This window comes from Lygodium microphyllum, chromosome 16, assembly GCF_053477565.2.
Source record: "Lygodium microphyllum isolate KBCC chromosome 16, Lygodium_microphyllum_v1.1.10, whole genome shotgun sequence".
Taxonomy (NCBI): Eukaryota; Viridiplantae; Streptophyta; class Polypodiopsida; order Schizaeales; family Lygodiaceae; genus Lygodium; species Lygodium microphyllum.
In genome coordinates, this window is record NC_141150.1 from 21,368,669 (window position 1) to 21,653,225 (window position 284,557).

Consider the following 284,557-nt stretch of genomic DNA (forward strand, 5'->3'; position numbering starts at 1 on the left):
GGTGGTCTTACTAACAAGCTCATCATCGCATGCAACTTTCCATCCTTAAAACCATGCATGCATGAAGGTTCAAACTCACAATTGTAGCCCAAAATCTTATGTGGAAACATCTTTTCAGTTAACACTGACTCTCATTGAGGGGGTCATTTACAAAAGATAAGCATATTACATGGGCTCGAAAGAAGGGATTTTTAAGATATCATTTTTTCACATTTTTTACTTATAGAAGGGTGCCATATAAAGGGTCATTTACAAATTGAATAGAAAATGGATATTTTTTATTTCAAATAAATTCACAAATAAGGGTATTTTTAAATAGGCATTGAATGCATGGGATCATAGTGAACCCTCCGAGCATTGACTATACCACTCACGACATGAATTTTGCTTTTAAAGGTGAGTTAACACATTCATAGTTCATCAAATTTTTTAATTACACAAAAGAAAAGAAAAAATGAAGATACTAACCTAGAATCCATGTGCACATTTTGTGAAATTTTCTCTAGTGTTCAACATCTTTTTAGCTACAAACTTCTAGTAACACATTATCATGTGCACAATCAATGATAGGTTCAAGGAGTTGTTGTAGCCTACGACCAACAAAAAGAGAAAGAGAAAGGGGGTCTATAACCAAATTGTTTGAGCGAATAAGAATCTTTTGGAATAAGAATTTCTCTACCTTAGTCCTAAGGGGTAATCAACCATCCCCTCTTGATTCCTCACCATTAAGGCCTTTCGAAGGTAGGCTAAAAACACACCTAACTTACACATCTCACTCATCACCTTATTCCTTAAGAAAATTGGCCCTTAGAATAAAAGCAATGACCTAACATTTGATCCAATTGTTTAGCCACATAAAGCTATGGTACCAATTCTCATATAATTACATGTAAGCTTAATGTGAGTTAAAGAGTTGAGCCAAATATATTTTTTTATATTTCAAATTTTATAAATCCTTAAAACAATGCATCATTGATGCACTCTATTGGCCGCTCATTGTCGCAGGAACCCTTCATTTATAGCTAGGTCTCCTTGATAAAAATATCAAAATACCTCAACAAATTTTTTAATTTGAATATTATGAACTCTATGTAACAGAATTGAAGAAAAAATATGACTAGATCTATTTGATAAAAATATCAACATATCCCAAAAGTTTTTTAAAATTGAGTACCATATGATGGATATGATTAGATTACTTAAAACTAGTGTGATATGTGTAGTTAGGTTTAGTAGCTGGTATAGATTTAGGATGTAAGACTTGTGCATAGTGTAGATATAAAACATGGTTGATGTGCGCAATATGACGTATTCAATGACATAGATGTTACTATCATATGCATCATGATCAGATGGGAAGATGAATGGGAAGATTATGTTCTCTGGGTGGTGATATCAAGTAGAATGAGTGTGTTGCAAGCACAAGCCATCTATTCTAAACATTGTTGTTCTTTGTAGAAGTCGATGGCTATTTGACAAGACAATGCATGTGAACTCATATTGATTAGCTCTTTCAAATACATGTTATCATTTGGCCTTGTCTATATTGTTCAACAAACTATAGCCTGCTGCATTTTTTAATTGTGGCATTGTGTCACCCAATGAGTTTTCACATTGCACTTCTATAATCCTTTCCACTTATTGCTTGTGTTAAGCACACAAAGGCCTATGTTTGGATGGAAATTTGAGGCCTTGAGAGGTATCCCTTATGACTCACATATTTCTATCATTGCCCCAAAGGAGAACCATGAGTATTACTTTAATTGTAAAGGGTTCCACTCAATTTGGTTGCAATTAACAATTGCAGCAAATTGTTTTGTATGGAACTATGATGTAGGATGAATTGGGTCAATCCACGACTCCTTAAACTTCACTAGAATTGAGTTAGGTCAAAAATGTGCTAAGGGCAAGTTGGGTAACTATTGTTTGGTAGGAGATTGTGCTTACCCAGTTCAATCATACATGTTAGTGCCACTCAAACACTACAAGATATAGGCCTTATACTGATGTTAAAAGTGACGAAAATGTTCATAAAGAAATTTGCTCTCGTCGTCGCAAAAAGCATTGTTATTGGCGACGCCATAAAACAGTCGGTATCAGCGTCACTATTTGCGCTGATACCGCGCAAATATCGACGCTGATGCTTTGCGACGATAATAGCAATGCGTGCAGTAAATTTATGACGCTAATAGCAACGGCAACTGGGAAAAAAAATTTGTGGCAGGGCAGCACATATAGCACTATGTGCTTTATTTGGGCCATACAAAATAGTTTCAGTAATGTGTATAATGCTCGCATAAATAAAGGCAAAGTGTACTTAAATCATAACACTGATACATGAAATAAATACATGATCGTATAACGAAAGCGACTGGTACAATCATGGCAAGATACTACTACTACATAGAAAACGTCTACATAGATCATGTGACAAAAAAAGAAGGGTATGTGAGCTCCAGGGATCCAAAGGCGAGCTATAGATCCTCGCCATCCGAAATCTCGTCCCGCCGCAAAGGAGCATCGAACGGACTCTACAAAAAAAGAAACAACTACACATCAGTCCACCATACAATAATGCATTCTAATTAAGCATAGTAACTACATACAAGAAAGATGAGTGACTTACAGGGCCACCATGTCCATACAATCGGTTGCAGTGAGACTGTGCCTCTCTGCATATCGAGTCTCAAGGCCAGTGGTATCGTGATTTGTAATGGAGTGCTGCAAAGAAAAAAAAATACAACTATTAGAAACACAATTGTCATTACAAAGGATATTGCAAAAAATAAGCAAGCAAAACAAAAGAAAAACTTACAAAGTCCTCCAGATATGTCTTGTGGCCGCCACTCCCAAGATGATGGACCACTCCGGCCTCTAGTCGTGCCCTCGCTGCCTCACACTGCTATCTCCAACGTCCTGGAGAATCTGTAGCCTCCTCCCTGAATCGACGTCAGTCATCCGCATCTAGCCACTCGGGCTTTGAAGCCCCACTCTTGAGTGCCTTGCGTGTGTCCAATCATCTGTATGACATGTATGCATGCATGCACTCCATCATCCAGCCCATAGAAAACCTATCTACTGTGGCTGGTACCGAAAACTCCTCATACAAGGATGCTACTATGTAGTCCTTGCTCCCCTTCGATATGTTCTTCCAATGATCCAAGACGTGTCGAAAAACTTGTTGGCACAACTCTCTCATGTGAGCCATCACCCTCCTCCCCTCATCATTCATGATGATGGCTCATGACCTATCATCTACAAGGTAGGTGACCATGCTCCTAGGCATATCCAAGAGACCCCTGTACATCTAGTGTACCTACCGGGGTAGTATCTCTCGGAGTAGCACCCATAGGGGTGCCATGTGCGAACCGCTAAGCAAAAACCGAAGTAACTGGAGTAGCCGTCCCCACAAGTGTGACAAATCACAGAGGTAACGCAACTCCAGCAGAACAACAAAATGGAGACACTGCGTCGGTACCTCCACAGCAACCACCCGAGCCATGCTCTCTCAAACCGCCACGAGAGCAAGGAGTAGCACATGTATCCCAAGTCAACCGCGGGCTCATTATATCCAGATCTCAGCAGCATCCCCTTGAACCACTCCCTCCGTCTGGCCCAAGTCTGGAGCGTCAATCTCATCTGCTAGAAATTGAAGCATCAGAGAGTACCGAAGTAGATCTAATACAGTGACATGATGGTGTCCGAGACAGCTCCTGGTCCGCCATATCTCTAAATCTCGCCATCTGATCTAGAGACATACGTGTGAAGATTTCCTATAGCTCCTTGTCGCTCATCCCTCGACTCATCCTGATTATCTAAATATCCACAAAGGTCACTTGAACAAACAAAAAATGATGTTAGCATAAGCAATATAAATCATACAAAGCATGGTAATATAAATCTTTAAAAAATGATCTTACTTAAAATGCATATCTTATGTATCTTTATAAGCAATTCATTAACGAATTGAGTAGGTGGATGCTCAAGTATGAAGTACCCTATGGTCCCATGTCAATCTCCTGATACAACTCCGCATACACTGAAAGGCCGACAGACATGTCATTACAAAAGGATGAGTCCACCTCGTTCTCAAAGAATTATCGGACTCTTGTATTTCCATCATTGATGCTGGCTCCTCTACATGCTCCAAGCTTTCAGTGGCCTCCACCCCTTGCATTATCGACCCCTCTATTTACATATTGTCCTCATCTATGCTCGGAATATCGCTTTGATCATATACTCTCGCACTTCGGGGAGCTGAAGGTATAACGGACCACCATCGAGGTTGTCGGGGATTTGGATAGAAAATTACATGTCCACAATCACGTACAAGAGAGATTTAACTATTGTGACATGTACCATGTCATAATACAATTAAAAAACACATGAGTTCATGCATCTGTTCACAATGGGCCGGCAACACAAACATGTCGCGCAAATCCGTCCATTTTTTTCGGAATCTATTTCGAGAAATCCAGATGGACCTCGTCGAATTGTTGCTCCAGCTCCTTCAAGTATCACTTTGAACCATTGCACATCAAATAGGATCATGGAGAAGCTACGGTAATCCACTGTGACAATACTTTGCAAGTTTTCAAAATACTCCATCTCATCTATAACTGTGTTTGGATCTGTTGCTCATCGTCGGCTCTCTTGCTCAAACCTTGCCATGATACCACAATCTGTTGTGGAGCGCATTTTGTCAATACGCTCCACGCGAAAATGTTGTTCGTACGACCATGATGCAATATATATTTGTAATGTACATTGAAACACTCAATTATTTGTCTCATATAAAATATAGACACGACAAACCCTAAATACATCATCACCTTTGGACTACATCCCCTCGAGAATTCCCACTCCTCGATTGAGACCTCCGCCCCTTCGCGAGACACTACAGTCAAAGCTCCATGCAACCATCGCGTTGACATAAACTGCGGCATCTCCTCCATGCCCTTAGGATATTGAATCGGTCAATGGCGCGTACTACGTCGAAATTCAGATCGCGCTTCCTCTTTATCTTTCCTAGCTTGCTGGTACCTAGCGAGCCACGTCTCCATAGAGGCATGGTGCAACATACAAAAGTGATTCACTTTCTCCTCCATTGCAGCATCCATTCTTCTTTCTATCCCATTTCCAACGACCACATTGTCAAGATTGTGGGAGAGAAGGAAGGAGTCTCACTTGTAGCTTTCTCACTTACACAATGGGAGAATACACACAAAGGTGGAGGCTGAAAACAGTTTTCCTCTTCTTAGTTGTGTAAGCTAAAAAGAACTCTAGTACAGAGAAATAGAAGAACCCTATCTGGGTCTCAAAACCAAACTCAACTAACTAAGGTGGCATACTAACTGAGCCACGAACTAGAGTAGATAAGGATAGCTGTCATCTAGCTATTATTCATGGGCAGTGTACCAACCTCATCTGCAGCTAACAAGTCAGTGACATAAATGCACAACGGTCACCCTAGCATATCACGAGTGGAGCTCGATATCTCAACACTCCCCCTCGAGCTCAATCCCAATTCCTGCACACCAAGCAGGTTTGTTATGTAGCGCCTCATGAGAGGCAAGCTCAAAGTGAGCCATAGTTACAGAGATATGAGAGAGTCAGAAAACCATTTGACAGGTTTACATACACTGGTTATTTAGCCCGCCATTATGTGTATATGGCTAGTGTGACAAGTTATAAAGAACCTACAAAGTTTGATGATGCAGTTACAGATAATAAGTGGTGTGCTACCATGGATGAGGAGTATGTAGCCCTGGCTCAAATTGAGACGTGGGAATTGGTTGAGTTGCCTAAAGGAAAAGTCCCCATTGGCCGCAAATGGCTGTACAAGGTTAAGTGCAAGTCAGATGGTTCATTAGAACGCTATAAGGTCAGGCTGATTGCAAAAGGGTATGCACAGCAATCCTAAAATTCTTGACAATACAGGTGGCTGTCCTGTAATTCAAGAGTGCAGTCCTAACATTCAGGAAAAAATCTATTGTAAAAATTCAGAATTGAAATAACCTCTTTGACTAACTAAGATTGAGCTCTAAAGATCATGCAAAGCTGCTCAAAACATCATCATAATGTTCTTATATAGAAACATGTCAAAGTTCGTAATAATGAGGTATATTGTCCTGAATATGCAGGAAACTGTCCTGAATGTACAGGCAATAGACCTGTAGGTAAAGCTGATCCAAAAATGAGCTTTAATCACTACTCAAATGCATTCCAGTATCAAATCCAAGTATGCAACATCAACCATAAGCATGAATACTTGGTTGAGAATGCATGAGACCAAGTCTAGAAGCAAGACATAATGCATACGCAATCAAAATGTCATTCAGCCCTGTTATTCCAGCAGCCAAATCTCTGTCAAAACCAAGTAAAATGATGACTCTAATCACCCCAAAATTATCTCTAATCATGGACATAACATCTCCAAGTCATGTAGCACCAAATGGGCATCCGATAGTTATCACATAAGTGAATCATAAGTATTATTCACTCAAGAAATAGTTGCTACCTTGTTTATTACAGGTTTGAATACTATGTATTTCAGACATGAAGCTAAATGTATATCAGCCCTAAGTGTAATACTGCACTTCAATGCTCAATGCTAAGCATTAAATGCAAAGTCTGGAGCACAACCATGATGCCAAATGAAGAGGAGGAGCTATTGTAGGTCCTGAGCATGCTGAAAACCAGATCTGCATACCCACGCTGATGGCACCTTCAACCTTGAAGGGATTGGAATGTTTGTCCAAGTGTTGGAGATGATGGGGAGGTCCCCAAGTGGCCAATGATGGCTACCAACAACCTCAAATGAAGAGGGAAGCTTCAAGCTTCAAGAAGAAGCTTCAAACCTTGCTGCCCTGCCTGCAAACTCTTCATAGTGAACTCTTCTTCAGCTTGAAGATCCTGCACCTAAAGAAATGCCAAGCTCCTGATTGCCTGATACCACTTTGTTGAGTTAGCTGCAATGGAGCTTCTGTGTAGAGATGCAGGTTGAGAGAGAGAAGAGATAGAGACACACGATTTGTGGTACCGAAGAGTGTACCCAATAATGATTTTAGATAGGTATATGTACTATGTACAACCTGGCCCTTACGGGCGGACACGGGCATTGCCCTTTATCCCAACATATCTATCATCAATTTTTCACAGATTTCATTTGCACTCACTATATATATATATATATATATATATATCTATCTATCAAGCATATATACCTAGAATCAAGGCAATTCATGCTCAGTTTTATATGCCTATAAACCCTTACCCTTGGACAATTGAGAGGGTGTGATGGCTGTTGTTTAAGACCTCATTCTTGTCCTTCACATTATGTCCTTCTAATTGTGTCTGGATTGATGTTATTTTATGTATTTTTTTTGAAAACTCTAATTAAGGTGTGAAAACAACCACTCAGATAATCCATCTTTACATTAGCCTTGATTGATGGCCCTATATTCTAGGTATCATCTAAACCTCACCAATATGTGAAATTCTCATTTCATACAACTTCTTATGATTTTGCCACTAATGCTGCAGAGCTCGCTACTGCTTACATAAGGATTAGAATAGTGCTAGCCATTTTAGGTTTGCTTATGCTTAAGTAGAGCCCAAGGTGCCCATTTTATCAATTCTTTGATTACAATATTAGGCATATGGTAATACTTGGGACTTGGAGTTCAAAACCCATGAAGTCTAATACATTGACTTAATGAGCATGCTTACTAAGTAGTGACAATGATCATTGTTTAGCTAGCCTTGGATGCTAATTCAACCATCTAGAAGGTCCAAAAAAGCATGATTGCTATGCGTGTAATCTATGATGTGCTAGGAGTGGATAGATTTGTGCGTTGCATCCGTGGAACATTCTAGATAGTGTCTAGTGATTTGTGCATTGAATTGCGTGGTCTATCTCAATGATTCAATGGTGAAAGCACCTAAGTATCTAGCTATGGAACTAACTTTGATAGCCAAGGTATGTATCGATAGTTGATTGACTTTTTGGTTATTATTTTTAATAGCCATAGATATTGCAATAGTGTTTTTATAGGTATTGATGCATTCATCTAATCAACTAGCATATTGTATTTTTTAACACTCTTGGGTGCTAGAAAAACCTTTAGATGATCATAAGTAACTTGTGCAACAAACATTAGAATGATGTGGCTAGCTCTGTGATCATGATTCTCACATGCAAGCTTAAATAGATTCTCGTAAAGATCTGCCTATGTTGACTCAAGAGGCATATCATACACGATCAGAGTTGATATTAATTGGAACCTTGCGATGGATGGGTAGTGCTACAAAACACCAACGAGTCATCTATCAATTGGTGCTCTATGTATGCTTTAGTATAGCAATCAGGAAATGCATTGGTATAGCTGTATGGATCTCTTCATAAGAGTAGCATGAGCTTGCAATGGTTGTTTCTAATGTGCACCAACTAATACACACGAACCATTACTATTTATAAATTAGTCATGATGACATTGGAAGGAATTAAAAACTTGAAAACACAACTATTATAGTGTTCCTTGAACACTAGTGGTAGCCATGAGCATTTTCAAAACTACTTCATATTGTTATAGTCATCTTAACATGACTCTTCAAGCTAAAACTTGAATGGTAGAGGAACTCTTTGACATTGAAGTTGTTACATTCGAACTTTCGACATGGTTTTGTAAAATTATAGGCTATTTATATTAGTAAGCTAATATTGTTTTCAACTATACTAACTATTTTAACTCTTATGATTTGCAAAGCATTTGCATTTACTTTGTTATTTATATAATGTTTGACACCTTTATGATGGTTAATTTTGTCAACAAGGTACCAAAATGGATTGTATAAGCTTGTGAGCTTCATAGAACAAGCTTAAGTTAATGGTGTGGTATATTAATTTAGCATGGTTGTGTTACAGGATGAAGGTTGATCTAGCCGCTTTGTAGGTTAAGTCCTCTAAACCCAATTGAATACTCCATGCTTACACATGTTGTGGGAGTTTAACATGTAGTACTTTGCTTTAAGTCCTCTAAAACCAATTGAATACTCAATGCTTACACATGTTTCAGGAGTCTACAAGGTAGTACTAGAAGTTATCTTTGTTGTCTAAGTTTATGAAGATTTATCTTGAGATCTATTGGACCTTCTTATACATACTTAGATCTATGTTTTGCACGTTCATCCTTGTTGATGCTATATCTATACTAAGATATGCTTATAAGTTGATATTTTTCATCTTGCATCTCTAAGTTGATGACGCTTGACCTTGGATTCTATCATATCTACTTTTTACATACATACTTAGATCTAGCTTTTTTGCACATTCATCCTAGTTGGTACTATATGTTTATTAAGCTATGTTTATAAGTTGATCCTTCTTATCTTGCATCCCTTGGTTATCTAGCTACATCTACGCGATGCATTTACTTATATGTAGCTATACTTAAAGTTGGCCTACTTGCTATACATACTTGTATACATATCTAGGTATACTGGCCTAACTTGTTTTGCACATTCATCATAGTTGATGCGATATGTTCATCAAGCTATGCTTATAAGTTGATCCTCCTTGTCTTACATCCCTTGGTTAAGGAGTATCTAGCTTCATCTACATGATACACTTACTTACCTATATGTAGCTATGCTTAAAGTTGGCCTACTTGCATTATATACTCATACACATACCTAGGCATACTTGCATAAGTTCTAGTAAATTTAGTCAATTGTGGTTTTTCAAGAAACGGTGCATACTCTTCAAAGTAGATGGATATACAAACAGAAAGTTTGTTTTATTTGTAATTTTTTTGCTAGTTCCTTTTGTATTGATGTGCCCTTGAAGCTTACCTTATTCTTTTACATGAGAATTTAAGATTGCTTAGTAAGAGAGGTTCATACTTCCATAATTAGCTATATCGGCTTGGTAGTAATATACACAATCCTTAGGGTTTGGTATTTCTAGCATCTTTGTAAGTGCAATTGGGATGACATTCGCGTCCTATGACAACACATGCAATACACATTAGGCGGTAAAGTATTTACCTTCATCTTTTGTATGGATACAGATAATAGATGGGGACCTTCACCCACTCAAATCTATCAATATATTACAACAATTTTGTATAGGTATATTTATTCCAATTGCAATTTATCCTTTAGAATATTTGTGAGATTACAATTTTACATATTTTTATTTTTTATATTTATACTTTTTCTTTATTTTCATTTTATATATAATTTGACATGTTTGATGTAGTTTCATATCTTTAAAAATTTATGTGTTTTTGTTTTAAATTCCATAGTAAGTTTAATTGTATAATTTAAAAATTGTTAAAATGTGTGGTGATATTTCTCATAATAATGTAGACGCTTTAATTAGATAATTATATTCTTTTTGTTGGATTAATTATTTAATGTAATGTGATTTATTGAATTACTTATTTAAGGTTATTTATTAAATTTTCAATAATCCATATGATTCAAGTTTTATTGAAGGGAAATGTTACCTATACACACACACTTCCACTATCCCTACTAACCCTCGGTCATATTAGTGTCATCTAGATAATTGAAAAATTAATAAATTATATCAACATGTGTAACTCTTAATGTAGCTTTTAGCCTAACCAAGTAGTTTTTACAAAAGCTATGGTCCCTTGAAATTGTGCTATTGGGAGTTTTAATATTATATCTACATAAGTAACCCTAAAATTCCAACTTTGCATTAATCAAATTGTTCTTGTGGGTGCTATGGGTCTTCTAGGTCTTGAAGGGTTTTTATTGTTATTATCATTATTATTAGTACTTTAATCTAACAATGCTCTCATCGTGTCTCGTAATTCTAAGATTTCCAATCCAATATACAATGCACATTTTTTGCTCGTATTTTACAAACATATGGAAATAATTGGCTTATGAGGTGGCTTTACTAATCCAAGAAAGTATGGTGAAAAATTACATCTTGCTCTATTTCCTAAAAAATATACCATCCATACAATCATTCAAACACATGGACTCATATTCACACAACTCATTGAAATATATCCTATATATATTAACACAATTTTTTGTGGCTCTACCCAAAACAAGACACACACATGCACACACACTTATCACTATGACTATGTCTATATTTTTATTCTTCTTATCCTTATTGATATATACACACATTGATTTCTAGGACATGAAAACACACACACACGCGCGCGCGCATGCGGATATGGTGCTCCCTCCCTCTCCCCCCCCCCCCCTCTCTCTCTCTCTCTCTCTCTCTCTCTCTCTCTCTCTCTCTCTCTCTCTCTCTCTCTCTCTCTCTCTCTCTCTCTCTCTCTCTCTCTCTCTCTCTCTCTCTCTCTCCAATACACATGTACACATGTTCTTTTTGATCTAGCAACATACAATTTTTATTTTCTAGCAACATTATACCCACATGAACACACACACGCGCGCGCACACACACACACACACACACACAAAATTGTGATATCTTTAATACACATATATATTACTAGGCATATAAATCATTAGCTCTCTCTCTACATTGATGTGCGTGCGTGCGTGCGTGTGTGCATGTGTGTGTGTGTGTGTGTGTGTGTGTGTAGGATTTAGATAGACATTCAATATATGAAAAGGAAAAATCCATAGACAAACTATTTTGTTTTGCTAGGTCCACACTTAGGTATGCACATTATGCCTCCTTAATCTTTGTTCTTCCCAACCCTTGTTCTAGCTTACTATTTAGATCATACACATAGGAAACCTTCCATTTTTACATTGTGTGTAGTAAAAATGCATAGGTTAAACAAGCTCCTATATATTCTTAAGCTATATACCTAGTGGATTGAGTTATTATAATAAAAAAATGCATAGATTAGACAAGCTCCAACATATTCTTAAACTATGTATTCTAGTGGATTGACAAGGTCACACACACACACACACACACACACACACATGCCAGGAGGTATATTCCACGGTGGATTCCATGAGGTTTTGCGGTGGATTTCGTAAAATTTTATTTATTGCCGGGGCTCATACACAAGGTGGATTCCTTGTGTGAAAAGTCGATGGGGACGCTTGTCCTTTTCGGGCATCTCGTTAATTTAATGTGCAAGTGGGTGATTCCACAAAATACATATTTAAATTAAAGGATGTTTATGAGTTTAGAGTGCGCACTCGTAATAAATTAAGGTTAGGATTGAGTCCTAACCAATTTATTTTGTAGCTGAAGACTGTTAGGTATTCACTTTTGTCGGTTTAATTTTATTATTTTCTAACAATTGTGAATGCTTCAGTTTATGTGTAGAGCAAGTAGTGGTGGCATTGGGAAGCACTGGGGGCGATAGCATGTGTTTAAGTTATTTAGAAGAAATTATCATTTTTGATGGGCGCGCATCTTAGGCATAGCGCCAATATTTATTTTGATGCACTTATTTATTAAAGCGCTTGACATATATTTATTATTTTGTATGCACATGGGTGCACGATTTAAATATTTGTTATTGGACATTGTATTTGGGCACAGCTCGACTCTTTGGGCGCCCAACCGCTTTATTCTTTAGTTGGACAAAAGCAAACACAAAAGCTAAAGCGTGATAATTGTAAATTTGGGCTATTTTTGAGCTTGGAGATGAATAATATATTAAATATATGCTTTGCAGAGTGCTCATACAAGGCATGGGGAGAGATTGTACCCAATTAGTCCCTTTGCTTCATGTCATGCAAGTATTATCTCTTGTTTTTTGTGCAAAAGTAGAGTTCTTTTGTTCTTGGGGACCTTCTAGTGCTCGCTACGTATGCATACAACATCCGATTTGTGCAGCAGTGGTATCAGAGCGAAGCTGAGATCGAGGGCTTCCAATCACTTACCATCTAACATGCAGGCGAAGCTCCTGGAACAATCAAGCTCTACAATTAGTCTCGTGGCAATTCATCAATACCAACGTGTTCCTAGTAGTGAAGAACCCCCTGCTACGCTATTGGATCCCAAAGGACCAGTCTCTAACAGCGAAGGACCACCCGGGAAGTTTCAATTGATAAGTCTCTTCTTTCTCAGAGATTTGCAGTTTGATTAGTGATAAAGCTTAACTTAAGCTTTTTTTTAAAAAGCTTATCCTTGACAATCCACGACGTTGTGACGGCAGGACGTAGTATAGTTTGACGATGCCATCCAATCTATATAGATGTCCTAATCAGTTCGATGTCGACTGAAAACGTTGGTTTTTTAAAAAACCAGGAGCTTTTAATCTTAAAGATTATAAAGCTACTAAGGTTACAAACTATAAAGTTTCAACCTCTCCCATAGTGGTTGTTCATACACAGCTAGTCCTGAACGGGTTTTTGACTTTCATATAAGCCCCCATACACACCTGCGGTCTGACAGAGTTCAATTTCAGTCGAAGTATCCTACATACGCAATCTACACAGACGAAGTATCCTCTTGAAAGAAAACCGTAACATAAACTTGAGCATCCACAAAGAAGAAATATTGCAAAAAGCCATTATTAAAAAAAAAGCCTAGTAAGCCCAACTTTGAGCTACACTCATCCCGCTAACAAGATTTCGAGTGTGTGAGGTCGTTTGAAATTTTGCAGGATGTTCGATCAAACCATGGAAGATTTTATGACTGAATGTGATTTACCAGAACCAACGATGGAGCAAAAATTGGACCTAATTATGATGCAGCTTCAAGAGGAACGAAGAGCACGTTAAACTTTGCAAGCTCAATTGGCCAGTCTGCAACGATCTACTGCCGATTAAGATGGACCGCAATTTGAAGATATTATACGACGTACGATCGATGCGACACTTGAAGCGCAATCTATTCGAAAAGAAACAAAGATAAGTAAAAGAAATTTCAATTTTTGTACTTTCAATGGGTCACGCGATGGAAAGACTGTACTTGCTTTTATCAGTCAATTTGATTATTATTTCCATGAAGAACAGTATGCTGAGAAATATAAAATTAAGTGTGTCACTAATCATTTAGTGGATAGAGCATCCCTATGGTGGACTGTTGTCCGCAAAAGCATTGATTGTCCTACTACTTGGGAGACTTTGCAAAAGAAATTTTTGCAAAATTTTCTTTCATCCCAATTCCACGAAAAAGCAATCAAACAGTGGGATCTTCTGCAACAGAGGGATCGTGAGCCTATTTCACAATATACCGAGCGTTTTTAAAATGCTTTATTGCAACTTCGAATGCTCGAAGATGTACTTGAGGCAACTCATAAACGCAAGTTTATGTCTGGCTTACTTGGACATTTTTATGTGGAGGTGAACATGTTCAAGCCAATGACTCTCAATGCAATTTCCTTGGCCCATGATGCTGAAGACAAAATTTGAGGACGAGAGAAGTGACTACAACAATTCTCAAATAATGGTAACTTTGGTTCAAAACAATTCAATTAAAATTTTCAAAGATTCAATCAAAATTGTTTCCTTCCATCTTCGTTCTGTAAATCTTGAACACAACCCCCTGCCTTACCATCAAACACAAATCCAAATCCTAAGCCATCTTTCCAGCCAAATTCCAACATTCCTAAACTTCCTGCTATTACCAATAATGTATCTAAGGCTAAACCCATAGTTTGTTACAAATGTCATCAACCTGGACATCTAGCGATGAATTGTCAATCCAAAAAGCCAATTGTTCACATCAACTATTTGGGAGCGACAGAAGATGAAGACCATGAAGAAATGCCAGATTTCACGGAAGACGATGACAATATCGATACTACTTCAGATACTTTACCAGGTATGTCAAACCCCCATTCTTTATTAACGATGAAATGTCTTGTGCATGGTGGAGAAAATATTGTTTTACATGATGATGGGAGCACACACGACTTTATTTTTGCAAAATTGGTCAAAGAATTGAATTTACATATTGTTTTCACTCATTATCGAATCAAGGGTGCATTCTTAGGCACTAGATATAATGGAACACAAGAAGTGCATGACTTAGAAATTAAAATTGGCGATTATGTTTAATGTAGAAATTTCTTAGTTGTGCCTTTGCAATCTAGTGACATTATCTTAGGAATGCCTTGGCGTCATCAGTATAATCCTGATATAGATTATTCCACGCATTCAATGAAGATTCATTCTAATGGGAAACAAATCACATTGCATGGTATGCACACTTTCGATAACTTTCCATTGCTTAGTTATACACAGGCTAAACATGCATTAAGAAAATGTAGCAAATCCTACTTAATATGGATGAATGAAATTGAATAGATATTCGATCCCTAGGGTGGACGATCTTATGGACAAACTACAAGGGTCTGCAATATTTAGCAAGATAGATCTTAAATCTGGATACCATCAAGTATGATTGGACACATCTGATATTTTCAAAACTGCATTTAGAACACAATTTGGACACTATGAATTCCTTGTTATGCCTTTTGGTTTAACTAATGTACCAACCACATTCAGTTGTATGATGAATCGCATATTTTTGAAGCATCAACATTGTGTCATTGTTTTCTTTGATGACATATTGGTTTTCAGTAAGAATGAAAATGAGCATGATGAACATTTATCTTTAGTTTTTAAATTATTGAAAGAGAATCAATTATATGCTAATCCTGAAAAGAGTGAATTTTTCAAAACACAAATTGAATACTTAGAACATGTTGTTTCATCTGAAGGTATTAAAGTTGTCCCTAAAAAGATAAGCAATTTTGAATTGGCCAAAACCTAAAAATGTTCACGAATTACGTTCTTTCTTAGGTTTTGCTAGCTTTTACAGAAAATTTGTGAGAAATTTTTCATTACTTGCATTAACTTTGACAAAATTATTAAAGAAAGGCATTGTGTATCATTGGTCCGACAATCAACAAAAGTCCTTTGATTTACTAAAACATGCATTTAACTCATGCTCCTATATTGCAATTACCTAATTTCAATAGACTATTTTTCATAGTAGTCGCGTCATAGTGGATCTGGAATAGGAGCAGTCCTTATGCAAGATTCCCATCCTATAGCCTGCTCTACATGCAAACTTAAACCCTCTGAACTTAAGTATTCTACCTATGATAAGGAATTGCTAGCTGTAATACAAGCTTTACGTCAATGGAAACACTATTTAATGGGATCTGAATTCATGATCAAAACTGACCAACAAAGTAAACATCTCCTTAGTCAACCACAAATATCTGACCGACACATTAAATGGCCTGCTTTTATTCGAATTTTTCATCCACTTATCCAATATCAACCTGGAAAAGAAAATGTCGTTGCCAATGCTTTAAGTAGAAGACCAATTATCTATAATATCTCTATGATATCTTTTGATTCTCTTCTCCCCATGAAAGATACCTATGACCAAGACCTTAATTTTCAAGCTGATTGGAATAAATTAGTTACAAATAACTGGATTCCAATCGATTCATTGTCTTATGCTGATGGATTTATGTTCTATGAATAAACATTATGTGTAACTGTTTCATTTCGATCATTTGTCTTGCATGAAATTAATTGTCCCCCATATCAAGGCCATAGAGGAATTATTTCTACTTTGTGTACACTGATTGAAGATTTTTATTTGCCACAGATGGAATCTGATGTTTCTAACTTTGTATTTGAATGTTTAGTTTGCAAAAGAGTTAAATGACACCATGGTAAATAATATGATTTATTAATGCCTTTACCAATTCCAGAATGTCCATGGGAACAGTTTTCAATGGATTTTATCACTGGTTTGCCCAACAGTAAAGCTAATCATGATATGATTTGGACTATTGTAGATAGGTTTAGCAAACAAGCATATTTCATTCAATGCAAGAAAACGTTAACTGCATCTCAAGCTGCTCAAATGTTTTTGAAAATTGTTTTCACTAATCATGGTTTGCCAAAAGTTATTATTTCTGACCGTTATTCTAGATTTTGTAATAATTTTTGGACTACTTTGTTTGCTAATTTAGAAACAAAGATTAATTTTTCATCTACATTTCATCCTAAAACAAATGGGCAAACAGAAGCTACAAATAGTACAATTTTAGATCTTTTGCGTGCATACACAATTTCAAAACCACAAACGTGGGATACACATTTACATTTACTTCAATTTGCATACAATAATACACCACATGCAGCTACACACAAAGCACCATTTGAAATTATTTATGGATATAGATTGCCTACACATGTTACATCATTGTCAAACAAAGTTTAAGCTACTGATGATATTGCTAACATGCATGCTACTATTTTTGATGAAGTTAAAGATATGATTACGAAAGCCCAGCAATCATATACAAAACAAGCTAACAAGACAAGAAAAGCTATGAGTTTCAAAGTTGATGATTATGTTTGGTTACGCATTGAAAAGGGAAGATTACAAAGTGTTGATAAACACCTGTTATAAAAGTTAGCTCCTAGATTTTATTGACCTTTCAAGATCATTCAAAAAATCAATGACAATGCATTTAAACTAGAATTACCACAACACTGAAAAATCCACAACACTTTTCATATCAGTTTGTTACGACCTTTTAGAGGCTAATTACCTGTACACCCTGTCTATGAAAACCCTCCTTTGTTAGAAGAAGAAACTGAAATCCTTGAACTTGAAACTATTCTAGATACTGACTTTATGACCACTAGAACTGGCTGTAGATATTTTAGATATTTGGTTAAGTTTAAAAATCATCCTGTTGAAGAGGCCCAATGGATGCACGCTCGAGACCTAAGTGTTTACCCCTCACTGTCAGCTCCACATTGAGCTAATAGCAATTGAGGGCAATTGCTATCCCACCCCGGGGGTATGATGCCAGTAGGCATATTCCACGGTGGATTCCCTGAGGTTTTGCGGTGGATTCCATAAAATTATATTTATTGGCAGGGCTCATACACAAGGTGGATTTCTTGTGCGAAAAGTCGATGGGGACGCCTATCCTTTTCGAGCGTCTTGTTAATTTAATGTGCAAGTGGATGATTCCATAGCGGGTGATTCCGCAAAATACATATTTAAATCAGTGGATGTTTATGAGTTTAGAGTGCGCACTCGTAATAAATTAAGGTTAGGATTGAGTTCTAACCAATTTATTTTGTATCTAAAGACTGTTTGGTATTCACTTTTGTCGATTTAATTTTATTATTTTCTAACAATTGTGAAAGCTTTAGTTGATGTGTAGAGCAGGTAGCGGTGGCGTTGGGAAGCACTGGGCGATAGCGTGTATTCAAGTTATTTAAAAGAAATTATCATTTTTGATGGGCGCGCATCTTAGGCATAGCACCAATATTTATTTTGACGTGCTTATTTATTAAAGAACTTGAATTATTTTGTATGCACATGAATGCACGATTTAAATATTTGTTATTGGACATTGTATTTGGGCACAACTCGACTCTTTGGACGCCCAACCGCTTTATTCTTTAGTTGGACAAAAGCAAACACAAAAGTTAAAGCGTGCTAATTGTAAATTTGGGCTATTTTTGAGCTTGGAGATGAATAATATATTAAATACATGCTTCGTGGAGTGCTCACACAAGGCATGGGGGGAGATTGTACCCAATTAGTCTTTTTACTTCATGTCGTGCAAGTCTTCTCTCTTGTTTTTTGTGCAAAAGTAGAGTTCTTTTGTTCTTGGGGACCTTCCGACGCTCGCTATGTATGCATACAACATCCGATTTGTGCACCACACACACACACGCACGCACACATGCACGCATGCACGCGTACTCGTATGCACACACACACACACAAATATGGGATATTACATGGGTGATCCACTTGATTAGTCTTTCTAGAAAACATACATGCACAAAACCACACACACACACACACACATTTTGATGAGCATATATACCTAAAATCAAGGCAATTCATGCTTGGTTTGACCTAGCCCATGTAGTTTTACACGTGTTAAGACATTCTTATATGCCTATGAACCCTTACCCTTGGACATTTGAAAGGGAGTCATGCCTATTGTTTAAAACCTCCTTCTTGTCCTTCATAGTATGGTCCTTCTAATTGTGTCATGATTGATGTTATTTTACATGTCTTTTTTAGAAAACTTTAATTTAAGTGTGATCACAACCACTCCAATAACCCATCGTTACTTTAGCCTTATTGATGGCCCTATATTCTAGGCACCGTCTAGGAACTCATCGATATGTGAAATCCTCATTTCATACAACTTCTTATGATTTGCTACTGAAGTTGTAGAGATTGCTATTGCTTACATAGGGATTAAAATAGTGCTTGCCATTTAATAAGCTCTCGAATGACCATATGGGGCATATGGTAATTCTCGAGACTTGGAGTTCAAAACCCATGAAGTCTAGTACGTTGACTTAACGAGCATCCTTACCAAAGCAGTGTTAGTTATCATTGTTTAGCTAGCCTTAGATGCTAATTCAACCATCTAGAAGGTCCATAAAGACATGATTGTTGTGTTTGTAATCAGTGATATGCTAGGAGTGGATACATTTGTGTGACACACACACACACACACACACACACACACACACTCTCTCTCTCTCTCTCTCTCTCTCTCTCTCTCTCTCTCTCTCTCTCATGCAAGGGATCTTGATCATCTATTTTGTCAAATCTCAATCCTCTCTCTCTTATCTTTGCACAATGTGCTCCTCACGACCCCCACTAGTCTTTCTTCTCCTACTTGTCATGTGGAAGTTTCCAAAACCTTTGGTTGATTTTGGTTAATCTATAATATAGATATCAAATCGACATAGTAATTAGGTGCTTTATAAATCATTTATACCATTGGAGAAGTGAACTCTTGTACCTATGAAACTCGACTTACAAACCCATGGGATTTCAAGTGGCACTCAAACCAATTAGGCTACACATTGGCATAAATCTACTTAGAGACGGGACACAGAAAATGCAAGCGTGGCCTTGGTACTAGATGTGGCAGAGCTTGGGAGTCCACTAGAGAGCGTGTTTTCAGTGACTCCAACCAATCCATGTAGTCCCTCTACATGGACTTTCAAAGTTAAGAGGACACGACGATCATTCAATTGAAGAGCTGGCCAAGCAACACTTTCTCTCTTCTCTCACATTGCAGTAGACCATTCTTTCGCCTCATTGTGGTTTGTTTCCCTCTTGATTTGAACACATCACACAAGCGAGGTCTTGGGACTTGGCTGCACTTACCAAGTCTGCTCAAGTCACTTGATGGGGCGTGGCTCTTAGCAATTGCTTAAGAAGCTTGGCACAAATCTCCTTGTAGTAATTGCTTTGGAAATTGGTGTTCCAAAGAATGCTGCACTCTTTCATAACAACTTGACGGATTTTCGTTGCTTGCAAGGAGGAAGGAGCTGACGCAATGAAGTAGCGCACGGAGAGAGAGAGAGAGAGAGAGAGAGAGAGAGAGAGAGAGATTTTCATGGCATCAGTGAGCTCACAGCAGGGACTCCCTCCCCTTCACCCTTCCCCATCGTCCCACCAGATCCAGTACGAGTACGCCTCGAGCCTCCCTCTCGTCTACGATGACAACAGCTCCTCGCAGGCCACTGCCAAAGAGCTCTCGCCTGAAGAGTATGCGCAGGCCGCTCTCGACCGCCTCTTTGCGTTGCCGCTGTTCTCTTCCTCGGTACCACTCACCCTGCTTCCTTGATTTGCCATCAGCAAGGCATTTACCAATGCATGCGCTTAACAGGATCATTTTATTCACTGGGATCAATTTGTTGCTCAGAATGAAAGGCTGAGTGAAGCAGATCAGAAGGCAGTTGATTTACATGTTACAGCAGGGGATCTCACCTTTGGAGACGAAGTTGCCAGGTGCACATAATTGAATATGCCAACCGAAAAAGTTTGATGTGCAGACGTAGCATTCTTCGTTTCATACTGTTAATGGATGTGCATGCCACAATATCTGTTGATTCCTTGTTGCACAGAGCCCGTAAGCTGTGGCTTCCCAACAATTAATCCTTTTTGCTATTCAATACATCACCTTGCTCCGTATCCATAGAATATGCCTGCTTCCCTTTCCAGAACCGACCTTCAGCAGCGTTGAACCATGAACAGAAGAAGCCTGAAGCCCCGAACTCCAAAGTCAGCATTAATGCCAACTAAGGAGCCTTCAAGCGATGTAGGTGTCGTTGAGGCTCGTTGAAACCGGTCTTTAGGTAGCCCAAAGGGTAGTGATTATAAACTTAATCAACGAAGTACTTAATATTAATCATGACATGAGCAATAAAACTATTGACTAGATTTGCCTTGAAAACATCATTTTTGGCAAAATCTCATCTAAATAGCAATCAGCTTTGGACCAAAGACTAGGTGATTTTGTCAACAGCGTACACTAGCTTGATCCCTCCTTTCTTTCTTCTTACTTGAATTGTTAATGCCTCTAGGGTGATCCGTGCATAAGGCACTCGGATAGTGGGAGGTGACTTGGGGTATTTGGGGCAAGTATCAATGAGTCAAAAACGCTCACATGAAAATCAAGAACATTGTTGGTGGCAATTCCAATGCCTTTAAGTGAGAGAAAGTATTGCACAATCCTGTACGCAACCCTAAACAATTGTTAGTAGTTTATTCAGTAGTGAGGCTAGGCATGTCTATTTGTGGGTTGGGTCAAGGTCCAAGAGAGGTAGATGAGAATAGCAATTGCTTTTGGAATTGGTGTGGAAATATGGAGGAGAGGAGCACCTTTTGTAAATGAGAGAAGGGTCAAATAGTCAAAGGGGGACCAAGAGTCAAACATGGTTGCTAGTTGGATGGAATCTAAGGGGGACTAGGGGAGGAGCGCGTAGCTAGAAAGGGGGTGAGTTGAGGTATCCAAGGCTTTCCATCCTCCCAAAAGTGCCACGCAGGACACACGTACAGGCGAAACATTGGGAGATGCGGTGGCCAAAGATGGGTTGTTTTATCGTACGAAACCGTACAGATACGTATGGATATGTACAGTACGATCAATACTGTAGGATGTATGAAGGCAACTATGACAATTGTGTTGCAGGACTTTGCTTATCATAGAGATCACAAATATTTTTTCATAATGCATAGGCACCACCCTCAATTTCAATGACATTGAAGTATACCTGCTTTGACAACGACAAAATAATGGTAGACTTACATAGCCCATCAAGCTCTTCCCAATTCTTTGCGTCATAAAATTCTGGCTCTATGCTCTCTAATTTCAATGGCTTAACTTGCTCCTTTTGCACCAATACTTGCAAAATCCGAGTCTTTCAATATTGGAAGTTATTGCCATCCAACTTCTCTATGTTGAAGATAGCACTATCATTGGAAGTATTCGAAGCACTTGTAATTATGTTTGCCAAACAAGGAGAATACGGGCTGTTGTAATAATAACAAATTAGTTCCAAAACCATAGTTGTCAGGTACGAAAGGTATGATACGGTACGGTACGATAAAATACGGTACTAATTGGTACCTTATGATTTTATAAGGTACGGTACGATATTAGTACGAAAAAAAATTAAGATGATTTTTTAAATAACAAAAACCATAAGTCATTAAATGATAGATCATAAAATACATGTTTAAAGTGGAAATAGCTATTTCATTACAGAATAAGATAAATACATGAGGGTGACCATTGCGATCGCATGGGCTACGCAAAACATGCGATACAACTACAGTCTAGTAGATCTGATACAAAAAAAAAGAGAGATCTATGTGACATGTCATATGAATGATGAATCTATGATGAGGCATCACTATCATCATCATCATCATCATCATCATCATCATCATTAGAACCATGTGAGTGCTCATGAAGAGAGTCTGAAGATGACTCCTTGGCATCCGATGATGAGACAAACTCATACTTATCCTCACTGATGAGGTTACCATCATCATCAAATGATGGCTCCCTAGGTGGCAGCTGTGTAGGCAAGGGGGGGATGTCATCATGAGGCATAGGATGTGAGCTACTAGAGCCCCGCCTTACATATGCCTGCAAGCCACTTGAACCACCCCTCCTCGATGATGGAGGGCGTCAAATGACCATGCCTCTGCTACCACCTACTCAAACTCCTCGCCCACGAGCGCGCTGACTGCGAGTGTCACGAGTATCTGCTGCTATAAGCTCTCTATAGAGCTATGCAAAAATCATCTCCTTCTCCTCATCCACCTCCTTATGTACACTCGGAAGAGTGTCGCCCGTCAACTTGAATGTATCAACATTCATCTACACAATTATCAATGCAGTGATGCATGTAAGATTGATCATGATTCATTGTAAATACTAAATGCTAAAGTCTAAATTGTAAAGGATAAAGTTTAAACTTCAAAGTTCAAAGTTTAAAAGTTAAAACAACAAATTTTAAATGTTATGGTTAAGTGTTTAAACTTTACCTGCTTCGGACTATCCATGCTCATCATAGCCCTCATCATGCGTAAGTTAGTGCGGCAATAGACTAGCCACTCTAACTGTCGTGTGCTAAGCCGATTGCGAATCTTTGTGTGAATGAGAGAATAAGCACTCCAGTTTCTCTCATATGCACCCGAAGAGCAATCCTGGGCAAGGACCCTCATGGCTAAGGACCGAAGGGTCTCCAGTGCGCATCCAAAGTTTTGCCACCAAAATAAAGGCTTCACAAGTGACTCTCTCCTCCAACAAGTGGGAGAAGCAAAAGCCACATGCTCTCTCTGATCTGCATAGCATCCGAGCTTCTCTAGCACTACATTGTGGTCATTAACAGGGACCACACGAGTCAAATAAGCAAGTTGGTTTGAACGGAACTCTCTAACATCCATGACCGCCGGTGACTTGTAGGCTGGATGTACCAATGTGGCAAAACCATGGATGGGCTTATGCATCCACACCCGTCTCCTCTTTGCTATCTCTAAAACATGTGCACACTGTGTCTTTGTGATCACTGTACAAGTACGTGCCTCTGCCAATGCTGCTCTAAAGAAGTGAACGAGAAGGCCCATGGTGGACCCCTCGCAATCACTTATACGTAACACCCTATAAAAGGGAGTCATGACAATGACAACGACACGGACTTTTTGCTAAAACTGCTCATTAAGGCAGAAGTGTTGCATGGCTTTGGCCTCCTTTGTCGGTGGACCCCTCGCAATCACTTATATGTAACACCCTATAAAAGGGAGTCATGACAATGACAACGACACGGACTTTTTGCTAAAACTGCTCATTAAGGCACAAGCGCTGCATGGCTTTGGTCTCCTCTGTCTCATGCTTATCCCATTCATTCCATAGAGTGGACACCACTATCTAGCGCAAGGCGGACGGCACCTCATAAAGGCGCTCTAGCAATAACCACATGTAAGCAAAGTGAGTTGAAGAAGGGTTCTTCAACTCAAGTGTGCTATGCTTATGATACAATGCAAGCATCTTTACCTTTACCGTGAAGAATGTGACAATTGATGTAGCTTTGCGGACCACCCTCTTCACCCACTTGAGCTTCCCAATGTCCTCCATGAGCAAGTCCAAACAATGACTTGCACATGGAGTCCACACAATGGTAGGGAACTCGGCCTCAAGCAAACGGCCGATGCGCCGACAATTCGATGCATTGTCGGTAACAACTTGCACTACATTTGAGGGGCCCATCTACAACCACAATTTACAAATGACAAGTTATGTATAAATCAAATTTCAATTATGAATCATGATATTATGATTTATCATTATGAAAGAAAGTGAAACAAATTTAAAACGCAAATTGCAATGTATACCTCAATGATAGCTTGTTGAATGTGGCGGTAATGAATGCGCCCGTCTTTTTTCTCCCCCTTTTGCCAGTATCTACGGTCCGCAAAAAGTAAGTGTTGAGTGGACATGAGACGAGTATGTTGATGATGCCCCGTTTCTTACGATCACTCCATCCATCGGTGAGAATGGAGCAACCATATTTTATCCATGTGGCCCGAATAGGATCAAGGGCTCTATCAATCCTCTCCTTCTCTTCATCAATCTTTCTCGTCCTCATGTCATTGTATATGACACCGGTCCATCCTTCACATGGACCCACATTGGCAATGGCTTTTACCATCTTCTTCCATTGCTCTTGCTCTAGGGCATTGAATGCAAGATTGCACTCAATCACCGTGCGTGCAATTTCAATATCTGCAAGTCGTTATCTTTCTTTAAGAAAGGCAACCAATCCATGCACATGACCAGGTGCTTGAGAGAGAGACGATTGTCTCTTCGGCACGGCACGAGCCTCCACTCTGTCTTTTACCGGAGCCAGATGCGGATGTGGAGCCCCCACCACCAATGGTAGAGGCCTCTCCCGCATCGGTTGAAGATACGCCCACATTGGATGCTTCCTTGTTAGTAGGCATAGGAGTTGGTGTGGATAAGCCACTTCCTCTTCCTCTTGTGGATCCCTCTCTCATCTTGGCGAGAATCTCCTCCACAATGTTTGGAGGTATCTCCTTCCATGGAGTAACTTCCCCTCCGTCTTGGAAACATGTTGGAGAAGCTGAGTTGCACCACTTGTGTAGCACTTTCCGCAATACTTGCATGTCCAATGGTGGGAGTTGGACTTCTTTGTGTCCCTCTCCACATGGATCGCATGCAAATTGAAGGCCTCGTGCTTCTCACGAGTCATGGTGCTGATGACGAATAAAGAGGCCGGAGAGAGAGAGAGAGAGAGAGAGAGAGAGAGAGAGAGAGAGAGAGATGCTTGAGTCTTGACTCTGGACTCTTGAAAGTTGAAACTTAAGTCTTGAAAGTCGAAAGGGAGGGAGACTCGAGAGGCCCGAGGGTTGGGGTAAAGTTGTGGGGTAAAGTTGAAAGAGCAAGAGTGAGAGAGAGGGAATGGGATATGAGAATGGCAAATGCTTTGATAGGGTACGGGATATAGGGGATGGGATATGAGATTTGACTCTTTGAGAATGGCAAATGCTTCAATAGGGTGCGGAAAAGAGGAAGATGAGAATGGTAACTTGTAAGTGCTTGCTGAATTGGTGTGGAAGCATGGAGGAGAGGAGCACCTTTTGTAGATGAGAGAAGGGTCAATGTAGAAAGTTCAAACAGTCAAAGTCTAAAGAGAGAAGGAATCCAAAGTCTAGACTCTAAAGAGAGGACTGCAAGCTAGAGCCTGGAAGGAATCCAAAGAGGAGCATTAAGTTTTGCATGGATGATGGCTGGAATTTGGAAAAGGGGGGTGGGGTGAGGTATCCAAGGTTTTCCACCCCCCTAAAAAGTGGAAAGTGCACACTGTAGCTTGCAGGAAAAGCGCAGGAAACGGAGACGCGGGGGCGCAAGAATTTACGCGGAAAGAGCATGCATAGGCCAGGTGGCCGAAATAGGCCAGTTTTATCTTACGAAATCGTACCGTACGGACCGTTTCGTACCACGTACGGAGGCAACTATGCCCAAAACCAAGTGAAAAAGTGTGCAACATGAGGAAGATTGAGGCAATACACTACTGTCCACAAGCAGGAAGTACCAGAGTGTTGAATACAAGTGCTTGCTCAAAATTAATTTCTAGCATGGCTGTCCCTAAATCTGCAGTAAATCAACATGTAACTGTAGGCAAATATGCAAAAGAGTAAGCTCCCACTACCAAGAAAATCCGAATAGCAACCAAGATGTACAATGTAACTAGTAGTGTAGAGTTAGAGCATAAACCACCGAGCACCAAAGACTGTCAAAACATCCAAGGTACTAGTATATAAATGCATACCAACATGCATGCCAATCATGTATCCACCATTGATAACCCATTGACAATAAGTGGTACAAGGTATTCAAATCAAAGGTAAATTAGCTCACAGTCATAAACCTTTGCAGTGATAGTATATACATAAACCAAGAAAGCATAAGAGAGTCTCCCACTGACTCAAATGAACCAAACTCTGCAAAGAAAATACCAAGTACTTCCACTAGAAGCAAATTCGGAGTATGTAAGTAGCAAAGGAAGCGCAATGCATAAAGCTCATAGCATCCGGGTACCCAAAATACATAATATATACATCTAAGAGTATAGATTTGTCAAAATAATAGCTATGCTCTGATATCATGTCAAAATATGACTGCTATGAAAGCAAGCTAGGGAGACAGTAGGGTTTGTGCGAAGGAAACAGAGATTGTGCATGAACACTGAGAGAGTCACGAGGACACGAAATTTTATTGCTTTGCTTGGCATTTGATTAAAAATTAATCAAATGTGCTAATATGAGTTGCATATGTGAGGTGCAATTCAATTATTTCACAATGTGGGACCTAAGACCTCAAGATATTAGCTAGTGTCAAAGGCAAATGTTGTAATAAGTTATGCATAACAAGTATTGGGTGGTACCCAGTGTTAGTTTTTGGTCTAGACTAATTTATTGGTCACTAATGTCGGTAGTGACATTAGAGATTGGACATTACTTAATTAGTTAATGCTAGTCTAAGGGCTAATAACTCCTCAAGGATACTTGGAAGACAAATTGGCCTAGCCATTTTAATTATTGGTTGGTGAAATTAATATTTTGAGTGCTAGAATAATAATTAAATAAATTCTCAAATTAATATTTTAAAAAGTAATTAAATAAGTTGAATATTGCTGGCAAATGGGATTAGAAGGCTGCCACTTGGTAAAACTTGCCCATGCAAGTAGAAAAAACGTTTTTACGGGCTGGTGCAAGTTTATTCTAGCCATTGTGAGAGAGGAGGAGGCTGTTAGAGAGGAAGGAGAGGTTGCTAATGTGATTTCCAGTCAGCAGGGATCGGTCTACAATATGTGACAGCAGTCTCGAGCTCTCCAAGAACAGGTGACGGCAGCCCAAGGTCCTTTTGGTGTAGATGACAACATACATGAGGAGGCAACTATCTTTTTGGTTGTCCTAAGCTATAGGTGATAGCTTCCATGGTTGTTTGAGCAGGACAACAAAAGCTTTTGAGCATTTCTTGCGATGAAACTTTGAAATTTCTCTCTCTACAACATTCTCTCTCATCCCCCATCCATCTTTCAAGTTATCCCAACGTTTTCTAGTAGTTTGAGTCATCAGAGAAAGAGATTTGTGTCAATCTTTACTGTAAACTCTAATTTATAGCAAAAATTAGGGTTTTGACAACCACCTCAGGATGCATGCTTAGAATTGAGGGCCTAGGACTTGAATTTGAGCAGTTGAAATTGAGGAATTTCAAGGAGATTCAAGAGGCCAAGTAGCCAATATGAGATTTGGGGCTGAATTTGTCTTTCAAGGAGTAGGGTGAATGCCAATCCCTAAGCAAACCAAAGGGCAAATTGGTTTGGAGGCTTGTTGGTCAGTTTTGATAGTAAGAGACATTTGGATTAGTAGAGGAGATGAGAGGATCTCAGTTGTACTCATTCCATTTGCAATGTAAGATAAAGAAATACCACAAGGGGTGCCAATTCTGGGGCCAACAAAGTGTCCAATATCCAAGATTAAAGTAGTAAAGTGTGCATTTTCAATTTATGTGAATTTTATATTTGCTGTAATTAAGTGTCTAATTAGGCTATTTACCACCCTATTCGAGAAGGAAGGCTAGTTTCATGGTTCCATTGCTAGGATACCATGAAAACCCTTGGAATGGTGGGCCCGAGGCACCTGACTGAAGGTTAGAAGCTTTGCTCTATTGCTGAAATTGTATTTAGCTAAGCATTATAGTAAGAATGTCTTCAGATAGCAAGACGGGATCAAGCAAGGATGATGCATCTCAATTTGAAAATTTGGTAATTACTTGATTACAGCTAGTGTACAGCTTATCCTTCTAGTAGTTTCTCTTGCTCAGCCTTTGATTTGGTTGTGATTTTGGGATTGCTTTGTTGTCATTTATAGCAGCCTATTTGACTTGGATTGTACTTTCATCTCTTGCATTATGGCTAGTGGGTTGAATGACAGTGCTATCTTTAACATTGAGAAGTTAGGTGGCACAAGTTACAGCTATTGGAAGCCATAAATCTAACAGGTTCTAGTGTAAAAATCGTAGATTAAGCCATTGAGACATGAAGGTGTAAAGCTTGAATGCTTTGATGCAAAGCATGGGGTTGAACCGGATGAGTTACGTAAATCTACAACCATTTTGTCACTCTTTAAGTAGGTCTACTATAATGTTGTCTTTGATGGGCAGACTGCATAGGAGTTGTGGGATAAGATTTGTAATGTCTATGACAAGCAGAGCCTTGCCTCTTAAATGTATTGATTGAAGCAACTCATGGACCTTCATATGAAGGAGGGGACCTCCATGTCCGCCCACTTAAATGAGTTTCATTCTATTTTCAGCCACTTGTCTTTGCAAGGAATTGAATTTAAGGACAATCTTCCTTCCTTCTTCTTGCTGGTTACATTGCTTAGGTCATGGAACACATTCCGTATTGCTATGTGTGCAAATATGTCTATTGATGGGCTGAAATTGCAGGATGTAGAGGGCGTGCTCTTGAATGAAGAGGTTAATAGAAGAATGTCGATACTTTCCGCACATCTTATGCTTTGATAGTCAGAGACAATAATGGTAGGAGTGGTAATGACTACCGTGGAAGAGACTCTCAGAAGTCTTGTTCTCAGTCACGTGGACAACTTGCAATAAATCCCATGGCTATAAGTCCGCATTGACTTGTCACTATTGCGGGAAGTAGGGTTATATTCGGCCACTGTGTTATAAAATGCGTGATGGCAAGCGCAAAGAAAAGGGAAAGGATAAAGTGTAGGAAAGGAATAATGATCGCAGCATTGTTCCTAGCAAGTCGAGTGTCAAGATTGAATAGATTAATGTCATGTAGATTGATTGTAATGTTGACTATATACTTGCAGCTTTTTCTCTTGATACTTTACAGTTGATTGATACCTCATCTACCTATACTCAGTGTTGATTGGTTGATTTAGGGGCTTCATTTCATGTCATCTCTCATCGAGAGTGGTTCCACTCTTATTGCAACATGATAGGATCTGTCAGATTGGGCCTTGGATATTGTTGGTATTAGAGGTGTCCAACTACAGTTTCCTTTAGGCAATATATTTACTTTGCATGATGTACTTCATCTTGTGGCTTTGACCAAAAGTCTCTTCAGTTGGACAGTTGGATGTTGTAGGTTAAGTTGTATCTTTTAGTAATTTCTTGTGATGAAAAAAAAATCATATATGTTATCAACTTAAGACTTACAATGTGTCTGCTAGCAAACACGTTCGTTAGGAGACAAGTGCATAAGCTTACTCGTGGGTATCTTGTCCTGGCACAAGGTGCCAAGTCTAGTACTCTTTATCCCTTACTTGTATTTGGGTCTATCGACCATGTTTTGGTAGTGGCTGCCATACCACATGCATCGTTATGGCATGGTCGCCTTGGATACATACCATCAAAGGGAATGAAAATTCTTACCCATTTGTAATATCTTTCGCTCCTTGACTATAAGTGTCCCACAATCTCAAGCTCAACTGCAAAGTCAAAGCTCTATGTACGTCCAAATAGGCCATAATCTTCCACTGGAAGGAAAGTTAGATGTAGATGGAGCAAACACTGCTCAAATACATCAAGTACATATAATCACACATTCAACATCCAAGTACGTTACATCTGGGGCATAAATTCCAAAGTAGCTCAAGCTTGTAAAGCATAAAGCACTAAAGGTTGCAAAGTCGAGTAGCTGGCAACCAAATAAAGTATCCAAGATCTCCAAAATGCTCAAATACATTGATTCATGTGATCATTGTCTTTATGGTAGGGAGACACACAGTTCTCATAAAAAGTCTGGCATTATGCTTTTGTGTGAGCCTCTGGCTCTTGTTCATTCTAATGTATGTGGCCCCATGCCCTATAAATTACTAGGTGGCGCGAAGTACTTTGTGACTTTCATTGATGATTATTCGCAAAAGGTCTCGGCATATCCCATAAAGAAGAAATTAGATGTATTGGCTACCTTTCAATGTTGGTGAAACCTACCTTCCTCCTGAGATAGGGTGGTAAAGCCTGATCAAGCACTTAATTATAGCAATTAATAACTGAGCATAAACTAAAATGCACACATTACCTTAATAAATCTTGGACAATAGACACCTGGTTGGCCCCAGAACTGGTGTCCCTTTCAATATTTCTTTATCTTTAATTGCTAATGGACAATGTACAAGTTGAGATTCCACAATCTCCTTTGCTAATTCAAAAGCCCCTTGTTGTATATACAATCAACAAGCAAGTTGGCCCAATTGCCCCTTGATATTCACCCAAGAATTCTACAAATGGATCCTCTAATTGGTAAATGATGCCTCAAAATTTACATTGGATGGCCTGGCATCTGAAATCCCTATCAATTCCATAAATTTCAGGTGTTGATTTCAATGTACGATGCCTATTCTTGTTGGGACGAGTTCCATGGTGGCTGTCAAACCCTATTTTTTGTAGAAATTTAGGGTTTATAGTAGAATTTTTCCTACTATCTACCAAATTTGGCTTAGATCTACTAAGAATGGTTGAGAAATGTTGATATATTTTGAGAAATTATTGGAAAAGGTGAGAGAAAGCCAAGATGAGAGAGAAATCAGATTTTTGTTGCAAGAAAACCCTAAAATCAACTTGTTGCATGCTCCAGCATGCATTTAATGCAGTCACGTACTGCTAGGTACCTTCAAAATGCTGTCACCCGATCAGTAATGCTATTGCCAACCCTTGGAAGGTGTCTCCCTACAAAGACCCCCAAATGGTTGTTTTCTGCAGCAAATTATTGTTCTCTAATTAGAAAATGGACCCTAGCTCCCTCTCTCTTTCTCCCAAGGTATAAACTCATTGAATGGTGGAGACCCAACCCCCAAAAACATTTTCTCAGTTTGCACGGGTATTTTGGCCAAAGTGACGGCCTTCTAAACTCATTTTTCAGCATTATCCAGCCATTTAATTAATTTTCAGAATTAAATCATCCTGAAAATTAATTTTAGCTCTTTTGACCTTGCCCAAAATTAAATGTGCCTATCCATAATTAAATTGGCTAGGCCATTTGCAACTTGGAGTGGTCCCCAACCTTTGCTAACCCTTAGACTAGTATTAGTTAATTAATTAATGCTAGTCCCTAGTGTCACCACTGACACTTACAGGCCAAACAACTGTACCAGGGTCAAAATTGATACCAAGAGACCCCCAAAGCTCAATTGACATAACTTATTATATTTTTTGCATTTGACACCTATTGCATCCTTGGGGTCCTTGGCTTGTTACCATGAAATAACTGCCATGTGTATCACATGTGCTGAATAAGATTGCCCATTTGATTAATAACTTAATAAAATGTTATCGGCAAGATTAAATCATCTTAAAATTTCACGTCCCTGTGACAGTTGGCTTGCTCTTGTTAAGAACCAATCAGGGTATAGACTGAAATGTCCATGGTTAGATGATGGGGGTGAATATATCTCTAAAGCCTTTGATCAGTTTTGCAATGAGCGGGTATTAAGTGTCAATTGATCTCCCCTTACACTCCACCCTAGAATGGTGTTGCAGAGCGCATGAATAGGACGATTTAAGAGAGAGTTTGTAGAATGCTTAGCCAAGCAGGCTTATTGTAGTATTTTTTGGGCTGAGGCAGTTACTACTATTGTACACTTGATAAACAGATTCCCATGCATTGCTTTTGGTTGCGAGGTTGTAGAGGAGGTATGGTCTAGAAAACCTCCATTATATGCTCATTTGCGTGTCTTTGGATGCAAGGCTTTTTGCCATGTTCCCAAGGATAAACGCAATAAGCTGGATCCTAAGTTTATGAAATGCATCTATCTTGGTTATGGGAATGCAGGTGAGATGGGCTATCGCCCATGGAATCTGTAGGCTCAAAAGGTCATGTGTAGCCATGATGTTGTTTTCCACGAGGAGAAAATGCATAAACAACTTGAGCAGGTCATTGAGGTACGTAGGATGATATTTCAGGAGGAGCCTCTTATTACCCTATAGCTAGCTACATAGCCTACAGTTGATGTTCCAGTGGCCCATGATCATGATGTTGGACAAGATGTACATGTCTCACAACCTATTTTGTGATGGTCTACTAGAGATAGACGTGTGTCCTCTATGAATTATGTTATGGTGATAAATGCTCGTGAGTCTCTTACCTATGATGAGGCCATGTGTAGAGGTGACAGTCCCTCTTGGGAGAGGACCATGCAGTCAGTGTATGCCTTATTGCAAAAAAATCATATGTGGGATTTGGTTGCTTTGCCTAGTGAAAAATGTGCTTTTCAATGCAAGTGGATGTAGAAGTTAAAGAGTACCCCTGGATGCCCCAAGCCAGCTTATAAGGCCAGATTAGTTGCTAAGGGTTTTAAGCAAGAGCATGGTGTTGATTTCGATGATGTCTTCTCTTGTGTTGTCAAGATGACTACGCTACGCTTGGTTTTAGCTTTGGTTGCACAACTTGATTTGGACCTCTATCAAATGGATGTCAAGACAACTTTTTTACATGGGGTCTTGCATGATGAGATTTATTTGTAGCAGCCTAAGGGCTTTTGAGGAAAAAGGGAGGGAACACCTAGTGTGCAAGTTGAGAGAGAGCCTTTATGGACTTAAGTAGGCACCTAGGGAATGGTACCACAAGTTCAATGCTTTCATGCATTTTCAAGGATTCTATAGTGATATGGATTCGTGTTTATACATGAAGAAGATTCTTGATGGTAGTCTTATGATTTTGGTACTCTATATTGATGATATGTTGATTGCTAGGAGAGCTTATGATGAGCTAGATGCCTTGAAAAATTTGCTCAAGAAGAGCTTTGAGATGAAGGGCATGGGACAGGCCTCGGATATTCTTGGGATACGCATCACACACGATTGCTCTAAGGGCCTCCTTTACTTGTTGCAGGAGTACATCTAGAACGTTCTTGAGTGGGTTTCATATGTAGGATGTTAAGCCTATTGGTTGTTCTTTACCTTCTCCTGTAAAGGTTAGTTAGGTTGCTTGTCTACAGTTTGATGAGAAGGCCGAGATGGCTAGGATTTCTTATGCATCCATAGTGGGCAGTTTGATATATGCCACGATAGCTACTCGTCTTGACATAGCATTTGCAGTCGGAGTTGTGGCATGCTATATGGCTACAGTTGGAAGGGGGCATTGGGATACCGTGAAGGGTATTATGAGGTATCTTAAGGGCATTGCAAATATTTGCATATGTTATGGTGGCCAGGATATAGGAGTTATGGAGTAAAGTGACTCTGATTATGTAGGATATGCAGGTAGTAGGAAGTCCACCTCTGGCTATGTCTTTACCTTTGTTGGAGGTGTTGTTTCTTGGATGTCTAGGGTGCACAAATGCATGGCTCTATCTACTACAGAGGCAGAGTATGTTGCAGCCACTGAGGCTTATAAGAAGGCTCTTTGGTTAGGCCGTTTGGTTGTCGACCTTGGTATTATTGATGTGGTTCCTACATTGCATTCGGATTCTATGAGTGCCATTTGGTTGGCCAAGAATCCGGTGTTCCATACGAAGACAAAGCACATTGAGGTGGGCTATTACTTTATTAGGAAGGTGGTAGAGAACAAAATCTATTTAGTTTGTTAAGATCTCGATTGACAAGAATACTGTAGATCTGCTCACTAAAAGTTTCTTAGCAGAACATTTTGCCTTCCTTAGGAAGATGATGGGCGTAGGATGAGATAATGCCTATTCCTCATTTGGTTGTACTTTATGTACATTTGTACTTTGTTACAGTTGCCTGTATTCATTACACTGACAATATTCACACACCTATACACTGTAGGTAGCAGGTGCTCATCAGTGCCACTTCATTTTTTATTGTTTTAGTGACTATTGAATAAGGAAAGGTTAGTTACACATTGTGACTGTGGGAGTTTCCATATACGGTATCTATGAGGCAGAGATCCTTAGATTGTTACATGATGCAGACCCCGACGTTCCATTACAGCAGCTGACTCAGCAGTTTAGTGAGGCCCTACACATCGCTGCAGGTTTAGCCTCCCCACACTCACGACCCATATAGAGAGCCTCCATCGGGGTGACACCTCGGAACAGCTGGTATGATGATAAGTGCCGTGAGACCAGAGCACGGCTATAGAGAGAGATAGCACTGGGGTTCACTACCCACAGACAAGCACAGATACTCTTTAGATGCCTCACACGGTGGAAGAAGAGAACATTCTTGGCCCAGTTGGAGCGAGACCTATATAAGTTATTCTTGAGCCAAGACTCTAGAGAGGCTTGGAGGCTTTTCAGAGAGCATTGCCTGACCACACCTATTACGTCCACTGCTGTATGGGAGGAGTATGCAGCTAGTCTTTATACTGTGGAGGGTCAACCACCTCTTCTTGACCTACTTGAGCCTTGTCCAGAGACCACCACTTTCTTTACAGAAAGTAGGATTCGAGAGGCCATTGACAGACTTAGCAGAGGAAAGGCATAAGATCATGATGGATTAGTAGCTGAGCACTTGATCCATGCTAGAGATTTTGTGGCAGGATTCCTAGCTTACATGTTTAACGGAGCCATGTGTGAAGGCCTATCAGAAAGCTTGAGCACGAACACTATTGTGCCTATCCTCAAGTCAGGGGACCCTACTCTACTCGGTAACTATCAGACTATCATGGTTGGCATACATTGGCTAAGCTATATGCTTCCATCCTTGAGCATGAGTTAAGCAAGTGGGTAGAGATGTGGGGTCTTAGAGCACAGGGACATGCTGGCTTTAGGAGAGGCTTCTCCACATTGGATCACATCCTTACACTCAAAGCAATCATTGAGGAGGGAAGGGCTCATGGTCGACGGACCTATTGCTGCTTTGTGGACTTCTGCATGCCATGGGAGTACCGAAAGAGCTCAGTTGGGGTATTTTGGCACTGTATGAGAGAGTTGTGGGTAGAATCTGGACACGTGAGGGCCTTTCAACACCTATTTACTCCACCATTGGGGTGAAGCAGGGATGCCCTCTCTCTCCGACATTATTCGGTTTGTACATTGATGGGATTGCTGATTATATTTCATAGGAAGGAGATAGAGGAGCTCCACTAGTTGGCACTTGGATACCTCTCCTATTGTATGCAGATGACATTGTATTGATAGTTGAATCTCTAGAAGGTCTACAAAGACACTTGGATGCATTACACTCCTATACTTTGGACAGTGGGCTTTCAGTGAACCTTGGTAAAACCAAGGTGATGGTATTTAATACTACACCACAGTGGGTCAGGAGATTAGCACCTAAATTCACATATGGATCTGAGGAGCTGGAGTATGTGGATTCTTATACATACTTGGGAGTCTTATTCACAGGGCCCACTTTTTCTATGCGAGAGGCAGCAGACACTAGACTGACTCGCGGATACACAATACTAGGTGGCTTGGAGAGGATGTGCTCACAGGTGCAATTCCAAGAACCCCGCATCAAGCTATGGCTCTTCGATACACTGGTCACATCCACACTACTTTATGGAGTACAGATATGGGGGCCCAGTCTTGACCAGCGTAGCAGATCAGGGCGCACTTATGACGGATGGAGGTTAATGGAGAAACCTCTTATGTCCATGATATCCAGGATGATTAGATGTAAGGCCTCAGTGCCACATGAGATCATCAGAGCCGCGCTAGAAGCTACACCGATTGTGGTAGAGGCCCTCACCCGATTGGTCGCATACATACATAGCCTATGGGTCTTATCCAGACACATATGCACGGTTGGCCCTTAAGTCCTCCAGGCAGCTTGCCAGAGAGGGTGATACTTCATGTTGGTATGCACAGATGTCGGCTTGGTTTGAGCTGCATGGCTTTAGCATGGACAAGTTACCCCCCTTCCAGTACTCCCTTGATGCACCATCTCTTGATCTGAGTAGGTTAGAGGTTCGCAAGATCATTAGGATGGATCTTACCCAGTTGGATATCAGGCGGACATGGTTGATGCTAGGGCAGGAGCTAGGGACAAAGATGGCTTTCTACCGCGAGCATTTCCTTCATACTACAGATGATGGATTTATTGTTCGCCCGAGATACATGGACACCCACCTTTCCCATGGGATCAGATGTACTATTGGCCAGTTGCGCACCTCCTTACATCAGCTAGAGATTGAGACTGGTAGATATAGATCCATCCCACCAGAGGAGCGCATATGCCAGATATGCCAATTAGAGCCAGAGACAAAGGAGCATTATATCTATTGCTGCTGCGCAGTGTATTATGAGGTCCGTGGTTGTTTCCACTGTCTCTTTAGAGACGGATTTGGACCACTATCCAAAGTTATGGATTTTACCGATCAACGATGCCTTGGCCTCTTTTTTCTTGAGATACGATGACTTCGTGACATGCGCCTCAGGAGTATAGCTGCTCGAGGCCACCGAGGCCCTTCACAAAGGCAGCTCACAGACTTCTTTGCAAAGGAGACTCAGAAGACTTGAATACAGTTATAGCCACAGTCCACACGAGAGCCTCTCTCACCGCCATAGTCCACACATAGACAAGGAGTACTGATTGATCGAGCCGTTTAGCTTAGCCAATCTAGACATCCTAGGCCTTGACATAGACACTGATGACACCTTCATAGGCGGATACAGGGGATTATTGCTCAGGCTAGAGCTAGGCCCTCCATACCCACATGAGATTGTACCATTTGGAGCTCATTGTTACTAGATAGAGCTCTATGTTTTATATATAGCCATAGTTAGTTTCCTTTCTTATTTTGCTTTGTGTTACATATTTTGCCTAGACAGTTGTACCATCATACACATGATTGTAACTCAGGGTCTCATAGGTCATTTTGGCCTTTTGTAGACGTTAATATATCATTTCATTTTATTTCATTTCATTTCTTGCTCCATCCACCATAGCTCTTGCTTTCGCTTGTGTGCTTCCACTCGGGCTCTACCTTTCAGAAAACACAAATACATAGGTATATGATGGGCCGATAAAGAGGGTGTAACCTATAGTAAACGGCCTGAATTTGTTGCAAACAAAGCCTAATGATGATGCCAAGTGAGGAGGGCTGAATAACCACTATGCAAATGCAACCCACTAAGCTCAAATTGAAGACTCAAGACTTATGATAAGCATATCCAAGCACAATGATCAATGCCAAGCATCAACAAAACCATGTAGGATACCTGAATAGCATGTAGGCATTCAATGCATAGACATTCATTGTGAATGCTTGCTGTTCAAACTTTGCTATAGCGAAGAACCCTTCAAATGTTGAGCTATTTGAGCTCTAATCGATCCAAGAAGATTGCCCAACTATCAAACCAACATCTGTGTGTTACAAACATACCCAACAAGGATCACATAGTCCATAAGCATTCAAATACATGCTATTTAGATAGTATACTGCAGACCTGCCCTATATTCACAGTCAATGAATGAGCTCAATGGCTCCAAATAGCACTCATGACCAAGCTTGCAAATGCTTGAACAATGACCAAGTGTTTTGCCTAAGTGTCAGGGACAAAGCATGAGCCGTAGGTGACTTTTGGGAGCTAGGACAGGGGCTGTAGGCAGCAGGTGCAAACACATGGACTACTGCTGGCTGGGCTGAAGCAACTGCCCACAATGGGGCACCATTGAAAGGCCTAAAGCAACCCTAGAACAAGTTGGAGCAAAGGGGAAGGTCAATGCATACCTTGGGATAGAAATGGAACTTGGGGCAGCCATGAAAGCTTCAAGCAAGCTTTTCGTCCTAGGCTGAATGCAATGCTGAAAAAGCTCCTCGAATGCCCGCTTTGATACTAGTTGAAAGATGGAGTAGGAGTGGAAGCAAGAGCAGAAGCAAGAGCTATGGAAGTTCAAGCAAGAGAGAGCAAGATAGTATGTGGGAGCTCCAGCAATCACAATGTGTGACTTGGCTTCCTTATTCTATTGTCATGTAAAGAATAAAAAATAAAGTGATAGTGACGGGTGGCCACCACATGTAGCGTATATGTGTGAAGGTAGTAAGTACAAGTAAATGTAGACGGCTAGGGACAGCGGCCTTTAACCCCTAACAATCAATATACATAAGATGTCTCATTGGATTGCTTGCATGTGTGTGTTGAGATATGTTCAGTGCACTTATTCTTATGGTCTGACATAAGGTCATGGTTTGGTTTTATGGGTTTACACTGATTTAGATTGGGCCGGAGATCCCAACATCGAGTATACTCATGGTGTCTGTATCTTCTCTTTGGGCATGGTTCCCATTTCTTGGTCAAGTCATAAGCAAGAGATGGTGGCTGCTTCCATAGCCAAGGCAGAGTATTGAGCTCCCTTTGGCAGTACCAGAGGCTTTCTATCTAAGGGGTTGTTGGCAACGTTACATTTTTCATGTGCTTCATTGACTTTCCTATTATTAGCCTATGGTTGCAATATGTTGGTGTTCACTATGAGTTCACTAGAGAGAAGGTTGAGCTTGGCACTGTTTGCCTAGAGTTTGTGCCTTCATCAGCCGATTTTGTAGATATTTTGACTAAGATGTTCAATACCTTCTACCTAGGGTCCGCGTGGGTGCACCCTCTTCTACTACTTTAGATTGATGGGGAGAGGGTGATTTCCTTTGGCTTTCCCTTCCACATTGAGAGGGGGCGGCCTTCTTCTCTTAAGGGTGATAGGATTTTGATTCATTATTGCTTCACATATAGTTATTTTTTGTATATTGTATCATTATTTGCATCCTCTTGATGACTACAACAGTTCAAATGGCACCGTTGTATAACGTTTTGCACTAACATAATGATTTGCATTGCCCTTTGCATAACCCCATGCATTGGCATTTTGTTCTAGTAAACATGCATGTGTGTGCACTTATCTCTTTTTGGTCAAAGAGTGGTCGATTCTGGATCCTCCATATTCGCGGCAACTCACATGGCAATCTCCTAGGGTAGTCTCCCTTTGCTTCCATCTATATTTTTTGCCTTTGTAGGTCTTGGTACGCTACTCGGCAGTCAAAGAGTGCTCTTTGTTCGATGCCTTGTATATCTAGGGTAATCACTTGGGCTCCCTTGGTAAGCTAATCATGGTCTTTGTAGTCTTGATAGGCCAGTGGGCAGTTGACGTGGACCCTTTGTCTGATGTTTGGGTTGCTTTGGGGTGGGACTCCTTGGGTTTAAAGAAAATAAAAATATCTGGGCTTGGGCTAGTACAGGTCCTTTCTGGTTTTGATTTGGGCATGAGAGGGGGTGTTTAGCTAAAAATGTATTGTATGCTAATTAGTCATATTAAATAGCCCCAAAACCAGCTTAATTAATTAAATTACCAAACTATTATTAAGAAGAAATGTGTTCCTAGAGAGTGTTTGTGTCCCGTAAGCCAAACCTGAATTTGGGAGGACCTAGCCATATATGAATAGACAGGTTGCCCACTACTTGGCCTTAATGTCATTTGTGTAGCTTGTAGGTGCCTTCTCTCTGCTGTCCACACCTGGTTCATGGAGGATATCTCAGTTCAAGCTGCTGCCCACTGTTATCAATCATTAGTTTCCTGTTGTTCAACCCCCTGCTGCTGTTGGTGACTGCCATCCATCATCAGTTTCCTGCTGTCTAACCTCCTACTGCTGTTGGCAACTGTTTGCAGCCTACTGCCATCACCAGGACTGATGCATTTAGCCTACTGCCATCACCAGGACTGATGCATTTACTTTTGACCTACCATTTCCAGCCTGTGTTTGGACCTGCACAGCTGTTGCCAGCCTGCCATGTGGCTTGCCAGATCATTGGTCAAATCTGCGTTTTGCTATTGTAGCCTAGTCTGCCTGTTTGTCATTAATCCAGCCACATCTGAGTTGTGCTTGCTGCTACAATATTCGGAGGCTCCTTGCTGTGTTTCGGGATCCGTCAAAGTATGACACACTCTTCTGCTCTTACTCTCTGCCTTGGTCCTGTATACATGGGAGTTTAGGGGTTAGTACTTCACCTTTGCATAGTGTGTTTGCTGCATTGAGAATTGTATTTATCCATTATTTAGACTTATTTATCTTTTGTATTCACTGTCTCTATATTACCCTAATCCTAACTTGTTTTTAATTGGTCTTTGCGATTGCTATATGATTGTGCTTGTATTCTGTAGTCGAGCATTTCCTTACAATTAATAGTAGATCGTATAGCTCGGTTGATGACATCAGGGGCTGAATGGCCAGGTAGACAACAAAACGCAATAGGACAGCACCTTGAATCTGATGGAAAACAGGTTGTCTAATGTCTAATTGATGTTGTCAGCTGAGGAAGGAAACATGTTGCTTGAGTAGGGCAGCTTGCTTCAATAGCAAAATGCAGCAGTAGCAGCCCATCTATGCACCAGGCACCTCTTGGAAGGCTGGTGACTGATGGTCAGCAGTTTGTTGAAGAAGTCCTCCACTGATGGTGATGTCATCCAGATGGACAAGAGGCTGAGAAATGATAAGGGACAAATGGATGCCACTACTGGCTTTATTTATAGAGGATTGTGGTGCGTTTGTCCTAAAAAAAATAAGCAATTTAGTTTTGGTAGTCAGCATCAATAGCTTTTTGGGGTGGTTTTAAGGAGACATAATTAGGGATGAATGCACAATAATGTAGGATTAGTGCAAACCCTAATATTAGTGACTCAATAATGCATTTGCATGCAATATGCCTTGGGTCTTACTACTTTGATAAGATGCATCTGAATGGAATTTTTAGAAGGTAGATGCTTCCTTGATCAAATTTCTCAATATAACAAGCTTTCTTTAAGTTTCCATTTAAAGCGTGTGTGTAGACTGTTTCATGGGTAGGACTAGGGTACAAAGATTAGGACTAGAGCTCAAGCTTGAGAAAAACCAACAAAAAATAAGTTTCTGCAACATCTTCTTCATAATTGATTAATATATCAAAGCTTATTCTAAAGTCCTTACAATTTGGTGCTAACACTAGCATTTATAATATTTTATTTGCACGTTTGGTGCTAACATTCAAATCCTTGAATAAAATTGCTTTATGGATCTAGTCACACAGAATGCCATAGAGACCATCAGATCAATATCTCTTATATTAGTATGTGCACTATAAGGTTTTTGGTTTACAGATTGATAGCTATTTTCTTAACTCCAACTCTTTTTTCTTGTTTTATAATTTAGTGATGACATATCGCTGGATGGATTGCAAGAAGAGCTGGAGCGATTTCAGAGCCAACAAGTGGGTGCTACTTTTTGGGTGCTTCATTCTAATGAATCAGTAAATGATTAGCTTTTGTCTTGACCTAGGTTGAGATTTTTGTACCCTTGCCATATCAAAGATGTAAATCGCTCAAATGGAGCTCAAATAGGAGCTCTAGGTTATGAATCACATTTATTTGGTTGGCCTAACCCAAGGCCTTAGTGGTGATAGAGATTGATGTTTTTTCTTAGCATAAAAATTATGGAGCTCAAATAGGAGGACTGGGTTATGAAACACATTTATTTGGTTGGCCTAACTGAAGGCCTTAGTGGATAGAGATTGATGTTTTTCCTTAGCATAGAAAATATAGTACAAGTGGCTAGGGAGGGAGAAGTTGAGGTAAAGGAACAGTAAATATATAGATGCTAGGTTGATTATGAGGTTGAGGGAGATATCACACTTGTTTAGATAATCAAGTGATAAGCCACCATGATGAGAGATGCCTCGATCTTTTCCTGACTGAGCTATAGAAGCATTGTGAGAGGCTAATAAAGTGTAGAGCCAGAGTCTCAGCCACATATCACGAGGTTGTCCATGCCTATCAATTAGCTCCCTTATCATTCATGGGACTAACAATATAAATACTCGGACATTAGAGCAGCGGAGTGGCTAAGACTATCCACCATGTTAATATTAGATAGAGACAGAGATTTCTCAAATTGTGACACAAGATCTTTCCAGAGGAGAGTACATACCTACACCAAGGTACAATTGACATTAAATTCCTGGTCGCTCTCTACCCCATGAATAAAATACTATCTGGTGTCATACTTATTGGGCAGAGTTAGTAGTAGATTACTCACCATGATTGAACACTTAAAGCATGCTACATGGGGATTGACTAATGTCATGCATTTCTTGACTAGCACTAGTTTCTTTAGAGTTTTTCCATGATACAAAGGACATGGACTTTGGGTTTGTCTTGGTATGCCAATTGTCCATGTAGTATGGATTGACTTTCTACTATTTTTACTTGTTTATTTCTTGGTTGTCTTGCATGGTCCTGTGAGAGTGTGCAACAGAAGAGGAAAGACTACAAAGAAAGAAAGAATGAAGCGATAAATCTGTACTGAATCTGAATGGATGCTGAATACAAAGAATGGTTGATCAGCCCCTGCATGCAGCCCAAGACGTCAATGAGGGCACTGGATTAGGTTGATAATGGAAGGCAGCACTGGAATATGGACGAATGTCCTAGATATCGGAGTGTGCTGAAGATCTAAAAAAGGAATAACGACCAGCCGATTGGGGGCAGGCCATAAATAGCCAAAAATGCCAAAAACTGGCTGACCTGTTCCAGGAGCATCACAAAATGCTAGCTGAATGCAGTAAAAATGGGAAAATGTTGTCACCTACTAGTCAGCTGGTTGTCTCATCAAACTAGTGTGAATGCAGCCTCCTGCCCCATTGAAAAAGAAATGTAGAGCGCTAGAAAATAAATCAGCCAATGTGAAGACACCTAAAATTGAGTGAAAAAGAAATGCATGCTTTAGAAAGAGCTGCCTCCTCCATCAAAACACATGATAGATTGAGTGTTAGATCTCCTAATGTCCTTGTTTGACTCAGCCTAAGGTTCACAGGTAGGAGATGACTGTGCAAGACACATACGACTGCTAACACCCCCTCTCAGATCTTGGGTGTGGCTGAAGGCCAAAGAAGATAGAATGGATCCAAGGGTGGTAGAATAAGTGCAAAAATTGATAAAGTCTATCGATGAAGAAGCTCCTCACGATCTTGGGAATCCTTCTCTAAAACACGAGGGGTTGAGGAATCCACAACCACATCAGTGACATTGTAAGAGGAACAGGGGGTATGAGGGAATTTGCCAAAGGAGATGGTGGGGGATGGGATGGAACATGTGGGATAGGTGGTGCACAATTAGGATTAGGGGCGACTATGGAAGTTTGCCTTGGATCTTGCACAATGAAAGGGGAATGAAGCCTGTAAATTCCCCTTCTGCCAACCTATTGCTAAAATGGCTCTTGAAGAAGAATCTTGAATAAAAACAGCCCATTTGACGACTCTTAAAGAAGAATCCTCAGTAAAGATGGCTTGCTTGGTGAAGACAACCTGGGTACTGAGTCTAATAAGGCAATGAATTGAGAGGAGTGGGAAGCCCAAGTCCAAACCATGTAGGACTTTTGAAATAGAGCTTGATGTATGGTTAGGCAATGGTAGAAAAGTGCCAACACCACTAATAGACACCAAACAAATGTCACCAAATCTTGATTCTACCATGGACGAAGACCTTGAGCAAATCTCCTCAAGGAGTCATACGACTCGAAGCACCACTATTAATGAGCCAAGGCCTTTATGAAGACTAGATAACTGATGAAATCTTTGGGTACGGTATGGATCAATTTAGTGGTTTTTGTGTCAAAAGGTAGTTTATATCTCCATGTGGCATACTGAATATGACATCTAGGTCTATTGGGTTGGTTTTCAAACTATTCATTTCAATTTTAACCACCTCTATTTTGCTACCTAGGAAGACTAGACCATTGGCTCCGTCTTCGATGAGTCTTGTGTTACTCATACACAAATGACCAAGCAATAGGTTGTAGTTGATTCCCTTTATTACAGCAATGTTGACAAACAACTTAATTCCTGCAATCTTGACTAGCCAATCTTTAAGCATGCATACCAAGTGAACTGAAAAGTGCCACTAATAGGCACTACACAAATGTTGCCAACTCTGATTGTACCCTTTGATGGATGAAGACCCTGAAGCAAATCTCTTTGAGAAGTCATATGACTGAAAGTGCTGCTGTCAATGAGCCAAGATCTCTTGAAGACAAGACAACCGATGAAATCTTTGGGTAGGGTATGTATCAATTTAGTGGTTTTTGTGTCAAAAGGTAGTTTATATCTCCGTGTAGCATACTAAATGCCTTGGCCCATGAACAAAGTGACTTGATCATCAGTTGACTTGGGTAAGCCAGTGGTGGCGACTTTAGCGAGAAATCATTGATACTCAGCCATCTTGACATTCAAATCATCCCTCCTAGTGATTCAAAACTCTTGGATCCCATGGTGTAGATTGATTTGCGATTGCAAGCCGCATAGTGATCAACTAGATGTGTCCAACACTTGGAGACAAGGTAAAAGTATTGTAGTTAAGATTAAAACTTGGGCATAAGACCTTGTATCAACTACACTATAGCTATGACATTTTTGCTCTTCCAAGAGCGACCTACCTCATATGAGAAGTAGCGGAGGCCAAGCTGGGGTTTCTACCTGTTGAACAAGTTTCGACAAGCCTTGGGAATCTGAGACATGCTGTATCAAATTTGACCAAGTGTAAAGTTAGAGCCATTGAAATGAGTCTTATTTGTAAAACACATGATTGACTTTTGCAAATGGATGGGTGTCTTGAGGAGGATAGGTGGGTGGCATAGGATAGAAAGGAGGGTAAGTAGGTGCTACATGATGCATGAAATTACCTGACATGGTGACTCTAGAGGTTTGCTTCAAAGGAGGTGACTAACTTGTGGATGGTCCACATGCAAAAAAGGTATAGGATGACCCATTGTATATTGGGAGAATAGGTGGGGCTTGAGATAATGGGGTGGGGTACCCATGCATACAGGTCTCTATGAATGATTGGATTGGGGAATAAACTCCCACTACTGATGCATCTCGATCACGTAGGTGTGTAAAAGTAGAGGACCTAAAACGATAGGATGAGTCTATATTTGAAGATCCCCCAGTGGGGTATGTCATTACATATGTCGAATGGTGAATGGTGGTGTGGAAAAAGGTGCACTTGGTGATTGATATTCTGTGAATGGCAAAGACAGGCTTTTATAGTAAAGTTTACTGCTCTGAAAGGTGACCAACTACATACATCACATGATATTGTGGAAGTGACAAGATAACATGAGTGCAAACACTAGCTAGTAGGAAACAACTATTTCTTTAAAGTGAAAGTCAGGCCAGCTATCCAAAAAGACACCTTACTATGCTAAGATTTATGTCGATATGGGTGGAATAGAGAAGGGTGGGTGGGATTGGAAATTGTGAGAATGAAAATTCATTTTTAGGAAACTGAAAATAAGATGATGGTTGTTGAAATGATGATGCACCAACTTTATTTTGACTTTGAAAAACAAAACTTGAAGGAAGACTTGAAGAAATAAATTTTGTATTTTTTAAATATGCACCTCTTCTTGTGTTGACATTTAGAAATTGGTCCTCTTCTAGACTTATTACATAGTCGATAAACTAAAGTCTATATTCCTTATAACTTGTTCCAAAATCTTGCATGGATGTGGAAGCAAAAGAAGAAGGTATAGGTACCCATGGATCGAGCTCCACGAAGGCTTTTACTGTAGGCTGAGGGGGAGGGAAGAAGAAGGGAATGTAAGTACGGGGAAACATGAGAATGACAATACTTTAAACTTAACCAATTTGATCAATTATCATCATGAAAAATTTAGAGAGAGAGAGAGAGAGAGAGAGAGAGAGAGAGAGAGAGAGAGTCGACACCATGTTGAGAGGGGAGCTGACCCCTCCCCTTTTTAGGAATTTATTGAGACAAAACTAGGGGCACTAGGTGCTTGAACCATATACAAAAGGATTGATTTGTTGCAATTCTGAAAACTATGGTCTTGAAACCCTAATTTCTGCAAACTTTGGGCAGCAAGTTGATTCTCTTTTTTAGTGCTTGAATTAGATAAAGCTAAGTAGAAAGTGTTTCTTGAAGGAGGGATAGATAGGAGAGTACAAAGCATGCGGCTGAAATTTCAGCATGAGAGCTTGTTTTAAATGAAGAGAGAGACCTCTAAAATATAGGTGTGGGGCTTGAGTGCTCAAAAGTGGAAAGTAGAGGTTACAAATGACAAGTGCTTGTTGAAAATGACTAGTGCAGGGACACTTGTCTCTTCAAAATGACACGTCCTCTTCTAGATGCTACATGTGAGTTTTCTAGAGAAAGAATCTTTCAAACCTTCTACTCTAAAAATCTCTCAAATGATTAAGAATTTGAGAGAGCTGTTGAAGAAAAAATAGATCCTTGCGAAATTTCAGAGCTTTTGATACGAGCATAATTTCCATTTGAGCAACTTACAAAAATAGTAACCTCCTAAATTTTAGGAGTTGCTAAATTTAGCTTTTGAAGAGCTTCTTTATGTAGGTTTACCAGTTCATGGTTTGTTTTTTCGATCATGAGCATTTGGTTTCACTTTTTGAAACCACTCGTTATATAGGCTTCTAGTCAATGTGATTATCTGAGTGTAAAAGTCTTAGTCATTTGAGCTTTCTGGTCAATCTGACCGCGCGACTAAAACTTTTAATTTCTCTTGGGCATCTCGTCAATGACGACCCAAGTATAATTATAGGGTGTTCTGGCCATTGGCCATCCTTTAATAGAAAGATGAACATTTAATCATATCTTGAAATACTTAAATAATACAAATCGCCTTTCAAAGTACATGAGGATCAAATTGATTTGGAATCATTGAGCCAATATGTCTTGGTAATAATTGATATACAAAAGGTTTATTATAGGGAAAGCCCTAAGCTAAAAAATAGGAGAACAAGAAGGGTGATTCCAAGGATGAGAAGAAGAAGAAGCCCATGTGCCCACACCATGGGAAGGGCGATCATCTTGAGGAGAAGTGCTGGCAGAAGTATCCCCATTTGAAGCCCAAGGAGGGGTCCAAGGATTTGAAGGCCATATCCGCTACCACACACTTGTTTGAGGTGGAGGATGTGATCCTTGCTTCTTCTTCGAAGGAGAAGCCTTGGGTCATGGATAGTGGGGCCTTTTTCCACATGACTTACCGCGAGGATTAGCTTCAGGACTCGCAATCTAAAGGGGAATTTGTCACCATTGGTGACAACTCTTCAGTCCAATGAAATAAGTGAAAATGCTTGGATATCCCTAGTGTCCCAAGCCCTCTGAGCAGCTATTCTTTGGGGTGGTGCCTGTGTGACAACTTCTTGCCTTTGTCAACATCACGCTGCTTGTCGAGAGGTTGCTACTACACCCTCTTGCCTTTGTCCACGGTCTCGTGCTTGTGGAGGGGTTGCAGAAGCCAAATCACTAGGATGTTCTTCTTCCCCACTAACATAATCCCAAAGACCCTTTGCAACAAGCACATTTTTCATCATAAAGGACCACAAAGAATAGCTATTGCCATTCAATCTATCCTCTTTCGAAACATTAGTGAAAACATCATTCTGTCCATGAGCTGCCATGATAAATGCCACTTAATCAAATGCCAAAAGAGCAATTACGAAAGGTGGCTGACCTTGAAATCTTCAAATTCTGAGAAATTACAGAAAATGCCAAGCTGTAATTGACCCAAATTTAGTCAAAAGAACCACCAAATCGTGTCACACTTAACCAATACTGCCTCAATATGCTGAAATTTTCCAGATTTCAGCAAATGACACGCTGTTCAAGACAATAAGAGTGCTCAGCAATACTAAAAACACAAAAGCCTCAAAATTTGACTGTCCAATGTGCGTCGTTTTAGTCAATTTCAGGCCACAAACACATCACATGTGCCGATTTCTGCCAAAAATACAAAAACCCCAAATTTTCTAACCTAAATATCTGCAAATTTCTTCAATTTGTGCACTGAAGTAGTTGTTGAAGCAAAAATTGACCTGTTTCTGCAAAAGCCCTTTGCTTTTGCTCTGAAATTCTGATTAAAATAATAAAATATACTTGTAGCAGCTGCGCAGATCTGAAAATATGCTGATGTGGCAACTCGAGAGCAAGCAGAACTAGTTCTGAGCTGCATGGCTGCTGACATGGCAGGCTGGAACAGATCTGGAGCAGTTCTGGACTGCGCCTGCTAAATTAGGGTTTTTGGACCGCAGGTGTGAAATTAGGGTTTTCTGGACTGCGCCTGTAAATTTAGGGTTTTATGGGCTGTTCTGAACAGCCATGACAGGTTTCAGAGGCTGAGTAGAACAAAGAAGGCGCATTAGAAATACAGGTTGCCACAAGCAGGAGCAGTACGTGGGCTGAGCTGAGAGTGAAGAGAGCAGAGAGACAGCTGGCTGAATAGCTTTGATACCAAATGTAAGAGTGAAGTACAACAATGGAGCAGAAGTGGACATGACTGATAGATACATGAAGAGTGTAGTCACAGTATGACAGTTTGCATAATAGAATTTGAAGTGCAAAGTACAAAGTACAACCTTTAGACTTTAGAGCTATGAAAGTGTCTTAAAGTGCATTCACGCACAGATGTATATATTGTGCGGTAAGTGCAAAATGTGTAACATAAATACATAGATGAAAATAAAAGTGACTGGGGGAAAAAAGCTCTCTTATGGAGAGTAAGAAGTGCTCCAGTGTCCTATGTGCAGATCATTGACACTCTTGTGTGAGCGTAGGCATGAGTAAAGCCCAACATTCACTATATAGTGTGTTTGCTGTATGAGCACTGTATATTCATTATTCATATACTTTATTATTCACTGTGTTCACTGTCTTTGAGTTACCCTAACCCTAATCCTGATTGTGTTCCATGTTTATCAATCTGTGCTTTGTCGTACATTTGGTTTTGTGCTTTTCCCGTTTAGAGCATTTCTTTACACGGTATTAGAGCTAGGTACTCTCTGAGAAACCTTGGCCTTTGATCGGAAAGCACGTCCGCAGAAGCAAGAGCAATAGAAGGGTCGGATGACTTCAAATACATTTACGCCGCTTCAGTCTTCACAGCCAAACATAGATAAAAATGATTAGGAGTGGGTTTCTCAACTTGCTACTGCTTGATCTAATATGGGCGGAGAACCATCGGACTACCATGGAGTCCATAGATCATATCAAATTTTTGTTGCTGAGCATGATCTCATCCTTATGCATAGGGCTTAGTAGGAGATTGAAGGTAAGCTTGAGTTTTCTCCTTTAGATTTCGTGCACAGAACTAAAGATCTTGCAGGATTTTCAGAATCTCCACTATGGACCGGCCATCCGCAAGTGGAACCTTGCTCGGATTACACATCACTTCCACAATACTTTTTTTCTCTAATGCTAGGTACAAACCCTATTATTTCAGATTCTATGCCAACTGATTCTGTATTTTCTGTTGGATCAGGAGATGCTTGTCAAGAAAGAACTCTTCAAAACAAACTTTGATTTGTGAGTAATGAGGAAGACAGATACTTCTTTATGAAGTCAAAACTAGCATTGGAGCGTTGGGCACACTTGATTGACCGCTATGCGATTGGGATAGGGCCTGTCGCATAAATTTGGATCATGAGCTCCAAAACTTAAAAATCACAGACAAGGATGACTTGAAAGTAAAGTTGGTTGAGTATCGGCATCTTCTCATTGAGTTCTCAACCACTAGGGCTCCTAAGTTCTCTAACGATCAGCTTACCCTATTCCTTAATAATCTGCCAAGAAAATATTTCCATTTTGTGCAGTAGGTGATTTCATAGCCTCAGATGCCCATATTTTATGAATTTGAGTGTTACCTGTTGCGTTATGCACGGTTGTTTGATCGATTTCATAACATCTCCTTGATAGAGGGGGCTTTAGTTGCATCTTCTCAAAGGGGGCAACAGGACAAGGGAAATTAAAACTCAAATCAAAATCAAAATCACTAGAGAGCTTATAGCAACAGACACTCGTGACACTCACAGCCAGTGTGCTCGTGGACGAGGAGTTCGAGTTCGAGTTATAGCATTTGCTAGCAGGGCATGGTCGATCGACGCCCTCTGAGATCGATGAGGGGTGGTTTGAGTGGTTTGCAGACATATGTGAGATGGGGCTCTAGTAGCTCTCATCCTGTGCTTGATCATGACATTCCCCCCTTGCCTACAGTTACATAGCCATGGCCTAGGGAGCCATCATTTGATGATGATGGTAACCTCATCAGTGAGGATGAGTATGAGAGTGTCTCATCATCCGATGTTGAGGGGTTATCTTTAGACTCTCTTGATGAGTGCTTTCATGATGATGTTGATGATTATGTATCATTGACGATTGTATCCAAATTGGCAGATTTCACTCCTGACTCTTAAGTCCTGACTCCTATGAGAGTTGTATGATGTATCATGTATGATCATTAATCTCATTTTGTAGTGGCAATATTGTAGTCTATTTTCACTTTAAAGTTTAAACATGTGTCTTATCATTTATAGGTTTTAAAAAAAAAGTTAATTTTCTTTTCGTACTAATATCGTGCCGTACCTTATAAAATCATAAGGTACCATTTAGTACCATACCATATCGTACCTTTCGTAGTTGACAACCATGGTTTTTATAGGTTGGATGGTTGGGTTTGTGATGTTGATCAACAGAGGTCAATGACAATATATTGCTTTACTTTGGGTGCAGGTGTTATCTCATGGTGTAGCAAGTAGTCGCCCACTGTTGCCCTTTCTTCCACAAAGGCGGAGTATACAGTGGCGTCTTCTACCACATAGGTTAGTGTGGCTTCAGAGGTTGCTAGGAGAGCTTGGTTGCCCTTAGACAGGTACTATGCCACTGCATTGCAACAATGAGAGTTGCATTGCTTTGGCACAGAACCTTGTGTTTCATGCTAAGCCGAACCAAAATAAGATTCAATACCATTTCATTCAAGAGAAGATCTTGGATGAGACCATTGATGTGGTTTACTATAAGACAGAGGATAATCTACTAGATTTGTTTACGAAGGTTGTTTCTTAGGTTGTTCTCTAGTAGCACTCTAGATCCTTGAGCCTTATGTTGCATCCAAGATCTTAGAGGGGGTGTTAGAGATTAGTCATTCCGTGGACTAGCATTTTTCATGATACAGTTGGTGCAATCAGTTCTCTTGGAGGGGCTTATGCATTTCTTGTCAGTCATTTGGGCATTCTTTTCAGCAGTTGCGAGTGTTTGGGCAGGTCTAATGCCACATGGGCAGTGTATTTATTGCAGCATTTAGGTGGTCCGTTTTGTGCGTTTTGGGCCAGCTTTGGTAGGTTGGCCAAATATGGCAATAGTCTGCCAGATTTTACTGACCGACCTGCCGTATTTTATGCATTCTTTTGTGCTATTTATAGCACCACTTCAGCATGCCCTTCTCACTTCTATTTTCAGGTTCTAGTGAGAATCTTTCATCCTTTGTGTTTACTGAAAATATACTCTCAAAGATTGTCCAAGCTACATGTGAAGTTTCTGCTTTTTTGATATTCTCCAACATAGTATTATCAATGACTATAGATAGACAATACATTACCTTTTTATCTTTTGCATTTCATTCTTTCCACGCCTTTAATTCTTCTACAATTGCAGGATTATTTCAGCATTCATTGACTGTGGATTTTTGTGCTCTTTTGTCTCTTTTCTTTCTTCCTTTCTCTTGTGTTCACCCCTTCCTCGTTTGCGACTCCTCCCTCTCCTTTGCCTTCACCCCTTTCATCCTTGACAACTCCATCTACTACTTCGTCATCGAGTATTTCTATCTCTTTACCATCTCCTCAGGTTTCTTTGGGCAGATTGTGCCATCAGAGAGAAAGCCTTCTTTGTTGGATGAGGAGAATCTAGCTTTCCTTAGTGAGGGGGAGTCCTTACCATAGATAGGTACTTTATATGTACCGGACTCTCCTTTGTCTCTTGGGCATGAGGCTGAGCCAATCACCATTCCTTGGTGGTATCAGAGGCTCACGCAAGATTTAGGGATTATTCAATTTCTTGAGACGCCTTTTGGCCCACGTAGGCCAAGTAGGCTTCAGGGCAGGTGGGATAGTTTACTATATGTGAACTATGCCATTATGTCACATATTCTTAAGGACCATGAGCCTACTACAGTTAACAAGGTTATTGCATAGGAGGTTTGGCACAGTGCTATGTAGGTTGAGCTCGATTCTATCGAGTAGAACAAAACTTGGGTGTTGGTTCCTCGTCTGAAGAAGCAGAAGGTGATTGGTGTGAAGTGGGTCTATAAGACTAAGTATCTTGCAGATGAGATTGGACAAGCATAATGCATGGCTTGTTTTGCCAAGGGATTCTCACAGTGGGTAGGTTTGGATTACTTTGAGACTTTCACACCGACAGCTTGGACGTCCACTATTTGAGCTATCTTGGCTTTATCCGCTCATCACAATTGGTTTTATCCTATGGTTGTAAAGTTGGCTTTTCTAAATGGTGTCTGGGAGGAGGATATTTATGTCTCTTAGCCTCCTAGTTTTCTTGTGTAGGGGAAGGAGGACCATGTTTACAAGTTGTCAAAGGTCCTCTATGGCTTGAAGCAAGCTCTTATAGCTTGGTATGAGTAGATTGATCGATTCTTCTTGGATGGTGGCTTCAATCACTCAGATCATGACCCCAACCTTTATTACAAGGCTGTGGAGGACAGGTGCGTCTTGGTCATCTTGTATGTTGATGATCTCAGTATCACAGGGAGCAACACACAGGAGATTGATCGTACATGGACGATATTGGGCAAGGAGTTCGACATGACCGATCTTGGGATCCTACATTTCTTCCTTGGATTGGAGATCTATCAGGGAGATCTATCAGATGGTATAGAGCATTTTGATTTCCCAACACATGTACATCTTCGAGCTTCTTTTGGAGTTTGTTATGGCCATGTGTGGGCCTATTTCTTGTCCCATGGACCTCAAGTCCAAGTTATTGGTAGCAGGTGATCCCTTTCTCGATGCTACCTGCTACAAGTGCCTTGTTGGCTCTTTGATCTGGTTGATCCACACTCGGCCAAACATTCTCTTTTGTGGTGTCTTTGTTGTCTTCTTTCACGATGGTTAGGACTACACAAGCTCATTGGAGAGCCGCCTTGTATGACTTGCTCTACTTATAGGGGACACGATCCTACGGGATCATGTATGGAGAGGGGGCCACTCTTTCTGGATGGAGTGACTGTGATTGGGCAAGTGACATGGATACGCGATGGTCCACTACAGGTTATGCCTTCTCCCTTGGATCGAGAGCTATCTCTTGGAGCAACAAGAAGCAACATTGTAGCCATTTCTTCTATAGAAGCTGAGTATTGTGCATTTTGTTCTATGGCTATGAAGGCAATGTGGCTCCATTGTTTGTTGGTAGGGATTGGATTTCCCCTGATAGAACCTACGGAGTTGCATGTGGACAACCAAAGTGCCTTCACTTTAGCAAAGAACCCGATGTTTCATGCTCGCACAAAGCATATCGAGGTTTAGTACCACTGTGTTCAACGGTGGATCATGAATTCCAAGTTAGTAGTGGCCTATTGTCCTACTGAGGACAACGTAGTGGATCTCTTCATGAAGCCTTTGCCCAAGGCTTCTATGCTTCATTACATAAGATTGTTGGGTCTTTAGACACTCCCAAGATATGAGAGGGAGTGTTAGCTTGCCACTTTTAATGCTGTTAGTCTGTCATCTCCCAATTGTGAGCTCCTATTAGAGTGTGTGACGGAGACATGGGAGCTTTGGTATTTTAGTATGCATATCTCCTATTTAGGCCCTTTTTCTATGTTTGTGAGTTGGCTTACACCTCCTGCCAGTGCCTACCTATTTCCTAGATGAGGGGACCATACATACCATCATGCCTATCTAGAAGTCTGGGGATTCTTTAGATCTTGGTAGTTATAGGACCATCATGATGGGCCACACATTGGCTAAGATATATAGAGCAATGATGGAGGCTGAGCTCAGTGCATTTGCAGGGAGAGGGAGCTTGAGAGCAGTAGGACATGCTAGGTTCAAATAGAGAATGTAAGGGATTCTCCACACTATATCACATTTTCACCTTGAGGGGCACGATTCAATAGGCTAAAGCGAGGAAGAAGAGACTGTACTGCTTTGTGGATTTCTGCGAAGCCTTTGATACAACTCGATGAGATACACTATCATAGAGGCTATAGAGATTGGGGATTCCTTTAGGCATGATTTGGGGTATTTATGCATTGCATGATAGGGTGGTAGGTAGGGCAAAATGCCGAGGACTTTCAGACATTGTGTCTCACACCATTAGAGTGAAGTAGGGATGCCCCTGTGAAGATATGCTACGGTTTGTATTGAGGAAACACAACATGTATGACCAAGGCTAAAACACAAAGACTTAGACAAAGACACATAAAACTCAAACCCTAAACGCAAAACACAAAATGCAAACGCAAAACGCAAAACGCAAAACGCAAAACTCAAAACTCAAACAACAGAGACAAACACAAAGAGAAGAAACTTTGAAGTAAACGAATGCTATAAATGAATGTAAGAGTGTATAGAATGTGGAAGAGCAAAGCAATGTAGTGTGAAATCAACACCAAATGGAGCAATTGCATGACCAAGTCTCACTTCTTGAGCCCCATAAGCATTTAGGGGTGCAAATGCATTACCAAACATGCTATTTTGTGCCCTGACATCAAGCCAATGCTACCATACATAGGGCTTTGCACATTTCCAGCCATACTTGAATTCATTGGTCCTTGCACACCATGCATTGGTTGCTACATACCATAGGGATTTGCGCCAAACATTTCTGTATGCAGTCCCTATCCAACCATAGCATGAAAAATCGTGCTACCACTAAAGTATCTTAGCTGTCCCATCATAGTATGCATGTCCGGTTGTGCGAAATCCATTGAATTAGCACTTGCATGATGGCCTCACATTTGCATTCCTTGCCTCGTAGGTACCAACTGTTTTGCTTCATTAGCATCTTTGAGAGCTTCATGTGAAGACTTTGGCATTATCTTCTATGCACCTTGCTGTCCCAAAGGTGGAGAAGATAACTTCTTCTTCCTGCCCTTGCTATCCTTGTTCGGAGAATCGAGTAAACTAAGGATCCTTTGCCAATTTAGTAGAGAGATTTGTTGCTGTCCTCATTCGATTCTTGAATTGGTCATCAAATTCCTCTTCACTTTACTGGTCATCAATCTCATTATGCCTTGAAGGCCCTACATCTTGCCCAACAACAACATTTGCAGCTTGCTGTCCATGGAATCTTGTGTTTCATGCTTGTATGAAACACATTGAGATACATTATTACTATGTGAGAGAGAGAGATCACATGTAGGGGAGATTAGCATGATCTACATCCCCACACGAGAATGTTGCATACATTTGCACTATCACATGAAAATTTTGAGGAATTTCGAAAATCCTTGAACTTACTATCCTTTGATGATTGATTCACTCGTCGTACATCATCACATTGGCATTGTAGGGGGGTGTTAGAATTGGTCAATTATGAGGAGTGCCCAAGGTAATTCGTGTGGTGTGGACACTTATTAAAGTTTCAAAATATAGTGTGTTTAGGGCTTTAAAAGTGGTGACACTAGAGTCTAGAGTTAAATTAACTGAGAACTCTAGTTGAGTTAGGGATAGGTCTAACTTACTCAAGAGCTATTGTACTTTCATTCTATCATTCTAGCACTTGCATCTTTTGAGTATGGAACTACTACTACTCTTGCTCATTGTCGTGTTCACACACTCTCTCTCTTCCTCCATTTCCAATAGTTAGAGATGTGATTGCAAAGGTATTAATTCTCAGTAGCCTTGGCGATCTTCTATATCGAGTTAGAGTTAGCTTTCTATGAGTTGCATCATTCCTTTGGTTAGAGGGGGACCATGTTCATTACTCCTCCCTTTCTTGTATACAATCATGTTGACCCTGCAGCTCATGCATGCTCTTGTTTGCCAATATGTTTTCGAGGGGGGGGGGGGGGTGTAGAGAGCAATGTGAGAGTAAAGGCATGGCTCTATGACCAAAGTCCTAATACAATACGGCTTGTGGGCCTTTTCAAAAATTGGTACATTGACATTTTCACATCATATGGCTTTGTTCCAAAAAGAAAAAGTTGGCAAATTAGTGCCATGTCAAATCCAATCTGTCTCGCATAGATGTCTTGATGATGATTGACAAACAAATTGATTGTAAGTTCAGGCTGCCTTGTAACATCTCTTGTGGCCAGCTTAAAATGACATAACAACAAAAAGTGAACTAAGAAAATTACTTGCTATAGGCACATCCTTTTTGAGCTTGTCTCAAGGAAACCAAATCAAATTGCCAACTCAATTTACAAAAACCCTTAGAATTCAGTTGCCCCAACCGATACACAAATAAGTCTACTTCATCCATCGGCCTCCCTTCACAGTCCTTTAGACCACAATGCCAATATATGGCATGAGAAAGACAACACAAACTTTAAAGTTTGCTGACAACAAATTGAGGAGATGTACATTCCGTCAACCTTTATAAGGTGAAAAGTTAGAAATCAGTATATTAGCTTTAGAAATCTGTAATACAATGCCAACACATGGTGGTGTTTAGCTGATGCACTGAATATTAACTATTGTATGATGAAAAGCTATTCTAAATTGCTTCAAGATTTATCCATCAGCTTTGGTTGGTGGAGCATTGTCAATCCTTTGGCTCCTGGCATTAAAGTGGCATTAGTGCTTCTCACATAAGCTTCATATGCACTATTGTTTTTCCATTAAAAAAAAAAGGTCACATAAGTCAGGGCATTCTGTTATCTATCACGTTGTTTTGTATTTTTATTGGACCGATATTCAGCTGTTTGAAAGTTTGTCACAAAAGCAGTATTTGATATGGAATTTCTCTATGTGATTTGTTTTGTTAGGCATCTGTGCAGATGAATGCTCATAAGTTTTAGAGCATTGGTGTATGAACCATGTTAGCTGTAAACTGGCTTTGAACAACTGGAAACATATCAGAATGATATGTGAAATGAAATTGTGCTAAAAAATTGCTGTAATCAATGGAGATTAGTTGGCTGATGGTCCAGGGATTGATCAAGTTCCAACAATGATTGTAGAAGTTATTAAGTAGCAAAAAACATTTGAGTGTTTGGTGAATCATCTTTGTAACCTTGAACATTTTACTATTAGGTGGTTGCGAGTATCTTGGGAAAGGGCAGTGAGCTTCGGGAGTACGCTCGCGATGTGGAGGAGAAACTACGACTGGTGGAACTAGAATCTATTCAGGTTCTCCATTTGCAGACTATTATTGATGAGCCCTTCAAGTCAGTAGAAACTAGTAGGGTCCACTCTTTATTGCACAAGTGAACCCTGTCCACCTTGGCTTTGAATTGAACAAACTTTATAGCTTCTGATGTTGTGACACATATTTGACACCCCTTAAATTTGTGTAGAGTCTAGTTGCATCCCCCAGTTTGCCTGTAATTCAGTTCACATTTTCAACTTTTGTCTTGCGGTTTGGAAACGACCAAAATTTAAGGAAAAAGCAGGTATCACTTCCTGTTTGATAAACTATTCTGTTATTACATGCACTTTATCCAGTTTTCACTAGTTTGATAATGCAGTAGTATAAAGACAGACTGCTGGAATTGTGATCCCAACCCTACATTTTCTACAACATCTGTGAAGAAGGAGGTGGTGGAAAGGAGAAGCAGACCAAGAGATCCAAGACCTTTTTGCGAGTTCTGGAAACAAAATTTACCAACTAGTTTTATTCAAATGTTTTCAAGGGTGGAGTCTGCACTAAGTGAGAAGCACTAGAGCATTAGGTGAAAAAAGGAAAAAGACAAATTACGAACAGCAGCGCAACACGAAAGACTGAGGGGGAAATTTTTGATATGTAAAGTAAAGGTGCAATTGCTGGCTGCTGTGCCAGCTATGCACTCTATGAAAGAGGTATGATGGCAACATAGGATGACACAGGGCACCCCGGGCTGGAGACATGGGATAAACACCATTCCTTTCATGGTTTCATCTTCCTAGGAGATTTGCTCTTCTGCTAGCATGGAAGCTTCCCCTCCTGAGGGGGATCATGCAACATCTCTCTAGATGTTACCATGAGGGTGACTTCTACCTTGCTCTTTGAGTTGGGGTGCTTCATCTTCGTCCTCATCTCCATCTATCATCATGGTTCTTGGATCATGTGAAGACCAACATCAGGCTCCTCTTTTTCCTTTGCCCTTGATGTCCAAGGTTGAAAGGGGGTTCTTGTCTTGGTATTCTACATGATTCGGTACTTGTCTTCTCGACATTGGCCGGCCTTCCTTGCTGTACCTCCCCTTTGCATTGCATGATGATCATCATCTTTGTGCTAAGGTGCTTGGGTAAGTGAACAATTTTCCCATGAGGGATACTGTCCAAGTGGCACCTGATGCATAGGCATTCTCATCATGTAGCACACTCAAGTTTCCAAGTGTGAGGAAATCCATTCATGAAGCGATTTTTTTGAGTGAACTCAAAAAATCAAGCAAAACTTGAAAAATTGTCAGCACGTATTTTGTCACTCTGTCATTTCCTAGTTGTGAGCTTCATAAGAGTCTGAGGGAGGCATAAGAGCTTTGACTATTTCAGTCCATTCTTTTTGTGTGCATTCCTTTTTAGTGTATTTAAGGTGTGTCCACGTTGATAGTGGGCACGTTAAAAACCATTGCATTTCTTTTTCAGTGGCGGGGAGCAGCATTTCTAATGGGTTGCTAGATGATTGCCAGCATTTTGCGCATCATGAATAGCTTGTTGGCCACCATTAAATGTGGCCAACTGCAGCTGGTCAGCCAGTTTTGACTAATGCCAGCTATTTATAGGTCACCCCACACTTTGGCTGGTCATTATTCTTTCTGCAGGTGGACAGCACACTTTGTCTTCAGGTTCTCCTCCATGTGAATGTTGCCCTTGTCATCAGCCAAATCCGGTGCCCTCACTGATGCCTTGGATTAACCGGATGTCTTGTTTGGGTTTACAGACAGTCCAGGATGGTGTCATTCCTGGGCAGGCCCGTCTTTATTCCTTTCGGCTTATTCGTCAGCACTTTCAAGTGCCTAGAGGATATCATGTTATTTGGACGGTCATACAGGACAGAATTATGAGCTACTATCCTTTGCCTGCATTACAGCTTTTGTCTCCCCGGCATGATTGGATGTTTGTGATTCTTGATGATTTCGAGAAAATGTCAGTCAACCAGGTATATCATCAGATGGTAGAGGCCAAGAGATGGGTCACGGATAAGGCAAATAAAGTATGGCATATTCAGGAAAGCAAAAAGAAGTAGCAGGATAAATTCATCTAACTTTGGAAATCTAAGGTTCTGTATCAGGGAAAAGTGTCTATGTGGAGGCTACTTATTGGGGCTCTTCCTACTGGGAATGCGCTGTGTGCTCGTAAGATCTCTGCTGGGCGATGTATATTCTGTACTTCATGTGATGAGATAGTGCTTCATCTTTTTGTCTCCTGCCCTATTGCAAGACAGATTTGGAGTTTTATTTTCCGTGTCTAGTCCTCGTTGACTCGACACCGGATATCAGCTCATTCGTGGATCTTGGGGAGGATGATCTCCATGACCTCTTTGTGTTCAGATTATTCTTGCCTTTTCCATTTCCTTAGATGGACAGCCTTGTGGCATATTTGGCGTACTCGGAATGCCTTCATTTTTGATTTAGTATCTGGTATTCATGGTCATGGGCCCAAATTTGGGGGTTAGGGTTGTGTCAAATCACCTCTATGTTGTCTATTGATTTGGTTCTTCTTGATATTGGTGCTCCTTGGCTGGATACTATTCGCTCCACACTAGCTGTACTTTCAGTGTGACATTTCTGTGTTAGAGTCAGTGCAGACTTTCCTTCATGTTTGTTATTTTCAATGCTGACCTTATGGTTTGATGTAAATATTTACTACTTAATTCAATTATCTTCACGAAAAAAAATCTCTCTCTCTCTCTCTCTCTCTCTCTCGGGCATGGGGACATTGTGCAGGTCATGAGGAGAGATGAGGAGGCTCGCTTCATGTGGATTCGGATACATACATATTGTCCACGTGACATATTGTAGCATGCTACTTCACCCAAACAGCTTCCCCATATGCACCATAAGGGGGGTTGCCATCATATTTACCACTATATGAGTATATCATGCACTATTCTAGCATAGGAGATGTTTCGTTGGCTAGAGATTTCAATGCTTGCTCAACACAAAGACAAGTCTCCTTCGAGAGCGAGGATCATATCTATAGAGAGATAGCACCAGAGGAGATGGGGCTTAGCCGGATAGCATACGACACACCCGAGTGCACAGATTATAGAGACCATCTCTTGGTTTTGGAGGAGCACATCAGATTAGCCATCCTTAATGGCTTGGATCGGATGCTCTCACATGTTTCCCATGTAAGCATGCATCTAGGTGCACAAGTGGAGCCACTTCTATAGGATCTATACAAAGGTTGGGAGTGAGCACGATGGACCCCTTATTAGGGCCATTATATCTCATCCGTGAAATACAGTCTTTTAGAGTCTCCCCATGCTCATTGGCGAGCTGTCGCCGACCATGCATACATATAGTTTAGCATCACTTGCTGATGTAGACATGATGTGATCCCCCTAGTGAGTGGCCCTTAGCAATTTCCTAGATACCTCTTCACCAGATCGACAACATGCCTACTCAGATCATATATGAGCTTACAAGAGAGAGACCCACACGTATACCTAGAGAAGTTCATAACACAGCTTGCCAAAGCATTTCTCACCTTAGCTGCCTTATACTTTCCCCATTCCCGTCCCTACCTTACCCATTCGAGCAAGAATGCCCCATAGAATAGTTGGTACTACGAGGGATGCAAGGACACTTGTCTTTGCTCCCAACAAGGTGAAGCACGAGGGACCTATACATGTGGCTAGGCAGAGACAACCTTTTGCTCCCTAGTGCAGAGGAAGAAAAGGGCATAACTATTCGGATTAGAGCATGAGTTTTACTAGCTATTCTTGGGGCAAGATGACAAGGAGGTGTGGAAGGCATTCTAGGACCCACAAGCCCATTCACTCATTACCTCCCTATCGACATGGCATATGCCACCTCATTGTATCATGTGCCCAAAAAACCCCCTGTACCTCAACCATCAAATGAGAGACTCACATCATCCATCTTTTCTACTGCAGCTATGGTTCGTGACACCATTGATAGACTCTAGAATGATCGGGCCTAGGACCATGATGGACTGGTAGCAGAGCACCTCTCATATGCTAGAGATGTGCTAGCACCCCTTATAGCTCCCTATTCAAGAATCAACAGGGCCCTATGTGAATGGTTCCTTGCTAGGTGGTTGGCTAATCCTAGAGTACCGTTTCTAAAACCTAAAGACCCTATGGTTCCTACGAACTATCATATGATCATGGTTGGCCATGTGCTAGCCAAGCTTTATGGTTCTATATTAGAGCATGAGGTGAGACAATGGGCAGAAAGCACCAACATTACACACATGGATAGGCAGGGTTTAGGAGGGGATATTCTATATTTGATTACATCCTTACACTTTGAACCATCATTGAGAAGAGTAGAGCATAGAGGAGGTGAGTATATTGTTGCTTTGTGGATTTTTGCAAGGCTTTTGACAACATGTAGTGCATCAAGGGATTACCTACTTAGATGGAGGTGTTAAACACCATAATCTTGGAGCCTCTCGAGACAAAGATACTCTAGACTTGCTCTAGAGTCATCTAGGTAGCTAGAACTGCATGGTGACACTGAGTTAGATAGACACATGGTTGCAGCTACATGGGCTCCATATAGATTACCTTCCTCTGCTATAGTATAGCTTGGATTCCCCCTTGGAGCTCAACCAACAGGAGCTGAAATGATCATTAGGGTGGACATTATTTAGCTACATATAGCTAGACTTGGTCGGCACCTACCTAGGACTTGGGGACAAAGATGGCTTTCAATTGAAAGCATCTTCTACATGTATCCCCCAATGGTTTTGTGGCTTGGCCAAGATACATGAATACACCATTGTCCCATGAAGTACGGTGTGCCATCAGTTAGCTAGGCATATCGTCGCATTGGTTATGAACAGAGACCAATCACTAATGGAGCAGATTCCCTTCCCATAGAGGACCGGATTTGTCAGCTTGAGTTGGAGACTAAGGAGCACTTTTGGAGCTACGTTGACATAGAGATCACCTCTTATAGTCTTGAGGGAGGTATCTTGGAGAGCCATGGCAATGCACCCTTACTGAATTTTTTAGAGCTACAGCTACATGTGACACCTCAGAGCATATCCCAAACTGACCATGTTCAATGCTGGTGATTGCTGTTTTGCCACTAGATGTCAGTTCGCAGCCTTCTCCTTGTACCTAGCAACTGTTAAACTGCTGTGTTTTTGCTGCTGCATTCATCTCCAGCTTGCATTTACTGACCAGTAGCTCTCGCCTGCTTGTCATGTTGTCATCTGTAGCTACATTTGTAGTTTCAGCAGTCATCTACACTATCATGATTGGTTTCTCCAGCTGCTGCCCACTTTTTGAGCTGTCCCAGTCATGCTCAGCTTGATCCGGACTCTCTAGATCTGCATTTGCTGCTGCTGTACACATTTGGAGACTGTTTGCTGTGTTTTGGGGTTCGTATAGAGTCCAATTGCATTTTTATTTTGTGTTTGAGTATTTCTTAATAGAGGATAGAGATGATACTAGCACATCACCAAGTAGCTCTATCTTGGTGCTTCAGCCTATCTATGTTTTTTTTTGCAAATAAAATGTGGCTAATTATATTACTTTAGAAAAAACCTGAATACAAGGAAGTGCTCATGCTCAACAAACTAGTTGGAGCTGATGCAGAGTTGCAGATATATCAGATGTACAAGCCTCTTAGGCGGTCTAGGGGGGATGGGAGCAAGAAGCCATGGAGGGGGGGGGGGGGGGGGGGGGGGTGTATTGCCATGTGGGGCTACGTGCCCGCATCACGAAAAACAGGTCTTGGCCACCCCAAGTGCGCATGAAATGAAATAGAGCTCCTGACGAGCCTTGGACTTGCCCTACATCTGATCCCATTGGCTGCGGAGGAAGTGGATGATGGAGGTCCAGAGCTCTGCTAAGATCACTTGTACTGAAAGTCTCTCTCCGCCAAAAGCCTCCTAACACCGCACCTTCCAGATATGCCATCCAGTAAGACTCCCTATGATCTCCCATACCTTAGAGCGGTTTGCTGTGGGCTCCAGTACTTGGCGGATTGGTAGAGCCTCCAAACCGACCATTGCGCATGACCCTGCCTCGATAATGAATATCGTGTCCTGCATCCCGGCCTCATACAGAAGGTGATGGCCCTGGCTGACTGCCTGCCAGCAGAAAGCTTCCCATGAGATACATCCAAGGCTGGGTGCTATACGACGAAGGATGTGGCATGCTCCTTTCCACACAAGTTGTGCCGCCTCACACGACCAAAGGCAGTGCTTTGGGGTTTCTAGAGGCTGCTGTGTGGAGCATTTACAGCCTCTCTCTTTCTACATCTGGGTAAACGAACTTCCCACCGCCAAGTCTCCATATGTGTCACCAACCATAAGAAATACGATACCCTCCTCGGCCTCTAGCTATCCCATAGGCGGCGCCAGAAGGTTCGTTGGAAAGGCTCCATGATGTTGTGCTCTGCCCAGTGCCTACTACATGACGGCGTCCAATCCATATCCTCCTGCATCAGTACGTGTCTGCCAATCCTAGCAGTGTACTCGAAGGACCTCGGTGGCTTCTTGGCGACTGCCATGGCTGGCTATAGCCACTCTCCTGGATCCCACTCCAGCTCATCAAGTGACCTGCCCTCCCAGATCTAGAGGTGCCACTCCCTGAGCTCCTTCCAGAAGACAAAAGGGTCCAGCCGCCATGTCTTCCTGTGAAGGCCAATCACACGGATTCTCCTCCATGAAAGGACAACTATCCCCTCATCCTGCTGCTCTCTGTTAAGAGCTAGACGCCCCCCCTCCTGCACGGTGAAGGTCCTAGGTGGAGCGTTGCCCACTCTATCTGCTACCTATAGGGGGATGCCTGCTGGTGAAAACTTAGCGGCCAATACCTCCCTGGGCTCTATCGGCTCTCGTATCGGGGGAGCAAGCCACTCCTGAGGTATTGCTGCGTCTATCTCCCTTCTCCTCAACTCCACTCCTCTCTAGGAGCCTGATACTCACTGCAGCACCTCCTTGTCCACTATCCTGTACACCTCCCGCTATGTCTTGATGATACGAGCCGGGCCGGCCTCCCAACCAGCCCATTGGATGTAGGGGCGCTCGCCAATCTGTTCCCCTTCCCGATCTCTGACCTGGGGATTCTAGATCACCGGCTGACAGTCTATCTCCTATTGGCAGCATGGGGGGCTCTGGATTAGGGCCTTACGGAGGCCCTGCCACACGCAGAGCAAGCTGTGTAGGAAACGTGATCTAGGGGGGGGTGATTTGGGCTATCGTGAAGATTCTTCTCAGGGACGGCCTCCACTCACCGCCAAGCCTCGGTCTACAATCTTGAAGACCCTCTTGCAATAGGACCTTCCAGGTATGTCCTCCTGGTGTGAGACCGCGGACTACTAGCTTGCCCAAGAGGGCCAAACTCTGATTCTCTGGGTCTATGATCCCAAGCCCTCCCTCTGACCGATGCCGTATGATGGTCACCCACGCCACCTTGGCCCTGGAATCCCTGGAGCTGTCTGACCAGGACCAAAGGAAGTTTCGCACTAGTCGGCGAAATTTCACTACATAGGATGAGGAGAAGCACCAACACGAGGCGATGTACCAGGCCGTCACTAGGAGGACCTGGTTAACCACCAGGGATCGGCCTGCTAGTGAGAGTTGAGCAGTGCTCTAGTAGGTTAACTTTCTTCGAATAGAGTCGAGGACTGGAAGAAACTGCTAGGCAGGAGTGACTGCCCTCTGTTCACCCATCTAAATCCCAGGTGGACGCCCCACTGCGTGCTAGAGTCCGAGTTTGTGAGGAAACCAACTGACTTTCGCTAGTTGATTTTTGCTCTTGCTGCAGAACAGAACACCTCAAGAGCCAGCCTCACTCTCTCCAGCATCAATTCATCGTCCTCTATGTAGAGCGCTGTATCATTTGCATACTTTGAGTCTAAGAACTCAGTCTCCTCTCTCACTGGAAATTAGAGGCCGTGTAACCCGCTCACACGTGACCTGAGGAAGTAAGACATCGCCTCTGCAAAGAGTAGGAACAGGTATGGGGCTAGGGGGCAGCCCTGCCGAACCAATATCTCCAAACGAAACTCCTCCCCTCACCTACCACCTATGAGAAGCCTGCTGGTAGCCGATTTGTAAAGTGCAGAGACCCCGCGGATCCAAGCCTGGGGGAAGCCCAACCTTACCATGGTGCCCTCTAGGAAATCCCAATCCACCCTGTCATAAGCTTTCTCGAAATCCAAGAGTAGTACGGCGAGTTCCTGCTCATTGTGCTGAGCCCACTCTGTCGCCTCAAAGAAGGTGAATACATTGTCTAGGATGCTCCTATCTTGGACAAAGCTTGTTTGTGTGTCACGAATGATGTCTTGAAGCAGAGGGCGTAGTCGCGTACTAATCATCTTCGCCAGTGCCTTATAGGCCACTAACAATAAGGTGATCGGTCTCCATTGGGAAAGCTCGAAGTGGTCTCCCCCTTTGGGGAGAAGACTGATGAGGCCTGTTGAAAGACTCCCTGGTATCTGTCTTGAAGCAAAAATCTCCTAGAAGGCCATCAGTAGGGCTTCCTTGACCACCTCCCAATAAGTAGTGAAGAAAGCCTTAGAGAGGCCATCCTCTCCTCTCCCGGGCATTTTTGCATGTCCTGTGTATGGAAAGCCTCCTCTGGTTCCTTCTCTGTGAAGGGGTCTAGGAGGGAGTGTCCCATCTCCTCTGTGATGAGGGATGGGATGTGATCTCAGACCTGCTGTCTACATCGCTGTCCTCTAGCTGAGGCTGGCTCCTGCTGCAAAAGGTGTTTGTAGTAGTCGGTGGCAATCTCCATCACCTCGTGTGAGCTAGAATGAGTCCTCCCATACTGATCTTGAAGGCTGTGTATTTGCTCTCATGGATGCGAGTCTGGTGCACTTGAAAAAACTCCCTGCACATCGTGTCCCCCTTCTGCGCCTAGAAGGCTGCTGAGGTGCAGGAAGAGAACTCTGAGCGCTTGTCCTCTAGGCTAGCGATGGCTGCTCATGTGTGCACCTTCTGTGCGTGGAGGGCGGGATCCCTTGGTGCCTCTTGTAATAATCTCTGTGTGGCTGTAAGGTTCTGCCAGAGTGCTCTCTCCTCCTCCTAGCTCTATTGCCTAGCCTGTATAACTGCCTCCTGGCAGATCCTGCTCGACTCGGCTAGGACCTCTGCAATCTCCTCTGCAATCCGATCCCTGTTGCCCCACTCCCTAGTCTAAATCTGCTCAATCAGTCTTTTCACCTCCTCCCTTCTATAGATCGAGCCAGGGATCCAACAGGATCGTGTGTCTAGGGTAGATGTTGGGGGATTAAGTGACAAGAGAACCGGGCAATGATCAGACAACGTGGTGCACGTCAATTGCCCAATTTGGCCTCCACGAGAGCATCCCGACTCTCCCACAGAACCTGTCAATTGCCCAATCTGGCCTCCACGAGAGCATCCCGACTCTCCCACATAGAACCTGTCCAACCGCTCCAGCAGGACTTCACCTAGCCGCATGTATCCCCAAGAGAAGTCCATCGACCTCTCCCTCCTATGGAAAGCTGGGTCTCTCCAAGCATCGCGTGCTCCTACTGCTAGAAGGAAGACCTCCCATGCCTTCTGCTCCTCCCCAGCCATGCCCTAATAGTTTCTGCCTCTGTCCTGCTGGTCCTCTAAGGCCTCCAAGTTGTTGAAGTCTCCTCCAACAATCCAGGAGTCCACCTTTGGGAGTCTTGCTACGATCTTCACCCAGAACTTGCTACGTGCCCAAACCTCAGTGGGGGCATAGACATTGAGGACTCCAAGGTATGAGTCCCCAATATCCAATTTGATCCATAGAACCCTCCCTGCCACTATTGTCCCGTGGTCTTGTACATAGGCGGTGAGGCTCGGGCTAATAGAGGTGCATATGCCTCCACTCCTACCGTGGGCACCGATGGCGTACTCCTAGTAGGTATGTGAACCGCCCAAGAATACCTTCCCTACCTGTTGGGCTTGGGCAGGAGTAAGCTTGTGCTCCTGTAGAAGTAAGATGTCGATCCGTCCGGCAAGGGCAGGTTGTAGCTCCTGCCGAACAATCAATTTCCTGGAACCACGTGCTCCACTATAGTGGAGGCTATTCACATTCCAAGATGCAAAATGTAAACTCATAGGGAAACCTGTGATGACCGAACAAGCATGTGTTCCGTGTGGAAGTTGCCAACGAGGAAGAGGAGCTATGAGGCATGCGGATACGCTTCGCTGTTGGCCTGGACGGTGAACTCCATTTCCCCATGGTAGCCCTCGGGTGGACCATGTGTCAGAGTGCAGCGGTGCGGAAGCGTAGGACTGAGAGAGAGAGAACGCAGAGAGAGAAGAGAGAGAAAGAGACAGTGGAAGATGAAGATCTGCTGTATAAAGTGTGCTGAATACAAAGATATGCAGATATATACACAGGCGCAGTGCGCTGGACTGCGTGTCTCCACCTCAACGATGCAACCTGCTGTTCACCTCGAAGTCCGCTGCAGTCTGCACTGTCTCCTGTCTGAAATCTGCGAACAGAGACGGAATCTGCGCGTGTCACCGGTCTGTAATCTGCGAGCAGAGAAGTGTAGGAGACTGCTGGGAATGTCGGCTATTTATAGCCAGAAATTGCCAGGAAATAGGGCGCCAGAAATGCCCAGTCGGCTATGCAGCCGACTGCTGCCTGCAGTGGGTCGGACTGCCACGTGGCAGTCCGACTGCACACTGTCCGACTGCACCAGGCTGTGATCTCTAACACCCCCTCTTAGAGCCTGGGCAGGGCAGAAGCCTGAGGGATCTGGAATGTTTCCGAAGTAGAGCCTGGGGAAGTGCCTTCGTAAACAAATCCGCAAGATTGTTCTCCGTCTTGCAGTACTCCACAGTGATGGTCTCATCCAGAAGCTTTTCTCGGATGAAGTGGTATTGGATCTCGATGTGCTTCGTCCGGGCATGAAAAACAGGGTTCCGTGCCAAGGCAATGCAACTCTCATTGTCACATTGCAGCAAAGTAGGACGAGTCTGGGGACACCCAAGCTCCTCCAATAATCTCCGAAGCCACACAGCCTCACAGGTGGTGGAAGACGTGGCCCGATACTCCGCCTCAGTAGACGAAAAGGCTACCGTGGGCTGCTTCTTGCTACTCCATGAAATAACACCTGCACCCAAGGTAAAACAGTAACCTGTCGTAGACCGCCTGTGGTCCACATCACCGGCCCAATCCGAGTCGCTCCAACCTGCAAGTACAAGATCTGAACCATCTGTCCCTGCGGGGTAATGAATCCCTAAATCAGACGTCCCCCTCAAATACCGAAGTATCCTCTGAGTAGCTTGCCAATGCACCGTCTTAGGTTCACTCATGAACCCTGCCAAGAGCCCAACAGCAAAACATAGATCAACCCTAGTGTTGAGAAGCCAAATCAAGGACCCAATCAACTGACGATAGCGGGATGCATCCGCCAAAGGAGAAGCTGAATGGGAAGTGGCCTTCCAGTTCGGATCCATAGGAGTAGAAAGGGCCCGACAATCCTCCATTTCAAAAGACACCAAGAGCTCCTGTATATATCTCTGTTGAGAGATGAAGATCCCCCTCTGAGACTGATAAATCTCATGGCCCAAAAAGAAATGCAGTAGACCCAAGTCCGTCATCTCGAACGTCCGATGTAAAGCTGACTTCGTCTCTTGGACCTGCTGTGCATCATCACCTGTGACAATCAAATCATCAACATATAAGACAAAAAGCACACAACCATCCTCGGAAGTGTGAACATAAAGCTGTGGATCGGCCTTGGAACGCCGATATCCCAACTGAGACTAGAGGAACGAATGAATCTTCTCGTTTCATGCACGCGGAGCTTGCTTGAGGCCATACAAAGCCTTCTTCAACCTGTAGACTTTCCCATCTGAAGATCCAAAGCCAGGAGGCTGCTCAACATAGATCTCCTCCTTCAAATCACCATTGAGGAAGGCCGACTTCACATCCAACTGGTAAACAGGCCATCTCCTATGACCAGCCAAAGCAAGAACAGCTCTAATGGTCGCTATACGAGCTGTGGGGGCAAAAGTATCATGACAGTCAATCCCTGGGCGCTGTGCAAAACCTTTAGCAACAAGGTGAGCCTTGTGCTTATCCAAAGAACCGTCACTAAGGTATTTGGTCTTGAAGACCCACTTGACGCCAATCATCTTCTTATGCGGGGGGCGGGGCACAAGTGACCAAGTGCCATTCCTCTCAATAGCCTCCAACTCGGCTTCCATAGCTTTCTTCCATGGTGCGGACTGTAAAGCCTCCTTCACGGAGGTGGGCTCTCGATCCTGCATAACACGGGTCATCAAACAATAGTTGGAGCAAACAAGCTCCGTAGAATGTGCCTGGTGCCTCCGTGACCGCCGCGGACCATCCTGCTGTCCCCACTCCTCAGGAACCCCCTCGATCCCTGAATCACGGAGTGTGTCACGGGCCCAGCGAGGAGGAGGCCGAACCTCCTCTCGTCTCTCTCCATCAGCAGAAGACTCTGGAATATCCACCGGTGGTAACTCCTCTGAGATGACCGGTGGTGCAGTAGACTCTGTGCCAGAAACAGAATCATAATCAAAAGACACGGGCTCCAGTGGAACTGTAGAAGGAGCCCAACTCTCCCCTGGATCTCCAAGAACGGGATGCTCCTCACCCGTTGATGTAGCCGGAACCTCCACAAACCGCACATCACGGCTAGTGTACACATCCCGCTTGATGGGATCATACAGTTTCGGTAGCCTTGGGACTGGGAGCTGTAGCCAACAAATACATGTTTTCGGGAAGCTGTTGCAAATTTATCACGATGAGTCTTGGGAATGTGAACATAGGCATCACACCCAAAGACCCGAAAGTAAGAAACATCTGGCTTCGTCCCAAAATAAGCCTCAAACGGGGTCATCCCTTCCACGGCCGAAGTAGGGGATCGATTAAGGATGTGGACTGCAGTAGCCATAGCCTCGGCCCACAAAACCTGAGGGGTCTGTCGGTGCTCCATCATGGTGCGCGCCATCTCGATCACACTGCGGTTCTTCCGTTCAAGAATGCCATTTTCTTGAGGAGTGTTGGTATTGGCAAACTCCTGGTGAATTCCTTTATCTGCACAAAACCGAGCAAACTCATTAGAAACAAATTCACCGCCCTTGTCGGATCGCAAGGTCTTCAACTTCCAGCCCGATCGGTTCTCCTCAAAGAGAAGCCAATCCTTGAAGTGTGAGAAAGCTTCTGACTTTAATGCCAAAAAATAGGCCCATGTCATCCTGCTGTAGTCATCCACGATCAGCATGAAGTACGAGCTTCCACGCAAGGACTCATTCCTCATAGGGCCACATAGATCCGTAGATACAAGCTCCATCGGTGAAGTAGACCGCCGCGAAGCTGTGTGGGGAATGGCATCCCTATGCTGTTTCCCCTGAATGCAGGAGACACATGGCTGCTGGCTCACCACTATATCCGGCAACCCTCGAACAAGCTGTCCACGTGACGCCCTCCGAAGATAATCATAGTTCAGGTGACCAAACCGAGCATGCCATAACTCTGACTGTGACTGAGAGGTAAGAAGAAGAGTAGAGAGGGCGGTGGAAGACTTCAGTTTGTAAATGCCGTTCTCCTCATATCCGGATGATAGAACCTTCCTCGATCCACGATCAAGGACTCGCACCGTAGTACTGTTAAACTCCACCAAAAGGCCAAGGGAGCAAATCTTATGAACTGAAAGGAGATGGTACCCTAAGCCTGGTACATGCAAAACCTCTGAGGTATGGGTACCACCTCGTCCATCGGGAATAAGCTGCATCTTACCCCGACTTGCAATAGATACTGAAGAGCTGCCTCCAATGAGAATCTGCCCACGCGAGGGTCGCAATTGGGCAACACCATCTGATGAAGGAGTCATGTGCCGTGAGGCACCACTATCAACGATCCATTCTCGAGCCTGGGGAGCCGTCATCGCAGCATTAGAAGCATTCGGTGAAGCGTCCTCAATGACAGCTAGATGAAGAAATGCAGCTGATGAGGGTGCAGCCACCGCTCCATAATCCTTGTTGTCCTTCTTATTGGTGTCCTTCTTGTCTTTGTCAGGGCAATCCTTCTTCCAATGGCCAGTCTTTCCACAAATATGGCATGTGGAGTCTTTGTCCTTGTCCTTCTCCTTGTCCTTCTTGGACTTGTTATCCCCCTTCTTCTTCTTTTGGTCCTTCCCCTTCTTCTGAGAGGCTTGACCTGTCAGCGCCTCCGACTTGGAAGCATTCTGTCCCTTTAACTGTTCCTCTTGGTCCAAGACCATAGGAACCAACTCTTCCCACCGAAGAGTAGACTCTCGCCCCGAAGCAATAAGGGCAGAGTAAAATGTACTGAATCGTGGCGGCAACTGGGACAAAAGTGTGATCGCCATGTCTTCGGAGGAAATCGGCTTCCCTGCATTCTGAACCTGCATCTGAAGCTGCCTTAGCTTGTTAATATGGTCCCGCAGCGAAGAAGACTTATTTACGGACAAGGTCCGCATCTGTACCTCCAAAGAAACCTGCTTCATAAGGGTCATCCGATTGTACATCTGATCAAGCTCCAGCCATATCTCCCGAGCCACCGTCAAGTGCTCGATGTGAGCAATCACGGCTGTAGTACATGATAGAAAGAGAAAGGAACGAATCCTGGCATTCAATTTGTCCCAATGAGACTGGGCCTTGGCCAGCTCCGCACGAGCATCGGAAGAGAGTTTGGACTCATCTCTTACCGAGGGTCGGTCGATCTCCTCCTGTACCAGCTCTACCAAATCATAGGACTCAAGGATGGCCAACATCATGACGTGCCAAATGCGGTAGTTGTCGCCGTCGAGCTTCTGATCTGCAGGAAGAGCCGGTAAGACAGGCACCTTCCGGTCCATAATCGACTGGAACTCCAAGTCAATCTCTGTAGACATCTTCACCTGTAATGCCTTCACAAACGCAAAAGCAGCCCCCTCTGACTGGGAAAACTCAGCCTGCTAAGGCTCTTCCGCGTCCTGAACCTTTTTCACCCGCCGGAGGCGATGAAAAAGCAAAACCTGCACTTGTAGGCTGAAAGCTCAAACTTCCTCCGCGTCAAACAGCAGCAAACAGCAGCAAATCCACCACCTGGACTCCTTTTCTGCGCGCCCACACTCGTTTCAGCCTTGTTCCAAGGCGCAGCCCTCCTGTCTGCCCTTAAACGCAAAAAACGCAAATTTGTGTCGCGATGGAAACTCCTCTTCAGGTTGATTCTGTGCTCAGTCAGCCCTCTAACACTGCTCTGATACCATGTCAGAGTGCAGCGGTGCGGAAGCGTAGGACTGAGAGAGAGAGAACGCAGAGAGAGAAGAGAGAGAAAGAGACAGTGGAAGATGAAGATCTGCTGTATAAAGTGTGCTGAATACAAAGATATGCAGATATATACACGTGCGCAGTGCGCTGGACTGCGTGTCTCCACCTCAACGATGCAACCTGCTGTTCACCTCGAAGTCCGCTGCAGTCTGCACTGTCTCCTGTCTGAAATCTGTGAACAGAGACGGAATCTGCGCGTGTCACCGGTCTGTAATCTGCGAGCAGAGAAGTGTAGGAGACTGCTGGGAATGTCGGCTATTTATAGCCAGAAACTGCCAGGAAATAGGGCGCCAGAAATGCCCAGTTCGACTGCACCAGGCTGTGATCTCTAACACCATGGGGGTGATGGATGCACTTGGTGGTACCACCGGGGCATCAATCAACCAAGCTGAGAGAGGCGAGACTTTGTACAATGGTAGAAGTGGGTTGCCTGTGCCAGGGGCCACTCGATCACCTCCATCGGAGCTCTCCATTGCGGAGGGGCTCGAAAGATAATGCTCAGATATGGGACCTTGGCCCCAGCCCCCCACCAGTTAATGTCCATCATGCAACCTGGCCACTGCTGGGAAAAAGGTACCAGTCCACCTTCTCCCATCCATTGGGAGATATGGTTTGCCACTTGGCTCTTCATCTCCTCCTCTATCTGTGTCATTGTCCAGTCTCCTGTGTGTGAGGTCTGAAGGAAGAAAGCGTAGTTCGGTCTCCATCCGGTGTGCTAGTAAATGGACCTTGCTGCTCCTTGATTTGCGTATCATGAAGATTCCCACCTCTAGAGGTAGTGGGAATTCTCCACACTCCGGAACTCTCAGGTAAGACCACGGCCCACTGTGAAAAAATTCCTGTGGTAGTAGCAGCTGCGCTCGTCTCGGAAAAGTGTGATAGGCGGCATGGACGGATGAGTTGGTGGCTGTGCGGGGGGAGAGAGCGGGGCTCCACTACCGGTGAGTGGAGGATATCGGCGTATGGGGCTCCTCCCCGCCTATGGGGAGGGTCACCTGTACTAGGAGGGGGGTGGTCGGTGGGGGTGATGATGGGGAGGGGAAGGATGGAGTGATGGGGGGGTGGTCGGATGCACAAGGCGGGTGTGGGGGGAGGCCAGTCGCTCTAGAGGGGGGGAGTTGTGGGCTAGGGTCGGGGGGGCGCCGTGGGGAGGGGGGGGGCAGGGTGTTGGGCGGGGGGGGTAAGGGGGTGTGGCCCCATAGGTGAGGTGGCCTGTGACGCCTCCGTGGGGTGGGGGTGGGTGTGAGGGCCTATGGTCCTGTCGGTTGGGGAGAGAGGGGGGGGCTATGTGGAGTTTTGCCGGGGGGCGATTCTCGTCCTCCAACACCTTGTTGTCATGGCTATGTCTGAGGGGCTGAGTGCAGCCTCCCGTGCCGTCTCCCTCTTTGTCGTCTTTGGACCCAAGTAAAGCCATCCGCATCCACCTGTGGGCCTTTCGGCGATGTTGCCTTGGCATCGAAACGCGTGCACTTTGCTGCTTGATGCCCAAAGTCATGGCAGCACATGCATTGCCTTGGCTGCCCAGTCACAATAACTTGTTGCTTGAAAGAGTGATTGCCTGCCTTGATCTCTAGAAACTGTGGTATATTCTTTGTGTCCTTCATTGCTACCTGTACCTTTGGGACTCTTGCGGCTATCACTTTGTCCGCAAAAGAGACAAGAAGGATAGTACCAAAGAGTCATCCAAAGTCTTTCACTAATTGGCGATACTTTATCGCGAGTCGGGGGAAGAGTAGGGTGGCCGGGTGTCTAAGGAACTTGTTGTGGAGTGTGAATGCCTCCACTGTGAAACCACTGTAGCAGGGACCATGGAGATGACCCCCTTTGTGGAAGCACAGGGTGAACTGGCCAGTAGCTCACGGACTACGTTTGCCGAGGTGAGTCGTACCATGAAGATCCCTTGACCCATTAGGACCGCCTCCACGATCTGCACTGTGCCGATGCGCAGCGTGGAATGAAGCCAGTCCCGAAGCTGGGCCTTGGAAGGGGAGTGTCCAACTACTTGACCAAATATCGCTGTTTCTGTAAGCTCCAACTCTGTGGCTCGGATGGCTAAGAGCTGTTCCTCAAAGAGGACGACGTGGAAGGTGTTTGACTGGGGGGCACTCGCACAGTGCGCGGGTGTCTGACGAGAGGTTTCCATTGCGCATCCCTGCTGAGAACCTACCTATCACACTGCTGTGCTATCGGATGGGGAAGTTGCTGCAAGGGGAGGGAGCAACTTGGGGGGGGGGGGGGGGGAGTTGTTGTTTTTGATGCCGGTGGCGTGTCTACCTAACGGGGGGTTGGGCCTCAATTTGGGGGTAGTGTGCACGGGGGGGGGGGGGGGGGGAGGGAAAGACAGGCGGGGGATTGGTAAGGGGACAGGCGGGGGCAGGGGTGGGTGGCCAAGGGAAAAGAAAACGGGGCAGGGGCGGGCGGGACAGGCGTAGGGGGGCAGCAGGGTGGGCAGGCGGGGGTCGTAGGGCGGGCACAGGGGGGCCGTAGGATGGGGGCAAGGGCAGGTCTGGCATAGGCGGGAGGGCGATAGGTCGGACACAGGCACCTGCGGCCAGTAGGCCCAAGCGGTGATGTAGCGGGACGGTTCAAGTGGAGGCGGGGGCAGCATTCACGATGCGACAGTAGGAGCTTATTCTTTTGCATTCCACAACTTGTCAGCCTATCTATGTTGGATAGACCCATGAGAGATTGAGATGATACTCTTCCCCATATTAGTTTCACACTCGTGTTTTCTTAGTATTTTCCGTTTTGTTGGGCCATCCCTTGCCTTGAGCCAACTGAAGATCGGCAAGATCATTAGGGTAGACACCACCTAGATCGACACCAAAAGGACTTGGCTAGCATCAGTGTAGGAACTAGGGATGAAGATGGCTTTCTACTGAGAGCATCTTCTCCACACTACAAATGATGGCTTTATTATCCGCCCAAGATACATGGACACTCATCTATCTCACGGGATTAGATGTGTTGTTAGAGATTGAGACCGGCAAATACACATCCATACCACTAGAAGAGCGCATATGCCAGATTTGCCAACTCGAGCCAGAGACCAAGGAGCACTATGTATGTCTCTGTCCAGCCTACTATGAGGTCCAAGGCCACTTTCATTGTTTGTTCACAGATGGGTTTGGACTCCTATTGAGAATCATGGATTATGCAGATTGGAGATGCCTTGGCCTCTTCCTTCTGGAGATTCGACGACTTAGAGAGATGCTTCTTAGGAGTCAAGCCCCAAGATAGAGAGGTCCTACACGGAGGCAGCTTATAGACTTCTTCACGAGGGCGATCTAGGAGACTCCATCCTCACCCTAGCATAGGACCACTGATGAGACCCTGACACTGCAGCGGCCTATGCTTACATGAGGGACACTGATTGATTGTGCTGTCCAGCTTGGCTGATCTTGATGCCTGAGACCCTGACATTGATGACAACGCCACATGCATGTGCAAATACAGAAGATCATTGCTCGGGAAAGAGCGAGGTGACAGGTTGCACGTACCTCCATGATATCCTCTCATATGTACCTTCATGATGTCCACCCTGTCAATGGCCCTATCAATGGCTCTATACCTCATGGATTGTTGAGGATTTTGTACACCGAGATTGTATCAGCTAGGGTTTTACCACTATATCGTAGCCTATTTAGTTGATTTCTTTTGCACTTACTTTCTTCCAAATTGTTGTGTAATCACACATGGTTGTAACTCACGATCTCGCAGCTCACTTTGGCCTTTTGTAGACGTTAATATATCATTTCGTGTGTGTGTGTGATTCCGCCATGCAGCTAGACATGTATTGCTTGATCCTCCTATTGTATGCCTACATGGGCATTATTTTGTCTTGTATGTCACCTTAGCTTCTTTTCATAGTACAGCACTGATAATCTTTTAGCACATCACTCTTGGATGTCTCGCCCTTATATAGGGGAGTCTTTTTTAATCTCCCTTGTATGAAGGGATGGTTCCACACCCTCATTCCGAGGAGCTTTAGAATTCTACTGAATGAGGCTGTGGCACCATGCCTTTATGTAGGGGATTTAAAAAACTTCCCAAACTCCCCTGAATGATTGTGCACTCTAAAACATCAGTCTTGCACAAAAAGAGAATCTGATCGGTTCATCAGCTTGCAGGCAGTAGGTTGGGTCATGGACAAAGGCCTAACATGTGGAAAGAAGGATTTCCAGAGCAGCGACTCATTTCTCATCATTGGCCAACACTTGAGCAAGATTCCCACACCAGACCACTAGCAAACACAGTGGACTGGCGGGGTAATTGTCACTGATGGGAGCTGATTTCTAGCATCCTTGTTTGGTTCGTCTAATTGTGAGGTGTAGTCATGCTATTTACATTTAAGACATCTCAGCTTTAGAGGCTCGTTGTTATTATCTGTGGAAGATAGGAGATATTTCAGGGAAACTTTGAATGGATGGGAGGAGATAGTTATGTTACTCTAGCACCTTACGGTTAACTCCTCAAATGGTCCAGCATTAAGCCCACCAGATTGGTGTGTTCCCTTGTATATGTACTTTGCAACCTTGTAAAAGAAGAAACTTGTGTACTGTAAAATGAAGACCAATGTGAACTGATAGCACCAAAGTGGTCTTAGAATGTCCCAATAACTCAGCCAAACCCTTATAAAGTACCTCAAGTGGATTCCATTTAGGGGCCTAGGTACCTTTTGTCTTGTAAGGCTTTTGATCCTATGAAGATGTTGATATAGTTTTTTGGCCTTTTTTCTTTCATTTTATACACATCAACCACACATTCCTAACATTGGGTGCCCTGAAATTCTCTGTCTACGTGAGATCCAAATTAGAATATTGTATATTGAATTGCACTCTCCTTTTAGTAAGTCTGTACTAGGATTTTGACTTTAGAAGGATCCCTTTTTTGATGGAAAACAGAGATTCTTTACAAACTTGCATGGTCTTGATGCATTTGGATAGCCTCTTTTCATAGATAACTTACTGATGACTCAACAGCAAGTAGATTGAACTTTTTAAAGTTTTTAATCACTGATTATGCATTTCATATTTTTGAGAATTCTACTCACATAAACAGTTATGTAGCCCAATTCTTAAATTTGCAGGATTACATCAAAGAGAGCGACAATTTAGTTTCCCTCCACAGTCAGATTCGGGATTGCGATGCTATTTTGACAGACATGGAAGTTCTACTGGGTGGATTTCAGGTAGGCAGAAATTTGTTTGCTTCTGTGGTCTCTTGGGTTAGTTAAGGTACAACTAAAATCTGACATTACCATCGTTTCAGCAATTAAATAATGTTACAAGTTTGGATGTGTGATGTCACCATGGATGAAGAGAGAAGGAAAGTGATCATGATATACATGAGGCAAAGATGGCCAATTTTTTTACTGATTATCAGTAGCTGTGGTTGATAACTTTTAGCGAATTATATGAAAATAGTTGGGTGAACACTTGGTGACCTTTTGTAGAACATGTAATCTGACATCCATTGATAGTGTTAAGCTACATAATTAGCCCTTAAGCTAATCTCTTATTTTTGGCTAATTTTCTTTGCTCTTGGACAGCTCCAAGACCTGTTTAAAATAACTTACTGGAAAAGATGAGACATGGGGCTTTTTGGTAGGACAAAAGGCTGATTAAGCTCTGTAAAAGGGAGTTTTTGTGTGGCCTTCCTCCCATTCCTTATTTCCGAAACCACAATTGCTACCATTGCCTCAGCTGTTCCCATAGTTGCATGAAAACACTGTTTCTTGGCTTGGTAAACAACATTTCCATTTCTTGCCATTTCTAGAAATGTGAAGCACGATTTTGATTCTTCCAGGGTTACAACTGCCATCCATGAAAAAAGCGTACTTTGATGCTAAATGTAGTTCACGTTCATTGATTAGCATAGAACATTGTGAACTGTGTTTAAAGCAAAAAAATTGTGTTCAGTTAACATGTGATTCTATCTCCATTGTTATGGATGGCTAATATCTAATATTAGTTGTGATTTGGGACTTCAAAACTTTGAGCATGACTCACATGTCACTAAATGAAAATCATTTTTCCGGGAAAAACTTGGGCAGCCACTAGACATGCTTAGGATCATTTTGTTGCATAGGATCTTGTTGCTATTGCATGTAATGAAATGCCTATATCTTTTGATGATGCTTCCCAAAGTGAGCTTTGGATGACAACAATGATGCTCTTAGTTTCAATAATTCACACACTAAGAGCACGCCATGTGTTTGCAAGAATGGAGATGATCTCTTAATTCCTTTTTTGTGTGGATGATGTGCTAATGATAGGGTCCCATGAGACTGCAGCCTTGAAGGTTGAAATGTATCATACATTTGATGTTGGAGAACTTAGCCATTTGCACTATTATCATGGCATTGAGTTCACTATAGTTGAGGAGGCTATGGTTTTGCAACAATCTAACTACATTGGGAAGCTCCTTAAGTATTTTCAAATGCAAGATTGCAAGCCTATCTCTACTCTAGGTGAGATAGGCCACAAGTTTATACTTGAGGATGTAGGAGATTCATTTGATGCTTCTCTCTATCAAATGGACGTGGGATAGTTATTGTACTTGTGTAATACACGATTGGATATTCAATATGGGATTTCTCAGCTGACATACTTCATGCACAACCCTAACACTAAGCATTGGCAAGCAGTAAAACGTATCGTTCATTATCTTAAAGACACTCAATCATTGGGCCTCTTTTATCCTAGAGGCACTTCTCTTTGCTTGCATGCATTCATGGACAAGGTTGGGTTGGTTGTTTTGACAAAGGAGTCATCCACTAGTGGTAATTGTTTCATGCATGGTGATTCATGCATCTTTGGTCGAGTAAGAAGCAGTCTAGAGTGGCCACATCTAGATGTGAAGTTAAATACAAGGTAACATTTGCAGCTATATTGGAATGCGTATGGCTCGAATGCCTTTTCATTGATCTTAGTGTGGGATAGCAGTCACCCACTCCTGTCTATACGGATAGTCAGAGTGCCATGTTAGTTGCGAGGAACCTAGTGTTTCATGCTTGCCCTCAGCACATTGAAATGCATTATCATTAGATTAGAGAGAGGCTCTATGCAGGGAAGATTGACTTGGTTTATGTCCCTCCACAAGACAATTTGACAGATGCATTTACTAAACGTCTTTTGAGAGAAAGGATTGAAGCCTTTTGCAAGGCTTTAAGCTTACTACCATTTGGGGATTGATCTGCCATTCGCTATATATGTTCACATCATTCACTCTAGGGGGATTTGTTATATTTATTATGTTTCTCTGTTGTTCTGGTGTGAATGCTCCCTTATTTATGGGCACTTTTTATCTTCTGGTTGGAGAATTTTTTTTCCTCCATGTGAACATTTGCTTCGAGTATGGTACTGTAGTACCTTAGGGGTTGTCTTTTATTTTATTCTCACATTAGTGTATGTGACATTCTAGCACTCTCTTTTCTCTTATTGTTCATTGTTCACTATGAGTTTGATGAAAATGTCGACTACTTGATCATGTGTATTGACATATACTAAGTCATTCTCATTGGCAAGTATCTTCTCTCTCACAAAGTGATAATGCATCTCAATATATCTTGTCTTGCCTCTTATCATGGAACATAGGATTCCTAGCCAACCGTATGCTACTCATGTCATCACAATGAATGACAATTGGACCTTCTACCTACACATCCAAACTGAATAGGTGATTGGTCCGAGAGGGTCATGCCAGGTATGATGCCTGTAAGGCCGCCTCTGTCACAGGCCCAGTCATCCACACAAAATCGATCAATCCTGGAGAAAGTCCTAGCTCCTATCACCATGTCTCTCCTGGAGAACTGAAGTGAGCCTGTGGTCATGCCAAACCCTACTGTGAACCCTGGACCCTGGCCTCTAATCTTGAATAAGAACTCCTCCCAAGCAGCATGCTCTCCTCCCCTAATGATATTTGTACATCTGCCTCTCCTGTCCTCAAGAGTCTCCACCATGTTAAAGTCACCCCCTACCATCTAGTGATCAAGTTGTGGTAGAGACTGACTTAGGGTGGCCCAAAACTATCTCATGTCTTGTTGGCCACTCGTGGCATAAATGGCCAACAAACCAATGAGTGCCTCCTCCACTCTCACCGAGACCCACATGGCTCTCCCTGGAATCAAAATACCCCAGCCCTGTACCAACTGAGTCCATTGCCCCCCAATACATATGCATACTCCAGCCTGTATCTTTGTAGCACTTACCTAGTAAGTGTAACTCTGACTTGGCACTAGCTTTCCGCAACATTGAATGGTGCTCTTGAAACATAAGAAAATCAATCGATCCTTCTACTAGAGCTCTATGCAAATCCTGTCGTATGAGGCTCCGACCCTGCCTAAATTGACGACCTCTATGCAAATCCTGTCACATGAAGCCTCATACATTCCATGAGAGTATCCTCATGGAGTGTGTCTCAACCTCTCGGACCAGCATGGTTGTACAACCCATGCCTGCCTTTGCTGCCTCCTAGTATATACCTGATCATGTGTCCTCTACGCTATCTTTGTTGCGGGGTGCAATGGGGGGAAGTCCTCAGAGTAGTCATCTGAGTCCTCTACCTCCTGCTCATTGTCTTGGGCCATCACGGCCTCCCCTGCCTGCTGTGTGTCGGGTACCTAAGATGGGCTAAGCTTGCGAAGCTCAACCTGATGAGGAAATGGTCTGGGGGATTGTGGCATATTTGTAGCCTGTTGTAGCTTCTTAGATCTTTCTGAGATTGGCACTACATTTGGCCACGTCATATAGAGGGATAGGACTTTTGCTGACGCAATATCAGAAGACTCGAGATGTGTCAAAGGAGTGATGCAGAGTGCTAGAGACGGCACAAGGCTAGATAGAAGAGGAGACAGCACCAGCGAAGAGAGCGCGCTGGCAAGAGGCAAGGGCATGAGGACCTGGAGCCGAGATAGTGGAGAGTGATTAGGGACCTCAGGCCGTCAGCCCTTGCAAAGCCACTGCATCCCCCCACTGCTCCCATAGACTCTCCACTGGATGCCCTAGAGCTAGAGGTCCCAAAGCCATTGATAGGGGCAATAGTGCAGATGGATGTGATTCAGCCCACGGAGGCAGCGACACTTTGTATGGCGTAAAATACTCATCAAGGCCACAAAAAGAGATGGTGATGGCAGTGCCGTCTCCAAGCAAGGAATAGTCTCAGCCCTCAATCCATCTATCAAAGTATGCTACTGAGGTCCTGACATCAAGCGGGCTGGTAGCGAGCGTTGTCTCCATCTCCTCAGGTGAGCTGAATTGGAGTTTGAAGTATCTCTTTCCAAGGGGCACCACTCGCATGATCCTAGCTAGGGTGCCAGTAAGAGTAGACTGGATGGAGTCCTTAAGACTGTGGATAGGCGGACGATCTCCAACCATTCTGCAAGCCAAGGATGATGCTTCTAGGGCTGACACTCTCTCCTTGAGTGCCAACTCTGTGTTCGAAGCAAAGCGGATCGGTGGAAATGCATCGGTCGAGTGTATGTAGGGGGCTACACTAGAACCCCTTGGGGATGGTGGAGGACCGGATGCAATCTTGGGTTATACGCTAGCTCCATGTGTCGGTGGTGCTGGTGTTTCGTGGTCTGTTGGCGTAGGGTATAGCCACTGGTCTGCCTGTTGAGGTTGTGCGGAGGGAGGGGAGATGGAGGTTTCTGGTGCAAGGAATCTTACGAAGGTTGCAAGGGTGGATGAGGAGGTTGAGGAAGTGTCCATGGCTGCGAAGTGAGGAGAGAGTGTGGACAAAGCAGGTTGAGGCATGGTAGGCATGGCGATTGGTGTGAGCCAAGGAGGCAGCTATGATGGGATAGAGGAGGCGGCTGTGATAGGAGTCGGCAGTAAGGTGAGGTGGTAGTAGGAATAGGGAGTTGCATGTGCATTCTTAAAAGATCACCAACCATGCTTTTAGTATGTAATGTCAGCAATGAGTTGTAGCTAAGGACTGCCCAAACCTCTAATGCCACAGATAACATATTTAGAGGCTTGCACAAAATGTATCACAGTGGCAATAAGTACTTTGTTATATTTATTGAGGATCATCCTAGAAAGCTAAGGGTGTATATTTTGAAAAAAATAAGTGAAGTGTTTGCATTTCAAAACTTTTAAGACTACTGTTGAAATAGAAACACGTAAGAAAACTAACCGTTTGAGGTCAAATAAAGAGGCAAAATATCTCTGTAACGAGTTTAGTGACTTTTTGAGGTTTCATAACCATAGCAACTAGAAACGTTTGAAATGTTAAATGTGTTTCGTAAATTTCTTTAAAGAGGGGGTAAAATAAGAAAGAAGGATTTGTTTATATAGGGATTTTTTATAGTTTTAACTAGGGAAAGAGGATTTAAATCTCTATGAAACTCTCTTTTAAACAAAAAAAGACCAATCAAGCCTGAGTGATAATACATGAGAGTCAATTGAGAATAATACGTCACACATCTATGATTCATTATTGACTTCTGTCAAAGTTAGATTCTTTGGACTAGCAATACTATGGTTCAGACGACAAACATTATGATCCATACAATATCACACAAATAAAATTGAAATAAACATGTAAATAGCCCATGCACAATATGGACTAAGTCAAGTTGCAACATCATGATTAGCATTCCAAAACAGACTAACAAAATGTCAAAATCCAAAATGAATTATAATATATCATAAATAACTCATTAATGAGACTAAAGTCGTATAATAATCAACTCTCTAGACAAGAGTAGATACTAGATTGATGGAGTCCAATAACTAAACATAATCCCAAAAAAGTTAAGTCTCTAATCTAAAATCTTGAGCCCTCAAGAGTCATTACTCATCATCATCATGATATTCAACATTGCCCTAGGTCCCTCCCCACCATAACCACACCCACAACAAACCCCCCCTCCTCCCCCCCAAAAAAATGAAAAAAAAAACCCTCACATTTTCTACTATAAAAAACATTTCTTACTTAAAGAAACGTTTAGTTAAGTTTTAAGCTCAAAGAAACACGTTTCTTTGTTGCTATGTTAATAGCATAAAAAGACAGCTTACTTACAAACATATCCTACAACAAAATGTGGTTGCAAAAAGGGAAAAAAAGCATATTGCAAAAATTGCAAGTCTTAATGGCTGAAGAAAATATGCCGAAGTATTTTTTATCTGAGGTTGTTCCTAATGCCACATATATTATGAATAGAACTTTCACAACTGAAGCTCGTGATATGACCCCTAAAGAATGCTTTACAGGCACAAAGCCCAATGTATCACCTTTGAAAGTATTTGTTGAGTTGAGCAATTGATATGCATCTAATGGTGATACATTGGATGATGATGATGATGATCGTAGTAGCCATGTGCAAACAAACTAACAAGAATCACGCACTATTAGTGGACCAAAGACATTATTTGATAGCAAATCTATAGTCAGTCCTTGGTCTATAAGACGAAGGAGCAACCCCACACCTTAAGTGCATCTAGTAGTATTACAATTAATGTAAAAAGGCCAATTGCTGATGAGAAAAGAAAGATGAAAGTCTCAGATGGTAATGATGCATACACTAGTTATTCGTTTCTTAATAAAGATGCTAGTGGATCAAAGATTTTAGATTGTAAGCTTAATATTCCTTCTGTCAAGACACCCGGTATACAGAAAGCACATGGCAATGTAAAGGCTATGTTCAACAATCGATTGATACATAGATCTAGTAAGGTTAGATACTCTATTAAAAGATTTGGTTTTGAGGGTTATGTAACTCACCATTACTTACATGGGAAAGGAAGTTGAGGATATATAGCCCAATTGTTTTGAGAAAGTTATTAATCGTGCACATTGAAATGTACCACTAGATGAGAAGGTGGTGATATTAGAGAGCAACAAATCTTAGGATTTAGTGTCATTGCCTAAGAGCAAGAAAGCTATTGGTTGTAAATGGGTCTACAAGATTAAGCACAATACAGATTGTTCAATTAGCAAGTATAAGGGAAGGTTGGCTGCTAAAGGCTATGCTCAAATATATACCATAGACTATGAACATGCATTTAGTCTAGTTGTTAGGATGGCAACTTTACATATGTAATTGCTTTGATAATAATCAAAGCTTGGACTTTACAACAAGTGGATATAAAGGCTGTCTTCTTATATGGTGATTTACAAGAAGAGGTGTATATGGAGTAGCCAACAAGTTATGAGGAATTGGAGTATCCTATATATGTATGCAGGTTAAAGAAAGCACTATATGGACTAAAGCAAGCACCTAGAGTGTAGTTTGACAAGATCGGAGAATATCTTGTTAAATTGGTTTCTATGTTCACTTTATGTGAGGAAGGAGGATGCACGTTTGGTCATTATCATCTATATGGATGTTCTAATAATTACAAGTGATACAATGGGATTACTAATGTCAAGGGATTTTTGAAGTAGAAATTTGAGATAGAGGATCTTGGTGAGTTGAGATACTTTCTTGGCATTGAGGTGATAAGTATGTTGATGGTATTTGGCTGTCCCAAAGAGAATTAGCTCAAACATGTTATCCAAGTATGGTATGATAGTATGTAAGCCTCTTTCAATGCCATTGGAGAAAAATGTAAAGTTGAGTACTAATGTTGGAGATGAGATAAAAGACCCTACTATGTTTGGGCGGATAGTAGAGAATTTGATTTACATGACTATCACAAGGCTAGAATTGATTTATGCCATTGTGCTTGTGAGTCAATTTATGCAGGTACCTAGAAAGCCTCATTGAGATACAATCAGATGCATGTTGAGATATGTATAGTATACCTTGCATTATGGACTTTTTGTGAGGTAGATAAGTATATATAGGTACCCAAATACATAGATGCTGATTGGACTCGTAGTATATTTGATAGAAGATCTGCCAACCAATTCATGTTTTCACTTGGTAGTGTAGCAGTCACTTGGAGTAGCAAAAAACAACCTACAATTGCATTATCCAGCATAGAGACTTGCGTACAAGGATTCAATTGTGGCGGCACGTAAGATGGTATGGTTGCAAAAGTTGGCGGCAATACTTCGTTTTGAGAGAGTAGGGGGACCCCATTCTAGTGTTAGGATTCCAGAGCACTTGTTTTATGAGGATGATCTTAGAGACACAGTCACACAGTGTTGGAGATCTAGACCCTTCTCAACTGGACGAGCAGCTAGTGACTTGGATGAGAGCCTACAGGAGATTAGTTCCCTCTTCAGAGAGGAGGTCACAAGGAGGATACAGAGTCTTCTAGAGAAGGAAAGAGCTGCTAGGGCATCATTGGTTGCCTTACAGAGGGAGGAGGAGAGACGGCCATGATGCACATGGATAGTTGAGAGGATGCATACCGCCAGGGTAGAGATTGACTTCATGAAGGAAACTAGATCGGAGTATATTTTTCACGCAAGAGCATCTTTTTGAACTCGGTCTGGGGATAGGGTTAAGAGGGATTTTTTCCGCACCACATGGCCTAAATACTCTAGACAAGGTGTTCGGAGACTTGGGAGAGCTGATGGATCCATTGCACAGGGTCCCCTTGAGGCGAGACAGGTGGCCACACAGTACTATACATCCCTACTAGGATTCACTACTAGACCCCCTAGATATAAGAGAGATAGAGAAGCAGTTTGGTAGAGCACGCAGGTGCAGGGAATACACACGTAGTGCTCGCCACGCCAGCCTTCCGCCAGTACTGCCCCTGCCTGCGTCGCCCAGCCCCAGTCTGCGTGTGTATTCCCTGCACCTGTTGTGCACCGCCCCTGTGGCCCTGTCCCTGTGCCCTGCACTGTGCCGTCAGGTACTAGCTGCGCCGCCCGTCAGTACTTTGTGCAGCTCTGTCAGTTGCGACGCCCTGCAGCCTAATCCTCTGCGCCACCACACCCTGTGGTCTGCACTAGCTGCCATCAGCTCGACTGGTTTCTGAGGTATTTTTTAAGAAAAATTACTTTTCTATTCCAGATTCTTCTTTGGAAAAAGGAGCTTTTTCCCGGGCAGACACAGAATTCGGAGTACGTGTTTGGGACACGATTGATTCAAATTTCTTGGCAAATAAGTAAAAATTTTGGGGCTTTTGAGGTTTTTGAAGACTTTGGCACATGTACTGCAGTGTTAGTCAGAGGTAGACTGTTTTGGACAATTTTGGGTTTTTTGCTCATACAGTGTTGCTGAACATTGAATGCACCTTGAATTGTGTGCATTACAAACAGTTTTGACAGAGTCTACCTTAGTGTACTAATTGCAGCAAGCTATTTGCTGTAATTTCTGGAAATTTTGGAGATTTCCAGGTTATTCTAGCTTGGACATTGCTCTTTTTCCTTCTCTTGATATTGTTTACAATGGCAAATCAGGGAGGAGATGTAAAGCTTTTGTTGGGCACTTTCGTACCTTTGGGTGTGTGGCATATGCACACATTCCCGAGGTACTTAGAAAAAAGTTGGTTAACAAGGCTGTCAAATGCATTTTTGTGGGATATAGTAGTGAGAGCAAAGGCTACAGACTCTATGATCCTGTCTCTAAAAAGGTGTTTGCCAGTAGGGATGCACTATTTGATGAAAAATTAGAATTGTCCCTTACTGGTTTTGATACATATCAAGCTGCCCATGATGTATTTGAAGGGCTACTACCCATTTCATTTGGTGATTTAGTTGGAGTTTCAGCAAGTGAACTTAATGTTCAACTAGATGCTCCATTGGAAAATGCAGGAAATCAGCCATTGGCTGATCTGAATAGTCAGTAAAGTGCTGAAACTGAAATTCAGCAAGAGCTTATGCACAGTCAGGAGGCAAGACAAATGCCTAGATGGTATTTACAGACTATGAAAGATAGTCATCTGGATGCACCCACTAGAAGGCAAGCTCGTATGCATGATACTGCACATACCATGGAGTTTGTTATGGCATCAAGTACAGTTGATGATGAGGAGCCTGAATGTTTCGAGGATGCACAACAAAGTGTGTATTGGATGGCAGCAATGCAAGCTGAATTGGATTCTATCATTAAGAATCAAACATGGGATTTAGTGTCTTTGCCCTTTGGGAAGAAAGCCATTGGGACAAAATGGATCTACAAGCTGAAACAAAATGCAGATGGATCCATTGACCAATATAAGGCAAGGCTTGTAGCTAAAGGCTATGCACAAAAGAAAGGCATTGACTATAAGGACACATTTGCTCCTACCTCCCCAATGACTACCATTAGGTCTATGCTTGCTTTGGCTACCCATTATGGATGGACTGTGCATTAGTTAGATATTAAAACTGCATTTTTACATGGGAAACTTCATGAGGAAGTATATGTACAGCAGCCCATTGGTTTTGCAGTTGAGGGATCCAAGCACTTGGTTTGCAAGCTGAAAAAGGCTTTATATGGCTTAAAACAAGCTCCTAGAGCTTGGTATGCAAAAATTGATACCTTTTTACTCAGCCAAGGGTTTATAAATAGCTCACAAAGGAGTAGGCTCTGTTGCAGATATATCCAGATTAGCTAGCAAGCGTCTAATCCATACGCATTCAATTGTGGTAGTGAAAGCTGCCTTGTATTCAACTTCACATCATGATGTGGCAACGGTGGATTATTTCTTGCTAAGCCAAGATATGCAAGATGAGCCAAGAAAGAAACAATTGCCACTAGTGGAGTGACGTGAATCATAATCACCAGGCCAATCAGAATCACTGTAAGCATGTAACTGCAGTGGTCCCCTCTTCGCATAAAGCAATCCAAGAGATCTAGTACCCTGCAAGTAACGAAAGACACGCTTAAGAGCTTGCCAATGTGACATGTGTGGTTGATGCATATATCTGCTCAGGGCTGAAACTGCAAACTGTATGTTTGGCCTAGTGTTGCATAGGTAAATAAGACATTCAACTGCTGGAGCATATGTGTGTATATGTGCCATTGCAGTGGCATAGAACCTAGTGTTTCATGCACTCACGAAACACATTGAGATACATTATCACTTTGTCAGAGAGAGGCTACATGTAGGTGACATCAGCCTTGTCTATTGTCCTACCACCAGTAATGTGGCGGATATCTTTACCACCACTTCAGTAATATCACCAAAAATACATCTACAACAATCCGAGATCTGCAAATGATCACTAAGAATGTTGCAACATGAATATTCAGCAATACATCAACTCAATGGGAGTTGCCCAACATGTGTACTGCATACATATGTGACCAAGTCAGCTTCTGATACACAAAAAACAGCAAAATTCTCTGCAATCTCTCCAAAATCTCACAAGTGGGAGATAAGTCTCATTGCTTACAGCACCAAGATTGCTTTAGCAATGTTCCCAAAGTGCGTTTGTCAAATCAATTTTGTCAAGATCCACAAATTTTGGCAAAAGCCCCGAAATTTCACTAACCGATCTGCCCCGATTGCATTAATACATGTTCGTGAAAGCATAAAACAGGAAAAATTAGTAAAATTTCACAAAATTTTGCAAATTTCTGAGGTCCAAATGTACACCAATGGCAATAAATTAGGCTTAGTTGAGCAAAATTTCACTAATACTTGAAAAACCCCAAAAATTTTAGAGTCAATGTATATAATTTTTTGCAATTTCTTGGTCAAATGTCATTGTTATGCATGAAGAGCATCAAATCAGGGAAAAGCCCCAAATTTTTGGGTCAGATTTGCACAAATCTGGAAACTGTACTTCCACGCGTGAACCCCCTGTCAAGGAAAAAGAAAAGATGTGAAATTAAGGAAGTTTTGATTTCCTTTCAAAAAGAAATAATTGACGGGACAGGGGGGGGACCCGTTGACTTGCCAGCACCGTGTGACTGATGTGACTGACGTCTATGCTGTTTCAGTCGTCCGCCGATCAACCGCCCACTTTCCACTTGACGCCCTGCATGCCTGGTCGCTTTTGTCACATCGCTTGGTCGCCTAGCTCCTCGCTTGACCTGCATGGCACACGTTGTGCTGTTCACCACTGAACACCCGTGACCCAATTGGTCCACATTGTTGCGCCTGCCTGTCGCCTGACACGCTTAGCGCCTGTTGCCCGACGGTCACACACTCGGCACTTGCCAGTCGCCCCGACTGGTGCTCGATTGACCTTCTTTTGCTTGGAGCTGTTCGCGAGCTGCCTTTGATCTCGGAAAGTGTGCACTCTGCGCTCTAATACCAGTTTGAAGGGAAGAGTGTGCAATGAGAGTGCGAGATAGAAGCAAGAGCAGCAATGTTGAGAGTAAAAGAGAGAGTGTGAGCACATAAATAAGTGTACGAGATTGTAATGGTACACAAAGAATAAAAGAATGTATTTATATGTTAGGGTACAGTAAGGGTGTGTTCACACCTGTATATCTTTATACACGGAGATGAAGGGACTTTACATCCAACACATAGGACATAGGATCAACATGGACCACATCCCTTGCTTCTAGTATGACATTGTCCATCACTCTATACGCCTCTCTCACATCGAGAGAAACATGGTCATATGATAAGATTTACAAGGACCACTTCATGAGGACCAAGGTAGGTGGTTTCATTGATGAGTGACCTAGATAACTAGATGTATACATGGCACAGGAGATGCAACTAGCCATTGGTCAGCTTAGGGTTTCCTCTCATCGGCTTAAGATCAAGACAGGGAGAGCAGCCCACATTCCTAGAGGCTAGAGGATTTGCAAATTGTGTTGGGAGAAGGTGGAGAGTGAGGAGCACCACATTTGCAGATGCAAGACATATAGTGCAGTTCAAGTTGATAGGCTACACTATTTAGAGGTGATACCTTCTTGAGATTAGTCATGGAGTACCCAGACTAGACGATGCTTGGGCCAGTTGAAACCAACCTTCCTCCTTGGATAGAGTGGTAAATAACCCGATTTAACACTAATTATGAATTGAAAATTCAGATGTTACCACTTAATCTTGGGCAATGGACAACTTGTTGGCCCCAAGACTGGCGACCCTTCTGGTATTTCTTTAACCGGCACCCGATTTAACACTAATTATGAATTGAAAATTCAGATGTTACCACTTAATCTTGGGCAATGGACAACTTGTTGGCCCCAAGATTGGCGACCCTTCTGGTATTTCTTTAACCGGCCTGCTAGTCAAAATTGACTAGCAGGCCTCCACTTCTTGCTCCTAGACTTGGCCAACATGTGCCTGCTGTTAGATGGTATATGGACTTAATTATGTGCCTGCTGTCTGATGGTATATGGACTTAATTCTTCTTTAGTATGTCAAATGTTAATTATTCCTTGGGGAGAGCGAGCTTGACAAATGTGTAGCTATGGATATGTCACTCTTTTCTGGAAGTTGTGAAGTTGTACTTAGAATGACTTTGCACATAGATAAACAACTTGGCTTGACTTCAGCACTCCTTTTGTTTGGGTCCAAATGAAAAAGAATTTGATAAATTAGTGTGTGCATTTATTGCAATGTATCTACATATCATAGGGTGAGAAAAAGTTCTAAATTTTGGTTGCTTTTGCGGTAAACTTGCTTTCAGCAGCTGCTTTGGCAATGGTTTTTTGGCACATTTGTTAAGTTTATAATGTGAAAATATTTCAGTCTAAAAAATGACTATTGGCATGGCATGTTGTCTACAAAAAGTTGTTAAGTACAAGAAGGCTATTGACACACGTCTCATGGAACTTTTTGGCACGATTTCACTTTGGAGCCTTACAAACCTCTGTTGTGTGTCTATAAAGGCTGATCTTGGGTCGATAAGCTCAGAGATAAAGAGTCTTCAGGAGCAGTCCATGAGCATGGGTTTGAAACTAAAAAACCGAAAGGTAGATCTCTGGTAGCATGGGTCCTTGTCCTAGGGGCCCATTCTCAGATGATATTGTTCAAGTATCAGTAAGTAGTTTGTGTTTTCTTAATTTATTTTGCTTTGTTGGTGGGTCATTGATTCTACTGAAGTAAAACATTTTAATGTCTCAGGTTGCTGAATTGAAACTTTCTAGATTTCTTGAGGAGATTGTGGTACCTCCCAATATGATAGATACAATTGTTGATGGTGAGGTACAGCTTGTAATGCTTTGTCTTGTGAGAAAGGTGTAGCTATTTCTGTAACCCAAAATTACTTTATCTACAAAATTTAGATTTGAGGTCTGTCTGGTAATGCTACTTTGAATGCTCTTCAGCTTGTGCTAATCTCTGTAACTTAAGCGAATGCTTTTCATGTGCTGCGGGACTCTAATAAGCTGTTGTCTTAGTTAAGTTCTTCTGAAGTTGACATAATCATGTATTGGGAGGATCCAATATTCCATGGGGTCTAACTGTATATCTTGGAATCACCCAGAGTGTTAGATTAGGTGTCCTTTTTTTTTTGACTTGCTATATTTTTCAGGTGAATGAAGAATATGTAAGAAATCTACAACTCCTCAGTAGAAAGCTGCACTTTCTAGCTGGAGACCCTGTAGCCAAAGTATCTGCAGCTTACAATGATGTAGAATCTGAAGTAGAGAAACTTCGCCTGAAGGCAATTTACAAGGTTGATAGGTTAAGAGGGGTCACCCTGATGCAGAAATACATCAACATTTCAAAATTCATGGATACCCTAATTGTCTCTAACTGTATGATTCTTTGATGATGTTTATTTCCCTATTTTATGTCTACAGGGGCGAGAGTTTATGATGCAAAAGATGAATGCATTGAAGAAACCAAAAACAAACATACAGATATTGCAACAGAATGTCCTGCTGAAATACAAGTGAGTACATACACTTGAGAACGACTTTGATCTGTGTTGTTTTACTGTCTAGCAATCTTTACTTCTAGTATGTCACTTGATACAGTGCGAGCCTAAAGCATCAAGACACTAAAAATGCAAGAAAACTAATCAGAATTTTTTTTGAAGAGGTTCAAAGTCTTTGAGCATTCCATTCAGCAAATGACAGTTGTTTCCTCTGTTTCAAATAGGTATGTTATTACCTTTTTACGTGAACATGGAAAAGAAGTTTATCCTGAAGTTCGTGCAGCATATGTGGATACATTGAACAGGGTGATTATGATATTGAGTTGTAAAATTCAGACTGTTGTTAGAATTTTCTTGGAGGTGTCATTAATAGAATTCTTTTATTTGAAAAACAAAGGATGCCTGTGCGTTTTAAAATGGCTCTTGCCTCCAGGTTCTTAGTGCCCATTTCCGTACTTACATACAAGCACTAGAAAAAGTTCAACTAGACATAGCAACAAGGAATGACCTGATTGGTGTGGAGGACACGAGAGGCATTGGACTATTTTCAAGGTCGAGAGAGCCTTTGAGAAACCGTTCAGCTGTTTTTGCACTGGGAGATCGAGCAAAGGTGTTGCAAGTGAGTACAGTGCTAGTTAATAAAGACATAGGTACTTTCAACCTTCTTGAAATTCGAAATGGGGCACACTGGATGTGTTTTCCCCTCACTATAGATTTATTTAGAAGTGTGCTTTGGGTTTGTTTTCATAGCAAGTGATTTTCCTTTATCTCACAAGTTTTGTCCTTGTATATCATGCTTTTATAAAAGAATCAACCTTGGCTTTTCTATTTTGGTATGTACTGAATAGGTGCCAGATATATCAGAAAGTTCTAAGGGTTTTATAGCAGGCACTACTCAGGGATGATAGAAACTAGCTATATCCCCTCCTTTGTATCTTTTGGGATTGATGAGGACCTCATAAGGTATTAGATGCCCTTACCATGTGGCTGACACCTCCTCTCTTACAAAAGAGATCCTTCTGTTTGTTAAGTTGTTCAAAGAGTATGACTTGTTATTTCAGTAACATATGGTCTTCAATCTAGTGAAGAAGCTTTGAAATAATTGGCTATCTATTACTGCATAGAGGTCTTACATGGTACGGGTAAATTTAGACATTCTTGTTAGGCCACAAGCAGATGATGGTTGGTGTAAAGCCAGTCTTGGAAAATTCTCTTAATGATGCTAAGGACTAATGTTATGAAACATGCTGGCTTGTCTGATACACCAAAGGTTTCCTGTGCATCCTCAGGAGATTGATCAGCCAGCATTGATACCGCACATTGTAGAGGCTAGTGGAACAAAGTATCCTTACGAGGTTTTATTCCGGAGTCTTCATAAGCTGCTCATTGACACAGCTACCTCTGAGTAATTTGCAACTAAACCTGATTATATATCTGGTCATGATGCATCTCCTTTTTCTGTCAATGGGACTTCTACTTGTATCTAGCTAAGAATTTGACCTCCTGTTCTGGTTTCTTTTGCAGATATCTATTCTGCCATAATTTTTTTGGTGAGGATGCAATATTCTATGAAATTTTTGCAGGTATGTAGATATTGAAGTCGTACAGTTTATAGTTTAGAGGATTGCATAAAAGATTGGTTTTGGTTATCGCCTTACCAGTCCTTAGCAGGGGCAAAATGCACAGGTTCACATCGCCAATATTTTTTATCAATACAGAAAACCCTTGTGTTGTGTCAATTGTGCACATTGGTGTGTGGAACTTAATCGCATGTACAGACTTTACTGACTTATATTATCTGTCAGTCTACAATCAGTGTGTTTGGTGGTTTGTGGAATGTGCAGGACCATTTGCTGTTCTTGACGAGCACTTGAATTCAGTCCTCTCTGATAATTATGATGCAATCGGCCTAATGCTTATGATCAGACTTACACATCAACATCAGGTATCAGAAGAAGAAAAGCGACCACCTCAGCTATATGCATGTAGACTTGGTTAAAGTTTGAAACTCAGTAACAGCATGGTGGTCTTTTTGAGAAAGTCTTGAAGGTATACGTGCACATGTATTTTTTTTCTCGAGAGGAGGAAATTGGAAGGATACACACCTCAAAAATAAACATCCTGAGGTAAAATACAGATACAGAATGCCCTGCAAAGCCCTCCCATAAACTGAAAGAAGTCTGCTACAAGGCCTGTGTGAACAGCCACTTGGACAGTCTGTAATGGCAGACAATGTTTCTGAATTCAGCTAGAAGGTGCCCATATCCCAAATGCTAAGAAAAGCATCTCTCCTCCTCGTTTGCTAAGAGTCACCTTATAACTCCCCCATCTCTTGCAGAGAATGTGGACAAAGTCTATCCAAATCCTGGAGACCTTCCTTGCAGAAGGCATGTATTGTAGACCTATAGCAAGACTGCATCTTGCAATCCAAATGTACCAAACAGTACAGCTAGAAATCAGTTCCCATTTGTGGTGATGACCCTCGGCTAACTGTGAGAAACCTGGTGTGGGAATCTTGCTCAAAAGGTGGCCAGAAATGAGAAAGGACAGGCTCTGAAAGTCCTCATATGCAAATGCAGGACGTCTATCAATGACCCAAGCCGTTACACCTCAAGTCACTGTCATACTCTGTGCTGTAAGATAGAAGACTATCCTAAGGGCTCTCCTTCACATCTCCTGTGCCATGTGGCAGTCCCACAAACATGTATTGGCTGCCCATCCTCCTGAAACACCACTCTTTAGATCTTAACTGTTTTAATGAGCTCCTTATGCATTTTATTCTTGTTGAAAATGACATCGTGGTTGTGTACTACCTTCTTTGATTCAAGATGCCACAAGCAATAGCCCATTTCATATGACTCTCCATAGCCAATAAGAATGTATAACTTGGACTTAGTATCAAGCTTACTCCTCTTGTCCCTAGGCACAGCAAAGTGCTTCCTGCCAAGATCCTATGTCCTACTAACTATAGGAAGAGAAAAATCTTCTTGGGTTCAGAACTGCCATCCAAGCTTCTCCACAAGTCAAAAGGTTGAAGAGAGGCTGTGTCTAACTCAATGCTGGGTAGCAGTTGGCACTGCTCTGATCTTACATAGCTGTATTCTCTTCCTCAAAATGGTTTTGTTTCCACAAAAAGAAACAAAAATAAATCTCTCCAAACCAGTTCCCCTGGGTTTCATTGAAGTCTTTGCCCAAGGTTGTGGCTTGATTTCAACCTCACATGATGGTTGAAGAGAATAGGCCGCCTCATCTTCTCTTCAATGGTGATTGGGGCTAATTGATGATCGCCTAAGGATATAGATCTCTTGGCTCATATAATGGCAGCTGGAAATCACATCTCAAAGCCTCTCCAAAGGCCCCCCTAATATGCTTAAAAATCTAGTGAATGCTAGATTGCCAAGATTCTCCAAGAGCAGATGTTGTGGCGTCTAATCTTCAAAGACCTCTTCTTTCATGGCAACTTGCCTTGAAGATGATCACTGACAATGAGCTTTACCAATAAAACTCTACTTTGGCAATCGAGGTCTATGACCCCCAATCCACCCCTTTGAATTTGGGCTGAATGAAAACATCCCTGGAAACCTTCACCCTGTTTGATCTGGTTCTCCTTTCCTTTCCTTTTTCTTTTCTATCTATGGACCAACACTACACATGGCTCAATCCTAGTATAGTCCCATCGTATAGTTATTTTTAGTATTGTTTCATAGGCCACCCACTTATTTGTAATGTTATCTTTACCCTACGGATGAGATGACATTAGACATGGATGTACTCTGGATTTTGTCTCATAGGCCACATTGGGACTTTTTCCATTCATATCTCCCCCCACCCCCACCAAGTGGGTCTAGTAATGGAGCCTAGTAGTGGAACCTTTCTACTGTTCCTTACTGTTACTAGCAATAGACTTTTTCCATTCATCTATAAAATGACTAGGTTTTGTGGAAACAATTGCAGCTCTTTTTTCCTTTCTTTTCCTTCTATCTCCTCATGATTAGAGTTAGAAGCATCCGAATGGGCTTATGTGTTTGGAATGCTTAGCATCAGGAGTAGCCCCGAACCTTCCTTTGTCCTTATGAGAAGTTGCAAATGCTTGATTTGAAGAAATCATAGAGTTTTTGTTGGCTCTAGATTTATCTTCTTGTAACAAAAATTCTATAAGCTCATCAATAAGATGCAGATCAGCATTATTCTTTGATAACAAGCACGAAGTAGTAGCAAAACTTTGATGTGCATGAGGCAAATCATGAAGTTCAATAGAAGCAAGAGTAGCATCTCATGTGATGTCATCAATGTGGATAAGCAGTTCTCTTAAATCCCTTATGTGAGTGAGATAGACATCTCATAGGTTCCCTGACTCGATCTACAGGAGGAAGGAGGTGACGAGACAGATACAGCAGATTTGGACTAGAGAGTGGGGCAAGAGGGGCCAGATCGCAGAGGAGGTTGCAGAGGCCCTAACTGAGTCGAGCAGGATTTGCCAAGAGGGAGCCATACAGGCTTGGCAGCAGAGCTGGGAGGAGGAGAGAGCGCTCTGGCGGGACCTTGCAGCCACGTAGAGATTATTACAGGTGGCACCAGGGGATCCCACTCTCCACGCACAGGAGGTGCGTGCGTGAGCAGCCATTCCTGGCCTAGAGGACAGGCGCTCTGAGTTCTCTTTCCGCATCTTAGCAGCTTTCTGGGTGCGGAAGGGGGACACGATGTGCAGGGAGTTTTTTCAGGTGCACGAGCCTTGCACCTCTAGAGATCAGATACATAGCCTCCGAGATCAATATGGGAGGATCCATTCTAGCCCAGATGAGGTGATAGAGATTGCTACCGATTACTATAGTCACCTCTTCCAGTAGGAGATAACCTCAGCTAGAGGACAACGATGTAGACAGCAGGTCTGGGATAATATCCCGTCCCTCATCACAGAGGAGATGGGATGCTCCCTCCTAGCCCCCTTCACAGAGAAGGAATTAGAGGAGGCTTTCCATACACAGGACGGGCAGAAATGCTCGGGAGAGGATGGCCTCTCTAAGGCTTTCTTCGCTACCTTCTGGGAAGTGGTAACCCCTAATGTTGGCCTTTCAGGAGATTTTCACTACATGACAGATGCCAGGGAGTCTATCGGCAGGCCTTATTAGTCTTCTCCCCAAAGGGGGAGACCAGTTGGAGCTTTCCCAGTGGAGACCGATCACCTTACTGTCAGTAGCCTATAAGGCACTGGCAAAGATGATTGGTAGGCGACTACGCCCCTTGCTTCCGGACATCATCCATGACACACAGACAGGCTTTGTCCAGGGTAGGAGCATCCTGGACAATGTATTCACCTTCTTTGAGGCGACAGAGTGGGCCCAGTACAGTGGGCAGAGACTGGCCGTACTACTCTTGGATTTTGAGAAGCCTATGACAGGGTGGACTGGGATTTCCTAGAGGGCACCATGGTAAGGTTGGGTTTCCCCCAGGCTTGGATTTCCGGGGTCTCCACACATTACAGATCGGCCACCAGCAGGGTTCTCATAAGAGGGAGGCAAGGGGAGGAGTTTCGGCTGGAGAGATCGGTCCGGACAGGGCTGCCCCCTGGCCCCGTACCTGTTCCTTCTCTTTGCAGAGGCGATGTCTCACTTCCTTAGGTCACGTGTGAGCGGTTTACGTGGCCTCCGACTTCCAGTAAGAGAGGAGACCGAGCTGTTAGACTCAGAGTATGCAGATGACACAACGCTCTACATAGAGGATGATGAATCGATGCTGGAGAGAGTGAGGTTGGCTCTTGAGGTGTTCTGCACTGCAGGGGGAGCAAAAATCAATTGGCGAAAGTTGGTTGGTTTCCTCACAGACGTGGACTCTAGCACGGAGTGGGGTGTCCACCTGGGATTTAGATGGGTGAGCAGAGGATAGACCGTCCGGTACCTAGGGTTCCAGGTGGGACTCAACATCACTCCCGCCCAGCAGTTTCTTCCAGTCCTCGATTCTATTCGGAGGAAGCTGACCTACTGGAGCACGGCTCGCCTCTCACTAGCCGGCCGAGCCTTGGTTGTTAACCAGATCCTCTTAGTGACGGCCTGGTACATCTCCTCGTGTTGGTGCTTCTCCTCCTCCTGCGTAATATAGCTTCGCCGCCTAGTGCGGAATTTCCTTTGGTTCGGGTCAGACTGCTCCAGGGATTCTAGGGCCAAGGTGGCGTGGGCGACCATTATACGACATCGGTCACAGGGAGGGCTTGGGATCATAGATCCAGTGTATCAGAGTATGGCCCTCCTTGGCAAGCTAGTTGTCCGCGGCCTCACACTGGGAGGACAGACCTAGAAGGTCCTATTGCAGGAGGGTCTTCAGGATTGTAGACGGAGGCTTGGTGGTGAGTGGAGGCCGTCCCTGAGATGGATCTTCACGATAGCCTAGATCACCCTCCCCACCCCCCCAACCCCCCCCTAGATCACCCTTCCTACGCAGCTTGCTCCATGTGTGGCAGGGCCTCTATAGGGCCCTTATCCAGAGCCCCCCAGATTGCCAGGAGGAGATAGACGGTCAGCCGGTGATTTGGAATCCCCAGGTCAGGGACCGGGAAGGGGCACAGATCGGTTGGTGCCCCCACATCTAGTGGGCTGGTTGGGAGGTTGGCCCGGCTCGTACAATCAAGACATGGCGGGAGGTGTATAGGATGGCGGACGAGGAGGTGCTGAAGCAAGCATTAGGCTGCCAGCGAGGAGTGGAGCTGAGGAGAAGGGAGATAGACGCAGCGATACCTTAGGAGTGGCTTGCTCCCCCGATCTGAGAGCCGATAGAGCCCGGGGAGGTATAGGCCGCCAGGTTTCCACTAGCAGGCATCCCCTTAGAGGTGGCAGGAAGAGTGGGTGGCGCTCCATCTGGGGCCTTTTGCACAGTGCAGGAGGGGCAGTGTCTAGCTCTTGATAGAGGGCAGCAGGTGTCCTTTCATGGAAGAGGATCCGGGTGGTTGGCCTTTAGGGGAAGATATGGCGGCTGGACCCTTTGGTCTTTTGGAAGGAGCTCAAGGAGTGGTGCCTCTGGATCTGGGAAGGAAGGCCACTTGATGAGCTGGAGTGGGATCCGAGAGAGTGGCTTTGGCCAGCCATTGTGGTCGCCAAGAAGCCACTGAGGGTCCTGGAGTATACCGCCAAGATTAGCAGACACGTACTGATGTAGGAGGACATGGATTGGGCGCCTTCACGTAGTAGGCACTGGGCGGAGAACAGTATCACGGAGCCATTCCGACGGACCTTCTGGCGCCGCCTATGGGATAGCTGGAGGCCGAGGAGGGTGTCGTAGTTTTTATGGCTGGTGGCACATGGAGGCTTGGCGGTGGGAAGTTGGCTTGCCCAGATGTAGAAGGAGGGAGTTTGTAAGTGCTGCACATAGCAATCGATGGAAATCCCAAAGCACTGCCTTTGGTCGTGTGAGGCGGCACAACTCGTGTGGAGAGGAGTATGCCGCATCCTGCGCCGCATAGCACCTAGCCTTGGATGTATCTCTTGGGGTGCTTTCTGTTGGTAGGCGGTCAGCCAGGGCCGTCACCTTCTGTACGAGGCCGAGATACAGGACACGATATTCATGATCGAGGTAGGGTTGTGCGCAGTGGTGGGTTTAGAGGCTCTACCCATCCGCTAGGTACTGGAGCCCACAGCAGACCGCTCTGAGGTATGGGAAATCATAGGGAGTCTTACTAGTTGGCATATCTTGAAGGCGCGGTGTCAGGTGGCTTTCGGTGGAGAGAGACCTTCAGTACAGGCGACCCTAGCGGAGCTCTGGACCTCCATCATCCACTCCCTTCGAGGCCGATGGGATCAGGTGCAGGGCGAGTCCAGGGCTTGTCAGGAGTTTTGTGGCCATTTCATGCGCACTTGGGGCGGCCAGGACCTGTTCTTTGTGATGCAGGCAGGCAGCCCCAGATTGCGCCCTCTCCCCCCCAGACCGCCTTGAGAGGCTTGTATATATGATGTATCTGTGACTTTCACCAGCTCCAGCTTGGTCACTTGTACACTCTTCACCAAACTTTTTGCATACATAAGCAACACCACCTTTAGTCCAGATTTCTTAAAAGAGACATGAGCTTATCCCATGCGTTGTTTGAAGTCTTGCATGAATGGATATGTTGTATAACTTGCCTTTCACATGAGAGAGCAATGAAAGCGTGTGCTTGCATATTTCTTGAATCCCAATGAACTTGCTCTGGCATGGGATGCACTTGCTGAGAAGTTCTATTTTGGCCTAACTTTGAAGATCTGGCCCCACACTGAGTAATTCCAGCTCCTTGACAGGAGGCAACAGAACCAAAAGCAGGATTGGGTGGTCTCAACTCTCTACTCAGTACCAGTTATATACATCCACAAGTTCTTTGCAACCACTGCACGTTCCATCACATATCCCTGTATGAGATAGTTGGTTTCATCTATCTTAACATGAGTGGGAGAGCATCCCAAACACATTGCCATTGTTTCTAGGCAGGTTACCACCCTAGTTGTCCATGTTGGATAATAGATGAACTGGTCTAATCTGTCCTATCCGGTACGACATGTCCAATCATGTATGATTGCATCTGATCCAAACTGTCCAACTATTTTGAAATGCCTGTTTGTGATCATTTAGGGTTACTTTTGGGGTAGTTGTAGGTGTTGTTTAGGCTTCCTCTCCCACAACACATATGCACATGCCCCCAATAATACATAGTGCTTCAAGACTTACATCTCCAAAATTTCTGGTGAAAAAGAGTCTTCATGTATAGCATAAATTCTGTCAAGTCGAGACTGCGTGGCCAACTATTGAGGTGAGTGAAAGGTATATCTTGAGGCCAATGGAGAAAGCCAAGACCAAAGATCCTGTTTCAAAACATCCATGGAAAAGGCATGCCATGCCTTGCTTTCTGGGTTATTTATCAGAGAGTGTTCCGAAGTGGTCTGGGGCCGGTCAACAGTCGTGTTAAAATCGCCCATAAGCATCCCCCCCCAAACAAGAAAAAACACCACCAACAATATATTCTCCCCCTCTTCCCCTCTCTAATTTCAAATTCAAATTTCAAGCTCTCTCTCCTTAAGCTCTCTACTCTGTACTCCTTCAAGCTTTCATTTGCCCTACCTCCCCCTACCTCTTCTTTCAAGGTTTCCATCCTCTCTATCCCAAGCTCTCCATATCTAAACTCCTAGTGTAAAGACTCTATACATTTGAAGGGTCTTGTGAAGTCCCAACATTAAGTATGGGCCATCTAAACTCCTAGTGTAAAGACTCTAAACATTTGAAGGGTATTGTGAAGTCCCAACATTAAGTATGGGCCTTAAAATTATATTACAGTTTTTTTGTATCGGATGTACGTCCAAGGTTTATTAGTCCAATTAGTACCGTACCACGGTACTAATTGAACGCCATTGGATGTGACAACCATGACTGCCCTACTTACCGCAAGTGCCACATAAAGAAAATCTCACAATTTATATTCAAATGATAGTCATGAACCAAGTACCACTAACAAAGTGTGCAGTGCTCAAGCCTATGATTGCTCAATATATTAATAGTGGCCAGTAAGAGTTGCTGCAATTGTAAACATTTACTGCAGGAGTCTATAACCTATGCAATCTATAAATTTATACAGACCTGCAAATGCTGCTATTCAGACAACGTTAATGAGTGTCCAATTTTTTTAAAAATTTACTAGAATTGTAGATCTCATCGCTGGATTTCTTTTGAGCTGTAGAATGTGTGATGTTGGCACCTATTGGCTAGAGCTCTGTGGTGGCCAAAACAGTGTCAGGCTGTCCCTAGGCAGCAACTCCAGTAAAACCTCAAGAAGAGTGTGCCTGAATACACCTCAAGATGATGATGAATGCCTTTTGATACCACTGTTAGACGAAGGAGGATTGAAGATCTCCCACAATCAACCATAGAATATGCAGGTGTGAACACAGAGAATGCTAGAAGTATACTCTATAGTGATAAGATGTGAGAGAGTCTCCTACTCAATCTTTGATGTCAGAATGGCATGAAGGGTACATTGGAAAGAAACTACCAAAGAAATCATTGCAAGATTAGGAAAGAGATCTGAGGACCGAAGCTGATCTCATAGAAAATCTTGCTGTAGGAGTAATGATGTGTAATAGTGGCTCTACAACAAATGCCTCCAACTATCCTATGCTAGAGTCTCAAGGAGCCTCATGCTTCTCCATGAGAAATAGGCACAATTCTTTTCATAGAGAACCTTGTCGTTACTTCATTGCTTTTGTGTTGATCCTCTAAGATCAACAAGCTCATCATAGATAAACTTCAAAAGGCACAATACTTGAATCTTGCATGGGTGTAGATGTCTCTAGGCACTTGTCCTTGTGAGAGTGTGCAACGGAAGAGAAACACAAATTTAGAGAGAAGCAAAGAGAGAGAGAGAAAGAGGAACCAGAAGATGAAGGAAAAATACTGCACTAATTCAAGAAGAATGCTGATACAATGATGATGGACTGATCAGTCCCTACACACAACCCAAAGCATCAATGAGGTCACCAAATTAGGCCGATGATGATGGCAGCACCGAGCACGGAAAGTTGGAGTGTGCACTTGCAAAGGGAAGATTGAAGATTGAAGAGTGCATGTGTCTGCCAAGTGAGGGGGCTGGATATAAATAGCCATAAATGCCCAAGTCTGGCCAACTTGCACCGGTAGGTGCCAAAAAATCTGGCCGACCAGCATTTAATGCTGGTCATTGAAGAAAAATGCCGGAAATTATTAGGGAAGGCCTTAGAAAAATCCTAGATGACAATGACCATGTCTGGCAGGTGTAGATAGATTGTGGAAAACAAAAACTGGCCTAGGAATGCACACAGGAAGCCGACACATAAAGAAAATGCACTGAAACTACCAAAGCTCCTATGTCTCCATCAGATCTGACAGGAGCTCATAACCAGGAGATGACAGACTGACATAACTAACATAGGTAGGCTAACACCCCCTCTCAAATCCTAGGAGTGTATAAAGACCTAACAACCTCATGTGATGAAGCATAGAAGCTTGGGGCAAAGGCCTCGTGAAGAGATCAACTGGGTTGTCCTCTGTGGGACAGTAGGCCACCGCTAACTCAAAATCCACGATCCTCTCTCGAACATAATGATATTGAACCTCGATATGCTTCGTATGAGCATGAAACACAGGGCTCTTTGCCAAAGCTAGAGCATTGTGGTTGCCAACACGCAGCTCTGTAGGTCCAGACTGAGAAAAGCTAATCTCTACCAATATGTGGTGAAGCGAAACTGCCTCCATAGTCATAGAATATAATGTATGATACTCTGCCTTTGTAGAAGAAAGAGCCACAATAGGTTGCTTGCTTCTTGCTGCTCCACAAGATAACTCCCCATCCAAGGGAGAAGGTATAACTTGTAGTGGACCGGCATGAATCCACATTACCTGCCCAGTCAGAATCACTCCAACCAAAGAGAGTGACCCCTTCTCAATACATGATCCCATAGAATCGAGTTCCTTGTAAATAACGAAGAATGCACAAGGCCACTCTCTAATGCTCTAAGTGGGAGTCTTCATGAAAGAAGACAACAATGCCACAACAAAAGAAACATCTTGCTAAGTGTGAATAAGCCAAATGAGGGAGCCAACAAGATACATATAATAGGTGGCATCTGTAAAGAGAGCTCTAGCTACCAAAAGCTTGGACTTTGGGTCCATGGGGTAAGAAATAGGCCGACAATCAGCCATAGCAAACTTTGAGAGAAGCTTGGAAATATACCCATAATATGAAATAAAGATGCCCTGTGCCATCAGATAGATCTCCAAGCCAAAGAAGAAATATAGGATCCCAAGATCCATCATGTCAAACATTGTCGTAAATCTTCGGAGTACAATGAACCTTCTGAGTAGAGCTCCCTGTAATGATAAGATCATCCACGTACAAGATGAGCAAAACACACCTGTCACCCTCAACCTTGAAGTATAGGTTGGGGTCATGAATTGATCGAAGGAAGCCACTTTGTAGAATCAAGCGATTAATTCTCTAGTACCAATCACGAAGAGTCTGCTTCAAGCCATAGAGGGCCTTTCATAAGCGTAGAGATGATCCTCCTTTCCCTGCACAAGAAAACCTAGAGGTGGTGAAATATAAATCTTCCCCTCAAGGACACTATTCAAGAAGGTAGACTTTACGTCCACTTGATAAACAACGAGTGGTGGTGGGCTGCAAGCATAGAAACATGAAACGGGGAACGAGAACGGGGAACGAGGACGAGGACGGTGATGGGCACGCCAAACCTAGGGAACGGGGACGTGGGAATGGGAACGGCATTAAAAAAATTAAAATTCATGAAAAAAAATTAATATTTCACTCATAATCCATGTGGACTCTAGAGTGTTAAAACCAAGGTATATAATCCACAAGGACAAATCATTTTAAGTTTTAACTTTAAGATATCATGCATCATTCTAAAACTACTCATTATAAATTGAATTGCAACTTACAAGGCTCAAGAGGTAAGCTATTCAATTATAAAATGCATAATACATGTCATAAATGATAAAACAATGAACAATGAACGAAACTTTAAAGTCTAAGTTGAAAGAACATGCCTATGGTCCTATTGCCAAAAAACTTAAAAGATTACAAATATGAAGTCTAATCTTTGAAAGAACATGCTCATTGCCTCAAAGAAGACTACAAATATAAAGTCTAATCTCTAGACTGAAGCAAAATGCGGCATGTCAAAATAGCCCAAAGGGCAATTGCAAGACTGTAAGTACAAATATAATATCGGCATGGCACAATAGCCCAAGTGTCACACTGTCATCAATGATCATAATATCATATACAATGTACATATGTCATGTATCATGAGACTCATGATAAGTAAACTAAATCAAAGATCATCATCATGATCTGAGGCTGCTCTAGCTACTCTTGAAGTGCCAGCCTCATCATCATGTGTACCATGAATTGCTGCATCTCCCTCAACATCAGCAGGTGTCTCCTCTTTTTGCTGTATCTCCCACATTGTGAATGATCGGGCTTTGTTGTCATACTGTTACATAACATTCTCAAATTAGCACTAACGAATACTAGATCGTTTGCCCTCTCCACACCAAGACGGTTTCTCTTCTTTGAAGCAATGTGAGCGTATGTACTCCACAATTGCTCCAAACAAGAGGAGCTAATTGACTAACTCAAAATACGGATGGCTAGTTACTGCAACTTAGGACCATCCAAACCATAGTAATCCCACCACAAAGTTGCCCCAATCTTACAACGATCCTCTTGTGCATCCCCATAACCAAAAGAACCCCGAAAGGTCCTATAACAAGAAAGCTGATCTCTGATCTTTCATCTAATGCCATGATCAGGCACTAGACGAGACAATATAAGTCTCCATGCATCCATAACCTTAGTGTCATTCTCTTGACCCTTGTCCTGGAACTCAAGATCCACAACAAATGCAACTACATGTATGGGTGAGCTATAGGAGTTCCACCTCGTCACAACCAAATGGCGTATCTTCTCATACGTCTCATCATTTGGTGCCAACTCCTGCAACTTTTCATTTAGCCTATCCATAGCCTCATATACCTTGCCAATGCAAGGTTGCATAGCATCCATAACCCTCAATAAATGCACAATAGGTGATACCATAGCATCTATCCACTTTACATCATTCCAAAAAGTGGAGTTATTTGCTTTCTCCAAGTATAAGATACCTGTAGGAGTATCTGCCAATGTTGATGAGGTGAACTCATCACTAAGAAATAACTGCCTCAAGGCACCACTGCATTTTCTTAATCTGCCTAGCATCAAGAAGTTAAAGGCAAATTTGGTATGAGAGTATTTTAAAAGTGTCTTCTTCGATTGCAAAGAGAAGTGATGGCGAAGAAACTAGTGATTCAAAACAAAGCTAACCATTTGAGCTCCTTGCTCTATGACAGGTGCAATCCATGACAGGTTACCAATATCCTTTAGTAGGTTGTTCAAGCAATGAGCCGTACAATATGAAATTGTAATATGCGGATAATATCCTTGGATAATAGCACTTGCTGCCCTATTTGCTGACTCTCCATTTGTAACAAATCCCACAACATACTCTGAGCCAATAAGCTCAATACTTGTAACCCACTCTACTGCAAGTACATCTGTTGACTTTCCTGTCCCCGATGCATCATGTGAAGATATGAAATAGATTTCCTCACGAGAATAAGCAACCATACCATGAATGGATGGCTTGCGTATATCACTCCAGCCATTAGCAATCAAGGAAACTCTATTTTTAGCCCACAGTCTCTTTCTAGTCATTGTTGCTTGCTTAACAAGGCGCTTTTCCTTGTCGAGCAAAGTGGTGTGTAAGGTCTCTGATGATGGAGGTATATAAGAAGGGCCGTTCTCACCAATCTTCTTGCACATCAATTTAAAATACTCTGACCTGGTTGCACGAAATTGAATGTGGTTATGATTAAAAAAAAATGTGCCACTGATGTATCCATCTCTTCCTTCTTCTTGGGATCCCAACTAGTATCAAGTGTGCTCTGTCTATGTGCGGAAACGTGCCACTGATGTAGGAGAAGCATGCGGAAACGCGCAGAGTCGCAGACGATCGGGCGGGAGCAGCAGCTGGTCGAAGGTAAGTGGGTGCCACGTGGAGTGTCCCGTTTCAAACAGGGAACGTAGCAAGGAACACTTGCTGCGTTCCTTGTTTGAAACAGGACAGGGAACGTTCCATCGATTTGCAACGCGTCCCATGACGGCTTCGTGCCAGGGACGGCGATTCCGCGTTCTGAGGAGCCGTTCCAACCATTTCGTGTTTCTATGGCTGTAAGAGCCAAAATAAGCCAAACAGTAGACATATGAGCTATAGGTGAAAAAGTCTTAAAATAGTCCAAACTTTCCCTCTGAGCAAAACCCTTGGCTACAAGCCTAGTTTTGCGCTTGTCCAAGGAACCATCTGCAAGATACTTGGTCTTATAGACCCACTTCACACCTATCACCTTCCGCTTTAGGGGATGTGGAACCAATTTCTAATTTTGATCACACACGATAGAATTGAGTTCCTCGTGCATGGCTTGATGCCAAATATCTTGTGCAAGAGCCTCCTCAACTGTAGTAGGCTCATTGGCATGAAGAATTTGTGGCATAAGAGCATAGTTCACACAAAGTGAACTAGTTTGTTAGGCTTGTAAGCGAGCTGATTTGGGTGGATGTGTGAATCCTACATGAGCTATTGGAACCAATGAGGAATCCGAATAGGCTCATCCTGCTGCAAGGGAGACTGAGTAGCCTTTGGTACCTACAATGCCCGTGCCTATGAGAGGGACTTCCCCTCATTAAGGGAAGGTAAATCCTCCTCATTTGAAGAAGGCTTCCCCTCTAATGGTTGATCGGCATTAGAAGACTCCGGAGGGGAGGCTGAAGGGGTGGAAGTATGTAATATAGTAGTTACATCCATCAAAGGTGGTAGGGAAGTTGGAATAGAGGGTGGAGAAGGAGGGGGAGGAGCCAAAGACAAAGAGGGGGTGCTAAGAGGCAACTTGAAAGGAAGTAGAGGAATGGAGGGTGGGGGTGGGTCAGTCAATGACGAAGAATCATGTGCAATAGAACCATCAATAGGATCCTCGGATGTGAGTCCTTGCACGTAGCCCAAAGTGTCAGTGAGGGCACTAGATCAGGCTGATGATGATGGTAGCACCAAACACGGAGAGTTGGAGTATCTGAGTGTGCATCTGCAAAGGGAAGAGTGAAGACCAAAGAGTGTGTGTGTCGATCAAGTGAGGGAGTTGGCTATAAATAGCCATAAATGCCCAAATCTGGTTGACTTGCACTAGTAGGTGCCAAAACAGCTGGCCGACCAGCATTTAATGCTGGTCATTGAAGAAAAATGCTAGAGCATGATGAATATATACTTTCAAAATTATTTGATTGTGTTTATTTACAAGTGCAATGAAATGAGGATGAGAGGGAAGAGGAGAAAGAGAGAGGAATGTGCAAGTGAAGGAGTGTGTATAGGCATTCACTCAATTGCTCAATTGCAGTACTACAAGATGTGTAAAATAGGGGAGACCCCGGAAAAATCCCAGATGACAATGTCGTGTTTGGTAGGTGTAGGCAGACCGTGGAAAGCAGAAACTGGTCTAGGAATGCACACAGGAAGCTGACAAATAAAGAAAATGTACCTAAACTACTAGAGCTCCTATGTCTCCATCAGACTCTAATAGGAGCTCACAACCAGGAGATGACAGCTGGACATGAGTAACATTGAAAGGCTAACAGTACCATGGCATGAAAATGCAATGAATCATATCCAAAAACATTTGGAAATGTCTTCTCATGGGCCTCTTTGAATGGGTATACTACTTGAAGCAGTTGAATAAGCCTCCTCTGAACAATCACATCATTTTCACTCACACACACACACACACACTCCCCCCCACAACAACTAAACAACCTTTGTGGGTAGAGGAGCCTTTGCAAATGAGGGTGGTTTGAATAGGCTCATTGAAGAAGAGATCACAACAGGCCACTCCCTCTCACCTCTTGAGGACAAAGAACTTATGGCTGTTGGTCACATAGATGCAGATGATATTAGTGGATCTCAAAGAGGAAGAGTCAAATCCTCTATGCTAGGCCTTTCATGTGCTAAGGAAGGCCTTCTACAAGGGATGACCTTGTACAATGTCAAGCTTGGAATGGACCACTGGAAGTGAACTGTGTAAATATGGCATGACTGCCAAAGGAATAATCCTCTGTTCTATAATGTATGTCCCACACCAACTCCATAGTAATACAATCTTGCTGCTCAACCACACCACTCTCTAAGAGTACAAGCTCCAAAAGAATGCCATAAAAGCACAATGATAGTAAAAATGCATAGAAAGTAGACTCATTGCCATGATCAACTGAAAATGAATCTCTCGCTCTCCACTGTGGCCTTGTCATAGATAAAATTTGAAAAATGCATGGTCTCTGGGCTGTAGACCAAGTATCTTGAAAAATCAGCAATATAGCAGCAAATAGAGGTCCTGCCAATGGCAATAACTGTGCACATTTGTGCACACTAGTTGGCATGGACATATTCTAGAGGGAAACAGAATTGCTAGGTTGCCTTCTCAGAAATGCTGATGGTGTTATTCACTGCAAAGGAAACACCAAGGACATGCCAACTAGTACCATAACCGGTAACCCTCAACCAAATGATTGGCTGTCCATCAAGAAAGGCCATGAGATGAAGACATTGCAAACCAAGGATGCCATCTAGCATCAACAGCTTTATCTGAGTATGATTTGCTCTAGATTTAAAGGTTGGAAGGTGATATAGCTCAAGCTCCTATGCTTGGAGTCAAGACCTAGCTCTTGCAATGAGGCACCAACATTGGATGCTCAAAGGATGATTTGTGAAGATGTTAGTAGTCATGTTTGTCATGCGCTGTCATCTCCTGCCTGTGAGCTTCAGTCTAAGTGGCCAGTATGGGGCAGATTCATTCTTCCTTTTGACAGGTTCACACACATTCAGATTGTTGCTTTCTTCTCTGTCTCCAGCGAGGACTGCTGGCTGCACACCATCTCCATCACCATCATTGTCTCTGTTGCCATCACAGGTGCTGTCATTATTCTTCAGCCTGATCCGGTGCCCTCATTGACACATTGGGATGTGTGCTAGGACTGATTAGTCCTCATTGTATTCAGCTTTCATCCATTGTTCAATCCAGATTTTTCTTCTCTTCTTGCTGTCTCTTTTCTTCTCCTTTTCTCTCTGTGTTTATAATTCTCTTCTATTGGAAAAAATTCGAGCACTACTAAGCAAAGACATTGAGTCAAAGCCCAACGGCAACTATGAAGATAAAAGTACCTAGGCCAATGTCAATCAAGAAGAAGGAAGGATAACCCAAGCCAACAAGGCTCAACTAGTTGAAAACGCACTGCACTAGCTCATTCCATGAGAGGTAGCCACACTCAGAACTCTTCTTTTGGCACTACCTACAATAAAGCCAGGTCTAGGTCTTGCATGTTGGTAGACCGAATTTGGTTGTAGTTACTACACCTGAAGAAGAGGAAGGCCAAGACTTACAAATATAAAGGCTCGTTGATGAAGGTATGGGCATGGGCACATGCACTATGACTAGCTTTTGGGCTCCGGTGAAGTCGGCTAGCTCACACATTGGCATTGGTAGTAGGCACACTAGCTTTGGAACTCTAGTCATGGCAGTGGCTTGAGTTGATCCATCATGCACCATGGGCGAGGCTTAATGATGATGAACATAAAGGTATAGAGGCTCATCATTGAAGAAGGTATGAGCATAAGCACATGCACTATGGCTCTAGCTCTCGGACTTTGGTGAAGTTGACTAGCTCACATGCTAGCATTGGCACTCTATTGATGGCCATGGCTGCTTCCCTTTAGTTGTTGGCTGAAGCCCCTCTTCCCTACAGTCGAGTGGCATTTTGTCTTTGTTGCGCATGGCAAGAAGAAAGAAAATGGGTTGCAATCAAAAGAGCATTCTCAAATGTAATTAAATTGCAGCAGGCAATAGTTTGAGGGAATCCTGGATGTCAAGTACCAACATCAATAAAATAACGAAACCAGACCATCCTATCACCTACAGATTTGTTTCCAATCAGTATGCTAGATTGCAGTACAGTGTATTGACCCATCATGTACTATGGGCAATGCTAAACCCTCATAAATTTTGCCACCTAATGTGTAATCTATAAGACCAATCCTTGAGAAACTTTCTCAATCAGCATCCGTGTATCCCCCTTTGTACCTAAAAATCCCCATTGCCAATGAAGAGGCTCAAACCAGTTCTAGAGCATAGATATGGCTTGAATTGATTCATCATGTACCATGGGCAAGGCTCAATGAATCATACATATTGCCACCTAAAGTGTAATCCATTAGACCAATCCTCGAGAAACTCTTTCAATCAACATCCTTCTATCCCCCTTTGTACAAACTCCCCTCTCCCGACGATGAAGAGGCTCAAACCAGTCTTGGCAAGCCACCAGCTGAAACCTTTGCAAGAAAAGCCAATGGCTTGAGGAACGAGATCAAACTCCAGCTACGTGTGAATACAAGCATATAAAAAGCATGGATATTGATGGGTTGGTTAGAAGAGAAATAGCTCAAAAATGTGGGACGACGATAGTACTCATCACTGAAGATAGTCCCAATCCATCAATCTAACTCGTAAACTCAACTGTAAATCACCCTTTGAAATCCTATTTGCATGCCTGTAAAGAAGACCACAGAAGATTCCTTTGAAGTAGGAACGGTGTCTCCATGCCAATACATGAAACATCAAGAGAATGTGTCTATTCATGAAGTAGCATACATTGGCTATTTCTGTCCAACTCCAAGCTGAAATCTTCATGAGAGAAGAGCATAGATGAGTCAAAGATAATCTGCCTCCTTAAAAATAGGCTTCTGAAGCTCAAGCCACCATGGGCTCCTAAGAGCTCCACAGCCATGGAGAAAGTAAGAAACAGTCTCCCAAGCTCAAACCTCCAAATTAGCCAACAATGAAAGCAAGAATCCAACCTGCATGCCAACCATCTGAGCACAAAATAGGGTAGCTATTTTGTGAATGTGCTACAAGATAGAAGTACGAACCCAAGGAATTCTCCAATCAATGGCTGATATCAATTTTGTGGTAGCTCTATCTGGAAACCCACTGTGCTGCAACCAGCCTCCCATGTCCCAAAATGCAAACTCCAGGAAGAAACTCTGGGTGAGACAAGGCTTGTCATCTTGTTGTGCGATGAAGGGAGGATTTGAGTGCCTCTTAGGTGTATGGTACAAACTTGAGTTTGGGGTCATAGGTGGGCTGACCAATAGGCCTGGCTAGGTGGCATGGGGCCAAAATGTATGGAAACAGGCCAAAACAGCAGGGAATGATGATGCCTTGGGCAGGAGCAGCAGTATGACTGCAAAATGCAGCCAGTATAGGTAGTGATCAGCAGTAGATGAGAGGTTTTGGTGCCGAGGAAGGGCTACAACTATATCACAGGAATGGTGCAAGGGGTTCTGGCACTGGAAATGATACTTCAGGGCCATTTATGGACAATAGTCTGGGGCAGGATGGCACCAGACAAAAATACAGCAGTAGACTGCTGCAAACAGGCTGAAACAGCAGGGAATGGTGATGTACGAGGCTGGAAATGCAGTATGACTGTGAACTGCAGCTGCCAAAGAGTCACCAACCTGAAGAAAAGCTCAAGCAATGTACTATGTCTAGGCGTTAGGTTAGGGTTCAGCAGAGCACACACACTCATAGTGAATAAGTGAATAGCAGGAGAGAAGAGGGTGCTGGAAGGTCGCATCCACTATGTGAGAATGAATATGAAAGTACAATCCCTAAGGTGCTAAGTACCGCAACCCTTGATGGGTGTTCACATAGGGAAAACCCTTCTCCAGCTAGAAGGTAAAAAGTGTTGCCCAATGGATCAGGGAGCATTCACACTAGAACTTAGGAGGAACACGATAAGTGTAACAAACCCCCCTCGAGTGAATGATGTGAACATATACAAGGAGTAGGCAGATCGATCTCCATATGGTATCAAGCCGAGAGCCTTGTGAAAGGCTTCAAATTTCTCTCTAGAGAGAACTTTTGTAAACACATCTATCAGGTTGTCCTATGTAGGGACATAAACCAAGTCAATCTCCCCTTCATGGAGCCTTTCTTTGACATAACGATTGTGCACTTCAATGTGCTTAGTGCAAGCACAAAAAACTGGATTCCTTGCAACTGCCATGGCACTTTGATGGTTAGTATAGAGATTGACCAAAAGGCATCTGAGCCATGCACATTTCAATGTAGCTGTAAATGTTGCCCTGTATTCAGCTTCACAACTAGATGTGGCCACTGTAGATTGCTTCTTGCTCAACCAAGAAACACATGAATCGCCAAGCATGAAACGATTGCCACTAGTGGACACCCTTGTGTCAAAACAACTAGCTCAATCACTATCTGTAATTGCGTGCAGGCAAAGAGTAGTGCCTTTAGGATAAAAAAGGCCCAATGTTTGAGTGCCTTTAAGATAATGAAAGACACGGTTAACTACTTGCCAATGTGTAGTACTAGGGTTGTGCATAAAGCGTGCCGACTGAGAGATAAACTGAATATCCGGCCGTGTATGACACAAATACAATAAACAACCAACAACCTGTTGATAAAGAGAAGCATCAAAAGGTTCTCCAGCATCCTCAAGCGTAAACCTATGGCCTATCTCAATAGGAGTAGAGATGGGCTTGCAATCTTGCATCTGAAAATGCTCAAGAAGCTACCCAATGTACTCCGACTACTACAAAATAATGCGGCCCCCCCCCCCCCCCCCCCCCCCCCCCCCCCGCGCACCCCAATCCGCCAATTGCAATGAATTGTATGCCAAGATAGTAGTGCAAGAGGCCAAGATATGTAACATCAAACACATTTTACAATTCAACTTTTAAGGCTGAAATAGATGTCTCATGAGGTCTAGTCAATAGCATATCATCCACATAAAGAATGAGAATCAAGAGGCTCTTTTCATCTTTGTGGACGTAAGGTGTAACATTTAGCCAATGCTTTAGTTGGGCTCTGATTTAGCACATACACTAGACATATGACAATGTCAAGCAAAAACTTTGGGGCAGCTTATTGTGTGATAGCATACAATGTGCCATTTCCATCAAAGTGCGATTTTTTCTTTTAGCCATACTGTTTTGTTGAGGTGTGTAAGGCGTAGTTTGCTAATGGATAATGCCTCTTTTATCCAAAAAAGAGTTGGACTCCTGTGACATATATTCCCTCCCTTGATCGGTACGTAGTATAATCAGCTTGCATCCACTACTATTTTCAGCCAAGGCCAAGAATCTTTTAAAGTATGTAAACACTTGGGATTTGTGCCTCAAGGCATATGTCCAACAATGATAAGTCATATCATCAATGAAGGTAACAAAGTACAAGTATCCTTTGATGAATTTGACACGCATGGGCCATAAACGTCACTATGCACTAGCTATAATTTTTGATGTGCATGCATAGAACCACCGTTGGGAAACCAAGCACAATGCATTTTGCCAACTACACAACTTTGACATACATTGTGAGTAGGTGCTTTCAACGGAGGGAGAGCGAGTACCATGTTTTTGCTTTTTAGATGAAGTAAACTGCCACAATTAAGATGATCAAATCGAGTATGCCATAACTCAGTGTCATCCACAATGGTGGTATCAACTTGTAATATATCCTTTGATGCTCTCCTCTCATATAAATCAAGCTAATAGAGTCCATTGTACAAAGTATCAATGACAATGAGGGCATCCACATCACTACAATTGTAGACACTGCATCAATCCATGTGGATTTTAACCACAAAACTAGCACATGCAATGGTTGAAATTGAAAGCGATTTTTTCTTTATGCCTAGCACATATAAGACCTTTTCAAGCATGATAGTTTTCCAATCCTTGCAATAGTGGGAATCTAACCAATGCCTTGAATTGTATACAAAGCATTGTTTGCACATACAAGGGATTCCCCCTTTTGTACATTTGCATGATATAAACAAGTCACAAAAGAACGTTATGCGTTTAGAAGCACGAGTGTCAAAATACCATGTGCTACAATTTTTAGCAACTGAAAGATCATGCTCATGTGAACAAGGATCATACAAACAACGCACAATAAAACAAATGTGAGGTTGCATCCTTTACATTTGCTGAATTTTCAAGAACACTCATGTCCAATTGTTTATTCTTTTCACTTGCTCCTCTTTCTGTATTTCTCAATAACATGTTCCTTCTTCCTACAATAGTTGCACCTCTTTTTCTTAGCACCATCATGCTTGGTGCTTGAGGAACCCATAGAAGAAATTGCTTTGCCTTTATTCTTTTGAGTTTGAGGGCTGCCATGACTTCCCTTTGTTTGGATGGCTAGCTGCAAATGCGTGATTGTCCATACTTATATTAGAGCAATTCAGTCTCGATTGCTCTTCTTGCGATAGTAGTGATACTGATGCATCAAATCTGTATGCATTATCATCTCCTTTTGCAAGTAAACGAAGTATAGTGGCAAAGCTCTGATAAGTATCAGGTAGACCAACCAAGATTACAGATACAAGAGAGGCATTGGAAATTATTTCATCAATGTTAGCAAGACCCTCCATAATGTCCTTGACATGTATAATGTATGCATCCACAAAATCACCTTCTGTCATGTGCGCCATCTCAAGTTGCTTACGCAAATGGGCTACACGAGCCTTGTTGTGCACCTAATATAATGAAGTAAGCTTATCCCAAGCATCCTTGGCCATTGTGCATGACCAAATATGTGGGATAACCTGTGTCTTGCACGAAAGTGCAATCAAAGCATGAGCTTCGGCGTCACATCCATCCCATTTCAAATGATCTGTTGTGGGAGCTGCAGAAGGAGTTGGAGTGGAAGATCCAATGGTGATAGTGGATGAGCTAGAAGAGCCTATGACATTCTGTGTAATCGGGCTTGTAGACCTAGCTTTTGAACCACGTACATAACCCCAAAGTTGCTTGGCAACAAGTATATGCTTCATCATGTATGCCCACATGGGATAATTAGTGCCATCTAATTTGTTTGAGTCCCCAAACATGTTGAGCAAATCATTTTGCCTTGCTATTGCTTGCTCAAATTCTAGTTTTTTTGTAAGCAGCTGCTGTCCAAAGTGTAAATGTAGTTGAGCACAAAATTCAAGCAAAGAAAAGACCAAAAACTCGTATCAATGAAGAATTTGCAGCTGAAAGGGCTCCAATGTGTGCAAATGTCGATGTAGAAGATGTAATTGGCCTCAATGTCTGTGAATTTGGGGAACTTTCACAAAAGCCCTAAATTTATTTGGTGAATTTGAGTTTGAATGTGAAAAGCCCCAAATTTTGAGCATAGAGTGCAAAATCTCCAAAATTTTAGTGAGATTTAGGATTTTCAAGCAAAAGTCCCAAAATTCTTGAAGATTTTTGGGGGAAATTGTTGTTTGATGTAAAATCCCCAAAACTTGTGCTTGATAGGGGTGTTGTGCACGAATAGGAGCTGTTTATGTGACTTAATTTTGATTAAGGTTGGGAAGAAATAATAAACTAATGTTTGACTATCAGGCGGATTGTTGGGATCACATGTGCAAGCAAGAACAGCCGTTGACTAACCAGGCGACAGACATGCTGGCTGTTGGGCTGCATAATGGAGCGTAGAGCTGTCGGAATATGCATTGTTGATAGCATCTTCGAGTTGTTTAGGCAGTTTGTTTGTTTTTCAATTAGAACTTTGTTATCATGTGCTGCATTTGTCAGATGCTGACTTCAAAAGCTTAATGCCGCTGTTTTATTACTTCTGAAGCTGTAGCAAATTATCTCCACATTTGAAATAGGTTCAGTTTCTTAAAATGGCATAAGATGCAGCTTTTACTTGTGGCTCCATACAGCAGAAAATTTTCATGGTTTATTTTGTTAGCGATTGCTTGATCAGCGTGCAATGATGTTTATTGATCATCTTTTTTTCTCATGCTTGTAAGCTTTTTTCTTCCGTTTTCAGCTTATTATGTCAAGGAAACGTGTCCCCTGTTTGGATTCCTACCTGGATAAGGTATAATTATTTTATGTCACCAGAAATTATTTGATCTGTTATTAAGGATTGTGTCACAGCAAGCACTAAAATTACACATTTGGCAGGTGAACATTATGTTGTGGCCAAGATTTAAGATGGTGTTTGACATGCATCTGAGCAGCATTCGAACAGCTAATGCTAGAACTTTGTGGGAAGATGATGTGCACCCTCACTATGTTTTGAGGCGGTATGCAGAGTTTGCAGCTTCACTTCTGAACCTCAATGTGGAATATGGGGATGGTCAGGTTGGTTTTATGCTCCTTAATGGGTAAAGTCTCATCTTAGTCATTGACTCATTGTTCTACTGGGTGACTTTGTATCTCATTCATCAGTATTGAGGTCTAGGCATTCAATGTACGGCACACATCTAGAGCTCATAGCACATTTTATCCAATTAAGGCATCCTTTTCTCTGTCCGCCTACTTAACCATCTTTTTTTGCATACATTATGCAAAAGGTGCACCATTATGTTTATGGGTTCTGCAGATGTTATTGATGCATAGTCACTGTAAATCAAAATCAGCAAACAAGTCCATTTTTGTCACAGAGTATTGGTGGTTATACGAATTTGAGATGCTATCTGCAATGATGTCTCCATGATGCTACCACTTTGGTGGTATGGATGAATGAAAACTAGATGCATTTTCCCACTTTTTCAAACATTTGCTTGATTGTCCTCATCGTGAGGACAATATTGGCATTTCCTGGAAAAAAAGGAGAGACGTGGAAGGTAAGGGACATATACATTAAGGCCTCACTCACAGTTCCGCAGGAGAGCAAAACTGACACAGAAGCTTTTGATTTGGTGATTTGCAGTTTGCATACTGCTGTGTTCCTTTGCTGTTGCTATCAGGAATGGATTACAGCTCACATAGATGATTAGAGATAATGTGTGAGACAGGAAACCAAGATTGTCAATATTAGGAACACTCTTTTTGTAAAGCTTCTGAAACTCAAGTACACCTTATCAAACATGCACAAATAAGCTCTAAAAATATCCTCAAGCACCTTTCATCTCTCTGTGTTTGATCTGCACGACTGTTCCTGTGGCTTAGTTTCAAAAGTATTAAAGGTGACACCTTTATAAAGGGCTCTCATGTCTATATGCACGCTCCTTTCCTATTAGATTGTGGATATTATGGCAGGAAATCTTTTCATTCTGTGAGGTATTGTGCTAATCAGGTCTCTTACTTGTGGCCAGCTTGAGTTGAATTTGGACCGATTGCGAGTTGCAGTGGATGATTTGCTGGTTCGGCTGACAAGATGTTTCAAGCATCAAAAACAGCAAACTATCTTCCTCATAAACAACTATGATATGGTGCTGGCAGTTTTCAAGGTCCATACTGACCCTTGTAGAGAGTACATTCAATAATTGTAAAATTGTAAGACAATAGCAGATGTTTCTTATTTGCTGTGGCTGAATGCTCATCTTAACAAGCTCCACACAGGAAGCTGGGATCGAAGGAGGGAAAACTCAACAGCAGTTTGAGGAATTGCTTAAAAGTACCTCTGCTGTGTTTGTGGTAGGTTGTCCTTCCTTACAATGTCTCAACTGCTTTTAATAATCATAACAGCTACTTATTTATATGATATTGTTTGCATGTACAAAGGCGATTTCTATAATCTTGAGCAATGACAGAATTCTTTGACTATCTGCATGCCTCTGATATCCTTCTCTGGTCCATAGTATATACAGAGTATTGCAAGACATAAGTTCTCTTTTAGGGCATTTACCAACCTAGCAGTTTGTTTACAAAATGCTAAAATTGGGACACATGAAAACTTAAGGTGATCTTTCGAGTCTGTTGTAGTCCCAAAATGAGCTCAGATACACTTGGAACATTTATATTGTCATCATGTGATGCATGGACATAATGATCATTTCTGCTAAGCATTTGACATCGATCTAACTTGAGCTTTTGAAGCCATTCAAAGTAGTTCCTCTAGAAGAACTAAAATGGTTAGTGCTATTAGACATTGCAGATCGATCTGACTTGACCTTTTGAAGCCATTCAGAGGAATTCTCCAAGAACCAACATGAGAATGACCTAAAGTTGGTGAGATACATGAAATACTGTGACCAAGACAAACTGATTATCACTAGGATAAGCATGGATAAGAATGAACAAATATGCTGTGAAATTGTGGAAGCTCATTTCTGCCTGGTGCACAAGGCCAATGAACTTGAAAGAACTCCTTGGACATGTTGTCTCCCTTCAAAGCCCAGAAAGGTGCTGAGACCCAAAAGGAGGACTCTATCTTGCAACGGTTGTTGCCATTGTAATGGGCTAGTTTGATTTTGTAGACTTACTAAAGGTCAGCAAGAGATAGAGGCTTGAATGCCTTAAGGGGGTCCAGAAGTATGGTAGAGGCAGTTACAAAGAGAATGCTTGAGGAGTGGACAGTAGATACAGACATCTGTCTTACATGGATATTAGCAGATAATGATAGGCACATGAGAGGTTCAAGAGAGTATGCAAGATGCTCTTGCAGAGGATGTGAATCATAGCTCAACGTGAGAGGAGATAAGACATTGATTGTGACTCGACTACTTGTATGATGGATGGACAGAGACACTGGGAATATCAGAGGAAGGCCCTTGAAACACTAGAATGGTATCCATGACCATTCGTTTGGAAAGAAGGCCCCTTTATTGAGAGACATTGCAATGTCTCATTCTTTTGGCTACACTATTGGGATAGGAAGAAGGATTTGAATGGGCAGCATCAGGGTGATGTTGGCTGCTGCCCAACACTTGGGCAGACAAGGTATTCTTTCACCTTTTTTATTTGACTTCTGGAGGAGCCATGATGATAGTTGCAGGCACAGGAAGATCTCGCTCTTTCTATGGCTTATGGCACACACAAGTTTAGCAAGTGGTACATGGCAAGGATATAGCATATTCCCAATAGCATGAGAGAGAGAGAGAGAGAGAGAGAGAGAGAGAGAGAGAGAGAGAGAGAGAGTCTCTCCCTAGACAGGATCTGGTTGCTTGGCACACAACAGTTTCTTCTGCCCCCCTGTAGTTACTCTGCTTCCTTTGTACCTTCATTGTGATGTCTTTGATTTTATGCACCATGGCCTAGAGCCATCCTATATCTTGTAATCTTGTACTTTTTTTGTGATTAATACAATTACCTTTTTTGAGAGAGAGAGAGAGAGAGAGAGAGAGCTGACCGGATCAGAGAGAGAGAGAGAGAGGGAAGAGAGAGAGGTCGACGGAGAGAACGATGGCGACTCTGTTCGTGACGGGCCGTTTACTGCTGACGCGATTTTCCCTGCGCCTCCTGCTCGTCTAGGGCAGCGCCTCGACACAGGTCCTGGTCGCCGTTGTTGCCCGTCCTGGTCGCTGTCACTGCCGACGGATCTGCCCGCCATCGCCTGTTGTCACCCGTCGACTTCGGACCTGCCCGCCATCACCCCAGGTATCATCGCCCGTTCACGCTTCTTTCACGCCTTCGCGCGCCTGCTTGCTGGCCGCCTGTTGTCACTCGTCGACTTCGTTTGTCTGCCTGCATCGACGTCTGGCGTCTGCTCCTCCTGTCGCACGCTGCTCCGCCTGACGTCTGCCCTGCCTGGCGACCGCCCTGCCTGACGACTGCCCCGCCTGACGTCCGCCCTGACCGACGTCTGCCCCACCTGTAGTCCGCCCTGCTTGACATCTGCTCCGCCTGTGGTAGACTCCTCTGTGGCCGTGTGCGGGGCTGACGCAGCCACATTTACGCCTCCCCCGTGTTTCTCCTGTTACCCGGCACCCCGGGTCATCTGCCCCTCGCCAGTCCGCCACCGTGCTGATCGCCCCAGACGTTTAACGCCTGCACCCTGTTCGTGTGACGCCCTGCGGGTCGTCATCCGCCGTGTGCAAAACCAGCCTACAGGGGTGCGGATTTCTAACTCAGCCGACAGTGATCTGCACTGTGCGTCAGTCCTCCTTCGAGATCAGTTTTTTCGTCATACAAGATGGCTGGTTTGGCTGGTTTGGATCTGGATTTCATTGACCAAATGGTGGCAGCTCTTGGCCCAGATTCTGATGCTGAGGAACCAGAGGATATGGTTCCGTGCACTGAAGAGATGCCCCCGGGCCCTGACATTCAGCCTGCGGGTAAACGTACCAAGCATACCTCGGAAGAGGTAGGTGTTATTCAAGATCGTTCCTATGCGCAGGTTGCTTCGGATTCTGTGGACTCTCAGGAGGTGGACTGGGAGCATCTGCTGGAATTTGCCAACACTCTGCTTGGCGAATATGTTCAACATAATCAGGAAGCCTTCTCTGACTCTGCACCTGAAGATGTTCTGGAAGCTTCCGTCGATCCAAAAACTGTCCTACGCTCCTTCTCGGTGTTTTACGATCGCGCTGTGATACTCTTCTTCACTGGTCGAATCCCGCTGCTTTCCCGTATTCGCCAATGGCTGCAGAGTTTGCTGCAAGGGGACTGTGTTGCAGAGATTTTTGTTGGGTCCCGAGGTTTTTTTGAGGTCCTCTTGAAAACTGAGACGCACCGTGCTGCTCTCCTGTCTAAACTGCCTTTGTTTTTTGATCGTCGGTTGGTTCATGTGGTTCCATGGCGCTCGATGGCAGATTTTCAGCGCCTCCTGCAACGTGAATGCCCTGTGTGGGTAGAAGTGGAAAATTGTCCGGCTGTTTATTGGCCGCTATTGAAGGACGCCATGGCCGCTGTGGGCACGGTTCTGGTCCCACCCAGTCTCAGGGCTGTGAATCGCAACCGCTTGTGCATGTTATGGGATACTGCAAGGAAAAGGCCTGCTTGGTTACGCCTCAATTGCTCTGGCATGCATCCGTTACACTTTCGTTTGAAATGGGGCAATTTTGCAGGCCATTGCTTTTCCTGTGGACAGTTGGGGCACTTTATGGCTGAATGCCCAGAGCAGCAACACATTTCAGATGCGGGCCATGTTGCTCCGCCCATGGATGATATGGTGTGTGATGCTCCGTCGCGAGATACTATCCACCCGTCCCAAGTTCTGGCCAAAGGTAAACAATAGGTTTCGAGTCTGGATTCCCGTGCCACTGATTGGGTTGAAGTACGTGCAAAAAAAGGCAACAGGATTGTTGCTGGCATGGAGAGTACTGTGCCTACTACCTCACAAGATTCCATGTGTACATATATGCGCAGGAAGGAAATGTTGCCTTCCGAGCGCTCTGCTCCTGCTATGGTTTCCTCCGCCCCCCGTCCTCAGCCCGCCAGGAAAATGTATTCGGATCGTCTAAAGGCTCCACCTGCAAAGCTGGCTTTTGATACCAGAGGCAACGTCATTACCCCGTGGGACCGTCGTTATCCACGTTCGACCCCCAAGCAAGCAGATATGCCGTCTACTTCCAAGTCTGGCCCTCAGAACTCTTTTGCAGTGTTGGCGGATTTCTTGGATGAGGGAGTCCTGGACATTCTTGCCGACAAAGTCAAATCGAGGCAAGCTGTGCCTCGTACCTGATTGTGTTTTGCATATACATGAAAATAGCCACGTGGAATGTGCGAGGAATTTGTTCTCGACACAAGCAACATGCCATGTGGTCTGCATTGTATGAGAATCAGTGGGATGCCCTGTGCGCTGTTGAGCACAAGAGCCACGGTGACGCCGGAAAAGTTGTGGATTGCCATGGCTTTCGTTTGTTCTATGCAGGAACACAGGCCATGCATTATTCGGGTGTGCTCATGATTGTACATGCCAAATATCAGCCTGTTCTTATTAAAAATGATGTTCATGGCCGCTTTTTGGTGGTTGAAATTTTATTCGAAGGAGAAATCTTGTGGTTACTTGGCCTCTATGCTCCGAATGATTCGTTATCTCGCCGGGAGCTTTGGCGGACTTTGCAGACTTCCTTGGCACTTGGCAGACGGGGCTTCTTCATGGGGGATTTCAATATGTGTGTTGATTCTTCCCAGTCCACATCGGAGCACTCGGTAATGGATGCGCCGGAAAGTCGTATGTGGCAGGAGTTGGCTCTTCCTGTTCTTAAGCAAGATCTCTGGTCCTGGTTACACCCATCTTCTACAGGATTTACTTTCCATTCGGCCCAGTATGCAACAACATGGTCGCGGTTGGACCGTATATATATCATGCACAATGATGATTTTCTGCCTGAGATGCTCGAAATAAAAGTGTTGCAGCAATATGCCTTGTCGGACCATTTCCCTCTGCAGTTCGAGTTGCTTGCACAACCTATTGCACCTTTCAAGCAATTTTTGGGGAGACTCCCTTTGTGTTTCAACTCCTCATACTTGAAGCATGCAATTTTCCAGGGCTATATGCAGCAATTGCTTGACAGATTCTTCTTGGACTTTTCCTCTCAGGGCACTGCGTCCTTTGAAAGATTGCTCTCTAATGTGCAGCGGGTTGCTCGCCAGTATGGGATCTATCATGCCTCTCTTTGTCGGCGCCGTCGACAGGCAGCGGAGGACCTGCTGGTTTTGGTTCGCTCCCTGCTGATGGACACTCCGGATGATGCATTTCTGCTTGCACTGGCCATGCGGGTGGCCGATCTTATTAAAGAATTCCAGTTAAAATCGTATCAGCAGGCCAAATTGCAACATCTCACAGAGACTTTGCAAGATAGTGCATGTCAGACCCACAAGTTCTTTCGAGCTCTCCATGCCTCTCCTGCTCGAGAGAATATGACTAGACTCGAGGATGCAGAAGGCCACCTTATCCTGGATCCACAGACTATTGTGCATTTGTGTAGGAATTATTTCCATGACCTTCTCGGTTCCGCTCCTCCACCTTCAGCCCAAATTACTCAGGCCCGTTCGGTTTTTTATGACCTGGTCCGCAATCAGCTTCCGCAGGACATGCAAGCTACTATGGAGTCCGATATTGGTGAGGCAGAGGTTATGGACGTCTTGTTACACTTGCCCAAAGATAAAAGTCCGGGTTGGGATGGTCTCACCAATGAGTTCTTTGAAGCTTTCGCTTCCCAACTGGCGAAACCATTGCAAGCTTTGTTTCAGCAGGTGTGGGACACGGGGATCATGCCTCCCTCATGGAAACAAGGACTTATTAAACTGCTTCCAAAAGTTCCTTCGCCATCTAAGTTGACAGAGTGGCGCCCAATTTCTTTGATGGGTTCAATGTACAAAATCTTTTCCAAAGTAATGGCGAATCGGCTCCATAAGCATCTCCCTGCCCTTGTGCACCCTCTCCAGTATGGTTTCATTAAGGGCCGCAATATTCTACACAATGTTTTGAATGCCCAACTGGCCATTGGTTATGCCAGGTATTCTAATCAGGAGGTAGTACTGATTCAACTGGACCTGGAAAAGGCGTTTGACTATCTGGACTGGTCTTTCGTTGCTGAACTTATGTCTTCTATGGGCTTTGGTACGCGGATGTCTCGTCTAATCTACACCATTAGTGCGGCGGCGTCTTCGCGAGTCATGCTGAACGGAGGTGTTACTGAGCCATTTGTCCTTGCCCGTTCTGTCAGACAGGGGTGCCCTTTGAGCCCTTTATTCTTTGCCCTTGCGACACACCCAGTTCTTTCCATGTTATCACATATTGCCGCCTCTTCTCAGTTGGCCGGACTGTCGCTTCCTACAGGACAACACTTCATTAGCCAATCCCTGGCGGATGATACCTTTATGATTTTGCGTGCGGACAAGGATAACCTTCGAAAAGCATTGGATGTTTGGGGTCTCTTTGGTCAGGCGTCAGGCCTTCGTATCAATGCGCTCAAATCAGCCATTCTAAGCTGCACGGAGTCGGATTTGCAGTCCTTGGACTGGCAGGGTCTGGTTGTTCCTCGTGGCTCCATTGTCAGGCACCTTGGATACCCTTTGGGTGTTGATGTTCCCCCAAAGCAGCTTCTGCAGTGGATTTCTCAGAAAATGGTGGCTAAGTTTATGTATTGGAAGTCTCAGGCCTGGCCCTTCCATGTTCGCCTCAAAGTAGCCCAGACAATTATGTTGCCGATGCTCACATATTTCTTGCCGCTGTTGCCCTGGACTACTACGACTCTGCATGCTCTTACCCAGTCTATTCGCTTCATGCTATGGAAAAAGGACTCGTTGCATGCAGGTATTTCCTGGATCTCGTGGTCGCATGCGTGCACCCCCAAACGCATGGGTGGCGGAGCTATTTTAGATGCCCAAACTCACATGCAGGCACTTCGTTGGTCTCTTTTCCGCGCCATGTGCTCGGATCATCATCCATGGGTCGCTATAGCCCGTTATTTCCTTGAGGGCCATGGGCTTCTGCATGGCAATACTCAAATCCGGAGTTCTTGGTGGCATGTTCTTAATGCTGATTCGCGGTTCTCCAGTTCTTCTTCATCGTTGCTTACTCATTTGGTGTGTTCCTGGCAACACGTCCTTCAAAAGGCTCAGTGGCATCCAACGGAGGATCGCTTGGCAACTAACTCTTTTCAATTGGAATTACTGGCAGTCTCGCGTTTACTTTCGTGGGAAGGTAAACATGAGCTTAGACCACAATTCAACCGGATGGCACGTTTGGGCTTGTCTTCGGTTGCGGATGCCACCCTTGCCAGTCGCAATGTGCTTATATCGTTTCGTACAGCTAGGAGGCTTTTCAGGATCCCTCGTGGATATAGGCCTTTATGGGAACAGCTTTTGACGGTCCTCCAAAGCAGACAACCCTTTCCTGCTCTTACTTCGGATCATCCCTGGCAGGATTGGGACCTACAAGGCCGGCTGAATTTGAGTAAAGCTTCTGCAAACCAAGTGTATCATCTCCTGATTAAAGATCATCAATGGCTAGTTACTAAAGCAAATGCTTTATGGGGATTGCGTAAATCCCGGCCTTGGTGGAGGGCAAGTGTGATGCAGGGCTGGTTGAACAAGACACCCTTTAAATATAAAGTCTTTCTTTGGAGAGTGATGATTGGGGGTCTTCCGCGTGCTTCGGCTCTTTCCAAGCGACGAATCTCCAATGGCACCTGTTTCTTTTGCACCACTACTATGGAATCCGCCCGCCACCGATTTATTTCTTGCCCCGTCGCAAAGAACGTCTGGTTACTTTTGTCGGCTGTTTGGCGAGGGGTGGTTGGTATCACCCTGCGCCCCTTTGATTGGGTTTTTGGCCTGGGTTTTTGGCCAGCCCAAATACCCCACTCCCGCACAGCCACATATGAAGCTCATGTTTCACTTTCTTCGATACTGGGGCTGTTGGCATAATTGGACCATTCGGAATGCTTTTCTGTTTGACTCCGCCTATAATGTTCAGCGGCATATTGTAAGGCTTAAGGGCCTCTTGTATTGGCAGTTAGCTCTTCTCCATCGTTCTGATTTGCTCTCTACGGAGGATTTCCGTCCCTGGCATATGGCAATTTCCTCCGCATCCTTGCCATGACATTGTAACTTGTAGTACTTAGAACCTCTTCACATGATGGCTTGGATTGTCATCATGTATCTTGTAATCAAGTAATCTTGTATTTTTTTCGTAATTAATACAATTACCTTTTACGAAAAAAAAAGAGAGAGAGCTGACCCTCGTACCTCGTCTGTCCTCCAGCGCATCACCTGTGCCTGACCCGCTAGCCTGTGCAACCTCTATTCCGCCCCTACTACACGCAAGGGTCACCCAGACTCAGACGGATCATCAGTGAGGCAGAGAGAGAGCCACACCCTAATCGTTTGTGCCCAGCGCTTCCTACCTGCCCTGTGCCCCCTGTGGTCCTGTGGGGCTGGGACCTGTGTACCACCAGCAGGCATCTCAGCCTCCTGCCGCCTGTCCTGCAGCGTGCAGGGCAGGCTGTTTGCCCCGTGTGCGCTCACACACACATCCAGAGAGAGAGAGAGAGAGAGGCATAGCTGCAGACAACCCTTTCCTGCCCTTGCTACGGATCGTCCCTGGCAGGACTGGGACTTTGCAGGCCGGCTGAATTTAGAAAAGGCTTCAGCTAACCAGATGTATCATCTTTTGATTAAAGATCATCGATGGCTGCTTACTAAAGCTAATACTCTATGGGGATTGCATAAATCCCTGTCATGGTGGAGGGTAACTGTGATGGAGGGTTGGTTGAACAAGACATCCTTCAAATATAAGGTCTTTCTTTGGAGGGTGATGATTGGTGGTCTTCCGCTTGCTTCAGCCCTTTCCAAGCGTCGAATCTCCAACGGCAACTATTTCTTTTGCACCACCACTGTGGAATCCGCCCGTCATCGTTTTATTTCTTGCTCCCTTGCTCAGAAAATCTGGGCATTCTTGTCAGCCGTTTGGCGAGCGGTGGTTGGTTTCTCGCTACTGGGTTTTTGTGCGGCCTAGATATCCCACACCGACACAGCCACATATGAAGATCTTGTTTCACTTTCTTCGATATTAGGGCTGTTGGCATAACTGGACCATTCGGAATGCTTTTCTTTTTGATTCCGTCTATAATGTTCAGCGGCATATTGCGCGGCTTAAAGGTCTCTTGTATTGGCAGCTAGATCTTCTCCGGCACTCTGACATTCTCCCTCGGGAGGACTTACGTCCCTGGCATATGGCAATTTCCTCTGTGTCTTTGCCATGACTTTGTAACTCTTTGGTTGTCTGGTTCTTGTAGAGAGTCAGTGTGTACACACGATGGGGTAGAGCCATTGTGTATCTTGTAATCATGCAAACTTGTACCTTTTTCGTAATTAATACAATTACATTTTACGAAAATAAAGAGAGAGGCACAGCTCACAGAGCTGATCTGCCCCTGTACAGCGAGTGAGAGAGAGAGTGCGAGAGAGCGAGAGAGAGAGAGAGAAGAGAGAAGCATGGCTGGTCTGGATCTAGCTTTTATCGACCAAACGATGGTAGCCCTTGGTCCGGATTTTGATACAGAGGAACCAGAGGATATGGTTCCTTGCACAAAGGAGATGCCTCCTGGTCCTGACTTTCAGCCTGCGGGCAAACACTCCAAGCATACTTCAGAAGAGACAATGGGTCATCAGGAACGTTCTTATGCTTAGGTTGCCTCTGATTCTGTGGATTCTCAGGATATTGACTGGGAGCATTTGCTGGAATTTGCCAACACTCTGCTTGGTGATTATGTCCAACATAATCATGAAGCTTTTTTTGACTCTAGCACCAAAGATGTTCTAGAAGCCACGGTGGACCCAAAAAATGTCTTGCGCTCATTTTCGGTGTTTTATGACCGTGCGGTTATACTCTTCTTCACTGGCAGGATCTGGGTGCTTTCCCATATTCGCTAGTGGCTTCACAATCTGCTACAAGGGGAGTGTGTTGAGGAGATTTTTGTGGGGCCCCAAGGCTTCTATGAGGTGCTATTGAAATTTGAGAAGCATCGTGCTAATCTCCTGTCTAAACTGCCATTGTTCTTTGATCGCCGTTTGGTCCATGTTGTGCCATAGCGCCCTATGGCAAACTTTTAGTGCCTGCTTCAACGTGAATGCCCGGTGTGGGTTGAAGTGGAAAATTACCCGGCTGTCTATTGGCCATTGTTAAAGGATGCCATGGCCGTTGTGGGCACTGTTCTGGTCCCCCCGAGCCTAAGGGCCATGAATCGTAACGGTTTGTGTATGTTATGGGACACTGTGAGGAAAAGGCCTGCGTGGCTACGTCTTAATTGCTCTGGCATGCATCCTTTGCACTTTCGTTTGAAACAGAAAACTTTGCAGGACACTGCTTTTCGTGTGGAAAATTGGGGCATTTTATGGCCGAATGCCCAGAGAAGCAACTTTATTCAGATGATGAGCATGTTGTGCTTCCTATGGAAGACATGGTGCTTGATGCTCCGTCACAGGATGCAACCCAGCCACCTAAAGTTTTGGATAAAGGCAAACAACATGTTTCGGGTTTGGATTCCTGTGGCAATGACTGGGTAGAGGCACGTCCCAAAAAAGATAAAAAGTTTGATGCTGGCCTGGCCGATACTGGGCCTAATACTTCACAAGATTCCATGCGCACGTATATGTGCAGAAAAGAAATGTTGTCTTCAGAGCACACTGCGCGTACTATGGTTTCTTCAGCTCCCTGTAATCAATCTACTAGGAAAGTATATACAGACAGTCCAAAGGGCCCACCCGCTAAGTTGGCTTTTGATACTAGAGGTAATGTGATTACACCATGGGATTGTCGTTATCCCCGTTCCATCCCCAAGACAGTGGATATTCCGTCTATCTCTAAAGCTGGCCGTCAGAACTCTTTTGCTGTGTTAGCTGATTTTTTGGATGAGGGTGTCCTTGACATTCTAGCAAAAAAGGTTAAATCGAGGCAAGCGGTGTCTCGTTCCTGATTTTCTTTTTAAATACATATGAAGATAGCCGCGTGGAATGTGCGAGGCATTTATTCTCGCCATAAGCAACATGCCATGTGGACGGTTTTGCATCAGAATCAGTGGGATGTCTTGTGTGTTGTTGAGCACAAGAGTCACGGGGAAGCAGGAAAAGTTGTGGATTGCCATGGGTTTCGCTTGTTTTATGCAGGGACACATGCCATGCATTATTCTGGTGTGCTTATGATTGTACACGAGAAATATCAGCCTGTTCTTATTAAAAATGATGTACATGGCCGCTTTGTGGTAATTGAAGTTTTATTTGAAGGAGAGATCTTATGGTTGCTGGGCCTCTATGCTCCGAATGACCCTTTATCCCGCCGGGATCTTTGGAATACTTTGCAGACCTCCTTGTCACTTGGCAGACGGGGTTTTTTGATGGGGGATTTTAATATGTGTGTTGATTCTTCATAGTCCACATCAGGGCATTCGGTGATGGATGCTCCGGAAAGTCGGGTATGGAATGCGTTTGCTCTTACTGTACTTAAGCAAAATCTTTGGTCTTGGCTACATCCTTCTTCTACAGGGTTTACTTTCCATTCGGCGCAGTATGCAACTACATGGTCGCGGTTGGACCGCATGTACATCATGTAGGATGATGATTTTCTTCCTGAGATGCTGGAAATGCAGGTGTTGCAGCAATATGTCTTGTCGGACCATTTTCCTCTCGAGCTTGAGATAATTGCACAACCCATCGCACCTTTTATGCAATTGCTGGATAGACTCCCTTTGCGTTTCAACTCGTCTTATTTGAAGCATTCAATCTTTCAGGGCTATATGCAGCAATTGATTGATAGATTCTTCTTGGACTTGGCCTCTGAGTGCACTACTTCTTTTGAACGATTGCTCTCTAATGTGCAGCGAGTCGCTCGGCAGTATGGGATCCATCATGTCTCTCTTTGTCGGCGGCGTCGAAAAGCAGCGGAGGACTTACTGGCTTTGGTTCGTTCTCTGCTAGTGGACACTCCAGATGATGTATTTCTGCTGTCACTGGTGATGCGTTTGGCTGATCTTATTAAAGAGTTTTAGTTGAAATCCTATCAGCAGGCCAAATTGCAAAATTTGACTGAGAATTTGCAAGATAGTGCTTGTCAGTCTCATAAATTCTTCCGCGCTCTGCATGCATCTGCTCCTCGAGAAAATATGACTCGACTCCAGGATTCTAAAGGTCGAATGGCCAGTGATCCTCAGACTATTGTCAATATGTGCAAGAATTATTTTCTAGATCTTCTTGGTTCTTCGCATTCACCTTTTGACCAGGTTACGCATGCACGCTCAGTCTTCTATGATCTGGTCCGCCATCAGGTTCCACTTGATATGCAAACTACTTTGGAAACAGATATTTGTGAGGAGGAGGTTATGGATGTTTTGTAATGCCTGCCTAAGGATAAAAGTCCCGGTTGGGATGGTCTCACCAATGAATTCTTTGAGAGTTCTGCTACCCAACTGGTGAAACCATTGACGACTATGTTTCAGCAGGTTTGGGAAATAGGGATCATGCCTTCCTCATGGAAAGGTCTTATCAAATTGCTTCCAAAAGTTCCTTCGCCGTCAATGTTGCAACATTGGAGACCAATTTCTTTGATGGGTTCGATGTACAAAATCTTTTCCAAAGTGCTGCGAATCGGCTCCACAAGCATCTTCCGGCCATTGTGCATCCCCTTCAATATGGTTTCATTAAGGGCTGAAACATTCTGCATAATATCTTAAATGTGCAATTGGCTATTGACTATGCAAGGCACTCTAGTCAGGAAGTGGTATTGATTCAATTGGATTTGGGAAAGGCTTTTGATTATTTAGACTGGTCTTTCATTGCAGAACTTATGTCTACTATGGGCTTTGGTACTCGGATGTCCGGCTTGATCTACACCATTAGTGCTGCGGCTTCTTCGCGAGTTATGCTAAATGGTGGTGTTACAGAGCCATTTGTCCTTGCACGCTCTGTGAGACAGGGTTGCCCTTTGAGTCCTCTCTTCTTTGCCCTTGCGACTCATCCGGTTCTTTCGATGTTATCTTCTATGGTAGCTTCTACTCAGTTGGCTGGATTGTCTCTTCCTTTTGGACAGCACTTCATTAGTCAATCTTTCACTGATGACAGCTTTATGATTTTCCGTGCGGACAAGGAAAATATTCGCAAGGCATTAGATGTTTGGACGCTCTTTGGTCATGCTTCTGGTCTTCGTATCAATGCTTTCAAATCAGCCATTCTCAGTTGCACGGAGTCCGATTTACAGTCATTGGGCTGGTAGGGACAGGTTGTTCCTCGTGGTTCCATTGTCAGGCATCTTGGGTACCCTTTGGGTGTTAATGTTCGGCCAAAGCAAGTACTAGAGTGGATTTCATAGAAACTGGCAGCTAAGTTTCTGTATTGGAAGTCGCAAGCTTGGCCCTTCCATGTTCGCCTCAAAGTGGCTCAGACAATTATGCTACCAATGCTCACATATTTCTTGCCATTGCTGCCTTGGACTAATACTACTTTGAATGCTCTTACTCGGCCCATTCGTTTCATGTTATGGAAGAAGAATTCATTGCAGGCAGGCATTTCATGGATTTCTTGGTCGCATACATGTACTCCCAAACGCATGGGTGGTGGGGCTATTTTGGATCCCGAAACTCATATGCTGGCACTTCGTTGGTTTCTTTTTCGTGCGATGTGCGTGGATCATCACCCGTGTGCCGTTTTAGCCCGTTATTTTCTTGAGGACCGCGGGCTTCTGCATGGTAATACACAAATTCGGAGCTCCTGGTGGCATGTTCTTAATGCAGACTCTCGGTTTTCTAGTCCTTCCTCATTCCTGCTTTTTCATTTGGTGAGCTCGTGGAAATTGGTTCTCCAGAAGGCGCGTTGGCATCCAACGAAGGACCGCTTACATACTAACTCTTTTCAACTGGAATTATTGGTAGCCTCGAGATTACTTTCGTGGAAAGGCAAACATGAGCTCAGACCAAAATTTAACCGCATGGCCCGTATGGGCTTGACTTTAGTTGCAGATGCCAACCTTGCCAGTCGTAATGTCTTGATATCGTTTCGTACAGGCAGGAGGCGTTTCAAAATCCCTCGTGGATACCGTGATTTATAGGAACAGCTTTTGTTAGTGCTCCAGAGCAGGCAACCCTTTCCTGCCCTTGCTTTGGATCTCGTCCTTGGCAGGACTGGGACCTTGCAGGTCGGTTGAATTTGGAAAAGGCCTCAGCTAACCACATGTACCATCTTCGGATCAAAGATCATCAATGGCTGGTTACTAAAGCTAATACTGTATGGGGATTGCGGAAATCTCAGTCATGGTGGAAGGCAACTGTGATGGAGGGCTGGTTGAACAAGACACCTTTCAAATGCAAGGTCTTTCTTTGGAGGGTGATGATTGATGGTCTTCCTCTTGCCTCGGCCCTTTCCAAGCGTCGAATCTCTGACGGCAATTGTTTCTTTTGCACCACTACTGTGGAATCGGCCCGTCATCGATTTATTTCTTGCCCTCTCGCTAAGAATATCTGGTCGCTCTTGTCAGCGGTTTGGCGAGCAGTGGTTGGTTTCTCGCTAAGCCCTTTCGATTGGGTTTTTGTACGGCCAAAATACACCACACCGGCACAGTTGCATATGAAGATCTTGTTCCACTTTCTTAGATACTGGGGATGTTGGCACAATTGGACCACTCGGAATGCCTTTCTTTTTTATTCGGCCTCTAATGTTCCGGGACACATTGCGAGGCTTAAAGGTCTCTTGCATTGGCAGATAGATCTCATTCGGCACTCTGACTTACTCCCTCGGGAGGACTTACTTCCCTGGCATATGGCAATTTCCTTTGCGTCTTTGCCATGACTTCTGTGACTCTTTTGTGGTTTCGTACTGAGATTTTACACACGATGGCTTAGAGCCATCGTGTATCTTGTAATCATGTAAACTTGTACCTTTTTTCGTAATTAATACAATTACCTTTTACGAGAGAGAGAGAGAGAGAGAGAGAGAGAGAGAGAGAGAGAGATCTATTAACGTCTCTAAAAGGCCAAAGTGGCCTATGAGACCATAACCAATACAACTGGTATCATCATCTCTCATCATATAAGAAGAGATAAAATTTATGTGTAAGTTTACGTGGTATATTGGAATGAGAAGTATGGAAACTGAAAAAGTTGGAAAAAAACTAAGTTTAAAAAGATCGAGAGTGTAGGATATCTCCCCCTTAGTCTATGGAATCCACCAAGACTCTACAAGCTACCTTCGATTGAGTCACCGCGCCAATCTGCCTCTGTAATGAGCAATCGTGATGCGAATGTGGTGCATATGGGCACACCTATATTGCCGAGTAGGTACTCTAGGTCGTCGTGCTTTGCATAGCATTGTAGCTCTGTCAACTATGATGCCTCCTGATGCTGCATCTTGGCAACGCCTATCAATAGGAGATGTGTCTGGGGTGATCACGGCTAGGGGTTCAGTTACGCTAAAGTAGTCTGTAACTGCTCTCTGGAGGGGTGGATGATGTTGGGGTCGCCTCCTATCCCGTAACAATAATGCTGTGCGTTGTTGGAGCTCTAGCAAGAAAAGACCCAAACATCTTTGGTCCTCATAGTCCATCACCTGTCTTAGTGGTCCAAAGCCCTTCTTAAAGAGGCAATGATAGCGGCCTTGGATATTATAGTATACAGTACATCTACAAATGTCTCCATGCATCTAGGCCACACTATGAAACTGTCATGAGAAAGCTACAAGAAGTGACATTGGTATTGTGCTGTTTTCGTGCCTAATGGGAAAGGGGACTTGGACCAAGTCCTATTTGTCTCCACTTTAGTGATGTCTGCCCTGATCACACTATTCAGCTCTGCACGACTGAGTCTCAAAGTAGGGTAGTTGAGGCTGTAGTCAAACGGTGGTAGTCTATCTATACTCATGCCATGTAAATTCAGCCACGTGCTCATATGTGCATACCAACATTGTCTATCTCCCTCTGCTGCAAGCTGTTTTGAAGACTCCAGCGCCAGTCTAGGATATCGGTCTTTATGGAGCTGCCATATCCTTTTGAGGAAAGTAATTTCTCGGAATAATGCCTCAACTACCATGGGTGCAACACCTAATTTTGCCTGGATGATCTCCTGTGGTACTGCGGCTTTTGCCCTTATCATACGTGCTATCATCATGACCAGCGGTCTTTCCATGTGTTCCCAGCCATCATAATGTTGTGCTTCCGGTCCATCACAGTCCATAAGTGGCATCCTCTAGTATGATAAAGGCTTTCGCCCCAGATGTCTGCCCCTTAGAGTAGTGTGGGCATAGCTAAAGTGTCAAAAAGCCACAATTTGGTACTAGGCTCTTGAAACTATAGGTGTGCACACTGCCGCTCTAGAGTACCCAAGGTTGCATATGCCCGTGCAAGCCTAGCCTCTGAAGTCTCCTTCCATGAAAACTGTGGCCTCTTGAAAGTGACCCCGAGGTATACATATTGTCTAACCATTTCCACAGGCTGGCTGTCATACATAAAGTGGTGCTCTGAGCATGTCACCCACGCTGCTGAGGTGTTAAAGATCATGATTTTAGTCTTTCCAAGATTAACCTTGAGACCTTTATCTTCACAGAACACATGCAGTGCATCCAGATGCCGTTGTAGTCCCTCTGGTGAATTTGAGATAAGCACCATATCATCAGCATATAACAAAATTGGTATCAGTATCCCAGCCAAGCTAGCTCCCATACCACCCCATCTGTGCATGTAATTGGAAATCTCATCAATGTATAGTCCAAACAACAAAGGAGAGAGGGAACAGCCTTGCTTTACGCCCATCGTACTAGAGACTGAGTCTGTTGTGCCTCCAGGCACTCGTACTCTCCCTGTCACAGTTTCATACAATGCATAAATACACCATTGCATATCCTCTGGGACCCCAATGGCTCGCAACCTTTGCATGAGTCTTGCACGTGGCACAGGATCAAAGGCTTTGCGGAGGTCCACAAAACAATAGTAGATTCTTTGCCTCCGTGATCGTCCCTTCTCAATCAAGGCCCTTAGCGTGAATATATGGTCTAGCGTATTGTATCCGTGGTGGAAACCAGCTTGTCCTATAGACTGTATTTTCTTTGTTTCAGCCCACCAACTCAACTCGTGCTTCATAATAGAGGCATATATCTTTGCTAGCATATGGCCAATCATAATAGTGCGGTAGTTGTTAGTGACCAATGGATCTCCACTCTTAAAAATCGGTACTATTGTGTGGTCACACCAACTTACTGGGAACCCCTCACATACGGCTCTATTGAAGAGATTCGCCAAGATAGGGGCTAGTGCATAACATGCATGTGCAAAATGCTCTGCCACAAGGCCATCTTGATCATGTGCTCTCCCAATCTTCAACTATCTCACCATCTTTTCCGTAAAGAAACCACACTGTGTTGGTCTAGAGTTTGATGGACAGGGTATCTGCTTTTGTGATGGAACATCGTATAGTGCCCTAGCATGTTCATGCCAAATCATAGGTGATGTCAACTGAATTGGGGGTTGTCTCCCGTGAAATTTCCTCCATGCCCTCTTGCTATCCTTGTCAACCATTGGCATACATATTGCTGCAATCTCAGCTCTCATGAGGGCTTTCATATCATCCAAACCATTTGTTGCTATCAGCCTTTGCATATTTGTCCATCGCATGGCACTTGTGGGAGTGGCATTTTCACGAGCTCTCCTTTTTGTCTATAATAGAACATTTCGTTCTTAATGGGGGTCTTGTACCGCCCTTCTGATGCAATACCTCCTGTGGTTGGCCCGATTGGTTGTGTATCAAGTTCGGTCTCATGTCCACTGGTTTCTTTGTCAGTAGTCTTTACCATCTCGCAGTTTAGGACAGTTACTCAGTGTGCTTGCATTGACCTTGCAGACCTTTCCTAAACAGCTGTCAATACCTTTGTAGCTTCCAGGGCAGCCAGAGTCTCCCTGTGTAGAGATGTGACTCTGTTGGACAATGGCTGTCTCTCCGCACAGAGACGTGCCCCTGTAGAACCACGCCTTCGCGTCAGCACTCACGTCAGTGTTGTCGGAGCTCATACTAGACATATCAGTACCTAGGGAAGTCATCCACGTCAGCGTTCTCACGCCAGCGTCCAGGTAGTTGTCATAGCCATGCGATTAGAGAGAGAGACGTCACAGTAGCCCGCCACGTCAGAGCTCCCGTCATGTCACAACATCTCGTTACGATCCCGTCACAACATCCCGTTAGTATTTCGTCAGTGGTCACATTAGCTCAGGCGATCCTGTCAGCATCCGAGTCATAGCATTTGATAGATAGAGAGAGAAAGAGAGAGAGAGAGAGAGAGAGAGAGAGAGAGAGAGAGAGAGAGAGAGAGAGAGAGAGAGAGAGAGAGAGAGAGAGAGAGAGAGAGAGAGAGAGAGAGAGAGAGTATATTAACGTCTCTAAAAGGCCAATGTGGCCTATGAGACCAAAGCAGTACATACAATGATGGTGTGTTTCTCATCTAGAACGAGAAAAAAGATGAAAAACATGCCTATAAGACTGAAAAGGAAATGAAATAGTGTCCCATAAAAGGGAAACATGTCAGTGATCTGAAAGTGAGAGTAGAGAAAGGAAAACTCTCCATCAATGATATGTCTGTTCTCTAGGGAGGTGTATCTCTGCATAGCTGAGGCGTCTTGGCATCTGTCTCCTGTGGCGCTCAATGATGGCTTTAATTTGTCTGTGGTGTGGATGTCTAGGCCTTCGTCCGGGTGGACGTGGGCGCCTAGACCGGCTAAGTGCCACTGCTCTATCCAAAGGGACACCTACAGAAGATGAGGTCCAATGATGATGTACTCCTGTAGGCTGTGTGGCAGTAGTAGTGGTATCTGCCATACTCTGTCGTGTATCCATGAAAAAGTCAGTGACTGCTCTCTGTCTATGTGAGCCGAGCTGTGGGGGCCTCCTACTCCGTAGAATTGTTGCTCTGCGCCTCTGGAGCTCCAAGAGGAAACATCCCAAGCATCTCTGATCCTCATACTGCATGATCCGTCTCAGGGGTCCAAAACCCTCTCGAAACAGACAGTGGTATCTACCTCGTATGTTGTAATATACAGTGCATCGGCAGATGTAGTGTTCCTCTGTCTCTGGCTCTCTGTTGCATAGTGGGCATATGCGTTCTTCTGTCTGTATACCCTCCCATCTGCCTGTCTCAATCCTCAGGTGGTGGGATGAGGTGCGGATCTGACCAATAACTGTGCGTAGTCCATGAGGCAACTGTGTGTCCATGTAATTGGGTCGGGTGATGAAACCATCCTCAGATACCTGGAGGAAGTGGGTCTGGTAGTGTGCCATCCTCGTGCCATGGGGCGAGGGGGGTCGGATCCAGGTCTTCTCCGTATCTAACTTCAGTATGTCTGCTCTGATCACATGGTTTAGCTCTGATCGGCTTAGGTCAAGTGTAGGGCAATCCAGGCTATAGTCAAAGGGGGGTAGTCTGTCAATCTGCAGACCATGTAGACGCATCCATGTACTCATCTGAGCATACCAACAGTGTCTGTCACCGTCTGCTGCTAGTTGTCTAGAAGAGGCCAGGGCTAGCCGTGGGTATCTATCTTGGGGGAGCTCCCATAGTCTATGTCTGAAAGTCACTGCCTGAACCAAGGCCTCAGCCACCATGGGTGATGCCCCCAACTCAGCTTTGATAATCTCATGTGGGGCCGAGCTCTTCGCTCGTATCATGCGTGAGATCATCATGACCAATGGTCTTTCCATATGCGTGAGAGAGAGAGAGAGAGAGAGAGAGAGAGAGAGAGAGAGAGAGAGAGAGAGGTTGCCGCCTGTGTGTCCTGAGCGGGGGTCATTCGGTGCTTGTCGCCCACGTCGCCTGCAGCACTGTGCGCCCCGTCGCCTTGCCGCTTGTCGGTTGCGCGTTCCGCTGTCCACGCGCCAGGCTGCCCCGTCGCCACGTCGCCAGACCTCCAAACCCTGCCCCTGCTGTCGCCTGGACCTGCGCGTTCTGACAGAGCGTGCCGTTGACGCCTCGAGTTAGCCCGCCTGTCCCGCCCCTGTTTGCCTGTGCCAGCCGGAACCTGCTCGCTTGACGACTGCCCGCCTGCGCCGCCTATGTTTGTTTCCCCTGCATCAGCGTGCAGCGCCCTGTGGCCGCGTTGACGCCCGAAGACTCAACGCCTTCCGTTTGCAGAAACAGATCAGAGAACTAATCTGCTTTTGTACAGAGAGAGAGAGAGAGAGAGAGAGAGAGAGAGAGAGAGAGAGAGAGAGGGCCTGCGTGTATCTGCCTCCTGTGCTCAACGTACTGATACAAGATGGCGGGCTTGGATCTGGATTTTATAGACCGAACGGTGGCAGCTCTTGGTCTGGATTTTGATACGGAGGAACCAGAGGATATGGTTCCGTGCACAGAGGAGCTGCCCCCTGCTTTTGACCTCTAGCCTGCGGGCAAACGTACCAAGCATACCTCGGCCGACACAATGGATCGTCAGGATCGTTCCTATGCTCAGGTTGCTTCGGATTCTGTGGACTCTCAGGATGTTGACTGGGAGCATTTGCTGGAATTTGCCAACACTCTACTTGGCGATTATGTTTAACATAATCAGGAAGTCTTTTCTGACTCTGCAACAACGGAAGATGTTCTCGAAGCCACTGTGGACCCGAAACATGTCTTGCGCTCCTTTTCAGTGTTTTATGAATGTGCTGTGATACTCTTCTTCATTGGTCGGATCCCACTCCTTTCCCGTATTCGCCAGTGGCTGCACAGTCTGCTACAAGGGGAATGTGTTGAAGAGATTTTTATTGGGCCCCGGGGGTTTTTTGAGGTGCTGTTGAAATCTGAGACGCACTGTGCTGCTCTCCTGTCTAAACTGCCATTGTTCATTGATCGCTGTCTGGTCCATGTTGTGCCATGGCGCCCAATGGCAGATTTTCAGCGCCTACTGCAACGTGAATGCCCTGTGTGGGTTGAAGTGGAAAACTGTCCGGCTGTTTATTGGCCACTGTTAAACGACGCCATGGCCGCTGTGGGCACTATTCTGGTCCCCCCAAGCCTAAGGGCCATGAATCACAACCGTCTATGCATGTTATGGGACACTGTTAGGAAAAGGCCTACGTGGTTACGTATCAATTGCTCTGGCATGCATCCTTTACATTTTCGTTTGAAATGGGGCAACTTTGCAGGATATTGCTTTCTGTGTGGAAAATTGGGGCATTTCATGGCTGAATGCCCAGAGAAGCACCACACTTCAGATGCTAAGCATGTTGCGCTACCTATGGAAGACATGGTGTATGATGCCCCGCCGCAGGATGCCACCCAGCCACCTCACGTCTTGGACAAAGGGAAACAACAGGTCTTGGGTTTGGATTCCCGTGGCAATGACTGGGTGGATGTACATACGAAAAAAGGCAACAAGCTTGTTGCTGGCATGGTGGATACTGTGCCTACTGCCTCATCAGATCCCATGCGTACGTATATGCGCAGGAAAGAAATGTTGCCTTCAGAGCACTCTGCTCCTGCTATGGTTTCTTCTGCTCCCCGTCAATAGCCACCTAGGAGAGTGTATTTGGATGGCCCAAAGGGTCCACCTGCTAAGCTGGCTTTTGATACTAAAGGTAACGTCATTAGCCCCTGGGATCGTTGTTATCCCCGTCGCAACTCCAAGTCAGCAGATATGCCATCTACCTCCAAAGCTGGTCGTCAAAACTCTTTTGCTGTGTTAGCCGACTTTTTGGATGAGGGAGTCCTGGACATTCTCGCAGAAAAGGTCAAATCGAGGCAAGCTGTGCCTCGTACCTGATTTTCTTTGGAATACACATGAAGATCGCCACGTGGAATGTGCGAGGGATTTGCTCTCGCCACAAGCAACATGCCATGTGGACTGTATTGCATGAGAATCAGTGGGATGTCTTGTGTGCTGTTGAGCACAAGAGTCACGGTGAAGCAGGGAAAGTTGTGGATTGCCATGGCTTTCGTTTGTTCTATGCAGGGACACATGCCAGGCAGTATTCTGGGGTGCTTATGATTGTACATGAAAAATATCAGCCGGTTCTTATTAAGAATGATGTACATGGCCGCTTTGTGGTCATTGAAGTTTTATTCGAAGGAGAGATCTTATGGTTACTCGGCCTCTATGCTCCGAATGATCCTTTATCTCGCCGGGAGCTTTGGCATACTTTGCAGACTTCCTTGTCTCTTGGCAGACGGGGTTTTTTGATGGGGGATTTTAATATGTGTGTAGATTCTTCGCAGTCCACATCAGAGCATTCGGTAATGGATGCGCCGGAATGTCGTACATGGCAGGAGTTGGCTCTTGCCATTCTTAAGCAAGATCTCTGGTCCTGGCTGCACCCGTCTTCTACGGGGTTTACTTTCCATTCTGCCCAGTATGCTACAACATGGTCGTGGTTAGACCGCATTTACATCATGCAGAATGATGATTTTCTTCCTGAGATGCTCGAAATGAAAGTGTTGCAACAATATGCCTTGTCGGATCATTTCCCTCTCCAGCTTGAGCTCCTTGCACAACCCATTGCACCTTTCAAGCAATTTTTGGATAGACTCCCTTTGCGTTTTAACTCGTCTTATTTGAAGCATGCAATCTTTTAGGGCTATATGCAGCAATTGATTGATCGATTCCTATTGGATTTCTCATCTCAGGGCACTGCTTCGTTTGAAAGATTGCTCTCTAATGTGCAGTGGGTTGCTCGGCAGTATGGGATTCATCATGCCTCTCTTTCTCGGCGGCGTCAACAAGCAACGGAGGACCTTCTGGCTTTGGTTCATTCTTTGCTGGCGGACACTCCAGATGATGTATTTCTGCAGTCACTGGCAATGCGTCTGGCTGATCTTAGTAAAGAGTTTTAGTTAAAATCTTATCAGCAGGTCAAATTGCAACATCTGACGGAGACTTTGCAAGATAGTGCTTGTCAGACTCATAAGTTCTTTCGAGCTCTCCATGCCTCTCCTGCCCGCGAGAATATGACTAGACTCCAGGATGCAGACGGGCAAATGGTCCTTGATCCGCAGACTATTGTGGATATGTGTAGGAATTATTTCCTCGACCTTCTTGGTTGCACTTCTCCTCCTTCAGGCCAAATTGCTCATGCTCGTTCAGTCTTTTATGATCTGGTCCGCAATCAGGTTCCGCAGGACATGCAATCTATTCTGGAGGCAGATATTTGTGAGGAGGAGGTTATGGACGTTCTGTTACACTTGCCCAAGGATAAAAGTCCTGGCTGGGATGGTCTCACCAATGAGTTCTTTGAGTTTTTTGCCACCCAGCTCGCGAAACCATTGACGGCTTTGTTTCAGCGGGTGTGGGAAATGGGGATCATGCCGTCCTCATGGAAAGAAGGTCTTATTAAACTGCTTCCAAAAGTTCCTTCGCCGTCCATGTTGAAACAGTGGCGTCCAATTTCTTTGATGGGTTCTATGTATAAAATCTTTTCCAAAGTAATGGCGAACCGGCTCCATAAGCATCTTCCTGCCATTGTGCATCCTCTCCAATATGGTTTTATTAAGGGCAGAAACATTTTGCACAATGTATTAAATGCGCAACTGGCGATTGATTATGCAAGGCATTCTAATCAGGAGGTCGTACTGGTTCAATTGGACCTGGAAAAGGCTTTTGATTATCTGGATTGGTCTTTCATTGGAGAACTTATGTCTGCTATGGGCTTTGGTGCTCGGATGTCTCGTTTGATCTACACTATCAGTGATGCAGCGTCTTCGTGCGTCATGCTGAATGGAGGCGTTACCAAGCCAATTGTCCTTGCCCGTTCTATCAGACAGGGGTGCCCTTTGAGTCCCCTCTTCTTTGCCCTTGCGACTCATCCAGTTCTTTCGATGTTATCTCACATGGCAGCTTCTTCTCAGTTGGCTGGGTTGTCGCTTCCCTCTGGACAGCACTTCATTAGTCAATCCTTGGCTGATGACAGCTTTATGATTCTACGTGCAGACAAGGATAACCTTCGCAAGGCATTAGATGTTTGGGCTCTCTTTGGTCAGGCTTCCGGTCTTCGCATCAACGCTTTGAAATCAGCCATTCTCAGCTGCATGGAGTCGGATTTGCAATCATTGGATTGGCAGGGAATGGTTTTTCCCCGTGGCTCCATTGTCAGGCATCTTGGGTACCCTTTGGGTGTTGATGTTCCCCCAAAGTAGCTACTACAGTGGATTTCGCAGAAACTGGTGGCTAAGTTTATGTATTGGAAGTCTCAGGCTTGGCCCTTCCCTGTTCGCCTCAAAGTAACCCAGACAATTATGTTGCCAATGCTCACATATTTCTTGCCATTGCTGCCCTGGACTACTACTACACTGAATGCTCTTACTCAGTCTATTCGTTTCATGTTATGGAAGAAGGATTCTTTGCATGCAGGCATTTCCTGGATTTCTTGGCCGCATGCGTGCACCCCCAAACGCATGGGTGGAGGGGCTATTTTAGATGCCCAAACTCATATGCTGGCACTCCGCTGGTCTCTTTTTCGCGCCATGTGCTCGGATCATCATCCATGGGTCGTTATAGCCCGTTATTTTGTTGAGGATCACGGACTTCTGCATGGTAATACTCAAATCCGGAGCTCTTGGTGGCATGTTCTTAATGCCGATTCTCGCTTCTCCAGTTCTTCTTCGTCTCTGCTTGCCCATTTGGTGTGTTCCTGGAGACAGGTCCTCCGGAAGGCGCAGTGGCATCCAGCGGAGGATCGCTTAGCTACTAATTCTTTTCAATTGGAATTGTTGGCAGTCTCGCGGTTGATTTCGTGGGAAGGTAAACATGAGCTTCGACCAAAATTCAACCGCATGGCACGTTTGGGCTTAACTTCGGTAGCGGATGCCACCCTTGCCAGTCACAATGTATTGATATCGTTTCGTTCAGCCAGGAGGCTTTTTAGGATCCCTCGTGGATACAGGTATTTATGGGAGCAGCTTTTGATGGTGCTCCAGAGCAGACAACCCTTTCCTGCCCTTGCTACGGATCGTCCCTGGCAGGACTGGGACTTTGAAGGCCGGCTGAATTTAGAAAAGGCTTCAGCTAACGAGATATATCATCTTTTGATTAAAGATCATCAATGGCTGGTTACTAAAGCTAATACTCTATGGGGATTGCATAAATCCAGGTCATGGTGGAGGGCAACTGTGATGGAGGGCTGGTTGAACAAGACACCCTTCAAATATAAGGTCTTTTTTTGGAGGGTTATGATTGGTGGTCTTCCGCTTGCTTCAGCCCTTTCCAAGCGTCGAATCTCCAACGGCAACTGTTTCTTTTGCACCACCACTGTGGAATCTGCCCGTCATCGTTTTATTTCTTGCCCCATCTCTCAGAAAATCTGGTCATTCTTGTCGGCCGTTTGGCGAGCGGTGGTTGGTTTCTCGCTACGCCCGTTTGATTGGGTTTTTGCGCGGCCCAAATATCCCACACCGACACAGCCTCATATGAAGATCTTGTTTCACTTTCTTCGATATTGGGGCTGTTGGCATAACTGGATCATTCGGAATGCTTTTCTTTTTGATTCCGCCTTTAATGTTCAGCAGCATATTGCGCGGCTTAAAGGTCTCTTGTATTGGCAGATAGATCTTCTCCGGCACTCTGACATGCTCCCTCGAGAGGACTTACGTCCTTGGCATATGGCAATTTCCTCTGTGTCTTTGCCATGACTTTGTAACTCTTTGGTTGTTTGGTTCTTGTAGAGAGTCAGTGTGTACACATGATGGGGTAGAGCCATCGTGTATCTTGTAATCATGCAAACTTGTACCTTTTTTCGTAATTAATACAATTACCTTTTACGAAAAAGAGAGAGAGAGAGAGAGAGAGAGAGAGAGAGAGAGAACTTAGAACCTTTTCACATGATGGCTTGGATTGTCGTCATGTATCTTGTAATCCAGTAATCTTGTATTTTCTTCGTAATTAATACAATTACCTTTTACGAAAAGAGAGAGAGAGAGAGAGAGAGAGAGAGAGAGAGAGAGAGAGCGCGCGACCCTTCCTGCACGGCGATGGCGATGGCACCCCTGCGCGACCCTTCCTGCACGGTGACCTGACCCTAGTCTCGCGCCCCTACCTTCTCGCACAGCTTCACATCCACACGCCTGTGCAGCTTCACGTCCACATGTGACAGAGAGACAAAGCAAGAGCGACAGAGGGAGTCGTGGATGCTATCACCTGCGATGGCCCCTGGCGCCTACCATCGCGACCTGCACTTTGCTGACCTGGCCCGACCCGTTTTTCGTGACCTGCATACTGCCTATCTCTAATTGTGCTGTGTTGCAGCCTAGACGCCCTGACCAGGGTATCGCAGAATTGCCAGGTTCAATCGGGTGTGCTTGCAGAATACGTCCTTGCACAGACCGGGCAACGACAGTAACAGGGACAGCCAGATAGACATTCTACAAGGACAGATCTATGCCCAGGAGGCAGCAGCTTACTGACGAACAGAGGTTGTCGACAGTACATTCTGCTGTTGCACATACAAGCTGCACCTACGCACAGACAAGGAAAGCAGATCCGCCTTTGTACAGGAGAGAGAGAGAGAGAGAGAGAGAGAGAGAGAGAGAGAGAGAGAGAGGCCTGCGTTGTTTCTGCCTCTCGTGAGCTCTTGGCTCTGCATCTGACCTGCACAAGTGGTGATACAACATGGCTGGTCTGGATATGGCTTTTATCGACCAAATAGTGGCAGCCCTTGGTCCGGATTCTGATACAGAGGAACCAGAGGATATGGTTCCTTGCACAGAGGAGATGCAACCTGGTCGTGACTTCCAGCCTGCGGGCAAACGCACCAAGCATACTTCGGAAGAGACAATGGATCATCAGGAACGTTCTTATGCTTAGGTTGCCTCTGATTCTATGGATTCTCAGGATGTTGACTGGGAGCATTTGCTGGAGTTTGCCAACACTCTGCTTGGCGATTATGTCCAACATAATAATGAAGCATTTTCTGACTCTGGAGTTGAAGATGTTCTAGAAGCCACTGTGGACCCGAAAAATGTCTTGCGCTCATTTTCAGTGTTTAATGACCGTGCTGTTATACTCTTCTTCACTGGTAGGATCCTAGTGCTTTCCCATATTTGCCAGTGGCTGCACAATCTACTACAAGGGGAGTGTGTTGAGGAGATTTTTGTTGGGCCTCGAGGCTTCTATGAGGTGCTGTTTAAATCTGAGAAGCATTGTGCTAATCTCTTGTCTAAACTGCCATTGTTCTTTGATCGCCGTTTGGTCCATGTTGTGCCATGGCGCCCAATGGCAGATTTTCAGCGCCTACTTGAACGTGAATGCCCGGTGTGGGTTGAAGTGGAAAATTGTCCGGCTGTCTATTGGCCACTATTAAAGGATGCCATGGCCGTTGTGGGCACTGTTCTGGTCCCCCCGAGCCTAAGGGCCATGAATCGTAACCGTTTGTATATATTATGGGACACTGCTAGGAAAAGGCTTGCTTGGTTACGTCTTAATTGCTCTGGCATGCATCCTTTGCACTTTCGTTTGAAATGGGGCAACTTTGTAGGGCATTGCTTTTCATGTGGAAAATTGGGGCATTTTATGGCCGAATGCCCAGAGAAGCAACCGACTTCAGATGTTGAGCATGTTTTGCTGCCCATGGAAGATATGGTGCTTGATGCTCCGTCGTAGGATGCAACCCAGCCACCGAAAGTTTTTGGATAAAGGTAAACAACATGTTTCGAGTTTGGATTCCCGTGGCAATGACTGGGTAGATGTATATGCCAAAAAAGATAAAAGGTTTGATGCTGGCATGGCGGATACTGGGCCTAATGCTTCACAAGATTCCATGCGCACTTATATGCGCAGGAAAGAAATATTGTCTTCAGAGCACGCTGCTCATTCTATGGTTTCTTCTGCTCCCCGTAATCAGTCTACTAGGAAAGTATATACGGACGGTCCAAAGGGCCCACCTACTAAGTTGGCTTTTGATACTAGAGGTAACGTGATTACCCCATGAGATTGTCGTTATTCCTGTTCCATCCCCAAGACAGTGGATATACCGTCTACCTCTAAATCTGGCCGTCAGAACTCTTTGCCGTGTTAGCTGATTTTTTGAATGAGGGAGTCCTTGACATTCTAGCAGAAATGGTTAAATCGAGTCAAGCTGTGCCTCGTTCCTAATTTTCTTTTTTGAATACACATGAAGATAGCCACGTGGAATGTGCGAGGCATTTGTTCTCGCCATAAGCAACATGCCATGTGGACTGTATTGCATGAGAATCAGTGGGATGTCTTGTGTGCTGTTGAGCACAAGAGTCACGGTGAATCAGGAAAAGTTGTGGATTACCATGGGTTTCGCTTGTTTTATGTAGGGACACATGCCATGCATTATTTTGGTGTGCTTATGATTGTACATGAGAAATATCAGCCTGTTCTTATTAAAAATGATGTACATGGCCGTTTTGTGGTGATTAAAGTTTTATTTGAAGGAGAGATCTTATGGTTACTTGGCCTCTATGCTCCGAATGACCCTTTATCCCGCCGGGATCTTTGGAATACTTTGTAGACCTCCTTGTCACTTGTGGCAGATGGGGTTTTTTGATGGGAGATTTTAATATGTGTGTTGATTCTTCACAGTCCACATCAGAGCATTCGGTGATGGAAGCTCTAGAAAGTCGTGTGTGGAATGCGTTCGCTCTTGCTATACTTAAGCAAGATCTCTGGTCTTGGCTACACCCTTCTTCTATAGGGTTTACTTTCCATTCTGCACAGTATGCAACTACATGGTCACGGTTGGACCGCATGTACATCATGCAGGATGATGATTTTCTTCGTGAGATGCTGGAAATGAAAGTGTTGCAGCAATATGCCTTCTCGGACCATTTCCCTCTATAGCTTGAGATGCTTGCACCACCCATTGCACCTTTTAAGCAATTTCTGGATAGACTCTCTTTGCGTTTCAACTCGTCTTATTTGAAGCATTCAATCTTTCAGGGCTATATGCAGCAATTGATTGATAGATTTTTATTGGACTTCGCCTCTGAGGGCAATGCTTCTTTTGAACGATTGCTCTCTAATGTGTAGCGGGTTGTTCGGCAGTATGGGATCCATCACGCCTCTCTTTGTCGGCGGCGTTGAGAAGCAGCGGAGGACTTACTGGCTTTAGTTCGTTCTTTGCTGGTGGATACTCTAGATGATGTATTTCTGCTGCCACTGGCGATGCGTTTGGCTGATCTTATTAAAGAGTTTCAATTGAAATCTTATCAGCAGGCCAAATTGCAGAATTTGACCGAGAATTTGCAAGATAGTGCTTGTCAGACTCATAATTTCTTTCGAGCTCTACATGCAACTCCTGCTCGAGAAAATATGACTAGACTCCGGGATCCAGAAGGTCAAATGGTCATTGATCCTCATACTATTGTGAATATGTGCAGGAATTATTTTTAGACCTTCTTGTTTCTTCTCCTTCACCTTCTGACCAAGTTACTCATGCACGCTCAGTTTTCTATGATCTGATCCGCAATCAGGTTCCACTTAATATGCAAACTACTTTGGAGACAGATATTTGTGAGGTGGAGGTTATGGATGTTTTGTTACACCTGTCCAATGATAAAAGTCCCGGTTGGGATGGTCTCACCAATGAATTCTTTGAGGTTTTTGCTACCCAACTGGTGAAACCATTGACGACTATGTTTCAGCAGGTTTGGGAAACGGGGTTCATGCCTTCCTCATGGAAAGAAGGTCTCATCAAACTGCTTCCAAAAGTTCCTTTGCCGTCAATGTTGAAACATTGGAGACCAATTTCTTTGATGGGTTCGATGCATAAAATATTTTCCAAAGTGATGGCGAATCGGCTCCACAAGCATCTTCCGGCCATTGTGCATCCTCTTCAATATGGTTTCATTAAGGGCCGAAACATTCTGCATAATATCTTAAATGTGCAAATGGCTATTGACTATGCAAGGCACTCTAATCAGGAAGTGGTATTGATTCAATTGGACTTGGAAAAGGCTTTTGATTATTTAGACTGGTCTTTCATTGCAGAACTTATGTCTACTATGGGCTTTGGTACTCGGATGTCCGGCTTGATCTACACCATTAGTGCTGCCGCTTCTTCGCGAGTTATGCTAAATGGTGGTATTACCGAGCCATTTGTCCTTGCACGCTCTGTGAGACAGGGTTGCCCTTTGAGTCCTCTCTTCTTTGCCCTTGCGACTCATCCGGTTCTTTCGATGTTATCTTATATGGCAGCTTCTACTCAGTTGGCTGGATTGTCTCTTCCTTTTGGACAGCACTTCATTAGTCAATCTTTGGCTGATGACAGCTTTATGATTTTGCGTGCGGACAAGGACAATCTTCGCAAAGCATTAGATGTTTGGACACTCTTTGGTCATGCTTCTCGTCTTCATATCAATGCTTTCAAATCAACCATTCTCAGTTGCACAGAGTCAGATTTACAGTCATTGGGCTAGCAGGGACTGGTTGTTTCCCGTGGTTTCATTGTCAGGCATCTTGGGTACCCTTTGGGTGTTGATGTTCGGCCAAAGCAACTACTAGTGTGGATTTCACAGAAACTGACAGCTAAGTTTCTGTATTGGAAGTCGCCGGCTTGGCCCTTCCATGTTCGCCTCAAAGTGGCTCAGGCAATTATATTGCCAATGATCAAATATTTCTTGCCAATGCTGCCTTGGACTACTACTACTTTGAATGCTCTTACTCAGCACATTCGTTTCATGTTATGGAAGAAGGATTCCTTGCATGCAAGCATTTCATGGATTTCTTGGTCGCATACATGTACCCCCAAACGCATGGGTGGTGGGGCTATTTTGGATCCCGAAACTCATATGCTGGCACTTCGTTGGTCTCTTTTTCGTGCCATGTGCGTGGATCATCACCCGTGGGTTGTTATAGCCCGTTATTTTCTTGAGGATCACGGGCTTGTGCATGGTAATACGCAAATTCAGAGCTCCTGGTGGCATGTTATTAATGCAGACTCTCGGTTTTCTAGTCCTTCCTCATCCCTGCTTGCTCATTGGGTCTGGTCCTGGAAATTGGTTCTCTAGAAGCCGCGTTGGCATCTAGCGAAGGACCGCTTACATACTAACTCTTTTCAACTGGAATTGTTGGCAGCCTCGCGATTACTTTCTTGGGAAGGCAAACATGAGCTCAGACCAAAATTTAATCGTATGGCACGTTTGGGCTTGACTTCAGTTGCAGATGCCACCCTTGCCAGTCGCAATGTGTTGATATCGTTTCGTACAGCCAGGAGGCTTTTCAGAATCCCTCGTGGATATCGTGATTTATGGGAACAGCTTTTGTTAGTGCTCCAGAGAAGGCAACCCTTTCCTGCCCTTGCTTTGGATTGTCCTTGGCAGGAGTGGGACCTTGCAGGTCAATTGAATTTGGAAAAGGCCTCAGCTAACCAGGTGTATCATCTTCTGATTAAAGATCATCAATGGCTGGTTACTAAAGCTAATAATGTATGGGGATTGCGTAAATCTCAGTCATGGTGGAAGGCAACTGTGATGGAGGGCTGGTTGAACAAGACACCTTTCAAATGCAAGGTCTTTCTTTGGAGGGTGATGATTGGTGGTCTCCCTCTTGCTTCAGCCCTTTCCAAGCGTCGAATCTCTAACGGCAATTGTTTCTTTTGCACCACCAGTGTGGAATCGGCCCGTCATCGATTTATTTCTTGCCCTCTCACTAAGAATATCTGGTCACTCTTGTCAGCGGTTTGGCGAGCAGTGGTTGGTTTCTCGCTAAGCCCTTTTGATTGGGTTTTTGTACGGCCCGAATACCCCACACCGGCATAGTTGCATATGAAGATCTTGTTTCACTTTCTTAGATACTGGGGCTGCAGGCACAATTGGGCCACTCGGAATGCCTTTCTTTTTGATTCGGCCTCTAATGTTCCGAGACATATTGCAAGGCTTAAAGGTCTCTTGCATTTGCAGATAGATCTCATTCGGCACTCTGACTTACTCCCTTGGGAGGACTTACTTCGTGGCATATGGCAATTTCCTCTGCGTCTTTGCCATGACTTTTGTAACTCTTTTGTCACTTTAGTACTTTATAAATATAACATCCATTACGAGAGAGAGAGAGAGAGAGAGAGAGAGAGAGAGAGAGAGAGAGAGGAAGACGGAGCGGGCGATGGCGGATCTGCTGCCCCCTTGACCACGTGACGCGATTCCGGCTCTGTGGGCATCCTAAGACCTGCGCGCGATTCAGTTTGCCTCGTTGTCCACATCGTGCCCATGATCCATTGACCTGCTAACCTGTCTGCAGGCGCCGCCTATTGTCCTATTCATTTCCGCCTGCCTTTCGCGAGCAAAACAGGTATCCTTCGTCCGTTGCCCCGTCAGCCGTCTGCACTGTGTCTGCTGCCCGCGGGTGCTTGCCCTGTGCATCTTGCTGTGCCGCGACAGAGAAAGGGAGCCCTAACTTGGCAGCACATGACTGCAACCCTGCACAGATCAGAGAGCTGATCTGGTCCTGTACACACACAGATAGAGAGAGAGAGAGAGAAGAGAGAATCGATGGCGGGAGAAAAAAGTCGCGATACTGCCACCGGTGTGTCCCATCCTGTCGTTGCCTAGACCTGTGCGCCGCTTGAAGACCCGCTTGACAACTGCCGCCTGACGTGTGCGCCTGATTGCCGCCTGACGCCTGACGACTGCCCGCGCGACGACTGACAACTGCTTGCCTGACGAGTGCGCTTGATGACTGACGACTGCTTGCCTGACGATTGCACCTGACAACTGCTTGCCTCGCGATGGCCTGACGACTGTCCGCGCGCCTGAAGACCCACCCGCCTGTATTCGTCTGTGGCCGCCTGCTCTGCTGTGCCTGCCCACTCGCCTGACGCGTGCCGTCTGAAGCCTGTGGTCGCAGAGCACAGGCTTAGCCGCAGCCTGCTCATGCTTGCTTCTTTGTGCGTTTTAGGGTTTCGACCAGAGTCGCCTCTCATCAAACATGATGTTGTCCATGGCGCACTTTATACCTGCGGGCCTGTGAGGCGCCTTTGACATACAGCACAGAGAGGAGATACGCTCTGTCCTATCGTGAGGCTTGGAAGGAGATGGCACAGTGTTGAGAGCACTGCTTGCTGCGCCTGCTGTCAGTGGGTGTCTGCCCTGTGCAGTTTGTTGTGCCGAGTCAGAGAAAGAGAGCTATCACCTGGCAGCACGCGACTGCAACCCTGCACAGATCAGAGAGCTGATCTATGCTTGTACATAGAGAAAGAGAAAGAGAGAGAGAGAGAGAGAGAGAGAGAGAGAGAGAGAGAGAGAGAGAGAGAGAGAGAGAGAGAGAGAGAGAGAGAGAGAGAGAGAGGGGGGGGGAGGGGCAGCCGCGCGTCAGGAGGAACCCGAGGATATGGTTCCGTGCACTGAAGAGATGCCCTCTGGTCATCACCTCCAGCCTGCAGGTAAACGCACCAAGCATACGTCGGAAGAGACAATAGATCATCAGGATCGTTCCTATGCTCAGGTTGCTTCGGATTCTGTGGACTCTCAGGATGTTGACTGGGAGCATTTGCTGGAATTTGCCAACACTCTGCTTGGCGATTATGTTCAACATAATCAGGAAGTCTTTTCTGACTCTGCACCTGAAGATGTTCTGGAAGCCACTGTCAACCCAAAAACTGTCTTGCGCTCCTTTTTAGTGTTTTATGATCGCGCTGTGATACTCTTCTTCACTGGTAGAATCCCACTGCTTTCCCGTATTCGCCAGTGGCTGCACAGTCTGCTACAAGGGGAATGTGTTGAAGAGATTTTTGTTGGGCCCCGAGGTTTTTTTGAGGTGCTGTCAATTGCTCTGGCATGCATCCTTTACACTTTTGTTTGAAATGGGGAAATTTCGCAGGACATTGCTTTTCCTGTGGACAATTGGGGCATTTTATGGCCGAATGCCCAGAGCAGCAACACACTTCAGATGCTGGGCATGTTGCACTGCCCATGGAAGATATGGTGTGTTATGCTTCGTCGTATGATGCTATCCACCCACCTAAAGTTTTGGATAAAGGCAAACATGTTTCGGGTTTGGATTCCCGTGGCATTGACTGGGTTGAAGTGTGCGCAAAAAAAGGCAACAGGGTTGTTGCTAGCATGGAGAATACCATGCCTACTGCCTCACAAGATTCCATGCGCACCTATATGCGCAAGAAAGAAATGTTGTCTTCAGAGCACTCTGCTCCTGCTATGGTTTCCTCTGCCCCTCGTCCTCAGCCCACTAGGAGAGTGTATTCGGATCGTCCAAAGGGTCCACCTGCTAAGCTGGCTTTTGATACCAGAGGCAACGTCATTACCCCGTGGGATCGTCGTTATCCCCGTTCCATCCCCAAGCCAGCAAATATGCCGTCTACCTCCAAATCTGGTCCTCAGAACTCTTTTGCCGTGTTAGTGGATTTCTTGGATGAGGGAGTCCTAGACATTCTTGCAGAAAAAGTCAAATCGAGGCAAGTTGTGCCTCGTACCTGATTTTGTTTTGAATACACATGAAAATAGCCACGTGGAATGTGCGAGGAATTTGTTCTCGCCACAAGCAACATGCCATGTGGACTGTATTGCATGAGAATCATTGGGATGTCTTGTGTGCTGTTGAGCACAAGAGTCACGGAGAAGCCGGAAAAGTTGTGGATTGCCATGGCTTTCGTTTGTTCTATGCAGGGACACAAGCCATGCATTATTCGGGTGTACTCATGATTGTACATGAAAAATATCAGCCTGTTCTTATTAAAAATGATGTACATGGCCGCTTTCTGCTGATTGAAATTTTATTCGAAGGGGAGATCTTACGGTTACTTGGCCTCTATGCTTTGAATGATCCTTTATCTCGCCGGGAGCTTTGGCATACTTTGCAGACTTCCTTATCACTTGGCAGACGGGGCTTCTTGATCGGGGATTTCAATATGTGTGTTGATTCTTCCCAGTCTACATCGGAGCATTTCGTAATGGACGCGCCGGAAAGTCGTATGTGGCATGAGTTGGCTCTTGCTGTTCTTAAGCAAGATCTCTGGTCCTGGCTACACCCGTCTTCTATAGGGTTTACTTTCCATTTTGCCCAGTATGCAACAACATGGTCGCGGTTGGACCGCATATACATCATGCAGAATGATGATTTTCTTCCTGAGATGCTCGAAATGAAAGTGTTGCAGCAATATGCCTTGTCGGACCATTTCCCTCTGCAGCTTGAGCTGCTTGCACAACCCATTGCACCTTTTAAGCAATTTCTGCAGAGACTCCCTTTGCGTTTCAACTCATCTTATTTGAAGCATGCAATCTTTCAGGGCTATATGCAGGAATTGATTGATAGATTCTTATTGGACTTCTTCTCTCAGGGCACTGCTTCGTTTGAACGATTGCTCTCTAATGTGCAGCGGGTTGCTCGGCAGTATAGAATCTGACTAATTGCAACATCTAACGGAGACTTTGCAAGATAGTGCGTGTCAGACTCATAAGTTCTTTCAAGCTCTCCATGCCTCTCCTGCTCGAGAGAATATGACCAGACTCCAGGATGCAGAAGGCCACGTGGTCCTTGATCCGCAGACTATTGTGCATATGTGTAGGAATTATTTCCTCGACCTTCTTGGTTCCACTTCTCCACCTTCAGCCCAAACTACTTAGGCCTGTTCGGTTTTTTATGACCTGGTCCACAATTAGGTTCCGCAAGACATGCAAGCTGCTATGGAGTCAGATATTTGTGAGGCGGAAGTTATGGACGTTTTGTTACACTTGCCCAAGGATAAAAGTCCGAGCTGGGATGGTCTCACCGATGAGTTCTTTGAGGCTTTTGCTACCCAACTGGTGAAACCATTGAAGGCTTTGTTTCAGCAGGTGTGGGTAACGGGGATCATGCCTTCCTCATGGAAAGAATGACTTATTAAACTGCTTCCAAAGGTTCCTTCGCCGTCTATGTTGAAACATTGGCGCCCAATTTCTTTGATGGGTTCTATGTATAAAATCTTTTCCAAAGTAATGGCGAATCGGCTCCATAAGCTTCTCCCTGCCATTGTGCACCCTCTCCAATATGGTTTCATTTAGGGCCCAAACATTCTGCACAATGTATTAAATGCGCAACTGGCGATTGATTATGCAAGGCATTCTAATGAGGAGGTCGTACTGATTCAATTGGACCTGGAAAAGGCTTTTGACTATCTGGACTGGTCTTTCGTTTGCTGAACTTATGTCTGCTATGGGCTTTGGTGCTTGGATGTCTCGTCTGATCTACACCATCAGTGTTGCGGCGTCTTCGCGAGTCATGCTGAATGGAGGCGTTACTGAGCCATTTGTCCTTGCCCGCTCTGTCAGACAGGGGTGCCCTTTGAGCCCTCTCTTCTTTGCCCTTGCGACTCATCGAGTTCTTTCGATGTTATCTCATATGGCAGCTTCTACTCAGTTGGCTGGATTGTCGCTTCCTTCAAAACAGCACTTCATTAGTCAATCCTTGGTTGATGACAGCTTTATGATGTTGCGTGCGGACAAGGATAACCTTCGCAAAGCATTGGATGTTTGGGCTCTCTTTGGTCAGGCGTCCGGCCTTCGCATCAATGCGTTGAAATCAGCCATTCTCAGCTGCACGTAGTCGGATTTGCAGTCATTGGACTGGCAGGGTATGGTTGTTTCTCGTGGCTCCATTGTCAGGCATCTTGGGTACCCTTTGGGTGTTGATGTTCCCCCAAAGCAGCTTCTGCAGTGGATTTCTCACAAACTGACGGCTAAGTTTCTGTATTGGAAGTCTCAGGCCTGGCCCTTCCATGTTCGCCTCAAAGTAGCCCAGACAATTATGTTGCCAATGCTCACATATTTCTTGCCATTGCTGCCCTGGACTACTACGACTCTGAATGCTCTTACTCAGTCTATTCATTTCATGCTATGGAAGAAGGATTCCTTGCATGCAGGTATTTCCTGGATTTCTTGGTCGCATGCGTGCACCCCCAAACGCATGGGTGGAGGGGCTATTTTACATGCCCAAACTCACATGTTGGCACTCCGTTGGTCTCTTTTCCACGCCATGTGCTCGGATCATCATCCGTGGGTTGTTATAGCCCGTTATTTCCTTGAGGATCATGGGCTTCTGCATGGCAATACCCAAATCCGAAGTTCTTGGTGGCATGTTCTTAATGCTGATTCGCGGTTCTCTAGTTCTTCTTCATCGCTGCTTACCCATTTGGTATGTTCCTGGAAACTGGTCCTCTGAAAGGCTCAGTGGCATCCAGCGGAGGATCGCTTAGCTACTAATTCTTTTCAATTGGAATTGCTGCAGTCTCGCGGTTACTTTCATGGAAAGGTAAACAGGAGCTTCGACCACAATTCAACCGGATGGCACGTTTGGGCTTAACTTCAGTCGCGGATGCCACCCTTGCCAGTCGCAATGTGCTAATATCGTTTAGCACAGCTAGGAGGCTTTTCAGGATCCCTCGTGGATATAGGCATTTATGGGAACAGCTTTTGATGGTGCTCCAGAGCAGACAACCCTTTCTTGCCCTTGCTTCGGATCATCCCTGGCAGGATTGGGACTTTGAAGGCCGGCTGAATTTAGACAAAGCTTCCGCTAACCAGGTCTATCATCTTCTGATTAAAGATCATCAATGGCTGGTTTCTAAAGTGAATACTCTATGGGGATTGAGTAAATCCCGGTCATGGTGGAGGGCAACTGTGATGGAGGGCTGGTTGAACAAGACACCCTTCAAATATAAGGTCTTTCTTTGGAGGGTGATGATTGGTGGTCTTCCGCTTGCTTCAGCTCTTTCCAAGCGACGAATCTCCAATAGCAACTGTTTCTTTTGCACCACGAGTGTGGAATCCGCCCGTCACCGATTTATTTCTTGCCCCATTGCTAAGACAATCTGGTCATTCTTGTCAGCCGTTTGGCAAGCGGTGGTTGGTTTCTCGCTACGTCCCTTTGATTGGGTTTTTGTGCAGCCCAAATACCCCACTTCGGCACAGCCACATATGAAGCTCGTGTATCACTTTCTTCGATATTGGGGCTGCTGGCATAACTGGACCATTCGGAATGCTTTTCTTTTTGATTCCGCCTATAATGTTCAGCGGCATATTGCTGGGCTTAAGGGTCTCTTGTATTGGCAGCTAGATCTTCTCCAGCATTCTGACATGCTCTCTAGGGAGGACTTACGTCCCTGGCATATGGCAATTTCCTCTGCGTCTTTGCCATGACTGTGTAACTCTTAGTACTGGAACCTTTTCACATGATGGCTTAGTGTCATCATGTATCTTGTAATCAAGTAAACTTGTACCTTTTTCGTAATTAATACAATTACCTTTTACGGAAAAAAAAAGAAAGAGAGAGAGAGAGAGAGAGAGAGAGTTACAGAGGTGCAGATTTCTATCAAAGCAGACAGAGATCTGTGATACAGCAGACACATAGTGAGAGAAACAGAGAGAGAGAGAGAGAGAGCGGCCTGTGCTGTTTCTGGCTCCTGTGAGCTTTTGGTGCAGCATCCAACCTGCACAAGTGGTGATACAATATGGCTGGTTTGGATATGGCCTTTCTTGACCAAACGGTGGCAGCCCTTGGTCCGGATTCGGATACAGAGGAACCAGAGGATATGGTTCCTTGTATGGAGGAGATGCCCCCTGGTTTTGATTTTCAACCTGCGGGCAAACGCACCAAGCATACTTCAAAAGAGGCAATGGATCATCAGGAACGTTCTTATGCGCAGGCTGCTTCTGATTCTATGGATTCTTGGGATGTTGACTGGGAGCATTTGTTGGAGTTTGCCAACACTCTGCTTGGTGATTATGTTCAACATAATCATGAAGCGTATTCCGACTTTGGAATTGAAGATGTTCTGGAAGCTACTGTGGACCCGAAAAATGTTCTGCGCTCCTTCTCGGTGTTTTATGAACGTGCTATTATACTCTTCTTCACTGGCAGGATTCCAGTGCTTGCTCATATTCGCCAGTGGCTGCAGAGTCTTCTACAAGGGGAGTGTGTTGAAGAGATTTTTATTGGGCCCCGAGGCTTTTATGAGGTGCTGTTGAAATCCGAGAAGCATTGTGCTGATCTACTATCTAAACTGCCACTGTTCTTTAATTGTCGTTTGGTCCATGTTGTGCCATGGCGCCCAATGGCAGATTTTCAGCACTTGCTTCAACATGAATGCCTAGTGTGGGTTGAGGTGGAAAACTGTCCGGCTGTCTATTGGCCACTGTTAAAGGATGCCATGGCCGTTGTGGGCACTGTTTTGGTCCCCCCGAGCCTCAGGGCTACGAATCGTAACCGTTTGTGTATGTTATGGGACACTGCTCGGAAAAGGCCTGCTTGGTTACGTCTTAACTTCTCTGGTATGCATCCTTTGCACTTTCGACTGAAATGGGGTAACTTTGCAGGCCATTGTTTTTCGTGTGGTAAATTGGGGCATTTTATGGCCGAATGTCCAGAAAAGCAACTGACTTCAAAGGCGGAGCATGTTTTGCCTCCCAGGGAAGACATGGTGCTTGACGCTCCGTTGCAGGATGCGACCCAACCCCCTAAAGTTTTGGATAAAGGCAAACAACATGTTTCGGGCTTAGATTCCCGTGATAATGATTGGGTGGATGTCTGTGCCAAAAAAGATAAAAGGTTTGATGCTGGCATGGCGGATACCGTGCCTAATGCTTCACAAGATTCCTTGCGTACTTATGCATGCAGGATAGACATGTTGTCGTCAGAGCACCCTTCGCATGCTAGGGTTTCTTCTGTTCCTCGCAATACGCCCACGAGGAAAGTATATTCGGATGGTCCGAAGGGCCCACCTGCTAAGTTGGCTTTCGATACTAGAGGTAATGTGATTACCCCATGGGATCGGCGTTATCCCCATTCCATCCCAAAGTCAGTGGATACACCGTCTACCTCTAAATCTGCCCGTCGGAACTCTTTTGCCGTGTTGGCTGATTTCTTGGACGAGGGAGTCCTTGACGTTCTTGCAGAGAATGTTAAATCGAGGCAAGTGTTGCCTCGTTCCTGATCTTCTTTTTGAATATACATGAAGATAGCCACGTGGAATGTGAGAGGCGTTTGTTCTCGTAATAAGCAGCGTGCCATGTGGACTTTATTGCATGAGAATCATTGGGATGTCTTGTGTGCTGTTGAGCACAAGAGTCACGGTGAAGCAGGAAAAGTTGTGGATTGCCATGGCTTTCGCTTGTTTTATGCAGGGACTCATGCCATGCATTATTCGGGTATGCTTATGATTGTCCATGAGAAATATCATTCTATTCTTATAAAAAATGATGTACATGGTCATTTTGTGGTGATTGAAGTTTTATTTGAAGGAGAGATCTTATGGCTACTTGGGCTTTATGCTCCAAATGACCCTTTATCCCGTCGGGATCTTTGGAATACTTTGAAGACCTCCTTCACACTTGGCAGACGAGGTTTCTTGATGGGGGATTTTAATATGTGTGTTGATCCTTCGCAATCCACATCAGAGCATTCGATGATGGATACTCCGGAAAGCCGTGTGTGGAATGTGTTTGCTCTTGCAGTACTAAAGCAAGATCTCTAGTCATGGCTACACCCTTCTTCTACAGGATTTACTTTTCATTCTGCGCAGTATACATCTACATGGTCGCGGTTGGACCGCATGTACATCATGTAGGATGATGCTTTTCTTCCTGAGATGCTGGAAATGAAAGTGTTGCAGCAATATGCCCTGTTGGACCATTTTCCTCTACAGCTTGAAATGCTTGCACAACCCATTGCACCTTTTAAGCATTTTCTGGATACACTCCCTCTGCATTTCAACTCGTCTTATTTGAAGCATTCCATCTTTCAGGGTTATATGCAGCAATTGATTGACAGATTTTTATTGGACTTCCCTTCTGAGGGCAATGCTTCTTTTGAACGATTGCTCGCCAATGTGCAGCGTGTTGCACGGCAGTATGGGATCCATCATGCCTCTCTTTGTTGGCGGCATCGACACGCTGCGGAGGAATTATTGATTTTGGTTCCGTTCTCTGCTGGTGGAGACTCCAGATGATGTATTTCTGCTGCCATTGGCTATGCGTTTGGTTGATCTTCTTAAAGAGTTTCAGTTGAAATCTTATCAATAGGCCAAACTGCAAAATTTCACAGAGAATTTGCAAGATAGTGCTTGTCAAACTCATAAGTTCTTTCGTGCTCTTCATGCATCTCCTGCTCAAGAGAATATGACTAGACTCCAGGATGCAGAAGGTCAAATGGTCACTGATCCTCAGACTATCGTGAATATGTGTAGGAATTATTTTCTCGACCTTCTTGGTTCTACTCCTTCACCTTCGGACCAAACTACTCATGCTCGCTCAGTTTTCTATGATTTGGTCCGCAATCAGGTTCCACAGGACATGCAAACTACTTTGGAGACAGATATTTCTGAGGCAGAGGTTATGGATGTTTTGTTACACTTGCCCAAGGATAAAAGTCCCGGTTGGGATGGTCTCACCAATGAATTCTTTGAGGTTTTTGCTACCAGTCTGGTGAAACCATTGACAGCTATGTTTCAGCAGGTTTGGGAAACAGGGTTCATGCCTTCCTCATGGAAAGAATGACTTATCAAACTGCTTCCAAAACTTCCTTCGCCGTCTATGTTGACACATTGGCGACCAATTTCCTTGATGGGTTCTATGTATAAAATCTTTTCCAAAGTAATGGCGAATTGGCTCCATAAGCATCTTCTTGCCATTGTACATCCTCTTCAATACGGGTTTATTAAGGGCCGAAACATCTTGCATAATGTCTTGAATGTGCAACTGGCTATTGACTATGCGAGGCACTCTAATCAGGAGGTGGTATTGATTCAATTGGACTTGGAAAAGGCGTTTGATTATTTGGACTGGTCCTTCAATGTAGACCTTATGTCTACTATGGGCTTTGGTACTCGGATGGCTCGTTTGATTTACACCATAAGTGTTGCGGCTTCTTCGCGTGTTATGCTGAATGGTGGTGTTACCGAGCCTTTTGTCCTTGCACGCTTTGTGAGACAGGGTTGCCCTTTGAGTCCTCTCTTTTTTGCCCTTGCGACTCATCCGGTGATTTCGATGTTCTTCATATGGCAGCTTCTACTCAGTTGGCTGGATTGTCTCTTCCTTTTGGCCAGCATTTCATTAGTCAATCCCTGGCTGATGACAGCTTTATGATCTTGCATGCGGATAAGGATAATCTTCGCAAAGCATTGGATGTATGGACTCTCTTTGGGCATGCTTCTGGTCTTCATATCAATGCTTTGAAATCAGCCATTCTCAGTTGCACGGAGTTAGATTTGCAGTCACTGGATTGGCAGGGAATGGTTGTTCCCCGTGGTTCCATTGTCAGGCATCTTGGGTACCCTTTGGGTGTAGATGTTCGGCCGAAGCAACTACTAGAGTGGATTTCACAGAAGCTGACAACTAAGTTTCTGTATTGGACGTCACAGGCTTGGCCTGTCCATGTTCGCCTCAAAGTGGCTCAGACAATTATGTTGCCAATGCTCACATAGTTCTTGCCATTGCTGCCTTGGACTACTACTACATTGAATGCTCTTACTCAGTGCATTCGTTTCATGTTATGGAAGGACTCCTTACATGCAGGTATTTCATGGATCTCTTGGTCGCATGCATGCTCCCCCAAACGCATGGGTGGTGGGGCTATTTTGAATGCCGAAACTCATATGCTGGCACTCCGTTGGTCTCTTTTTCGTGCCATGTGCCTGGATCATCACCCGTGGGTCTACACTTCATTTGGATTCTATGAGTGCTATTCAGTTGGCCCAAAATCCGGTCTTCCATGTGAAGACGAAGCACATTGAGGTGTGTTACCACTTTGACAAGTCCATTAAGCTTGTCAAGATTTCAACTAACCAAAATCTTGCGGATTTACTCACGAAAAGTCTCTCAACGAAGTATTTTGCCTTCCTTAGAAAGTTAATGGGCATTGGATGAGATGATGTCTTTCCTCATCCTATTGTACTTCTGTACATTTGTACTTTGTTACTTTTTTCTTGTTCTCTCTTCACTAGGGGCACATTCGCCTTTAAGTGGGAGATTGCTGGGAATAAAGGCACCTGTGCTTAGCCGCCCGCGTATTAGTTACATGGACAGTATCCACACTATGTATTAGTTACCCGCACACCTACACGTTATACATAGCAAGTGTCCATCTGTGAAGAAAACTGCTAGGATTTGCACTGAGGACACACACAATATACAACCACGACAGAAACATAGAGACGTACATAGACACAGAGGGCAAAACTCAAACCCTAAACGCAAAACTAAAAACTCAAACACAAACAGAAGAAGGGGGAGAGAGAACACAACTTTGAAGTGAATGAATGTTGTAAATGAATGTAAGAGTGTACAGTGTGCTCAAGGGCAGAGCAATGTTGGAGTGTGACGTCCACTGGAGACGGATCCCAAGTTTGTGACCACCAATTGGAGTGTAGGAGTGCTGAATAGTGAATGGCAGCAGGCTGGTCACCAAAACGCAGCAGTCTGGAGGTTGAAAACTGGTAAACGCAGCAGTGTACTGCCAATCGGAGACTGGAAACTGCACACAGTCTGGTGTAAATAGCAGGCTGAAACAATGTCTGATGTGACTAGCAATGATTGGATGATTAGATCGCAGTAGATGATGATGTCGCCAGCAGCTGACGTCAGCATGGATGAAGGCACCAACAGCAGGAGCAAACACGGATGGAGTGGTAGCAGTCTCGAGGGTTGGACAGCCACGCAGAAGGAGACTAATGGCTGAAATCTGCACGTGGAGTGAGAAATCTGCACAGAAGGAATAAGGCTAAATAGGGGTAGCATGTCTATTTATAGATGTGGAAGGGCACCCCAAAAATTAGGGATTCCACTGAACTCTCGAACCGCTTCTCGTTTTAGGGTTTTCATTGGACTCTCTCAAACCACTTCCCATTTTAGGGTTTTACTCTAAAAGAGCATTTTTGGTGTGTTTTGGGGTTGTTTAAGAGGCTAATCAACAAGTAATGCATATTTTGGCTCAATACCCCCTCTCAGGCACAAAACTAAGCCGAAAGGTTAGACCAACCATTGTGATGTTTATTGACCCCAAGGTGTCCCATCCCAAAGCAGCCAAGGCATCGGACAAAGGGTGCACGTCGACTGCCCAGTGGCCTACCAAAACTATAGAGGCAAGGGAATCCAAGTAGTCACCCCAAAGAGGACAGGGCATCGGACAAAGGGTGCACGTGGACTGCCCAGTGGCCTACCAAGCCCTACAAAGGCGGATGGAACTACATGGAACTTTTTTAAAAAAAAGTGAGGTAAATTTTATGGGATGCGACTGATTGAGTAATAGTGACCCAGAAGATGGGAGGAGGGAGGGTACACCCAACACATCACAAAACAGAACAAGCTAACCCATCCACTCAGGGTGTCGATGACCAGGAAAAATAGGTGATGAGGTATCCATGTGATGGAGGATGGTGGTGTGGAAACAACAACTGCCAGTGGAAACAGCTTAGGATCCGCTCAAGTGGTGCTCTGCACAATGAGATGCAAAGTATGCTACATGTTGAAGAATGCTCATGCAATAGGTGCCACTTGGACAGTGTCCCTCATGGGAAAATTGTTCACTTGCCTAAGTGCCCTAGTACAAAGATGGTGCAATCATGCAATGCAAAGGGTAAGGTACAACAAGGGGAAAAGCTGATGTCAAAGACAAAGTGCTAAAGCTTGTAGAATACCAAGAAGGGTAGGAATCTCGTCTCAATCTGGATATAGATACCGAAGAAGGAAAAGGAGTCAAATATCGGACCAATTTTGAAGAATCGGCGAAAATCTTTAGGTCTTTGTGTGGTGCCGAGAACCATAAGGAATGAAAGAAGATGAAGAGGATGAAACACCCCGCTAGAAAAGCAAGGTAGAAGTCACCGCCATGATAGCATCGAGAGAGATGCTGCACGATCCGCCTTAGGAAGGGAAACCGCCATGCTGGAAGAAGAGCAAGTACTCCTAGGATGATGAAGCCATGAAAAAAACGGTGCGCATTCCCATGTCTCTAGCCTAGGTAGAACCAAAGCAATCTGCAAGTTAGCCCTACACTGAAAGACAAAACCCTGCAAAAGAGATGAGAATCTGCAAACACAGAGGTTAGTGTTGAGATGCTCCAAAGCAAAACATAAGAGAAAGGAAATCTAACTCAAAATAAATGCAGTGAATGTATATGTGTGAGTAAATGCAGCAGAAGACAAAAGAAGGGAAAAGCTAAGGACAATGAATCCTATGGGCTCGACTCTAAGAGTGCGAAAAATGAATGCTAGACTAACCTAGGGTATCTGAAAGAACCTAGAGACATGCTAGTCTAAGAAGGTGGCCACCATTGCGTACGTCCAGTAGCAAGACTCTGCCAAGGAAACGCCTGACGAGGTGGGGAGAAAGGTGAGATAGATGCATGAAGTGTAATGGGATCAAAACCTGCTGACCAATTAGCCAGTCCCTCAAGGGTAGTGAAAGAGATGGGTTGCTAAGGTTGTACTTGAGCCACATGTCTAGCAACAATGGCGGGTGCTGAAGGAGTAGTGAAAGCAAGAGCGAAAGGCGTAGTCCCATTGGACTGTGCAGTCGTAGCGGTCTGTGGAGGCTTTTTAGGTGGAAGACCTTGGGCCTTGGAGTGACACTTCTCGTCCACATGGCCTGCTCTCTGGCAGTGTGTGCAAAACCGGTTTTTCTTAGGGAGTTGCCGCAAGATAGGTCTAGATTCTTTGGTTCCATTTGAGAAAGAGGAGTCACCCTTTGATTGGCTTGTCTTCGCATCTTGCAAGTTCTTGCCACTGGTGGTTTTCCCTCCTGAAGAAGAGGCAACCAACCCCCTCTGCTCTGAATAAGGATGTGATGAGGATTTCTTGTGGACTTGATCGTGCAGCCTTGCGTAACACAAGAACTGGCACTCAAACTCATAGAAGATTGGCAATCGAGGTTGGGACATGACGTGTTGAATGAAATTGAAGTACTTTTCGGGCAACTTATTCAAGAAGAATGTAACGTGATCGTCATCTAACTTTGGAGAGCTAGTAGTGGCAAACTCAGCAAGTAACTGCCTATATTCAGCCAGCTTGACTTTCAGATCATCCCCCTTCTTAATAGAGAACTCTTGAAGCTCAAAGTCGAGATTGGTGCGCTGAGTACGATCATGAGCCGCATAGCGGTCGAGAAGGCGACTCCAACGCTCTGACGCGAGCAGGAAGTGCTGCAACTGAGAGTGAAACTTAGGAAGCAATCCCTGCATCAGCTCAACATTGGCTGTGGCATTGCGAGCTCTCCATTGACGGATGCAATCAGGGTGAGCTAGTTGAGGGTCCAGCATAGGCTCTAGACCAATGACGAGGTCCCAAAGACCCTGAGACTCAAGCACTTGTTGGATGAAATTAGACCAAGTGGTGAAATTTGACCCGTTAAAACGTGTCTTATCCGTGAAGGCATTCTTGGCCGATGCAACAGGAGTGGTAATGCTCGGAGATAGATAGTGTGAAAAAGTATAGTGGGGGTAGGATAGGGGAGTGGAGTACACTTGGGAATAGGCCCCAGAGTGCCCACCAAGCATGCGGGTAGTAAACAAGGTGGATCCATAGGTAGGGATGGGTGGACTAGGTATAGACATGGTAGCCACATAAGTAACCCAAGGAGGTGGGATGGGAACACGGAAAGCAGAAGAGGGGAATCCCTACGTAGGTGTAACCCAAGGAGAGTGTGAAGACGCACCATAAACTGAGGATGGAAACCCCTGCGTATGAGTGGTCATGGGAGATGTGAAGCTCGGGATAGTGAGGGGGATGCCCATCACAGTCAACCCAGGAGTTATAGGTGTGCTCATTTGCTAAATGGTGAGAGGCACTGTGTTAAAGGATGGCATTCCCCCTAACGAAGTACCATGGTGCAAAGAGGTAGAGAATGGGGTGGAGAAGGAAAAGGTGCTAGGAGCGGAGATGGAAGATCCAACCCTAGGGTGTGTGATGCAGATATGGAGTGTAATCCAAGGTTTTGGAAAGATGATGAGAGGTGATCAAGGTGTGATATAGAAGAGGGTGGGATGGGAGGGAAGTGAGAAGTGTGTATGACATGCCCAAATGAAACAAAAGCTGTAGATGTACTTGAATTTCGTCTGCTTCGTGAGCCCCCTCTATTGAAGTTCACATATGCAAAGCCATCCGGATCCTATACCTCAAAAGAAGAAACAGGCGAGGGTTTTGATTCGTACAATTCAAAAGAATTGTACGAACTTGACATTGGACCTGGCTGAGATGATGAAGATGGGTCGCCAGACGTTCCGAATGTCGTATGTCCTCCATGATCGGAGAGGTGGCCAGCCTCACCAACCGGTCCGAATGTGGTAGCAAATCTTGTAGGAGGGGTGTAAACATCGCCGTACTTGTTGTGATAGTACTCCTCAAAGTCCTCCTCTGTCATGTTAGTGAAATCTCGTGAAGGTGGAGTGTCATCCTCCTCACCGAGTCCGTAATGCCGTCTCAGGGTCTTCCATGATGGAGAAGCTTGATAAGACATCATAGGAACTGGAGAAGAAGGTGTTTGGGACATTGTGATTCGGTTATGAGTCGTATTGTGTGCCTCGCACAAAGACTAGCTCTCCACAATATCCGCAGGATACTCTTTACGAGAGCACCGGCTCTGATACCATGTGAAGAAAACTGCTAGGGTTTGCAATGAGGACAGACAAAGTGTACAGCCACAACAGAAACACAGAGATAGACACAGACACAGAGGGCAAAACTCGAATCCTAAATGCAAAACTCAAAACTCAAACACAGAAACTCAAACACAAACAGAAGAAGAGAGAGAGAGAACACAACTTTGAAGTGAATGAATGCTGTAAATGAATGTAAGAGTATACAGTGTGCTCAAGGGTAGAGTAATGTCGGAGTGTGACGTCCACCGGAGATGGATCCCAAGTCTGTGACCACCAGTCGGAGTGTAGGAGTGCTGAATAGTGAATGGCAGCAGGCTGGTCACCAAAACGCAGCAGTCTGGAGGGTGGAAGCTGGTAAATGCAATAGTGTACCACCAATCGGAGGCTGGAAACTGCACGCAGTCTACTGTAAACAATAGGCTGAAACAATGTCTGATGTGGCTGGCAGTGACTGGATGATCAGATCGCAATAGATGATGATGTTGCCAGCAGCTGATGTCAGCATGGATGAAGGCGCCAGCAGCAGGAGCAAACACAGATGGAGTAGCAGTAGTCTCGAGGGCTGGACAGCCACGTGGGAGGAGGCTGATGGCTGAAATTTGCACATGGAGTGAGAAACTTGCACAAATGGAATAAGGCTGAATGGGGGCAGCCTGTCTATTTATAGATGTGGAAGGGCGCTCCAAAAATTAGGGTTTCCATTGAACTCTCTCGAACTGCTCCCCGTTTTAGGGTTTTACTCTAAAAGAGCATTTTTTTAGTGTATTTTGGGGCTGTTTAAGAGGCTAATCAGCAAGTAATGCATATTTTAGCTCAACACCATTACTGTTACTTCATTATTTATTATTTCAATGACATTTGAATAAAGGGAAGGCCGGTCACACATTGTGACTGTTGGAGTTCCCACATCTCTCTTTTTTTTTTTTCGTAAAAGGTAATTGTATTAATTATGAAAAAAAGATACGAGATTACATGATTACAAAAGACACGAGGGCCCTAGGCCAACGTGTGGAAAATCCCCGTACTAATCCACGAAAAAGGTTACACCAATCATGGCAACGACCCAGAGGCAATTGCCATATGCCAGGGAAGCAAATCCTCCCGAAGGAGCAAGTCCGAGTGCCGGATGAGATCTATCTGCCAATGCAAGAGCCCTTTAAGCCTGGCAATGTGTCTCAGTACATTAGAGGCCGAATCAAAGAGAAAAGCATTGCGCGTGGTCCAAATGTGCCAGCATCCCCAGTATCTGAAAAAGTGAAATAAGATCTTCATATGTAACTGTGGCGGTGTGGGGTACTTTGGGCGCACAAAAACCCAATCGAAAGGAGTTAGTGAGGACCCCACCACTGCGCGCCAGATTTGCGACAAGAGTGACCAGATATTCTTGGCGAGCGGACAAGAAAGAAATCGATGTCGAGCCGATTCCGCAGTAGTGGTACAGAAGAAACAATTGCCATTCGAGATTCTACGCTTGGAAAGGGCTGAGGCAAGAGGAAGACCACCAATCATTACCCCCCAAAGAAAGACCTTGCATTTGAAAGGTGTCCTATTCAGCCAACCCTCCATCACCGTTGCCTTCCACCATGACTGCGATTTCTGTAGTCCCCAAACAGTATTAGCTTTCACACCCAGCCATTGATGATCTTGAATGAGAAGATGATACACCTGATTAGTAGAGGCCTTTTCCAGACTCAACCGGCCTGCAAGGTCCTAGTCCTGCCAAGGACGATCCATAGCCAGGGCAGGAAAGGGTTGCCTACCCTGAAGCTTCGACAAAAGCTGTTCCCATAAACCACGGTATCCGCGCGGGATCCTGAAAAGTCTCCTAGCAGTCCAAAACGATGCGAGGACATTGCGAGTGGCAAGGGTAGCATCCGCAATCGAAGTCACGCCTAAACAGGCCATGCGGTTAAATCTCGGTCTGAGCTGATGTTTGTCTTCCCATGAAAGTAATCTCGATACTACCAACAATTCCAGCTGAAAGGAGTTAGTATGCAAGCGGTCCCCCACTGGATGCCAACGGGCCTTTTGAAGCACCACTTTCCAAGAGCCGACCAAGTGCAGTAACAGAGAGGAAGAGGGACTGGAAAATCGAGAGTCAGCATCTCAAAGGGCAACCCTGTCTGACCGAGCGTGCAAGGACAAATGGCTCTGTAACCCCACCATTGAGCATAACTCTTGAAGAAGCCGCAGCACTAATGGTGTAGATCAATCGGGACATCCGAGTACCAAAACCCATAGCAGACATGAGATCTGCAATGAAAGACCAGTCTGCATAGTCAAAAGCCTTTTCCAAATCCAATTGAATCAATACCACTTCCTGACTGGAGTGCCGCGCATAGTCAATAGCCATTTGCACATTTAAGATATTATGCAGAATGTTGCGGCCCTTAATGAAACCATATTGGAGAGGATGCACAATAGCTGGAAGGTACTTGTGGAGCCGATTCACCAGCACTTTGGAGAAGATTTTATACATCGAGCCCATCAAAGAAATTGGTCTCCAGTGTTGCAGCATTGACGGCGAAGGGACCTTTGGAATCAGTTTGATAAGGCCTTCTTTCCATAAGGAAGGCATGACCCCTGTTTCCCAAACCTGCTGAAACATAACCGCCAATGGCTTCACCAGCTGTGTGGCCAAGTTGTCAAAGAATTCATTAGTGAGACCATCCCAACCAGGACTTTTATCCTTAGGCAGGTGTAACAAAACATCCATAACCTCCTCCTCGCAAATATCCGCCTCCAAAGTAGCTTGCATATCAAGTGGAACCTGATGGCGGACCAGATGATAGAAGACCGAGCGGGCATGCGTAACCTGGCTAGAAGGTGAGGGAGAAAAACCAAGAAGTTTCATAAAATAATTTCTGCACATATTGACAATGGTCTGCGGATCAGTGACCATGCGACCTTCCGAATCCTGGAGTCTAGTCATATTTTCGCGAGCAGGAGAAGCATGCACGGCGCGAAAGAACTTATGAGACTGACAGGCACCATCTTGCAATGTATCAATCAAGTTATGCAGCTTGGCCTGCTGATAAGATTTCAACTGAAACACTTGAATAAGATGGGCCAAACGCATCTCCAGTGACAGCAGAAAATCATCATCTGGGGTGTCCACAAGCAACGAACGGACCAAAGCCAGTAAGTCCTCTGCTGCATGTCGACGTCGCCGACAAAGAGAGGCATGATGGATCCCATACTGCCGAGCAACCCGCTGCACATTTGAGAGCAACCGTGCAAAGGAAGCCAAGCCCTCAAAGGCGAAGTCCAATAAGAACCTCTCAATCAATTGCTGCATATAGCCCTGAAAAATTGAATGCTTCAAATAAGAGGAGTTGAAACGTAAAGGGAGTCTATCCAGCAACTGCATAAAAAAAGGTGCAATCTGTTGTGCAAGCATCTCAAGCTGGAGGGGGAAATGGTCCGACAATGCATATTGCTGCAAGACCTTCATTTCTAGCATCTCGGGAAGAAAATCATCCCCCTGCATGATATACATTCGGTCCAACTGCGACCAAGTAGTTGCATATTGTGCGGAATGAAAAGTAAACCCTGAAAAAGAAGGGTGAAGCCAAGACCAAAGATCTTGCTTAAGTACGCACAAAGCAAAGGAATTCCACACCCGGCTTTCCGGCGCATCCATTACCGAATGCCCTGAAGTGGACTGAGAACAGTCAACACACATATTGAAATCTCCCATCAAAAAACCCCTTCGGCCAAGTGACATCGAGCCCTACAAAGTCGACCAAAGATCCCGTCGGGATGCGGGATCATTCGGAGCATAGAGGCCCAGCAACCATAAAATCTCTCCTTCAAATAAGACTTCGATTACCAGATAGCGGCCCTGTACATCATTTTTAACAAGAACAGGCTGGTATTTCTCATGGACAATCATCAGCACGCCCGAATAGTGCGTAGCATGTGTCCCTGCATAAAACAGACGGAATCCATGACAATCCACAACTTTTCCTGCTTCACCGTGACTTTTGTGCTCAACTGCACACAATGCATCCCACTGGTTCTCATGCAAGACAGTCCACATGGCATGTTGCTTATGACGAGAGCAAATGCCTCGCACATTCCACGTGGCTATCTTCATATATCTTCAAAAAAAAAGGAAATCAGGAACGAGGCGCCTGTTGCCTCGATTTCACCTTTTCCGCGAGAGCATCCAAGACACCCTCATCCAGAAAATCAGCCAATACTGCAAACGAATTCTGGCGGCCTGCTTTAGAGGTAGATGGAAAATCCACTGCCTTGGGAGTGGGGCGGGGATAACGCCGATCCCAGGGTGTAATCACATTACCTTTAGTATCAAACGCCAGCTTAGCAGGTGGGCCCTTGGAACCGTCTGTATAGACTTTCCTTGTAGACTGATTACGGGGGGCAGACAGGGCCATAGTACGCGCAGCATGCTGTGAAGTGAACATTTCTTTCCTGCGCATATACGTGCGCACGGAATCCTGTGAAGCATTAGGCCCAGAATCTGCCAGGCCTGCATCCAACTTTTTACCTTTTTTTTGACGTGCCTCAATCCAATCAATGCTACGGGAATCCAAACCCAAAACCTGTTGTTTGCCTTTATCCACAACATTAGGTGGCTGAAGGGCCTCCTGTGCCGGGCATCAAGCACCATGTCATCCTTAGGCAGCACAACATGCACATCCTCGGAAGACGGTTGTCTTTCTGGGCATTCGGCCATAAAATGCCCCAATTTACCACATGAAAAGCAGTGTCTTTCAAAGTTGCCCCATTTCAAGCGAAAATGCAAAGGATGCATGCCAGAGCAATTGAGGCGAAGCCACGCAGGCCTTTTCCTGGCCATGTCCCATAACATGCATAAACAGTTTCGATTCATAGCCCTGAGGCTCGGGGGAACCAGCACTGTTCCCACAACTGCCATCGCATCCTTCAACAATGGCCAATAGACCGCCGGACAATTTTCCACTTCCACCCACACCGGGCATTCTCGTTGAAGCAGGCGCTGGAAGTCTCCCATAGGGCGCCATGGTACAGCATGGACCAAGCGGCGATCAAAGAATAATGGCAACTTGGACAGGAGCTCAGCCCGATGTGTTTCTGATTTCAACAACACCTCATAAAAGCTGCGGAGTCTAAGGAAGATCTCCTCAACACACTCCCCTTGGAATAAATGGTGCATCCACTGGCGAATATGTGAAAGCACTGGGATCCTGCCAGTGAAGAAAAGTATAACGGCACGGTCATAAAACACCGAAAAAGACCACAAGACTGATTTCGGATCCACCGTGGCTTCCAGCACGTCATCAGTTCCCGAGTCAGAAAAAGTTTCATTATTGTGCTGGACATAATCGCCAAGCAGAGTATTGGCAAAGTCCAACAAATGCTCCCAGTCAATCTCCTACGAATCCACAGGATCAGAGGCAACCTACGCATAGGAATGTTCCTGAGGACCCATTGGCTCGTCAGAAGTATGCTTGGAGCGTTTGCCCGCAGGCGGCAGTTCAGAACCCGAAGGCATCTCCTCCGTGCACGGCATCATATCCTCCGGCTCCTCTGTATCAGAATCAGGGCCAAGGGCTGCCACCGTCCGGTCTAGAAAATCCATATCCAGGCCAGCCATACTGCTGTCTTCTCTCTCTGTCAGGGCGCACAGCCAAGAGCAACTCTCTCTCTTTCTCTCTCTCTCTCTCTCGCTCTCTCTCTCTCTCTCTCTGTGTACAGGAGCAGATCAGCTCACTGATCTGCGCAGAGTTGCAGACACGTACTGCCAGGTAAGGGCTCCCTGTCTCTGTCACGGCCCAGCAAGATGCACAGGGCAGCCACCCGCGGGAAGACGGCGTGCAGATGACTGACAGGGCAGCAAACGAGATGTACCTGATTCTGCAAATGTCGTGGCCTGTCAGACTGTCCTGTGGACCCCGTCCGCTCTGTGGACGCCGGGCACTCCTTGCGCTGCACCCCCGTGGTCACAAAAGATAGGCGAAAGTGAAGCAAACTGCAGGCGGCGCCTGCAGACAGGGCAGCAGGTCGAGGTACAGGCGAACGTGAGGCAGGCTGCAGGCGAGAGGGACGCAGACTGCAGGCGGCGCTTGCAGACAGGGCGGCAAGTCGAGATACAGGCGTGATAGAGGCAGACTGCAGGCTGCGCCTGCAGACAGGGCAGCAGGTCGAAAGAAAAACGGGCGCAGGAAGGAGGTCGAAGCAGACGGAAGCACGCGCAGGACAGAACTCCCGCCCACCAAACTGGAAACGCGTCGCAGTCAGGGGGCACCAGATCCGCCATCGCCCACGCTCTCGCCCGTCACCGCCATCACGCTCGTCACGTCCAGAATCTCTCAAACATCCTCTCTCTCTCTCTCTCTTTCTCTCTCTCTCTCAAACAAATTACTAGACCGGATGATTGGCATGGATATGCTTGCACACTCTATGATATCCCTGCCAAGAGCCTATGCCACTCCCCTCAACCTCAAGACCAGCAAATTGCAGATTTTTCACAGAAAAAAAAGTGAGGAATGCCATATGGAAGCTGAAAAATGGAAGAGCCCAAGACCATGAGGGTTTAGTGGCTGAACACTTCACGCATGCCTGTGATATTCTGGCACCAATGCTGGCTCACATCTTTAATAGGGCAGTTTGTGAGGGATTTCCAACCTGTTGGTCAGACCATATTATTGTGCCGCTCTTTAAGAGTGGAGACCCCGCGCTACCTAGTAACTACCGAACTATCATGATTGGACACATGCTGGCCAAGATATATGGCTCTATCGTGGAACAAGCGTTGAGTGAATGGGCCGAGATGCATGGCCTGAGGTCAAAAGGCCAGGCTGGCTTCAGGAGGGGATATACAACTCTAGACCATATCTTTACATTGAGGGCAATCATTGAAGAAGGCAAGGCATTCAAGAAAAAGATCTATTGCTGTTTTGTGGACTTTCGCAAGGCCTTTGACACAGTGCCACATGCTAGACTCATGAAAAGAATGCAAAACATTGATGTGCCCGTAGAGATACAGTGGAGTATCTATGCCCTATATGAGACAGTGACAGGCAGAGTACGAACACCTGAGGGCATCTCAGATACAGTCAATAGCACCATTGGGGTGAAACAAGGCTGTCCACTTTCACCGACACTTTTTGGGCTGTATATAGATGAAATTTCAGAATATGTGGATAGGACGGGTGGGGCCGGAGCCAGCCTAGCTGGAGTGCTGATACCATTACTGCTTTATGCCGATGATATTGTACTTATATCTGACTCACCTGAGGGACTAAATAGACACTTGGATGCATTATCAGCTTTTTGCAGAGATAGAGATCTTAAGGTGAACCTTGGGAAAACTAAAGTTATGGTATTTAACACTTCAGCTGCTTGGGTGACAAGAGCTGAGCACCAGTTTACTTTTGACGGAGAGCCAGTGGAGATGGTTAGGCAGTATGTTTATTTGGGGGTCACATTGAAGGGACCACAGTTCTCTTGGAGAGAGACATCAGAGGCTCGTTTGGCAAAAGCATATGCAGCCTTAGGGGCATTGGAGAGGCAATGTGCTCACATACAATTTCATGAGCCGCGCACCAAACTGTGGCTTTTTGACACCTTGGTTACACCCACACTCCTATATGGGGCAGCTATTTGGGGTCCGAGTCTGTTTCACACGAGGAGACAGCCTTTGGGAGACCAGGATGGACCAGAGAAGGAATACTATGATGGATGGGAGCATATGGAAAGACCACTGGTCATGATGATCTCACGCATGATACGAGCAAAGAGCTCGACCCCACATGAGATTATCAGAGCTGAGTTGGGGGCATCATCCATGGTGGCTGAGACCTTGGTTCAGGCAGTGACTTTCATACATAGACTATGGGAGCTCCCCCAAGATAGATACCCACGGCTAGCCCTGGCCTCTTCTAGACAACTAGCAGCAGACGGTGACAGACACTGTTGGTATGCTCAGATGAGTACATGGATGCGTCTACATGGTCTGCAGATTGACAGACTACCCCCCTTTGACTATAGCTTGGATTGCCCTACACTTGACCTAAGCCGATCAGAGCTAAACCATGTGATCAGAGCAGACATACTGAAGTTAGATACAGAGAAGACCTGGATCCGACCCCCCTCGCCCCATGGCACGAGGATGGCACACTACCAGACCCACTTCCTCCAGGTATCTGAGGATGATTTCATCACCCGACCCAATTACATGGACACACAGCTGCCTCATGGACTACGCACAGTTATTGGTCAGATCCACACCTCATCCCACCACCTGAGGATTGAGACAGGCAGATGGGAGGGTATACAGACAGAAGAACGCATATGCCCACTATGCGACAGAGAGCTAGAGACAGAGGAACACTACATCTGCCGATGCACTGTATATTACGACATACGAGGTAGATACCACTGTCTGTTTCGAGAGGGTTTTGGACCCCTGAGACGGATCATGCAGTATGAGGATCAGAGATGCTTGGGATGTTTCCTCTTGGAGCTCCAGAGGCGCAGAGCAACAATTCTACGGAGTAGGAGGCCCCCACAGCTCGGCTCACATAGACAGAGAGCAGTCACTGACTTTTTCATGGATACACGACAGAGTATGGCAGATACCACTACTACTGCCACACAGCCTACAGGAGTACATCATCATTGGACCTCATCTTCTGTAGGTGTCCCTTTGGATAGAGCAGTGGCACTTAGCCGGTCTAGGCGCCCACGTCCACCCGGACGAAGGCCTAGACATCCACACCACAGACAAATTAAAGCCATCATTGAGCGCCACAGGAGACAGATGCCAAGACGCCTCAGCTATGCAGAGATACACCTCCCTAGAGAACAGACATATCATTGATGGAGAGTTTTCCTTTCTCTACTCTCACTTTCAGATCACTGACATGTTTCCCTTTTATGGGACACTATTTCATTTCCTTTTCAGTCTTATAGGCATGTTTTTCATCTTTTTTCTCGTTCTAGATGAGAAACACACCATCATTGTATGTACTGCTTTGGTCTCATAGGCCACATTGGCCTTTTAGAGACGTTAATATACTCTCTCTCTCTCTCTCACTCTCTCTCTCTCTCTCTCTCCACCATAGCTCTTGCTTGCACTCCATGCTTCCACTTCAGGGCTCACTCCCTTCATGTTTATCATTGATGTGCTATACATGCCTCGTGTTGTATTTTTCTGTGGTCTAGAGGTATTTACTACTTAAATGATCTTGTTTCTGGAAACAAGAAGCCCTTGAAAATTGCATACGTTGAGTCACTTCAGTCAGTCCAAAGCTGATTCATATTTCTACTACAAGATGTAGCAAAACTGGGACTTCACCTTAGAAATCCTCATTTCCAAGATTGGAATCATGGAGAGCAGTTGATGTAACTGCGGGGTGTCAAGGTAATGCAAAGATTTAGTATGTTCAGTTGATCAATCTGGTTCAGTGATCTGAAGTGAAAGTTAAGTAATAATGTGAAAGCTCTAGAAGCATCAAACTGAGCCAGAGATGAACCCGTATGTCAAGAGTGGCAAGAGAAACAGGCTTAAGTTATTGCAATCCTATTTGTATGTAGAACGTATCACACTTGCAGTGCCAGGAACTTCGTGTAAGGATGCTTTTCTCAAACTGAGCCAGAGATGAACCTGTAAGTCAAGAGTGGCAAGAGGAACAGGCTTAAGTTAGTGCAATCCTGTTTGTATGTAAAAGCTATCGCATTTGCAGTGCCAGGAACTTTGTATAAGGATGCTTTTCCAAAACAATTTTGCCAAACCTGTCTCCTGCTACCTTAACCTGTGGTGCTAATTAAATGCAAGCTAGCTACTGAACATAAAGGAAATTGAAAAAATTGTAGTCTCCATAAAGATTCCTCAAAGAAGCTAAGATGGCTTGTGTTAGCCCCTTTGTGGTCAGTTACATGGTCTACCGAGCCTGATTAGCACTTTGTGTGATTGCAGGAGGAGCTCCTTTTGGAACATTTTCAGCAACTAATTCGGTTTGTGAAAACAAGAGCAGGTACGAAGGCATCTTCCTCTATCCTAGCTTGTGTTTATCTATTTTCACTTTCTTATGTCGGATCAAAAACTGTAGGGAGACCTGCATCAGGTCTCCTTTTGCTAACAAATTGGAGTTCTTGACTGTATTGTGTTAGCAGGTGAAGAGTCCACCTCAAGCAGTGGACAGCAGATTAAAGTGGAGGAAGTTGAGCCTTTGGTGAAAGACTTTGCCAGTCGCTGGAAAGGGGCAATCCAACTGATGCACAAAGATGTGATCACATCGTTCAGCAACTTCTTGTGCGGGATGGAGATCCTTAGGGCTGCCCTCACCCAGCTGCTTCTCTATTACACTCGTCTTTCAGACTGCCTCAAAAGAGTGGAGGGTGGAATGGCTCTTAATAGGGACTTGGTGTCTATATCATCCATTATGTACGAGATAAAAAATTACTCAAGAACATTCTGATCGTTCTGTGTCATGGCATTACTGTTCCGAATTTCACAGAATAAATGATGTTCACCATAATTTTGGGAGATAAGTAGGATGTTTTCACTGAAAGAAAAGATCATAGCTTTGCAAATCTATACATGGGTTTATACTCCTTGCAACTCCACATTGATCAATGTGAGCTAGTCTTCAGCAAAATTTAGATAATGCCATTCTTCTGAGAACAAACTACATGTCTAATGAATCGCTTTAGGTGTGTGGGGGGTGAAAGGATGCTCTTAAGTCCCTTCAGGATTTTCCTACAAGCTCGATGTGAAGTATTTTTAAATTGTTTTTAGGCCTTTGGTCTTAGTTGCTACACACTAGGGCAACCAAGGATGTATATGAAATGTTGCATTCCACCAAAAATAACATAGGTTGGTGCTCATGCATGCATGCATCTACATGTGCGCATAGATGCATCATGTTGTGGAACTAGATCAAAACCATCGTTTGATCATGGGCTGGCTCAATTGGGGTTTTGGAGAGAGAGAGAGATAGAGAGATATATATATATATATATGAAGACCATCATTTGAGTGGGCTGGCTCAATTGGGGCCATTTGGTGGGGGGGTGATGCACTTGCACTCGTTACTTAACATGGCATAGAAAGGTAACACAATATGTGAGAGCAATGTATACTCTTGTATTATTCAATTAGAGAAATGATACAACATAGGCACATCTTAGGACTACACCCTCGTGACGCCGCACATAAGAGGGTTCACCACTGGGTATAGGGAATCACAGGTAGAGTGGAAACTAAGCAGGGCTCAAAGTCACTACTACTCCCTATATAGGTGTTTTCGGTGATAACGCCATGGTATAGCTACAAAGCCCTTACACTCACCCTTGCTTGTTGGATTGCTATCCTCAACAATCTAAGGGTAGCGTTTATTTTGACTCATTCGGGGTCTTAACACAGCTTTTGTTAACAAGCTGGCCATAACATCATTTATTCTCCTATGATTGAGGACCGTTTGTTTGTGAAGGCTCAAGGGATGTTAGAAGGATTGGTGGGATTTTCCTTGAGCCAGATGGCGAAGGTGTCTTTGCCACATTCGTGCACCTCCGCTTCCAAAATCCAAGTGGCTTCCTTGAGAGGGCACCCGCACCACTTGGTGAGATACTCAGGGTATTGTTTTTATTCCCAGCATTGAAGAAATGCTTCTACTTTGAAGGGGCCATTGGAATGGAGCATTGGTACGTACTACTCCCATTGGTGGTCGGAATAGAACTTGCGCAAAAGACGAGCATGAAAAGCATTATGAACATAGATACTTTCTGGTAGGTTGAGTTTGTAGGTGATCTTGTTCAGCATTTGAGTGATGCTGTAGGGTCCATAATAGCGGTGATTGAACTTGGGGCTCATATTCTTAGAGAGAGAGGTATTCTTAGAGCTAATTAGGACCATGTCGCCTTTAGTGAAAAGTACGGCCTTTCTCTTTTTGTTGGCTTGCTGTGTCATGGTGATTTTGCTTTGCCCGAGGCTCTTCTTGGCCATTGCATTCCGGTCTCTCCATTTCTTCAAGAATTCCTCTGTATCTTGATCTTCAGCTTTGGCCACTTCAAATGCCAAGGCAAGGGGTGTGATGACTTCTTTTCCTGTGGCCAGCAGTTCAAAGAGTGTGTAATCGGTGGCAGTGGATGGAGTTGTTGTAGTGGAATTCCTGCACATCGAGGTACAAGGCCCAATTCTTTTGGTCCACCCGAGCATAACTCTTGAGATAATCTTCAATGCCTTGGTTGACTCTTTCTATTTGCCCATCTATTTTAGGGTAGAAGGATAATGAGAATCACAAGTGTGTTTCTAAGGTCTTAAAGAGTTCCTTCCACATGTCACTCATGAATCTTCCATCTCTATTTGACACTATGACTAAGGGTAGGCCATGTAGCTTGAACACATGTGTAAAGAAGAGGTGGGCTGCCTCTTTGGCATTTAATGGTGGTTTGGTTGGGAGAAGTGGACTTGCTTGGAGAAATAGTCCACCACTACAAAAATGATGGTGTATCCATGGGACTCAAGAAACTCCACAATGAAATCCATGCTAATTATGTCCCATGGATGGCTAGGTACTAGCATATGTTGAAGTAAGCATGCTGGCTTAGAGTGTGGTGCCTTTATAAGTTGGCAAGTAGGACATGTCTTGATGTGGTCAATGACTTCGTCTTTCATGTTGGGCCAAAAGAACTACTTTCTAAGGGCCTCCAATGTTTTGCTCTTTCCTTTGTGTCCTCCTAGTTTTCCATCATGTATTTCATGTAAGATGAGTTTATTCAACTCCACATTGTTGGGGATATACTATCTCTTTCCTACAAATAGGATTCCCTCCTCAAGGGTGTACATTCCTTGCGGTGTCTTGTCAACTTCGACATCTTGTATAACTTTGTGCATGTCTTGGTCTTGTTCCAAGGTTTCCTTCAATAATTCCATGAAGTTGCTACTGACCACACTGATGGCTTTCAAGTCAGCTTTACGGCTGAAGGCATCTGTTATCTTGTTGGTGGAGCATGGCTTGTGTTTTATCTCCAAGTCAAATTCCGCTAGGAAGTCTAGCCAGCGAGCTTGGGTTGGGATTGGAAGTATTTGAGGGAGATGTTGTCAGTGAAGACTATTGTGTGTTTATCTTGAACATGATGCTTCCATTTTCTAAGGCAGTGGATGACTTCGGACATTTCCTTCTTATATGTACTCCACCTAGTTTCAACATTTGTGAACTTCTTGGATTCATAAGCTATGGGGTGGCCTTCTTGCACCAGTACACCCCCAATGCCATAGTCGAATGAATCTGTGGAGATCTCAAAGGGTTTGGTGAAGTTAGGGACATTCAAGACAAGGGTTTGACTCATGCCTTTCATCATCTGTTCAAAAGCATTGTGTTGCTCACTGTAATCCTTGATGAACCTCTTGTAAAATACTGCGAAGCCAAGGAACTCCCGCACTTCCCTTACAGTCTTCAGTATTGGCCATTTTTGGATAGCTACTTTCTTGGAGTCCACTTTGATACCAGCTGCTCCTACAATGAAGCCTAGGAATTCTAACTCTTTTACTGCAAACTCACATTTTTCTAGTTTCGCATATAGCTTATGTTCCCACAACTTCTCAAAAACTAAGGGTATGTGATGCTTGTGTTCTTCTAGGGTTTTGCTATAGACTAGTAGATCATCAATGTAGATAATGACAAATGCATCTATCTCGAGTCTAAAGACTCCATCCATGAGGCCACAAAATGTGCCTGGCCCATTGCTTAATCCGAATCCTAAGACTAACCATACAAAACTACCATATTGGGTGCGGAAAGCTGTTTTGGGGATATCTTCTTCAACAATGCGAATCTGGTGGTAGCCTAACCTAAGGTCTATGTGGCTAAAGTACTTAGCTTCGTGTAGCCTATCTAAGAGGTCCTCCACTAGGGGCATGGGATATTTGTTTTTTATGGTGATTTTATTAAGGGCCTTATAATCTACACATAGTCTAAGCCCCCCATCCTTCTTAACAAACAATATTGGGGCACCAAAGGGGGATTTGCGCGGATGAAACCTTGTTTTTCTAATTCATACAACTGCTTCTTCAATTCCATGAGTTCTGTGTGATTCATACGATAAGGGGCTCTGGTCGGTGGGGCGTATCCTAGAATGAATTCGATTTTATGATCCACATCCCTTCTGGGTGGTAGACCCTTGGGTGGCTTTGTCGGCATTACATCTTTGAACTCCTCAAGTATTTCTGCCACTTCTATGATGCTGGTTTGGGGTTTGGGGTTTGGGCTTCTTGGGGATCTCTTGCTCAATGGGTCGAATCATACATAGGTAGACCATGTCTCCTTGCATGACTGATTTCTCCACTTGCTTGGCATTGCATGTCATGATGCATGGCCTAATAGGGTTCACTTGACACGATGTTGCTTGGGTTGGCACTCCTGGTTGATTTGGGCTTGACTTCACTGTTTGGCAAGAAGCTCCAAGCTTGTTCTCCTTCATTTGCACTTTGATTAGTATCCTGCCTGGTAACTGCATTCTTTCACAGGGTACTGTGATGCCTTCTCCTTGCATATCTAGCATCATCTCATTAACTCCCTTTCCAAACATTGCAATGACATATTTATCATAGCATTCCAAGCCTAGGATAACTTCAAAATCATCCATGGGGATTACTAAGAAGTTGAGCTTTGCTTTCCATTTCCCGACTTCTACTTATACTGCAAAGACCTATTTCACTTCTTTGGTCTTTCCTTGTGCGAATGTTGGTGTTAATCCTTTTGGTATCTTAGACAATTTCAATCTATGTTTGGCTGCGCACTCTGGTTGATAAAGTTGTGAGTGGCCCCTGTGTCCACCATGATAGCTTGATTCCCTTCGCTCACTCTACCTTTGATGTATAGGTGGTGGACTGCTGCTACCTAGGCCGCCATACATTGGGGTCGCACATTGACTGTCCCCACTCTTTGGTGGTCCATGCTTTTATCACTTCCGCTTGGGATTTCTTGGATGCGCGAGGGTTGCGGTTCCTCTCCTCCTCCATATGGACTAGTGGCATTCACCCTCGACCCGCTTGATGAGGTTGTCTTCCATAAGGCATATGTTTTGATAGTGTGGTCCTCTGCATTTGAAATATCTGATTCCCGTGGTTGGCCCGGGGGTCTCCACCATGATGTGTTTGGTCGCGTGGGACCATATGACGCACTTGGAGTTGGCCTATAGTGGTTGTTCCCCCATCTACCAATTTCTCCTCTTGGTACTAATGCGGATTGTGACACGGTTGTTGGTGTTATGCTGGAGATCTAGCTCCGCATCTTTGTGAACAGACCTCTAGAAGCATTGGGTCTCAGGGTCCATGAATTGTTGTTGAGGTTGGTGTTAAATCTGTTCTGGTTCCCCTAGGTTGTTCTCATACCTTCCAAATGCACTAGTCTTTTAGCCATTCTCATGGCCTCGGCTAAGCTGGTTGGCTCCTGCCTCTCTACGTCTCTTCCGGCCCATTCTTGCATCCCAAATAAGAATCCATTCAATTTGGTGTTAGTATCCATGTTGGGTAGTTGCAGCATGATCTGCCTATATTTGCTGACGTACTCCTTCATCTTCCCTTGCATTTACTTAAGGTTTCTCCATTCATCTCTGACTTTGAATTTTTTCATCTTTGGAATGAAGTAATCTTTGAGTTCCTCTTGGAGTTCTTCCCATGAAAAGATGGTGTGTCCCTGCTCCTGTTCCAATAGGTACCAACTAGCAACGTCCTCCAAGTAGATGGTTGCCACCTCTGCCTTCCTATCTTCGGTGATCCTGGCATATTTCAAGTATACTTTCCATCTCTGCAATCCACTTCTTTAGAACTAACTCATCTCTCTCTCCTTTGTACTTGGCGGGTTGGGGCATCTTGAATTTGCCGTAGTTGTCTTCTAAGCTATCACTATCTTCCTCTTCTCTATGGTTGTGCTTCTTGTCCTTCTTCTTACTTTCGACTTCTACTACCTTCTCCTTGTCTTTTTTTGTATCTTGCGCCCTCTTAGAAGTCTCCTCTCTCCCTAATCTATCCATCTCCTCTTGTATTTTTTTCCTTTCCTCCTCTTCTTGTTGTTGTAGCACCTATTCTCTATAGCCCTGCTCTACTTCTAATTTTCTTCTCCTTTCCTCTTCCTCTTCCTTCATCTGCATGTTCCTCCAAATTGACTCTAGCATGCCTGACATACCCCCCAACTACCTCTCCAATCCAGCTACCTTCTCCTCTTGGGCTACTCTCTATTCTTGCCCTTCCTCTCTTCCATTGTTGGAATGGTTACATTCTCTCTGTCGTCCTCCATGTGGTCGATGGGATTTGTCAATGCAGGGAAGCTGTGTTTCGTCTTTGGGTGGTGGTTGTGCCATGGGAAAGCCGTGTCACGCCTTCACATGGCGGACAGTGTCAGGGTCGTCATGACAAGGTGTCATGCCGAGGTTGACACGACGTGGGTCAATGCGACGTGGGGCGACACGACATGGGTCGTTTTGGCTCATTCTCTTTAGGGCACTTGATCTTCTCTCCTACTTTCGTGAGAACTCCTTCACTCCGAGCAAGAGTTGCTCTGATACCAATTGTGATGCACCTACACTCATTACTCACTCAACACGGCACAGAAAGGTAACACAATATGTGAGAGCAAGGTATACTCTTGTATTATTCAATTAAATAAATGGTACAACATAGGCACATCCCATGACTACACCCTTGTGGCACCGCACATAAGAGAGTTCACCACTGGGTATAGGGAATCACACGTAGAGTGGAAACCAAGCAGGGCTCAAAGTCACTACTATTCCCTATATAGGTGTTTTTGGTGATAACGCCATGGTATAGCTACAGAACCCTTACAAGGGCGGGGAGGTTTGGAGAGAGAGAGAGAGAGAGAGAGAGAGAGAGAGAGAGAGAGAGAGAGAGAGAGAGAGAGAGAGAGAGAGAGAGAGAGAGAGTGTGTGTGTGTGTGTGTGTGTGTAGTGAATTATAGATGTTAATTGCTAGATAGGGGTACAATATGTCAAAAGGTCCACAAACATTTTCTAACGATCACTTCCCTTCTACTTGGATGTCTAGAACTTTGTAGTGATAACTTTTCTTGTTTGTAGATTAACCATTTTCGTTGTCTTTGGGCTTCATGTACTTTAGCTAGTTCTTGTTTCCCATTCTTAACTTGGTGGGTGTGAGCTTATTTGCCATCCATATATTGGTTCCTTGTAAGGATCTAATATATTTTGTTGTTTTTCTTCAAGCTTTCTTATGACTTTCTTTACTTTTTTGTGGTTCAAATTATTGTACTTAATAGGTGGTCCTCACATTTCTTGATTTGGTAGATTTGATATTCCAATTCTTGAACTTTCCTCTTTATTTCCTTTAACTACTTGAATGTTTTGTTTTTTTGTAGTCGCAAACCATATCCAGTAGGTATTGCTCCTTAGGAAAGGCCTCCTTTGCTATTTCAATTGATAAGGCTAGCACCCCGAAAAAGCTTGATAAAGATGACATCTTTGTGTATAGATGGGAGATATAGAGAGAGCTAAGGGGTGGTTACTGTTGCATTGTTCTAGCCATTTGAGAAAGCTTCTTGCCCTTAGGTGGCAAGGACTACCTCACTTTAGAGTTGTATAGTTGGTATAGGTAGCTCACTAATGGTGCCCATGAGCAGTGTCTAGGCTAAGGAGTGATGAAGAACAATTGTGAAATAAGAACAATGGCAGAGCGAATTGGTGGCGACACAAAACAAGGTGGGATTGACTAGTGGTGATGCAAAAAATAGGGGACAAGACACACACACAATACAATAATGCCTACAAGAGACCAAATTGACCTATGAGACCATGAGACACAATAATTTCTATGATGATACAATTTTTTGAAAAAAATAGTAAATACAAATATAAATAAATAGTAAAAGAAAGTTAAAAGCAATGAGTAGAAAAGAGAACTCTAGCTGATACAATCTCATGGTGGTATAAAGAGCCTAGCTTTAGCATGAGCAATAATATATTGTATCCACCTATGGATGTGTCGTCGACATCCGTGTGCTGGTGGAGTCTCTTGTATCTATCTATGGATGTGTTGCTAGCATTTTTGCATCAGGGTCCGATACATTTGGATCAGCCAAGTCAAATGGCTTGCCATTGATAGTCCTGCTTTATGTAGACTAAGACTGTAACTACATTGAAGCCTCTTGAGTCTCCCTTACGTAGAAATTTGAGTTACCTCTAGATAGGACCTCGATGTCCCAGAGCTATGCTCCTTAGAAGCATGTCACAAAGCTATTGAATCTCAAGGAGGAGGAAGAGGCCAAGGCATCACTAATTAATAAAATCCACAACTCTTGGTAGTGGTCCAAATTTGTCTCTAAAGAGAGAATGGAGAAAGCCCCAAATCTAATAGTATGTTGGACATTGGAAAATGTAGTGATCTATCTTTGGCTCCAACTAGCATATCTAGCATATGTGCTCCTTTATTGATATGGATCTATATGTATTAATCTCAATCTCGAAGTGATGTGACAAGGTATGCAACTAGCTAATATCACATCTAATCCCCTATGAAAGGTGGGTGTACATGTATCTAGAGCATGCACAATAGCTCCATCATTTGTATTATGGAGAAGATTCTCTTTGAAGATATCATCCTCATCCCTAGCTCTTGCATTGGTGCCCACCATGTCCCCATGGTATCCAGCTTGGTGAGATCCATCTTGATGACCTTGCCGATCTCAGAGAGGCTCAACTCTGATGATAATGATCTCATGTGGGATTAAAGCCTTACATTTGACCATCTTGGATATCATGGATACAATGGGCCTCTCCATCAACCTCCATCCATCATAAGTGCAACCTAATTGATTGCGATGGACTAGGTTCCTATACATGTACTCCATAGACTAATGTGGATGTGACTAGTGTATCAAAAAGCCACATCTTCATGTAGGGTTCCCGAAATTGTATGTGTGAGCACATTCTCTCCAACTCACCTAGTGTTGTGTATCCTTATGTCAATTTAGTGTCTAATGTCTCACTCATAAAGAAAGTGGGACTTGCAAGTAAGATTCCCAAGTTTGTATTAAGAATCCACATACTCCAAACCCTCTTGCCCATATGTGAACTTAGGTTCTAATCTCTCAACCCACTGTGGCATAGGATTAAACAACATAACTCTAGTTTCACCAAGGTTCACTAAAAGCCAATTTTCTAGTACATAAGGGTGCAATGCATCCAAGTCTCTCTATAGTCCATGTTGAGAGTTGGCTATTAATACAATGTTGTCTACATATAATAGGAGAGATATCCATGTATTAGCTAGTGGAGAGTCTACTATCAATACAATGATTTCTACATATAGTAGGAGAATTATTCATGTGCCAGCTAGTGGAACTCCTCTATCTCCTCCCTAAGAGATATACTTAGCAATCCCATCAATGTATAGGCCAAATAGTGTCAAAGAAAGGGGGCATCCTTGCTTCACCCCAATGGTGGAGTGAATAGGTACTAATTGATTTTCCATACTCTCCCGGTAACCCTCTCATACAGTGCTAGAATCCCCAATTGAGCTCCTAAGACACACTCGTGGCATGTACTCTATGTATTAATCCATCTCGTGGCATTGCCTCAAGGGCTTTGAGGAAGTGCATAAGTAGCAATACATCCTCTAGCCATGACCTCTCCCCTTCTCAATAATTTCTCTAAGTGTGAGGATATGATCCAATAGAGAGAAGCCTCTCTTCAAACTAGCCTACAATAGCCATGTGCTGCTCTAAGACCCCGTCTCCCTATCCAACTTCTCAACTCATGCTTAAGGATGAAGAGGCATATAACTTGGCCAATGTATGCCCAACCATAATAGTCCAATACTTAGTGGGTAGAGTAGGATCACTTAGCTTGAGGATAGGCACAATAGTGTTTGTGCTCCAACTCTTTGGGAAGCCTTTGCACATGGCTTTGTTAATATGTGAGCTAGTAGTCCTACTGCCAAGTTCTTAGCATGAAACAAGTACTTGGCTACTAGACCAAAATGTATCTTATTGGGTTATAGTGATGAGAAAAAGGCTTACAAATTGTATAACCAAGAGGCAAAGAAGATCATAGTAGCGAGTCGTGATGTGGTATTCAAGGAGCAACCACCTCCAATGGAGTAGTGTAGAGACCGACTACATAATGCTCCCATATATCAAATGATGTAATGGATGTGGTTGAACAATGCTCTTTGAAAAGCACCGAAGCCTCTTTAGAACCTTGACTTAAGAATAGCTTGTGCAAGTTTCTCTCTGATTGGGCTAAGAATGTTCTCTTCTTCCACCATATAAGGCATCTAATGAGTAGTTGTGCCTATGGGCAGTGGATCCCAATGCTACCTCTCTTTGTAGGCAACAACCTCTAGTCTTACAACACCCATAATCGTACCAAATGATGTAATGGGTGTGGTTGAACAATGCTCTTTGAAAAGCATCGAAGCCTCTTTAGAATCTTGACTTAAGAATAGCTAGTACAGGTTTCTCTCCAATTAGGCTAAGAATGTTCTCTTTTTCCACCATATAAGGCATCTAATGAGTAGTTGTGCCTATCTATGGGTAGTGGATCCCAATGCTACCTCTCTCCGTAGGCAATCTCTAGTCTTGCAACACCCATAATCGTACTAGTTGTTCCAAGGTATCACCCTAATGGAGACTCTCGTGTAAGCCATGAGTGTGGGAAAGTTGCATCTAATGTTATATGTGGAGCATTGCTAAGCCATTAGGTGCGATTCTTTAGTGGAATGTGAGGGCCAACATCATATAATAGTCTGAAGATCTTTTCCTTGTAGATATCCTCTCTCTTTCTCTCTTGAGAGAAGAAGTATCTCGAGTGTTGATAGGCCACATGATGGATCTGCACATTAGGAGCGCATCAGTAAATTGAAGATTTATAGTGAATGATAAGTAAGCATGATCCACTACAACACTAACAAGGCATGTGACTAAGAGCTCTTCTATATGGAAAATAAGCATTGGTAGAGTAAGTACATAATCTACTCTACTAACGCCATGCTAATGAGGGTAACACATGATGGCATCTGATGAAGGGAGTGATCTCGGAGTGGAAGCACACAATCAAAAGAAAGAGCTATGGTAGAAGGAGCAAGAGCGAGAGAGAGAGAGAGAGAGAGAGAGAGAGAGAGAGAGAGAGAGAGGATGTGGAAACTCCAAGAGTCACAATGTGTAACCAATCTTCCCTTTATTCAAATGTTACTAAAAGAATAAAGAATAAAGTGGCAGTCATGGGTGCCCTCCGCCTTTATTGTATAGGTGTACACGTATTGTCAGTGTAGTAATACATGGGAAGCTAGGCACAAGTGCCTTTACCCCCAACAATCTCCCACTTAAAGGTGACTGTGCCCCTACTAGTGAGGAGAGAACAAGAAAAAAGTGAAAAAGTACGAATGTACATAAGCACAATAGGATGAGAAAAGACGTCATCTCATCCAATGCCCATCAGCTTCCTAAGGAAGGCAAAATGCTCCACTGAGAGACTTTTTGTGAGTAGATCTGCTGGATTTTGGTCAATTGAGATCTTAGCAAGGTCAACAGACTTGTCCTCATCAATGACCTCTCTAATGAATTGGTAATGCACGTCAATGTATTTCATATTTGCATGGAAGACTGGATTAATTGGATAGCACTCATAGAATCCAAATGTAGTGTAGGGACCACATTAGTAATACCAAGGTCTACCACCAAACAACCTAACCAGAATGCCTCCTTGCAACGCTCAGTGGTGGCCGCAACATACTTCGCATTAGTAGTAGAGAGGGTCATGCATTTCTGCACCTTGGACATCCAAGAAACACTACCTTTAGCTAAGGTGAAGACATAGCCAGAGGTGGACTTTCTACTATCTACATGTCCTACATAATTAGAGTCAGTGTACCCCACAACTCATGTATCCTAGCCACCATAACATATACACATAGATATTGTGCCCTTCAAGTACCTCATCATACCCTTAATAGCATCCCAATGCCACCTCTACCAAGTGTAGCATATAGTGTGCCACAACTCGCAATGCAAATGCTATGTCAAGACAAGAGGCTATCATGGCATACATCAAATTGCCCATGGTGAATGCATAAGGGATCTTGGCCTTTTTCTCATTAGACCATAGACAATTGGCCTAACTAACATTCACATGAGAAGGTAGAGGACATCCAATAGGCTTACCATCTTGCATATGAAACCGCTTAAGGACTTTCTAGATATACTCCTTCTATGATAGATAAAGGAGCCCCTTTTAGAGTGATCATGTGTGATGCGCATCCCAAGAATATACGAGGCATGTCCCATGTCCTTCATCTCAAAGCTCTTCTTGAGGTGAGTTTTTAAGGCATCCATAGCTCATTATGAGCTCTCCTAACAATAAGCATATCATCCACATTGAGTACCAAAATCGTAGGGCTGCCATCACGAGTCTTCTTCGTGTATAAACACAAATCCATAGCATTATAGCTATATCCATGTGAATGCATAAAAGCATCAAACTTGTGGTACCATTTCCTAGGTGCACCCTTAAGGCCATAAAGGCTCTTTTTCAACTTGCACACTAGGTATTTCCTACCTTTTTTTTCAAGGCCCTTAGGTTGCTACACATAGATCTCATCATGCAAGTCTCCATGTAGAAAAGTAGTATTTACATCCAATTAATAAAGGTCCAAATCTAGCTGAGCAACCAATGCTAATAACAAGCGTAGAGTTGTCATTTTGAGCATAGGAGAAAATACTTCATCGAAGTCAACACCATATTCCTGCTTGAAACCCTTAGCTACCAATCTAGCCTTATAAGCGAGCAGTTTTCAACTTGTATACCCACTTACATGGCAATGTCTTCTTGCCACTGGGAAAATGAATTAAATACCACATATGGTTAGTCTGTAAGGAGTCAAAATCCAATTGCATAGCTCTTTTCCATGAGTGACTATCTTCTTTGTGCATGGCCTCATCATAAGAGAGAGGCACACTTACATCTGTCGACATAACATAATTTATGGAGGTTGTAAAGTGCTAAGGCAGATGTCTAGCTCTAGTAGAGCATCTCAAAGCAAGTTGATCATGTATAACATATGAGTCCTAGGCCATTGGAGCATTAGCTTGCAAGCTGTCTAGTTGGTTGTATGGGAGCAGGAGGCTCCTCTTGAAAGATCACCCTATGTACCTCAACCACCTACCCAAGTTGCTTATGCATATTTTCCTCATGGAAAATGACATCATGGCTATGGATAAAACCTTGTAAGCCTACGGATCCCATAGGCGATAGTCCATCTCACTTGCACTCCCATAACCAAGAAAGATACATTTCATAGACTTAAGATCTAACTTATTGCGCTTATCCTTAGGAACATGGCAAAATGCATCACAACCAAATATGCTCAAATGAGCATAGATGGAGGTTTTCCAATCCATACCTCCTCTGTAACTTGGTAATCAATATTAGTGCAATGGCACCTATTAATCAAGTGTATGGTAGTAGTAACTCTCTCAGCCCAAAAGTGATGACCTCGACTAAGCATACTGTGGGAGCTTTCGCTCAACCGCCAAGACCCACGGACCGCTTATTGCTTCAAGAGTTCCAAGCGAGCTCTAATGGCTATCTCTCACCTAGCTGACGCGCCGTCGATCCTATGAGTGTAGTGAGCTTACCTTGATGCCGGTACGAGTTGCCTCCTCCCTCACACACCCCAGTAGCTCCACGATCCTAGATGCGAGCTCAAGCATCCTCAAGCCTCCTCCATCTCCAAGCTCCATCCTCCATAGCCACGCGCACAAGAAAAGAGAAGAGAAGAGAATAAGAGAAGAGGAGATGGTGAAGAGCTTCACCCTCTTGATCCCTCACTCTCACACACTCACTCCCTCACACTCTCACACTCCCTCTCTTAAGAGTACACACAAGCAAGAAGAAGATGAGCAGAAGAGAAGAAGAATGAGACTCTTGTTAGCCACACACCAAAGAATGAGCTCTCATTCACTTTTTGAACTTTATATATACAAACCCTAAAATCCCATGGACACCCATCCCTTTTTTACATGACCGGCCCTTGTGGCAAGGTCTTTTTTTTTTTTCCATTTCCCTCTTCTAGCCTTATGCCTCTAGCCTACACCCGTCTAGTATTTTACAATTTGCATAGAAGGGAGCCTAGCACTCTTTTACAAGAGTTTTTCGAGTTTTTTGAGGCGCCCTTTATTTAAAATTTTGCTTTTTTCCTCGGCTTAGTTTTGGAGGTCGCCTACGTGTCTTTGCTCTTTTTCCGTGTTTTTTTCTACTTTTTCCTTCCTTTTTCTGCCATCTCAACCTGGGGCCATCTCGACTTGGGGTAAACATGCTCTTTTTTTGTGTTTTTTTCTACTTTTACCTTCCTTTTTCCGCCATCTCGACTTGGGGCCATCTCGACTTGGGGTTAACACATATTGTGGATGCTCTCTTTAATCATCATGTTCGTGCATTCGGCAATACCATTTTGGGGAAGAATATAGGGGGCATCAACTAACGCTTAATACCCCGCTCATCGCAAAACTGCTCAAAATATTTTGAGACATTATTCACCCCCATCATCTTACCTTAGGTATTTCAACCTATATCCAAATTGATTCTCGACAAGAGAAAGCAAATGCTGAAAGATAGACAATATATTTGATTTCTGCTGAATAGGGAAAGCCCAAACCTTATGTGAGTAATCATCAATGAATGTGACAAAGTACTTCACACCACCTAGTGAGACTGATAGGGCATGTGATCACATATGTCCAAATGAATAAGACCTAAAGGCTCACCCATGCGCTTCATGCCAGACTTGTTATGTGTACTATGTGTTTACTAGCCATAAAAACATTCCCACAATAATGACAAGTAAGACTGGACTTATGGCCATGGGACTTGCTGTGAGACTATCCACGTGCCCTAGATTGAGATTTGTTGTTAGAGTCTCTACTACAGCCATTTCCATCCTACTGGCCTCTCACAGTCAATGCATGGGATGTAGGGGAAGCATCCACATTCTTTCCGTTTACTTCTTCTGTCCCTCAAGAGGGTACTCTCAACATCCTCCAATTTTAGCCCATCCTTAGTACAGAGAGCCATAAGTCTCTCCTAGCCTCGATGGTGGGGAAGCAAAGAACGAGAGTACTCTTTTTTTTATTTATCCTGGGTGGTCACCTTACCACTCTCCAAGCTCCTTACCCACTCTCCTAGCATATATATGCAAGTCTTTGTTGATGCTCATCAATATGTATGATCCCTTGGTGCTTTCTTTCACATTCTCATGAGTTTTTAGCCTCGCCACCTAAAAATGAAGTTCTCTCACTTTCCATTTTTGTCCTTAGTGTGTCATTGATAATGGATGTTACATATGTATGGGCTAGTTGTTTCTCTTTCTTGGCTACTTGAATCCATTGTTCCACTTCTTCTATCTATTTGTGGATTTTCTTAAGCATCTTTGCCTAAGGAATGGCTTCCTTTGTGGTCTCCTCATCCTTTTGTAGTTGTACTTCCTCGTTAATGCAAGTGATCTCCTTGGCCACACTGGGTAGTATTTCTCCCTCCTCTAACCTAGAGCTAAGTTGTATTTCAACTAGTTGCTTCTTAATGGATCTTCATCTTGAGGTTCAATTATCGGTTCTATTTTCTTTATCCTATCATTTAGCTATGTCCTTACTATATTTATTCCATTGTTTGAAACTTTTTTTGCTTTGTTTTTTATGGTGTTTACAACCAATACCTCTATCTTGACATGTTCCATGTTGTTCTAGTAAAGTTTTTGGAAAAATTCCTAATGGAAAACGTGGATCAAGGTGCTTTAAATTGGATTGTAGAACAAGATACAATCATGGTATTAGTAGTATTAGGAAGGTTGGAGTAGTGGCAAGAGTGACTTGGGGCTAGAACAATGATAGAAAAGGGCAGAGTAGTGAAGGCTAGGTGGATTTACATGGGGTTGGATAGTGTGGAGAGGGCTAGGTGCATTGGTTGAAGAGGCTAGACAATGGTGATGGGCCTAGCCGCAATGGCAAAGGAAATAACTTAGCATATTTATCTCATCAAGGTGGCTGTTGCTTGTATGTGGAACAATCAATCCTTTCCTTTTGTATTTATGCAAATCTACATAGTGCTTCGTTGCTTCACAACAAGTGGAAAATTACGGGGGGGCTAGACAATGGTAGAGGGCACTAAGGGCATTGGTGGGAGAGGCTAGATAGTAGTGATGGGGCTATCCATAATGGCAGAGGAGACAACTTGATACGTTTATCTCATCAAGGTAGATGTGGATGCTCATACTTTGCTTGGCTAGATGTCTTCACATATTCACGATAAGTTTATGTATTGGAAATCCCAACATATCATGTGCAATCACTCTTAGGGGCTTCTTTACTTGTCACAAAAATAAGTACATACAGATGGTCCTTGAGTACTTCCATATGCAAGATGTTAAGCCTATTGGCTATCCTTTACCTTCCCATGTGAACATTGATCAAGAAAATTTTCAGATGAGTGAAAGGCTAAGATGGCTAAGATCCCTTATGCATCTACAATGGGTAGTTTGATATATGCCATGATAGCCACTCACTTTGACATAGCATTTGCAGTGGGAATTGTGGCATGCTATATGGCTACACCTGTCCAAGCACATTGAGATGTCGTGAAGAGTATCATGAGGTACCTAAAAGGCACTATAGATATGGGCATTTGCTATGGTGGTCATGATACTATAATCATGGGTTACACTAAGTTTGACTATGTAGGACATACAAATAGTAGAAAATCCACCATGGATATGTCTTCAATTTTGCTAGAGGTGATGTTTCTTGGATGTCTAGGGTGTAGAAATGCACAACCTTATCTACTAATAAGGTAGAGTATGTTGCACCCACTCAGGATTGCAAGGAGACCTTATGGTTAGGCCTCCGCTAGTGGAAGACCTTGGTATTATTTTTACTCCTATACAACATTCAAATTCTATGAGCGTTATTCAATTGGCCAAGAATCTGGTCTTCTATGCGAAGACAAAGCATATTAAGGTATGCTATCACTTTATTAGGGAAGTGGTAGAGGGAAAGTTTGTTGAGCTTGTTAAGATCTCAATTGACGAGAATCCTATAGATTTTTTCAGTGAAAGTCTCTCACCGGAATGCTTTACCTTCCTTAGAAAGATGATGGATGACAAGTTGCCATACATGTAGCCATAGATGATTTTGGTAGCCAGAGCTTGCAATAGCCATCATAGTATCCTTGCACTTCAAAAAGGGCCTTAGGAACCCATTGAGTTGTTGTGCATGGGTTACAATGGGTTTGGCGACATTGATGGACATGTTATTGGTTCTATTTTCTTGGCTTGTGCTACAATGAGGGGTGCTTAGAGTTCTTACGCTACCACTTCCACTAAATGGTGGACCTAACAGTGGCTTCTTGTGGGTTTGATTATCAAGGGCTCATCTTCCATTTTCAAATTGATTAGAGTGATTGCTAAAACATTTATGATGGATACAATTGGATTCAATCAAAAGGGTGGTGTAAAAATTACCTATTGTTGTTGCTGAAATTGCTCATAGAAGGTTTATTTTATGTGTAGCAGAGGACTTTCCTTACTTTCATGGATGGTTCATGGGAAGGGTGTCCATGTGGATAATACTTCTTTGTTCTATTGTCAACATTGGTATTGTACAGAATTCAAATTGGATTTTTTTCCATGGCAATCTTGTAGGATGTCCAATAGGCCTATAATGATGCCATGAGCTTATAATCCTAGTCTACATGATGCTAAGACTGTTTTTGTCAAGACACTAATGAGGACTTTATTTTTGGGTTTTGCCTAGCCATTGTCTTGTGAATTACAAGGGCTAGAATTTTGATGGAATGAGCATGAACATTCATAGTAGATGCTTAATCATTCGATTGAGAAAGTGCATCCCTTATCACTAACAATCTCAATGGGATAATCAAATCATGAGATAACTTGCTCCCATAGAGACCATGCAGTGGTTCATGCAATGTTCTTATGGGTTGCCCTATCCTCATCCCATTTACTCATGCAATCTATGGCCTCATCCCATTTACTCATGCAGTCTATGGCTACAATCGTGTATCGAGCCTGCAAATATTCTATAGCTAAGCTAATAGGTCCCGTGAAGTCTATACTACATTTATCAAAGTGTTGGCAAGTGATCACTGATATGAGTTCCATTTTATCCTTTTGAATCATTAGCATAATGAGACATGAGCGTCCTAGTTAACATAGAATAGATGAGCATCAGGGAGTTGGTCATCAGCTTCTATGGCCTTTTTGCCACTGGTTACTCACAATAAGTGATCTACAATGAAGTGATGTTTTCCCTTGTGCACCACAACAAATAATCAAACTCCAATAATAATAATAACCATTTAGTGCTCCATCCCATGGCACAAGGTTTATTTACAAGGTACAACAGTGCGCCTGATCGGTCAACAAAAAAGGGTGAAAGTTATACAAGGAGATATTGATGAAACTTTTTTATAGCATAAACCATTTCTAACCCTTCCTTTTGGTGGTGGAATATTTCATTTCTACCTTGGTAAGTTGGCAACTAGTACAGTTCATGGGGAAATCCATATTATGTTCACCAAGCTGGTATAACACTACATTGATAGCAATTTTAGATATATCAATATATACATTGAATGTTATGGTCCAATCTCAAGCTCATAAGATGGGAGCAATCATAAGAGCCTTTTTTTAATTCTTCATAGGAAGCTTGACATTCCTCTATGTCCAAGCCCACGTAATCAATAGCTTGCAAAGTAGTCGTGCAATGGAAGCATCATTTAACACACAAAGTGCCAATAATATCCAGTGTGGCCGGTGAAGCACTACCCCCCCCTTTGGGTTGCTAGATGGAGAGAGATTCATAATGACTTTGATTTTAGCAATGTTAGTTGCAATCCCATTTTTTGACATATATGGCCCAATATTATACCATGCTTAACCAAAAATTGATAGTTAAGAAAGTTCAAGGAAAGGTTGTACTACCTACATCTATCAAAGACTAGGTGAAGTTTGTCTCAAGATGTTCTGCCCAAGTAGAGTGGATACACTAGTCATTGACAAACACCTCGAGCCAATTCTGTTGCATGTACTTGAAGATAGTGAATATGTGTCTTGTTGATGGTGTATTCATCAGTCCAAAAGGCATGACAATATAAGTGAATACCCCCCCCCCTTCAATGGGAAAGGTAGTATTTGGTATATTATTCGGGTGTACTTGTACATGATTATATCTTGAAAACTTGTCTAACAAGTTGTAAGCTCCCTTCCTTGCTACTCACTCAATCATATGGTCAATATATGGTAGTGGGTAGTGATGGGCTTGGTATCATCCTTTAGAGGAATTTTGTGGGCAAGGACTCGTAGTGGAATACCCTAAGATCATAGTAAATCTAGGCAAAAATGTCTCAGTATTCCTTCAACAAGTGAAGTAGTTGGTCCTCTATTCTACACTGAGGTCCTCAGTAATGCAAACAGGCTAGGGGCATTCCCCTAGCACTACAATGTTTACTTCCTTGACCTTTACCGGTCCCTCAATGGACTCATTAGATGCGACTCGATCATTCTTTTTGAACTTCATAAATCTTGGTGGGATGTCTTGTCTCCTTTTGACTTCAAGTTTTTGACTCATCAATGGAAGTATTGCACTTTTAAGTGTTTTCATCTCAGGTGGGCAGTTAATTTGTTCTTAGACTTGGTGGATCCAATTAGTTGGGGAATTTCTAGGTTTGAGTCACTCCTTCCATCTGAGCCAAAAGAAGAACTCATTGAGGTGGCATTCTCTGGGATGTTGACTAGGTCATCATTGATTGTGAACACTTTGAGGTCCCATTGAGCTAATTCCCCATTTATTCATAATTCAGGAACTTAATGTATTCAAGCCATTTGAACTTTGAGTTAAGTCTCACAATGCCCATGTCAATGATGAGCAAGCTGTCAACCTGAGAGCGTTAGGGATCCAAAATAGATTTGGTCAATGGTATAGCCATCTGTGCTGTAATCAACCGAATCAAAGTCTAATTCTTCATCATCTTGGACTAACTGGTTATCCTTAGAGTCACTTACCTCCTCTACATCCACACATTGCTCCTCCGTCAATGAGGCAAAGAGGTAATTATGGAAATCAAAGAGGGCTTGGTGTAGCTGGGTCCACTACCAAGTAGGGTTGTTTAACAATTTGTCAAAGATAGTTAAATTACTATCTACTTAATTATGAAAGCATGGCTGTCATTGGCACAACCCTATTCATTAGGGTATGATAGCCCTGGAAGGTTGTAGCTATTGAGTCAAGGCTCATCATGAAGAGTGGCACACTGAGTTTTTTTCTTCATGGGGATCTACCATGAGAATTGATGTATCTTGTGCATCTCTCTAGCTCAAGCACTCATAGGCCGATCGATATTCTAGCTCTTCTGTGAATGGAAATTCCAAGGTGGTGAGGATATGCATCCAATCCTACTCATCCTTTAGGAAATGTATGGGCCTATGGTCGGAAGGTTGGAGGGTCAAGAGAATCTCTACATAAGAGCACCAAGATAGTGACCAAGTCAATCAATGACATTTTCCAAGACTCCATCTCGATGCAAACTACCTTCTTCCTATTCCCTAAGAAGACCAAAACATTGCCCTTATCCTCAATGAGATGTGCATTGCACATCCATGGTTAGCATCTATACCTCTTCCATCCTTTGGACTTGTATCTTTAGCTCTTGCAATTCCTTTTTCTTTTACTCTCTATCTAATTGTGGGGGTATTATTGTTGCATACCATTGGTGTGTCGGGTGGGGAAGAAGTTTTGGGTTACTATCTCTTGAGATGACTTCAAATTTAGAGTTAAATTCACATCCTCCTTTAGAGGAGGGTGTTTGTCTGCTGGACAATGGAAGCTCAAAAATAGTCCCAATTTCATGTACTATCTAGCACATATACTGAATCCGCTTGGCTTAGCCCTACTTATTCATAGTCTAGTACCTCTAGATATTCTAGCCAAGTTCTATCATAGTCCATCCTAACTATTCCATCAACAAACAATGCATGTATCTCCTGTTTGGAGTCGAGAATGATTTGCACAAGCCTTTTGATATCATAGTCAATTATTTTGAGTGATGTGGTTGAGGCTTCTTCCTTTGATTTGCAATTAGTGTATGCACTTTCCGTATCTTTTACATCAAAAAAATTGCCATCAATCGTTGCTTCTTCCCTTATCATGGCATTCTTCTCAAGAAGAGCCCAATTGTAGAGTAGGTTCAAGTCAACCACCTTTGTCCACTTTCATCATCGATCGTCTATGAGCTCTTTGAGAGGCTTTAGGTTTACATTAGGGTTATCATGTAGTCTATGCTTCATGACCTCTCTTCATCAACTCTAGCTTGCTTGCACATACATGGTAGGACATGCCAGGGATTGCTTTAGTGCTTCTTGTCATCATTAAAATTTAGATCATCGGTAAGTATTTGTTTCTAGATTTGCCCATTTTTTCAACTATTTTTTAATAGTCATCATTGATGTCTGAGCAGAAAAAGTCAATGGTAGCTCAGATATGCATCTAGTCTCGCACATCATCTCATGACAAAGGACATATTTTATTAGTAGGCCATTCTTGGGTGTAGTGTTCATGTTACCTTTGAGCAAGATTGAGATGGAATCTAAGTTGATAGGTGAGGTCTTCTAGGTATCCATCTTGATTCTTACTACCCTTGAGAAATTACAAAAGAACATCACACCATTTCCCCAATCCTCAATTGCATGAGCATTTCACATCTAAGGTTGTTCCAACAAAATGTCATAGTCCAATGAAGATTATAGGGACTCCAAATGGCTTGACTTTTTTCCATTGGCTAGCATAACATTAAAACTTTCTATTTCCATAGGTGGGTTGTCCCAAGCCTACAGGTGGCTAAGAACACTAACTCATGCCCCTATATCAAAAATCCCATTTCAAGTCATGTCACCTAATGCAACAATGGGTAGAATTGCCTATAAGTGGGTTGTCCCAAGCCTACAGGTGGTTGAGAACCCTAACTCCTGACCCTATATCAACAATCCCCTTTCACCTAATGAAAAAATGGGTAGAATTTCCTACATCTCAGTTTCTTCCCAAGATGCATTTACCTATAGGGTTCATGACATAGAGTTTAGAGTTAAGCTAGGTATATGCATATCTGAGTCATGACCTTGTGTAATACTTCTAATTGCACCAATTCTTCTACCCATCTCTTTAGAGCTTCCCAAATCATCATGCTCTACTTGAGAAATTATCGTAATGTTAGGGAGATTGGGGTTGAAATCAAGGTAGCTAATAGGCTATGGCTTGGTTCTCCTTTTGCATACCATTTGTCATTTTGCCTCCCATGCTCTTTATTTGGTTGATTTGTAGTAGCTGCACTACTTGGCTTGTGAGATGGCATTTGTGGCATTTGATTTCCTCTTAATCCTACATATGTGGGTGATGCAAGTGGCCTCATGCTCAAAAACGTGTGAAACTCATCATCAAGGATCAATTTAGCATCCTGAAGTTGCACTTGTGCCTCTCTTACCTAGCTTCTAACCTTGTTCACTATGTCTAATTGTTACTTAGGATTAGGGTGTTCTAAAATCTTCATGCTTTCTTTCTCCTTTTTCTTTGGAGAAACATTTCTACTTCCACAATAGAGACATTTTTTCCCTTTGCCAACATTGTAACACTCTTCATCTTGAGTGAGTTTTTGTGTTAGCTCTTTTCTATTTCTTCTTTTGGTTCTTTTTACCTATGGATGATGCATCAAAGTTACTCAACCAAGGTACTAAGATTCTAGCTTGTTTCACTTGGGCTCTAGTGATTATGTTTAAGGGAATTAGAGTAGCATCATCATCACGTGTCTCGATATTGAAAAGTTTGAGTGGTACCAGTGGGACAAGTGTGGTACTAATGGGAGGTTTTCATCTAGGGATATCGGCATATAGGTGTATGACTCCACACTCTAAACATCTCCAATTGGCTTTGTCCTTGTTAGTCAATTCCTTTTGAAGAAATTATGATGAGATGTGCCCAAGGTGCCCACAAGTCTAACAAGTGAGAGATTCCTGTGGTTGGCTTACACGACAACCTCGTTTCCTACATGGGTGAGTGATGATGGGTTCAAGTGGTCTAGGTATCCGTGTCAAATTAATGTCCACCCTAAAGGTCATTGTTCATTTGATACATGTAGTGCTAGTGGGACTCCCCTTCTGTGGTTGAGTTGTCTATTCATTGGACAAAATGGTTGGAAATAGGGGTGTGAATATGGCAACCTCCTACGTAGCTTGCATGGCCTCATGTCCAAATCTTCCACAATTTCTACAAGTGCGTAGACATGGATCAAGGCATTCTGATGGAAGGTGGTTTCCCCGAAAATGGATGCACTAAACATGTGGTCTCATGAGCTGTGTCAACATATCTTGAAACTTTGCAAGCTCTAGCTTGACTTCCCATTTTCCATATATGGTCCAACCCTTCCCTTTGTCTTGAGTGCTTGTGGTAGGTTGCTCATTGTGGTTTTCGGATCTTTCACTATCAGTGATGATTATGCCTACTAGTTGAATAGCTTTGGCATTCCTTTCCTTTAGCACGTCATCCATATAGACTGCCTCTTCAAACACATTGGCTAGCGTGTCTCTTTGTAGACTCAAATTTCTTGTTAGCACTTTATAGGGTTCCTCATCTCCTTGATGCTATTAATGGAATACAATGGAGACTACTTTGTGAATATGTCATTCAAATCTATTGGAATCCTCTTATAGAGACTCCATACATGGGTAATATAATCACAGATCTCCTCTTTGTCCTTCTGATTAAGGTTCATCATCTTGACAATAAATATCTAATAAAATTATCTATGTGCTTTGCTTCTAAGAATCTTTTAATGAAGATGTCCTTGAGCGTATCAAAGTCATTACATTCAGTATCATCAGGACTAGTGAACCAAGTGCATCCTTTTTTCCTAAAAGCTTATGCCCACCATTGGCCAGATCTTGGAGGTTGTTGGTCTCACAAACTTGCTGAAATTTCTCAATGGAGCTTTAAGGGTCCTCTCCTACCTTGTACTTATCAATTTTTTTGTGTGATTATAGCGATTTTTCATTGGGCTCGTGGTGTTGGGTATAATCCCTAACCCTTCCAATATTGAGGTGGCTAATGGCATGCTACTTTGTTCATTGGCCAAATTATCCAACAACCTCTTAGCTAAGAATTGTTGATGTAAGGTCTATCTCAAGGACTCTTTCCCTATCAGCATTGACTCTAGTCTAGTTCTTCCTTCAAATGCTAGGATGCACTGACCTAGTTTAGTTCTACCTCTCTCCTTTCCTATCAGTTCTTTACACTTTTAAGAAATTAGTAGCTTGCTTTGCAATTGACCTTTTCCTAGACTCCTCTCCTCCTCTAATTCAATTAATATTTCATGTGTTGACCTCCCCTATGAGTATCCTTGTCTTTTAATCATATTGCTCTAATAATCGCTATTGGATTTCTATTGGAAATTTGTTAGGGTCAAACCCTAAGTTGTCTATGGTTGAGCCCAAAGCAGACACAGTTTCTGACTCTTCTTGTTGGGCTAGACTCTCAATGAGGCTAATCAAGTGAGATAAGGAAGTGGTGACTCCCGAGGAAGACACCTTTTGCTTCTAGAGCTTGTTGAATGATCAACATGTTGGTCACTTGGGATCAAGTTATTTTCGACTATGTAGCCTCTGCACAGTTGTTAAGGTACATTGATAGTTGGGTTGTCTTCGAGTATAAATCCTTGAGTGTTTCTGATGGTGGGTGGGTGCATAGTTCAAAACATGTTCCCCTTCTAATCCATGGTCCTCAAGTCATCTAACAATGGATGTTTGATCACTTTGTTTCCCAATCTCCTTGTTTTTTCTTCCTTCACATTATTTCAATTGCATTTAAGTTAGATGAAATTGCTCTTGTGTGTCTTTGTCTTGGCTTTACCTTTTTAATTTATGTATGTTCCTTCTCAAGCAATCAATTTTTGATTCATGTCAATGAGTGAAAGTGCAATGTGCTCAATTGTGCTTTTTGTTATTTCCCAATCAATGTGATTTAACGCAACAACACAAGCAATTGCATGCTAATCATGCTCAAGCAAGCTCTTTACTTTTCAATTCAAAGGCAAGGTGCAAAAATGATTAGTAACCATCATAAATTTCAATGCATTCATATGATTCATGAGTTGTTACTCCCTTCCAAGTGATCCACCCCCTTACAAATATCTTCAAGGCTCATTTAGTGGCATGGCTAACTCCTCTCACAATTGATTGCTACTCATAATAACTTGGTTCATCACTCTTAGTGTTCTCATGGATCGAAGGAGTCTCTAAGTGGCTGTGGTTTGTAATGTTGATTGGTACTTTCTCCCTTAGTTTTGTGTACTTGATGGGTTCTAGTCAGATTTGAATACATGTTCTACCTTGAGCATGGTTTTGGAAGATTGAGAAGGATTGATGAGGAATCTAAGTCCATCCCCACAATAGTTTCTAGAAGTGTTTCAAGGGATATCTTAGGAGCAAGTTTGGCATTCTACATGCAATTAGCATATAGAATTGTGTATTTATGCATGGCTTGAATTAGTGCTCCGATTCAAGTGGTGGGATACAATTGTAGGTTGTGTCTAAGTAATGTTCTAGTACTTGATCTGAAAGCCTAGTCTTAGTGGGGTGTATGAGCACATGATCTTAGTACAAATATAAGACTCACTTGTTGTGGTGAGGCATAAGTTGGGTATTTTAGGTACTGGATCAAAGGAATTAGTGCAATCATTGAGTGCAACAATCGTAGAATTCAAGCAATGAAGGTTAGGCTAGATGAGGTAGCCCCTAGTATATCTAGTTAGGAAAAATAATGTGAGCCAAATCGTGTGCCTGCTTGGCATTGGTTGCTCACTACCACTGCTCTAGCTAAGATTGCACCACAAAAAGCTTCAAAAGGTAGAAGGTCCTATATAGAATCAAGGTAAAACATGATTATGAGCACCCACTGTGCCTCAAGTTTTGGTTGGACATGCAATTATGAGAGCGGAGCAGAAGTGCACAAATTTGATGAGGGACAAGACAATCAAGCATACCAATTTGAAACCCCTTTGATCCATGTGGCTTGTTGGTGGAGAGCATGACCCTCCATGTTGGGAGAGTGCTTTTGGACATGCATGAAGCCATAATATGCTAATGCTTTTGAAAGGGGGGAATTTCCTAGGTTGTCCAAAATTTTCCCTCAAGGGACTTGGCACTCTTGCTTAAAACTCGGAATACTTTCTTCGAAGGACAAAACCTTGGCTTTTATCGTCGGAACAGCAAACAAAAGTGCTCTAATGCCTCCGGCCAACAACCTACCATCTTCATCCACCTCTCAATGCACTCCATCCGTGGTCTTTTGGCGACGAGGTGGCTAGTTACCTTTGCTTTATAGTGAGGGGATGCCATGCCTTGACAAAAAAACATTGACTCTCCCAAAGCTTCTTTATCATTCGAATGGTACATCTCCTCACGACTCAATACTACAAGGTTTTAAGAGAAACGTTCTATGTTTTGAGCCCTTCGCCTCTCCAAGCATTAGGTGCTTGACTTTAATTCTGCTCAAAGAGGTACATTTTCATACTTCCTTCTATCCCCTCCCTAGTCACTTGGCTATCTTAGTCCTTTGATTATTTCCCCACTCAAATACTTTTGCTCAATGTGACTTAGCTCATCAATATGCCATCTTGTTCTCTCTCTCTCTCTCTCTCTCTCTCTCTCTCTCTCTCTCTCTCTCTCTCTCTCTCTCTCTCTCTCTCTCTCTCTCTCTCTCTCTCTCTCTCTCTCTCTCTCTCTCTCTCTCTCTCTCTCTCTCTCTCTCTCTCTCTCTCTCTCTCTCTCTCTCTCTCTCTATATATATATATATATATATATATATATATATATATATATATATATATATATATATATATATATATATATATATATATATATATATATATAAATAGCGTGCGACAGCTCAAAGCAATAGGTAGAAATTTAGAGAAACTAAACTCACAAGAAGTTGGTACACACACCCAAATTATTTGTTCCATTATCTTTCCTCCCTTTTATACATTATTTTGAGGGTTTCCACTTTCTTTGGTGCTTCATGCCTTGGGCATCTAGCCCATTCAAATGGCTCCATGGTAGATCTTTTTCCAATTCAGAAATATAGAAGCTACATGGGATACTACAAAAAATATTCCAAGTTATACGAGAGTGAGCATGACTCTCGATTTTTACTAATCACATTATCCAACTTACATTTATTGATATGGAAAAAAAAAATCAATCCTTATGGTTGTTAGGTACTCCCTTGCTTATCTATTTGTTTCTGATTTCTAATGCAATTAACATATTGAAAGTAGGAAATGGAGACAACACAAGTGAAAATTTAAGAATGAGATGAAATACAACAATGGACTACCCTAGCTTAGAAGAACTAGAATGGTTGTGTCATTTATCTCTCGGTCTCTCCTATGAAGGAAAATTGTGTCTTCAAGTGAGATGGAGAGGTATTGTGCATCTTGTTGTCCAACACTTGCCTTGAAATCCCATTCAGCTTGCTAGCATTTTTCTTTTCCAAATCCTCATGCATATTCAATCAATTTTCTTCCTCTCTTTCTTTATCATCACCTTTACTTTGTTCCTCACCCTATTTATTAGGCAAATTGTCTTTTTCTTCTCCTTCATTTGCCAACATGTCATTTTGATTTTCCTAATTAGCTAACTTTTCCTTTTGAGCCTTTTCTTTAGTTTTCCTTAAAGTCATTGCTTTTGTGTGCATATGTCCATGAAATGATTTCTTGGATTCTTAGGCCTCCTAGTAGGAGCAATGTTCAATATTTCATATGCCTTTCTATCAATTGTAGGAGTTTACATTAGCAACTTATCAAATGTGTACCTTATCAACTTGTCAATGTGTGTATCTCCATCATTGTTACTCTATGGGTATGTGCAGCACACACATAGCTACCTTGCAAGAAATTAATCAAATAGTCTTTTGTAGATTCTTTAAGACATGCCAAAGCAAAACTCTACCACAAACTCTTAGACCATATCTATCACAAATTTCTTTGATAAGCCTTAGGAAAGGGACCTTGGGGATATGCCTATTAAAGGAATTTTGTGTCTTCCCTCTAGCACTAAGCCTAAACCAGAGTCAATGTTATATTATCTTACACCACTTATGTACACACTTCCTATGTCCATTGTAATGTTGTACATTGGATGTAAAGTGGTCCATTGAGCACTTTCCAATGCAAGAAAATGTCATCAAATTGATATCAAATGCAAGGGAGTGTCAGATCCTACAACATGCAATGAGCCATTTTCATAATGTTGGAATGACTCCTTGCGCACCATAGGGTCCATATTAGTAGTATACCCATTCAAACATCACAATCTTGTGCTCTTCCTATTTTCAATCTCTTAAAGATGTTGCACTAAATTGTTTCCTCTTGCTTCTTTATCCCAATAATACTTGGTAAAGTTTTTTCTCATTTTGTTAACAAATAACTATACTTATTCTCAAACCATTGTCATTAAAAGATAAATCTTACCTTTCTTTGTATACAAATTCCAAGTGACCCATCTACATAATTTGGCATGTGTATTTCATCACTTCGTATCATAGTACCTAGCTTGAGGGCACATATTATGGAGAGTCGATTCTTATCAAAGTAGCTAGTATGCAACATATTCATGGTGCATCAATAAGCTCTTAGAATGCACAATTGAAATTTGGAATTCTCCCTAGTAGGAAATCCCTTAAGGCACAAGGCAAATGGAGAAAAGAATCAATGTGCCCAATCCATGCATAGGAGAATTCTTGTTTCTAATGTAAAGTAATACCTTGGATATTTAGGATGTTGGTAATTGAGTGGGTATGTGCTTTATCCTTATGTTCTTCATATTTATATACAATAGCTGGTATTCTAGAGATACATTGGGTGTCCATATTCTATAATCTTACACCATTGACATATATAATTCCTAATTTCTAATGTAAAGTAGTACCTTTGATATTTGGGATATTGGTAATTGAGTGGATATGGTGCTAGTCCATGACCACTTCCCAATCCAAGAAAGTGCTTCTCAAGATCCACAATTGGCCAAGCATGATACATGGGTTGTACTTTGTCATGAAAAGATATTTGTTAATTGCTTGTGTGCATTATACTTTCTAACTAAAAGTATTTTCTCATGGAAACCTCATGATGTCCTCATATTATGGCATGTTTGGTCAATCATCTTGTGATGTGAATCTTTAGAATGTTGATGGGAATACACTATACTTCTGCCAACTATCCATGGTTGAGGGTTATACATGATTCCAATCTATATCGGTAATGTATGATGACCTTTTGGATGAGCTCAAAGATACAAAGGTCTTTACCAAGATTGAGCTTCGTTCGGGCTATCACCAAATTAGAATGAAGGAAGGAGATGAGTATAAAACAAACTTTAGGATCGAAAGAGGGTTATACCACTTCTTGGTCATGCCATTTGGGCTTTCAAATGTGCCCACTACTTTTCAAGCTCTCATGAACAAAATATTGCAGCCCTTCTTGTTCAAAATAATCTTGTTATTCTTTGATGATATCCTCATTTATAGCAAATCCAAGGAGGAGCATTTGATGCATGTACGAGAGGTCTCTGACATATTAAGAAGACACACACTCTTTGCCAAAATGTCAAAGTGTTCTTTCATGGAAGATGAAGTGAAATACTTGGGTCACATTGTAGGAGAGAAAGGCATTTGAGTGGATCCCAACAAGAAAGTGAAATGTGTCAAAGAGTGGCTTATTCCTACGAATTCTACTTCAATTGGGGTATCTCAATTTACATGGTAATATCCATTCCTATGAATTTCCTCAAAGTAAATTCCAACTTGAGCAATCTGTTATAAAATCAATACAATTATTCTCAAGGTTTTACATGTTCTATGTCATGCAATGACACATTTTGAGGTCTATAACTTAATGGATGCGCTGGTCCTTTAGTAGAGTTGCAGACCAATATATGTCAATGCATCCATCACTAATCTAATATTGTGATTTCCAACTCTAAAATTATTTCTTTCTCTTTCTAGTGCTTCATTTGATTAATCATTTGCTTCAACATGAATATCATGAGTCTTTCCAAGCTTGAATATGCTACACTAATCTTTCATGATTATGTCATTTTTTAAACCCAGATCTTACAGCACACATGAAGGCATTTTGAGAAAGCCAGAATGGCTCCTTGTGCACCATAGGATCCATGTTAGTTTCTAATGTCCTTTTATAAGCTTTTCTAAGTATTTTTTCTATAGAGCCAATGGAAGTGAATGAAGAGAAGACCACATGTCTTAATGTTCTAGAGTCTAAAGATGTATTTTTGAGAGGAGATACCAACTAATGACGAATCCCCTTTGACAAGAGCGTGTGAAGCCAAAGAAAGTTCTAAAAGGCCAAAATATCTCGATACTGATGAGGACATCGGGAATGGAGAGAAGGTCATTGTATATAAGTCCCTTGTAGAGAAGCTATTCTCTTTCCTTCACTAAACTTGTCATAGTTCAAAATTTTGATTATACCAAGATAATGTTCAATTCTCCATTTGATTTAAAGGAGATCATTTTTTCCAGCATGAATTTTATCCAAGATGAGTTCAATACTTTCAAAGATATTGTGGAGTCAAAAAAATCTACTGAAGATTCTAGGCTCTTCATATGCTTTCCATACCACGGAAAGAAGTATAATCGTAAGAAATTTTCTAGAAAAAGGCTCCAACAACTTCTTGATGATTGCAAAAAACTTTGATTCCATAAAAGATATTGTGAGTTCTATGAATTCTACTTTGGTCTTTTAAGCTTCCTAGCTTATCAAGAAGAGCTTGTTGACCCATCAAGAGATTGCTTTCTCTTGCAAGATAATCATAGACATCAAGGAAGTTGACATGGATATGAAAGAGATATTGTATGCTAAGTGGAGAAAATGTCTAATGAGCTTGACATAGTTAATTTAAAAGTGAATCATCTTATGAAAGAGGAGCAAAAGGATGTAGAAATTACATGGCACAACAGAAAAAATCTAAGCAAGGAATAGAGAACACACAGCAAATATGATTAGGACAGAGACTACTTTAATTTCAAGTGAATTGATACAAAGATGGCTTTGTCCACTCGTATGCTTCCACTGTGAAGCTTAGATGGCGATCTAGACAAATGATAAGCGAAGAGCTTAAGGGTAGCTGGAAGAATTCTGACTGGGTGAAAGATAGATTGATGATGGCTTTAGAGGGGTCTTCCTTTTATAGCCCAAGAAGGTAGTATGGTCAACATGTCTATGAACATTCTCTAGTCAAGCAAGAAATATTCTATCTAGGAAATATTTCCTTTATCATTCAGGTCACGGGCACTACCCTCAAACCCATGTTAGGGGGGCCACTGGTCCCCCTAGGATCCCCCAGCCAGGGGCCACTTCTACGACCCCCAAACCCCAAAATAGGGGCCCCTAATACCTCCCACACACCGCAACTCAATGCATTGTGCCTTGAGTTGCTACGAGCACAACTACTCTATCTAACCCAAAGGCTAGACATACAAAGGCCAGCCTTTTGCCATTTGATCACATAGACCTCATATGACATACAATTCAGGACCCACCCAATGTTTGTGCTCACACATGGCTTTTCCTCATAATGGGGGTCTTACAACTTCGAGCACCATGGATATTTGGTAGCACCTTATGAGGGTGGGGCATTGAGCATATCTAACAAAGAACACTTATGTCCACCCGCATGTGGACTATATTCTCAGCCCAACATTGAGTCTATGAAGATGAACTTGAAGGAGATCCTTTGTAAGAGCTTTAGTGAAGATATATACTCCATTCTCCTCCATTAGACAGTAGACCAAATCTATATCCCATCCTCGATCAAGTCATGCACATAGTGATATTGGATCTCAATGTGTTTGGTGCATACATGAAAAGCTGTATTTTTGGCAATGGCAATGCAACTCTGATTATCATATCTTAGCACTATTGGATCTTCATCCTATACTCCCATATGACATAGAATCTTCCTTAATCATACTACTTCACATACAACAAAGCAAGTTGCCTTGTACTCGACTTTGATAGAAGACAATGCCATAGTTGTTTGCTTCTTACTGATCCAAGAGAAGATTCATGAACCTAAAGAGGTATAATATCCAAAAACTAATCTTCTAGAGTCACTATCACCTGCCCAATCTAAGTCACAGTTCCCCATAAGAGCACTTTTAGAACTATATGAGATACCATAGTCAAGAGTTTCCTTTAAGTATCTGAGCACCTGCATTCTAGCTTTCCAATGAATTTCTCATGGTTTGTTTGAAAATCTTCTCAAAACACCAACAACAAAACTAATATCTGGCCTGGTTTTACACAAGTAGATGAGGCTACCAACCAATCTTCTATACCTCCCAATGTTTGCTAGTACTGATGTATCCTCAATGGATGACTTCACATTGACCTCCATAGGTGTAGCTATCTCCTTACACTTAATCATGCCAAATGCTTTTAAGATCTCCCATGCATACTTCTTTTGAGATATGAAGATTTTGCTAAACTCTTGCCATACTTCAATCCCTAAACAACAATGCAACAAGCCCAAGTCTGTCATTTCAAACTTAGAGCTCAAAGCCTTTTGACTTTGATGGATCATATCTTCATAGTCACCTCTAATAAAAAGGTCATCCACATATAAGACAATCACTACAGACTTTTCACTATCCCTATAAACATACAAGTTAGCATCTAAGCACATATTTTGAAATTCAAACCTAGAAAGAATTCATCTATCCATTGGTACCATGCTCTAGGTGCTTGTTTTAGCCCATACAATGCCTTCTTCAACTTACAAACTTTGTTCTCAGAAGGGGGGCCCTCAAACCCTGGTGGCTAAGCCACATAAACCTCCTCCTTGAGGTCACAATTCAAAAATGTTGATTTGACATCTATTTGGTAAAATAGCCACTTCTTATGAGCGGCCATTGCAAAAACTATGCGAATAGTGATCATTCTAGCAGTTGGAGCAAATGATTCCTGAAAGTCAGATCCTTCAACCTATGAAAATCCTTGTGCAACTAATTTGGCTTTGTACTTTTATAAGCTACCATCAACATTGTACTTTATCTTCCAAAACCACTTGGTGCCAATAATCTTCCTCTTTTCTAGCCAATCCACTAGCTCCCAAGTATCATTCTTCATTATGTTGCCATACTCAACTTGCATAGCTACTCTCTATGGTGGATCAGCAAGTGCTTCTTCCAAGTTTGATGGCTCCTTTATTTCTCTCATAATCTCAGCCATCAAGGCCATATTGACTATGTGAGCAGAATCATTTCTTTGCTTCTTTATTCTTAGAGACCTCCTTGATCCATCTTCCTTTTCCTCAACTATGATAGGCATACAATTACTATAATCATAGAGTTGATTTACCCATCGTGGCAATGGCTTTTCCAGTGGTGTGATTGCAGGTTGGTGAACTTTGTCCTTATCATTTGAAGAAGACAATACTTCCTCCTTGAGAGTAGGGATAGCTCGTGGGATAAGTTTATAATGGACTACTTCTTTGCTAGATGATAAAGTGGAAGAACTTATATTCTCCTCCTCCACTGTATGTGGTTGCTTCTTGAATATCACATCATAGCTCGCTATGATCTTCTTTGCCTCTTGTTCATTATTCATTCAGTTTGAAAGCCTTTTGCTCATCCCTATAACCCAAGAAGATACATTTTGTGCTTTTTGGATTTAACCTATTTCTATTATCCTTTGAAACATGTACATAACATTCAAATCCTAAAGTTCTAAAATGTAAGATAGATAGTTTCTTACCAAAACATGTCTCATAAGGAGTTTTGACCTTAAGAGCCTTTGTGTAACTCTGATTGAGAGTATAGACTACAGTATTAATAGCTTTTGCCTAAAATTTGGTTAAGCATGCACCTTGCCACTTTCACAATGGTGCAATTTTGGCATTCAACAATGCCATTCTGCAAAGGTGTATGACGCATCATCAATTGATCCTTAATCCCTTTGCTCTTGCAAAAGTCTTCAAACTCCTTTGAGTTAAACTCACCACCACCATCTCTTCTAAAATTCTTCACACTTTTTCCTATTTCATTCTTAATAAGTTTTAGCCATTATTTAAACTTATCAAAAGCTTGAACATTTTCACTGAAATGTGAGAAGGATCGAAGCTTGCTTGGAAGTGAGCTATGGCAGAGAGCAAGAGCAAGAAGAGAGAGAGACACAAATGTTGGAGGTAAAGGTGCCTTTGCCTAGCCGCCCATGTATTACTACACTGACAATCACCACCACTGCACACTGCAGGTGGCAGGTGCCTGTCACCGTCACTTTATTCTTTATTCTTTTAGTGACAGTTTGAATAAAGGAAGGCCCGGTCACACATTGTGACTGTTGGAGTTCCCATTTCTAGTCTCTCCCTTTCTTGCTCTTGCTCTCTCGCCATAACTCTCGAGTCCAACCTTCGATCCGTCGCTCCCTTTCAACTGGTATCAGAACTTTGCTTTCCGACTCTTGAGCTTGGTTCGTGGCATTCTCAGCATCCCATTGACTCCCTACTTGCATTAGGTCTCCTTCCCGACAGCCATATCTGACTCCTTCGAGCTCTTGTCACTCCTCGGATTCTTGAGCACCTTCCCGGCATTGTTGGGCACCTTCAGGGCATTACATCAGAGGTATTTGATCATTTTCTTCAAGGTTTACTTCAGTTCTCAAGTCTCACAAGCTGTAAACAAGTTGTGGGCAGCCATAACTCACACCTCTTGAAACTTCCTTCACCTGGATCTTGCTTCCAGCCTATCAAGGCTTGCTGAGGCTTAGTGTAGGCCTTCTTTGGCCCTCATTTGTGCCCCCTTTGGGCCCCATTGTTGACACGTGGGATAGCAGACCCTCCAGCCAGCTGATGTTTTTTTTTCCCCGTGTTTCAAAATCTGGCCCAAAAATCACTCTTTTAACCCGATTCAGGCAAGGTAAGAGTCTAAGTTGGGGTTTTGCACACTCCGGATGTGATGGTGATGTCAGATTTGCCAAATTTTGATGACAGAATCTTCAGTAACTGATTTCAGGTCTGAGACATCATGTATTTGTATGTCTATGCTTGTTTGGGCATGACTACATAACCGGTTTGATGCCTATTGCATCCCGATTGATTGGGGGATTGATTTGGATTGATTTGGATTTACATGCTTACAGATGCTACATACGGATGCTCTACCGCCTACATGTTTGGGATGTACTATTGATGTATTGTCTTGGACTTATGGTATTGGCACTATGTCTTGCCTTGGCTTGAGCTCTTGAGCTCATACATACGGCTTTTGTGCTAGTGGAAGCATTCTTGAATGCTTATCAGACATTGAGCAGGTGGTACTTTTATGCATTGAGCTGTTACATGCCATTGAGCAGTTTACAGACACTTGAGACTTTGGGACTTCTTACCTTTTGGGATGATACATCATATGTCTTGGTTCATTGTATGCTTATGAGCTAAGTCTCGGTTTTGGATCCATATCTTGTGAACTGACACCTACTTGTGTCAAGTTTCAGTAGTGGCAGGAACACTTTGTCAAGATTGTGGGAGAGAAGGAAGGAGTCTCACTTGTAGCTTTCTCACTTACACAATGGGGGAATACACACAAAGATGGAGGCTGAAAACAGTTTTCCTCTTCTTGGTTGTGTAAGCCAAAAACAACATTAGTATAGAGAAATAGAAGAACCCTATATATGGGTCTCAAACCAAACTCAACTAACTAAGGTGGCATACTAACTGAGCCACGAACTAGAGTAGATAAGGATAGCTATCATATAGCTATTATTCATGGGCGGTGTACCAACCGCATCTGTAGCTAACAAGTCGGTGACATAAATGCACAACGGTCACCCTAGCATATCACGAGTGGAGCTCGATATCTCAACACTCCATCTCGAGCTCAATCCCAATTCCTGCACACCAAGTAGGTCTCTGAACTTGCGCAGCTTCTCTGCACCCAATGCCTTCGTGAATATGTCAGCTACCTGATCCTCTGTGCTGACCTAAACTAGATCAATAAGACCTAGTAAAACCCTCTCCCACACATAGTGATAATGCACCTCAATGTGCTTTGTTCTAGCATGATAGACTGGGTTATTTGCCAAGTGTATACTGCTCATGTTGTCACAATAAATGACAACTGGCCCATCCGATGCATATCATAAAGTAGCTTATGCAACCAAGCTACCTCACATGCAGCCATTGCTGCACCCCTGTACTCAGCCTCTGTGCTCGACAAGGCAACTGTAGGCTGTTTCTTGCTGCTCCAAGTGACTGTAGCACTCCCAAAAGAGAACACATATCCACTAGTAGATTGTCTATCAGAAATACTACTAGCCCAATCAGCATCAGTGTATCCATGCAACTGTATTTGAACCCCAGACTCATAAAATAGTCCATACTGCAATGTGGACTTCACATACCTGAGTATGCATCTAGCCGCATCCAAATGCGGTTTCCTTGGAGCCTGCATAAACTGACTTACCAATCCAATAGCATAGCTCAAATCTGGCCTGGTAATAGTCATATAAATCAAACTTTCTACTATCCATCTGTACATAGTAGGGTCTTCAAGAAGCTCACCTGCATATGCGCTCAGCTTCACATTCTGCTCCAAAGGAACTGAAATAGGCTTATAGCCTGTCATCCCATATTTGGACAGCATGTCCAATCCATACTGCCTTTGCAAAAGCCGTATCCCACTTGGTGATCTAATCACCTCAATGCCAAAGAAATAACGCAGCTCTCCCAAATCCTTCATCTCAAACTTCTGCTTCAATAGCATTTTCACATGAAAGATATCTTCATCACTGTCACTTGTGATAATCAAATCATCAACATAAATGACAAGAAGCCTAATACCTTTCTCTGTTTTTCTCACATAAAGTGAGAAATTTGCCTTGGAAATCTAAAAGCCAATAGTGACAAGATACTGTCCTATCTTATCAGACCATGCTCTAGGTGCTTGCTTCAAGCCATACAAGGCTTTCTTCAACCTGCAAACAAACTCAAGATGAACAGTATGCACATAACCTAGTGGCTACTCCATATAGACCTCTTCTGCAAATCACCATGCAAGAAGGCATTCTTTACATCCATCTGATGTAAAGACCATCCCTTTGATACAGCCATAGCAACGACTGCTCTTACACCTGCCATCCTTGCAACCGGACTGAATGTTTCTTCACAATCAATGCAATATGTTTGTGCATACCCCTTGACTACTAATCTTGCCTTGTATCTATTCACAGAACCATCTGCATTGTGCTTCACCTTATAAACCCACTTACAACCAATTGCATTCTTATCTTTAGGCAAAGGTACCAATTCCCATGTAGCATTTGCTTCCAAGGCATCCATGGCTTTCTCCCATTTTTCTTTTCCCATGGCTTGCTCAAAAGAAGTGGGTTTTGGTGCATGTATCACTTTGACTATATAGGCATAGTGAATGGTTGTAAATCCATCGTATTTTAGCCTATCCATAGGATACCTAGCTCTAGTAGACCTGCGCAAAGTAGGCTCACTTCCAGGCACTCTCAAAACATCCCTGGTCTTCCTTACTCCATGTGTAACAATAGAAGGAATACCCAACTCATCATCAATGCTCTGTTCTGAGCCACTGGATTCACCATCCACATAAGAGTGACGTGCATTCACATCAAACATGGGCTGATCTACCTTCTCTTTTTCTTTTCGTGATACTTGCATACCACTATCTGCATTGCTTTGAGGAGATTCTCCTGATCTCAATCTGCCTGTCTATGGCGAAGAATGTGAACCATTGCTAGAGGACACTCCAGGTCCACTAATATCTTGTGACTGCTGCTGTGAATTCTGTGCAGCATTACCATTTTGTGCATCTTCATTATCAATCACGTTTACTGGTTTATACCAGCTACTCATCTCATCAAAAACAACATCTCTGCTCACTGTAAACTTACGAGTAGAAGGGTTATAGCATCTATACCCTTTCTGCTGTAGAGAGTAACCAATAAAGATACACTTCTCAGCTTTTGGATCCAACTTGGATCTCAACTCATCTGGCACATGAACATAGGCAATGCAACCAAAAATTTTCAAATGAGAAACATTTGGTTTCCTACCAGTATACCTCTCCTCTGGAGTCATGCCATGTATTGCTGCAGTGGGAGTCCTGTTCATTATGTAGACTGCTATAGCAACTGCCTCAGCCCAGTAAAAATCTGGCAGGTCTTTTTCATTGAGCATGGCACGAGATACCTCTCCAATATGCCTGCTTTTCTTTCTGCAATTCCATTTTGTTGTGGGGTATGACTACATGAATATTGTTGCTTTATGCCATACTCTTGCAAGAACCTTACAAACTCATTTGAGAGGTACTCTCCCCCTCCATCTGACCTTAGGCATTTTATTTGCAGGCATGTTTCTTTTTCAACCATAGCTTTAAGAGTTTTGAAATGCCCCAAAACTTCACTTTTCTTTTTCATAAAATACACCCAAACTTTTCTGCTATATTCATCAATAAAAGTGACAAAATAATGACAGCCTCCAATAGATGCAGCTTTAGTAGTCCACACATCAAAGTGGATTAATTCCAATGGCTTCTTACTCTCTTGAACATGTCTAGGAAATAGTTTCCTTGCCTGTTTTCCAAATTGACAGGCTTCACATACCTTATGCATTTTTGCAACCTTGAATTTAGGCAATCCTGCAACAATATTTTGGGCTTGCATTGATTTAAGTCGTTGTACATTAACATGACCAATGCATTTATGCCAGATATCAATATCTGCAACTACACTGGTCCCATGTGCAAACATTGCTACACTCAATTGAGGCATGTCTGCATCCAACGTAAACATTATGCCCTTCTTCTTTCCTTTTGCTATCAAGCAACCTTTATTTTTCATATCCTCAACAAAGCATCCATGATGATTAAATCTGACCTGCAAGCCCTGCTCAACCATTTGACCAACAAAAACCAGGTTCTTGGTGATATTCGGGACATGAAATACATCCGACATGTATTTCTTTTCCCCATCCTGCATAGACAAAGGGATTTTTTCAATCTGCACAATAGGATATGTAATATCATCACCAGTCTCCACAAATCCTGGTTTTTTCATTTTCATTGCATCCTGCATTCATTATGCATGACCTGTCATGTGGTTTGATGCACCTGAGTCAACATACCACACATCGTTGCTTTCTTCTGCACTTGTCACAGAATTGGTCATGTGCTGCACCATAAACAAATGCTCATTTTTGTCATCACCTTGTCTACTAGAAGATGCATAATTCCCTTGTTGTAATTTTCCATTCATGATGTCATTCTTCTTTTTATAGCTGTCTTTAGCCATATGACCCATTTTACTACAGTAGTAGCATTCAACATTGCTGTTTTCATTTTGCCCTCTTTGCCATCCACCACGACCTCTTTGGCTCCCCCTGACTCTAGAGTTACCACATCCTCCTCCATAGGACTGGTTTTCTTGAGTTTGCTGTATATTCTGATTTCTACCACGGCCTCCAGATCGGCCTCCTCTACCTCTGCCTCTACCTCTTCCAGCATTTGAGTAGAAGACAGCTTCTTTTGAAGTTCCTCCTGAAGAAGATGCACCGCCATTTCTCTGCTCCTCAGAAATTAGAAGAGCAATCAACTCTTCAAAATCAGGAAATCTTTCACGGATGGAAATGGATGTTCGGAACTGTGCATAATCCTTTCCTAGACCATTCAAGGTCACAGAAACTAAATCATCATCTTTCACTGGCAACCCAATGGAAGCAAGTGCATCTGCAATCTTCTTCACCTTTATGTGGTAGTCATTGATGCTCATACTTTCTCTTTGCACATTATGCAACTCTTGCTTGAGCTGCATTTTCCTGGCTTGCGTATTTGTGCTATACATTTTTGACAAAGTATCCCATGCCTCCTTTGGCGTACTTGCATTCTGAATATGCACAATTAGAGTCTGAAATACTGATAGAGAGCCAGTACATAACTTTTCTGGCTCTCTCATGCCATCCTTTAAATGCGTGCATTTGCTGTTGATTGGGAACATCAGGAAGAACTGGTTCTTCTTCATTTCCTGCAATGAATTCCCAATATCCTTTTCCCATAAGGAAATTCGTCATTCTAAACTTCCATGCTTGGAAGTTGTTCTTGTCAAGCTTTTCAGTGACAACCTGTGAAAGAGAATCACACGCCATTACAAAACACTGTAAAAAATTCTGTCCCTGCAAAAAACACAGCTTCAGCCTCACAAGGGCAAATCTGCAAAACTGACGAAAGTGGTATTTGACCACACAATCACTTCCTAGTGATGATTTTGCATCAACAGGCAACAAGGATGATTCTGTAACTCCCAATGTCTCTGCGCACAGGCATACGATGCAATTTCTACGGTAACTTTTCATCGACCTGTAGAACAGTGGTCGTATAGCAAAAAACAGGGCCTTTTCCTAAGTGCGTGCAGAAAACTTCCACCTCCAAAACAGGCCCCGAAATAGCCTTGAATCAAAAGAACAGGGCAACCGGCGGCTAAAGCCCTTTCCCGCAACATATACTGCCCTCTTGCTACACCGCGAAGGGCGTCTCAATCTGAGACAATGCACTCTTGCACTTTCCGATTGTGCTACCGCAGAGACTTGCTCCCAAACTTGAAAAATGAAAGCAACACTAGTCCTCTTACCAGAACACCGCGAGCTTGGTTTGCTTTCTTGAGCTCCTTACCACAAACCAGGCTCTGATACCATGTCAAGATTGTGGGAGAGAAGGAAGGAGTCTCACTTGTAGCTTTCTCACTTACACAATGGGGGAATACACACAAAGGTGGAGGCTGAAAACAGTTTTCCTCTTCTTAGTTGTGTAAGCTAAAAAGAACACTAGTACAGAGAAATAGAAGAACCCTATATATGGGTCTCAAACCAAACTCAACTAACTAAGGTCGCATACTAACCAAGCCACGAACTAGAATAGATAAGGATAGCTGTCATATAGCTATTATTCATAGGCGGTGTACCAACCGCATCTGCAGCTAACAAGTCGGTGACATAAATGCACAACGGTCACCCTAGCCTATCACGAGTGGAGCTCGATATCTCAACACACTTTGCACCGTTGACTGGGGGGTGTGCCTACTCACTAGCAGATGTTTGTATGACATACTTGGATGTTGGATTCATGCTTATTGACCGTCATATGCTTATACTATGCCCGCATGATGCCGGCTTTGGTCTTGGCAATATCTGATTGCCTTGGGATCTGATTTTGGCACTGTTAGCTCTCTTTTACTGAAATCTGAAATTTATTACAGCAAGCATATATGTATGGATTGACATGGATTTTTCATGCTGAAACACTCTAAAATGATGTACTTTCACTAGTACTTGGTGGGCAACAGCTTTGGTTCCACTTTTCTCGCCATTTTTTCCCGATTTTGGTGATTTTTTTGTCATTTTCTGCAGTAAACAGTAAGCAGTTTTGAACTGTCTATAGTCTTCCAGCTTGCATTATGGCAAGTTCGTCCACTGATCATGCTATTTTCAACATCATTAAGCTTGATGGTACGAATTACTGTTATTTGGAAGAGCCAGATTTGGCAGGTGTTGGTGCAAAAATCGCAGATCAAACCTTTGAGGTTAAGCGGGCATTCGCCTGCAACTATGCCAGATGAGGAATGGCTTAAGCTTGATGAGTTATGCAAGTCCACCATTGTATTGTCTCTCACAGAACAGGTTCACTACAATGTATTTGAGGAAGAACAGAGTGCATGGCAGTTGTGGGATAAAATCAAGAATCTCTATAACAAGAAAAGTCCAACGAGTCAAATGTATTGGCTGAAGCAGCTTATGGATCTGCGCATGAAGGAGAATGTGACTATGTCTGCTCACTTGAGTCAGTTCTATGCTATACTCAAGAACGTGACTTCATAGGACATCACTTTTGCAGAGGATGTCGCTCCTCTTTTCTTGCTTGGTACTCTTAATGAGTCATGGGATGTATTCCGCACTGCATCATGTGGCTCTACTGCTACCTTGAAATTATCTGATGTTGAGAGTGCTCTTCTGCAAGAAGAGGTTAACCGTAAGAATTTGGATGCCTCTCGTGTGTCGCATGCTATGACAGTTAGAGGCAGGAATGATGGATATGGAAAGCATGGCAGTGGCAGTGGCAGTGGCCGTGGACGGGATTCTCAAAAATCTCGGTCCAAGTCTCATGGGAAGTCACGTAGCGAATCCCGTGGCAGGAATGCAGATGTTACTTGTCACCATTGTGGAAAAAAGGGCCATATTAGGCCACAATGCCATGAATTGCTCAATGAAAGGCGCAAAGATAAGGGGAAAGACAAAGTGCAGGATAAGTCTTCTGATCATAGCATAGTGCCTGCAAAGTCCAGTGTTAAAATTGAAGAGATCAATGTTATGCAACCTCAGGATGTTGATGATGATGATTATATCCTTGCAGCTTCTTCTAGTGCTTCGTAGATGACAAAGATACACTCTATGTATGCACAGTGTTGGCTCTTAGACTCAGGTGCATCCTTTCATGTGACACCTTGCCGAAAGTGGTTTCATTCATACCATATTGTTTCGGGTACTATGCGCTTGGGTGATGACAGCTCTCTTGATATTGCCGGTGATGTTAGGCTGCAGTTTCCTTCTGGCAGTAGTTTTGTTATGCAGGATGTATGTCATGTACCTGCTTTGGCACGCAGTCTCATGTCAGCTGGACAGCTTGATGACGCACGTTATCATGTATCTTTTGGAGACTCTGCATGGAAGATCGCTCATGGCAAACTTGTGATTGAGAGAGGTGCCAAGGCTAGCAGTCTCTATCCCTTGATTATATCAGCTTCTTCCCTTGATCATGTTTTGTCTGTGGGTTCTATCCCACATGTATCTCTTTGGCATGCCCGTTTGGGTCATATGTCTTTGAAGGGAATGAAAATGCTTTCTGGTTTGCAGTACTTACCACCCCTTGATTATGCATGTTTTGATTCATGTAAGCATTGTCTTTATGGCAGGCAGACTAGGTCTATGCATAAGACGTCCGATAGGCCACGCATGAGTGAGCCCTTGGCGTTGGTACATTCGGATGTCCGTGGGCCCATGCCTTGTTAGTCTATGGGTGGTGCAAAGTATTTTGTTATGTTTATAGATGATTTTTCACGAAAAGTTTGGGCTTATCCCATTAAGCTGAAATCTGATGTCTTGGTTGTGTTTCAGAGATGGCTTGCATTGGTTGAGAACCAGTTTGGGTATAGGCTAAAATACCTAAGGACAGATAATGGGGGTGCGTATGTCTCACGTGCTTTTGAGCAGTTATGTGATGAGAGGGGTATTAAGCGTCAGCTGACTGCCCCCTACACCCCCCCTAGAATGGTTTGCCTGAGCGGATGAATAGAACCATCCAGGAGTGTGTACGCAGTATGCTTAGTCATGCAAGCCTACCACAGAGCTTTTGGGCTGAGGCAGTTAGTACAGTTATGCATGTCATAAACAGATCACCTTCTAGTGGTTTGGATTTCCAGGTTGCAGATGAGGTATGGACTAGAAAACCCCCCTCTTATGCACATCTCTATGTCTTTGGATGTAAGGCATTTTGCCATGTGCCTAGGGACAAGAGAAGTAAGCTGGATCCCAAGAGTGTCAAATGCATTTTCCTTGGTTATGGGGATGTAGACGAGATGGGTTACCGTCTTTGGGATCCGCAGGCGCGAAAAGTCATCCGCAGTCATGATGTAGTCTTCCATGAAGACAAGATGCATAGGTAGCCTGAGAGAGTTGTTGAGATCCGCAGGGTCATATTTCAGGAGGAGCCGAGAGCTCCCGCACAACCAGTTGGACAACCTACAGCTGCAGTAGTTAGATGCTCATGCTTAGGGCATTGGACAGGCAGCTAGGCAAGCAGTAGAGCCTGCCGTGAGACGGTCTACTAGAGACAGACATCCACCAGATAGATTTCAGCCCTCGATGTATTATGTCTTGGTTACAGATGCAAGAGAGCCTTTCACTTATAATGAGGCTATGCGCAGGAGTGACAGTCACTCCTGGGAGAGGACTATGAAATCTGAGATAGACTACCTGCATAAGAATGATACTTGGGATTTGGTTTCCTTGCCTACGGGCAAGAAGGCTTTGCCATGCAAGTGGGTGTACAAGCTAAAAAGTACCCCTGGACATCAAATTGCCCACGGCTGATGCATAACGGATCTTGGCATTTGATGTATGCCGACAAGGCGGGTACTGTCATTGATTATCATAGCATACATCAAATTGCCCACGGCTGATGCATAAGGGATCTTGGCCATCTCGGCCCTCTGCTCATCCATCTACGGACAATCGGCCTATGAAACCATCACATAAGAAGGTAATGGACAACCAATAGGCTTTACATCTTGCATGCGGAAACGCTCAAGGACTTTATGAATGTACTCCCTCTGTGAGAGGTAGAGTAGTCCCTGATGCCTGTCGCGCTTAATGTGCATACCAAGAATGTGAGAGGCTTGTCCCAAATCCTTCATCTCAAAACTCTTCTTTAGCTGAGATTTAAGAGCATCATGAGCTTTCCTCGCTATCAGCATATCATCCACATAAAGTATCAGAATAATCAGTGAGCCATCACAGGCTTTCTTCATGTAAAGACACGAATCCATAGCACTCCTGTTGTAGCCTTATGATTGTATAAAGGCATCAAACTTATGATACCACTCCCTAGGTACCTGCTTCAAGCCATAAAGACTTTCCTTCAACTTGCACACTAGGTGCTCCTTGCTAGGATCTGCAAAGCCCTTAAGCTGCTCCATGTAAATCTCATCATGCAAATCCCCATGCAAGAATGCAGTCTTGACATCCATCTGATACATATCCAAGTCAAGCTGCGTGACTAAGGCCAAAACCAAACGTAGGGTGGCCATCTTGACCACAGGAGAAAAGACTTCATCAAAGTCAACTCCATGCTCTTGTTTTGAAACCTTTAGCGACAAGTCTTGCCTTATAAGCTAGCTTGGGGTTTCTAGGGGTACTTTTCAGCTTGTACACCCATTTGCATGGCAAAGCCTTCTTGCCCTGAGGCAATGCAATCAAATCCCAAGTCATATTCTTATGCAAGGAGTCTATCTCAGATTGCATAGCCCTCTCCCAGGAGTGACTATCACCCCTGCCCATAGCCTCATCATAGGTGAGAGGCTCTCTTGCATCTATAACAACCAAGACATAATGCATAGAGGGCTCAAATCTATCAGGTGGGCGTCTATCTCTAGTAGACCATCTCATGGCAGGCTCTGCGGGCGGTACCCTTGGCCATGTGTACTAACTACTGCTACAAGCTATCCAACTAGTTGTGCAGGAGCATGTGGCTCCTCCTAGAATATAACCCTACGTATCTCTACCACCTTCTTAGGCTGCCTATGCATCTTGTCTTCATGGAAGACTATATCATTGCTATGGATGACTTTTCGCACTTACGGATCCCAGAGGTGGTAACCCATCTTGCGTGCATCCCCATAGCCAAGGAAAATGCATTTGACACTCCTAGGATCCAACTTAGTACGCCTGTCTTTGGGCACATGGCAGAATGCCTCACATCCAAAGACACGTAGATACACATAAGACGGAGGTTTCCCAGTCCATACATCCTCTGCAACCTGGAAATCCAAACCACTAGAAGGTGATCTATTTATGACATGGATAGTTATACTGACTGCCTCAACCCAAAAGCTCTGTGGTAAGCCTGCATGGCTCAGCATACTATGTACATGCTCCTGGATGATTCTATCCATCCACTCAACCAAACCATTTTGGGATGGGGTATAGGGGACGATCAACTGACGCTTAATACTTCTCTCATCACATAGTTGCTCAGAAGCACGTGACACATATTCTCCCCCATTGTCAGTCCTAAGGCATTTCAATCTACGCCCAGTCTCGTTCTTGACCAATGCAAGCCATCTCTGAAACACATCCAAGGCTTCTGACTTAAGTTGTGACCTATCATCACCCAAATGAACTGAACCAGAGATAGTGCCATAGGAGTGGAACCACTCACAGCATGGTGTAACATGAAATGAAGCACTAGAATCCAAAATCCAGCACTGTACATACATAGAGTGAAGTCAATGATGTAGCATCACAAGAACTAGCGGCAAGCATGTACTCCCCATTGGAGTCAACAGTCTGCATGACATTTATCTCCTCGATTTTCACATTGGATTTTGCAAGCATAATGCTACGATCAGAGGACTTTTCCTGTACTTTGTCTTTCCCCTTCTCTTTGCACTTCTCATTATGCAACTCATGACACTGTGGACGTATATGACCCTTCTTGCGCAATGATGGCATGTCACATTAGCATTTCTCCCACAAGACTTGCTATGCGACTTACCACGCGACTTATACCTAGACTTCTACAAGTCTCTGCCACGTCCATTCCCACAGTCATTCTTTCCATTACCATCTCTGCCTCTAACAATCAAAGCATGAGACACACGAGAGGCATCCAAGTTCTTACAGTTGATCTCTTCCTACAGAAGAGCACTCTCTGTATTAGGCAAGTTCAAAATAGTAGCAGGAGCACATAAAGCAATGCGAAATACATCCCATGACTCACTTAGAGTCCCAAGCAAAAACAATGGAGTAACCTCATCATTAAAGGTAATACCCTGCAAAGTCAAGTTCTTAAGAATAGCATGACATTGTCATATTCTCCTTCATGCGTAGGTCCATAAGCTACTTCAGCCAATACATCTGACTTACTGGACTTTTCTTCTCATAAAGGTTCTTAATTTTATCCCAACGCTGCCAAGCACTCTGTGATTCCTCAACCACATTCTAATGCACATGTTCAGTGAGAGACAAGATGAGGGTGGACTTGCATAACTCATCAAGCTCATCCCATTCGTCACAGTCATAGTTTCAGGTTGCTTGCCATGCATCCTTAGTAGCTTTATCTACGATTTCTATACCAATACCTACCAAACTTGGCTCTTCCAATAGGCATAATTCATACCATCAAGCTGAGTGATGTTGAAGATAGCACAGTCCGTGGAAGAAGAACCCATAATGCAGTCCAAAACAATGTAGACAGTTCAAAATTGCTTGTTATTTTCTGCTGAACAGCCAAAATACCACTAAAACCAAGGCAAAATGACCACGAACTGATAGCTAATGATGCTACCCACCAAGTACCATCAAAAGTACATAAAATCAAGATAATTTAGCATGAAAATTCCACATTAGCTCATACATAACTGCTTGCTCTAATAAATTACAGCCATGTACAATGAGAGCAAACTGTAGGCAAAATCAATGTACCAAGTCAACCACTGACTTTCAAAGCATAACTAGCATCAAGTGGACATAAATCACCATATGACAGTCATACAAACATCGAGTAAACACCCAATCATGTCAGACAAATCCGTCAGTAAGCTGGCACACCCCCTGTATAATAGGGCAAAGTGTACACAACACTTGCAAGACCTGACACAAAGAGGTGTATGCTTAGGGAGTGCGAAGCCCAAATCAGCCTAAGTACATGTATGTGGACCAGACATATTAACCATGCAACATTCAAGTGAAGAAGATCCCAATCTCAAAAGACTCAAAGCTCAATAGCATAAACCACCTGCTCAATGTTCTTCAAACATCCAACAATGCTCCCACTGGCACCAAAGTCGTATGGATCAAGCCAAGAAGATCAAGAAAGGCATTGAGAGCACCAGTGATGAAAGATCCAAGACCAAGCATCAATAAGACATCATGAGCATATAGGCTCTCTAGCCTCCAATTAGAGCATCCATAGACATCAACTATATCCGAAACACAACTCTGTCAAGCAATAAATATCCCAAGTAAGTTTTGGGAAGCCAGATGCAAGCCAAGGCAAGGCACTAGTAGCAATTGGCTCCAAACAATGTAACTAGCATGTAATAGTGGCATAGGCCAAGCATGTGAAGACCGGTCAGACATAGGTAGCATACATGCCATATGTACATCTAAGACGAAGCATCAAATGCATTCCAAGGCCGAGCTCAAGCTCAAATGAAGATCCGGAATCAAAGACAAGCTTGATGTCGTACCCCAATGGTCAATACTTCATTGCATATCCCAAAGACATAGCCCAAAACCAATAGGCATATTTAAACATGAAGTAATAGGCTTCAGTCCATTGTTGTACAGTAGTGATTTACTATTCAAAACTGAGTATTTCCAACAAGAAAATCAGTCCAAAATGATGGCATAACATGTGTCTTGCATCCCCCAAGCAATCGGGCATTAATAGGTTCCGAACCAGTCTAGAAGTGCCCAAGCAAGCATAGCATTAGATGCCAATGTTACTTCTGCATAACATGACTGTGGGACTATTGTAAATAGTCTTGGGAATGTACAAATCAGACCCAAATCTGATGCCAATGATCAAGGAGGCTTCAACACATGTTAGAGATCATTGCCAAGTGCATTACCAAGCCCGAAGAAGCATGACATAGCCATCACTAAGGAGTAGGTGAGTTGTTATAGTATGCTATCCAGATTAGCCAAAAAAATGGTGCAAATTTTTTTATGTCTGCTTTTGCTATTGTGCATCCATGTGGCCTCAATGGTAGTGGTTAGAGGCTCCAGGGAGTGCCCAGGGAGGCACACAACAAGCCTCAAGTGCCCAAATGCAAGAGGGAGCAAGTTACAAGCTCCAAGGGTTTGAGCTATGGCTGTCCTGATTGACTGCAACATGAAAACTAAATAAAAGCACTAAAAGAACACTTCAATACCTCTGTAGCAATTCCTTGAGCATGCCTCAATAGGCGGAGAAGGTGCTCGAAAAGCCGCGAAGTGACGGGAGCTCAGGAAGGTTGGCTATGGCTATCGGGAAGGAGACCCAATGCTGCAGGCATTTGAATAGAAGCTAAGAATGTCACAAACCAAGCTCAGGAAGTTGGGAAGCCTCGCTCTGATACCAGTTGAAAGGTGAGAAGGATTGAAGCTTGCTTGGAAGTGAGCTATGGCAGAGAGCAAGAGCAAGATGAGAGAGAGAGACACACACACAAATGGGAACTCCAACAGTCACAATGTGTGACCATGCCTTCTTTTATTCAAACTATCACTAAAATAATAAAGAATAAAGTGATGGTGACGGGTGCCGCCACCTGTAGTGTGCAGTGACAGGTATTGTCAGTGTGCTAATACACGGGTAGCTAGGCAAAGGCGCCTTTACCCTCAACAATCACAAAGGAAGTACATCCACATCTTCTTACTGTAGTCATCGATGATTACCATAAAATAAGAAGACCTCCTGAGGCTTTTATAGGCATTTTACCACACAAGTTAGCATGCACTAACTCTAGAGGAGCCTTCACTTTGTTCTTACTTTCTTGTGAAAATGCCTTTCTCTATTGCTTGCCCATCATATAAGCTTTACATGGTTTCTTCATTTCAATTGTTGTAGGTGAGCAACCATACCTTGCTTATGCATCTTCTTCAACACTACAAAACCAATGTGACCAAATCTTTCATATCAAAGTTTACTTATGCCCACACCACTGGTGGTGGCTGTAAGAGCACTTAGCTCATATAGGTTGTTCTTCCTTTCTCCTTTACTAATAACTTTGCCAACACTGTTGATAATTTCTACACTTATCTTAGTGAACCTCACCTCGTGTTATAGAAGCAACTAATAGCACATTTCTCTTAATCTTTGGAACATACAACACATTTGAAAGATTCTTGAGTTCGACATTTACAGTAACAAAGAAAATAGTACATCTGCCCTCAGTAGGGCACATTGCATCATTCCCAACTATCATAGTGATGGATTCTTGCAGAGGCTTCATAAAACTATATAGACCTTTCTTGTTGGTCATGTGATGGTGGAAGGTGCCACTATCCAATATCCATGAGTTAGTGTTAGATATTTCTTGCACCAAGGAACACACTTCATCAATGATTGCCATGAATAATTCCAACTCTACTTCTATCGTATTGGTTTTCTCCTTCCCTTTAGTCTTTACGATGCCATTCTTTTCATCTGCCTTCTTGACACAACAATCTACAATTGCACGTCCTTTCTTCTTACAGTAGAAGTACTCTCCTTGAAACTTTCTCTCATCACCCTTCTTCTTTTTGTTACCATTGATAGAGGGCCTTTCACATTGGCAAAAAATGTAGCATCTCCACCACTGCTACTTCCTTACAATTTAAGCCTCAACTCCTCCTCCATTAGAAGTACACAAAATTTCTCAAAAGTAAAATTTTGGGGTCTCACCTGAGTGTTTAGGACAGTTACCAATCCATCTAACTTTGGTAGACAAATCCAAAGACACCTCCTAGCTAGCTACTTACTAGTCTTTAATACCCTAGTGCCAACCATCTAGTCACGTAGATTCTTGATCCGAGTGATAAATGCTTCACATGTCTCTCCTTTAGCAAACTTCTCTACTACTAATTGATTCTCCAAGTTTTGAATCATTGTTTGATCTCACGTTTCATACTAACTCCTCAATACGTTCCAAGGCTCTAATGCCTTGGTTGTATGCTGAATCAAGGTCAAAACATTATCAGAACAACTTGTAACTATGGCACACAATGTATATGCATTGCTTCGTTTCCAACCCCATAGAAGATCTATATTTGGAGGAATTGTAACACTCAAATTTGATGGGTCAAGGGTGGGTTGTGGTTCTAGGTCACTCCCCAGCACCGTCTCCAGAAGATCTGTATTTGGAGGAATCATAACACTCAAATTTGATGGATCAAGGGTGGTTTGTGGTTCTAGGTCAATCCCCAGTACCATCTCCAAAATCTCATAAGAATCAAGGATAGTTGAGATTTTGAACTTCCATAAAGTATAGTTTGTACAATCTAACTTGCCTTCGCTAAAGATTGGTGGAAAAATCCTCAGTGTTAAAATTTCCGATATACAACACCACCGCCACCTGATGCACTAGCATAACATAATCCATGGAGGGCGTAAAGTGCTCAAATGTCTAGTTCTAGTAGAGCATCTCAAAGCAAGTTGATCCTACACAACAAGTGGGGCCTCGGACACTAGAGCATTAGTTGCTATAGGCTGTCTAGCTAGTTGTACGAGAGTAGGAGGCTCCTCCTAAAAGAGCACCATGTGTACCTCAACCACCTGCTCATGCTGCTTATGTATCTTTTCCTCATGGAAAATGACATTATGGCTATAGATAACCTTGCAAGCTTGCAGATCCCATAAGCAATAGCCCATCTCACTTGTATCTCCATAACCAAGAAAGATGTATTTCACGGGCTTAGGATCCAGCTTATTGTGCTTATCTTTGGGAACATAGTAGAATGCCTCATAACCAAAGATGCAAAAATGAGCATATAATGGAGGATTTCTAGTCCAAATCTCCTCTACAACCTGGATATCAATAGCACTACAAGGGGACCAATTAATCAAGTATACAACAGTAGTAACTACCTTAGTTCAAATGTGTTGTGGTAAGTCTATCTGGCTCGAACTCTCTTTTGAATCTTCCTATTCATATATTTTGGCAATACCATTCTAGGGAGAGATATAAGGGGTGGTCAACCAATGCTTAGTATATTGCTCATAGCAAAATTGTCCAAAAGCTTTCCAGACATACCCCCATTATCAAATCTTAGGCATTTCAGCCTATACCTAGACTAGTTCTTAACAAGAGCAAGCCAACACTAAAAGCTAGACAAGACATCCAATTTCTTCTTAATAGGGTAAGCCCAGACCTTGTGTGAGTAATCATCAATCATGAATGTGACAAAGTATTTTATACCACCTCGCAACTAACAAGACATGGGATCACATACATCTGAATGAACAAGAGCCAAAGACTCACCCATGCGCTTTATGCTAAACATCTTATATGCATATTACGTGGCTATCTGCCATATAAATAATGATCATGAGACTCAAAACATTTATAGTCTAGAGGCAAAAGAGATTGCAAACTAGTAAGCATTTTCATTCCTTTCAAAGACATTTGCCCGAGGTGACGATGACAAAGAGATACATATGGAACTGCAATCCTCCAGCCAAAACATGGTTAATTGACCTAGATACAAGCAAAGGATAGAGGGCATTAAACTTAACACCACATGCAATTACAAGATTTCCATGGAAAATCTTCCATTATGAATTACCAAAAGAGATAGCATAACCTACATCATCCAAGGTGCCAACACAGATAAGGCTCTTTGTGAGAGCAGGTACATGACATACATCATAAAGAGTGAATATTTTGCCTGAACCAAAACGTAGTTGGACATCACTAATACCAACAATCTCTAATGCAAGGTCGTTACCCAAACAGACAAATCCTATCATTTTGTGATAGGAGTGGAACCACACTCTATAAGCGGTTATTATATGAAAGAAAGCCCTTGAATCTATCAACCAACACTAAGTATATCTTAACAAAGCATAACTCAATTGTGAAGCATCCAAAGAAGAAGCTACCAAGATAAGATCATCAGATACATCAAGCTACACACATTAATCTCGTCAATCTTAACACTAGACTTGCTAGGCACAATGTTGTAATCATCACTCTTATCTTATACTTTACCCTTTCCCTTTTCCTTGTGCTTGTCTTCATGCATTTTATGGCACTATGGTCGAATATGACCTTCATTCCCACAATAATGACAAGTAAGATTGGACTTACGGCCACATGACTTACTACAAGACTATCCACGTATCCTAAACTAGGACTTGTGAGAGTCTCTACCATGGCCATTTCAATCCTATTAGTCTCTCACAGTCAATGCATGCAACATATGGGAAGCATCCATATTCTTTCTATTCACCTCTTCTATCAAGAGGGAACTCTCAACATCCTGCAATTTCAGCCCATCCTTAGCATAGCGAGCCATATAGAAAGTGTCCCATGACTCAGGTAGGATACCAAGCAGAAATAAAGGATGCAAAGTATCCTTGAACTCAACTCAATCCCCTACAAAGCTAAATGGTTGATGATGGAGTGAAACTCAATCAAGTGTGCACACATAAAAGTCCCTTCCTTCATGCAAAGGTCCATCAATTTTTTTAGCCAATACATTTAAGATGCAGAACTTTGCTTGTCATATAGATTCTTAATATGTATCCAAAGCTTATATACATTCTAATTTCTAGTCAAACATTGTAGTGAATATGCTTAGAGAGTGATAAAGTGATTTTGGACTTACATAGCTCATCCAATTCATTCTAATCCTCGGCTGCAATGTTTTTGGGTTTGGCACTCCCATTTTTAAGTGATCTAACCTACAATTTTTACACTAAAACCTGCCATATCTAGGTCTTCTAATAGCTAAAATTGGTCCCATCTAGTTTCTCAATATTGAATATAGCAATTTCATGAGATCTAGTAGCTATCATGAGACCAAGCAAGTACACAGAAGGGCAAGACGGGATGCTATAATACTTTGCAAATCAACCCCAAAACCACTACTAAATCAAGTGAGAGATAGGAGATACTACCAAAGTAATGAGCTATCCACAAACTATAAGTAAAATGATTATCAAGTCTAGGTGATTGCCCTCAAATAAAATGCATAAAATTGAAATAACAAGCTACTATAATAAACTATAGCAATATGCCAATAACCAAGTGTGAGTAACCAAGAAGGAAGAAGCCCAGAACAACTAGCATTAAAGACTATCACAACCGCAAAGTATTAACAACCATACACACAATAGACATGAACGTCATACACATGGTAGGTCTCAAGGGTAAATGAAGAGAACTAGAAAATGTATAACCCATTCAGTAAAAGTTCAATACATAACCTAGGAGTATATAAATTCCACCGATAATTGGTTGATAGGCATAAGTACCAGGTCCAAGCTAAGAGATCAAATCAGCTCATGATAGGGTAATTGCATCCAATAAATATCAAGAGAGCATGTACATGTCACAATGAGTCCCACTATCTCACTATAATAAGCTCAAGCTCAATTGCATAAACAAAATGCTCTGTAGTACATCCAAGTACCAATGTGGCTCAGTACATAAAGCCTCTCCTTCTTAAGAAAAATTCGAATGCTAAATGAGTAAGAAAAGCTGAAAACATCATGTGAATGGCATATGAGTATCCAAGTTACATGAAGCATAATGCAAGAGCATAAAATCCAATAGATTCTTCAGACCTATAACTACATAAGTCACTAAAGTAACCAAGGCATGTAACCACATCCAATATCAATGAAACATTTCTCAAATCTTAGCTCAAAAGCATGCCATAGCATATCTATATGTTTACATAATAGTTGAAGTAGTAGTACATCCATTGAGTATCCCATAAAGCATCAATGAGCATTAGGCATAAACTTTTCACTTATAAATGCTTGTTTTTCTATTATTATAGCACTAAAATGGCAATGAAATCTAAGCTATTTCAATCTTAGATCAGTCCAAAAAGCATAATTATACCATCCGGGCACCAAAATAGCTTCCGCAAAGTATCAAACATGCATTACGGGATTTACTATTTGCTGTCCAAACTAGAATAGTTATGTTCTTGTGAAAAAGAGAACCAAAATTTGCATAGAATCAATTCTATGAGTGCCTAGATTTGTGGTTCTTATTATGCTCTTTGTTTCTAGCTATAGAACACCTACTATAGCTATCCACGACTTCTACAACATACTATGTATCCACTCAAAATGCTACTCCTTAGCTCAATAAGCACTCAACAAGGTTCAGCTAAAGCTCCTCGATAAATATAGAGCAAGGTGGAACAAGCTAGAAGAAGGAAAGACTCAATGCATAGCTCGAGAGAAAACAGCAATGGCTACCATGAAACCTTGGGTTGAAGCTTTGAATCTGGGCTAATGCAAAGGATGAAGAAGCTCCTCGAATAGTTGGTTCTGATACCAATTGAATGGAGTGAGCCTGGAGTAGAAGCACATGAGCAGAAGATAGAGCTATGGTGGAAGGAGCAAGAGCAAGAGAGAGAGAGAGAGAGAGAGAGAAACAAGATGTGGAAAATCCAACAGAATATATGATCATCCTTCCTTTTATTCAAATGTCACTAAAAGAATAAAGACTGAAGTGACGGTGATGGGCACCCACCAATGTGGGTATCTCTTATCTTGATCTCAGGAATCATCTTTGTCACAATTGCCCAGTTTAAGTTCTTGGACGATTGACTTTACTTGAAGTAATGCATCTTGTAAGTCCGTTGAACGCATTGCTTCAAGACAGTGGTTCAAAGGAGTGTTCAAGCCATGGAAAAACTTGGATACTTGCTGCACAATATCCATAGGTGGTGCGTTTTTAGTAGGGTTACAAAATTTGAGTAGTAAGTTTCCAGGGTTAATTCCAGCTGCTCTAGCTTGAAGAATTAATTCATCCTTAAGGTTTGGTAGGTTGGCGGAAGGTATCATCTGCATATACCATCTTTCAATTGAGCCCAAGTGACAGCAGCTTCAGAAACACCTTGATCTTTGCACCATTGCTTCCACCATATTCGAGCCTATTGGCTAACTAAGTTTGCCTATAATTGCTTGATTGGAAAAAGCGGTTCCTAAAGCAGAGAAATAATGATCCATCAACTCAATCCATATCTCCGCCTCAGCTACAACGTCTATTCCTTCTCCATTAAACTTGGGTGCCTTAATTTGCTTGAGAAAGAATTTCTTCTCTTGCATGTCAAAATACGTGGGTGCAAAAGGTGCCTGACAATCAAGCCATACCACTTAGGTTATTCTGTTTAGGATATGTCTATGAACCATACATTAATCAATCACACATCAATACAAAGTTTTGGCTCCGATACCAACTGTAACGTGCCTTCTGTCCAAGCACGCTTTACAGGTCTATCGAGAGACAAGTCTAAGCGAAGCTACCTAGCACTCCCATGGAATGTAATAGGGCTTGTCGCCTAGGGTTTCTTGAGTCTGCCTCACAATGGAATGTTCGCGGGGCTGACCCACTATGATCGACCTGAAACTTGGGTCCCTAGTGGTCAAGGTCTCCTAATAGCATTCTAGCGTCGGGTCTTGGACATCCTACTTTATGTAGAAATACCCAAGCCGAAACTGACCCATGTCGCACTTGGTTCAAAGAGAATGGGAAACAAGAGGGATGCATCGCTCAATCTCTCTAGCCATAGGATATAGTCCCATTCGGATCCCCTAAAATGGTATGAATTGGGTTCCAACCTAGCAATTCCTAAGGGTCATCAGTGGACCACCCTACCATAGGACGGACACGCCGGGGGTTCCGCCCACCAGCTTCCCTTGATAGCTTTAGTTTTCTAATTAGGTCATATCACATTTATGTGTGATATTCAAAATCGGCTTCCTTAATTAGGTCTTTTAGGAAACGGGGTTCATTTGCGTAATTTATGACACGTACATGAATACAGAGGAAGCAGTTCTTTTGACAAGCAAGCTCCTTAACTTATCTTCAAATTAATCTTTGTGTTGAGAGTGGAAAAAGACTAAATTTTTGACTGATTTTTGTTGTTTTTGAGGACTGAATGATTGATTTTTTATGGATTTAGAGTGATGTATGGTTGATAATGGAAGTATTTGAGAGTGTTTTGGATGATATCAATTATGTTTTGGAAGTTCATGATGATTCTCAGTAGAGATATGAAGCTCTATGATGTTCTGATATGTTCTGTTGAGGTTTTGATTGGTTCTGTATACCTTCTGTATAGCTTCTATTTTGTCCTGAATATCTTCTGTATGAAGCATGGATTGATGATTGATGAAGATTGAGATCTTTTGGAAGCTTATTGAATAGTTTTTTATAGTATCGTATGGTTTGAGTATGAGTTATGAGGTTCTAATGACCTTCTATAGAGCCTCTGTCTCTGTACTGTAGCTGCTCTGGTACTGTATTATAACTGTTCTGTAGACCTTCTGTAAGTGTTCTATAGAATGTATGTGTGACTTTGGAAAAGTTTTCTAACCTTTGGAAAGAATGAATCTAAGTTAAAAGATCTAAAACAAATGGAAGAAGCAGCTGCTGAACACTAAAGAGAAGACTGAGTGACAGTGACAGTAGTGAGCTATGAAAAGACACTGTAGTGGCTCTGGTGACTCTTCATATCAGACATACCTCTTGGGAGGTGCATCCACGACCTAAGAAGGATTATTGAGAGTTATTATGAGGGTATTGTAGTGAGGAGATGATGTACTATTGATAGAGAGATAGAGAGAGAGCCATAGAGAGAGAGCTAGAGATAGCCAATTTTATCAAAACAGTGTAACAGTATATGAGAGATTGAGAGAGAGAATTATGAAGACATTGAAGATGAATAATATTTGATTGATTTCCATTCAAAGATGGTGTATTCCTTTGTGTTCATTTTTATATTGATGGATTCTATGAAGATGTTGAATATTATAGTTGATTCTATCAAATCCGTGGGAGAAATCTACCATGATGCTGCGTGAAGATTTATTGTTTTCTTTGTTTTGATTATCAAAAGAATGAAATAAAAGCTTGCTGGTGTTACAAGATAGATTTTCTTGCAAGAGAATCCCCTTTTCCTTGGTGTTCCTCTTGGGGCACCATGTTTTTTGTGCGCAGCTGGAAAAACTTGCCATCAACAAGCACCAGAAGAGTCTGAAAATATAGGAAATGGCATTGCCAAGAAGAGGAGAATTCAATGGATGTTTGCAAAGTTCCTTCTTCCACAGAAGAGTTGGAATTTCTTATTATCAAAGCCACTTTCCACAAGAATTTCATCCCACAATGGCGGACACATATCACCATAATGATGCATGCTCTATGTGATGGACTATTTCCTCTTCCTGTTGAAGTAGCAGAAACTTACATCTTGGTGGCAAACTGTTTGGGAACAAACTGAAGAGCAGAAACAGAGAGAATGACCATCCATGGAAGATTTGGCATTCATTGAGAAGTTTCCAGACATCATCAAGTGGGAGATTGTGAAGAAGCTTCAGGAGTCGTGGTCTATAGAGGTTCACGAAAATAAGAAGGAAAAGAGTTGGAATTTGTTCGTGGATGCTCAACAGCAAGATACGTGGGATGCTTGGTATACTGACAATGTCCAATTAGCAACCCACTGGAAGTTGGTAGACAGAGTGTTTTTCACAACATACACTATTGAAACCCTCAAAAGTTGGCATTATTATAATGACACAACAACGATCCTAAGAAGAATGAGTTTTGATACTTTTAGAATGGAATATCTCCTCCTCTGTAGTGGTTTGAAAGCCAAATTCAGAGATGTTGAAAAGAAGGAAGTAGAAGAGATGTTGGCCAGAGAATCCCTCAGAGACTGAAGCCCTCTATGATACTATCATGTTGAGTATAGACCAACTGGTTGGAGCCAACCCCCTAATGAGTAATGCAATAAAGAGGCAAGCGTTAGAACGAGTCCAAAGGCACGTGAGAAGAGAGAAGGCAAAAATCAAAGCCGAGAACGAGCTTGCAGTAAAAGCCTCCTTTGATGCCCTAAAAGCACTCTTTACAGAAGTCCCCATGGTGACTCAAGGTTCCCTTCCTAGTCAGATTCATCCTAGAAATATTGATGACAAGCCAGCAAATGTAGTCCCATTGCCAGTTTTTAAGGGAGAGTACAATGAAGACCCTGATCTTCATATAGCAGAGTTCATGGTAGCATGTGTGGGTAATTATGCCAGAACCCCTGAGCATTGGTTAGCAATATTCCTCGCCACTTTCAAGGGCGCGGCATTTCAATGGTATGAGAGACAAGCAGCAAGAACTTTTGGCACATGGGATGACCTAAAGTTGGCCTTCCTCACTAAATTCAGGCGTGAAGGTTTTGAAGAGCGGATGCGAGAGGAGTTCATGAACCTAAGTCAGTCATCAAGAGAAAGAGTAGAAGCTTATGTCTCGCGAATGGAATCCATCCTGAAGAGATGGACTAACCATCATTTGGACGAAGGTATCCAGAAAGGAGTGTTTCTTAGGGGCCTACAACCAGAAGTTCGCAAGTTCGTGGAATTGAGAAGACCAGTCAATCTGCAAACTACAGTGGAAGGTGCAAGATTGTATGATGAAGTTGAAGCAAGGCTGTCAATGACTCCAGGAAGAGGAGTCTTACCTCCTCCCATGCCAAGAATGGTATACCCACCAAATGCAGTCCCAGGGAGAGTTCCCTACCCCTATTCCCAGATGCAAACAGTGCCGCACTATAATGCATCTAACCCACTGTGGCCACCGCAGACGACAGTGCCTCAAATGATGGTTCAACCACAACAACGGTGGCCTCAAACAGTTCCTCCAATGGAAACTCAACAACAGTGGAACCCTACCAACTGGAATCAACAACCCCAAGTCTCAACAGGAGCTCTGAATCAGAGCCAGAACAGAGAACCTTCTAGATCGACCCAACCAGTGTATGCAGTAATTACAGACGCTTCCCAAAATCCTAGTACAAGTACTTCAAGAGGTGAAAATCTGAAGAACTACTTACCCAACTCAGTTTGCAAGTATCAAGAAAGAGCTTCTGGATGTGATTACAGAGAAGCTACAGACGCTGAAGGTGAATACTATCAATATATCCACTCTTGCAAGAGCTGGAAGAGATGTGATGTGCTCTAATACATGGTGCGGAAAGTGTCATCAAGCGGGACATTTAGCCACTGAATGTACCCGAAAATCAACCATTCTTGGAGCCTTCTGTTCCTACTGTTTGTAGAAGAACCATACAGAGGATATTTGCTCTCTGAAAGAGATGCATGAACGAAGATAGAAGGATGAAAATGCAAGATTCAACTTGCTAGAATCCAAAATGACAACACATGATATTGGACCAAAGCCTAGGGAATTTGGTCCTAATTTTGGTCCAAGGAGGTCTCCCTCTCAAAGTTACAGAGGATGAGAATCTGGCGGTGGTCAGAGATCAGAGGTGGAACGTTATAGGTGTGGAGAAAAGGGACATATCTCCTCGAATTGTCCAAACCCTAGACGATCTGTGGATTACAAGCCCTTATGCAGTCAATGTAAAGGTGAAGGCCACACTGCAAAGGAATGTCCAAGTCCAGCCCCTGTAAAGGCCAATGCCACTGATAGCCAACAAAAGAGTTGGAAGTTGCCGTTGTTACGCGCACCAAGAAGAAGGAACCAGTTGTTCAGAAACAAAATAACTCTCATGCCAAGACTGTGAAGTTCCACCTACCCACAGAGGGACAGAGCAGTACAGAATAGAACAGTGCAGTACAGAGCACTGTAGTGCTACAGAGAGTCACAGAGACAATCCCAGAAATAGGACCAGAGGTCCAGGAGATAGATTATACAGAAGCACTTCCAGAAATAGAGGAAGTGCCGATGTTGCAATTATTAGAAGAAAAGGGAAAGATGAAAATGGGTGTAGCCCCATTCCCCAGCCGGCAAGAGAAGCCTGTGGATCCCATCAAAGATTATGATTTGGTAAAGGAGAGATAGTACAGAGACAGTACAGTTACAGAGCAGAGACAGTACAGAGGCAGAGCAAATACAGAGCGGATACAGAACAGAGACAAAGCGGATACAGAGACAGTCACAGAGACAGTAAAACAGATACAGAGCCAGAGCCAGAGCCAGAGCCAGAAGCAGAGTCAGAAGCTGTGATGACAGAAGCAGAAGCAGATGCAAAGGCAAAAGATCTGTTCTTCTCCTACAAAGCCTCTACAGAAGCAGAGACAGAGCCTCCAGAGGAAGAGGACAAAAATGATGAGGAAGAAAATAAAGCGGGTTATGAAAGTGCAGATAAAGAATTGCCTCTGATAGCGGATGATCTTGTTGATGTCCCTACAGAGACCTCAGAGGCTGAAGATCTCAGGGTATTGGATGGAATGACCATGGTTCCATTTGGGTTGACCAATGGGCCACAAAGTATGCAGAATCTGTATAAGCAATGGATTAAAAGCATAAAAATTAAATCACCAGTGGCTCCTGTCACCCTGACCGTTCAGTCTAGAGAAAAGATGATGATGATGCCCCCTGCCAACAAAAGCTAGAGCCATCAGAGCTAGGGCCCATAGAAGGTCCGTGCTATGTGACATTCTTGGACGCATCCTCTGAACATGAATCCCTAAGTCCAGAAGAAATCACCACTCATACAGAAGCAAACAAATCTCTGATACCCTTCCAGCAACCTAAACAGACAAATGAATCATCTATCAGAAGGAGGACACTGGTTCTAGTTGAACAGGATACTACTCTCTTGAAAGAGTCAGACCTCTATCTAGAAGCAATCCGTGGGACATTTATCCACGAAGTGGAAGGTGAAAGACAAGTAACGTTCTTGGATGCTGACGTTATTGAACGTCACCTAAAAGTGGATCTCAATCTTCCAGAAGAAGAACTAGTGGTCCTGCGAGACCTACTAAAGGAGAACTTAGATGTGTTTGCTTGGTCGTATAAAAACCTGAAGGGGATTGATCCCACAGTATGTCAACATCACATTGACCTAGAGCCCGATGCCAAACCTGTAAGGCAAAGACAAAGGTGTATGAATCCTAATTACTCTGCTCTCGTGAAGGCCGAATTATTGAAACTTCTTGAAGCAGAGTTCATTTATCCTGTGGCTAACAGTGAATGAGTTTCGGCCATTGTGGTAGTACCCAAGAAGAACGGGAAACTTCGAATATGTGTGGACTTTCGAAAGCTGAATTCAAAGACAAAGAAGGATCATTTCCCTATTCCTTTTACAGACCAACTATTGGACACAGTGGCAGGCCATGAGTTGTATTCCCTCTTCGATGGATTCAGCGGATATAACCAAGTCCAAATTGCAGAAGAGGACCAATCTAAAACAACTTTCACCACAGAATGGGGGACCTATGCCTATAGAGTGATGCCATTTGGGCTTTGTAATGCTCCTGCCACCTTTCAACGAGTAATGATGGCTGCCTTCTAGAATCATCTGCATGATTTCATTGAGGTGTATCTTGATGACTTTTGTGTCTATAGTTTGATCCGAGAGCACTGGGGACACCTAGAGCAATGTTTTGACAGATGCCGAGAGTATGGGATTTCTCTCAACCCTAACAAATGTGTCTTTGGCATCTCCTCAGGAGTTCTTTTGGGCCATATTGTCTCTGCACAAGGGATTGCAACAGATCCGGCAAAGATTGAGAAGATTACCGCCTTAACAGCACCAACAAACCTCAAACAATTGAGAGGATTTCTTGGCCATGTGGGCTACTACAGAAGATTTATTGCACATTTTGCAACCAAGGCAGCCCCTCTGCACAAGCTCCTAAGGAAAGAAGCTAACTTCCTTTGGACTGATGAAAAAGTGTGAAGAAGCCTTTAATACCCTAAAACAGTGCCTGATCCAAGCACCTATTTTACAACCTCCTGATTGGACGAAGGAGTTCCATGTGCACACAGATGCATCAGTTGAAGGGCTAGGTGTTGTCCTATGTCAAAAGGGCCCTTCTAAATTAGATCAACCTATTTATTATGCAAACCGAAAGGTCACTGATAGGGAACGGAACTACACAGTGACAGAGCTTGAATGCTTAGCAATGGTGTTTGCACTGGAGAAGTTTCGACGCTATCTACTGTCAATGCATTTCAAGTTCTACGTGGATCATGAAGCCCTCTCCTTCTTGATGAACTAAGAATATGTTAAAGGACGACTGATGAGATGGTTACTCCTATTCCAGGATTTCGATTTTGAAGTGGTCACTAAGCTTGGCTGTTTCCATGTCCTAGACAATCATCTATCACAAATCCCTCAAACAGAAGCAGAGGAATGGGATGATCCAAACCTTCCTGATGTTTCCTTGTTTCTAGTTGAAATAGTTACTCCCTAGTATGCAGACATAGCCAATCTCCTAGAAACTCAACAGTATCCTCCTGGCATCTCAAGCCATGAGAAGAAGAAGCTTCTGTTAGAATCAGCCCCCTACACTTTGCTAGGCAGTGCACTGTACAAGAGAGGCAAAGATGAAGTGCTGCGAAGATTTGTTGCAGGGGATGAAATCGGCATAGTATTGAAAGCATGCCATGACGAACCATGTGGTGGACACTTTGCAGGAGAAGCGATAGCCACGAAGGCTCTATTAGCAAGATATCAATGGTGGCTAACCCTCCACAAGGATGCATACGATTACTACAAGAGATGTGATGCTTGTCAGCGAATGGGTAAACCCACCAAAACAAGTGCCATGCCACTGCAAACCATTCTTCCCCTAAAGCCGTTCGAGAAGTGGGGGATTGATTTTGTGGGTCCCATTCATCCACCCACCAGACGGAAGCAGAACAGATACATCTTAGTATGTACAGATTATGTCACAAAGTGGTGTGAAGCTAAAGCCCTAAAGCGAGACGATGGTAACAGTGTAGCCCTATTCATGTACGAGAATATTATCACCCATTTTGGCAGTCCCCTTGAGCTAGTAAATGACAGAGGTACTCATTTCCTTAACAAAATCAAGGAGGAATTGACAGAACTGTATAAGATCCGCTATCGCAAATCCACTCCCTATTACCCTAGAGCCAACGGCCAAGTTTAAGTCACCAATCGCATTCTTTGCTCGATTCTGAAAAGAACGATTGCTGCACATCGTCGCGACTGGGACGATCGACTTACAGAGGCCCTCTGGGCATATAGAACCTCTCATAAGGCAGCTACAGGACAGACCCCTTTCCAGTTAGTGTATGGTACAGAAGTCGTCTTCCCTGTTGAGCTGGAATTGCCCTCTTTGCGAGTGGCAGTTAAAGAACGCTTGGGAGATAATGAGTCCCTGCAACGCCATCTCTTGCACTTGGAATGCTTGGATGAAATACAGCGGATGGCCCTACAGTGCATGGAAACCACTCAAGCGCGACGCAAGGCCTATCATGACAGTTTCATCAAGCACAAGGAGTTCAAAGAAGGTGATCTTGTTCTAGCCTATGATTCTCAAGATTTGGCAAGTTTCCTGGCAAGCTTCAACAACAATGGATGGGCCGGTACAAGGTACTTGCTGTCAATCCTAACGACTCTGTGCAGGTGCAGACCGTTGATGCCTCTGATGATCCCTTCCTCATCAATGGCTATCACCTGAAAAAGTATTTCCCTCCCTGGGGATCTTGACAATCACAGTCAACCTACCTCTTCCCTTTTGGGCGTCGCACTGTCCTTCTCGTCATGCTTCTGATAGCCCTTATGATTCTCCTCATGAGGGGTCTCGTTCTGCTAGCCCCTCACAAATACCTCTCAACCCGACCTTGTTCTCTTCTCGTCTGATCCAACAACGATGGCAAGGTTGGTCCTGACATATGGTATTTCTACCATTCTCTTTCTTAATGAAAAAAAATAAAAAAGAAAAAAAGAAAAAAAAGAAGGAAAATGAAAAAAATAATAAGAAAAAGAAAAAGCAAAGAACAAAAGAAAAGAAAAAAAAACAAATCTGTTATGGGAGAAAAGGAAGAAATTCCCTGTCATAATAGGCCTCGTTCCAAGAAAAGGTGGAAACACCCTTGGGCGGGAAGCTGATTGTGGAAAAGGTAGTAACACCCCACAGTTCAGGATAGCTGACTCATCAGCAGAACCTCTTCAGCGAGTAAGTTGAAGCCACCTCCCTTGGTGCGTTGTCTCTGCAATATCAGTCTGTTTGCCCTTCTTAACAGACGACTCTTCTTACAAATCATTGAAGTATGAGATTTGTAGGTTGCCTCCCTAGGTACACCTCCTCCTCAAGATCCTGATGACAACAACAACCGACATGATCTTCATCACCAACCCCTTGAGTGATGTGAGCTTTCATCCTAATAGGATGGGGACGTGAGTATGGGTTGCCCTCTGTATCTTTCAACAAAATGTGAGACAGAGGATGGGGGGAGTGACCAGTCTTTTTCTTCAAATCAAATAAGAGGTGAAGATGTATGAACGGAGTGTTGCACACACGGGATGGGCCTCTCAATGCACAAAGCACGATTTGTTCCTGTGCATTGCACCATAAGGCTCCTTGGCCTTCCTTCTTACACTGTATGCCGGCACCAGGCGAGATGCACAGTTGCACCATCAAATGCGCACAAGGCATACAACCTTTGCACAAGTGACTGTGAGGATTACATCAATGGGTTTCAAGAATGGGTTGCCCTCTATATCTTTCAACAGAGCGTGAAACAGAGGGTGGGCTGAGTGTGATTGATGTTTCTTCAATCAATTATTGAAAGGTGAGGATTGAGGGACGTTACGACAATTGGAGTCAGGTACGTTTCCATTTCTCTATGCACCCACAGGCTGGGTTTATGCCATCAGTACAGGACACATCACTCTGTTGTGTATACTACACTACAAGGCTCCCTGGCCTTCCTCCTTGCACCTATCCAAATGGGTCTGACGCACTACTACCCCATCAATTGTGCACCCTGGCATACTCTGTGCACCATTCCTTTGTCAATTTCTAAACCGGGTGTGAGCTCTGGGTTTTCATCATTATTTCCGTGAGTGATGTTAGTCATGGGGCCAATGACTACTCTTTCAATCCATTTGAGTGCTCGTGAGTCGAGTGCAATATCCCTCGTCATCAACAAATTCCCTGCGATTCCTTCGACCAGCTACCTCCCTAGGTGCTGCCATGTGGTCCCTGCCACAAAGGACGTTGGACGAGTGCTATGATAATACCTTGTTACCTCCTACAGCCGTCAATGATACCAGACGCAACCTTGATAGTCGACATTCCTCTTCGGTAATATGGGCCAAGTTTTTCTAATCCTACATCTTTTGCTTCTCAGTGACGGTCATGTCTTAAGTGTGGGGACGTTTGTGGTTGGTCTGATGTGAGGTACCAGGTCTTTGACGTTCGGTTTACCCTTCCTGCTAAGGTTTTAAGTGTCTAGACGCGTCCCTGCACGTCTATGCTGCATATCCCCATGCATATACCCTGTCTGATCATGCATCCATGTTGTGATTCATTTTACCCTGATGGGTCCCTTCCCCACCCTTTCATGCTATTTTACCCTCTTATTTCTTGATCGTTTTTCTTTATCCTTTATTTTGTGATTTGTCCATGCAAACGCACCTTACGTTCACTGGAATCCCAATCCAACCTTACAGTCCTGTTTGTCCCTTTGAATTGCCTATTTTTCCTTTTTACAAACCCCTATTCTGACAGACGATTCTCAAGTTATTAATTTTTTAAGCAATTCCCGTAAATTGGATAGTTTTCCCATGTGAACACATCTTCATTGCTTCAGAACCCTGATCTGATATGCCAGCCCTATTCTACCCCTTCCCCTTGACATTTTTCCTTTTTACTCCATATCATTCCGATGCACGGTTTATCCGTTATTAATTTTGCAGGTTTTCGGGTCTTTTCGTGCTTATTTTTCATATTTTTCCATGTGAACTTGCCCTATTTTCACCGAGATTCCAGTTTGATTTGACAATCATGTCCTGCCAGCCTTTCCCCCACTTTTTCCTTTTTCCTCCCCCCTCTTTCGATTGTCAAATTTTTAGTTATTAATTTTTTTGATTGTTTTCGGGTTTTTTTTTACGTTTTCCCATGTGAACACCCTGATTTTGCCCTGGACCTGGTATTGCATGTTTCCATCCTTTTTCCCTCGTCTCCCAACACCTTTTTCCTTTTTACGAATTTTTGATCCGACAAACATTTTGGATTTTTATTTTTTTTTTCATTTTTCCTGTATAACCATGTTTCTCGTATCTCACATGAACGCGCCTGTTTTTGGTTTTACGTGCCTCAGGACGCCCCGTGGCGTCCGTGGCTTACGAGTCACCGTCCCTGCCCGTTTGACCCCATCACTGCAAATTTTTTTACCCCTACTCGCGCATGCGCACGGGCCGAGGGTGTGTTTGTTGCCTCTCCATTTTCTATTTTATTATTTATTTTATTTTTCTTTTTCCCTTTATTTTTTTAAAAAACTTTCTCCGACTAAGCTAACTTAAGTCGCTTAATCTACTCAGTTAGCCCGTGTTCCTGCCCTCTCTTCCGTTCTTTTTCCACTGAGTACAAGTGTGCTAGGAAACATTCACGCGCGAGGACGCGCTTTCGACTTGTGCGTGTGGTGGAGTATTGCAGACACGCCGTTCACATGCAGTCATCCTTCATTGTTCACACATAGCCCGGGTACCGCCTTGTATTTTCCAACCCGCAACTATATAAAAATACATTAAAAAAATAAACAGAAAACACATAAAATTTTTAAAAATTCATTTAAAATAAAAAATGTACTTTTCTTTTTTGAAAATTTACCAATATTGTTGAATTTATTTGGAATATTTTTTAAGTGTAAATTTCAACAAATAAATTACAAAAAATTTAAAATCTGAAAATTACTTCAAAATTATATGAAAAATGAGTAAAATTCATTAAAAATTAGTAAAAATACAGAAATAAGTTCATAAAAATTCCAAAAATTTCCACAAATCCCCTACCCCTTTTGCCACTAAATTCTCAATTAAACATGTTTTCATAAAAGGTAAAAATATTATTTGAAGCCAAAAAATCCTAATTTTAATACTACACTTTATAAAAAATCATTTTAAATCCTACAAATCAGTTGAAAATCATGGAAGAATTAACATACATTGCGGACCCTTGCAAGATGGCTGAAAATTCCACTCTTATACTTCATAAGATATCCATGTGTTATATATCTTGATTTAATTATTTTAAAAAAATAAAACAAAAAAAACAGAAAAAAATAAAAAATAACAAAACAAATAAACCAAACCAAACAATATACACAAAACAAACACGCCTAAAATACAATTGAAAAAAAAATATAAATAAAATAATAAAATAAAATTCAATTCCAAATAAAACATAAACACTAAGGTGCTTTTATTTTTTCAGTCAATGGTCTTTGTTTTTGTTTGACTGGATTCATTGCATTTGGGAGACTACTCCGTGCGCCTTCAGTCCATTGTATACACACCCCTACCAGGTATTTATTTTGTGAGCTTTATTTATTTTCATTACCCCTTAACCACAATTAATTGCTAAAATGAACTTTATTCACCCACCTTTTCAAGCGCATTCGCGCTAAACACACAGTTTCTAATAATAAAAAACAACCAGTCGTTCACTTTGCACGCGTTACATGCGCTTAAAAGGCACCTTAATTTGTAATAAAAATAAACTAGCCATCACAAAAAAGCACGCACTAGCAAAAAAGCTCTCCACATCACTATTAATTTTTAATTAATGAATTTGCATTTAGAGATCTAGTCTGGGAATCGTAGTCCGGGTTTCGATAAAGCACCGTTTCACCCTAATAAATTGTAAATAAAATTTTAAGAAGGAACCGTTGTTTTCTTATTATGGTTTATAACCTAATAAAATATCACCCATTGGTAATAATTTCTTAAAATGAACCCTTCATTAAAATACTTCCCCCTCACTGCACTTTTTTTTCCCTTTTAATAAACATGCTTCATGGGATGGGCGCATAAAGTCCTCTTAGTTGAACTTGATGTTCAAGGTTATGGTTAGGTCCTGATGTACATTTTTTTGGTATTATGATTGGTCTATGTGTTACGATTACGGGTACATTTTGTAGTTTTCTTTCTTTCTTGCGTGATACAAGGATTTGGGTGCCTGTTTGTTGCATCACATGAAGTTTTCGATCGCATATGTGTAGAGGTCATACCAAATTTTTTCTAGGATGTGGGTTGTTTGGGGTAGTAAATGGGTTAGCTACGTTTATGTATATGTGTCATTCTTTTGATTGATTCCTTTTTTATAGCCCTTTGGTTGTTTTGCAGGCATTCTTTGTGATTGTCTGTGTTGTGGTGTGTATGTTTTTCATCTGAATGGCGCCTCACACTCCTCCTCCTATCCAGTATGTCCCGCTGGTCAGTAGGGATTATTCTTCCCTACTGGCTTTTGAGCCTATAGCGAAAGCAGGACTTGCGACTTTCGTGGCTGCTTCATTCCCACTGATTCCAGATGATCCATCCTTGTGTGATGAGTTCCTTGCCTCATACAGCAAGAAGTGGGAACTGGTTCATGGTGCTTCCATGATATTGATATCCCAGGGGTTAGGGAAGGCTTTGTCTCTTCCCTACAAAGGAGAGCCCTTTGTTACAACTAGACAATTATTCTCCAACGATGAGATTTTCAAGTTGTTACAGAAGCAGACCAAGGAAATTCTGGATGTCAAAAAAGTGATCAACACTTCAGGAGTCTCTTTTTCCATGATCACTGATCCTCTGTGGAAGTTAGTCTACCAGTTTCTCCAAGATAGGTTTATGACTGCCAAAACACCATCCCATTACTTGTCCAAAGAGCTCTTCACAGCTTCCAGGATGGTGTTAAAAGGAGTGGCTATTGATTGGAGCACTTACATGCTTACAAAGATGGACCAACATTTTGTCAAAGTAACCAGGGAAAATGTTACAAATGTTCCCTATGGTTCCTACCTATATGCTTTCTTGACATACTCAGGCCTAAAGAAGAGTGTGCTTCCACCTCCTCCATCTGATCCAGTACCTCCCCCACCACCTTCAGAAGAGTTAGAACCTATTGATATAGAGGATCTTGATTCACCTCCTCCACTGGTCATTCAGCGAAGATGCTTGAAGCGTGTGGCAAATAAAACTCCTTCAGTTCTTCCTTCAGTCACAATTCCTGCTACATCTGGTAGTGACCTCCTTGCTTACCTCACATGTAACAACTTGTTTAGAGCACATAGAGAGGGTTCCTTGGACATATCGGTCCCTTCACTGAACAGTCTAGTGTCGGGAGATGCCATTCCATTCCTTTGTAAAGACATCCAGAGTTCAATTGAACTTTCAGTGACAGCCTGTGTTCAATAGCTGTATGCTTCATTTTATGAAGAACTGATGTAGTCCAAAGACCAGTTGCATAAGGCAACCTCAGAGTTAGCCTCTGCTAAAGACACACTTGCAGATTTGTTTAAGCAGATGAAGCAACAAACCCAAATGATTGAGGCTCAGAGAAAAGAAATATCTTCTTTGAAGATTCAGTTAACAGAAGCTCAATCAGAGGTCACTAAAATCTCAGAGGAGAAGGAGAGAATGTCCAAAGAAGCTCAAGAGTTTCAGGCTCTTTTAGATGCAAAACTCTCAGCCTTACAGACTGCTCATAACACAGTGGAATCACAAGCTTCCCAAATCAAGAAGTTGCAAGACCAACTGACGCAGTCACGGTCTGTTCCTCCAAGCCCTAATGTTCCTCTGATTCCTTCTCTCTCTAAGCAATACTTGGCAGTTCTCCAGAGACAGGCCACCTTGTGTCCATTGTTCCAAGAAAATGTGAAAAGATTGCAGTCCAGGATGGATTTGTTATAGTCGACATTTGAGGACTTCCAAGAGTATGTTCCTCCGGACCATTCTTTCTTTGTCCACTATCAATTGCAGAAGTTGGCCTTTTATATGAAGCTTTCAACGATGGATCTTCCTCTTCCAGAGGATGGTTGGAGTGGGGCTTGGTCTCCTGAGTTACTGACAAAAGTGGTCCGTATGGTGTTTGAAGATTCTGTGACAATGAATACCATGTTGCTATTATATATGTATCTACGAGGTGATCTGTTAATTCCAGATGAAGTAGATATGGCTTGGTATGTGGGAGATGTGGTTTTGCAAGCTGTCTTGTATGTCAACTATTTGGAGTTGTGGATAGATGACATGTTCCAGTGTTACTCTCAAAAGTGGCTACTTGCCCTAACAATTCCTGGCACTCAATGATTGATTCTGTGGTCCTGAATCAACGTCAGAACATAGCTTCTACCTATGTACAAAGCACTAACCAACTGAGGGTGGATCTCTTAGCTCATCTTTCCAAAAACCATCCATTTGATTCAACCTTTTTTTATGCCTATCAGAGAAGATCTGTCCTAGGTCCCTCTGTTCCTAGCCTATTGTACTACCAACAAATGGCTCATCGCTATGATACCTATCTTTCCCTTTATCAAACCAATTCAACAGCAATCTTACCTCTTCTTTTCCGACCTCAATCTTTTCCTCAAATTCCCATATTTACCTATTGTTCTTTTATCGAAGATAGAGTATTTTCCCCTTCTCCACCATGCCCTTCACCATCTATCCATATACCTTCTACTTTTCCTGTTTATCAATTAACACCTTTCCTAACTGATTCCCTAAAATTTTCAGCCACTCCTTTAACTTATTCCTCGTTTTATGATTTTGCCTACCCCTCTCTTCATCCACTTTTACTTATTCCACTTCCATCTCATGCCCCTTCTATTTCTCAACCCCCTCAGTTGGTTAGTGAGTACGAAGGGTTTGATCCATAGATTCCAAGAAGAAGAGGATGGAGCTCGACTGATTCTCTTATGGGACCTCAGATAAGCTGGCCAATAATTCTAGGAGATTGGACAGCTGCCAGTCAAGCATACCAGAACTACCTTCATTTTGCTCACCAATATTCACAATCTCTAGATCCTTTAGTGAGATTGACAGCTCATTTTTCTTGGTATCTAGTATACATGCATAGGCATTCCCATAATGATCAAAAGGCCATTCCAAAGCTTTGTATGAATGTCAATGTGAACATTGACTCCCACCAGTTGGATGTCCTGTATTTTCATGCCCTATGTCTACCTAGCAGATACATTGTTTTGCTAGAAAGGATGTGCTACCTGCAGTTCTTTCAAAATCCTCCAAAGACATTTGTAGATGAATCCTTTTCCATGGGTCGTTTTCGAAACCACCAAGCCTTCAAAAGGGATCATCTTCATTGATACCTTTGCAATGTATTTTGGATGATTCTTAATGATATATATCTCTCTTTTTGGAGGTGTCATTCAGATGGTTGTGTTTGTGTGTGTGTGTGTGTGTTGTAATAATTGTATGTGATGAGTTCATGCTGATTGAGAATAATTTGTTCGAGAGCTCTTTTCAAACGATTGATGGTGGATGGAAATCCTATGGTGGAAAGCTAAAGAAAAACCTCTCATATCCTTTACAAATTTGTTATGATTGATTAATCAAAAGAGTTAATGAATAACGAAAGTTTTTCTTTAGTATTTTTTCTCAAGATATAGGTGATAAGTTGGGGTCGTGATTTGGAGAGATTATTGAAGATCCTACAGAAGAAAAAATTGAGCTCTTTAGTGAACTTATATTCTTCTTTTCCTTAGGTCACGAGGACGCTTCCTTTCTAAGTGTGGGGATATGTTGAGAGTGGAAAAAGACTGAATTTTTGACTGATTTTTGTTCTTTTTTAGGACTGAATGATTGATTTTTTATGGATTTAGAGTGATGTATGGTTGATAATGGAAGTATTTGAGAGTGTTCTAGATTATATCGATTATGTTTTGGAAGTTCATGATGATTCTCAGTAGAGATATCTCTATGATGTTCTGATATGTTCTGTTGAGATTTTGATTAGTTCTGTATACCTTTTGTATAGCTTCTGTTTTATTCTGATTATCTTCTGTATGAAGCATGGATTGATGATTGATGAAGATTGAGATCTTTTGAAAGCTTATTGAATAGTTTTTGATAGTATGGAATGGTTTGAGTATGATTTATGAGGTTCTGATGACCTTCTGTAGAGCCTCTGTCTCTGCTCTGTCTCTGTACTGTAACTGTATTGTAGCTGCTCTGGTACTGTACTATAACTGTTCAGTAGACCTTCTATAAGTGTTCTGTAGAATGTATGTGTGACTTTGGAAAATTTTTCTAACCTTTGTAAAGGATGAATCTAAGTTCAAAAGAGCTAAAACAAATGGAAGAAGCAGCTGTTGAAGACTGAAGAGAAGACTGAGTGACAATGACAGTAGTGAGCTGTGAAAAGACATTGTAGTGGCTCTGGTAACTCTTCATATCAGACATACCTCTTGGGAGGTGCATCCATGACCTAAGAATGATTATTGAGAGTTATTATGAGGGTATTGTAGTTAGGAGATGATGTACTATTGATAAAGAAATAGAGAGAGTGCCAGAGATAGTCAATTTTATCAAAACTGTGTAACTGTATATGAGAGATTGAGAGAGACAACTATGAAGACATTGAAGATGAATAATATGTGATTGATTTCCATTCAAAGATGGTGTATTCCTTTGTGTTCATTGTTCTATTGATGGATTCTATGAAGACATTGAAGATTATGGTTGATTCTATCAAATCCGTGGGAGAAATCTACTATGATGTTACGTGAAGATTTGATGTTTTCTTTGTTTTGATGATCAAAAGAATGTAATAAAAGCTTGTTGGTGTTACAAGATAGATTTTCTTGCAAGAGAATCCCCTTTTCCTTGGTGTTCCTCTTGGGGCACCACTTTGTCTCCTACCCATATAGGAGAAATTATATATTCCCGGTCCAAATCACATGGCACCATAATTTCCATCCTTTATCTAGAATAGGATCTTCCAACACCATAGACGTTGGGCTCACAGCAGTCTTCAACTCCATTCCAGACTAGGCAAGGGGTGTCCAGAGCTCCATGTCACCCCAAGAGGCCTAGGAGTGAAACATAATTTCCGTGGTTGGCCTTTTCACCACTCGACCTTCGGCCCATGAATCGAGCATTGCCCTTTTTGGGTTAGTCCGCGGTGCGATCTTGGAGATGATCCACCCGTGCAAAATATCCTTTTCTTAATTAATCCAGTTAAGGATCAAGCACAATCAAGGCAAAGAACCTAATATCATCTTTCAAGAAATCATTCCTTATTCCCATGGCAATTTATCATCACAGACCCCTACCATGAATTCATCATCAATCACAAGCACTTAGAATAATCATCCAAACCACAAACCAACAATCAGTTGAATGTAAAAGCATTTAGGATGTTGTTTAATCAACCAACAACCAATTGTATCTCTTCCAAACAATGCAATAAAAGTTGTGATAACATTTCCATCACATATCTGCTCTCCCCCTTGGGATCAAAGAGTGATTCTATGTAAAATTTACTTAACGCTCCCTTCTTTCAAATAAGGCATATGCTAAGGTTTCAAACACTATACAAGACGTAAGTCTTATCATTTCAATGCGAGATAATCAATCTGGCAAGAGGTTTTATGCCTCTTCTCTAAGTGACTTTTATCTTTTAGTCTTTCCCTAGTGCAATACTATGCGGAACTTTTAACGTGATCTTATCTTCCTTTCTCCCAAGGCAAGGAATGCGAGATAAATTTGTAACGAAGCAAGACTATCTTCCAATGTAAAATAATTCCCTGAATTATTTGTGATCACCTCATCATTTGGCAGCACGAGATAACTCCTTGACTATTATTTTATGCGAACCCTTCATAGGATGGATGCAAGATCAATTTGTGTACCATCGATGCAAGTTTCATATAATCTTTCCCGTGCATGTACCATCTATGTGCATAACCCTTAGGGTAACCTTGCAAACCCTAAACAATATTGTCCTAGGCGAAGACTTTTTGAAGACTTATCGATGCTTAATACTTTTAGAGTCTTATATGCTACTTATGATATGCATGGATTTGTCGCATAAGAACTAGGGGCAATTAACTTCCCTTGATACAAGCACTTCACAAACTTTATCCTTGAATATTTGATATGAACTTTAGTCTTTTAATTAACCTATTATCATGTGGCATAGTATGGTCTAATGCATCTAGTGCGAAAATCAAAGCAAGCAATCCTTTAATTTGAAAATACATTACTTACAACCGGTATCACAGTTGGATTGGCAGTGATGCCCTTGCTCGAAGCTTTGTTGCTCATTGTGCGTGACATTTTCCACTAGAGGGCCATTCTCGATCTTTGTATCCCTTAGATGCGAGTTGCACAAGACTTCCGCATCTTATACTAAATTAGTATGTAACGTGCCCCCCTAACGGCTATCCAAGCATGCCTTTAGCGGTCCATCAAGAAACGAATCTAAGCGTCACTGCTCGGCACTCCCATTGAATGTTCTGGGGTTTGTCACCTAGGGTTTCTCGAGTTCGCCTCGCAATAGAACGTTCGCAGTCGAACCCACTAGGATCATGACCTAAAATTGGGGTTCCTAGTGGCCAAGGTCTCCTAACAGTATTCTAGTGTCAAATCCTGGACATCCTACTTTACGCAGAGATAACCAAGCCGAAGCAGACCCATGCTACACTTGGTTCAAAGAGAATGGAAAATGAGAGGGACGCGCCGCTCAATCTCTCTGCCTGTAGGGCATAGTCCCATTCCAGTACCCTAAAACAACATGGATCTGATTCTAATCTAACCTTATCTAAGGGTCAAACAATAATAAAACCTTGTGAGCCTGGGACCACCCTGCCGTAGGACAGACCCTTCGGAGTTTTGCGCACCCGCTTCCCTTGATAGCTTTAGTTTTCTAATTAGGTCCTATCACATTTATGGTGGCATTTAAAATCAGTTTCCTTAATTAAACCTTTTAGGAAACAGGGTTCGTTTGCGTAAGTTATGTCACAGACACAAATACAGAGCAAGTAGTCCTTTGACAACCAAGTTCCTTAAGTTATCTCAAGTTAGTCTTTGTCTCTTATCCATACAAGAGAAATATATATCCCTTCTGTCCAACAGAAGTCCCGATCCAAATCACATGGCACCATAATTTCTATTCTTTATCTAGAATAGGATCTTCCAACACCCTAGACGTTGGGCTCACGGCAGTCTACAGCTCCGTTCCGGACTCAACAAGGGGTGTCCAGAGCTCCACTAACCCCAAGCGACCTAGGAGTCAAACACACTTTCCATGGTTGGCCTTTTCACCACTCAAACTTTGGCCTGTGAATCAAGCAATGCCCTCTCAGGTTGAAATGCGGCGTGACCTTGGAGATGATCCACCCATGCAAAATATCCTTCCTTAATTAATCCAATTAAGAACCAAGTACGATCAAGGAAATCAACCTAATATCATCTTCCAAGAAGAACATTCCTTTATTCCCATGGTGACTTATCATCACTGCCCTCTGCCGCCATGCATTTACCAACCATCAAACACAAGCACTTGGTATAATCATCCAAATCACATCTCCCAATCAATTTAATGCAAAATCATTTTAAGACGATGTTAGATCGATCAACAAAAAAATGATATCATTTTAACATTGCAGGAATAGTCGCGATAACCTTACATCGCATGTTTGCTCTTCCCCTTGGAATCAAGAGTGATTCTATCTAAAAATTACTTAACACACCCCTCTTTCGACTAAGTCATATGTTAAAGTATTCAAACACAGTACAATACATAAGTTATATAGATCGCTTACATTGTTCAATAACTCAACCTTATTTCCAAAGAGTAGTGGTCTTTACTTTGACTCGGTCTTCTCAATCCCTTGAGCTCTCTACTTGCTTTTGGGGGTCGAAGTTGTGTTCGGATCTAGCCCAATCCAAATAGGATGGATAAATGTAGCGGTTATCAGTCGGAACCCAAGGCATTCTTAGTCTTAGTCCTTATGATCATAGTTTGTACTAGTTAAGTACAACGTCAAGATTCCCAATCTAACAGCATGAGCTACTAGCGAGAGTTTGGTCAATGTCTAGAGCTTCAAAAATGATTCTCTTCCAGAATAAGTTGCTTGCCATGGAATCTATCAGACATGCGAGTTGCGACATATACCTTTGAAATGACAAAAATTGCACCTATTATTGCAAGGACGGGAAGCTGGCAATGCTTGAGTCTTATATATTTATGAATTCATCATATACATTTAAATACAATGGTCTTCTCTTGATATGCACATTTGGGAAATTTAGTTTGTTGAATACTTGCGATGCAATTTATCATTCTTAATGTCCTATCCTCATACGGATCTAATGCATCTCATGTGGGACACAAAGCAAACATTTATTAAACTGAAAATACGTTACTTACGACTGGTACCACAATTGGATGGGCGGTGATGTCCTCCCTCCAGGCTTTCGTTGGGGGATTGCCATCTGGGTGTGACAACTTCTGCTTGGGTGCCATCCCTGATCTCTTCTCTTTTAGACGTGCTTTACACAGGACTTTCGCGTCTTGTATTCAATTAGCAAGGGCCAGTTGGGGAGCGAGATGAGCTTGCGGTCAAGGGATAATCATGCAAAAATAGGGTATCAGTCCGTGGCCAACAGGAGAGAAGGTATGCATGTGGACACCCTCTACAGAGGGGAAAGGCTCCTTCTTCTTCTTCTTCTTCTTCTTCTTCTTCTTCTTCTTCTTCTTCTTCTTCTTCTTCTTCTTCTTCTTCTTCTTCTTCTTCTTCTTCTTCTTCTTCTTCTTCTTCTTCTCCTCTCTCTCTCCCTCTCTTCTTCTCTTCTTCTTCTTCTCCTCTCTTCTTCTCTTCTTCTCTTCTTCTTCTTCTTCTCTTCTTCATCTACTCTCTTCTTCTCTTGTTCTTCTTCTTCTCTTCTTCTCCTCTCTCTCTCTCTCTCTCCCTCTCTCTTACTCTTCTTCTCCTCTCCTCTCTTTCTTTCTCTCCTCTCACCCCTCCCTACCTTTCCCTCTCTCTCTCTCTCACCAACAAGGGGGAAAAAATTACTCAATAGCAAAGGGGGAGGGGGGGCAAAGGAGTAGTCTCCTCTTTATGATTGAGGGGAATTATATAGGTGGTAAGGAGGGGGTTATCATTGTGGAGTGGTGGTGGTGGTAACCACCGCCTGTCGACCGTCCACATGGCGGCTCTACAATCGACACCCACATCATCTTCACCACGTCCTTCCTCCCCGTCGATGGCTTCCACATCATTGTGATGTCTCTCCTACTGCCATCATCATCGTATTCCTTCTCCTCATTGATGTCACTTCCTCTTCCCCCTCCCTCGCCACCTATTGGCGATGGTAGGGGAGATGTAAAAAAAAATGGTTTAAATTTGATTTTTAAGGGGGGCATCTCACAACAAGATTGTTAAGGGGGGGCGTTTGTAACAATGGGACGTTACATAGTGGGGCCAATTGGGGAGTGAAATGAGCTTGCGATTGAGGGATAATCTTGCAGAAACGGGGTATGGTTTGCAATCGAGAGGGAAGGAAGGAATGCGTGTGGACACCCTCTAAGGAGGGGGAAGGAAGGTTCTCTCTCTTTCTCTTTGTCACACACTCTCTCTCTCTCTCTCTCTCTCTCTCTCTCTCTCTCTCTCTCTCTCTCTCTCTCTCTCTCTCTCTCTCATGTTGCCAAGGTGTGTTGTTCCCTGGCGATGGGTGGAAGGACAAAAGTAGCCCTAATCGCTGCCCAGGGGGGGAAAGGTTGCATATGGCCACTTTCCGAGGGGGTTTATAGGGGAAGAGTGGAGTATTATTAGGGGAGGTGATGGGGGCTCTTCCCTCCACCTGGGCGCCCAATGTGGCCACCATTTTTCGCATGGCGGTGCGAACTCACAGACTGTGACCGATGGAGCCATGTGGCCTCCCCTTCATCAGCATTGTCATCACCATCTCCTTCACTATCGTCTTCATCATCAATTCCTTCCTTCAACTCCACCGTTGTTGATTGCTCCTTCCTTCTCGTCATCTTTTCTGTCCACGCCATCTACTGTCTTCTTCCTTTCTTTCCCCCCTCGCCACCTATCAGTGATGACAGGGGGAAAAGGGATTAAAATTTTTTATTTACCTTCAATTATTTAGGGGGTGTTCTATGCGGGAGCGCAGGGATGTTACACCATCACAAACCAAATCTATGACACATAGCATAGTGATTGAAATTTATATTCTATCACTCAATCCATCACTTAGTAGAAAGCATAGTGATTGTATCACTTGTTCCATCATAGCAATTGAATTTGTGCTAAGCAAAGGTCTTAGCACATCATCCAATGAAGTGTGCTAAATCATGTAGCCATGTGGGTGATGATCTAGCACACAACATTGAGTCCAAAACATTCTAGGTAGTCCAACATACATGGTGATGATCTAACACATAGGCAATCTAGCACATAACACATAAGATTTCGAGGAGTCCAATCCATGATTAGAGTTGATCATGTAGTATAGCAATTGAATGGATGATTAGGTCCACCACATAGTAGGTACAAGTACAAGGGTATGTTATTCAATGGATGATTCAATCTCACACATAGTAGGTGTAAGCAAAAGGGGCAGGACAACATATAGTTTTTGAAATCATTCAACAGATTGCTTGAATTTTCCCATATCTTCTTCTTCAAATCATCCAACACAATGTCTAAAATCTTCTAGCATATGGTGCTTTGAAGTGTCTTGTACACTTGTTACCCCAGCACATATCACCTACAGTCTAACACATGGTGCTTTGAAGTGTCTTGTACACTTGTTACCCCAGCACATATCACCTATAATCTAACACATACACCACAATAGATCCCAACACATATTGTGCTTTGAAGTGTCTTGTACACTTGTTACCCCAGCACATATCACCTACAGTCTAACACATACACCACAATAGATTCCAACACATGGCACAACACTCCACTACATTCATGGTCTTGGAGATCACACAATGGACTCCAAAACATAACACATAGTCCATTACATCACATAATAGAATCCTTTAGATAGCATAGACTCCAGCATGTAACACCTAGTCTTGCACATCATACAATAGCTCCATCACATAGATTTTTTAGTCCACCACATAATCACTTCGGCATGTATCATAGTTCTTCACATAGCTTCCCCTTCTCATCATACCATATATCACTTACCACATAGGCCATACGACACTCCAACACATACACTATACTCCAATTCATAGCATAGGATCCATCACATAAGCCACATTGTCACTCCAACACATAATTCTTGATCCATCACATGTAAAATCCACCACATAAGCCTTTAAGTATATCATGCAATTGCTCCATCACATAGATTTTTGGTCCATCACAGGTACTAGTAAATCCACCACACAGTCTTTGCCATTTGGCTCTCCCATACAAGACACACTCCATCACATAGTCCACCACATAGTACAATACTCCAACACATGCCCTTTAGGTCTATCAAAGTGCTACGATCCATCATATCACATAGTTCTTTGTCACATAGGCAATATGATTCACAAACACCATAATGTAATGCATAACACACTCAATTATATCGCACAAGGCATTAAGTTAGATGCCATTCAAATTCACTCATGAAACTGATGTGTGAAGGCATGTAAATTAGTCACCATCAATTGCACAATCATGGTTAGTTGCACTTTTAGTTAGTACTATTAGTTGCACACACACACACACACACACACTCTCTCTCTCTCTCTCTCTCTCTCTCTCTCTCTCTCTCTCTCTCTCTCTCTCTCTCTCTCTCTCTCTCTCTCTCTCTCTCTCTCTCTCTCTCTCTCTCTCTCTCTCTCTCTCTCTCTCTCTCTCTCTCTCTCTCTCTCTCTCTCTCTCTCTCTCTCTCGACAATGACACAGACACTTTGTTGGAAGTACAAAAGTACTATGACATTGCATTCAAAATGAGAGCAAGCACAATGCTTTATAGGAATAGACTAGGCTGCACTTTCCACCACTGTGCATATGGGATTCTGCATCCTAATCCCACACTACTCCATATAAAGAGGCTAAGCTAAGTGTGATTGCCAATATCTCAACACCCCTCCTCAATCACAACCAAAGAAGTACAAAGTGTGTAGAGGCTTTAATGAGCAACCACCTGGAAAGTGTGAGTATACTACAAACATGGTAAATACTAGAGGCTATCATAGAAAAGGCTAAGTGTGGGTACCAAAAGACATGGTGGACATCTAGAGGCTATAACAGGGGCCTCACAAAGTGTACAGAGGTTGTAGTACAAGGTTACATGAGGAGTTTACAAGCTTATGTCAGAAGCATTAAGGCTAGGCAATACAATAAAAAAGTCTAGTAAAAATTTAGGTCAAGGACTGACATGCCCTTGTAGTTTTTAGCATTTTTAGATATGTCATTATGAATTTTCTCGTCCTTCTTCATGTAGACCACTTTGCTCTTTTTGATCTTATACTTGCCCTGTTAGATATGATCAATGCCCCACCCTCATTAGGTGCTACCAATGATCCATGGTGCTCAAAGTTGTAAGGCCCCCATTATGAGGAGAAGCCAAATGTGAGCCCGGACATTGGTTGAGTCCTGACTTGTATATCAGATGAGGTCTATGTGACCGGATGGCAAAAAAGGTGACTGTTGTGGGTCTAATCTTTGGGTTAGACGGAGTGGTTAAGCTGGTAGCAACTCGAGGCACATTGCATTGAGTTGCGTGGTAAGGGAGTTAAAAGGGGCCCCTATTGTGGGGTCCGGGGGCCGCGGAAGCGGCCCCTGGCTGGGGGGTCCCAGGGGGGGCCAGCGGCCCCCCTGGCGGGGGTCCGGGGGCAGCGCCCCCGGCCCGTGGTCAAGGGAATATTCCCTGGAATATTCCCTGGCCGACTAGTGGAGGCTCATATGGTAGGTCGGTCAGCAGGCCGACCTAACGACCTTCGCGGGCTATAAAAGCTAAACCCCTTCGCAGCCATCTTACACTAATCTTTCACCCAGTCAGAGTTGTTGTTCCAGCTAGCCTTAAACTCTTCACCTATCTTCTGTCTAGATCGCCATCTAAGCTTCACTCAGTGGAAGCGCACGGGTGGACAGAGCCATCTTTGTATCAGTTGTTTGAAGTTAAAGAATTTACTGATTCTCCTCTTATCTGTTGTGTACTCTCTATCTCTTTCTCAGATTCTGTTCGCTGCGCCGTGTAATATTTTACATGGTATCAGAGCCCAGGGGGCTCTAGAGATCGGAGAGCGTGCAAGAGGCAAAGGCTTCAACAGCAAAGAGAAACGATGTCGACTCCGGGAAGCAGTTCTGGCGCATCCGGAAGCGGTGCAGGAGGTGGTGCTGCTGTACCGGCTATTCAAACACTGAGGATTCGTCCACCAACCTTCAGCGAAGGCAAGTTAGATGGTACAAACTACACCTTGTGGAAGTTCAAAATTACTACTATCCTTGATTCTTATGAGCTTCTGGAGACTGTGCTGGGGACTGACGCAGAACCACAGCCTACCCCCGACCCATCAAATCCTAGTGTGATGATTCCTCCGAATGCAGATCTTCTACGAGCTTGGAAACGAAGGAATGCAGATGCATTGTGTGCCTTAGTTACAAGCTGTTCTGACAGTGTTTTGACTCTGATTCAGCATACAACCAAAGCGTCGGAGGCTTGGAATGTACTAAGGAGTCAGTATGAAACACGAAACCAAACAAGGATTCAAAACTTGGAGAATCAACTAGCAGCGGAGAAGTTTGCTGAAGGAGAGACGGTTGAAGCATTCATCACTCGGATTAAGAATCTACGCGACCAGATGGCTGGCGCTGGGATACAAAAGACTAGCGAAGAGCTAGCTCGGAGGTGTCTTCGGATTTGTCCACAAAAGTTTGATGGACTAGTAACTGCCCTTAATACTCAGGTGAGACCTCAAGCTTTGACTTTTGAGGAGTTTTGTGCATTATTAATGGAGGAGGAGTTGAGGCTGAAAGCCCGAGAAGGAAGCAACAATGGAGATGCTGCATTCTCTGCCAATGCAAAAGGCAAAGGTGTTTCCTCCACCAAAAATGATGGTGACAAAAAGAAGAAGGGCGGCAAGAAGAAGTTTCAAGGAGAGTGCTTCTACTGTAAGAAGAAAGGACATGCAATTGCAGATTGTCGTGTCAAGAAGGCAGATGAAAAGAATGGTACCCTTAAAAGTAAAGGGAAAGAGACAGCCAATACGGCTGAAGCAGAGTTGGAATTATTCATGGCGACCATTGAGGAAGTGTGCTCCTCGGCGCAAGAAGAATCTACCACTGACTCTTGGGTGTTGGATAGTGGGGCCTCCCGTCACATGACCAACAAGAAAGGTCTATACAGTTCTATGCAGCCTCTACAAGAATCCATCACTGTGACGGTTGGAAATGATGCTAAATGCCCTGCTGCGGGCACAGGTACTATTTCTTTTGTTGCTGCAAATGGTGAAGTCAAAAAGCTTTCAAATGTGTTGTATGTTCCCGAAATCAGAAGAAATCTCTTATCAGTTGCTGCCATAACTGATCTTGGTCATGAAGTAAGGTTCAAGAAGACAGGTGCAGAAATTATTGATAGTGCTGGCACAATTGTTGGCAAAGGAGAAAGGAGGAACAACCTGTATGAGCTAAGTGCTCTTACAGCCACCGCTGGAGTGGGCACAAGTAAGCTTTGGCATGAAAGGTTTGGACACATCGGATTTGCAGTATTGAAGGAGATGCAAAAGCAAGGTATGGTTGCTCACCTACCTACAATAACTGAATTGGAGGAACCATGTGAAGCTTGTATGATGGGCAAGCAACAGAGAAAGGCATTTCCACAAGAAAGCAAGAATAGAGCACATGCTCCTCTAGAGTTGGTGCATGCTGACTTGTGTGGTAAGATGCCTACACAGGCCTTGGGGGGATCTTCTTATTTTATGTTGATTGTCGACGACTACAGTAGGAAGATGTGGGTGTACTTCCTTCGTGATAAGGCTCAAGCTTTTGGTAAGTTTAAAGAATGGCTAATACTTGTTGAGAATGAAACAGGGAAAAGTGTGAAGAAATTTAGAACAGATGGTGGTGGTGAGTTCAACTCAAAGGAGTTTGAAGGCTTTTGCAAGAGCAAAGGGATCAAGCGTCAATTGACGACGCCTCACACACCTCAGCAGAATGGTGTTGTGGAACGCAGGAATCGTACCATTGTGGAGATGGCAAGATGCATGCTAAAGGGCAAGGGATTGCCTAACCATTTTTGGGCTGAAGCTGTTAATACTGCAGTCTACATTCTAAATCGGAGCTACACAAAGGCTCTCAAGGGAAAAACACCTCATGAGGCTTACACTGGTAAGAAACCATCTGTTTCACATTTCAGAATTTTTGGATGTGAATGTTATGCACATGTTCCAGATGAGAAGAGAAACAAGTTACAACCAAAAAGCAGAAAATGTATCTTCTTGGGTTATAGTGATGAGCAGAAGGCTTACAAGTTATATGACCAAGAGGCAAAGAAGATCATCGCGAGCCGTGATGTGGTGTTCAAGGAGGAGCCGCATACAGTGGAGGAGGAGAAGGCAAGGTCTTCCACTTTATCATCAAGCGAAGAAGTAGTCCACTATGAACCTGTCCCGAGAGCTATCCCTATCCTTAAGGAGGAGGAAGCATCATCTTCAGATGATGAGGAAAAAGTTCACCAACCTGACATCACCCCACCGGAAAAGCCATTGCCGCGCTGGGTGAAGCAGCTCTATGACCACAATAATCCTATGCCTGCATCTGTTGAGGAGAAGGCAGACGGACCAAGGAGGTCTCAGAGAATAGAGGAGCAAAGGAGGGCTTCTGCTCACATAGTCAACATGGCCTTGATGGTTGAGATTATGAGAGAAGTAAAGGAGCCAACTGACTTAGAAGAAGCACTTGCAGATCCATCATGGAAGGCTGCTATGCAGGCGGAGTATGACAGCATAATGAAGAATGACACTTGGGAGCTAGTGGATCGGCCAGCAAAGCGGAAGATTATTGGCACCAAGTGGATCTGGAAGGTAAAGTACAAGGCTGATGGTACCTTAGAAAAGTACAAAGCTAGACTGGTTGCCCAAGGATTTTCACAAGTTGAAGGGTTTGATTTTCAAGAGTCATTTGCCCCAACTGCCAGAATGACCACTATTCGCACGGTACTTGCAGTGGCTGCCCACAAGAAGTGGCCAGTGTACCAAATGGATGTTAAGTCAGCGTTCTTAAATGGTGACCTCAAGGAGGAGGTGTACGTGGCTCAGCCACCAGGGTTTGAGGCCCCCCATTCTGAGAACAAAGTGTGTAAACTGAAGAAGGCATTGTATGGGCTGAAACAAGCCCCCAGAGCATGGTACCAACGGATAGATAGGTTCTTTTTAAACCTAAACTTCAAAAGATGTGCCTCAGATGCTAACTTGTATGTTTACAGGGATGGTAAAAAGTCTGTAGTGATTGTCCTATATGTGGACGACCTTCTTATTACAGGTGACTATGAAGATATGATCAACCAAACTCGAAAGGCTTTGAGTTTTGAGTTTGAAATGACAGACTTGGGCTTGCTGCACTATTGTTTGGGGATTGAAGTCTGGCAAGAGCCAGGAAAGATCTTCATCTCTCAGAAGAAGTATGCATGGGAGATCTTGAAGGCATTTGGCATGACCGAGTGCAAGGAGATAGCTACACCTATGGAGGTGAATGTAAAGTTATCCGTTGAGGATACATCAGCACTAGCAGACATTGGGAGGTATAGGAGGTTGGTCGGCAGTCTAATCTACTTGTGTAACACCAGACCAGATATCAGTTTTGCTGTTGGTGTTTTGAGCAGGTTCTCAAACAAACCTCATGAGAGTCATTGGAAAGCTGGGATGCGGGTGCTCAGATACTTGAAGAAAACTCTTGACTATGGTATCACATACAGTTTCGGAACTTCTCTTGTGGGGAACTGTGACTCAGATTGGGCAGGAGACATTGATTCCAGGAAGTCAGTTTCTGGTTATTGTTTCTCTTTGGGTTCAGGAATTTTCTCTTGGATTAGTAAGAAGCAACCAACAGTGGCATTGTCTTCTACCGAAGCAGAGTACAAGGCAGCTTGTTTTGCTGCATGTGAGGCCGTATGGTTGAGAAGGATTCTATGGCATATGGGAGTGCAGGATGAAGAACCAACTGTGCTGAGATGTGACAATCAGAGTTGCATCGCCATTGCCAAAAATCCAGTGTTTCATGCACGCACCAAACATATAGAGATCCAGTATCACTATGTGCGTGATTTGATGGAGGATGGGATAGTGGAATTGGTCTACTGTCCAACAGAGGAGAATGGAGCAGATATCTTCACCAAAGCACTTACGAAGGATCTGCTTCAAGTTCATCTTCAGAGACTCGGCATTGGGCCGAGGAGATAGTTCACCTATGGGTGGACATTGAGGGGGGGTGTTAGATATGATCAATGCCCCACCCTCATTAGGTGCTACCAATGATCCATGGTGCTCAAAGTTGTAAGGCCCCCATTATGAGGAGAAGCCAAATGTGAGCCCGGACATTGGTTGAGTCCTGACTTGTATATCAGATGAGGTCTATGTGACCGGATGGCAAAAAAGGTGACTGTTGTGGGTCTAATCTTTGGGTTAGACGGAGTGGTTAAGCTGGTAGCAACTCGAGGCACATTGCATTGAGTTGCGTGGTAAGGGAGTTAAAAGGGGCCCCTATTGTGGGGTCCGGGGGCCGCGGAAGCGGCCCCTGGCTGGGGGGTCCCAGGGGGGCCAGCGGCCCCCCTGGCGGGGGTCCGGGGGCAGCGCCCCCGGCCCGATGGTAAAGGGAATATTCCCTGGAATATTCCCTGGCCGACTAGTGGAGGCTCATATGGTAGGTCGGTCAGCAGGCCGACCTAACGACCTTCGCGGGCTATAAAAGCTAAACCCCTTCGCAGCCATCTTACACTAATCTTTCACCCAGTCAGAGTTGTTGTTCCAGCTAGCCTTAAACTCTTCACCTATCTTCTGTCTAGATCGCCATCTAAGCTTCACTCAGTGGAAGCGCACGGGTGGACAGAGCCATCTTTGTATCAGTTGTTTGAAGTTAAAGAATTTACTGATTCTCCTCTTATCTGTTGTGTACTCTCTATCTCTTTCTCAGATTCTGTTCGCTGCGCCGTGTAATATTTTACATGCCCTTCACTTTGCTTGCAACTTTAGGGTCCTCATGGTTGATCTTGTTCTTCTTCTTCTTGTCTTTCCTTACATCTTTCATCTTTTGGTCCTCTTCTTCATGGTCTTCTTCTTTATTGAGTTTTCTTGCATTAGTCTTTATGTCTCCCTCAAGCAAAGATATGATCATCTTTGAGGCAGTAGGACTGTGTTCAAAGTCTTTAAATAAGTTCATTGATTGTTCTTTGATGTAGGCAGGTCCATGTCTTCCTAGAAGTGGGTCAAATAGGTCTTCCATGTAGTGCAAATGGGCAACAAGAATAATTTTTCTTTTCATTAGTAACCACTCAAGATACTTCATACGTGACATAGAATTTGTGTTAAAAAACATAAGTGAAAGTAGTGTGAAAAATACAATATGTAGTATCAAGAGATACTAGTAAAGCTTAATGTTGTTCGCTTGAGCTTTGAGTTCTCAAGATCTTCAAATTTTCATTAATCTTATTAGCTTCAAAATGGCTTCACTTGTTTGAGGTTGATCAATAACCAAGATGACATGCAATGTGTTAAAAAACACAAGCAGTGGTAGCATAAAATTTCACTATGCTTGATTCTTGTCCTTCAGTGAAAACTTCAAATCTTTAAAAACTTTCCAAGGCTTGCTTATTGGATACTAAAATCTTGCTAGATTTTTAGTAACTTAGTGGATCTGAATGTCAGAACCTTGCTTGAGTTTAGGTGGTGAAGAAAAAAAAGTAAAAATATGAGCTAGATGAAACTTGGCTATGGTTGCCAGTTACGGTTTCAAGACAGTAGCCTGATATTTTGGCTGTAGCAGCTCATCCAGTGGACCATTTTAGTTGAATTTTTTTTAGGAGGTAGCTCGTATGATTGACTTTAAAAGCCTTTTGGTAGCCCTTGACATTGTGAGGCATGATGATGGTGCCATCAGTTGAACATCAGCATGATGTTCAACTTATGGCTATGGCTTTAGGCAGTACCACCTCTGAGTAATCTTATAATATCTCTTTGCTAGAGTGGAATTTTCTCAAGCCCTCTTAGCTAAATTAAGTCATCTATATAATCAACAAATTCCCTATGATAACTTGTGGAATAATGCTCACAGTAGGGAAAGAGAATAGGTCCAATTTATAAAAGCAAAATTTGCACCAAATTTGTGTTTTTCAACAATGCCAGGCTAAGTGTTGCACAATGTCAAGAAATTTTTGGCTAGAAAGATGTGCCTTGCCCTAAAGAACAACTCTCGAGAAGAAAGCTTGAAGAGATATGGTAGCCTGATTGAAGAGATTTGGCTACTCCAACAGAGGTAGATAGGTGATATCTATGGGTGGCAGTCAAGAGAGAGAGAGTGAAGATGGACGTAGAAGATGAAGGGTCTATGTCAAGCTGAGCTAACCAAATATTGAGAGGAGCTGAAGGAGTGATTTGTAGAGCTGACCCATGCTCAACTAGGCTTTGATACCATGTAGAGAATGTCGGATCTAGAGCATGGCTATGGAGGTTGAAAGAGGAAGAGTGAGCTCATGAGGTAACAAACATCAAGACCAAATGTCACACAAGTGAATTAGGTTCCAAGATGGAAGCTTCGACTCATAAACACAACCTTGTGTAGTGGACTAACAATGACATAAACACTTTGGTGGAACTACAAAAGTACTATGACCATGCATTCAAAATGAGAGCAAGTACAATGATTTACAGGGATAGACTAGGTTGCACTTTCCACCATTGTGCATATGGGATCCTGCATCCTAAGCCCGAATTGCTCCATACAAAGAGGCTAAGCTAAGTGTGATTGCCAATATATCAACAATGGACACAGAAGCAGGAGTTAGTGTGCTTAGCCACACAGTTTTGCAAGCTTGGGGAAACCCACCAATGGAAACTACATGGTTTAATGTTACACTAGCAAATGGAATGAAAGTCAAACCATTCGAAGTGCTAAAAGATTGCCTCTAAGGATAGCAGGAATCCAATTCTCGGTTAACTTCATAGTCATGAAGGGAGTGGACTACAATATTTTTTTAGGTAGACCATGGATGGGAAATCCTCCAATGATAGAGGATTGGGGTAATGGGGCCTGGCATTCTTGGGCAACAGAATAGAAGCTATTCGAGTAGAGATGGAACTTGGAAAACCTCACTAGATGAGCTTGATGCTATCTCTGCAATATTAAAGGGTAGTTCACAAGGAAAGCACAAATATGGACCCTTAACTAAGTATATTCCTTACCTTGAGGATGAGCATGATTAGATGCATGTATTGGCAACCATCAACTTGCCATTCTCAAACAATGAGGATGACTGTAGGCAAAAGATGTAGAAGTAGCTAGTAAACCAAATAGAGTTGCAGCTTCTGAGTTACCCAAGAATGATGCAATGTCATCAATACCTCTCTGCATGATGACCAGGAGTTCCATCAGCCCACCAATTCCTATTACCTACCATGTACCAAAAATATCTCCATAGAATTCTTGAGTACCTGCGAGAGAGCTAGCTGCTAATCCAGCTGTAAACTTTAAGTCTCTTAAAAGGATCTCATAGAGAATTCGGAGTGGCAATGGACTAAGGTGCATGACCTAAATCTATTGTACAAATGGGCCCTCATTTGCATATGAGAAAAGTCCTACGAAGAAAGGGAGACATGGGAATGATGAACAGTTTGAGTATGAGGATTTAGATGATGGGTATGAAGACTATTGTTCCAATGGTGAGGAAAGTGAGGAAAAAATTGAGACCATAGAATATGACATAGATATTGAGCAGATAAGAGCAGACTTTAAACCCCAAGAGGCTAGTCCTATTAGGGTGGATAGCATCAAGGTAAATTGTGATCATACTTGGTTAGAGCACCTAGACACAGTGGACTATGAGCAAGCTGGATTACTTCAATCAGGTGCTACACCACTACTTAGAGTAGAATCAATCTCAGAGCTACAACCACCAGGGGAAGCTCCTTCTTCCAGTGAAGGCTGTAAGTTCACCTTTGAGTTAGAATTCAACTTTGAGAGTGATCCAAAAATCCCACGACCACTTAAGACCAAATGCACCAAAGGGGACCTCTTGGTCCATCTAAGACACATAAGGCTCAAGGAAGAGAGAAGGAAATAGTCCAAGTCTTCAAAAGCTAAACAATTAAAAAAGCCACATGACTTACCCAAATGCTTCACTAAGTATAAGAAAAGAGATCACATAGTAGTATTGGTAGGCACCAAACAAGCAGGATAGGTTAGTGAATCCACTCAAGGACCTGCTAAAGTTAAGGAGATCAACTTGGCAAGGAAAGGGGACAAACCTCAACCCGTGTATATAGCCGACTGAGCAAGAGGAGGCCAATCTCATTAATCTCTTACGAGAGTATGTAAATGTATTTGCTTGGTCCTTAGAAGAGCTAAAAAGAATTTATCCAAGTATTGTGACTCACAACATTCCTATAACCCCCAATGCAACACCGGTCAAAACAAAGACTGTATGCAATGAATCCAAAGCATACTCATGATGTGAAGGAGGAAATAGACAAGCTATTGAATGCTAGATTCATTTATGAGATTGAGCACATGGATTGAGTATCACCCATAGTAATTTTCCTAAAGAAGAATGGAAAGATTCAAGTGTACTTGAATTACAAAAAGTTCAATACAATGACAAAAAGAGACAATTATCCATTAACGTACACCAAGCATATGCTTGAGAGAGTGGTAGGGAAGGAAGGCTATAGTTTTCTAGATGGATTCTCTGGCTATAACCAAGTGCAAGTACACTAAGACGACAAGCATAAGATAGCATTCGCAATAGAATGGGATGTGTTTGCCTACATAGTCATGCCATTTGTTCTAACTAATGCACCTGCTACCTTTCAACATCTTATGTATGCTACTTTTGAGGACATGCTTAGAAAGTGGCTCGAAGTATTTGTTGATGATCTATGTGTTCATTCCAGTTGGAGGAGTACCTAGACAAACTCCATATAGTCTTTGAATGGTGTAGACAATACAATCTCTCACTAAACCCCTTAAAATGCCAATTCTAGATAAAGCATGGATCTATCCTAGGACACACAGTCTCAAAAAATGGCATTGCTACTGACTTCTCCAAAGTTAGAGTGATTGTTGACTTACCACCACCAACCAATTACAAGGGAATTCAGTGCTTCCTAGACCACATGAGGTACTATTGACGGTTTGTGTTGAATTATGCACTCATTGCACAAAAAGTTTACAAGCTATCCATTATATTTGAGTGCATTGAGGAGTGCCAACAAACTTACGAAGAATTGAAAAATGCTCTGATAACTGCACCTATTCTACAAGCCCTAGATTGGTCCATTACCTTCCATGTGCACATTGATGCATCAAAATTTGTTGTGGGAGCAGTTTTGTGCCAACCTAAAGAGCATATATTGGATTACCCAATGAGCTTTTGTAACCAAACAACTCACTAATATGAAAATGAACTACTCCACAATAGAGAGGGAAGGGCTAGCTATGGTGTTTGTGATTAAGAAATTTTGGCATTACCTTCTAGCTACACCCTTTACCTTCTTTGTTGATCATCAAGCATTACTTGATCTTATGAGCAAACCCTGCACAACAAGACTCATTGCTCGATGGTTACTTTTTCTATTAGAATTTTATTTTTATGTGGTAGTACCCAAGGGAAAACAACATTACATGATGGCAGATTGTATGTCTCTCATAACCATAGGAGATGCAGCTCCACAAGGCATTGTAGATGACCTACCCAATGCACATCTGTTTAGAATGTCCAGCGAAAGAGATTTATTTAGAGCAGACTTACAACTTATTGGGCAGACGGCATAGTCCACATCCAAGAACATGGATTACTTGAATGTCTAATTGAGAAGGCTAGACTAAAACATCTCATTCTAACAATTCAACCCTATCAATTGATTGCTAGCCAACTCTACCAATTAAAACAAGATGGACTATTGAGAAGATGTGTCTATGATCATGAGATGCATGATATGCTTATAGAAGCTCATGACACAATTGCTAGAGGATACTTCAATGGGGACACTATAGTGCATAAGGTGCTCTAGTCTCAATTGTGATGGCCTACACTATTCCGCAATGCAACTAAGTTTGTGAAGTAATGTAATAAGTGTCAAGAAACCGACGTCCCTATTTGTAATGATAAGATGGAGTTGACCCTAGTAATAGCATGCTAACCATTTGAAAAATGGAGAATTGATTTCATTGGTCCAATCAAGCTTGTAGCACAATACCCACAAGTGAGGTACATAATCATAGCCACAGACTATCTCACCAAGTGGATTGAAGCTCGAGTAACTCAAAAAAAAGACACTAAGACCACTACTAAATTTCTTGTGGAGAAAGTGATCTCACGGTTTGGATGTCCCATAGAATTAGTTAGTGATCAAGATGCACATTCATCAATGAAGTGATTGCCCACTTGTTATCCATATTCTTGATAATCCATCGAAAATCCTCACCATATTACCCTCAAGCCAACAGTCAAAAAGCTAAAGCCACAAATAAAATCCTAGTGACTATCCTAACCAAGGTGGTCTGCCTCACGCAGTGACTGGGACAATAAGCTAATGGTAGCGTTATGGGCTTATAAGACATCCTACAAAATGGCCATAGGATAGATACCATTCAAGCTGACCTATGGAATTGAAGTAATCTTACCAATAGATTTCTTCATTCCAAGCTTGAAAATAACAATCCAAGAGATATGGAATGGTAAGAAAGAATGGACAAATCGCCTAGTAGAACTAGAATGCCTATCTAAAACTTGACTCATTACAACCCATGCCCTAATCTATGAGAAGGTATTAAGCATGATTTGGCTTGATAATCATGTTAAACAATGTGACCTTGAACAAGTAGACTTAGTATTATTGTACTCTATAAAGGGTCACAAACAAAAGATGAAGTTCAGGGGGTTGGGACCTTTCAAAGTTTGTAACATTAGTAGAACTGGCAACATGGAGCTTGAAACCCTAGAATGAGAGGGTATATACTTTTTCCATGGCATTTGTATCAAGAAGTACTATGCTCCATCACACCCACTACACAAGCCTCCAATGATAACACTACCCATGAATGTTAGAGTGGCAACTATCATAAGCATAGAGGATGAGGATGAAGAAACAGTAGCACCAACCTACTTGTACCTAACAGTAATCGCCCAAAAGACACACATCTTTGATGCATTAATTGACAAGGGAGCTAACAACGATTTCCTCACATATGATCATTGAACCCTCATTGGTCAACCCCTAATCAACTAATGCCAAAACTTAGCCCCTTTTGGGGGGGGGAGGGGGGGGACCTATCCACTACTAGGGAGGTGCCATGTAATGGTTTCTATCAAGACTAAGAGCCTTCTAATCATCTTTTATGTACTACCTAACAAAAAAGTACTGGCAAGGAATCACTTTTGGGTAGTGCTTTCAAGAAACAGACTCACTCCAATGTTGAATATTACTATTAGCACATCTGCCTTACCATAGGCAATGTTAGAATAGTCACGGCTTTCTGCAAGTGTACCATGGCTTCGCCAAAGCCCACAATGCCATTGGTAGTTACACCTAGTGTCAACCCCAAGAAGGGGGATAGTGAACCTGCACAGACATCTAACGTGAAATACTCACAATACTTAGAAGCCCCAACCAAAGCTACAATCAAAATAACCAAGTGGGTTCCCACACATAAATCGTAGGCTACCAAGGGCACATCCACAAGATCTTATAGCTCTCATGTCCCATACGCTAGACAATAAAAAGCAGGTGTTACACAAATAAGCAAAGGACCAAACCGTGATGGGTGGCAAAAGCTCTATTGCATGCCCAATGCTTCTATGATGGTAACACCTTGGTGTGGTTGCCTAAATCCACGAATGGCATACCTACCCATCCACTGCAACCTTCCAACCAACATACACATATCTATAAGCCAACAAGAGGTAAAAACCAGAGTGAGAAAAAAGAAGCTCAATCCATGAACACTCAATGGGTCTATCACCCAAAAGTCAAACCCACTATCAATAGCCCTTGCCTTAATACCTCCACTACACCACCCACCACACAAACTGAGAACCACATATCCCCTGAATCATAAGCTCAATCACAAGTGATAGATAACAAACACTCCAATGACCGGCTCATAAGGGAGGTAACCATAGCTAAAGCAGTCCACTCAAGTCAAACTCCAACCACCTATAGGTCTTATAGCATCTTATCAATGCCGATCTATTCTCGAATTGGCATCTGATATGTCCATGAACACGGGAGATGACTTAATGACCTGTATCAAATGATTAGACTCAACTTTCACACTATTTTCTAGAAGTTATGAACACTAACAAGGATTTCTAGAGACAGATGCCTAGTAGGCCAATAGCACAAGGTCACTAGGAGACTACCCTTTAAAAAAAACACTTAGAGTGCCCGATAATGTCTTTACAAGAGGCGGACCACCGCTACACCTCCCCAAATACACCTAACCTAACCTTAGGACTTCATGCCTTGAATGTTGGTCAAATTTAGTTTTTAGCATGGTCATAACATCTTCTATCCCAATATCATCATCTCCTATAATGATCATAGTCCTTGGTTTCTAGTTTTCTTTTGATTCTTCTTGGGTTGTACTCCTATTAGTGGGTTCGTTTTTAGGTTACTTTCCCTTAGTGTGTTCCTTATTCATCCATTTGTTCATAATTGTGCAACACTTATGCTCTAGTAATGCATTGTAATGTGCACTGTGCAAAATCAGGCATGATTTGACAACCCTCTTGTCCCCATTGGATGTGAAGAGAGTACCATTTCCGTAGGAAATTGGATTCACGTTCAACTAGCTTTTTCAACTCATCAAGTTCATTGGGTAACATTGGAACTCTAATTTTCTTAAAGGACATTATTAACCATTGGTTTAAGTCTTGTTCTCAAGATATTTTAGTGGCAATCAACTCCTCTGCAATCGTGGAAGTTTTTGTGAAGAGCAAAGATGCACCATCAAGACTTTTGAATATGAGCCCACTTACATGGCCCCAACTTAGAGTATTGGCCATGATACAAAATAGACCATTAGAAGACAATGTCATATTGAATCCATACTTAGATAGGATCCTAACAGAAGAAGAACTTCATGTTTCTAGTAGAACAAACTCAGATGATCTCTTGATTGATGTCTTGACCTATATCACACATGTGGGCACTTGCCCACAAGACATGAACTACCATGCTACATTTGAGTATAACCCAAACTTCTGCGATTGGCTCTTGAAACCTTAGAGCACATCAAGAGCATACTAAATGCCCTTACCCCTTCATTCTCCAATCCTAGGAAGGATCCTCATCATTCCAAGAGGGGAGGGAGTAAGGTGAAAGGTAAAACATTATTGAGCTCCGAAGAGAAGGAAAATTTGAATTTTCATATAGTGAAAATTTCTTTATGAAGTTCTTGCATGGAATGTATGGACTATTTGATATAAAAAATTATCATTCATTGGCTTATACATTTCACTATTTGATAATGTTCCCTTCTAACCACTTCATTTTTTAAGCAAAAATTATCCTTCAAAGAGAACTCATTGTGAGTTGTTTTGTTATGATAGGAATTCAAACAACATGGCTACCATTTACCGAGGAAGAACGAAAAAAATATCACTTAACCATGGAGATGCAGGTTTTCAACTAGTTACGATACCGGAGTGTACACAACCAAGAAGAACTTGTGGCAACTAAGGATGCAGCCATGCAGATTGTCGAGCAATGCAATCTATCCAAGTACCTTGAGAAGGTTGACCAACAAATAGATCACAATAAGTACATAGAGTTTCTAAGATCCTTTGATGTCAAGAAAAAAAATAGTACAATTATGGTCAAACGAGGGGATGCAACCAAGACTATAGAAAATGTGCTTAGTCCAGAGTTGGTTGAGAAAGCTCTAGGGTTAGTGGACAAGCTAGAAAAGAGGCCAAAGAGAGATGTGTACGGTGGCATGCTAGGGATGAATAAGCACAAGTTTACAAGAACGATGGAATCAACCTAGTAGACATCCCCAAGCACACTGTCAGATTGCAAGCTAAGATGGTGCATGCTTTCTCCAGGATTCAGAGGTACAATGCACTCATTAATAGAATAGGGGTACCACTACTTGAGAGCATTGCAGATAAGGCACTGGGTGAAGTAAATCAGAACTCCTATGTCCAAACGACAATCTAGGTGTCAACTAAGGTACTAGCATCAACTCTAAGAGCCACAAGCAAAGAATCCCTACCAATGATGAAGGTTTAGTTAGAAAGGAAAGAACCTGCATCTAAGGCATCGAACATAGATTTTGGAGGAGTGCTAATAGCCCTGACACAAGAGGATATGGGGGAGATGTATAGAGAATATGAAGGGGAGAAAACACCAGAACAATAACCAATCCATGAGCATCACTCACCCATTCTAGTGAACCCTCCCATCTCTTTCTCTGTAAGGAACCTTCAGGAAGAAGAAGCTAACAGAGTTTAGCAAGACAAAGCAGAGCAAGTGGCTAAGAAGAGGAAAGCTAATCCCCAAACTCAACAACAAGGAACCTCAAGCAAGAGAAGGATTAGTGAGCAAGGGGAGCAGGGCTCAGCACCATCCAATCATGGGGAGAGGCAAAGAATTATACTAAGGATTTCAATCAAGAAGACCAAAACCACCAATGAAGAAAGCAGAGAATTGCAAAGGGCTGAAGAAGAGTCAAGGAAACTTAAAGAGTAGAGTAGAGTAGAGTAGTTTATTATTGTCCATGAAAGGCCAAATTATGACCTGTGGAACCTTTCTAGATATACAACGATTCTCCTCCCCCATGGTAGGAAAGGGTAGCTACAGTGAAAGAACGATCTACGCAGCGTGGTTCTCCCGAAAGTGTAACATGCAGGTGATGAGAGCCCCTAACTTCGATATATGAGTAGTGGTCAGAAACTGGTGAAGTGGCCCTTGTAAAGGGATATCAAAGTCAGCCCGTATGTGTGCATATGCTAGGCATGTCATAATATGTGCTCCTTTGATTCTACACTCTATAGTCCACATGGCTTGCATAACCTCGTCTCTCTTGCATGTCCACTCCATGCATCTTTCTTGATCAATACAATGTGTGATCAAGTTTGAAGTCGTGCAATACTGTGTATAAATACCACTAAGAGCGGTTTGGCTATGTATGGCTGCGTGTGTGCCTCTACCTACATGTAGGATTCCCAACATGAAGGATAGATATGCATACTGTAATAAGCAAGTTTGCCATTTTCTCCCTTGCTTTGATGTTTTGCTTGATACGCTCGTAAGAGGCCTGATTGAAATGTGTCCATGCATATATCTTCGGATGCCATATCTAGATATCTATCCACTCCCCACCCTTTAAACCATTTTCACATATCCAGCACCCATCATGTTGAAAACACTTTACTTTTTCATGTTTTCTATAGGCATGTGCTAGCATACCATGCCCGTTTGGGGAGTCTACTATCATCCATTTGACGTACTTGGGTGGCATATCTCAGTACTCGGATCATAGCATGTACCTCAATTGGCCAACGACCAGTTTCCAAAAGCATAAGTACATATGGTGTGGTGCTTTTGATGCCCAAATGTCTACGAATAAAAGCTTTCTGCAACTTCTCAATGTCGTTCCATGCAGATGAGGAGATGCTCCCCCCCCAACACTTCCACTCCATATACTACCGTCTGTAGAACATATGCATCAAAAATCATACATCACATTTTCCAGCATTTAGTATATGTATGGCTGCAGTTGTTTTCAAAGTGATAATACTTGCTTTTCCTTGCCACTAATTGTCGCTCCACACATGTATGCCATCTGTGGTATGCAAGTATCTCAATCCCCAAGTATTTTGAAAGTAGATACTACCTCTATAGATTGTCCTGCATAATGTACTTTTGGTGGGGTCTTTGATTGGTTGGTGCACATAGCCATTAGCTTTGTTTTTGTTACATTCATCGTCAAACCACTATCTTGACAAAACCTTCAAGAATCCCCATGAATTGCTTCATACGTTCCCTAGTATATGTAAAGAAGACCACATCATTTGCATAAAGCAGGAGCAAGATAGCAAACATACCAATATGCGGGTTTTTGGCTTCCTCTTCAGTCATAGCTATGAGATGTATTTCCTCTAGCTTATCAATGCATAAACCAAATAATGTAGGGGAGAGCGGGCAACCTTGTTTGACTCCCATTTTACTCTCAAATACTTGTGACAGCCCGTTGCAACCTTTGAGGCAACACACCAGTCATTGATATATCCTGTAAATTCCCATGCATAGATCATTTGAGACCCCTAATTCTTGCATTCGTTGCCATAAGCCAACCCTTGGTACAGTGTCAAAAGCCTTCTTAAAATCCACAAAATAGCAATACAAGGTTGCTCCCTCAAGCCGACTCTCATCCATAAGCACATGTAAAGTAACCAAATGGTCTATGGTGTTATGACCACGGTGAAAACCTACTTGTCCATAAGCTCTTTTGTTATTATTTCTACCCATTTACTCAATTGCATTTCTAGGATAGTGCTAAATAGCTTTGCCATGGCTGGAACTGACCATAATCGTGCGGTAGTTTGTGAGCAAATTGTGATTTCCTCCCTTATACAATGGTTGTATCCAATTCTCCTGCCATTCTTGGGAAAAACCATATGCAAAAGCATGATGTATCACATGCAACATAAACAATCTCATCTCCTTTATTGTTTATTTCAACATCTCTTGGGAAAAACCATATGCAAAAGCATGATGTATCACATGCAACATAAACAATCTCATCTCCTCTATTGTTTATTTCAACATCTCCGCATTCAACTGCAAAGTATCACATGCTTTTCCATTAGCGATCTTGTTGAGGGTTGCCTCTAATGTTTCTAAAGTGAACAGAGCACTAAATGACTGCTATGTATATCACATTTGACGGGATGTACCCCTTTATGCATGTAAAGTTGTGTAACATACGATAACATGTCAGCATCTATAAAATCCCCCATAAGACTTGACCGTTTGGTTTGCAATTTTCTCCATGCTTGCCTTGGACATTTCTCAAACTCCCTAGCATCTTCACTTTCTTTGGCTACTACATATCATCGTCACTTTTTACACGTGAGAGCATTATATCGTTTTTCCACCTCACTTCGTTCTTGTCCCTTAGGAAGGATTTTTAGCTTTCTACGTGCATCCTTACATTCATCATCAATCCATTTCTTGCATGGAAATCCTTTGACATTTTTGTGACTGCTCTTTGGTTTCCCAAAAACCTCTATAATTGTATTTAACATTGTATCTCTCAAATCAACCCATGTGTTCTAGTAAGATTGCTCATAAGACTATCCAGGTGACTAGCATATGCTTGTTTCTTGTTTACATCAATACAAAATGCACCAATACCTATTGTGTCCCTTGCATGTCCTACATGGTGGCAAATATCATGTCAAGCCCAAAGCTATATGATCTGATTCTAGATGTTTTTCACCTAACCAGAACTCTCTAATCATGAATGAAATGGGGGCATACAAGGTGCCCGATGAAGCCAAGGAATACCTGCAAAGAGCCTATGAGGGCCGGGGAGAGGCGAGAGATGAAATCTTACCTCGGGGGGAAGAAGCCATGGCTAGCATTGAAGCTCCAAGCTCTAGGTCTTCAATCCGGGCTGACGTAATGTCGGGCCAAGCTCCATGATCAAGCTCTGATCCAAAGCTCTGATACCAGTTGAAAGGTGAGAGGGATCGAAGCTTGCTTGGAAGTGAGCTATGGCAGAGAGCGAGAGCAAGAATAGAAAGAGACACATATGGGAGCTCCAAGCTCTAGGTCTTCAATCAGGGCTGAAGTAATGCCGGGCCAAGCTCCATGATCAAGCTTTGATCCAAAGCTCTGATACCAGAGAGAGACACATATGAGAACTCCAACAACCACAATGTGTGACTGGGCCTTCCTTTATTCAAACTGTCACTAAAAGAATAAAGAATAAATTGATGGTGACGGGCGCCCACCACCTGGAGTGTGAAGTGGCGGGTACTGTCAGTGTACTAATACACGGGCGGCTAGGCAGAGGCACCTTTACCCCCAACAATTTCATGTTAGGATTATTAGGCTAATACAATCAAACACAATTTTCATATGCACGTGGTCACATTACTACTAATAAGGTCTAATAAGCAATAGTCTACCTTAGATAAATAAAATATTAGCATCTCATTGTCAATTATTTCAAACAAAACATTTGAAACTTAAAATCAACTATCTTCTATTTCATTTCTTCTTCTATAAATTTTAAAATTTAAATCCTCCTCTTTTGTGTGAGGTGGTCTCACTAACAAGCTCGTCATCGCATGCAACTTTCCATCCTTAAAACCATGCATGCATGAAGGCTCAAACTCACAATTGTAGCCCAAAATCTTATGTGGAAACATCTTTTCAGTTAACACTCTCTCACTGAGGGGGTCATTTACAAAAGATAAGCATATTACATGGGCTCGAAAGAAGGGATTTTTAAGATATCATTTTTTCACATTTTTTACTTATAGAAGGGTGCCATATAAAGGGTCATTTACAAATTGAATAGAAAATGGATATTTTTTATTTCAAATAAATTCACAAATAAGGGTATTTTTAAATAGGCATTGAATGCATGGGATCATAGTGAACCCTCCGAGCATTGACTATACCACTCACGACATGAATTTTGCTTTTAAAGGTGAGTTAACACATTCATAGTTCATCAAATTTTTTAATTACACAAAAGAAAAGAAAAAATGAAGATAGTAACCTAGAATCCATGTGCACATTTTGTGAAATTTTCTCTAGTGTTCAACATCTTTTTAGCTACAAACTTCTAGTAACACATTATCATGTGCACAATCAATGATAGGTTCAAGGAGTTGTTGTAGCCTACGACCAACAAAAAGAGAAAGAGAAAGGGGGTCTATAACCAAATTGTTTGAGCGAATAAGAATCTTTTGGAATAAGAATTTCTATACCTTAGTCCTAAGGGGTAATCAACCATCCCCTCTTGATTCCTCACCATTAAGGCCTATCGAAGGTAGGCTAAAAACACACCTAACTTACACATCTCACTCATCACCTTATTCCTTAAGAAAATTGGCCCTTAGAATAAAAGCAATGACCTAACATTTGATCCAATTGTTTAGCCACATAAAGCTATGGTACCAATTCTCATATAATTACATGTAAGCTTAATGTGAGTTAAAGAGTTGAGCCAAATATATTTTTTTATATTTCAAATTTTATAAATCCTTAAAACAATGCATCATTGATGCACTCTATTGGCCACTCATTGTCGCAGGAACCCTTCATTTATAGCTAGGTCTCCTTGATAAAAATATCAAAATACCTCAACAAATTTTTTAATTTGAATATTATGAACTCTATGTAACAGAATTGAAGAAAAATATGACTAGATCTATTTGATAAAAATATCAACATATCCCAAAAGTTTTTTAAAATTGAGTACCATATGATGGATATGATTATCAACATGTCCCAAAAGTTTTTTAAAATTGAGTACCATATGATGGAAATGATTAGATTACTTAAAACTAGTGTGATATGTGTAGTTAGGTTTAGTAGCTGGTATAGATTTAGGATGTAAGACTTGTGCATAGTGTAGATATAAAACATGGTTGATGTGCGCAATATGACGTATTCAATAACATAGATGTTACTATCATATGCACCATGATCAGATGGGAAGATGAATGGGAAGATTATGTCCTCTGTGTGGTGATATCAAGTAGAATGAGTGTGTTGCAAGCACAAGCCATCTATTCTAAACATTGTTGTTCTTTGTAGAAGTCGATGGCTATTTGGCAAGACAATGCATGTGAACTCATATTGATTAGCTCTTTCAAATACATGTTATCATTTGGCCTTGTCTATATTGTTCAACAAACTATAGCCTGCTGCATTTTTTAATTGTGGCATTGTGTCACCCAATGAGTTTTCACATTGCACTTCTATAATCCTTTCCATTATTGCTTGTGTTAAGCACACAGAGGCCTATGTTTGGATGGAAATTTGAGGCCTTGAGAGGTATCCCTTATGACTCACATATTTCTATCATTGCCCCAAAGGAGAACCATGAGTATTACTTTAATTGTAAAGGGTTCCACTCAATTTGGTTGCAATTAACAATTGCAGCAAATTGTTTTGTATGGAACTATGATGTAGGATGGATTGGGTCAATCCACGACTCCTTAAACTTCACTAGAATTGAGTTAGGTCAAAAATGTGCTAGGGGCAAGTTGGGTAACTATTGTTTGGTAGGAGATTGTGCTTACCCAGTTCAATCATACATGTTAGTGCCACTCAAACACTACAAGATATAGGCCTTATACCGATGTTAAAAGTGACGAAAATGTTCATAAAGAAATTTGCCCTCGTCGTCGCAAAAAGCATTATTATTGGCGATGCCATAAAACAGTCGGTATCAGCGTCGCTATTTGCGCTGATACCGCGCAAATATCGACGCTAATGCTTTGCGACGATAATAGCAATGCGTGCAGTAAATTTGTGACGCTAATAGCAACGGCAACTGGGAAAAAAAATTTGTGGCAGGGCAGCACATATAGCACTATGTGCTTTATTTGGGCCATACAAAATAGTTTCAGTAATGTGTACAATGCTCGCATAAATAAAGGCAAAGTGTACTTAAATCATAACACTGATACATGAAATAAATACATGATCGTATAACGAAAGCGGCTGGTACAATCATGGCAAGATACTACTACTACATAGAAAACGTCTACACAGATCATGTGACAAAAAAAGAAGGGTATGTGAGCTCCAGGGATCCAAAGGCGAGCTATAGATCCTCGCCATCCGAAACCTCGTCCCGCCGCAAAGGAGCATCGAACGGACTCTGCAAAAAAAGAAACAACTACACATCAGTCCACCATACAATAATGCATTCTAATTAAACATAATAACTACATGCAAGAAAGATGAGTGACTTACAGGGCCACCACGTCCATACAATCGGTCAATCAATGCAGTGAGACTGTGCCTCTCTGCATATCGAGTCTCAAAGCCGGTGGTATCGTGATTTGTAATGGAGTGCTGCAAAGAAAAAAAAATACAACTATTAGAAACACAATTGTCATTACAAAGGATATTGCAAAAAATAAGCAAGCAAAACAAAAGAAAAACTTACAAAGTCCTCCAGATATGTCTTGTGGCCACCACTCCCAAGATGATGGACCACTCCGGCCTCTAGTCGTGCCCTCGCCGCCTCGCGCTGCTATCTCCAACGTCCTGGAGAATCTGTAGCCTCCTCCCTGAATCGACGCCAGTCGTCTGCATCTAGCCACTCAGGCTTTGAAGCCCCACTCTTGAGTGCCTTGCGTGTGTCCAATCATCTGTATGACATGTATGCAGCACGCATGCACTCCATCATCCAGCCCATAGAAAACCTATCTGCTGTGGCTGGTACCGAAAACTCCTCATACAAGGATGCTATTATGTAGTCCTTGCTCCCCTTCGATATGTTCTTCCAATGATCCAAGATGTGTCGAAAAACTTGTTGGCACAACTCTCTCATGCGAGTCATCACCCTCCTCCCCTCATCATTCATGATGATGGCTCATGACCTATCATCTACAAGGTAGGTGATCATGCTCCTAGGCATATCCAGGAGACCCCTGTACATCTAGTGTACCTACCGGGGTAGTATCTCTCGGAGTAGCACCCATAGGGGTGCCACTTGCGAACCGCTAAGCAAAAGCCGAAGTGACTGGAGTAGCCGTCCCCATAAGTGTGACAAATCACAGAGGTAACGCAACTCCAGCAGAACAACAAAATGGAGACACTGCGTCGGTACCTCCACAGCAACCACCTGAGCCATGCTCTCTCAAACCGCCACGAGAGCATGGAGTAGCACATGTATCCCAAGTCAACCGCGAGCTCATTATATCCAGATCTCAGCAGCATCCCCTTGAACCACTCCCTCTGTCTGGCCCAAGTCTGGAGCGTCGACCTCGTCTACTAGAAATTGAAGCATCAGAGCGTACCGAAGTAAATCTAATACAGCGGCATGATGGTGTCTGAGACAACTCCTGGTCCGCCATATCTCTAAATCTCGCCATCTGATCTGGAGACATACATGTGAAGATTTCCTATAGCTCCTTGTCGCTCATCCCTCGACTCATCCTGATTATCTAAATATCCACAAAGGTCACTTGAACAAAAAAAAAAATGATGTTAGCATAAGCAATATAAATCATACAAAGCATAGTAATATAAATCTTAAAAAAATGATCTTACTTAAAATGCATATCTTATGTATCTTTATAAGCAATTCATTAACGAATTGAGTAGGTGGATGCTCCAAGTATGAAGTACCCTATGGTCCCATGTCAATCTCCTGACACAACTCCGCATACACTGAAAGGTCGACAGACATGTCATTACAAAAGGATGAGTCCACCTCGTTCTCAAAGAATTATCGGACTCTTGTATTTCCATCATTGATGCTAGCTCCTCTACATGCTCCAAGCTTTCAGTGGCCTCCACCCCTTGCAATATCGACCCCTCTGTTTACATATTGTCCTCATCTATGCTCGGAATATCGCTTTGATCATATACTCTCGCACTTCGGGGAGCTGAAGGTATAACGTACCACCATCGAGGTTGTCAGGGATTTGGATAGAAAATTACATGTCCACAATCACGTACAAGAGAGATTTAACTATTGTGACATGTACCATGTTGTAATACAATTAAAAAACACATGAGTTCATGCATCTGTTCACAATGGGCCGGCAACACAAACATGTCGCGCAAATCCATCCATTTTTTTTCGGAATCTATTTCGAGAAATTCAGATGGACCTCGTCGAATTGTTGCTCCAGCTCCTTCAAGTATCACTTTGAACCATTGCACATCAAATAGGATCATGGAGAAGCTACGGTAATCCACCGTGACAATACTTTGCAAGTTTTCAAAATACTCCATCTCATCTATAACTGTGTTTGGATCTGTTGCTCATCGTCGGCTCTCTTGCTCAAACCTTGCCATGATACCACAATCTGTTGTGGAGCGCATTTTGTCAATACGCTCCACGCGAAAATATTGTTCGTGCGACCATGATGCAATATATATTTGTAATGTATATTGAAACACTCAATTATTTGTCTCATATAAAATATAGACACGACAAACCCTAAATACATCATCACCTTTGGACTACATCTTCTCGAGAATTCCCACTCCTCAATTGAGACCTCCGCCCCTTCGCGAGACACTACAGTCAAAGCTCCATGCAACCATCGCGTTGACATAAACCGCGGCATCTCCTCCATGCCCTTAGGATATTGAATCGGTCAATGGTGCGTACTACGTCGAAATTCAGATCGCGCTTCCTCTTGATCTTTCCTAGCTTGCTGGTACCTAGCGAGCCACGTCTCCATAGAGGCATGGTGCAACATACAAAAGCGATTCACTGTCTCCTCCATTGCAGCATCCATTCTTCTTTCTATCCCATTTCCAACCACCACATTGTCAAGATTGTGGGAGAGAAGGAAGGAGTCTCACTTGTAGCTTTCTCACTTACACAATGGGAGAATACACACAAAGGTGGAGGCTGAAAACTGTTTTCCTCTTCTTAGTTGTGTAAGCTAAAAAGAACTCTAGTATAGAGAAATAGAAGAACCCTATCTGGGTCTCAAAACCAAACTCAACTAACTAAGGTGGCATACTAACTGAGCCACGAACTAGAGTAGATAAGGATAGATGTCATCTAGCTATTATTCATGGGCAGTGTACCAACCTCATCTGCAGCTAACAAGTCGGTGACATAAATGCACAACGGTCACCCTAGCATATCACGAGTGGAGCCCGATATCTCAACACTCCCCCTCGAGCTCAATCCCAATTCCTGCACACCAAGCAGGTCTCTGAACTTACACAGCTTCTCTGCGCCCAATGCCTTCGTGAATATGTCAACTACCTGATCCTCTGTGCCGACATAAACTAGATCAATAAGACCTAGTAAAACCCTCTCCCGCACATAGTGATAATGCACCTCAATGTGATTTATTCTAGCATGATAGACTGGGTTATTTGCCAAGTGTATGCTGCTCATGTTGTCACAATAAATGACAACTGGCCCATCTGTATGCTGATGCATATCATAAAGTAGCTTATGCAACCAAGCTACCTCACATGCAGCCATTATTGCACCCCTGTACTCAGCGTTTGTGCTCGACAAGGCAACTATAGGCTATTTCTTGCTGCTTCAAGTGACTGCAGCACTCCCAAAAGAGAACACATATCCACTGGTAGATCGTCTATCAGAAATACTACCAGCCCAATCAGCATCAGTTATCCATGCAACTGTATCTGAGCCCCAGTCTCATAAAATAGTCCATATTGCAATGTGGACTTCACATACCTGAGTATGCGTCTAGCCGCATCCAAATGCAGTTTCCTTGGAGCCTGCATAAACTGACTTACCAATCCAACAGCATAGCTCAAATCTAGCCTGGTAATAGTCATATAAATCAAACTTCCTACTATGCGTCTGTACATAGTAGGGTCTTCTAGAAGCTCACCTGCATCTGCGCTCAGCTTCACATTCTGCTCCAAAGGAACTGAAATAGGCTTACAGCCTATCATCCCATATTTGGATAGCATGTCCAATCCATACTGCCTCTGCAAGAGCCGTATCCCACTTGGTGATCTAATCACCTCAATGCCCAAGAAATAACGCAGCTCTCCCAAATCCTTCATCTCAAACTTCTATTTCAATAGCATTTTCACATGAAGGATATCTTCATCACTATCACCTGTCATAATCAAATCATCAACATAAATGACAAGTTGCATAATACCTTTCTTTGTTTTTCTCACATAAAGTGAGAAATCTGCCTTGGAAATCTGAAAGCCAATAGTAACAAGATACTGTCCTATCTTGTCAGACCATGCTCTAGGTGCTTGCTTCAAGCCATACAAGGCTTTCTTCAACCTGCAAACAAACTCAGGATGAATAGCATGCACATAACCTAGTGGCTACTCCATATAGACCTCTTCTTACAAATTACCATGCAAGAAGGCATTCTTTACATCTATCTGATGTAAAGACCATCCTTTTGATACAGCCATAGCAATGACTGCTCTTACGGTTGCTATCCTTGCAATCGGACTGAATGTTTCTTCATAATCAATGCCATATGTTTGTGCATACCCCTTGACTACTAATCTTGCCTTGTATCTGTTCACAGAACCATCTGCATTGTGCTTCACCTTATAAACCCACTTACAACCAATTGCATTCTTATCTTTAGGTAAAGGTACCAATTCCCATGTAGCATTTGCTTCCAAGGCATCTATTTCTTCATCCATGGCTTTCTCCTATTTTTCTTTTCCCATGGCTTGCTAAAAAAAAGTGGGTTCTGGTTCGTGTATCACTTTGACCATATAGGCATAGTGAATGGCTGTAAATCCATCATATTTCAGCCTATCCACAAGATACCTAGCTCTGGTAGACCTGCACAAAGTAGATTCACTCCCAGGTGCTCTCAAAACATCCCTGGTCTTCCTTACTCCAGGTGTAACAATAGAAGGAATACCCAACTCATCATCAATGCTCTGTTCTGAGCCACTGGATTCACCATCCACATAAGAGTGACCTGCATTCACATCAAACATGGGCTGATCTACCTTCTCCTTTCCTTTTCGTGAAACCTGCATACCACTATCTGCATTTCTTTGAGAAGATTCTCCTGATCTCAATCTGCCTGTCCATGGCGAAGAATGTGAACCACTGCTAGAGGACACTCCAGGTCTACTAATATCTTGTGACTGCTGCTGTGAATTCTGTGCAGCATTACCATTTTGTGCATCTACATTATCAATCACATTTATTGGTTTATACCAGCTACTCATCTCATCAAAAATAACATCTCTGCTCATCACTGTAAACTTATGAGTAGAAGGGTTATAGCATCTATACCCTTTCTGCCTGCAGAGAGTAACCAATAAAGATGCACTTCTCAGCTTTTGGATCCAACTTGGATCTCAACTCATCTGGCACATGAACATAGGCAATGCATCCAAAAATTTTCAAATAAGAAATATCTGGCTTCCTACCAGTATACCTCTCCTCTGGAGTCATGCCATGTATTGCTGCAATGGGAGTCATGTTCATTATGTAGACTGTTGTAGCAACTGCCTCAGCCCAGTAAAAATCTCGCAGGTCTTTTTCATTGAGCATGGCACGAGATACCTCTCCAATATGCCTGTTTTTCTTTCTGCAATCCCATTTTGTTGTGGGGTATGAGTACATGAATATTGCTGCTTTATGCCATACTCCTGCAAGAACCTTGCAAACTCATTTGAGAGGTACTCTCCCCCTCCATCTGACCTTAGGCATTTTATTTGCAACCCTGTTTCTTTTTCAACCATAGCTTTAAGAGTTTTGAAATGCCCAAAAACTTCACTTTTCTTTTTCATAAAATACACCCAAACTTTTCTGCTATAGTCATCAATAAAAGTGACAAAATAATGACAGCCTCCAATAGATGCAGCTTTAGTAGTCCACACATCAGAGTGGATTAATTCCAATGGCTTCTTACTCTCTTGAACATGTCCAGGAAATGGTTTCCTTGCCTGCTTTCCAAATTGACAGGCTTCACATACCTTATGCATTTTTGCAACCTTGAATTTAGCCAATCCTGCAACAATATTTTGGACTTGCATTGATTTAAGTCGCTGTACATTAATATGACCAATGCGTTTATGCCAGATATCAATATCTGCAACTACACCGATCCCATGTGCAAACATTGCTGCACTCAATTCAGGCATGTCTGCATCCAACGTAAACATTCTGCCCTTCTTCTTTCCTTTTGCTATCAAGCGACCTTTAATTTTTTATATGATCGACAAAGCATCCATGAGGATTAAATCTGACCTGCAAGCCCTGCTCAACCATTTGACCAACAAAAACCAGGTTCTTGGTGATATTCGGGACA

General features: G+C 43.0%; 1 protein-coding gene and 1 pseudogene across 1 annotated transcript; both read left to right on the forward strand.

Annotated features, from left to right (window-relative positions):
• The first annotated feature begins 20,204 nt into the window (after positions 1 to 20,204).
• Positions 20,205 to 176,679, forward strand: POK (Vps52 / Sac2 family). Its single transcript, XM_087695563.1, has 20 exons — positions 20,205 to 20,573; positions 20,676 to 20,761; positions 41,905 to 41,962; positions 57,770 to 57,865; positions 78,213 to 78,314; positions 91,755 to 91,838; positions 91,990 to 92,070; positions 92,399 to 92,542; positions 92,670 to 92,761; positions 92,971 to 93,052; positions 93,180 to 93,365; positions 94,036 to 94,151; positions 94,271 to 94,329; positions 94,591 to 94,691; positions 117,233 to 117,283; positions 117,370 to 117,549; positions 118,506 to 118,640; positions 118,753 to 118,827; positions 175,968 to 176,025; positions 176,165 to 176,679. Exons 1-20 carry the CDS (start codon positions 20,367 to 20,369, stop codon positions 176,467 to 176,469), a joined length of 2,298 nt encoding a protein of 765 aa, XP_087551689.1. The 5' UTR covers positions 20,205 to 20,366; the 3' UTR covers positions 176,470 to 176,679.
• LOC148022609 (uncharacterized) lies at positions 35,662 to 37,249 on the forward strand (annotated as a pseudogene).
• Positions 176,680 to 284,557: the final 107,878 nt, after the last annotated feature.

Coding starts and splice junctions, on each gene's coding strand:
- POK (XM_087695563.1), top strand. CDS start 20,367: ATGGCATCAGTGAGCTCACAGCAGGGACTCCCTCCCCTTCACCCTTCC. Junction 20,574..20,675: donor TGCCGCTGTTCTCTTCCTCG/GTACCACTCACC, acceptor TTTGTTGCTCAG/AATGAAAGGCTGAGTGAAGC. Junction 117,284..117,369: donor TGGATTCCTACCTGGATAAG/GTATAATTATTT, acceptor CACATTTGGCAG/GTGAACATTATGTTGTGGCC.